This window comes from Cloeon dipterum, chromosome X, assembly GCF_949628265.1.
Source record: "Cloeon dipterum chromosome X, ieCloDipt1.1, whole genome shotgun sequence".
Lineage (NCBI taxonomy): Eukaryota > Metazoa > Arthropoda > Insecta > Ephemeroptera > Baetidae > Cloeon > Cloeon dipterum.
This window is the reverse complement of record NC_088790.1, coordinates 29,332,320-29,618,597: the sequence shown is the minus strand read 5'-3', so window position 1 is coordinate 29,618,597 and position 286,278 is coordinate 29,332,320. Positions and strand designations below refer to the sequence as shown.

The following is a 286,278-nucleotide window of genomic DNA, read 5'->3' as shown; positions in this document are numbered from 1 at the left end:
CAACCACAATCAATGAACACTTGAAGCGACTCTCGGACATCATGCGCAAGGCGAATAACGTCGGCATTACTGTCTAGTTTATGTTGATAAACTTCCAAACCAAGTGATAATGAATTAATGGATTAAAATAAAATATTTAATTGTTCGGAGAAAATTAATAAAATCCATAAAATCGTTATTAAAACTAAAATTGTATTTATTATAAATTTAAAAGGTGAACTAGAACCTCCAGGTCTTATGCATCAATAAATCTGATTGGCTGGATAATTTGAAATTGCCGCTATTTTTAACTGTCAAGTGCAGCTGTTTTATATTACAAAAGTCAGTGTTGTTCTTGTTGGGTTCAAGAGCCTCTGACTGTTATCTGGCTTATTGTTCATAGTTTTAAATCACATGCCTCATGATTAGTTTCATGATGGCCAGCGCACGTAGAATTTTGTTGCTCTCCAGCTCTACCGTTCACGGCTCTGCATATTTAGAATACGCAGCCACTTTTATTAAGGACTTCCTCAAGAAGTTAGAAATTAATAATATAATTTTGAATTTTCCTCATTTTTAAATCTACCAGGAGCGACGTTAAAAAGATTTTATTTGTGCCGTATGCTCTGAAGGACCACAATGACTACACGAACAAGGTGCGAGGCCCACTTAAAGAGCTCGGTAAAAATTTAATGCAATAAAATGATAAAATTTGAATTATTATTTTTAATTGCAGGATATGCTGTGGAAGGAATCCACGAAGCTCCGAATGCGATCGAGGCGATTAAGTCTGCAGAAGCGATTTATATCGGCGGTGGAAACACATTTCAACTTCTGAAGACCCTGTACGACTTGAACCTGATTCAGCCCATTCAGGACCGTGTCTTGAAGGTATAAAATTAATGTTTTACTTTCGTCATAAATCTGTTACAAAATAAGTAAAATTAAATAAAAGTTTAGAAGGCAACATTTAGTCCGAAAAAGTAACGGTTAAATTTCAAAATTCAATAAAAAAATGGTCAAAATTTTAAATTTATCTTTTTGGCAGCAAATTCATATCTAGAACCCGAAATATTCTCTTTCCTTAATTAATTTTTATCTGTTATCAAGACTAAGCAAAAACTCCAGTGAATTTAATATATTGTTTTTATTTTTACCTTACAAAATAAGTTTCTTATTTTCAACTGAAATTATAAGAAAAATAAAGTTTATAAAAGGTAACATTTAATTTGTACAAGTAAGAAAAAAAATAAATATTCATTAAAAAAATAGAAATTTAAAAGGTGATGATTTTTAATTTTCTAATTTCTAATTCTTATCAATTTTAAATGTTTTCGTGGTAGTCATGACAGCCATCAGAAACCTATTAAAATAAAAAAAATTATTGAACGGGTTTTGATCAGCATTTTGGTAAATAAACGAATTAAAGAAGATTTCTGGGAAAATCCTGTAAAAATAACTCAGCCAGTCTATTGATTTGCATTTCAAGTGGTAAAATTGTTTACTTTCAAGTAAATTTGGAGTATTTTTAGTATTTTTTTTAAGTAATTATTTAAAAAAGTCTCCAGGGGATTTTTATTTAATTTCGATATATTTTTTGCCTTGCAGGATGGAATTCCGTACATCGGGAGCTCAGCGGGCAGCAACGTGGCGACAGCCAGCATCAACACGACGAACGACATGCCCATCGTTTGGCCTCCGACGTTGACGGCTCTCGGACTGGTGCCTTTCAACATCAACCCTCACTACATCGACTTCGACCCAGATTCCAAACACAAAGGGGTAAATACATTGCATCGCATTAATTATAAGAAAATTATTATCTTTTTTATGGTTTCTCGGAAACACTTTTTATTAGAAAATATTAGTGTCAGGAAAAATTAGAAATTAAATGGGATTTTGATAGGAAACACGAGAGGAGCGGTTGAGCCAGTACCACGAAATTCCCGGCACGCCTCCAGTGCTGGGCCTGCGAGAGGGAGCAATTCTGCACGTGGAGGGCAACGTCGCCAAAATAATCGGCGTGTTCGGCGCGAAACTATTCAAACCGTAAGACCGATTCGACTAGCACTTTTTAGACAAAACACTAAAAAAACACACAATTCTACTTATTTTCTAGGGGGTGCGAGCCCAAGGAATACAACGTCGGCGATGATGTCAGTTTTCTGCTCTAGTGAGAGAATGTTTTGTATATTTTAGCTTCAAATACAGTATTTTTTACAAACTGGTCTTGCTTTCACTGCATCTTCTTGCTTGCATTTTCCTGGGCGCGCTGCTTGGCTTTTTCGTACAAGGGCATCAGCTGCCCTTCTTTGGCCAAGGTTTTCAGGATTTCCACGATCAGCGGCAGGTAATTGTGCTTCCTCCTGATGTTCTCCACCTTGTGCATGTTTTCCTTGGACTTTTCCTCGCTGATCCGCTCCTTGAACCTGGCGATCTCCACCTGCTGGAGGTCAGTGTCCATTCCACCCTCCTAATAAGGAATTTAATCATGTTTAAAAATGTTTTTGTGAATTTTATTCATTGACGCACCTCGATTTCTTTCTGGATCTTTTCTATTTGCTTCTGGTACGCCGTGACCCGGTCAGAAATCACTCCCATCAAATTGAAATGGATTTCTCCTGCTGTGTATCTAAAAAGTTGAGAATAGTTGACTGCTAGGTAATATTTTCAAATTTTATAATTGAAGGAGGGATTTTTATTTAAAAAAAATGTGAAGTACGAGATTTCAGCACATGAGAAGTTTCCTGAGCAACCCGATGTCTTTCAAAGGGATACCCTGACGCCAGGGTTCGATTTATCCCCTGTTCTGATCCCTAGTCTTTGGATCACAGTTTGCAAAACCCAGCATTTTCCGAAAATAAATTCTGCATCTAAAAAAAAGGATTTTTTGGGATTTTCCACGATTTTGCGATTGGATATTAATTTTGAAAGGGTATTAAAGCTTGTGAGTGTGCATATCTATCCGTTTAGTTCATCAAAACTTTGAAAATATGTAAAAGACGAAGGTTAAATGAATTAAATAAATAAAAAATAAATTTAATTTATGATTTAGAAAATTAGAAAATGCGTTAAAAAGTTGTCCCACGACAAGTGTGAACACACAGAAAATTTTTTAGTGATAGATTCCACCTCAAAACACGTAAAAATTGAATTTAAAAAATGGCATTAAATTTTTAGGTTTTTTGCAACTCCAAATCTTGGGTTCTAACTATCAGAACTGAACAATTTAACCACCAATGGACTCATCTCGACTTTCCCTGACCAGCTGAAGGGTTTAGGGGTGCTTACCCTCCACCCCTAAGTTGCTATACTTCATCAAACCCCTCGAAAAAAGATAAAAAAAATGAAGCTCTGGATTTTTTTAATAATTTAAATTTAATTTTAAAATATTTTTTTTATTTTAGTTTTGAATAAGGGATGGAGTGGGAATTTAGAGAGAGTTTTAATTAATTTAAAATCATTTTAGCCATGCTTGAATTTTTTTGTCAAAATTGCAACTATAGGGTTGAAAGGGGATGAGGGTGAGCACCCCCTAAACCCTTTAGCTGGTTAGTGGAGGTCCAGACGAGTCAAACGGTGGGTAGTTTTTAAAATTCTGATGGTTAGAACCCGAGATATAGAAGTGCAAAGGTTCCAAAAAATCGAAAAAATGGCATTTTTTAAATTTTTGAAAAGGAATTTCTCGAAACTATAAAATAGCACCTCTGAAATTTCAGCCTGATTTTTTATAACCACGGGTTTTACTGTTCCAGATAAAATAATTCCAGTTCCATGCAAAAAAAAATCAGCTCTTTTTTCTCTCATTTCCACATTTTTAAGCTAGATAATATTTTTTTAAATTATATTTAAAATAATATTTTGAAATTTCATTGAGACTCACTTGTCAATTCTCTTCCCAATGATGGGTTTCGCAAAGTCAACCCAATTAGTGTCAGGAGGAATGTCTCCCAGGTCAATTGGGCCCTCCTTCAGTCCATCCAGCTCGTACAGTTTGCCGTCAATTGGCACATAGCTGACAAAGTGGTACACCTCGTCATCTTTGGAAGCCGACTTTGAGTCAAATTCAAACAGAGTTTGTCTGCAAAAATATTAATCATTGATAACACATGATTACGGAATAACAATCATTTCAATACCTAGCAAATGAATTATGCACCGATCTAATGACTGGAGAGTTGCTGATAGTGAGTCCTTTCATGTGTGCGTCGAAGCTCTGGCAAAATTCCTTCAGCTCTGACAAATTACTTCCTAAATTCAGGTCTTGATGCTTGCAGTTCATCAGAATGCTCAGAATGGCTTGGGTTGCACACGCATTGTTGATGACCTGAAATAAATTCCATTAAATTTGTTCTAATTTTCATAATAAATAAAACTAACTTGTTTGGCAAAGAAAATAGTGTCTAGCCGATGATCCTGGACAATGGGGCCGGACGGCTCCGAGTCGGCGACCCATTTGAAAAGGAAGATTAAGCCATGCACAGGCCTGCAAATATTTTTTTGTGGAAATTTATAACGGTTTCACAAGTTAAAATAATTAGCTTACAAATATGACTCGAACTGTTTGCCTTCCAGAGTATAAAGTTCCTCGACCTGGACTCCGGTCACGCCTGAAATGTAGGCAAAATTAGCTAAAACTGATAAGCATGACTGGCAGAGCTTGACGTGTGACTGTCAACTCGGCCGAAAAATTAGAAAGTACAACAAATTGGGCTATTTACAGAGGAAAAATTTGAAAATGATCACTCTGAAATTCAAAAAAATGGTGGCAAAACTCACCAAATTCTTTAATTAACTCCGAAAAAACGCCAGGATCGCTCTCGATGAGACACCAATTTCCAGCGGCGTCGGCCATGATTAACGAAACAAAACACAAAGTTTGTGTTTTTCGTTGCGCTTTTGTTTTTGATCGCTTCTGATTGGCTCTCACATTCGCACTGGTGGAGGGGGCGTTGCCGTCGCCTCATGCCTCATCACAGATCGCAGTCTGCCTGCTGCTGGTGCTGTTGATTTTTTTGTTCTTTTTGTAGTAAAGCTTTTGTGAATGTGAATCATAGGCTATAAAGACATCGTGGAAAACTACGAGGCCTCGAAAACTGCAGATTTATAGACGACGGACATCAGAAACTTAGCTCTGAGGTGACGGAACTAATGTAAACACTCCAAAAATTTAGGTTACATATGAATGTATTCCTCATGGGAAAAGTTTACCAATCGATCTGATTGATTATTTACATTTAAATTAATTGTCTGTCTTATTTGATTTTTAACTGCGGGACATTATAATTAGGATAATTAGACTGAAGCATCTATCTCTCTGTTTTTCTCTAAATTGGCGGGGGTTTGAATAATTTTAATTTACATAGTTCACAGTGATTTATATTATCAAAACTTTTATCTTCTCTTTTTATCATATCTTAAAAATGAATTCCTGTATCTGCTGTACTGTAAAAAGTCAACAAGGGGCATGCTTGTGATATGCTAAATGTTGAGATAACGGAACACATTTAATTAAAATTATTAATTAAAAATTCTCATCGTTTTGCAGACAATTATGGACGTTTAGAGAGGCCTAATAGCTCTTTGAAGTGGTGTATCATGCTAGTCAATAATTAACCAACTAAAACGATGAAGCTTCCTGGAAGAGTGAACCAATGTTTGATAGCGTAAGCAGAAATTAAATATTAAAAATTCGTCATTTTAATAAACCCTTTCCCTTTCAGGCTGATCGTGGCCGGCAGCATCGTGTTGGTGTTGGTCTCGTCTCAGATTTTCAAGCTTATCACCGCCGAAAAAGATGATCCGCAGGTTTCGTGGCTCATTCGGTTGGTCAACAACTTTTTCGGCTATCTCATCATCATAATTCCTCTCTATCTCGTCCTGCGGTTTGTCCACAACTCGGGCTATCTCGACGCACCAGGTACTATTTTTAATAACTTTAATTATATTCTTGAATTGTGAATGGGCTGCAGGAATTGGTCCGCTGCCCCGCTTAATTCGACGCTGTTTTGCCGAGCCTCCACAGCTGATCGAGCTGCTCGACACCGCCAGTGTCTCGATTAAAAACCAAAGCAATGCCAGCACCACGTCAAAATTGGTGTTCTGCGCCCTCGGATTGCTCACCTCGTATCTCACGTGGGGCTTCCTGCAGGAGAAGGTCATGACAAAGGTAGAACTAAAAAAAATAAAATAATAAATTGTATTAATCGAAGCAAATTTTAGGAGTATACGAGTGCGGACGGGGAGGTAGGAAAATTCAAGGACTCGCAGTTTTTGGTCTTCGTGAACAGGATTCTCGCCTTTTGTCTGGCTGCCGTTTATTTGTCGGTGAAGCGCGACCATACCAGCAGGTCCCTGCCCATGTACAAGTACCTGCTGTGCTCTCTTTCAAACATCCTCAGCTCCTTCTGCCAGTATGAAGCCTTGAAATACGTCACTTTCCCACTCCAGGTAATTTAAACTTGTTCAATTCACCAGTTGCATAAACCCTAAGTGTTCGAAGCCGCCAACAGATGGCGCCACCGTAGACTTTCGATTTTAAGGCACTTCCGCTGCGATTTCAGACTCAATCTAGCTTCTGTGCATTCTTCAATTAATTTGCTATTTTTTGACGAGCTGAAAACCAAAATCGGTTCAGCCAATCGCCGTAGAATCGTGAAAAACTATTTTTTGGAATAAAAAAATCTTTTCCAACGTTTCTACGGCGAATGGCTAAACCGATTTTGGTTTTCAGCACGTCAAAAATTAGCAAATTAATTAAAAAAAGCAAAATAGCTAGATTGAGTCTGAAATCGCAGCGAAAATGACTTAAAACCGCTTAAAACAAAATTTTTAAGAAAGTCTGTGGTTGCGCCATCTGTTGTTGGGTTCAATAACTAAGGGTTTATGCAACTACTGGTCAATTCTTTTAAGAGTTAATTCAAAACTGACTTAACATTTTTTGAATCAGAAAAAAAATTTAATTTTAAGCTGCAAAATTTTCTCACAATCAGATGGAAACTCTTAAGATGCCAGGTTTAAGCTGGTTCAGAATTTGTTTAATAAGTGTAGCCTTAATGTTATCTCAATGGTGGATATTTTTAACAAATTACGGACCTTCTGAGCAAGAGCAAAAATCTTTTCTTAGAGCTGACGAAATTTCCTGTTGTTTTGTGGCCATAATTTCTATAATACACCTTTTTAAAATAATTATATTCCATTGTGTTTTTTTTTTTAGGTGCTTGCAAAATCGTGCAAAGTGATCCCAGTGATGATCATGGGGAAGTGCGTGTCGAGCAAGAAGTACGAGAACTACGAGTACATCACCGCCGTGATGATCTCGATCGGCATGGCCGCCTTCCTCTTTGGCCAGGAGGGTTCGACGGCGACCAAGGGCAAGACCGTCGTCGAGACGACCCTGCCCGGAATTTTATTGTTAGTCAGCTATCTCATGTGCGACTCCTTCACCTCCAACTGGCAGGCACGTTGTTTTAATTTAAAATACTGAATAATCTGACTGAAAAGATCATTTCAGGGACAGCTATTTTCCCAATACAAAGTTTCTTCGGTCCAAATGATGCTTGGAGTGAACATGTTTTCCTGCCTGCTGACAACGACCTCGTTGCTGGAGCAAGGCGCCTTTCCTGCTGCAGCCGCATTTATGACAAAAGTAATGGGTAGATTTTTAGGAAGGATTGAGATTATTGATGATTTATTTCTATAGTTTCCTTCGTTTGTGACTGACTGCGTCATTCTCTCCATTTGCTCCGCGGTCGGGCAGCTATTTATTTTTTACACTATTTCCCAATTTGGAGCTGTGACTTTCACCATTATCATGACCATCAGACAGGTAAATCTAGATTTTTGTTATTTTAATAAATACGTCATGTGATAAATAAGAATTATTTTTAAGTGGTCTAAAGAGAATCAGATGGCGCCACCGAATAATTTCTATTTTAAGGCAATTCTGTTGCGATTTCAGACTCAATCCTGCCACTGTACATTCTTCACTTAATATGCTTTCTTTTGGCGTTCTGACAACCAAAATTGGTTTACCCAATAGCCGTAGAATTGTGAAAAACAATTTTTTGAAATTAAAAATATTTCCCGACATTTCTGCGGCAAATGGCTGGACTGATTTTTTTGTTTCCAGCGCGTCTATAGAAATAATTCAAGAAGCAGAATGCACAGCAGCAGGATTGAGTCTGAAATCATTAGTACATTTAAATATAAAGAAACTTGATAGCTTTTAAATTAAATTTTCTGAGCCTCCATCGTAAATTTTTGGTTCTTGAAAAATTTTCGGATGAGTTTTATAGTGTTAAAAAATAATTTATGCACAAAAAGTCTTGCTATGTCCATAAAAAATGCTCACTTTCTTCCTACGAATATTAAAGTGCCCCAAAAATTGTAGAAATTTTATTTTTCATCACAAAAAATGACTAATTTAGATGGAAAACCCCTATTTAAATTTTTAAAAATTAAATTTACTTTCCCAAGCAGAAAATATCAGTTCCAACAGAACCAAAATGCTTCCAAAAGTGCTGGAGAAGTGAATTGGAACAGAAAAATGCGTTTAGGAAGCGAATTCGGTTCCTGACTTGGAGTTATAAATTATGAACGGGCGACGGAAGGCGTTTTTCTCTTTTTGGAAACGTTCGCTCGTCGAGTCGATGTAGGAGCGAATAGTTCCAAACACAGACGATTCTGGTTCCAATTTTGCTTCCAACTTTAACCATTCTCTTGTACTGGCATAAATAGAGCCGCCGGCAAAGATCATGCTCGATTTTTAAATAAGATTTTGAGGATTTAAAATCAGATTATAAAAACAGGCTCACGTCAATCAATTCAATATCTTGTTAAGGCACTCTTTTTTCATTTTCTAATTTATTTAAAAAAATATTTGTGAATTTTTTCTGTTCCCTTTATTAAATTATTTTAATTAAAACTTAAAAAATTATGGATTTACTTATTTTTAAAATTCATTGTTCGTCTCGGACTGTATAGATTGTTTGTCTCTGATTGAAAAGAGAATAATCCTGTAATTTTAGTCACTATGAAGATGTTGTTAAAAGAGATTAATCCTTTTTTAAGTTGATACCAATAGTTTTTCTTTAATTTATAATAGTTTTTTTTTACCCTGAGGTTTCAGATACTTTTTTTAGAAATTTTAACACAATATTAAAAAATAATTGAAACATCTTCCTGCACCACGAAACAATTCTTTCCATATTTTATTTAAAAAAAAAATGTCACTTTCAGGGGCTGGCGATATTGCTGAGCTGCATTTACTACGGGCACGCCGTCAGCATAGCCGGAGTGCTAGGCATCCTGATGGTCTTTCTGGCGGTATTCCTGCGGATGTATTGCGCACAGAGATTGAAGTCGATCCGACAACGCAGACTGGCCCAGTCAGCAAATGCGGCCGTCTAAGACTATATACTACTTTTCATTTGAAACAACTACTATTTTCAATTTTTAGATATTTTTATTTTATGTATACAATATATTATATATGGCAACAGTTCAAATTAATCTTTTATTTTTTTATCACGCAATTTCCAACAAACGTAAACTCTTAATAAGGCATACAAAAATAGTAAATTTGATTGAGGCAAGTAGTGAGACGATTCCTGAGCAGCCGACAATTCCATTTTGCTTTCTATTTAAAGTTGTCCAGCGGATAGTGAGCGCCGTACGACTTCAGATGAGACTCCATCTCCTTCACTTGCTCCCTAAATGAATTAAAATTAAATAGGGAATTTAATTAAATGGAAAAGCAGGCCGTACTTCAGGGCTGGGGTCAGGTCCTTGTAGACTCCCTCGAACATCTCCTTCCAAGCCGGCTTTGGCACTTTCTCCGCCTTGTTGAACGCATCCAAGATCTGAAAATTAATTCCAAATGAGCCTAAGCGTCGAGATGGTTCATCGTTAACGAGTTTGTACCTGCTTCCTCACGTCTTTGGCCCAGCTCTTCTCCTCCTCTTCGCTCCAGAGGCCTTTGGTTTCCAGGTAGCGCCTGAATTTTCCCACCGGACTCTCGGTGCTCCACATGCTGATTTCCTCTTTGGGCCTGTACGCCGTGCTGTCGTCCGAGGTGCTGTGGTGGCCAACTCTGAAAAATCTCTGTGATAAAAACTACCAAAAAAATAATTACCGATTTCTTGCGAAAAAAATTATTTTTTCCATTTTTCTGCAGTGAAAATCTTAAATTTGCTGTGAGAGTGATCAAAATTTCCTCTACTGAGCAGATTTTTTCTTTTAAATTGCCATTATCTGTCTCAATTACTCCAAAAATTTCTCTCTGACAATTTTTCAAGTCGAGGTCATGAGCAAATAATTAGAAAATTATTGGAAACTGAGGTGCAAACATTGTCTGCAAGAAACTAGTTAAAATTAAAAAAAAAATTGCCCCTGCTCTGCATTTTCTAATATTTTTTTAACCCTGTTCCTTACTATTTCTCGGACTTAAAAAAATAAAACAAGAGCTTTGACATATTTTAAACAAGTTTCTCACCTGTAAGTCATGGCTTCGACAAGGATGGGCTTGTTATTCTCGCTGCAGTACTTCCTCGCCAGTTTGACCGTGTTGTAGACGGCCAGCAGGTCGTTGCCGTCGCACCTGATGGCGCCCATTCCGTACCCTGGCGCTCTGCTCGCGATTCCGTCGCCTCGGTACTGCTCGTGGGTCGGCGTCGAGATTGCGTATCCGTTGTTACGGCTTAAATACAAATTAAAGCCTTGCAATTTTGAAATTATTACAGAATTACCAGAAGAAAATGACAGGACACTCGAGGGTAGCAGCGAAATTCAGGGCTGCGTGGAAATCTCCTTCTGAGGCGGCGCCGTCTCCGAAATAGGTGATCACAACCTTGCCGTTCTTCGCCCTTTTAAATGCGTATGCGGCCCCAGAAGCTGAAGAAGGTTGAATTAAATTAATAAAAATATGAGGTAAATCAGTTAAAAGCATTTCTAAATATTTTTATTTCTATTGTCAGAAATTTCGAAACTGAGCATGCGAGAAAATGACGGGAAGAAAATTCCTCCTAAACCTAGAAACAAAGAATCGAGCAGACAAAATCACCCTGCGGCCCATAGGTGAATTAAATAAAAAAATCAAAAGAAAATGTGTCTTTTTAGCACGGGTTTTGGGGTTGTCGGGGGGCTGACAGGGGTCGCTTTAGGGTCTATTCGACGCAGAATTTTACGGCGAGTCCAACGAACTTTAATTTTTGACTCTATGACTCATAGGAGCCAAGTTATTAATTTTTAAAGGTGAAAAAACGTGAATTGGACATAAGAAAATTGTGGTTTTAGGGGCCCAGCTGGGGACCTATGGGCCGCAGGGCGATTATTTCAACCCCAGTCGATGCCCCTCGGTGGGGCACGTTCCCTCAGATGCGGTTTTCCGAATTCAGACCATTTTTCAAATTACTGCGTCATTTTAAAGAGCCGATTCACGGTAAAAGTCAATATAGATCAATTTAAACGTGCTGTTTTTTACGATCTACAATTTTTTTACGTCAATTTTTTAATTTAATATAAAATTGAATACAAAGGAAAAGATTTTAGATAAAAAACCCGATTTTTTATTAACAAAACAAGCAATTATTTTCCTGAAAAAAATTAATTTTTATCCAAAATTAGAATAAATATTCAACAAAAAAATTAAATGTTATAACAGAAGGTTAAAAAATTATTATTTTAAAAAGCACATCCCTTTTTATCTATTTTTCTATAGTTGAAAAAAAAATTACCTTGCGGAAGCTGCGTAGTGAGTGGACTGGAAAGAGTGACAAAGTGAAGGTCCTTGTTGCCGTAGTGGACAGGCATCTGCTTGCCCCTGCCCACGTCCAGGTTGTTTCCGTAGCACTGGTTCATGAAGAAGTCGATGGGCGCGCCTCGGTAGACGAGCACGCCGGCCTCGCGGTACTGCGCGAACACCAGGTCGTCGTTGTTCAGGGCGGCGATGCTGCCGATCTGCACCGCCTCTTCACCGTAGTTGGTCATGTAGAACGAGATTCGGCCCTGCCGCTGGCTCTCGTACAGAATGTTGTCCATTTGGTTCAGCAACGTCATCGACTTGTACATTTTGCGCAGCACCTCCGAGGACAACTGATTCAAAAATGGACAGTAATTATTAAAGTGGTAAAAATTCAAATTTTTCAAAAATTTCCCCTAAATTTCCAGCGCTTGACCACATTTTCTTGGAAGATTTCGATTCCTCTGGTCGAGATCTGTCTAACAGCGTGTGAAACCTTTTAGGGAAACTTTTTGTTGTGAAATAAAATTGGATTTCAAGTAGGGAGACAGTGCTAACTTTTCAGCCACTTTTCTCAAATATTTTACGTTAATTTTGGCTTTAACTATAAATTCTTAGGGATCAGTTTCAACAAGGATTTTGCTATTTCAATCCTCTTTAAAGCTGTTTTATTTTATTTATATTTATTTGAGACATTTATTTTGTCCAATTAATTACAGACAAATTCCTTGTTACCTTTACTTCAAGTGTGCATCATTTAAAAAAAAAAGAAAAGGAGCTAAATTTGCAGGTGACCATTTATTTTTTTAGAAAATCGGCCCAGAAGTTTGAATGCTAATTAAGCGGCGAGCAGAAATTGTCTCCTTTCTGTAAAACCACGATTTATTTCACAATTTAAGGAATATTTCCTGAAAATGCGAATTCCATTGGGTAAATCGTAACGATAGGGATCGAAATCAAGCGAAAAAATCATTTAATTTTTCGCGAAATTTGTTCCTAGGTTTTGATTTAATACAAATTGTAGTGATAAACTCTGTTCGTTAAATTTCACAAGCAATAAACTTTTTGAGATGGTCCATAACACAAACCGAATGCAAAATTATCTTAATTATTGTCCTGTAAAGCTCTGCTTTAATTTAATGTTATTGAAATTGAGCATTTTAACGGAAAAATATTAAATATTAGCCAAAATTTAAATTGTTTTAAAATGAAAATTAATAATAATACCAAATATACGAGTTAAAAAATTTAAAAAACTTAGTTCATATACAATATTTCCTCCTAAACTGAAAAATAAGAAGTAAGGAGGATTCTCCTTCTCTTTCAATTACAAACCGGACAATTTAAAAGTACTCAAATAAAATTCTCAACTGGAATTTTACCCATAAATGGAGAAAAAAATTATCTAAATTAAATCAGGACAGCATTTTTGTCAGTTTTAAAACAGGTCTAACGAAATAACAAGGAAAATTCCTCCTGTTAAATAATTTTTTTGGATTTTTGCACATTTTTAAGAGTTTGCAGCTTTTAAATAAATAAAATTTGACTGTCAAAATTTCACAGCTCTATAAATTTAAATAAATATTTGTTTTTAGTTTTTAATTACTTTAGGCTCGTGGGAAGAATCAATGACGACTCCTTGCTTGTCCAGGACCCGGTACACCGGCAAATTGTCCTCCTGCTTGGCCTCGCTGATTTTCAGGGTCTGCGTCCACGTTGTTTTGGCACCTGGGAACTTTGGTGCGTCGCAAAATAGGCGAAGATGCGACTGGAAATCAGGGAATTCCATTTAGATATCAATTCACAAATTCCAATCATTTTCAAGAAGGCAGAAACTTGTTTGTATTATAAATTTGCAAGCTAAAATTGAGCAAAATGGAATCACTTGAAAATATTACCTGGACGGCACGAAATGCTTTGAGGTTGAGTGCTTTCGAGTAAAATGCTGCCATGTTTGGGCTTTTTGCTAAAAAATTATTTTTTGGTTTCGTATGAATTTCGCAGTCGTCGGGGACGTCTTGCGGCCGCCGACCAGCTGGAGCACTAAAAGCGAGCGAGGCCACGAGAAAGTGGAGGGGAGGGAGGGACACCAGCCTCAAGGCCGAACACTCGAATAGATTTAGGCTCGATCGGCGCGAAAATTATTTTTGCTGATGCTCCTGATTGTGAGAGTTAATTTGTGCTCTCGACAAAAAAAAATTAAAAACCAGATAATTTGTTTAATTTAAATCATATTATTTTAATTTATTTGGCAAACACGTTACTTGTTACACAGTTTTTGGCACATTTCAAAGAATCCACAGTGTAGTTTTGTAATATTTTACAAACTCTAATTTTATAATAATCATCGCAGTAATTGTAAAAATTAATTGTTGTAGGAAGTTTATTGTAATTAAGATCAAAAAGGATCTATAAATTTTCGGCGAGTATAAAATGATGGAGCAGTTTTTTGGCACTACATTCATATTATAAATAGGAAAAATTATTCTAAATTGTCTCAAACAAAAATGAGATCATTATTTGAATGTTTGATATTAATTGTCTTCAAGTGTTCTCGTCTGTCTTTTTAATTTTAAAATGATGGGGGAAGCGCAATAACGGGCTTTTACAAAATTTAAAGCTCCGAATGAGGCCTAGCCGGGAATTTCTTGAGTACGGCAAAGTACAAATTGTAAAACGCGTAGACCGATACAGAAATTATGAGCACCAAAACGACCCCGAAGACGACGCTGAGGAAGTTGCCGTCGATGATCGAGTCCGAGTTTTTCCTGTCACTCGTCGTTCCCATCAGCCCGCCCTCAGCTCGGTTTTGACTGAGAAAAAAAAATTTGCATGAAAGGAGACGGCGAGAGAGAGATGCATGAAAATTTGTACTCACGCTTTTTCATTTTGGGCCATCAATCTTTTCATCGCGTCCAGCCTCTGCCGCAGCGCTTCCACGCTTTCCGTCAGCTCTTCATCACTCACACCTGACGAGATTTTTAAAATTGATCGGCTTATTATTCCATTCAAAATAAATTCACAAGAATATTTTTTAAATTGATTTATTTTTTTAAATTTTGTTATCGATGCGGTATATTATAGACAATCCTAGAGTTCTATTATTCTAAGAGTACAAAGGAAAGGGAATAATTGATTTTTTGAAGTTTTGTACCTGCAGTTACTTGCGGCATCTTGCCGAATTCGGGAGAGGTTCCTTTTGTTTTGGTGTATTTGCTGAGTCTGTGGGCGCTGCACCGCTGCTGATCAATGAGAGGGTGCTGCGGACATGCGCCCTTGCCCCACGCAGAGGGTTGCAAATTACACCCCTGTCGCGCGCGCACGATCACGAGGTTTCGCATTAGAAAATGAAAAATACTTTAAACTACTTCCTAAACAAAATAAGGAGACGGAATATTTCATAAAAATATTCAAAATAATCTTTAATTTAATTAATTGTCTGCTTTGGGTATTATGTTAATTTTTCAGTTTTTATAATTTTTTTAAATTAAATTATGAAACTAATTACTAATTTTGCGCAAAAAAAACAGCTAGAAAAACACCAGTTTAGGGAGTTTCCGCATTTAATTCCGAATTTAACTACGAAAAGGTCATATTTCGCGCTAAAAAAATGTCAGAAATTTTGGAACATTAAGATTGTTGCAGTGTTTAATATTTGGCTTTCCATTTATTGCAAAAATCCCTATATTTGGTGATCCATCACAATAGTTTTTTATCTTCAATAAAAATTCCAGAAAAATCCGTTTTTTTCTGGGGAAAAATGCGAGTTTTGCGGACCCTGAACGTGACCCTAAGCGTCAAAATTGCGTAATCATCCAAAATCTGCGATATAGTGTCATTTTATAAATTTCCAAACCTGAGAAACTAAAATTTCCATCCCCCTTTTTAATTTAAGTTGTATCTTTTTCATTTTTAAAACAGCGGGCTGCAGAAAATGTAATTACCTAACAAACAAATAAATTTTCCTTTTAAAAAATTGGTTAAAAAGAACAAAAACCTAAATTTCAGTTAATTTAATACTTTATCGTCATAATTTATATTATCACAATCAAGCAAGCGCACGCAGTTAGCCAATTCTGCAACTGAATAATTTCCTATTTCAATTTAAAATATAATTTTCGCAGTTACGTGCATCACAATAAACAACCGAAAAACTTCATCTCTGTGTTACCAAAATCACTTTTTATAAATTTTATTAACAGTTTTGATTTCGTCTCTGCTGAATCTGAGGACGGTGCAGATGGCGGAGAGCATGTGGCGTTTGCTGCTGTCGTCGACGCACGTCAGGTACCTCATCACCACGTTCTTCAGGTACTCCAGGTTCGCTCCTTCCCTCGACTTGCCCAGGGACAACCTTGAGAGATAAATAAATTTAATCAGTTAATTCAGGCCAGGGTTGAAAGACAGTAATATACCTTTCGATTTCACTCTGCAGACATTTTATCTCGTCGTTTTTCGTGACCTCGAGCGAGGCCAGTTTCCTGCGCAGCTCTCGCACGTCGCTTTCCAGCTTGAAATTCTGCTTTCGCAGCGACGTCGCTTCAACCAGGTTCCTCGCGTTTTCCTGGGAGAAGTGGAACAGCTGCGGGGCACCGTCGCCCCCAGCCGCTTCGGCGAGCAGTTCTGGGTCCACCGATTGCTTCAACTCACCAACCAGAACTGAAAATTAAAAATTATAGATCGTTTTAAAGGGAATAAATTTAACAAAATAAAAATTCAAAATATCTCCAAATTTTCCAGCGTTTGAAAACATTTTCTTGACTCACAATTCCTCTGAAATTATTAAAAAGTTAAAAACCTGAGCTTGGGGACAGATTTTTCAAGGCATTCCTCAATTTTCCGATTTCCACATCCTTCTCTTCAAGGATTTTGAGCGACCGCTCACGCAGCTGTCGAATTTGGTCCTCCAGCTCGGTGATTTGACTGTCTTGGTGCTTCCGGATGGCACTCAGCTCAGCCGAATACTTTTCTCGTTCTCTCTCGGCCACCTTTAATTTAATTAAATTAAAAATCCTAGGCTTTTAAATTTTAAAACCAACCTGCTTCTTGCTTTGACGGACAAGGTGGATTTCGTTTTCACTATGGGTCAGTTTCTTAGTCAGAGAATTGACACGTTCCTGCAGATTTCTGTTCTGGGAACGCAGCTTGTCCAGCTCGGCATTGCTCTCGTCCGATCTGTCCGAGAAAATTTATTGAATTACACTTTTAAAATTAATTTAAACAGTACCTAGAGCCTCTAAGTGACTGGAATGTCTGTAGTTGTTTGAGGTGCTCGAGTTCTCTCATCGCTGATTCGTACTGTTCCCGGCAGGTGGCTAATTAAAAATAAAAATTATATTAAATTGAATAATAATTAATTTAAAATTTCCCACCATGAAGTTCAGAGTTATCGTAACTGCTTTCATCACTGTTTTGTTTGGGAGATCGGTCCTGCTTTTCGCTAATTTCGCTGACCACAACGTGCGCTCGGTTTTCCAGCTCGGAAATTTGGTCCTTTAAAATCTGGATGGCCTGCTGGTCTAAATTTCGGTGGCGGTCGTATTCCCCAACAACCACAGAAAGCTCCGTCAACTTTGCCTCGAGTGAAGCAACTCTTTCCTCGTATTGATCTTGTTTTTCTCTGCGAATTTCTAATAAAATTTCACCCAGTAAAATAAATCAATAAACTCACTGAATGAGGACATGCAAATTTTCTTGTTCCTGCAGTCGGTCGTGTTTTTCAATGGTCAGTTTAGCTTTCAGGTTGTCATTTTCGTACTTTAAGGTTTGCTCATTTTCTGCTAGTCCTCTGATACGTTGCTGGAGCTGAAATTTTAAATTAAATCCAGACCGCCTCTAATTTTTTTTTTAATTACTTGTTCGACTTCATTTAAAAGCTTTTTTTTATCAGCTTGAAAATTCATTTCCATCCGAGATTTTTCTGCAGTTAGCACGGCCAGAGACTCGGACAGAGTCTTCAGCTGCTTCTGGTCAGCCACAGTTTTTTCCGCATTGTTGCCTTTTCCGCCAGACTTTTCGACCGCTAGCACTTTCAAACTAGCCTCCAAAGCCTCTTTTTCTTTCGATAGCCCTTTGTAGGCAGTCACAACATCTATAAAAAAGCAAAACATTAAATTACAGAAGTGTCAACAATATTTTGAATCACTTAGAAAATTTAAAAATTCACCAACCTTTCAATCGCTTTTCATATCTCAGCAGCTGTTCCTTTTGCTTTTCAATAATGCTCTTCGAATCTGCCATTTCTTCAACAAAACAGAATTTCCGATCCGATTAAGTAGTGCCACGCCACGCTACAACAAAAACAAAACTTTCACTTCTTAACCCACGGGAACAGCTGCTGCTCGCGACAAAACAAAAACAGTAAGCTTGCAGAGAAGTAAACACTGGCGACCAATCAGAGAGCGTGACGTCACACTGAACCAATCACGACGCGCGACACAACGAAACATCGAACGGAACGTATGCAGAGTGCATCTCGCAGTGTTTTCACTGCAAAAAAATGTTGAAATAAGCTTCCATTCATTACAGGTTTGTTGATTTGAATATTTGCAAGTGTTCCGCTTGTGTAAACCTTTTAATATAAACCCTAAACGATGTTATTCTGGGACAAAAATCGTCTTGGAACAGCGGAATCAGAGTATTCCGCGCATTCCTGGTTCCAACATATATACATTTTATTGTAGGTTTGGTGAAGGTTGCTCTCAAAGTGTCCAGAATGACATCCACCGTTCCTGAACTTACGAGTGACCCTGTGGGTTCTGAGAGTTACGTGAAGCTCTCGTGGAAATCTTTTGAGTCTCACGCGACGGAAATGTCTCGTCAAATTTCGGACTTGAGACAAGGAGGACACTGGGTCGACACTACCCTGATCGCTGGAGGACACAAATTGATGGTCCACAAACTGGTCCTTTCAGCAAGCAGCTTATTTCTAAGGGTATGAACATGAATTTATAATAATATGACGTGTTAATCTGAAATTTCGTCATTTTTAGAACATTTTGGATGACATAAGTGTGCCCGATCCGTGCATAATTCTCCCCAGCGACGTGAACATAGAGGAACTGTCCATCCTGATCGAATTTCTGTACAGAGGCGAAATCAAGCTTTCGGTGGGCCAGCTGCCTTCGCTGTCACGGCTGGCGCAAATGCTCGGCATCCCTGGCCTCCCAGGTTTCACCGATGCTGTGAGGTTTTTTTTAATTGTGTTATATGAGATTTTGCTGAAGTTTGGAAACAGGTTCTCTCAAAGCCAAATGAAGAGAATGAGTGGTTAGTGGAGGACGACGAGAGTCGCGAGGAGGAGTTTAAGGATGATGAAATGGACGAGTCTGCTGGCACGAATTCACCAGAGGTCCCAGTATGTCCTGAGAATAAGTGATTTATTTCTGGAATTATTTACAATGGTATTTTTAGATCAAGTCTCCTTCAAAGCTCATTTCTCAAGGAGGGGAAGCCAAACGAAACAAGTAGGTATTTTATTTCTTGATTTTAGAAAAATTATCCAAAGACGAAGCCAATTTTTTTTTTGCTTTTCTACGGCTCGAAGCTGAAAATTTAAATGAATCCTGTAGAGATTTGATTCAACACTCTCTGTTTATTATTATTGTTAGGAACAAGTGGTGTGTCTAAAGGGGCGGCGGCGTCCAGGACCGATCTCGGGGTTGTGTACCCTGAAAAGGTCGTCAGGGTAGGGGTTTCAGAAACCGTTGTTGGCAGAATTTGTTTCCAATAAACCACCACACAACGCGTATTAGTATTTTAAGGAGTAAAATTATAAATTATTAAATTAATTTTTTGTTCAAGACAAATTAATTTCAACGGCTAAATTAATTTCCTCTTCAAAATTCCAAAAAATGTTTTAGCAGTGGGACATACAGCGCTTCAAACGTGGAGGAAGGCTTCAAACTGCTGCAAAGCGGCAAGTCGATCGGGCAAGCGGCGAAATTGGCAGGCGTGCCTCGCACCACGCTGTACAGCAAAGCGAAGAGCTGCGGCGTCATCCTGAAGCAGGACAAAGAGGTCAGGTACACGGCTCAGCAAGTGGAAGACGCGGTTCGGGCCGTTCTCGGTAAACACTGCCCTCAAAGTGCTTTGAATCAAGTATAAGTTTTAAACTCTCAGCTGGCCAGAGTCTGAAAAGTGCTGCCGACCAGTTCGGAGTGTCCAAGACTGTGCTTTGGCGTCGCACGCAAAGCCTGAGACCAGCTTTGCCGAAGAAAAAGCAGGTCAGATACTCGAGTGCCCAGAAACAGGCTGCGGTCAATGCGCTCAAGTGTGGCGCCAAGGCCAGGACGGTCGCTCAGGAATTTGTAAGTGTTAATTTTTTTATATTTATTGAACCTCAAAATTCAAAATCTGAATTCCTGGGTCGAAGTCGTGATGTACTCGTCCCTTATTTTAGGATTGAGTAGAAGCCAAAATTGAACTAGCAGTGTAGTTTTTTTTAAAAAAGGGGCTGCGCACTCTACTTACTTGAAATCCTATTTTTTCACCATGCCAAACGATGGCATGATTTTTACCATTTTAACCTTTGAAAAGACGTTAAGCCGATATCAATCAGGGAGTGTTTAAATTTAGAAATTAAATAGTTCAAAATGAGAGTTCTTCTACAACTTTCGCTTCTGTTCAGGGAATCCCTGCGGCGACGTTGTACCGAGAAAAGACGAGACTCATGGAGTTGGGCGCGCTGCCCGGGGAAGGCGGCAAAAAGCGCTCTTTGGAGGACGCGATGGACAGGCAACTCAGGGTGCAGCAAGCGGTCATCGCCTGCAAGGAGGGAAAAATGTCGCAGTCATCGGCCGCTAGTCATTATGAGGTGAGCTGAAAAAAATTGACTTTAAAAGAGACTGTCAATTCTCTCTAATTTATTGTATTGTCAATGAAGGTTTCTAAATACTCTAATTCAAGAAAAAAAGAGTCTCCTTAATTCAGTCCCTAAAAAATTGCAATAATTATTTCCTAATTTTCATTTTTTATTTATTTTTTAAGAAAAATATTTAGAAATTTTGAAAGTCCAGTCAAAATTCACAAGAATTAACGTTTGGCAGCAGTCATAATGAACTAAAAAATTTCAAATGCCTTTTATAGGTGCCGAAAACGACGATATGGAGGCGGCTGCGTTCTTCCACTCGTTGTTCGTCAAACATTCCGAAAATAGACTTGGACAGCAACGCTCCCATGACCATCGGCAGCGCCCACCAGAAAGAAAGCGACACAGACTTTGCCACGTTCGTGATAGACGGGACGAACCTGAAACTGATCTCCGAGGAGGACACCATGTCCATGGAGTCGTCGCACTACATCGTGCTGTCCGGCAGCGACGCAGACAGTTTGCCAGGCCTCCAAGTCATGCTCCCACAAGTAAATTTGAGGACTAATGTTATATGTTAAATTAATTTAATTTTGTGCAGACTGAGGAAGGCAGCGTGGTTTGCGAGGTGGAAGAGCTGAGCCACCAAGGAGTCGACATAGAAGTGATAGCTGAGTCAGGCGAAAAATCATAAAAGAGTCATTATGATTGGATTTTTATATTATATATATATATATATATATATATTACTTAAATTGTGTGATTTTAATAAAACTTTACGGCATCTTGGCTAATGTATGCAATTTTTATTCAGAGTGAAACCAGCGCATTAATGCAACGTATCCACTCGGAATATTGATGCGATTGCAAAATAGATATAAAATAATAATTGTTTCCTTTGGCGTTGGGGTGGGAGGAGAAGAAGGGTCTTTCGTCAAAGGAGAGAGGGCTTGTTGGACCTTGCGTTATTCTATGCGGTTCACTCACTCATCCAACTCGGTCACAGCAAAGGTAGGAAAATATAATATTTTTCTCGGCTTCTTAAAAATAATTTTCATGTCAATTAATTATTTTTTTGCGTTTTGAATTCTAGTTATTATTAAAAAAATCACACGTAGTTGTTTATGATATTTTAAATTAAGAATGGCTAAACTCCATGCGGAAATAAAATTAAAACTGCTTTTAATTTTGTTTTCAATTAAAAAATTTGATTTTAACAAAATCATCTACCAATCAATGACAAACATATTTTCCTTAAAACTTAAATACTATAACAATCAGCGAGTTTTTTTTATCTAAAATTTGTCAAGAAAACTTAAAACTCTCGAGATATTTTGTGAAAGTTGTGTTGTATTGTTACGTGACAAAAAGACATAAATTTGGCAAAATAGACACTGCCACTCTATATCTAGATAGGCGCTTAAAAATCAAAGGCACAAGGAAGTTGTAAATTAAATGTTCAATTTCTGGTTAAACGACTGACGTGAAGTTATTAGTTCCACTCACCAAAATATGGTAAAATTTATTCTGATACCTCTTTGCTTAAACGGTATTGAAAAAGAAAATGTTTTGCGGTGGAAATTTAGAATTTCCTCGTTGTCGTTTAACGCTCAGAGTTTATTTTCACACTTTTTATTAATCTGTTGGTTTTAATTCGTCTCCTGGCCTCATTTGTCACGTCTGTGGATCAAATTTTTGTCAAATTTGGGCATGAAAAGAAACACTGGATTAATATATGGATGACCTTATAACTGTGAAAAATTAATTCCTTTTATAATCCCCAAAATAAACTCGAATTTTAATCTAATTAGAAAGTCAGTTGAAGCTGTAATGAGGGCAATTTAAGGACACGAAAATGACAAAACTCCTAATTAATTGGCCTGCATACAACGTCACACGATAATATCACTATAAATCAATTTGATTTATTTAGTTTTCTTTACTTAAAACTGAGTCACTGTGGAAGCAGCGATTGCCAGTAACAATATTATGAAACTCAAATTTTATTGTTGCAAAAATCGCTCAAATATTAAAATTCAACCATTTCTCAAAGTTTACTGGCGATTGTTGTATTAGATTTATAGCTTTAATTAAAAAACTCTAATTAAAATAAATTTGAAAGGAATAAAAAAAAACATTAATTGAAATAACACTATAGATCATAAAAGGAGCTTTTGTCATCGTCTAATGGAAAGTAAAAGTACTTCAAATAATAACACTATAAATTCTCGCATTGACGAGTGTCACAATTCAACAAAAGAACAATATTGTCTGCTCCTTTTATTGGCTCTATTGTCTTTTATGACGCAACACCCGCGCTTGTGAGTGGGTCAAATAGCCTTGCACATTCAAAATTACGAAAGGGCATTTTTATTTAAAAAAAATATTAATCTTATTTTGCTCAATCAGCGGGAGATAAATTTAATTAATTTTTTTAGCAATAATTGAACATAATATTTTATTTGTTGCGTTAAATACAATTAAAGAGGAATATGATACTGCAAAATCCTGGAAAATGCTTGTTGCCAATGCATAAACTCGGCCCTTAGGATTCAGTTAAAGCCTAAATTGTAATTTTTTGAGAAAATTGGCTGGAAAGTTTTTCAAATGGTGCTTTTCAAATGGTAATGACTGTCTCCTTACTTGAAATCCGATTTAATTTCAAAACCAAGAGTTTCCCCAATAAGTGGCATTCACCGTTGGACAGATCTCGACGAGAGGAATCGGAATATACCAAGAAAATGTTTTCAAGCGCTGTAAATTTTGGAGAAAATTGGCAAAATTTTAATTTTAATTGTAGGAACGTCCTTTTTTATTATTGAAAATTGTTGAACAAATTATTTATCGATCAATTGTTTATGGCATCCGACAATTCAAATTATTTTCAATTGTTTGCCCTGTATCATTCCACTTAAATTATTTACCAATTAATGTTTGCTAATGGAATTAGTATATATTAGCAATAAGATATTATTTAGAGGTTATAGTTAGAACGATGACAGTAAACTTGCTGGCACATTCCATTGTTTGATTAGCAGATAAGGAGAAGGTCAATAATCAACACACACATTAACGCGGCGGTGCGACTCAAATAAAAGATGTTAATATTCTGTTCACACCTGTTTTGGCAGAGAGACCAAATTTTCGATTTTCAATGCCAGCACGCGCATGTCATTATATTGAACTTTGCTCGATTATATTTATATTTTATTGCACCACACCGCGGATCGCTCATCCTTTTATTTTGGACTGTCGTTTTCCTTGCAGGACACAATCCCAAGTGCGCCATGACCCATACCAAGGTTTGGGTGACGCCTGCCGATGCTTACGACGAGGGTAAGGCCCTCACCGCCAAGTCGAGAGAGGTGGCCAAGAAGGAGCTCAGGGAAACCAAAAGCAGCAGGAAACAGGCGCTCGACGCGCTCCGCGAGTGGCTCAAGAAAAATCCGAAAATTGAGAATTCCAGACTAGGTTTGTAATCAGAAGAATCAGAAAGTTGAATGTTTTTTCTGGGCTAAAAGGCGATATATAATTATTTTCGATTTATGGAAAGGTCTTGATTATTATCAGCGGGGTCCAGATGTGTGATAAAATTGGTTCGCACTGCGCAGATGCAAGATGGCGTCTAAATGTTGGAAAGAAAAAGCTCTCTTTGGATTGCCGTACGAGTGTCAAGAGTTTGTTTTTACGATCCAAAAGACAAATGCAAATTATGTCACAATATTGACCAACACTTAGTTCTTTTCGCGCATTTTCACATGACCGTTTTATCGCGCCAGACTCCACCGGACGCCATATCTGCGCATGGCACGAATCTGTACCCCGCTGATTATTATTTTTTTACTTTAAATCAACAAATTGCGGCTTTGAAATCTTGATTTTCTCTCTCAAGACTATGAAAAAAAAATTCAGAGCCTAAAAACTTAAACAATTCTGGACTCTTCATTCAAATTTTAGACATTTGTGGAAAAAAACGAGGAATTTAAAAAAAGCCTATTTTTAAGCTCACTAAAATCTGTAAAAATCATGTTTGTAAATTTGATTTTGATCTCTAAAAATACCTTTTAGCTCAATAAATAGACTGAAAAGAAACTAGTAAATGTTTAGGCAACAAATTGAGAGCTATTTGATTTTAATATTTTTGTTTTTAGAATAAAATCATTGTTTGATATATTTCCCACACGACATTTTGTAAACAAAAAATAATTAAACGGTTGATGAATAGCAATAAGTTCGCGTGGATAATAGAGTAATTATAAAATTGATTAAACTTGACAAAAGGACATATAGATTTTAAAATTTTTAAAATAAAAAAATGAAATTAATTTATGAAACGTACAAGAAATGACTATCTTCTTGTTTAAATCAATTTAAAAATAAATAGTTTATAAAATTAGCCAAAAATATCCGCTAAATTACTCAGACCATATTTTCTTATCAAAATTAATTTAAACCAAAATACGTGGATTACAGTTTTTAAGAAAATGTTAACTGCGTATTCAGACCCATCTGTAAATTTTAATAAGAAAATTTCAGATGCGTGCTTCCTGCTTCGTTTCCTGCGTGTGAAGAAGATGAGCGTTCCGATGGCGCAGGAAAATCTGGAGCGCTACCTCCTGCTGAGGATGTGCACGCACGTTTGGAATTTCCAGAATCTAGATTGCAACCAGGCCGACCTGGATGAGCTCATCAGCCAAGGGTACGTGCCTTGGCTAATAACCAAGTAGTAGAGCAATTAATTATTCAAATCCTGTCACAATTATTCATTTCATTCATCCCTGGCCGCATTACATGAAAAAATTAATATTAATTTATTAAATTCTTTTAGATATATTTACCCCTCGCCGAAGAGAGACAAGTTCGGAAGAAGGATCATCATCACTATTCCCGGTAATTTTCTATTTTTTTTTAGATTATTTAATTTTAATTATTTTTTAGGTAAATTCAACCCGCGCAAGAACAAGAACACAGACATGCTCCGCCTGCACGGTTTGGCCTACGAGACGATTCTGGAGAATGAAGAGGACCAGGTCAACGGGGTTGTGCACTTCGTGGACGGCGCCGGGGTGTCTTTCCCGTTTCTCACCCTCTTCACCCCCAGAGAGGCGGTCAGGATTGCAAAAAACGCCGAGGTAGGCGATTTTAATTTCTCTCACAAATTTTGTTTTCGAAAAATCATCGAATTTAGACGGTTTTTAAGCGCATTTTCAGCAAAATTAAAAAGTCTATGAACCTAATATGGTTTATTTTTCAATAAAAACTTTAAATTTTAGTCGATATTTGGAGGTTTTGTTTTTTTAATTCGTTTAGATAAAGGGTATGATTTTTTTAGAAATTTATTATTTTGTCAGGGACACCAAATAACCAAATTGGAACAGAAAAGAGCACTTCCTCAAAGACCAGTTTGAAATCAAAAATCATCTCTTTAATTTGACGTATTGAAAATCAATAAATTTCATTACTTGCTATAGTAGTTTTATTTCGTTTAAAGTTTAGAATGACGTGTAAAATCTTTTAATTCGACTATGAAAACTTACAGCATTTTAATCATTTAAAATAACAGGCCAGAGAGTGTCACAACAAAAGCACCATGCATAGGAATTAAAAAAAAATCATCACACCGAGTCCTCTGTTAGCAATTTTATTTTAGCTTTTTTCTACCGTGCATGAGTCTGAGAACATATTATTTGGTGCGTCCTCGATGATCGTCTGTCTCGCTGCCAGCGCTGACGAGATGCTATAAGACAAAAAAATTAATTAACATCCCAATTATATATTACATTTGCAACAATTTATTTCAACCAACCTTTGAACTTCTCAAGTTCGTTGGAAAATATCCATCGGAATGTCAACTGTGTCCTGTTGGCATTTACAGAGAGTGCTGTGTTTCCCAAAGGGGATCCATCGCTTGGATGCAAAGTTGATCCCCTCGGATATGTTGAATCCGTGATCAAACCCGGCATGGTAACAGCAGGGAAAGAAAACCACGATTTCCCCCTTTTCCTGAACCACCTGGAACATAATATTACGCACACGTTTAAAATAATTTATATATTAAATAAAAAACAAAAAGAAATACCTTTTGGAACGGAATATTGTGTTTTTTTAATATGGCGGGGTCGAAAATATACAATTTGTGCCTCAAAAATGCGCGACAGTGCTCTGCTTCTTCGGGCAGCAAAGCGGCAGCGATCCTTTCAAATTGTTGGTGGTGCGAGGGGGGAATAGTGTACCACGTTTTCGCATGGCCGTCGTGCAAATAATAAATGCTGTACAGGTCCATGTCGTCACAATGCCACGGAGTCGTCGTTCCCCACGAGCCGAAATATAGATTAGGTGTGTTCACACCTACGATTGTTGATCCGGATTCTCGCGCAAGATCCAGCATGGTCCCTAGCTTTTGGAAATTGCATTCCTACAAAAAAAAAAAAAAAAATTTTGTTTAACTCTCAAAAGGCAAACAAATACTCAAGATGCACAATAATATATATTATTTAATTCACCAGTTGCATAAACCCTAAGTGTTCGAAGCCGCCAACAGATGGCGCCACCGTAGACTTTCGATTTTAAGACACTTCCGCTGCGATTTCAGACTCAATCTAGCTACTGTGCATTCTTCAATTAATTTGCTATTTTTTGACGTGCTGAAAACCTAAATCGGTTCAGCCAATCGCCGTAGAATCGTGAAAAACTATTTTTTGAAATAAAAAAATCTTTTCCAACGTTTCTACGGCGAATGGCTGAACCGATTTTGGTTTTCAGCACGTTAAAAATTAGCAAATTTATTAAAAAAAAGCTAAATAGCTAGATTGAGTCTGAAAACGCAGCGGCAATGCCTTAAAACCGCTTAAAACAAAATTTTTAAGAAAGTCTGTGGTTGCGCCATCTGTTGGCGGCTTCAATAACTAAGGGCTTATGCAACTGGTCAATTTAAATCGATACAAAAATCATAGAAACTAATTCAAAAAGGCAAACCTCTAAATCCTGGTCCATTAGAGACCCGTTGACGTCAGGACAGTAGATCCTTTTTCGATTGTTTGTGTTTTTCCAAAAATAATTTTCGGCTTCGTCACGATTGGAAAATTTTTTTCTGAGCCTGTGAAAAGTTTCAATTTTTATTCTGCCATCATGCATAGTTCAAAATTAGATTAAAACTATTGTTACCCGTAACACAATAAACCTAAAAGTGCGATGATTCCATATCCTTTAATTAAATTAACATCGAAGTAATTTTGTACCTCTTTTGTTCAGCGAGCTTTTTGTACTCCTTAAGAGTATGACGGTGGTTTTGCGGCCGCCTCTTGTTTTCATGGAGAAGGGCGTAAATCCCACGCCTGCCCTCGGTGGCCTCTAGACTCTGGTCATAAACAGCCAAATGTCTCATTCCTCCTATTTCCTTCATGTTGTACGAGTTTCTGCGGGGAATCCACTCTGGCGGGGGAATTATCTAGTTTAAAAAAAAATATATATCAGTAAAAATCAAACACTTCAAGTTGTAATTTGGCGCATACTTTTGCTACTCCATTTATATGCGCGCCTTTCGCCTCCATGAATTTAACGTAGTCAGAAAAATTCCTTAAGTCGTCAATCGTCGGCGTGAACGTCATGAATGGGGAAGACATGTTTGGCCAGGAAAATTAACTGAAACAGAATAAATGTTTGTTGAGCTTTTTTCATTCATAATTTTTATGTCAAAGAGGATATTATTTTCTAGTGTGCTGCTTTGAAAAATAAAAATAATAAACTCAAAATTAGGTTTTTTTAAACATGTATCATTAGGCCCAAGGGTACGCAAATTTTGCAATGCGCAAAAAACCCACCAGTTTAGGGTTTTTCCACATTTTTCCGAATTCATCCCAAAAATAGTCAATTTTCGCTCCAAATCGATCTGAAAATTCATACAATTACGTTGAGAGTTAAAATTTTTTGTCTCTTGAAGGAACCCGTGGCTCTAATACTGATTTTGCTGATTTTGAAAAATCCTACTTTTGGTCTTCCGCATCATGAGATTTTTTTATTTACCATAAGATAAGAATGCATGTGTTTTGGAAAAATGCGTAAAATTGCAGAAAAGCCCGCAAAAAAGTTTTTTGCAATGCAGTGGGTTTTTCCAGAAAAATGCGGGTTTTTGCGAACCCTGTTAGGCAAGTAAATCGAGCAATTGTTCCAATTTAATCATATTTTTGAGCTGAATTAATGATAAAAAGTCTCAGACGCCGCGCACACTGGCAAATTTTGGGACTCGCGGTGACTTTAAATGCCAGCATTCAATTTGTGGCATATTTAACAATTTATGGCGACGACGATTTTAAACCTTGGCCTGTAACCGAATTGCTTCAGGACTGTTTCTATACGTGTTTTGCCGGCGCCGTTGCTTAACTATTCGCTCTTTCGGCAGCGCATGGTTTTTAGCGGGCATTTTCAGCCATTTCAAGCACACTTACCCGACGGTACTCGGCCAAAATTTAAAATCGCGAGGCTCGCTGTACTTCTCCAGGTCGCGATTCTTGGTTGGTCAGGGCGAAAGGAGCAGCCGCGCGGTCGGTCCAAGCGGCGCTTTTAAAAATATTATAATTGCAGTGCCGATGTGAAACAAAAAATTATATCAGGGTTTAAAGATAACAAGACCCGAGATTTTATTTGTTTTCGGCTCTGCTGCAGGAAAATCGTGACTCAATTTTGTTTCCCTGCCGATCAGAACTAAAAAGAAAAGGCAACTCGGCGCTGTAGCTCTTTTAACTCGTCACCCCTCAGGTGTACGACGAAATATTTCGGTGGTAAATAATGATGCAAAAGGCCAATGGCCGGTCCGAGCAGGTGAACATTATTATCAATTTTTTCTTTTGGCCTTCGGGGTGGTCAGTGAATACAACTGCGTTGTTTACAAAAATACCCTATTGAGCGCTCTCCTGCCCCCCGACGGGAAACCTGCCTGCATGCTCTCTCGGTCGGTCTTTTGTTGCTTTGGTCAGGTGCACCCACCTGCATTTTTTTCACGCACGTGTTACTGCTTTGACGCGGAGAAAAATTGAAGAATTGGCCAGCGATGATTTTAAAATTAAATAGCGAACAGCATGTATTTGATAAATATTTGTGGAGAGTCAAAAGAGGCCTTGAATTCGAAAAAGGACTGATTTTATTCCAAAAGTTGACAGAATAAAAATCCAGGGGATGCAGCGGTCGTTCAGGAGAAATCGCCTGTTTATTTACAAGGGAGCTGACCGTGAAAAATTGAGGCATTTGAGGCAGAGCACGCATGTGTTCGAGAAGGAAAGGAATCGAGGCTGTGAAAAAGAGACAATAGGCAGGCCGATCGCTTGCTCGCCCGCTCACGCAGTTTTTGGAATAAAATTCTCGAGCATTTTTACTATATTTTTAACTCAAATTTGTTAAGCGTTGACTAATTTAGAAAAACATTGAGTTCAAAAGAGGCCTTGATTTTATCTCTAGATTCGAAAAAGGACTGATTTAATTTAACAATTTTTTTCTACCTGTTAAATAAATATCAAGCAGCATTGAAACAAAATTTTAACCGGCACAAAAATTCCCTCTAAAATTACAAATAAAAAACAAGCTGAAGTTTTACTCTTTTGCCAAGTTGAATGATGATTTTTCTGCGATTAAAAGCAAAATAAGCATATAAAATTTTTGGTTTTTGCTATGAACAAAGAGCTGAAGCAAAACATAAAATTAAATGCGATAAAAACCTACTTGTTCGTGGTTGTGAGTTGGCGTTGAGGGTTGAGGGAGTCGGCCGGCACACAGGAGACGCAGCTACTATAAGTGTTTGCTCTTGCTCCTGTTCCACGAAACTGACGAAATATATTGAGAGCGCAAGGGAGAATAAACTTCCCACCCCCATGCTCCCCAACATCACGCACAAAATGCGCTGGCGGTTCAAACGTTCAAAGCACAAAAAGGGCCTGAACTATATATTTCAAAATCAGTTAACCAATTTACTAAAGAATGTCATACAGAAATCACGCACACAACTCATCTCAAAGCTTATATAAACAGTACAATTATTTTTATTTTTAAAACGAGCAATACTTGCTGGATTTTAATTTATTTCTGTGTATAAATTTTAAAAAAGCCTTTTATAAGAACAATGCAATAATATATTCAACTTGGTTTTTGTGGCATTTTTGTTGGTTGGCTTTTTATTCGACAAATTAAATAGTAAAAATAAAATTTCAATTTTATTGCTGGAAACATATTTTGCGACTAAAATTAAACGAAAATGACATTAATAATTTTAAAGGTTCAACTGGTTTACTTTTGCATGGTTAAAGCTCATAAAATAAAAAAGAATTCATCTTCACTTCACAGCCCTTTTGTTATTTGCATACTCCCAGTGAAAATTGTGTCAAGAATCCGTCACGTGCGAGCCTTTTATTCTTTATCCTACCCAATTGCGAGTCATGGTTAAAATTTTGTAATTAAAAAATTAAGATCAAGCTCTGAAGTACATTCATGAAATTGAAGTTTTGCGAATTAAAATAAGTTTGTCTGAAAGGGGCCAAACAGATTTTAAATTTAATTTTTAAAAATATGAATTTTCAATAATTTCTTAATTACATTAATTTTATTTTGTTTTCAGAGCACGCTTCCGATGCGGCACAAATTAATCATAGGTTTTAACGTGAACCCTGCCGTCAAATTCGCGGTCGACTGGGGAATGTCGCTGGTCTCCCCGAAAATGAGGGACAGAGTGAAGGCAAGTAGTGTTACGATTATTTAATAAAAATTCCACTAAACGAACAAAATGTATGAATTCTCAGCTCTTCACGAATGTGGAAGACGCTTATTCTATAGTGGACAAAAAGCTTTTACCCGCGGAGTACGGAGGGGAAATTCCTCAAGCAGAAATGATTCGTAAGTGTGGGCGCCAGGTTATTATTTTTTTTTTAATTACAATTCCCTATTAAAGGTTTGTGGAAAACGGAGCTGAAAGAGAGGAGGGAAAAGCTGTTGGCGAACGACCTGATGAAGGTCGACCTGCAGATGTTCAGCGAAAAAGCGCGTCAGGGTGCCGTGTCCGCGATTGCGAGTCAGGAGACGAGCTGCTCCAACGCCGCAGTCTTCGGAATCAACGGCAGCTTCAGAAAACTCGAAGTGGATTGAAATTATATTCAGAAGTGCAACTCTCCAGTTGTATAAACCACCAACAGATGGCACCACCGTATACTTTAGTAATAAATTTAATTTTTAAGTCACTTCCACTGCGATTTCATACTAAATCCTGCTAATTGTGAATTCTTCACTTAATATGCTTGATTTTGACGTGCTGAAAACCAAAATCGGTTCAGCCAATCGCCGTAGAATCGAGAAAAGCTATTTTTTGAAATAAAAAAATCTTTTCCGACGTTTCTACGGCGAATGGCTGGACTGATTTTGATTTTCAGCACGTCAAAAGAAAGTAAATTTAGTGAAGAATTCACAATTAGCAGGATTGAGTCTGAAATCGCAGCGGAAGTGCATTAAAATTAAATTTATTACTAAATTATACAGTGGTGCCATCTGTTCCTGGCTTCGAACACTGAGAGTTTATGCAACTCTTTGTAATTTATGTCTAGCATATTGTATACAAATTAGAATTAATGTTTATAATAAACGCATATTGTATGATATACCCAAAATATTTTATTTAATATGTACACAGAATTTATATTTATTTCTATATTTAACGTGTGTGTCATGTTACAGCCGTTTTCCTTAAAACGTGTCACTGCCTATCGTATTTACATTCCAAAAGGAAATATTGGATATCACTTGAGTTTCAACATAACAAAGGGGATGCGTCGTCGAAATTCTGCAAAATTACATATAATACAAGTTGTAGGACGTAATTCTAGGGTTTGACCTTTATCAGCAAGTCAGGGATGTCTTGAGCCACTGAAATATTAAAAAATTAATAATTAAAATTAAAATCTCCAAAATAATCTTTACCTCAGAGAGAGTAAGTTTAATGCTGCCGTTTTGCAGAGGATCCTTAGAGTCAAAAATATCTGTAGAAAAAAATTATTCAATAATTTTTAATTTTTGAATTTTAACAAATACTCACTGAAGGCAACACTCAGGTGCAAAATTGCTGAGACAAAGTCGCCGAATCTCAGGGTGCCGTCTTTCCTCATATAACGCAGGATTAAAATAGACAGGGCATCAGCGTTCATTTGGAAGCCTGAATTAAATTAATTAAATAATTAAGAGGACATCAAGAGGTTTGAATTTCAATCGGACTTACCGACATCGTTGAGAGCATCTCGTAGTCTTTCAGCCTTTAAGATTCCCGTTTTTTCTTTCGTGTGGCTCTTGAATGCCGCCTGCCAGGATTTCAAGCTGCACATCAGGTCCTTGAAGTCGGAAAACTTTAGCCGGCCTGATCCTGAATTCTAAGCCGAGTGGTCAAGGAAAATCGAGATTTTTTGTATTTAAAATTACAGAATGATGAAGAGTAAATTTTGTAGGTGGAAATTTACAATTAAATAAAGGATAAGTTTTACAGTTGTGAATAGAATGAAAATAAAAACGCATTTTTTGTTTCCTTAAAATTACCGAAATATTGATTACCAATTTTTTTCGGTGGCTTTGAGACAACCTTAGAATTAAAAAAATATGTTATAACAAAATAATAACAAAAATGCTCAATAAAATATTTTGCAAAAATAAAAAATACGAATGAATTTTTAAGTTTTGAATTTAAATGTTTTAAAAATTAAAGAGAAAATAAGTTTCAAAATTTAATTTAAGTCCACACGTGCCTCTTAGGACAATTTTAGGGGACTGATATAAAAAAATAAGGTCTTTTTACGTCTTAAATATCACAAAAAATGTTTACAATAATTTTTTTACTCAACACTTATAATTTTCACTGATTTTGCTCTAAAATTTCTTACGATTGATGCTCTAAAAAAAATTAACCACCGAATTAATAATTATTTTTTTCTTGGAAAAGGATACGTCTAGCGCCAGGACAACTTGTCTGCAGACCTCCATGGACGCACAGCTTTTTATATAATCTGGAATTAATAAAATAAAAATTATCTCCAGCATTCAAATGAATTAATTAAAAAAATCTAACCGTTTGGGAGGCAGGCGTCAAGCAGTTCCTGCAGCTCGAACGCGTTCACCGTCCTGTGCTCGTCGGCGAGCTGCAGGAACACGGCTTCGTACTGACTAAAACTCTTGCCGTCCAGCGTCGGCGGCGCCTTCAGGATTGGCGATTTGACTAATTGCGGCGTCGTGTCCATGATTCTAACAAATTAATAAAAAATAAATTAAACGGCTCAAATTCTATTAATTCAAATTTTTACTTGAGCTTGAGGGGCTTGCTGGAGTACACCCTGAGGGTGAAGTTGGACTCCTGGCCGGGCTCAAAGGTCGTCGGCACGATCAGGTAGCTGCCCTGCTCCAGCTGACACCGGTGACTCACCTGATTAATTAATTAATTAATTGAGATTTTTATTTTTATATTTTGTACAAACCTGTCTGCTGTTTGTGTACTGTGAGTTGATGAGTGATTTGTTCTTCTTGAAGAAACTCCTGTTTATCGTTTCTGTCGAGTTCTTGGGCAGGGGATACGCGGTAAAGCCAATTACCTGAAAATTTTAGGGTTTAGTTAATTTATTTTAAGGATTTATTTTTGTTACCTTTGGCTCCATGACGCTGTGTTGGTTAAGGGAGACGACCACTTCCTGCATGTCACTCAGGATGAGCTGCAGTTGAGGGTTGATGTGGAAAGTGTCTGAAAGAATTAAATTTTATTTTGGTTGTGGATTATTCGAGAATTTAAAAATTATCAGGGCTAGAAATTTAACGGAAAAGCTGTACATGTTTTTTTAACATTTTCAAGCAGTTTTTGGACCAATTCAAATCAGTAAATACAATTTTGCACGTTTTTGCTTCAATGAGATGTTTTCATGACAATTTGAAATTTAATTTTCCTCAGCTTAAAATATAATTGAAACTAATTTCTTAAACGTTATTATGAAAAGAACAGAATAAAAACTTTCAGTGTACCCTGCTCCCTATCTTAAAAAGATAAAATTTAAAAAAATATAAAAGAGTAATTAAATGAAACGTAAATCAGGAAATAATTCGTTAAAGTTAAAAACGAAAAAAATTAAAACGAGGAAGTTCTGTCTTTTGTTTTGCTCCAAAATAGTATGCAAATTAGTACAACTCTTGGCAAATCTTGCGTTTAAAATTAGCAAAACAGGTATTAAGTGATAAAGACCGCAGCAATAAAAAAATTCAACACTAAAAATGGAGCGCCTTCTAAACCTTGAACATAATTTGTGCGTAGTATTCATCTTAAACAAGAGGCTTTCAACCCTTGGGCCCTTCAAGCCTGGGAAAAATCTGTTTTACGGTACGTTATTTTTTAAAATTGGACTTTTTCATAAAATTGGTAAAAAAATTCGTTCTAAAATTCGGGAACTGGTTCGATTTTGAAAAAAACCGCACATGGGCGGACGCGCATCACCAAGGGGCGTCGATTGGTAATTGAATCGGCGCCGTCCAGCCCACAGGGCCCCGCCTGGGCCCCAAAAACAAAAGTATGGAATGTTACAAATCACGTTTTTTTCAATTTTGAAAATTAATAACTCGGCTGCTATTGGCTGTAGAGTGAAAAACCAAATATTTTCAGTATTGCCGTATTTTAAGAACCTTTGCTGCCTCCGCCCGGAATTTTAATCCTTTTGGATTTATTTTTCTTTTAATTATTCTATGGGCAAGGTTCTGACTTGAAAACACACACGTCGATTGCTCGTGTTTTGCGGCGCAATTCGCGGATATGGTGATATTTTTATACGGGTAACATCCACAGCAGCTGTAGAACTAATTAAATCCAAATTTTTATCCTCTTATGACATTTAAATGTGGGACCTTCTGTGAATTTCATTTAGAGTTGCAAACAATTTACAGTGAACTAATAATAAAAGCTTTTTTTGATCCTAATTCTCGCTCAAAAGTGGTAAAAATATCAATTTTTATTTTCTGTTTATATCTTCCTTTGAAAATCACGAAAAAACAACACAGTAAATAATTATTCGGGAAATAACTTTAAAATTAGTCTCTCTATCACTGTAATTTGCAGAATATTTTGATAAAATAATATGTCCAGTTAATATTTTTTGTTTAAAACTAACCAGCAGCCCTGCTGTTTTATTTTTAAGTGATCCTACCTGTATTATTTCTGCATCCCCCGGCGCTGACGCCTCGTTGCCACGTGCCCTGGTACAATTTCATCTGCCAAGTGCTGCGGTGGTGCAGCGACGGCTCGTCTCTGCTCGTGTCGCTGTCCAAGTGCACCACCTCCAGGTGCGAGAACGTTTTCACAAAGTCCGAATACGATATCCTATCAAAAAAGCCATATTATAGTTTTAGATTTGCACCTGGGAGGAGGAGGATGAGAGACGCGCGGTGCATACGAACCAGAATTCTCCGTCGCCGAGGCTGGACAGTCTTTCCCGCTCGTCCATGGGCACCTCGTCCCACTCGGCCGAGTCCCTGCTCCACGCGCCGACGTACTCGCTGCCCACGCCAGTCGGGTTTCTCAGTCTCACCAGCTGCACGTTTTCCCCATTGAATGTCTCCACCTAAGAAGAGTGACAAAAATCGAACAGGGTCAGAATAATGATGATAGTAAATTCAGGTCGTTTTTTGTTGCAAATTCCAATGAGGAACTAAAGTTAAACGTTTAAAAAATAACGAGGTTTTGAAAATTTAAGACGTTTTTACTGAGAATTAATGGCTTTATGCTCCAGTTAGTCGTTTTAAAAAATATTGAGACGGATTATATTTTTTGCTAGCACTTCTTTGGGAAAAAAAGAGTATTATCACCATTGAAATAATTTATGATGGTGCCCTTGGAGAATTTAAATTATTTTTTAATAAAATAATAACAATAAATATTAGTAATAAATTAATAAATAATAAAATAGATTATTTTTAACAATTAAATTTTATAGAAAATAATTTAAAATAAGGAATTTGTTTCTGGTTAAAATTTTTGCAAATATAGGGGTTGAAATTTCTTAGGATTTAAATTTTAAAACATTCAATTCATTGGTTTTTTGCTCTATTTGACTTAAAAATAAATTTTTTAAATTAATATAAAATCATCTTTCTAATATAATTAAGCAGCAAAGTGCATTTGACGGTGCGTCACACAATTTTAAAAATCTTTGCAATAAAAATAACCACTAAAATTATTTTATTCGGTTTGAAATGTGGCTCTAAAACATTACGCGATTTGTGCAGATGGAGTCTAAATACAAAACAGTCGCTCAGATCGTCCCAAATTTCCAATTTACGAAGCCGAACCGATTCATAACTAAATTAATTATTGAGTTCATCCTATGATAAATTTATTCCGATTCTTTGCACTCTCTGCACGTTTAAGAATTGAAAAAAGTATGCTCTCAACACTCTTTTTTACTAAGAAAAATTTGAAATAAATCTGTTTTAATTTTATTTATTCAATTATAATTTGAATGTTTTAAATCATGCATAAAACTCCACGCTGGCCGGTATGCGTAAAAACAGCTGACTTGATTTCACGGTCAGCTGTGTTGTTAAATGAAAAATAGGCAAAAAAGGATATAAATCCATCACCCATCACAACAAACGGCAAAAACGACGTGTAGATTGAAACACAAACAAATCTCCCTGCAGCCACGCGATTAGACATGGGAAAAGCGAGTTTTTGTGCTGTCCAGAACTGCATTATCATTTATTTCTCTCAAGAAACGGCTGCCAAAATTAAATAATCATCCCGCTTGGCATCTCGTTCTCGAGTGTTCAAAAGGGTGAGCGAGAAATAATTGGCCTAGCTGGGCGAGTGTCCAAAACAAAAACAGCGACGAGATGAGAGTGAGCGACTCGAGAATGGCATGGCACGCAGAACTCGGCCAGGTGCGGATTAATTGTGCTGATTAATTGGCACATCGCGATGAGAATTCCCTGCGAGAGCTACAGCTCTCGGCTGCGTGAGACCTCAAATAATAATTTTCTCTTCCGTGCGCGCACCCATGACCTTTGCAACCAGACCAATTAAAATCGCAAAGTCACATTGCTCCGGCTCGAAAACTGCTGTTATTATTTTTTCAAATTCATAACAGTTTGGAATAAATATTAATTTATCTTGAAGACCGTCTTTGACGAAGTTTCTGAGCCCACCAATCGATTCCTGAGGGTCGAATTAGGTAAAGTCAACATTTTTGCTGACCAATAAGTCCAGCGCGACGTGCGAACTTTTTTTCCCGCCAAAACAATATGAATGCAAGAAGTGCGCATGCGTCAGAGCTGGTTTAAGCATTTGCAGAGAGACCGCCTGTTAGAATGACTTCGTTGTCAGATCCAGCCAGCTCTGACGCATGCGCACTTCTCGCATTCAGATTGTTTTGGCGGGAAAAAAAGTTCGCACGTCGCGCTGCACTTTTTAATCGGAAAAAACATCCACTCTATCTAATTCGACCCTCAGGAATCGATTGGTGGGCTCAGAAAATTCGTCAAAGACGGTCTTTAACCAGAACCAAAGTTTAAATCCCCTGAAAAACTCGATTAAAGAAATCTCAAACTGTGAGCCCCTCTAAAATAGGCATTTCTTGAAAATCTGGCCTTTCTTTTCCACTAGGACAATACCTTCACAAAATTCCATCAAGATCTGCGAAGACCCATTCCAAGCGAGACCAAGAGAAATTCCAGATTGTAATTTATTATCGTTAAAAATGATCGAAATCTCTCCTTGAAACTACCTGACTTTGACCTAAGAGATCTTTTTTAAAAGATTAACCCATGGAAAAGATTTGCAAAGTCCTAAAAATCAGGGTTCGCCAATTTTTCAATGCGCAAAAATGTATTACTTTTTCCAAATTAATCCCGGTGGCTTTTATACTGATTTTGCAAAATATATATTTTGGTCAACCATCGTGAGAATTTTTATCTTAAATCAAAATGCGCAAAATTGCAGAAAATGCGGGATTTTGCGAATGTGAGCCCGGCTAAAAATACGATGTTTTGGAGCAAAAATGGTATTTTTTTTTTTAATAAAAATCAGTTTCATGCACTGAATCAATTTAAACCTCAAATTGTTCGTCCGCAAATTCAATTAACTCTCGCAAACAAAATCGAACAAAAGGCGAAAAAGGTGTCTCCAGGCTGTGACGGCACGACTGCTGCGCGCCCATGTATTTATTTATTTATTTTGCAATTGTTTTTGTCCGCCTTTGGCGATTGAACAAGGCGTGAAATTCTGTCTCGGCGCGACAAAACGTCTCATTACACCTGTCTCTCTCTCTCGCGAAAGGAAACCCAACGCGGCGGCGGCGGTTGCAAAAATTATCAATTCACTGCACACGATCGGGTTTGTCGCTTGCAAAACCAACTACGTGTATTTCGCCGCCGAATTGGGAAGAAAAAAAGGCCAGGCGCATTTGCAGTCACGGAAGCGGGTTTCCTTCTTGAAATAAGGCGGATTATTTATTTATTATTTGTGCCCCGCGCGCGCAAAGAAAATTTCTCCCCGACGAACGAAGGAAGGAACGAACAATCTCGACGATGCACAAAGGAGCAGGCCAATAACCTGCTTCTCTCGTCAGGAGAGGAATGGAATAATCATGACATGCATTAACCTTTTAGCCAGTCAGCCGGATTGTTGTGAATATTATTTTCTTTCCATCTACAATTCTACAGCGCGCGGCCCCGTCCGGGATCGCGTGTTTTCGTTTTCGCTTCGATTAAGATGCAGTTTTCACCTGTCGCGTTAATAATAGGCTTTGTCCGCCGCTCAGCACTAATATACGTTTGCAGCCGTAAAAGCTTTTGCTTGGACATATTCTTAGAGTCATCCTTGATTGATAACAGACACATTCTTTGATGGAAATTTGGCCGAAATGTGTTGCTGTTAGAAGATAATTTTTCACAGTCAGCTCTCCGATTAATAAACAGGCGCAATTTCTCCTGAATGACAACCGGGATTTATTTCTGTTAATTTTTGACTCCAATAATCAAAATTTAAAGCGAGTTGTATAAGCCCTTAGTGTTTGAAGCCGCCAAAAGATGGCGCCACCGTATACTTTGGTAATAAATTCAATTTTAATGCACTCTCCGCAGCGATTTCAGACTAAATCCTGCCACTGTGCATTCTTCACTTAATTTACTTTCTTTTGACGTGCTGAAAACCAAAATCGGTTCAGCCAATCGCCGTCGATTCTTGAAAAACTATTTTTTTTAAATATAAAATATTTTCCAACGTTTCTACGGCGAATGGCTGGACTGATTTTGGTTTTCAGCACGTCAAAAGGAAGAAAAATAAGTGAAGAATGCACAGTGGAAGGATTAAGTCTGAAATTGCAGCGGAAATGACTTAAAAATTAAATTTATTACGAAAGTAAACGGTGGCGCCATCTGTTGGTGGCTTCAAACACTAGCGGCTAGCACAACTGGTGAATTAACGCATGAACTTCTTTTTTGTCTGATCCTCTGTCCTCGAAATTTAATTAAGAAATTCAAAAATCGAGCGTGATCGTTGGCGGCGAACTAAATCAATCTTATCGAGGAACCGGAATCGCTTCCGAACCCCAGATTTCGGTTCCGATCCGGTCCTCTGACACTATTGGAACCGTTTTGGTTACCTGAAACCGAATTTTAACATTTAAAATTTGATTACCAATGAGGAGAAATGTTTTAAAAATCTTTTCGGGTTTATTTCCTAATTTTTTATTAAAAATGAGTTAATTTTTCTTGCTCTAAAAATTTCATTGCATGAAAGCGACACCAAGAGAGTGTGCGTATATAAAATTAAATTTCATTGAAGAGAAAAAAGTGCGTTTGGTGCGATTATTCCGGACACGCAACTGGCTTCTTTTTCATACGTGTGTGTGTCATGCTTTCGTTGCTCCGACCGAAAAAGGCAGAGCGAAATTAGTGAATTAACGAGTCCACATCCACACGCAGCAGACGGCGGAAGAGTTAAAATAAAAACACTACTGCCTGGATTCAATCATTCGCCATAATTCCTGTAATTAGCAGGGCAATAAATCAATTATCGCCGTGTGTTTACACACTTCTAGAGTGAAGAGATGCAAAATAAAAAGTAGAAACAAAGAAAGAAAGAGACGAAGGGCCGTTAACTCTTCGTATTTTTTGCTTTCCTTCTCTCTCTCTTCACACTCTGTGATCGCAGCACCTTGCAGTTTCGTGCGTTGCATGCGATATGCATCGCGAACAAACGAAAGTTGCTCTCGAAAATGCCGTAACGGAAGCCGCAACCTTTTCTGATTGCCAGTTTCTGGCTCACGCGCGTCGTATTTTTACAAAGCTGGTTTTCAGACGAAATTTTTACTTTTTAAAATTTTCAGTCGGTTTAAACAAAAGTTTTAACAAATTTTGAATTAAAAAAAAACGTTTTTTATATGTTTAGCAAACATAAAATAATTTTTAACTATTTAAATTTAATTAATTTAATTTAAATTGCAATTCAAATCCTACTGTAGCTTGACAAAAATAATAGTTAATAAGAATAAATCATTTAAACGAGGAGCAGCCATAATTTAGTTCTATGCATGAAATACAATCCCTAGGTACTCTATTCAGGGTTCTCAAAAATGTCTATAAAGTTATACAAAAACAATATATAAATTTTGTTTAAATAAAATAAAAAATCAACATCAGATTCAAGGACAAAATTAAATCCCCATTCATCCATAAAATTTACGTGCCTTTAGCATTTAAGAAAGAAAATAATAATTGGAGGATGGACTGACTCACCCTGTCCAAGGCGTAGAGGCGATAGTTGGTCCCGATTTGGATGCCGTTGGCCAGTTTCTCGAGTTGTCTGATCTGTGGAACAAAACAAGCGGTCTCATCAGCAGCGAGATAGTTATTTATCTCTCGTCGGAACGGTCAGTCCGAAAAATAAAACGAGGATATTATCTAGGACGCTCGCGCGCGCGCTCGTATAGGTTATACACTCTCGTCACGGGTAATTAATCTCTCGGGCTTTGTGTGCGTACGTTTTGGTCCGCATTAGGTGCGTTTGCGTTTGCGGCACGTCACGAGAGCAGCGGGAAACTATGCAATTTAACGCCTGAGCTCAAATTTGCCTTTTCACTCTACCTCAGGCATATGAAAATGCGAATAAAATTGCTAGAAAAATGCGGTATTATAATCTTTAGATGAGAAATTAATTGTTTATTACAAACGGGCACCAACAGGAGCTTTGGAAACAAATAAAATTGATGATTTTAAGTTTTTTCGGATGATATTTAAAGAGGAACTTATTTATTGTAATTTAAAGACCGTTTTTGACGAAGTTTCTGAGAACGCCAATCGATTCCTGAGGGTCGAATTAGGTAAAATGGATGTTTTTCCGATCAAAAAGTGCAGCAAGACGTGCGAACTTTTTTTCCCGCCAAAACAATATGAATGCGAGAAGTGCGCATGCGTCAGAGCTGGCTGGATCTGACAAAGATGTCATATTCGCACAGGCAGTCTCTCTGCAAGTGCTCAAACCAGCTCTGACGCATGCGCACTTCTAGCATTCAAATTGTTTTGGCGGGGAAAAAAAGTTCGCACATCTTGCTGGACTTTTTGGCTGAAAAAATCTTCTCTTTACCTAATTCGACCCTCAGGAATCGATTGGTGTGCCCAGAAACTTCGTCAAATATAGTCTTTAAAAAATCTACTCGTCAGTAACTTAAATTTCCTTTTTTTTCCAAGCTACTAAAGATTTAACAATTTAATTTTTACTGATTTAAATTCCATTCAGGGATTTATTTTATGTTTTCTTCGCAGTCCATCCTAATTTTGAGGACATTTTTTTAAACTCGAGTCTGGCTTAGTAACTGAAAAGTGTCACAGACAATTTATTCGAAAGGGGTCTAGACTAGTGGCGTGACGCGGCGGCCGCCGTCGCCGCCGCCGCGTTTTTGCCCGCGGGTCAGATTTGTACCTGCGGTGACTGGGTGCCGTTAATTGGCGAGGCTGGGTGTACTGTACAGGTGACTATGGAGGTCATCTCCAGAAGGGTGGTCAGCAGGCGGCCGCAGGTGGTCGGGTCGTGTCTGATGGCCACGCTCTCGGTGATTCCGCCCGTCAGGTCGGCCAGCCCGTCCAGCAGAGAGCCGTACTTCAGGGCCTCGTACGAACCATGCAACCTGAAAAAGTACATTTGTTATTATTTGGTAAATTTTAATGAAATTAAAATTAAGCATAACCAACACACAAAATTCAAAGGGAGTTTTAAATTAGTTAATTTTGTTTTTCAACTTTATTTCCTATTTTCCAAAGAAAATGAACAAATTTCCACGCGAAGATCATTAGCTTATAATTTGTTTAAATTTACAGGAACATTTTACCTGCTAAAGTTTAGTTCACAGAAAAAAATCAATGTCGAAGAAAAGCGTAGAATTTAGAAAATATAAAATAACATCAAAAAATTAATTTTCTAACAGTGCGTTTCATGCAAAATCAGGGCGTTTTAGGAATTTATTAAAATTATTTCCGTTTCAAAAAGGTTTGGCAGAGACATTAAATTAAATTGCTCTCTTGCCTATTTTTTACTTTTCACTCCTTTAAAATTCCTATTTCCCTTTTCAAATGTTTTTATTACAATTTTAATCTGAAAAGCTGTCAGTAAAAAATTTGCATTGTCAAAAAATCAATTTACATGGTGCCAAAGTGTCGAAACATCTGACAAATCATCAGCCTTTATCTGCATTGTTTGGCGTGAAATTAACAGTTTTCCAGCGGCTCAAAATATACGACTGCGGCTCATCAGGAGGCGCGGACAAAAAGTGCAATGCCATTAATCAATTAAATTAGCAGCGGCGCGGCGAGGAAAAAATGGTCGCTCTCGGCGTGCTGAATAATAAAAATTCCTCGAGTGTCCATCAAAAGAGTGCACATCGGCGGCGCGAGCGCGAGTGAGAGAGAGAGAGAGAGACCCACTTATGCCTGGCGTACGCAATAACGGTGATTTTCCTTCTCTCCGCCGGGCGGCCGGCGGCTCGCCTCGGATGATGTATCTTCCTCTTCGTCCTCCGCGGTTTCTCCGCCTCTCCTACGTGTGTGTTATTTTTTTCGCGAAGTGAAACATTGTTGCACCTGCTCATTTAGGGAATTGTTTCAAAGTGTTCATTTCAACGAGCCATTTTTGCCAGAAAAGAGGACTTTTTTCGGTCTGATGTGATTTTTTATCCAATTTTTGAAATTCAGTTTCTTTAAATGGATTGTTTTTCTTGCGGAAAGGAAGAGCTATAAATTTAATTAGTTAATTTCTAACTTCACTGCGAAAAAATTCTCCAATTCGATTTTACATCTTTCATTCTTAATCAGTCGGTTTTAATTTAAATTCTCTTTAGTCAGGGTTGCATTATTTGCTTTAACACCCGGTTTTGTACCTTTCAATTTTTACCAAATTTCTTGCGCAAGAAATTAATTTATTCCGTTTTTCCCCTTTGAAAATCTAAAATTTGCAGTCGGAGTGCTCAAAATTTCCACTACTGCGCAGATTTTTTCTTTAAAATTGCCATATTCTGCCTCAATTTCTCCAAAAATGTATCTCTGACAATTTTTCAAGTCGAGGTCATGAGCAAATAATTAGAAAATGATTAAAAACTCAGGTGCAAACATTTCCCGCAATTAAGAAAAAGGTAAAATAACTGTTTTTCAACACTGCCTTGCATTTTTTTTTAAATTCGGGTTTTTTGCAACCCTGTTTTTAATGCATAGATATCAAGAACAATGTGGTTTCAAAGAGCGACTCCCTCCTGCCATGAGGGTGTGTCAAATTCTGCACTTCTTGGATTAGCAACAGCGTAGTCAAGAAAGGTATTTCTGTTCCGGTCCTGTCCTGTTCCTGTTCGCAAAATGGATTTTCTTTGTCTTGTCTTGTTACTAATATGTAGAAAAATGTTTAAAAATTTAAATTTGTTATTAAAAAATATGTCGAAACATGAATTTTTTTCTGATAAAACTTTGAATAATACAGACCTAGATTATTTAAATTCTCTTCTTTACCAATTTTAAAATAAACGCTCTAAAATCAAAGTAATTTTATTTTTATTGTTATTATTAATCCGAAGTAATTTTTGAATGTTTTAATTGCTAGATTAATACTAATTTTTTTTCAAAACAATTTAAATTATATAATTTTGTTAATAAAAAATAAAAAAAAATTAAAAAGTATTCCTTACAATTACTTAAGCTATTTGTCTAGTCTATCATTGAATGCGCGCCGCATTTTGATGTTTGTTAAGGCCACTTTCAATCAGCGGGAGCCAGATGAGCGTTAAAATTGGTTCGCACTGCGCAGATCCAAGATGGCGTCTGAATGTGTGAAACAAAAAGCTCTCTTTGGTTTTCCGTACGAGTGTCAAGAGTTTGTTTTTACGATCCAAGAGACAAATGCAAATTATACGTCACAATATTGACCAAAACTTGCTTCTTTTCGCGCATTTTCACTTGCGACCGTTTTTTCGCGCCTTAATCCACAGGAAGCCATATCTGCGCGTCGCATCACGAATTTTTAATCACCTCTATAAGAGTGACTTTCTAAAGATCAAGCAAATTTTCTTCCTGATTTTTATCATTTTAACTTACTAAAAAAAACCAGTATTCCGTGTATATGACCTGCCTTAAAGATTAAAAATACAAACTCATTCCATAAAAAAAACAGGACGCAGAACTTTATTGTTAGCGAATGTAGCACGCGAAAATAAAAAATGCGTGCTTTTGACAGCTGATCATGCAGCGAGCGGAACAGATATACCTGTCGCGGGCAGAGGTCGCAAAGATGCCGACCCGTGACCTCATCGACTGCGAAGTAAAAAGAGACGAGACAATTACGTAAAAATCGGTACGCGACTCGCGCTCGCGGCTCGATTTCCGGAGGTATTTCGTTGCACTTTGCAATTGATTCGCTGCGGTTTCGCACGCGAACCTTGAATGCATTGTACGTATTAATGCAGACGGCTGCTCGTTAGGAAATGGCATATATTATGCATTGTCGGATTTTGTGGCACGCTTTCACGCACTATCTACGCTGTAAATCAATCAGCATGCTGCAGAATGAGCGCGGATTACGGCGTTCGGCTGTAAAAATCGCTCATTAGCAGCCGGGTCAGCGCCTCTGACACATCGCTCGAGTGTCGGTTTCAATCAGACGTGATCCAAAAGGTTAAAAAATGTTAATTTTTTCCATCTTATGTACAAGATATTCTATGTTAAATTGATTTAAAATAAATAAATTTCTGATCAGGGTAAAAAATATGAAAACCAACAAGAAAAATTGCCAAATTTAAGACATTTTTAATGAAATTTGTCTCCCAAACAATTTTCGACCATCTCGAAAACAAGATATTTGTTTTAAAATGTCCAGCCATCCGACCTTAAGTTATGATTTGCCTGAAAATCACTATTTTTAAGGTGATCAGTCAGGGTTTTTTCACCACTGGTTTTTACCACTCAATTTTTTACCAATTTCTTGCGCTAGAAATGAATTTATTCCATTTTTTCACTGTGAAAATCTTAAATTTGTGGCCGGAGCTATCAAAATTTCCTCTACGGTGCAGATTTTTTCTTTTAAATTGCCATTTTCTGCCTCAATTTCTCCAATAATTTCTCTCTGGCAGTTTTTCAAGTCGAGTTCATGAGCAAATAATTAGAAAATTATTAAAAACTGAGGTGCAAACATTGCCTGCATGAAACTGGTTAAAATTTAAAAAACGCTATAACGAATGCCCCTCTTTGCAACCCTTTTGGCCTACCTGAAAATCTAAATCCAGTCCTTTGAATAAATTGAATAATTTGGGCGTCTTTCCAATTAAATAATTCAATACCAGATACGAAAACATTCCTTTTCCCTTTGACCCCACGGCCTAGTTTACCCAAAAAAGTATCAAAACAATATACTCACTTGGCGTAGGCCTTTTCGAGGAGTCCTGGCCAAAACTGGTCGGTGAGGGAGGCCTGCAGGAATGCGAGTCTTCCGTGGACGGTGGGCAGCCGGTCGTCGACCAGCACCTCGGTCCACTCGCCGCACCACCAAAGTCGGAAGCGGAACACGCCCCCGTGCTGGTCGAAGCCTTGGTCGGCCGGCACCACGCGGTAGAACAGACCTTTGCTCAGGTACAGCACGCCCAGGCACGCCACCAGCCACTTGTCGCCTGTCAACACCAAAACCAAATTGTTAATTTCGCTCACGCCCAAATTTTTTATTTCATTTCAAACCATTTTGATAATAATTAAAGCTGTTTAGAACTGTAGAAATCGTTTGGTAGTAAAAATTACGAATAAAATTTGTGAATTTTTCTCATTTCTGAAATTAAAGGTGGAATTTGGCAGCCAAAAATTATTTCTTCAACCTGAAATTTTTAAAAAGGTTGTTTTTAAGATTTTTATGTGTAAGAAAACAAAAATGAATTTTAGGGATCTAAAAAGAACAGTTTTATTTTAAATATAAAAAATAAGCGCATCCAAAATTATAAAATTAATAAAAAAATAAGAAAAATCAAATTAATTCGTTGCTTTTATACAAGATTACAAGTTCAGAGCACAACGTTGATTTTTGGAAACAATCTTAACGGTTTGTGCATTTTCTGCTACTAAATATATTTTAAATTATTTTAAAAACCAAAATATTTTGAAAAATCTTTAAATTTATTTTTAATTTTAATTTCTTTATTAAATGTTTTGCTTTTAAAACATTTACAGCCTTAAGATTTCGTTGTTCAATAATTTGAAGATGTGCAAAATGATCGGGATATTTAAAGAATTACATTTTTAGCTTTTAACGAAAAAATGTCACGTCAATGACAACTCTAACAAAAATAGAAAAATTGATGTTATTGCTGGAAAAAATATTCCAAAGCCCTTGATTGATTGATTGGCTTAAACTTCAGTTCATTTTGAAGATTTTTTAGTTTTAATTTTTATTTATTTGAGACCAGATTAAATTTTTGCTTAATCAGAAGTAAAAATATAACGTTTGAATTTTCCAACCATAACATAAGATCTAAAAATTGATTAATTTCTGATAATTTGATTTTGAACTCTTGATATACATATTTATTTTACGGTCGTTAAATCAGTTTTCTAAATATTTTTCTTCTCATCTTCTGCCCCTTTTTCAATATTATAAAATCAAATATTGAATATTTTTTACTAATTGTATTAAAAAAATTAATTGTTTTTGATAAATATTCAAATTATATATGCAATTTAATGAAATTATTGTTCGTTAACTGGTTAATGAATCAATGAAGTTGGTGCGTAACCTCAATATTAAATATATCGTTTTAAATAAGTTGTTTAATTTCATAAGAACTATATAATTTCGGGGGGAAAAGAAAGGATTTTTTACAGCCTGCGAAGTGTTGAGGGTCACGAGAAATTCCCAGCATGTGGTGCGAAAAAGGCTTTTTGCGAGAGGATAATAAATTAGCGCCGTCGTTTTATTGACGCATTTTACCGTGTGGACAAAGTAAAAGTCCTGCATGCTACGTGGAAAGGAATAAGGAATGCGGCATTTATTTCGGAAATCCAGGCCAGGCAATGGCTTGCGGTCAATTAGGCGGCGGGCGATCTCCGCCGTCACGCCGATTTTCAGAAACAAAGCTTCGTTATTTGAGCGCGTATAATTAGGCAATAAAAAAGTCTAAAGGCACAAGAATATTATCTGCATGCTCATAATTCAAGCAACCTTTCGAGAGCCGTTCCGCGGGTGGCTTGTTTACTTTCGTCCTCAATCGATATAGAGGGCGTTCCCACAAAAACATCCAGCGGTAAAAAGACAGGTTTTTTATTTCTGCGCGCTCGGGCCGACCTCAAATTTAAATCCCATTCACGAGATTAGCTGACTGGCGCGACTCTTACGCACGCGGTATTTAAATCACCTACTGGACCTTGATTCCAGTTCCTTTCTGCTGCAACAAATTGTCGTTTTTTATGTTTATTACTTTCTTTAAGACACCGGAGGCCTGGTTGCGATCTGTGTTGGTTCCCGCCGGGTCATAAGTCTCCATGGCGTCGAAATTTATAGTTGTTTGAATATATTCACCCATTTTGAAGCTGCGCAGTAAACCTGTGCGCATCTTAAGCATGCGCAGTAAGTTCAAATAGCTTCTTTATCTCACAGGGAGGCTGAAACTCATTACTGCGCATGCGTGAACTAAATTAAAACCTTCTGCGCAGTCGTAATACCCACCGTGGTCCGGATTGCGATCTGTGTTGGTTCCCGCCAGTCAGAAGTCAATATGGCGTCGAAATAATGGAGGCCAATCAAGAGACGGTCCAGCGGCCAATCAGAAGCGACAAAAAAGGGGCGTGCCAACCTAATTATTTCATTCCCGCGTATTTTGTTACATTTTCAGTAGCCTGATGTGCAATTTAACGGTCGGTTCACCAATTAATGGGCTAATCAGCTATTAGTAAAGAAATAACAAAAATATTAATTGTGCTGAAGCTATTTTCATGATTTTCCAAACCAATTTCATTTTACGTTTAAAACTTTCCCGCCGTACTCTACCAGACACCATATCTGCGCGTCACGCAAATTTAGACCCCATTACTTTAAGAGATTATAGTGATTAAATCAATCAAAAAAGCATTCAACTGTATTTTTGTTTGGTTTTGCTACAAAAATCTTTTTTTTTTAAATATTTAAAATATTTATTCATGGGTTTTAACAATTTGACTTTTTTAGTAATTGGAAAATTTTGTAGATTAATATATCACAGTAAAATTCATTCATTTGTGAACTATATAAAAATTTTGATTTATATTATTACGATTTTGCTAGAGAAAATAACTTTGTTTGATAAGAAATTTTTATCTAGCTTTTTTTCATATTTAAGAAATTAAAATAAAATTCTCATTCAGGCGTGGAGCAGCATTCAAATCACCTGTTGGAAGCCTTGGCCTTGATTCCAACCTCCTTTTTCCGCTGCACCAAATTGGCGGCTGCCTCTTTTTAAAGAGATAATTGGGTGATTATGTCATTAAAAGCTGACGTGGAGAAGTGCATTTACTTTTTGAAAGGGATTAATTATTAATGACCACTATTTTCGGGCAGTCGTGGAAAACAAACTAATCTGGCAGTAATCGGTGGAATGTAGCATGCGCGTCTGTCAAATTTAAGCATGAGTCGAATTATTTAATGACGAACCCAGTTATAAACCATTTCATTTCGTCATGTTTAATGGGAGAGGCTCTTTCTTGTATTTCAATAATTCGAACATTAAAATTCTTCCGAATGAGATTTAACGTCTGTCAACACGCGAGGGCAATTTTGTAAAAAAGAAAAAACACAAGAGGAATTATGCATTTCACTCTTTATAAATTAAAATTGCTACCCTTAAAATGCATTCAACAGAAAAATAAATATTAAATAAGTGATAATTCTTGTTAAGAGCAAGAAAATGACAGAAAAATACACAAAATGGAATTTGAATAGAAAAAATCAACTAGTTTCTGCAGCTATTTTTATCTGAAATAGGAACAAAGTTATTTCGACTCTTGTTTTTAGGGTTTTAGAGTTGAATGAAGGAGAAAATTAGAATTGCTACAAATTTGTATGTGTCACTTTTTGAACTGTAAATATAATTATAAAAACTAGATTTTTTCTAGGATTTTGCAGTATCAACCCTCTTAAAGTGGATTTATTAATAATTTGTCTTGAGCTTTACATAATAAAAATTAATGGTCAAACAACAGTGAAAATTTAATCACAGCATTATTTACACGGCTTTGCCATATTATGCTGTTGAGAATTTTATCCCAATTCTTTGATCGGTTGAATTTGTTGAGAAATTGACTTTGAGAGAAGCAAATAAGTAGTACTAGAAGTTTAATTAATTATATAAAATGAGTGTTACACAGATATCGCGTTTAACAAATTATATAATGAATTAAAATTTTAGAATTTAAAAGATTAGTAATATTTTTTAAGATTAATATTATATAATATATTGAACGTCACGTATAATTTAATTCATTAACAAATAGAACTAAATAAAAAATAAATAAACATGTCAGCTTAAAATATAAATATTTGTTTTGGTTGAATATTAAAATAAAATAATTTAATGCTGGTGCAAACTAAAATTGTTTTTTGTTTAATTACTTATAGTAATTGGTTGCTGCGCACCATGATTGTGTTAAAACATTGTTTCAAAATTAACCTCAATTAAATATGGGCTGATACAAAGCAACAATTGAAATTAATTTATTTTGCAACACTAGCGAAATTTTGGTTTTAATAATTTTTTATACAAATCAAAAGAGGACTTTGCACTACATTTGCTGATTTTAATCAAATTTTCTGAGATCTATGAAGATTTTTAAGAAAACTCTTTGTTGTGAAATTAATTAAGAGACAGTCTCCACCTTTTTGGAAGCATTCTAACTTTGCAGCCACTCTTCTCCAAGCTAATTTTTTATATTTACGCGTGTCAACAAGGATTTCCTGAGATTTTACAGAATCGAACCTATTTAATCTTTTGCAGAGGCCAAAAATAAATAAACAAATCATACGTCATTCCGTTCAAGATAAGAAAACGTCTGAATGACCCAATTCATTCGGATTATTTCCGGTCAGAGTGTAGCAAACCTTTGGTCTCGATTCTGTAATTGAATTAAGCGAAACTGACTCAGATGAGAGAAAAGGGAAATTGTTTGTGAGTCACGCCGTGGAAAATTAATCAAAGTGCATCATGTGTAGTGTATATAATTTCACTTGCTGCAATGGATTCGAGTCACGTCGTGTTATGACTGCGCGGCGCGCGGGCGCTGGCAATTCATCAGAAATTAAAGGGGCTCTTCTCGCTCTTAATAAAATAAATAGCTGGTTTATTTTTTGCTCGCAGCTCGTAGCAAGCAGCTTCGCGTTAATTTTGATTTAACAGGATTTCCCACCTAGCCCAAATATTTGCGTCAATTCCGTTCAAAACCGCGCGAGAAGCTAATTAATTCGCCGGGAGGACACTTTTTATAGAGCTGACCTAGTAGTCTGCAATCGCGGGGGACGCCGCCTCGCATTGTTATCAATTAAATCATCGAACGTCGGTTTTCGGCGTTGCAATGCGTCCCTCCCTTCCTACGCAACATCTTGCGATTTGGATCAATGCGCGTGAAATTGCGCTGATACACTTCCACAATAACACTCGAATTTAATGGATTTCGTCAATCTTGTTTGTCTCTTTAGCCTGTTATTACAAAATAGAGGGGAAATAAATGTTGAAAATCTTGTAAACTGGCTGCATGAATCCATTTACGTTTTGTGAGTGTAGAAAAAGGTATAATTCCTGAAAATAAATGTCACAAAAAGCAAAAGAGAGCTTCGAAGTTGAGCACTAGTCGACGCCATCTTGGATCTGACCGGCGGGAACTTATTCCAGTGCTCATCTGGCCCCCGGTTAGGTTAGAAGTATTAATTTCTATGTGAGAATGTTCCCTGGTATTGTAAGATTTTATTTATTAATTCATTAATTAGGAAATCGCTAAACAATTAGAGTTTGAAGCCGTCAACAGATGGCGCCACCTTATACTTCAGTAAAAAAAATAATTTTAAGGCACTGCCTCTGCGATTTTAGACTCAATCTTGCTACTGTGCATTCTTTATTTAATTATCTTTCTTTTGACGTGCTGAAAACCAAAATCGGTTACACCAATCGCCGTAGAATCGTGAAAAACTATTTTTTGAAATTAAAAATCTTTTCCGACGTTTCTACGATGAATGGCTGGACAGATTTTGGTTTTCAGCACGTCAAAAGAAAGAATATTAAGTGAAAAATGTACAGTGGCAGGATTTTAGTCTGAAATCACAGCGGAAAAGCCTTAAAATTAAATTTCTTAAGAGATTATATGGTGGCGCCATCTGTTGGCGGCTTCGAACACTAAGGGCTAACTCAACTGGTGAATTTCAACGAAATCATAAGTTCCAGTTCTGGGATATAATATGAAAAATAATTAGTAAGAACTGAGATTTTAAGAGGTTCAATTTTTTTCGACTGACGAATTTTTACGAAAATCGAATTTACATCAAAACATGAATCTGCTAAATCATTCCGAGTAAAAGGCAATTTCTCCGATCATTAATCCCTCTCTTATTTATCCACATGTCATCTTTTGAACACAAGAATAGAATAAAAAAAGAAAATGATGTATGCGTTGAACACATACATGATTCACGCACAGCACAATCGAGAAAACACCTGCTCGAAAATTGGCCTGCGCGCGGCCTCAGTCAGATACAGCTCATATATTTATTATTCAGACAATTGCGAGGCGCCGTCGGCTTGATTGTTGCCGATTGCACTTACCCATTTTGCCAGGAATGATGTCAAACTGGGAGGGGGCATCGTGGACGAACAGCGGTCGGCTGCACAGTTCCTGCCGAACAAAAAGACGCTCAATTAAAAACTCGATATGATATTATTTCGTTTCAATTAGCGTGTGATTATGCGCCGCGCCGCCACTGACCTACTTGTCACTCAATACACGAATGAATCTACGCGCGTCGTCGATTCGGTTTTCAAGGAGATCGGAATATTTAATACCGAGTCCGTCGGACGGAATAATCGAGTCGGTGCTGCGCTGAAATATGCTTTTCACGCTTTATAATCGAAATATATATTTATATGCCGACGCGAATCGGCGCTGGCTGCTTTTCATTTTAATTGAGACGCACACCATAGCCGCAAAATTTTGCATTGGAGACGCTGAGGCCGAAAAGGGAGAAGCGGAAAATTCGATTGAATAGAGGAGGAATCAATGAGGGTTTTCAACATTTTATCACAATTGACAATCAGTTAAGCAGGCGTGCATTTTGGAGGTGCGTTTATTTCCTCTACTCTCGATATTTTTACTTAGAAATTGATTGAAAATTATATTTTCAATTTTATTTTATTCAGTTTGTTAAATATAAAAAAATGTACTTAATTATTTTTTACCCAGTTTAAGATTTTAAGGCATATTAATTGTTTGTGATTTAAATTATTTTAAATGTTATATTCATATTAATAATTTTTTGTTTTTGATTTAATTAAAATATACCCATAAATTGTTCTTTGAGTTTTCTTTTCTTAAAAATATTTGCTTTTGTTTTTTAAATTTATGTAAAAATTTTGTATATAAACTCGTTCACAGCAACATATTAAAGTTAGCTAGATAATATTGATAATTCCAGTCAGATTTCTAGGTATATAGAGAGTAATTAGATATACGAGTTTGATGAAATCATATAAAATTTTCAATATTGCAATTAAAAATCACTTCTACTGATTGCAAGTTCTATATTATGGTCAAAATTTTTATTTTAACTGGTTATTCATGGAAAGAAATTTGGGATGTGTCTCAGGAAAACATTATTTTTGAACCAAATAAATAGGTTCATCATTTTCCGTCCCTCTTTAACTGACATAAAATTAATTATAAATTAAAATTAATCAAGATTTTTAGCTCCTGTTTCAATTTTAAAACTTCCAGATGTTTAAAATGAAGCTAATCATTTCAGGACAACGTTTCGCATGAAGATTTTCATTAAATTCATTATTAAAATAATTTTAGCAACAATTTAGCACTATACTTTATAATTAAAATCGATGATTTTACGAAATTTTTACATGTTTTTCTATTGATTTCAATTCCTCTCTCCGCGATCCTTCAAACGATGCACAAATTATGAGCTAAATTTCCTTTCTAACAGAATAAATCATGATTTTTAATAGAGTAAATAATCTCACCGATTGAATAACAGCATTCATGCAGATTAAAAATGAATTTTTAAAATTTAGAAGGTGATTATAATTTAAACTCTCAGGATTCCTTCAGTGGATTTATACTGGTATTTGGCAACAATAAAAGTAAATTTGATCTATTTTATAAAATATAATTTGATCTAGTTGAGTTTGTTTTACAGCACAACAAAATAAAGCTAAAACGATCCTTTACAAAAAAAATATGAACAAAAAATAAAATAAATAAATAATAATAAAAAATTGCTGAACCTAGGTCCATTTTAGCTGCAACTGAATCATGAGGGATAAATTATTGATTTAAAAACAATGATTTTATGGAGGTTAGCACTTACAGAGAGACAATTGGAAATTATTTGAAATGTTGGATGCAAAAAGCAGTTGATTGACACACAATTTGCAGTAAAATTCCAATTTCTCGGATTTTCACCAAAATTTGAGCACATTTTCTTGACAGATTTCGATTCCTATCGTCGAGATCTGTCCAACAGCGTACGAAACCTCTAAAGGAAACTCTTTCTCAGTGAAATAAAAAAGGATTTCAAGTAAGGAGACAGTGCTAACTTTGCAGCCACTTTTCTAAAAAGCCTTTTGCAGTCAATCGTCTTTTAAAGTGGAATGATACAGGGCAACAATTGAAAATTATTTGAATTGTTGGATGCCTTAAACAATTGACCGATAAACAATTTGTTCAACAATTTGCAATAATAAAAAAGGACCTTCCTAGAATTAAAATTCAAATTTTGCCAATTTTCTCCGAAATTTCCAGTGCTTAAACATATTTTCTCGGCATATTCCGATTCCTCTCGTCGAGATCTGTCCAATTGTGTATGCCACTTATTGGGGAAACTCTTGCTTTTGAAATTAAATCTGATTTCAAGTAAGGAGACAGCCATTACCATTTGAAAAGCACGCTAACTTTCCAGCCAATTTTCTCCAAAAATTTCAGAGCTTCTTAGGTCAATTTAGGCTTGAACTGAATCCTAAGGGATGAGTTTATGCATTGGCAACAAGCATTTTCCAGGCTTTTCCAGTATCATTCCTCTTTAAATAAAAAAAAATCCACTCAATTGGCCGCTTGCTGAGTGAGGTTAAAAATTCCCAGCATAATTAATTAATTGTCGTTCTCGTCTCGAGTTGATTTTCCTATTCGGTCTCGTGTGTCTCAAAGTGTATAATAATGCAATTTTTCAGCGCGCGAGAAAGCCGTTAATTCGTCTACGGTGCTCGCGCTCGCCTAATAAGGGTCTCGTTTGGTTCTTTGGCTCTGCGAGACTGAGAGAGAGAGCAGGCGAAATACATAATGCGCCTCCCACACGCACCGCCAACTCTCGGCTTGGGCTTCAGAGTGTGCTGTGCTGCAAGGACTGGCCTAACCTGATCTCGAGCGGCCGCCGCCGCCGCCGCCGAGCCAGCCAGCACTTTTATTTTACGTCTGCACAATACACACACACACGCCGATCGAGTGCATTATCCTTGATTCCTTCCCTGGCAGCGAAAGTGTTGTTTCACGGCACTGCTTTTCTTCTCGCCGATTCTTGGAAACGCGAATTGACGTCAATACCGGACGCTGCGACCTGCGACGGATCGAAAAGACTAATTTTCATGCCTTTGAGCTCTCTGTGAAGAGCACAAATTCATTTTATTCGTAAAAACTCTGCTTTTAAGGGAATTTTAATAAAAAAAAGGAAAATGGTTCATTTAAAGAGGAATGATACTGGAAAAGCCTGGAAAATGCTTGTTGCCAATGCATAAACTCATCCCTTTTGATTCAGTTAAAGACTAAATTGACCTAAGGAGCGCTGTAATTTTTTGAGAAAATTGGCTGGAAAGTTAGCGTGCTTTTCAAATGGCAATGGCTGTCTCCTTACTTGAAATCCGATTTAATTTCAAAACCAAGAGTTTCCGCAATAAGTGGCATACACCGTTGAACAGATCTCGACGAGAGGAATCGAAAAATGCCAAGAAAATACGTTCAAGCACTCTAACTTTTGGAGAAAATTGGCAATATTTGAATTTTTACTGTAGGAATGTCCTTTTTTATTATTGCAAATTGTTGAACAAATTGTTTATCGGTCAATTGTTTTAAGGCATCCAATAATTTCAATAATTTTCAATTGTTGCCCAGTATCATTCCACTTTAAATTCAAATTTTAGACCAGAGACCAGGAATTTTTAACTTTTCAAATTTCTGCTCTCGATAGGCAAACTAATCAAGAATAATATGGTGGGTTAAAAGCGATTTTATTTAATTACGATTTACTGATTTACTCGGTTTTAATTAAGCGCGTGGCAAATTTTTTTCCTGACCTTTCCCAATCGTTAAAATAATTTAAAACCATCTAAAATAAAATTATGATTCGTTGACATAAAAGCGATAATTTTATTGACTCTAGAAAATGAAAATCTTAAAATTTCAGTCTCTTTTTTCAGTCAAATTAATTAGCTCATATTTTTTTTAATTATTTCCTTTTTTATTGAAATAAACGTAAACAAAAATCATGTTTTTTACTTGTAAATCCTCGCGCTTTTGTGGTATATTAAAGTTTAAAAAAAAATCAATGCATTCAGCTCTCAAGCAGAAAAGCATTTTACTCGTTGTTTGTTTAAGAATTCTCCTACATAACGTATTGTTCAAAGGCTATTAACAAATGCATCTGAGAGAAAAACTTAAAAACACACTTTCATATTGCACAATGGCTGTTTCAGCACAGAGCTAGAAAGCCATTTTTTAATTTAATTAAATTAAAATTTCATAAATTTGTCTGTGTAATGTTGTTTTTATTTTTCCTGTTTATTTATTAAATAAATTTATTATTTAGAACAAAATCGTATAAAATGCACGGCCAACAATTAAAATTGAACAAAGATAATAAATTAAAATCTCGAAGCATGCCCTAAGTCACAAATATGTTGATTAAATGGATATTAAATAGATTATTCTCAAAATACAATCTTGAAAGTGCACAAATTTAAGTCGATTTTCACATTAATTCAAATCTTTTAGTTTGAGACAGGTTATATATTGCAAAAGCCTGGAAAATAATTCTTACCAACGCATATAAAGTTGAAACCAAAATTGGGCTAATAATTTTTGAGAAAAGTGCCTGCAAAATTAGCAATGGAGAGGACGACTGTCTCCTTACTTGAAATCCTATTTTTATTTCCTAACAAAGAGTTTCCCTAAAAGGTTTCAAACGCTGTTGGACAGATCTCGACGAGAGGAAAAGAAATCTACCAAGAAAACGTTCTCAAACGATGGAAATTTTAGAAAAATTCTAATTTTATCATTTTTTAATATTAAAAATTGTAGAACAAATTGTTAATTTTCAATTTCCGCCCTGAATCGACCGATCCCCTTTCAGAAAATAAATTATATTAATTTTGAAGCATAGAAAAAATGCACCAACTGGCAGCATTCTTTGAAAGCCGATCAGTTGCAATTGAATTTAATTCGCGGAGCGATTAACCTTGATTTAACCGAGAGCCACCGTGCACTTTCAATCCGGCGGCGAGCGTGGGCGTTTTGTTCTTTGCAAACCTGAAAGGTAAATTATCCGCCGTCCGGCTCTGCACGGAACGAAATAAATAATACACAGCATCAGCTAGCGGCAGAGGCGACTCGTGCGGCGGTGCACCCAGCGTTTGCTAAAGGAGGAATAAAAAGCCAAAGCGTCTCTTTGGCATAGCATATGGTTTGCTCTTGCCGGGGTCCATTAGCAGCATCCAAAAGCGAAGGTTGCCAAGGCTCGCGAGAAAGAAAGAAATAAATGAAGAAATCAACCGTTTCTCAGCTGTAAAGCGGAAAGCGGCGCTTCAATGCCAAATGTTTACTTGAACTGACATTGTGTTTAGAGTTTAATTGAATTAATAAAGAGTTTTTCACTATAGAAAGAGCAAATTGTATACAAAATGTGTTGCAAATTACAGTTTGCAATACTAAGGGAAAATAATATTAATCCTTGAAACTTAAATGTGAGCAAATAAATTATTTTACATTCCAGATCGTCTTCGACGCAGTTTCTGAGCCCACCAATCGATTCCTGAGGGTCGAATCAGTTAAAATTGATATTTTTTCCGTTAAAAAAGTGCAGCGCGACGTGCGAACTTTTTTCCCGCCAAAACAATTTGAATGCGAGAAGTGCGCATGCGTGAGAGAACTGGCTGGATCTGACAAAGAAGTCATTTTTACAGGCGGTCTCTCTGCAAGTGCTCAAACCAGCTCTGACGCATGCGCACTCCTTGCATTCAAATTGTTTTGGCGGGAAAAAAAGTTCACACGTCGCGCTGCACTTTTTGGTCGGGAAAAATATCCACTTGACCAAATTCGACCCTCAGGAATCGATTGGTGCGCTCAGAAACTTCGCCAAAGACGATCTTTAAGGTTTTTATTATTCGTAAATAAATAGTTTAAATCCTAAGAGAAATTTAAAAATAAAAAATGTCTTTTTGGCGTGGATAAGAATTTTTAAACATATTTACAGAGCTTTAAATTAAATTGTTTGCTTTTTAGGTAGCAAAAAAATTATTTAGAAGAGACCAATCTGTTTTTTAATTCTATTTTAAGCATTTTAAACCCGTACATTTGAAAGTGAATTAAAAATGATAGAATTTTGGTTTTTTTTGGAAGCATTTAAGCACAAAAATGACAAGCTGTTCGTCAAACAAACGTAATTTTTAAGCACTTTACTAAAAGTTAAAAAATGTAAGACTCATTGGCAGGAGTTTTACCCCTGCATCATTTTTATTTAAAAGGTTGTATTTAAATAAATATTGACTAATTAATTGTATGATCACGAGGTTGCATTTGTGCCTGTAATTCACTCAAATTTATTTTTAGCAGTGTAGACAGAAGATTTTTTAATATCTTTAGTTTATTTATTTCTTTTTAATCCATTTCCAGCAATTTTAGCAACTTATGTAGAGGTTGGAAAAAATAACCAGCTGGCAGTTTTTTTAAAATAAATTTATAAGTCAAATTAGAAAAATTGTCATTAGAAAAATCATAAATTATTGTTATGTAGAACATCATCCATTGAAGTTAATACTTGCAGTGAAAATCTTCACTGCCAACATTTCACTTTTTTAATAGTTTAATTCGATTAAGAAACATAATTTCAGTGCCAAAAGAAATGCAAGAACCAGAGCACAACAGTATGAAATCCTTTTAATTCGTGCAGTCTCTTTTCTTTCACTGCTGCATGCGCTCGCGGAAAGAAATAATAAATTTGCGCAGGCAAAACAATCAGGCCGCGGGCGAAAAGAGCACACACACCTGCTGCCGAAATCGCGGTGCACTGCACCAATGAATGCTTCCTGTCTCTGCCTCTGCCGTTTCATATTTTCGATTTTTCACACATCCGCGCGGCGTGGAAGCATTTTTTTTGCCCCCGATTCCGCTCTGCGGCTGCACACAGTGGGTTTTTTTTCTTTTCCTTTGCGCCGGCTGCTGGTCGGTTTCGTTTGTTTGTTTATACCTGCTTCCTGATTGTGATTGTGAGCAACGAGTGAGAAGAGCAGAACAAAAACAGCTACGTTAATTGGCACAATTACACTCGAGAGACGCGTTGATTTCGCACGGCCATTTACATCGACTCTCGAATTCATCGATTAGCCGACGAGATCTGAATTGCGTTCTGTTCAGAATTATAGTGCAATTTGCACGGCAATTGCGGCACAGACTGAAAGATAGAAATTATACAAATTTTAATAAAATCAAGGCCGGAGCATGATTGATGGGAGATGGATGACGTTTTTTATTTAAAATAAGTTTGAAGCAATAAATTAAAACTAAAAATTTAAGTCAGAATTTCCGGATAAACCCTAAAAGTGAAAAATCCTTGTTTCCAATGCATGAAATCATCCCTTAGGATCGAGTTGAAGCCAAATTTGACCTAAATAGCAGTATAAATTTTTGAGAAAAGTGGCTGCAAAGTTAGCACTGTCTCCTTGCTTGAAATCCTATTTTATTTCACAACAAAGAGTTTCCCTAAAAGGTTTCACACGCTATTGGACAGATCTCACCGACGAGGAATCGAAATCTGCCAAGAAAATGTGGTCAAGCGCTGCAAACTGAGAAAATTTGACAAAATTTGAATTTTTTTAATGTTGCAAATTGTAGAACAAATTAAATGCTTATTGCTTCAAACAATTTAAATAACGTTAAATTGTCACCCTGTATCGATGGGATAATTTGCTTTTTTAACCGCAAAACACTTTTCTTGTAGGATTTGTCTGATATTTTTGGACATTTTTTAAAGTTTGTTAATCATTGTGGAATGAGATGAACCTTTAGTTCAGTTTTAATAAGCTTCATCTAAATAAATAAGCTTTATATTTTAATTCTGTCGTTTTTTTTTTAACAAACAGTTTCAATTTCTGGTAAAATTTTAGTCACACATATAATTCTGTATTTAATTTAACCTGTTGATCTTTGGTGGACGATCTATGCACTGATATATATAGGACACAGTTTCTGGCAAAATAGCCCTTTTTCCAATTAATTAACGCAGATGTAGAACACAACTAGTTAGCGATATGGTAATTCATCCTGGTATATAGTTTTCTTTAAAAGGAGTTATCAAGTAAAATAATTATACACCTCCACTATTAGGCTTAATAGGATGGAATTTCTAATTTATAAACTTAGGTTGTATACATCCACCACTTTCAATTTATTTGTTACAATTTTTTAAATTTTGTGTTAGTAAAATATAATTTTTTGTTTAAACTCTATGGACTTCAATTAAAAATATTTGTTTCATAAATTTCCTTCTTTCCCTCACAGATAAAAGTAACTTATACAATTTTTTTTAAATTTTACTCATTTACACAATTTTTAGATGGCATTTTGAGAAAATTAATATTTTAGGCACTGCGCCTCCTAAATTCATTTGTAGAGGCGGCATTTTTCTGTTGCATCACAAAAACGTCTATTTTCGTCAGTGTCACGTCTCTAAAAGCACCAAAATTCCTTCATTCCACGACGTCTGCCTGCCTGTCTGTCCTTTCTCCGGATTCGGATTTTTCGCAGTGGTCGCGCGGACGCTTTCTTTGAAGAGTCGTCCTGACAAGAGCAACGAACAAAAATGCTCCTTCTCCCATTGTGCTCGCCGTTTTCGTTTTTTGCTACACTTTCTGATTGTTTCGGCGGAGAGTGTCCACTTTTGTCATTTCACCACGGCGCGCTGCTCGGATATTCTCACGCTCGCAGGGGGACAGCGTGTAGCTTGCAGCAAATTGGCCGAACGGAAAGAGCCGCTGTGCTGTGCACGGTATGCTAATTCTCACCAGGGAACAACTCATTCACCAGCCAATTTGTTAGTGTTATATACTCGTTGTAAAAGAAACAATTTCATTAACGAGAGAGTGTTAAGATGATTTAATTAACTTTACGTTCATTAGTTGAAACAGTAAAAATGTAAGGGAATTAAAATGAAATTTCTAACGACCTCTAGCCTTTATTTTAGTTGATTTTTTGCCTGCAATTATCATTAAAATATCTAATTTTTTTATTTTTTCCTTATAACCGGGGGTCAAGTGTCGATCTGTGTTGGTTCCCGCCAGTCAGAAGTCAATATGGCGTCGAAATTTATAGTTGTTTTAATATTAACTAATTCTGGAGCTGCGCAGTAAACTTGTGCGCATCTTAAACATGCGCAGTAAGTTCAGATCGCTTCTTAAGCTCACAGAGAGGCTGAAACTCATCACTGCGCATGCGTGACCCAAATTAAAACCCTCTGCGCAGTCGTAATTCCCACCGGGGGCCCGGGTTGCGATCTGTGTTGGTTTCCCGCCGGTCAGAAGTCAATATGGCGTCGAAAAAATGGAGACCAATCAGAAGACAGTCCAGCGGCCAATCAGAAGCGACAAAAAAGAGGCGTGCCGACCTAATAATTTCATTCCCGCGTATTTTGTTACATTTCCTTTAGCCTGATGTGCCATCTAACGGTCGATTCGCCAATTACCGGGCTAATCAGCAGTTAGTAAATAAATAAAAACAGAAATTTTCATTGCTGCTGGTTAGAAACAAATAATATTTTCCAGCTCAAATCGTTTAATTTTTTATTTAGCTAAAGAGAGAAAAGCACGACTCGTCGATCCGCGACGAGTTTCCCTGGGCGAGAGAGCGCCTGCACCCCACTTGTGAGAAATTGTCAGCCGTCGGTTTTGGGAGCTGCCAAAAACGTGCGAAGAAATCGCGCACGAGTGTGAATTTCTCTCCAAAACGTTTTCCGGCTCGACCTTCCCGGCAGGTTGGTGACCGATCAAAAAATCAGCTGTCACGTGTCGCTCTCGCGGGCCCGGGGCAAGAAAGTATATTTATGTATTACAATTAAAAATAATAAACATTTCCGATAAAGGAAAGTGCATCCTTAGATTTCACTCGGAAGCAACAGAGAATCTGCTCTAGGGGTCAGGTGTGCGCGCGCGTTTGGGTTTCTCTTCGTCGGATCGCCTGTGGCTCGATCTCCTCGGCGCATATTTTGCACCACACCCAGCTCCACGCCTCCTCTTTTCTGTGTGTACGCGCGAGACCGCAAAAATGAGGTTTGCAAACAACATCTCTCAAGCGCTGTGACGGCATAGCATACATAGAGTAGTACAAAGAAAGGGGAATTCGCTATTACGCCGTTTTTATGCCGAGTCGAACGCCTGCCACAGCGAGCAGATTGTTTTGCGCTTTGCTAATCGCCTCTTGACACATTTTCTGCACGCCTCAAACGTATTTTCTGCTGTTCGAAAGAAAGACACGATTCACAGTAATTGTTCGGGTTTTGCAAGTCAACGCTTTGTGAGGAAGAATAAATCCTAGAACTTTCTTTTGTGAAGGACTTTTTGATTGTTTTTAAATAAGTTAAAGAAAAAATCTTAGCACGGCGAATGTGATCACCGGAAATTTTCAACATTTTGTTTAGCACCATTTAATTTTTTAGTAGATTTTTTAGGTGTTCGGTGTGTTGAAAAAACAGAATTTTCCCGGAATAACAGAATTTCAGAGCTTGTACCAGCGGGGGCCAGATTCATGCGACGCGCAGATATGGCGTCCGGTGGAGTATGGCGCGAAAAAACGGTCACGTGAAAAGAATCCAGTTTTGGTCAATATTGTGACGTATAATTTGCATTTGTCTTTTGGATCGTAAAAACAAAATCTTGACACTCGTACGGCAATCCAAAGAGAGCTTTTCGTTTCCCACATTCAGACGCCATCTTGGATCTGCGCAGTGGCAACCAATTTAATCTGGCCCCCGCTGGAGCTTCCAAAAGTTGAGGATATCTTGAATTGTAATGAAGTTAGAACATCAAACTTTGTGTTAGAAGAAGCCTATTTAAACGACCAACAACTTTCAAATTAAAACCACCTGGAGATTTTACAAATTTAGAGACCTTTTCCTCTCGGGACAAGCTTGGAGGCGCCAATAAGGTCAGATAAGACCATCAGAACCCGTAAAAACGTTAACTTTAGAAGACAATGTGGTTAAATAAAAAGAATTTCAGCGTGGAATTAATTTCCCTGTACTGAGAATGATAAATATTGAAAGAACTAGACTTTTAGAATTAAAATACGAAATTATTTTATAAATGATAAAAAAACGTAACTATCCCAAACAAATGTTCAATTAATTTTTTCCGCAAAATCAAGTTTTCGAAAATATTAAATTATAAAATTTAACATAAAAATAGTTACATTCCATATTTATCATTTTTTTAACAGAATATTTATTAGTCTTCTTTTACACATCAGGGTCCATTCAATGACGTGTTATTTGAGGGGAGATGAAAGTTAAATTAGTGGCGGGTTTTCACCAAATAAAAATAAACAATCGGTTGTCTGGCTCTGGCTGGATATTTTAGATTTAAACAAATGTTTGAACAAAGTAAATTAAAATATTTATTATATCTCCAGCAATTTAAAGCGACTTTCAAATACGTTCCCGCCCATAGGGCATAGATAAAAAGTAATAAAACTTTATACGATCATTATAACCACAAAAAAGGGTTTATTGTTCTGTGCAATTATGAAATGATGGAGGCACAATTAAATATATATAGGACTGTGCTATTTGGGTGTTTCTGTTGAGGTCGACAATTTTTATCTGTTGTTGCGTCAGTAATTTTACTAATTTTACCAATTTTTTTATTATAAAAAATTATAAAATCAAAATAACTACGACCACTAGAAAAAAATCAGTTAAAAACAAGCCCACATGAAGCAACCTGAAGAATTTAAATTACATGTATTTTCTAGAATTTAGAAAATTGTAATAACTAATTTTTACATTTTAAATATTCCGTGTACGTTTGCGTCATTAATATTTCTCACTCTCAATGACGACCCTGCTTAAGGAAGCAGCGGAATAATTTATGCAAAAAGGTGATTTGCAGTTAGAAACACGTTTCATCTGCATATCCTGCACTGCCTGTTGGGCCGAGATTCGAGTTTCCCTTCGGCTTCCTGCAAGAACAATCTTGTAAATCACCGAACGCGAATGAGAAAGGGGAAGAACGATCCCAGCAGGAAAATGCAAATCGACGTAAAACTCGCGCGCCTCTTCCGGAGAAAAAAAAACGTGATGAGCATACCGAAAATGGCACACGCGCGGGCGAATGAAAGAAAAAAAAATTAAGAATTCACAGTCGAGAGAAGAAGAAGGAAGGAAGGTGGCGTGTAAGCAACCTGAAAATAAAATACTGCAGCCCGAAATGTGCAGCGGCCTTATTGTTACACGCGCAGGGCAGGGGATCCAATAATTGAGCTGAAAGACTGCTGTTCTCACGGCACAACAATGATTATGATAATAAATACACGTATATATACGCACCGCCTAATTTTATTGCCTCTCCATAGCTGCCGCCGCGCCAGGTTCAATTACCTTTTCTTTGATAGAGCCCCGCGCGCAACGGGAAAGAATGATTATTGTCGTCGCATCTCGCATAAGGGTCACAAGGTCGAACGCCGCGCGTTTTGTGCCCCATTTACTAAATTGCCACTCCTGCTGATTCACGGATTCAGGATTCGTACCATTTAAGTGTGTGGTTTTGATGATGATAATATTACTAGAAAATTTATAATGAAGATGTGAAAAATGACGGTGAGAAAAATGCAGCTGTGGTTTTTTTAATAAAATTTCTATCGCAATAATTGGCATGACACAAAGGAAACAATTGGAAATTATTTAAATTGTTGCATGCAATAAACAAATCTGTTCTACAATTTGCAATAATAAAAAAAGGAAAATAAAAAGCGCTTGACCACATTTTCTAGGCAGATTTCGATTGTTCTCGCCGTGATCTGTCCAACAGCGTTTTAGGGAAACTCTTTGTTGTGAAATAAAATGAGGATTTCAAGTAAGGAGACAGTCCTCACCATTTGAAAAGCATGTTAACTTTTCAGCCACTATTTTCAAAACATTTCACTGCTACCTAGGTCAATGTTGGCTTTAACTGAATTCTAAGAGACGATTTTATTCATTAAAGACAAGGATTTTCCGGATTTTTGCAGTATCGCTGCCCTCTTTAACACTGTCTGTCTCAAGCGAAGAAAATTTTGTGCTCTTCATTCTGATAAAAATGAGTTTTTGTTGCCTTGTGTATTTCTTTTAATTATTTGAATTGATCAAACAAAAATTAATAACAAATTATCCAAATTAAAAATAATTCCCTGGCTTTTCGCAACACATTTTTTAAGCACACTTACAAACAGGGTTGCAAGAACCCCACATTTAAAAAAAATGCAGTTCAGTGTTAAACAGCGGGTTTTTTTCAATTAATTTTAACCAGTTTCTTGCAGGCAATATGTTTGCATCTCAGTTTTCAATAATTTTCTAATGAGCTCGACTTAAAAAATTGTCAGAGATAAATTTTTGGAGAAATTGAGGCAAAAAATGGCAATTTAAAAGAAAAAATCTGCACGGTAGAGGAAATGTTGAGCACTCCAACCGCAAATTTTAGATTTTCACAGGGAAATATGGAAAAAATCCATTTCTTGCACAAGAAATTGATAAATATTGAGTGGTAAAAACCAGTGGAGAAAAAAAAGTCAGGTAGTAAGCAGATTAACAGACATTTTAATTAAAAATTTGTAGGATTTTCTTTAAAAAAAACTGTTTATAAAAGAAAAAATATGCCTAGATCCAATCGTTGATGTTAATCAAGAGTTCCGATGCATAGGAAGTAAAAAATCTCCCGTTTTATCGAGACATTTCATGCATACTCGCGGTACAAGCGTAAACAAACAACCACAAAATTCCTGAATGAACTCAACTCTCGAGTAACGGACTGCCAAGCAGAGTCAAGATCAAAAGATCAAACACACAAACTACCGTCCATCCATATAATATAAGACAATCATTCCTGTGTCTCTGGCTTAAAATCAGGGTCGAGCTAGATCGATTAGAATTAAACTCGAATTTCTCGAACGTGCGCATAAATTCGGCCGATTTGAAAGCGCGTCCAGCAGCGGCTGCGAGGCTGCGTGGAAATAAATTCCACAGCAACAATACGCGGGCGCGAATGTGGGTTAGCAGGTTCCCGGAGAGAAAAAATAAAATACCACGCAGCAGCGGCGGCAACACCAGCGCGCATCTTCTTCTCATTTCAGAATTTCATAGCCAGCAAGTGCGACACGACGATTACCACGGCCTGCTGCTGCTGCCGAATTCCTCGATTGTTTTTCGCGCATTGTTGTCGAAACGAGAAATGAGCAAACGCCGAGAGAGCAGTGTGCGTGGCGGCAAAGAGAGAAATCTCGCTCTGTGCGACAGATTGTACCAATTTTATGTCGCCGTTTTCATCGCCGCATTAATACACACACACACACACTCAACACTGCTCGCACTTTCTTGTTCTAATGAGTGCGTGACAATTATTTCTCTCTTGTTAAATATTGTTTCATTGACTATTTATCTAAAGTTTCACTTTATTTGGGCTTATTTAGTTATGAAAGAAAAATTTAATTCACAATATCACATCTGTCTGTATTGTCTTGGTAAATCTAATGGTGATCTGAAATACCAAAGGAAATTTATAAAAATTAATTAACATCTATTTTAATAATAATTTAAATAGTAAAAATGTTAAAATTTTATCAAAAATTGATGTTTTTTTAAATATAAGAATGCTGTAGAATTTTATTTTTTAATTTAACATCTGAATCCTTTCGCATATTTCATCAGATTTGAATTTTTTATCTGTTATAATAATTAAAATAAACATTTTACAAAAGCTGAGACATTTTTTCTAATTAACATTATTTATTTCAGTTCTAGTTTGCGGTGAGAAAGATCAGGTAGCTAACAAGAAGATTGACGGCAATTATTATCTTGATTCAAAAGTAAAGCAATCAAGTCAGCAGCAAACTAACAAGCAAGCAAGCTAGCTTTCTCTGTAATAGGCCGTTTCCATTTGCAGAAGCTGAAAAACTATTTGTGTATTCAACTCGCTCGCTAATCTGCATATATATCGTGGGACAGTCAAGGAACACATATGCCGTCTTGTGCGACACTTTCCTTCACCAAAGAAAAAGAAAAAGGCCCTGATTTCCGGATTAAATCGTGCCAATCGCACCGAGTAAGTCATCACTCTCTTCTCTTGACCAGACAGAGACATAAAGACTTAAAAATCAAACAACGTTATTCGAAAAGAAAATTAAACGCTACATATTTACACAAATTATTTTAGTGTGCTAAAAATTCAAAATAAAATAAAAATTGAGAGATTTTAGATTTTTCCTGGCTTGAGGAAAACAAATAATGCTCCGTTATTTCGGAAATTAGCTGATAATCTCAGTAAAAACGTCAATTTCCTGCGTTTTGCAAAACCCGCCACGCCTTCTTTTTAAAATTACCCGGGAAACACGCCCCTATTTCAAAATTCTTGCTAGTTACGCGCCTTTCCAGAGTTCCGTTCTCCCGGGGAATCCAAAGCAACACGTTTTTCAATTTAAAATTCCACAAATTTTAAAAATTACGGTAAATTTGTGGAAATGAACCTTTATACACCGATTAAGTACTGATTATTTTCCTTAAAATCAATAAACAATTAATTAGCTGACACCGGGGTCACAGATATGGCGTCTGGTAGTGTACGGCGGGAAAGTTGAGATTAACTTTGAAAATTTATCATGAAAATGGCTTCAGCAGAATGAATATTTTTGTTGTTATTTCTTTATTAACAGCTGATTAGTCCGGTAATTGGCGAATCGACGGTTAGATGGCACATCAGGCTAATAGAAATGTAACAAAATACGCAGGAATGATATTATTAGGTCGGCACGCCTCTTTTTCGACGCTTCTGATTGGCCGACTGGATTGACCTCCATTATTTCGACGCCATATTGACTTCTGACCGGCGGGAAACAACACATAACGAAACCCAGCCCCCGTTGATAGATGATTTTGAGCTAAACACCGAAGCAAAAATCAATTTTTTAAATTAATTTTTTCATCAAAAAAAATCTGCGAACCAAAATTAAATTCTTCAAGTCAAACCGCAAGTAAAATCAGCCAGAGATCGAGGAGGTAATATGTGCCAGGCGCATTGTTGTCGCTTGATACGATTTTAAAGAGTGGGCCAGACGAAATAAAAAGCCGGCAAAACAAAACGTCTCTGCTTATAAATAAAAAATAGCATAGTGGCTGAAGCTGTGCCAAAAGTGTTCTCACGTCCGCCTTGCATAATAGCTATATAGTCGCGGCGGGTTTTCGCTCCCGTTTGATTTAAGGTGGTGGGATGGGAAAACTTGACATTTGAAGGGAAGCCTTTTAGCCACGTGCAATCATAAAAATTGCTGGGTCGTCGCTCGTCGTCGTCGCATGGTCGGCTGGCATTTGTGCGGTTAAATTTGACCGCAAGGGGTGGACTGCACGCGTGAATTGCGATAGAGCATTTTTAAATCGGCCGATGCACGCCGATGGCATCTCGATTGCCGAATAGCCGCGGTGAAAGGCTATTATCTGACCACCTTTGACGCAACTAATAGCCTCAACATTGATTTAAATCGCTTCGTGTTATTTACGGACATGAAAAACTATTATTTACTATTTTAGAATTTAGAAATTACTTGGACTTTTTAGCAGTTGATTTATTTTTTTCTAAAAATTGTATTGATGATCAATTTGAGTTTTTGTAACATTTTCATCGCTTATTTTAACCATATTTTCTTGGCCAACGGCGTAAAACTCTTTGTTGTGAAATAAAAGGAGACAATCATGAAAACGCAAGCTTACTTTGCAGCCATTTTTTAAATTACTTTTGGCTTAAACTCAATCCTTATTGTTAGTGATGAGTTCATGCATTATTATTGGCAACAATAAGGATTTCCCAGGAATTTCCTCTTTTAGAATGACAGAAATGAAATAAAAAATGAAGAGACTCAAGAATGGTGATGGTGATGATTTAAAAAAATTCTTATTTCTGTCAGGTTGAATTATTGTTATTATTTTTTTTATCCCAATCGGCTACTATGATAAACAAAAATTAATTGTTTTTAAATTCGGGAATTTTTATAGGCAAAATAAATGTTAAATTTTTCTCAATTTTTAAACCGAATATATATATTTTTCCAGTTAAAGAGGGATTAAAAATGCAGTATTTATTATATAATAAGCAGATTTTGGAACGGAAATTAAGCGAACAGACATGCATGTATTAATTCGAGAAATGCATTCCATTTATTTTCTAGACTTAGCCAAACTTCTTTGAGTTCGTAAAACCTGAGAAAAAAATGATAAAATCTTAATTCAAATCTGTTCCTAAGCTTAAATATTTATAGTCCAAATGGAAAATTAGGAATTCTGGTTTCAAAAATTAAATTAATAAATTACAAACCAATTGGGTGACAAATAATGTTCGAATCTACCAATAGAGATGGCGCCACCGTATACTTTCGTAATTAATTTAATTTTAAGACACTTCCGCTGCGATTTCAGACTTGATCCTGTTGCAGTGCATTCTGCTTCTAGAATTTTTTCTTTAGACGTGCTGAAAACAAAAATCAGCTCGGTCATTCGTGGTAGAAACCTCGGAAAAGATTTTTAATTTCAAAAAATAGTTTTTCACAACTCCACGACGGTTGGTTTAATCGATTTTGGTTTTCAGCACGTCAAAGGAAAGCAAATTAAGTGAAGAATCCCAGTGGCAAGATTTGAGCCTGAAATCGCAGCGGGAATGCATTAAAAAAATCGACACATCAATTTTACGATTTTTTAGTTAAGCGAATTGCTTAAAGTTTTAATTTCTGCCAGCATGATGGCAATACCCAAGTTCAATCAGGCTGATAAAAAATTTATTCGTTCATCGACATCGACACGCATCAACGGGACAAAATTAAACAGTTTTCGCCCGCACGAGGCGCCGACCGATCAATTAAGTCCCGTCTTTTATCTTTTTTCTATCTCCGCGCGACAGGCGCAACTTATGCGTTTGTTTGGCTCGGGATGAGAGATGCACTCGAAGAAGAACAAGACAAGAAATAAAGCCCCCGGTCAGCGCGAGATAGAGGAGAGGATGCGTAATTAAGATTCCTTGCGGTCAGCCGCACCTCGGGGGAATCCTCCTGCCTGCCTCTTTACTCTCTCTATCTCAAACGCAACAAGGAATGAATTATTTTCGACTCAGGCAGTGGCAGCAACGTCGACACTGAATCATAGGCATTGTCTTCGCTCTGAAAACCATTTTTCTGCGGCCCGCCCATCCTTTAATGCACCGGAATGTCAAGAAATTATGGTAATTTTCATGGAGTTATCGCAGGTAAATTCGTAAATTGACCAGGGTGCGCCACTGAGGACTCATTTCCGCTTAAATTCTGCTGGAATATTTTTAAAATTGCAGTTCTGGTTTATATAAAATTATATGGGTGCATGAAATGGTTGTAGCAAACAAAAATAACAATATAAAATATCTTTTTTGAGGAAATGATATGAATGGGAAGTGAGGAAGTTTTTTTATTTAAAATTTTAATTAAAGACTAATTAAAATTAAAGGTTTAAATCCCTTTAAACTTCAAAAAATTAAAAAAACTCGAAAATTAATGAAGATTAAATCCTGCGTGTGCCAATTCACCAGTTGCATAAACCCTAAGTGTTCGAAGCCGCCAATTAACAGATGGCGCCACCGTAGACTTTCGATTTTAAGGCACTTCCGCTGCGATTTCTGACTCAATCTAGCTACTGTGCATTCTTCAATTAATTTGCTAATTTTTGACGTGCTGAAAACCAAAATCGGTTCAGCCAATCGCCGTAAAATCATGAAAAACTATTTTTTGAAATAAAAAAATCTTTTCCAACGTTTCTACGGCGAATGGCTGAACCGATTTTGGTTTTTAGCACGCCAAAAAAAGCAAATTAATTTAAAAAAGCGAAATAGCTAGATTGAGTCTGAACTCGCAGCGGAAATGCCTTAAAACAAAAATTTTAAGAAAGTCTGTGGTTGCGCCGTCTGTTGGCGCCTTCAATAACTAAGGGTTTATGCAACTGGTCAATTGCAATTTTATTAATTTCGGAAAATCTACGGAAAACATATTAAAATTTTAAAATATTTAATTCAAATTTTCTCAGCAAAAGAAGAACCCAGAATTATTTATTTGTAACGTTTAAAACAAGCAAATAAAACACATCGCCCTATTAGAAATAGAAATCTGGAGAGCAGTCAGATGTTAACCAAATTTCTCTCATCTTGTTTGCCGACTATTAACGTAAAAATTCGGTGTTTACAACGCAAATTCGTCAACTAAAAACTAAAAACAGGAAAGGCTCTCGGCAGCAGCTGTTCAACGCTTTCTTTCATCTCGCCGGGAGGTGTCAAGCGACGTAAGAGAGAGAGAGAAAAAAACGATCTGCGTCACCGTGGTGCTCAAAATAAGCGGTCTGATCGCAATTAACGCGCCCGACAAGAGTACATGTACGCCGAGAAAGAAAAATAATAATAATTGCTGTCGAGGCATACAGGAATTCATCACTTCATCCTGACAGACTGTTTAAAAATAAATTTAAAAAAATTTGAAAGGTAAATTTAACAGATTGCTTTCATTTTTTATTCGTTTGATAATTATTGGATCAGGTACTCACGTGTGGTCTCTTCCAGACGAACTGGAAGGGTGGCGTTTGGTGGTAGAAGACGGAGGACTGGGTGGCCGGAAAGTCAGGGTCCTCCCACAACTCGCCGCGTTTCACACAAGCGCGTCGGATCCTCTCGAACTCCGACATTGTCATCTAAAAAACCTGTCGACAACACGCACAAAGTTAGGAAAATACACAACATTATCTTTTTTTTTATTGAGACACTGGTGTGACGGCCAACAATCTCAACATATAAGACAAGAGCGCGGCTTAATTGAAACTGGATCCGCGCGGCGTTGCAATTCGATACGCGCTGATAATAATGCAACTATACACACGGCTAATAACTCAACATGTTATATAAAATGTCCAGAGCGAAACACATTCCTGCATTTTTAATTTAAATAGATAAAATATAATTTTTAACCTTGAAAATGAAAATGATTAATTTTAACAACGTCTAACGTTTGTAAACTGGCTCTAATCGACATAATAAATGGTTCATTTTTTGTTAAATGGGAAGCATAAACTAAAAATAAATTAATTTAAACAAAATTAAATTATTAATTTACTTTTCTCTACGGTGTTGACATTAAAAGCCCGAAAATTTTATAAAAGGCAGAACTACAAAATAAAATCGCTCCATATTTTTATTTATTAATGTCTTTGATTTTAAGCATGATTCTATTTTTAAAATCATATTCAATGGCTAGAAATAGCATTTTCAGATGTATTTCAGGTTTTTCCGGAGCTTAAAGGTACATTATTTTTAATTGTTTCAAGTTGGTAAATTTAAACTGATTTTAAAAACGGTCTAAACGAATAATTTTCATGTTGAGGAATATAATAAAAATAAAAATTGCAGTAATTTTGGAAACATTTCTGATCTCTTGACCTCAGAACTTTGGTAATTTGTAAAATATTCTAGATAAAATCCCTAGAGTTTGAATAAAATAGACATTTTTATAAAAACAATTGTGTGCACCCTGAATTTAATTAATTAATTTATTATTAACATCCTAAAATAAAGGAGCGTATTTCCTGCCACTGATTTTGGATAGAACTGCACCACCCAGCCTGTGATTTTCTTCATCCTGTCACGAAGGGGCGTGTGCGATTTTTGTCCCACACGACGACGACGGAAACAAAGGTGACTGTTCGTTCCTTTATAGCTCGCAACAATGGTTTCAATACAAAGAATGACCACTTTCTCCCATTTATTATTATGCAGCTGTCACTCATTTCTCATTTTTGACCGGCTGAACATGTGTTTAGGATGAAAACAATGCACGCGTTTGTTAAGCACAATTCATTCGATCATCGAAGGTAACAATTTTCTTCAATGATTTGTTAAAAGACGCAGACCAATGAATAAAAAAAATAATGCTTGTTGCCAATGCATGAACTCGTCCTGTAGGATTTTTTTGAAACCACAATTGAGCTAAGTAATCGTGTAAATTTTTGAAAAAAGTTGCTGCAAAGTTAGCACTGTCTCCTTACTTGAAATCCTATTTTAATTCACTAAAAAAGAGTTTCCCTAAAAGGTTTCACACACCGTTGCACAGATCTCAACCAGAGGAATCGAATCTGCCGAGAAAAATTTGGAGAAAATTTGAAAAATTCAGAAAACTGTATTAATCCACTTTAAAGTGGAATGAAACTGGGCAACAATTGAAAATTATTTAAATTGTTGGATACCATAAACTATTGATCCATTAACTTGACAACAATTTGCAATAATAGAAAATGGACCTTCCTACAATAAAAATTAAAATTTTGCCAATTTTCTCCAAAATTTGCAGTGCTTGAACATATTTTCTTGGCATATTCCGATTCTTCTCGTCGAGATCTGTCCAATTGTGTTTGCCACTTATTGGGCAAACTCTTGGTTTTGAAATTAAATCGGATTTCAAGTAAGGAGACAGCCATTACCATTTGAAAAGCACGGTAACTTTCCAGCCAATTTTCTCGAAAAATTCCAGTGCTTCCTAGGTCAATTTAGGCTTTAACTGAATCCTAAGGGACGAGTTTATGCATTGGCAATAAGCATTTTCCAGGCTTTTCCAGTATCATTCCTCTTTAAATCAAAGCATCAATGAATGTTATGAGTCAATCAACAGGGAAACGACACATTTTTGCACTTAAGCCGCAAGAAAACATTTCTCTAATTCTGAATGAAAACCAACAACCGCGGTCGTTAATGGCGGTTGAAGATAAAATTAATGGTGCCGCTGGGAAAGTACATCATTTCTTATTTTTTTACCTTACGTAATAGCTATCTCGTGTGCGGCGTTTGAAATATGTGTATATTTTCGGTGCTGCTCGATCTGTGCGCTAAACCGCGAGATGTGCATACTCAGGGCGGTGTAATGACCTTGCGAGTGACCAGTGCGCGCGGGCACGGTCATTGCCTGCCAGCCTGCCTTTCGCTCGATTTTTTACTCTGTGCGCTGCACGACCTCGCATCTAGCTTTTCACATATTCCGTTCACGAGTGTGGGATAAAAATATGGACACTTGATGCATCGTAATAATTGCTCTATTCTAATCAAAAGCTAGCTGTCACTGATTCACACTCGAGTTGCTCCTATTTTAAGATTGATTTGAGAGGTTTTCTTGGCACCAAAGCCTTCAAGGATACATTTTTATTTAATGAAAAGTGACGTTGAAATAAATTAGAATTACAATTTTATATATTTCGTTTGATATTTTTTAAAAAATATGTCATTTGGTTACAAATTAAAACCTCTATCAATTTCATAGGCGAGAAATTAAAAATAAGAATTAATCAGAATGTAAAATTTCGTTTGCAATACAATTTCAAAATGTGAAGATGATCAAATGGAATTTTTTCTACCCGTCTTTGAATTAATAAATAAAAAATACGGATAGAAATTTATAAAATAATATACTTCCACATTTTTTCTTAAATTATTTTATTACCAGCGCAACAAAATTTTTTATTCTATTTAAAGATTTCTTAAATATTAATAGCGGGATAGACTTCATTTTATTAATACCATCGCAAGTAAAATTGTGTAATACCATCCAATATTGAGTTCATTAAAATGTAATAATTTTACGATCAATTACTTTCAATAAAAATTAATCTGAATATTTTAAAATTTGGTTCACGATTTAATTGATAAAATAAGGAAATTCCATGCTCAAAATTCAGAAGGAGTTAAAAATTGTTAATTTTCTGGCCAAATCACATGGAGGTTTAAAATTAATATTTTATTTAGTTTAATCCATCAGCTTTGCATGCATTATTTCTTTATTATTTAAAATAAATCATATCCAAACTTAAAGAGGAATGATAGTGCAAAATCCTGGAAAACGCTTGTTGCCAATGCATAAACTCGTCCCTTAGGATTCAGTTAAAGCCTAAATTGACCTAAGGAGCGCTGTAATTTTTTGACAAAATTGGCTGGAAAGTGAGCGTGCTTTTCAAATGGTAATGGCTGTCTCCTTACTTGAAATCCGATTTAATTTCAAAACCAAGAGTTTCCCCAATGAACCGTTGGAAAGATCTCGACGAGAGGAATCGGAATATGCCAAGAAAATATGTTCAAGCATTGTAAATTTTGGAGAAAATTGGCAAAATTTGAATTTTTACTGTAGAAAGGTCCTTTTTTACTATTGCAAATTGTTGATCAAATTGTTTATCGATCAATTGTTCCAACAATTCAAATTATTTTCAATTGTTGCTCTGCATCATTCCACTTAAAGCCGCTAAAGTAAACCAAAATGTGGAAAAATAATTAAAAAAAACATTTCTTTTCCTTCGGTGCCAATAATTAATAAAAAAATGATACACATATAATTAAAATTCATCCGGCTGAGATCGAGTTGTTGTCGAGATCGCTGAAGGCACACAATGCTCTCGTTATTTCTCTCTCGACTGGTCCATCAACCCGCGATTTCCAGGAAAAAACAACGAGATCGAGTGGAAAAGCTCACCGTTGAGGTGCACAATGCGAGGGTCTGGGGGTAATCCACCGAGTGTCTAGATATAATATCTTCGTCCAGGCACGGACACGGTCCAACTCAGAAGCACATGGTCCGGACAGCGAAACGCGGACGCGACAGCACGAGCCACCTGAGCACCGACAAAACTGACTTTTGAACCAACTGAATCGCCAACTGAGTCTCGACTGCCAGAGAGAAATCCCCCGGACCAGAGCAGCGCAGAGAGAAATCTCGGCTTGTGTTGGTTCACGTGGAGAGGGCAACATCGAGCATGAGAGCAACCTGTCGTTTTTACGCCTTGCCGCCAACAACGCCACTGCCATCTTCCGGCGAGCCGTTAAACCTTTTTAAACTTTAAAAAATCGTTTTGGTCTTAAAATTGTTGTAATTATGGGGGTTTTAAGCCCTTTTGGTAATCAGAGGACTAGTAAAATTGTAAATTAACGTATTTCAATGAGAATTCTTGCTGTTGGAGAAAAATCATTGAGTATTAATACCTGAAAAGATTAAAAGTTCAGTGTCTACGACCATATCATGTTGAACACACCGGTTCTCGTCCGATCACCGAAGTTAAGCAACATTGAGAGCAGTCAGTACTTGGATGGGTGACCGCCTGGGAACACTGCTTGTTGTAGGCGCATACCTTTTTGCGTTTTAAGATAAAAGTTTTAGTGCGTGACCCTTGCTAATAGTTAATTTTGATTTTTTCGGTTATTCATCCACAAATGTATAAACTGCGCAGGCCCAAACCAAAGATGTGCAAGTGCGTGGCTTTTAATCATTATAAAATGATAAAGTGATTAAAAATTAATCATTATAAAATGATTAAAAGGTCAATTTTGCCTTCAGCTCAATAATTTAAATATGACTGGATAAAGGGCAAAGAAAACGTCGGCTTATCGCTAATGGAATCGAATTTTTCCAGAGCTCATCAGAGAGAATATTAAAAACTTCCAATCACCAGAGAAAAAGCCACGAGCCGTATTTTCTTGTTTATATATACAAAAAATTTATCAATGGAACCAAGTAGCTATGAAGGTAAGTTGAAAATTGAACTCAATGTTTTCTAAAGCGAATTGAGAATTTACATTAAAAAAAATAATTCTTATCAGGAATTCGGTAAACATTTTTTGCAAAACATATATTGAAAGGAAGAATTAAAACACAGAAAAATTTTATCAAACTAAAAGTTAACGTCTATATTTTTTAAGAACAGCAATCAGTTCCTCGTCCACAAAATACTTTTCAAACTCGCTACTGATATTTTGATTTCCGAAAAATTGGTTGATGCCGTCGATTTCGTCGTTTGTCGTTTTGCCAATCGCAAAGCTTCTTGCCAGCAATGCGTATTCAACAAAGCCAGCAAAAGTATAAAAATCCAACGAAATGATACTAATAGTTGGCAGCGAGGCAGCAACGCATTTAATGAACGCCGCTACTTCCTTGAAATGATCAGCATTGAAAGGTCCTGCCGAAAATGAATAATGAAGTTCGTTCAATTTTCCCAGGATTTTCTTCTCTCTGATCAATGAGCTAACATTCCTAAGATCCTCAACATCAATGTCGGTTTCGTCCAACGTTATCTTTTCCAAATTCGGAGCTCGAAGAATGTCAGTCAGTCGGATGTGTTGGTTGTTAAAGACCCTGGTACATAATAAATCATATTATAATGAGCTTTTCGCTTCTCAAACTAATTTAAAAGAGACATTTACCTCCTGACAAAAATTCTGATATCCTTGAGATTGCTGAAAAACGCGATTGGCTCCAGATCTTCCTTCAAATGTGCCATGAAGGCGAGTTTCTCCAGCTTTGGACACAAAGCTAATAATTGGCCGAGCGAATACTCTGTTGATACGCTATTGCAATCATTCTCGACAAACTGAGGCGGATTATCAACAGCATCATGAAAAGAAATAGCCAGTAGATTTGCTCCGAATTTCTCCACAAAGAGGCGTATAATGTTCTGCGGAACCTTGGAGAACTCCAGACTTTCCAAGTGTGCCAGCTGCAGCAACGGTTTCAACTTTTCTGCTTCGTGGGCAGCGGAGGTCGACCACACAATCTGTTGAAAAACGGCATAATGTTTAAATTGTTCTGGAAATTCCCAAAATCAGTCAATATCAATAAGAAAAATTCAGATAGATTGCCAGATTAATGTGTGGAGGGCAACATTTAAGTTAACATTTTTCAGCGGTTTTTAATACCAAAAACTTTTAGTTGACGTTCCCTGAGCAGATTTTGGGTTTGTAGCGCGTGAATTTAAATAATATATCCCAAGAATATGAATCCAGAACGAAAAATTATCTAAAAATTGAATATGAAAAATATGTGGCACCATTGTTGATAGCTGTGGAACAATGAATGGCATTTATATCCATTCTGGCATGCAATTTCTTTTTAAATATGTATTTTTACATATGGAGTGGAATTTTTTTACACTTACCTTGAGATGCGTGATCAAAGGGTAAGCCAATGGTAAACGGGTGAAACTCTCCACAGAATCATATTGAACCAGCAAGTGTCTGAGATTTGATGAGTTTCCCGAAGCTTGGGTAATTTCATTAGATGACGCATAATCTTCATAAGAGCTGAATATGCTTGAAAACGCTTGGATGACGCGAAGATTAGGGAGATTCTCAGCGCAAACTTTGGTGAGGGCATTCCTTGCACGCCATTGATCCGCCGGTGTGTCAAACAGAAAAACTTTCAATTTTGGCATAGCGTTTTTCAGATCATCAGCATCAATAATCGGCTCAGTGAAGTTAAGCCGGCCTAATTTGTAGTCATGTATGTTGAAATGTAGATATTCCAGGTCGGGAAGGCGTTGGCAAAGCGCGATCAAGTTATGAAATATGATTAGGCAAACTTTTTCAATTCTTAGAACTTTTAGGCGTTTAAAATTTGCCAACGCCTGCAACAGCTCAACATCGGCCAAAGCATAAAAAATTAAGTGTTCTTTAGGGGCGCCGTGCAGAGAAAGTTCCTCAATGTCAGCAGCCGTTTTAGATATGCCAATCACCGTCTGTAAAAATTAACAAAATTAAATTGCATGCCTGATACCTTCATATCAAATTCTTACCAGTTTAAAATCATGGTATTTTAGTCGTTTTACAGAGAAGGATAGAAAAGCCGTCAAATCGACTTTTGTGGGTCTCATGGCGAGATAGAGACGAAGAGCAGGAATCATTAACACAGACACTTCCATTGCTTCTCGCCGTAGTGAACTACACCTTGTTTCCATTAATTTTACCACAATCTTTGGAATCAATTCAATGGCTGGAAATAATCGAAATATATTTGTAGTTAACTTCAAAATAAATTTTATATTTCAGGGAAGGATTTTGTGTGTTTTCGCGAGAGTATCAAGGATTGGAATTTTGATGTGATCTTTTCACCTCCTCGCGTAGCTTTTTAAGTAGAACAAGCTTGCTATTGTTAAAAAAATTTTAGGTCAAAGGTCAAGGCCACAAATTCGTTCAGTTACAACTATCGCAAAATATTCCCACTTGGATTTTGTTGCAAAAACTACCCACCGTTGGACTCGTCTGGACCTGCCCTGACAAGTTGAAAGGTTTAGGGGTGCTTATCCTCCACTCCACCCCTAAATTGTTAAACTTCAACCTTCTAGAAAAGGTAAAAAAATGTAGCATCTTACAGTTAGGAATGGAGGGTAAGCACCCCTAAACCTTTCAACTTGTCAGGGCAGGTCGAGACGAGTCCAACGGTGGGTAGTTTTTGCAATTCTGATGGTTAGAACCTGAGATTTGCAAAAATATCCGTATATATGAAAATTTTCTGATATTTTCTTTTTGCGCTGCTATTTCGGATTTAATACCAGGAGCTGAAAAATTTCAAAAATCGCGAGCCCCGAATTTTTTGGTCAAATTTTCAGGTTACACCCTATGAAACACCCCTGAAAAAGTCGGTTTAAATCGACAATTACTCTTTAATTAATACTCTCTCCAAAACACACATATAAAACCGTCGAAAATATCTTTTAACTTGAAAAGTTTGGCAATAAAATACATACGCAAGTTGGTGAGATCAGTCAGTTTGAAATCAACAGGTAGATTCGTTCCAAAACCACAGGCAATGGCCCGGATTTGATTTGCTGCTTCTGCTTCAATTTGCATAAATTTCGACATTATTTGAAAATGAAAAGAGAATGCCATGGCAGCTACTAGCTTGTCCCAACGAGTCCTCGATTATCTTGGAACACGGTCTTCTTCACATCCACAAATGCACGCAGGATTTGAGCTGAATTTACGGGAATTTTTCGAAGAAGGATGTTTATTGCAATGCACGAGAGCTAGCGTGCGTTTTCAAACACCTGTTTGCTGTTGCGACGCTGCTAGCTGTGAGAAAAGGAGGGAAAATATTATCCCCTGATTCACCCTCAGGTGGCAGCACTCCTCACTCAGGGAGAAATTTGAGGGCTGGTGGCTGGTGGCGGAAACGTGCATGAAATAGATTTATACATAGAGCTTTTTTTAATTCAGGAAATATAATCATCTTTCCTATTTTCATTTTGGCCTATACTGTCCCATTATTTTTCCTAGTTCTCAGTGAAATATTTTGACTTTTAATTTGGCACTTTTAATAGCACAAAAATATCGGAATTCAATCAGATTTAAAAAAAAATAGGAGCTAAGGCATAGAAATATTAAATAAAAAACGAAAAAAGCTACAGCCAATTATATTTTTTAATCGAGTTATTATCTTTAGAACCGCGGCCGCTCTGAGATAAATATTTTGCTGCCATTGCTTTTCTGCTCGAAAGGGAAGTGATTCATATTTAATATTTTAATTAATCCATTGAGGACTCATAATCGTCTTGGACACCTCCAGACTGTGAAACCAGTGTCGTTGGAGCCGATGCGATGCCCATGCGGCGATGGCCGATTTGCTGGTGCCGGGGGTAGCAGGGTGGCTCGCCAACAATGCCCTCGGACACGTTGATTTGGGTCGCATGCGTCATCCAGGCCCAAACCACGGATGTGCGAGGAGCGCCGAACCGCACAAACCGCGTCACGACGCCTGCACATTGACAGAATAGTCGACATAAATTTTTTTAACTGATTTTGACAATTTTTAAAAATTTTAAATCTTTAAAATTTTCGTCTCGACTTTTATTTTGCATTTACAATGAAGCTTTATATTATCTTTTCTTTATAATTTTTAGAATTGATTTATTAAAACGTAAATTGGTTTTCAAACTAAAGGTGTTTGTTGAACCTTTTCCACTTCTAGAACGCTTTGGTCTTAAAATTAAGAGAATTATGTGGATTATAGGTAATCAAAGGACTGATTAAATCGTAAATTTATACATTTCAATGAGAAACCTTGCGGCTGGAGGAAAAATGTTGAGTCTAAATTTTTGAGAAGTCCTATGGAGCATTGTCTACGACCATATCATGTTGAACACACCGGTTCTCGTCCGATCACCGAAGTTAAGCAACATTGAGAGCAGTCAGTACTTGGATGGGTGACCGCCTGGGAACACTGCTTGTTGTAGGCGCAAACCTTTTTGCGCTTTCAAATAAATGTTTTTGTGCGCGAAACTTGGAACCTACATGTCGGGTAACCTTTGTAGCGTATTGCCAATTAATAATTTTGATTTTTATGATTTCTGTCGGTTTTTCGCCCACATGTGTAAAGAGCAGAGGCGGAAATGTTTTTTTTTCTGTTAAAATTCAACGGTTTGCTGGATTTCAAGTCACGAAGTCTCAAACGAAAGGTCTCGACAAGCTTTATCTACTGACCTACCCAGACGACCTTCTTCAGGGCACCTCCACCCTGAGATCAATCCCGGGAATCTGTCGAAAAACAGGAATGATTCAGAAAGCTCCTGAGCTGGAGTCGAACATTATTTTTAGTGGGAATTTGCTTCAATATTTTATTTTTATATTATAAAGTTTAAAAAGCGATTTCCTATGTGTTGGTTTGTGATTTTTGACGTAAAAAGTCGGCAAAGAGGCGTTGGAAAAATCGCGGAAAAAGGCGAAAAAACACCATTTTCGCCTATGCGATTTACATAATTATATTTTGTGAGAAAAACTAAAAAAAATTAAGAAAAACTCAACTATTGTTAGCAAGGGTCGTCACCTTATATGTGGTAAAAGTTTCACGCACAAAAACATTAATTTGAAAATACAAAAAGGTATGCGCCTACAACAAGCAGTGTTCCCAGGCGGTCACCCATCCAAGTACTGACTGCTCTCAATGTTGCTTAACTTCGGTGATCGGACGAGAACCGGTGTGTTCAACATGATATGGTCGTAGACAATGTGAATAAGAACTCTACAGATATTTAGACTCAAATCTTTTTCTCCAATCGCAAGAATTCTCATTGAACTGCGTTAATATGAACTTTTAATCAGTCCTTTGATTACTAAAAGGGCTTTAAAACTCTTTTTTTTATTTTTGTTTCACAACCAAAGCGATCTAGAGTTTCAAAAAGTTCAACGGCCCGCCAGAAGATGGCAGTGGCGTTGTTGGCGGTAAGGCGTAAAAATGATAATAAGTTGGTCTCATGCTCGCTGTTTAATTCTTTTGCTTCTTGAATTTTTTAATTAATCTTCTCTCCTGTTTTCATTCTGATGACTGAAATTGAGTAACTTAACTTTGTATTATCATGTACATATGCTATTTTAGCAAGTATTAAAGAATTTTCGCTATAAATAGTGCAATCAAATAGGTAATTAAATCGCATGAAAACCAATATAATAAACTAAACTTAATACTTATGCAAATTTGCTTCGAAACCAGAGATAGTATATGAAAAACACTGCTGGGCCAGCCAAAACATTTCTTTGAAAGAGTGTTTTCATCCAAGAGACGCTTGTTTTGTGTTTTAAAGATAGAAGGTAAAAACAGACTGCCTTGTGAATTACAAAGAACCGAATTATGTATAGACGCACATCTAGTTGTTTGTCTAAACAGCATGATAATAACACCAATGTAAATTTATTACCGAGAGAGGGTAACCGACCCTAGCAACAGAGCCCTGTGTACTGCAGAACAAAGTAGGACATTCATTACTCTAATTCCTTTAAAAAAAATCATCAAACAGAAAAAAACACCATTTCCGCCTATGCGCTTGGCACATTAGTTGGCGAAAAACCAACTAAAACCGCAAAAATTAAAATTAATAACAAGCAAGGGTTACCCAACATGTGGTTTACAAGTTTCACGCACTAAAAACATTTATATGAAAGCGCAAAAAGCTATGCGCCTACAACAAGCAGTGTTCCCAGGCGGTCACCCATCCAAGTACTGACTGCTCTCAATGTTGCTTAACTTCGGTGATCGGACGAGAACCGGTGTGTTTAACATGATATGGTCGTAGACAATGTTCATGAGGACTTCACAAAAATTTAGACTCAACATTTTTCCTCCAGCCGCAAGATTTCTCATTCAAATGCATAAATCTGAGATTTAATCAGTCCTTTGTCAGTCCTAAATCAGTTAAAAAAATGTATGTCGACTTCTGTCAATGTGCAGGCGTCGTGACGCGGTTTGTGCGGTTCGGCGCTCTCTCGCACATCCGTGGTTTGGGCCTGGATGACGCATGCGACCCAAATTAACGTGTCCGAGGGCATTGTTGGCGAGCCACCCTGCTACCCCCGGCAACAGCAAATCGGCCATCGCCGCATGGGCATCGCCGAGTTCCTCGGCTCCGACACTGCTTTTTCACCAGCATGAGCGGCTCCGATATTCACAGTCTGGAGATGTCCAAGACGATATGAGTCCTCAATGGATTAATTAAAATAATATGAATCGCTGCGCTCGGTTCCCTTTTGAGCAGAAAAGCAATGGCAGCAAAATATTTATCTCAGAGCGGCCGCGGTTCTAAAGATAATAACTCGATTAAAAAATATAATTGGCTGTAGCTTTTCTCGTTTTATATTTAACATATTTAATATTTCTATGCCATATAGCTCCTATTTGTTTTTTTTAAATCAATTCCGATATTTTTGTGCTATTTAAAAGTGCCAAAATTCACCAGTTGCATAAACCCTAAGTGTTCGAAGCCGCCAACAGATGGCGCCACCGTAGACTTTCGATTTTAAGGCACTTCCGCTGCGATTTCAGACTCAATCTAGCTACTGTGCATTCTTCAATTAATTTGCTATTTTTTGACGTGCTGAAAACCAAAATCGGTTCAGCCAATCGCCGTAGAATCGTGAAAAACTATTTTTTGAAATAAAAAAATCTTTCCCAACGTTTCTACGGCGAATGGCTCAACCGATTTTGGTTTTCAGCACGTCAAAAAATAAAGCAAATTAATTGAAGAACTCAAAATAGCTAGATTTAGTCTGATATCGCAGCGGAAATGCCTTAAAACCGCTTAAAACAAAATTTTTTAAGAAAGTCTGTGGTTGCGCCATCTGCTGGCGGCTTTGAACACTAACGGTTTATGCAGCTGGTCAATTAAATGTAAAAATATTCACTGAGAACTAGGAAAAATAATGGGACAGTATAAGCCAAAATGAAAATAGGAAAGAGGATATTTTTCCTGAATTAAAATGCTCTATATATAAATTTATTTCACGCACGTTTCCGCCAGCAGCCCTTAAATTTCTCCCTGAGTAAGGAGTGCTGCCACCTGAGGGACCTGAGGGTGAATCAGGGGATAATATTTTCCCTCCTTTTCTCACAGCTAGCAGCGTCACAACAGCAAACAGGTGTTTGAAAACGCACGCTAGCTCTCCGTGCTGTGCAATAAACATCCCTCTTCAAATATTTCCGTAAATTCAGCTCAAATCCTGCGTGCATTTGTGGTTCTGTAGAAGGCCGTGTTTCAAGACAATCGAGGACTGGTTGAGACAAGCTAGTAGCTGCCATGGCATTCTCTTTTCATTTTCAAATAATGTCGAAATTTATGCAAGTTGAAGCAGAAGCAGCAAATCAAATCCGGGCCATTGCCTGTGGTTTTGGAACGAAGCTCCCTGTTGATTTCAAACTGACTCATCTCACCAACTTGCGTATGTATTTTATTGCCAAATTTTTCAAGTTAAAAGATATTTTCGACGGTTTTATATGTGTGTTTTGGAGTGGGGTATTAAGAGTAACTGTCCATTTTAACCGACTTTTTCAGGGGTGTTTCATAGGGTGTAACCTGAAAATTTGACCAAAAAATTCGGGGCTCGCGATTTTTGAAATTTTTCAGCTCCTGATATTAAATCCGAAATAGCAGCGCAAAAAGAAAATATCAGAAAATTTTCATATACGGATATTTTTGCAAATCTCAGGTTCTAACCATCAGAATTGCAAAAACTGCCCACCGTTGGACTCGTCTCGACCTGCCCTGACAGGTTGAATGGTTTAGGGGTGCTTACCCTCCATTCCTAACTGTAAGATGCTACATTTTTTTACCTTTTCTAGAAGGTTGAAGTTTAACAATTTAGGGGTGGAGTGGAGGATAAGCACCCCTAAACCTTTCAACTTGTCAGGGCAGGTCCAGACCATTCCAACTGTGGGTAGTTTTTGCAACAAAATCCGAGTGGGAATATTTTGCGATAATTGTAACTGAACGAATTTGTAGCCTTGACCTTTGACCTAAAAATTTTTTGCCAATAGCAAGCTAGTTCTACTTAAAAAGCTTCGCCAGGAGGTGAAAAGATCACATCAAAATTTCAATCTGGACCAAAAATACCTTGATACTCTCGCGAAAACACACAAAATCCTTCCCTGAAATATAAAATTTATTTCGAAGTTAACAACAAATATATTTCGATTATTTTCAGCCATTGAATTGATTCCAAAGATTGTGGTAAAATTGATGGAAACAAGGTGTAGTTCACTGCGGCGAGAAGCAATGGAAGTGTCTGTGTTAATGATTCCTGCTCTTCATCTCTATCTCGCCATGAGACCCACAAAAGTCGATTTGACGGCTTTTCTATCCTTCTCTGTAAAACGACTAAGATACGAAGATTTTAAACAGGTGAGAATTTGATATGAAGATATCAGGCGTGCAATATTTAATTTTGTTAATTTTTACAGACGGTGATTGGCATATCTGAAAAGGCTGCTGACATTGAGGAGCTTTCTCTGCTCGTCGCCCCTCGAGAACACTACTTAAATGTTTCTGATATTGCCGATGTTGAGCTGTTGCAGGCGTTGGCAAATTTTAAACGCCTAAAAGTTCTAAGAATTGAAAAAGTTTGCGCAATCAAATTTATTAACTTGATCGGGCTTTGCCAACGCCTTCCCGACCTGGAATATCTACATTTTAACATAGCTGACGACATATTAGGCCGGCTTGACTTCACAGAGCCGATTATTGCTGATGAACTGGAAAACGCTATGCCAAAATTGAAAGTTTTTCTGTTTGACACACCGGCGGATCAAAAGCGTGCCAGGAATGCCCTCACCAAAGTTTGCGCTGAGAATCTCCCTAATCTTCGCGTCATCCAAGCGTTTTCAAGCGTATTCAGCTCTTATGAAGATTATGCGTCATCTAATGAAATTACCCAAGCTTCGGGAAACTCATCAAATCTCAGACACTTGCTGGTTCAATATGATTCTGTGGAGAGTTTCACCCGTTTACCATTGGCTTACCCTTTGATCACGCATCTCAAGGTAAGTGTAAAACAATTCCACTCCGTATGTAAAAAGAAATTGCATGCCTGAATGGATATTAACGCCATTCATTGTTCCAAAGCTATCAACAATGGTGCCACATATTTTTCATATTCAATTTTTAGATACTTTTTCGTTCTGGTTTCATATTCTTGGGATATATTATTTAAATTCACACGCTAAAAACCAAAATCTGCTCAGGGAACGTCAACTAATTGTTTTTAGTATTAAAAACCGCTGAAAAAATGTTAACTTAAATGTTGTTGTTAATCTGGCAATCTATCTGAATTTTTCTGATTGATATACTGACTGATTTTGGGAATTTCAAGAACAATTTAAACATTATGCCGTTTTTCAACAGATTGTATGGTCGACCTCCGCTGCCAACGAAGCAGATAAGTTGAAAGCGTTGCTTCAGCTGGTTCACTTGGAAAGTCTGGAGTTCACCAAGGTTCCGCAGAACATTCTCCGCCTCTTTGTGGAGAAATTCGGAGCAAATCTGCTGGCTATTTGTTTTCATGATGATGATCCGCCTCAGTTTGTTGAGAATGATTGCAATAGCGTATCAACAGAGTATTCGCTCGGCCGACTTTTAGCTTTGTGTCCAAAGCTGGAGAAACTCGAATTCATGGCACATTTCATGGTAGATCTGGAGCCGGTCGCGTTTTTCAGCAATCTCAAGGATATCAGAATTTTTCTCAGGAGGTAAAAGTCTCTTTTAAATTAGTTTGAGAAGCGAAAAGCTCATTATAATATGATTTATTTTGTACCAGGGTCTTTAACAACCAACACATCCGACTGACTGACATCCTTCGAGCTCCGAATTTGGAAAAGATAACGTTCGACGAATGCGACTTTGATGTTGAGGATCTTAGGAATGTTAGCTCATTAATCAGAGAGAAGAAAATCTTGGGAAAACTGAAAGAACTTAATTTTTCGATTTTCGCCTCGGCAAGAACTCTCAATGCTGATTATTTCAAGGAAGTAGCGGCGTTTATTAAATGCGTTGCTGCCTCGCTGCCAACTATTAGTATCATTTCGTTGGATTTTTATACTCTTGCTGGCTTTATTGAATACGCATTGCTGGCAAGAAGCCTTGCGATTGGCAAAACGACAAATGACGAAATCGACGGCATCAACCAATTTTTCGGAAATCACAATATCAGTAGCGAGTTTGAAAAGTATTTTGTGGACGAGGAACTGATTGCTGTTCTTAAAAAATATAGACGTTAATTTTTAGTTTGATAAAATTTTTCTGTGTTTTAATTCTTCCTTTCAATATATGTTTTGTAAAAAATGTTTACCAAATTCCTGATAAGAATTATTTTTTTAATGTAAATTCTCAATTCGCTTTAGAAAACATTGAGTTCAATTTTCAACTTACCTTCTCATAGTAACTTGGTTCCAGTGATAAATTATTTTGTATATTGTGGGTATACGTGGAAGCCGTGACAGAAATGCGTCTTTCTCATTGTAGTAATTCGTCTTTTATTCATTTCTCGTGGTTTAGTAATAAGATCAAGACTAAGATCAGGATCAAGACTGTGAAATTACATAAATAATCAAAAATCACAAATACAATAAATGATCATAACAATAAAAACATCACATTCAAATACAAACAATTAATACACTTACCCCGTAGTTCGGGTCTAATTAATTCGAGATCAAAGTTTCTAGAACATCCTCGCACGAAAACTCATCCTAGCCGGAGAGAGAATATTGTGTTGCGACTTCTGTCGTGCGAGGCTTAAGGTGCAGTGGAGAGAAGGTGCAGTAAGGGTGCACTGATTGTTGCACACCTCTGTACTGCCACCTGGCGATACAGGTTAAATGCAAAGTAGTTGGACAGTAGTGGCGAGAAGGCGCCACAATATATAAACAAGAAAATACGGCTCGTGGCTTTTTCTCTGATGATTGGAAGTTTTTAATATTCTCTCTGGTGAGCTCTGGAAAAAATTCGATTCTATTAGCGAGAAGCCGACGTTTTCTTTGCCCTTAATTTAAAGCCTTTCCAGTCATATCTAAGGATTATTGAGCTGAACGCAGAATTGACCTTTTAATCATTTTATAATGATTAAAAGCCGCACACTTGCACATCTTTGGTTTGGGCCTGCACAGTTTATACATTTGTGGATGAATAACCGAAAAAAATCAAAATTAACAATTAGCAAGGGCCACGCACTAAAACTTTTATCTTAAAACGCAAAAAGTTATGCGCCTACAACAAGCAGTGTTCCCAGGCGGTCACCCATCCAAGTACTGACTGCTCTCAATGTTGCTTAACTTCGGTGATCGGACGAGAACCGGTGTGTTCAACATGATATGGTCGTAGACATTAAACGATAATTCTTTTTAGGTATTAATACTCAAGGTTTTTTTTCCAACCGCAAAAATTCTCATTGAAATGCGTAAATTTACAATTTTATTAGTCCTTTGAATACCAAGAAGGCCTAAAACCCCAACAGTTCTTAAAGTTTAAGCCCAAAAGTGAACTAGAGTTTGGAAAATTTCAACGGCCCGCCAGAAGATGGCAGGTGGCGTCGTGGCGGCAAAGCGTGTAGGATTGACAGCAGGTTGGTCTCATGCTTGACGTTTAATATTCTTTTGCTTCTTGATTTTTTATGACCTCTCTCTCCTGTTTGCATCCTTATCACCCAAATTAAGTATATTTATTATTTCGAATTTGAATTTTGAATTGAAAAAAATTAATCCACGATTTAAGCACGTTTTGTAGCTTTGTAATACATTTCAGCAGAACGGGGTTTTCTCATTAAAGTCTTCGAGAGAAATAAAAACAAATTATTGTGAACCTGTTCTTCCAGATTTATAATTGTGTTTCGTGTTGTTTTGTAGCATCCCAGCGTAATTGAATAATTAAAGACAAGAATGTTTCGTACCTTGTAGAGATTTTACTCATTTTATTGTAATATACTATAAAACATTACATATATCCAACGGTCAAATTTATCAATTTCTGTATATATACATATTCCAAACCTCTTTATCTCACAACGAGTTAAATCTTTGAAATAATAAAAATGATAAAAATGATACTAAAATCTTAATCGTTTTTGGCACATTTCTCACATTTGTACGTTAAGTTCGCCGTCATATTAATATATACAATTATACTGACCCTTTTTTCAGACCTTATATACATAGACACCAGGACGACAAACTGGCCGGCAATAACACGATCACAACAAAGAAACCGAGATGACGCCCGTTAAAAATGTACAAAATGGACGATACGATTCAGCGTTAAAATCATTTAAACACAACAAAAAACGTCACAAAAAAAGAATAAAAGCAGGGACTTTGCCACGCACCTTCAGGAACCTTTCTTTATACGAAAAAGAGAGAAAGAGAAGAAATAACACGCACTTATAAAACTAAATGGAAAAAATCTGAAAACCAAAAGGGCCCGAGACGTGCTGTGTATATCTCTCGGCAGATGGCAGCACACTCTGGCATCGCATTTTTGGTCAGCGACTGCCGGGTGTGCATCAGAGAACAGAGTTTTGCGGACGGCACTCGCTCGCAGGGTGGCCCTGATCAGGAGACGGAGCCCTGGAGCAGCACCCTGGCCGCGTTCTTGCTGAGCTTGCGGTTCCTGCGCTTCTGCTCGACGGTGCGGTAGAAGCGGTCAACTTGGCAGTCGGCACACAAGGCACTTACGAGCTGCTGCATGGGCTGCAGGAGGCAGGGCGGGGGGCGTGGCCGGCGGGCGCCCTTGCGCCGCGCCGCCCGGTGCTGCCAGCAGTGCAGCACCACCTCGCTCACGAAGCACGCGGCCACTGTGACAGAGGGAAAGGCGATCAGTGCCACCGCTACGCAGGCTAAGAACGCGCGGTACCGGCCCTCCTCCAGCGCTGAAGGACGCAACCTCCCCTCCGTCGCCTCCTCGTGGCCCTCGGCGGCCGCGGCAGCTGTCAGGAGCGAGCGGGGAACGTGGAACGTGTGCGTCGGCCTGCGCCGCGTCGAAAGGCAGCGCCAGTCTTTCTCGCCCGTCTCCGCGTCCGTCGCCACCATCACCTGAACAAAATTTAAATAATTAGCGATATATTAAATTATTTTTGTAACAAGGTTTTCGTAATTTTGCAATGTTAAGTTAACAGAAACTTGTAAATAAGAAAAAAATATCTTTTTAAACACTACCAGCGGGGTCCAGATTTGCGATAAAATTGATTCGCACTGCGCAGATCCAAGATGGCGTCTGAACGTGGGAAACAAAAAGCTCTCGTTTGGATTGCCGTACGAGTGTCAAGAGTTTGTTTTTATGATCCAAAAGACAAGTGCAAATTACGTCACAATATTGACAAAAACTTGCTTCTTTTCGCGCATTTTTACGTGACCGTTTTTTCGCGCCATACTCCACCGGACGCCATTAATGCGCGTCGCACGAATCTGACCCCCGCTGACTGCCCCTCAAGGAATAGGAAATTTCGCGGGTTGACGTGTAATCTTGTCTCGCAAATTTAGTATTTAAAAAAATAATGAATAAAAATCAATTATTATTCTAATTTACGTGTCTCTGCTAACTTCAAATTGCACAGTTAATTTTAAACAGTAGAATGTGGCAAATTTTCCTGGATTATCCAAGGATATTATTTCTGACGAGAGCAATATCACGATAATAAATTAATTTTAGTAAAATAATTTTCAATCAAAATCACATTTAAGATGCTTTTGAAGCCAATACCTGGAACAAAAATTATTTTTTTGGATTGAAATTTTGCACAATTATATTTTTTACGGCCAGGAGGTGATATTTTAGTTTTAAAACACAAAATAATTAAATTTTATTTTAATTCAAATCTAAAATAAAACCGCTTTGTTATTATATACATAAAATTTAGCAAATATACCTGATAGAAAAGTTACTGTTCTAATAAAATAATTAAATAAGTCAAGGCAAATGAAAAACTCAATCAAGTACGCGTGAATATCAAATCCAAGTCCGTCAGAGTGAGCGTTTATATCAAAATAATATTCAAATTATAATTTATTTCATCGCCTGTTATTTAAAGTAGACCGATACAGGGCTACAATCGAAAAATATTTGAATTGTTGGATGCAATAATTGATCGATAAACAATTTGTTCGAAAATTTGCAATATTTATATTAAAAAAATGACCTTTGCTACCGTAAAAATTCAAATTTTCTCGAAAGTTTCCAGCGAATGGCCACATTTTCTTGGCAGATTTCGATTCCTCTCGTCGAGATCTGTCCAACAGCGTGTGAAACCTTTCAGAGAAATTCCTTTTTAGTGAAATAAAATAGGATTTCAAGCAAGGAGACAGTCCTAACTTTGCAGCCACTTTTCTAAAAAATTTACACTGCTACAACTACAAAGGTCAAATTGGGCTTCAACTGAACCATAAGGGATGAGTTTTTTCATTAGCAACTACCATTGCACTACCATTTTAAATAAAAATAAAATCAGAAAAAATACCAATTTTGTGAATTTTTAAAAATTTCATTGAAACAATTTCATTCCCATTGATTGTTTCACCATGCTGATAACAATGGTAAATTAAAACTCGTCGCATCAGCTTCTATTTTTAAACAACAATAAATGTGCCAACACAGTTTTATTAATTCCAGCTGTCTAGATAAAAAAAACGGAGTGATTATAAACAAGCTCACGCAATAATTATTATCGCTTTACGATGCATTGCATAATAACCAGAAATAACTTCAATAATTAAATTTAATTTCAGAGTCGAAGCACTCGAAGCAGAGGCATCTCGGCGTGTATTGCATAATAACCGCAATGTCAAGTGATCATTTAAACGAATTTGTATAATGAGTGCATTGTGTTTCAAGGCCGTGTCAGACTTGAAAATGTTACTCACCTGATTAGACGTGAAAGCAGCACAGTGCTCGCCAGTTTCATGGTCAAGGCATTGTTCGCCCGTCTCACAATCCTCGGCCATATTTTCTGCAACAAAAAAAAACAATAAAAAAGATGAAAATTAACGCGTCATAGCATATTGCAGCAAAAAATCGAGAAGAGGAAGCAAACAGTTTGTATATTTAATTGCAAAGGGGAATCTCCAGTATGTTTCGATTTCCCGCGGGCAAATACTATTAATTTATTTATTACTCATTGTGTGTTAGTTTGTTCGAGTTCTATAATGCCTGTTTGCTGCTTTCTTTCGCTCAAAGCGCTGCAGCATTCATTTTATTTTATATTTTTTTCGTACGTTGTGTGCATGCTTGTGCCTCGATCGTATAATAATTGAGCTTTTGAGGTCACGTATTCTGAAATGCCAGCGTGCCGGCCGGCCGGACGGTCGTGCACTCGGGACCATCTTAATGAGATTGCTGGCCGACAGCAGGTTTTTATTTATTCAGGAAAAAAGGAGATGGTAATTCTGTGACTTAGTGAATTTTAGAAACCGCGGATTCTAAAACCGCTAATAATTTAATTCTGTGGATTTGAGACTGAAATAAATTAGCTAGAGAATCAGGAGAGGAATTAAAAATGTGTGTTTACGATGGATTATTATTTAAAATTAAATTTTATGTTTCGGTGAAATCGGCCAGTTTGGATTACCGGAATATTTTTTAAAGGAAAAAAGCAGTTAAAAAAAATTAACACCCTGTTGGTTTGCAAAATCTATTAGTGTCTTAAAAGCAAACACTGCAGAGCAGAGTGGCAAGTAATGAAAAATCATCATTTCTGATTCCGGAATAAATAAGCCTAAAACTTGCTAATGGTCAACAATCAGGAAAATTTTTATTTTTGCTAAAATTGCTCAATCCATTTTTTTTTAAATTTAAATAAAACCAACTATTTTATTTATAATTTATGAAATTTAATAATTTAATGGTATTTTTAGTGCTAAAAAATAAGACTTAAAGTTATAATTTTCCCAGAAAACTAAATATTTTGTAGGATCAGAGGTCCTTTGTCCGTTGTTGCCTGTAATTTAAAATGTTTTAAGCTAAAATTTTAATTTTTTAAAATAATATCCAGCCCAAAGTACTATTTGTATCCCCTAAAATAACTATTTCTAGTTTTTTACCTGAACTTTTTAATTATTTGTCCTCGGATGGGATCGAGAAACCCAAAAATGTGAAGTAATATTAGATTTATTTTGGAGGTAATTAATTTAAAACCTGGCCCAAGTCTAGCAAAGTGCAGAAAATAATAAAGATTTTAATAGTGCACAAGTTGTTCCAAAAGAATTCCTGTAAATACCCAAAATTGGCCTTAAAACACAATCCCAGATCTGCCCCTGCCCATTTCCCCCTTTTTTCAAATTAAAAGTCAATATTTCTGGAGGCAAAAAAGTCTGTTTACTGTTTAGGGTCGTGTCATCAATGAGGTCTGGAGTGTATGCTCTCGTCGGGTAATTACCGAGAGCACAAACACTTGCGAGAGTCAACAGCAAAGTCGACTTTTTATCCGCTCGGCGCAAACCTGCATCACGCCATGTAGCAATATTTGATCTCGGCAATTGCTAATTATCATTTCACTCTGAGTCCGTTCGTTCCGTCCGCTCACATTCACAATATTTGCTCTTCCATTAAAAAGTCACGACGGAACATCTGCGGAGCACGTGTTTTCGCATCTGTCGTCCCTTTCTGAAGACAAAACGAGTAATTTTTTTCACAAGAATTTTAAGCTCTGTAGATTCAATTTAATTTAGGATTTATAAATAAAACTATATAAGCACTGGTTTTTATCAGTATAATTGAACTCTCCTTCAGATTAGATTTCACTTAATGCAGCATAAAAAAAATTAAGAGAGAGTTTCGCGATACAAATTTTAAAGCTTTTTTAAATGGCCCAACTTTAAATTGATAAATTAAATACATTTTGGTTTTGTTTCTCTGACACTGCAACATTATTTCAATTATTTTATTTTCATTTGGAAATAAAAAATGTATTTTTTTAATTTAGAAATTAAATTTCTCTCGTTTCCGAAATAAAATAAAATAATAAAAAGCGCAGATCTCAAAAGAGTATGTAATGCACACAAAATTGACCTCATCTTGACATAATTAATACTGTTGTTTTAGTACATTCTGATTCTCTATACCACTTGAAATAAAATAAATACATTATGAGCGGAAATGTGACCTATTTCACCGATTTCAGACGGTTTTTTCGTATATATGACTGATCGCTTTTTGTCTGGTTCTTTGACAGGGAAGATCTGAATAAATGTCAAAGCACACACTTAACTTTATTGATGTGAATAGATAAAAATTTAAATCGACAGGAATTGAATATGTAATAAATTGGAACAGACTTCATCATTGCTTCACAAAACTAAATTTGCGTCCCCTGTCACATCTCACAACCCCGCTGTAGTGCAATAAAATGAATATAATTTGAAGAATACAGAAAAAATTCCACGCTCGACCTATTTCGTAAAAGCGGCAAACAACACACTGCAAAAGATGGGGGGAATCAAAAGCGACAGAAATCTACCCCTATTTATTCAAGCAGCCAGCTGTTTTCCATGCTCGTGGGCTTCTATTGTGAGAGAGTTGTGGATGGACCACCCAGTGATTGCATTATTGTCCGCACAATAAAATTCCTCTGCAGAACCAGTTCCCTCTCTTTTGTTGTTTGCGCTTTGACAAGCAATTCCCCAACCATTTTTTTTGTGATGGTGTTGGGGCCAGTCTTTCCTTTCCGTTTTTTTTTATAAACAGAAAAAGACTAAATACCAATAGACATAAATAATGTCTCCTGAGGAAACTTGTCTACACGTGGAGTTTGAAATCGTTTGTTCGCATTAATTTGTTTTTAACCGAAAAATAATTTATTTTCTCAACAAATTCTTTTTAATTTTGAAGTGCAAAAGAAAAGTTAAAATTCACCATTACGGTTTGTGTTATTAAAAAACTTCCCTACCACTGTAAAACTATAAGGTTAAGTTAAAAATCCTGAAAATTTAAAACTTAATTAATATTTTATTTAATTGCATTTTTTAAATGAATTAAATAATGGCGAGCTATATTTAATTTAAAATAAAATTTATTGATACAAATTTCCCCTCCCACATTTCCCGGGGAAACTATTCTAATTCTTGACTCATATTTATCAACAAAATATATGGAACCCAAAAATATTAAAATGCTTTAAACATTTATGAAAGCTCTACGAATTGTAATTTCTTCAGGCAATTTTCCCTGCACATTTTTTGTTGGGAATTTTTGCATCACTCGAGTTGTCTCGCTGAGCAGATTAAAAATTTTTAAGTTTATAGAAATGCGACCAATTTTCATTAAATAATGGCAGTTTAAAATTACGTAAAAACTGAAATTAGGCAAAATTTCATTTTGTTTTCAAACGGTATTTAGCGACAAAACTGATTTAAAAATTTCCATTCTTCTCCGGATTTTGTCTTGCCAGAAAGTAAAAAATCCAACCATAGATTTCCGGTTTCAATTTCGTAATGCGCTCCACAAAAACATGTTTGACAATCGCATAAACAGAAATAAAGACGCACACGCGGCCGATTTCGAGAGAGACGAAGCGATCTATTTTTAGCCGGGGTGACGCAAAGACAAGAGAACAGAGAAAAAATTGGGGCTGCGACGTGGCGACCGGAGAGCGGTTTTTGCATTGAGCCAGGTCAGTAACTTCGTGGCGTGGCGCAATTAATGGAGCTTGTTTGGGCGTGTGCTTGCGCGCGGCGAGAAGAAACAGAAACAGAGGCGTTCGAAGGGCATCAAGAAGAGTAACGTGTGTGTGTTGCTCTCCCTCGCGGCCAGAAATAATCGCGCAAAAATGTGTCGCTTTAATTTGCTGAAAGGTTAAGAGTTCTGCCTTTGCGAAAGCCGAGCCTTTGAGCTTCTTTACTATGCCGACGAGTGTCAAAATATTAGAGGTGTTGAAATACGCGCGCGCCTCATCTACTGCGAGAGAGCCACCGCTTTTGAAACGCACGGCAATGGGGAAATTCGCGAGAACACGCACTTGTTATACACACGTTTCTTTAGAGGGACCACATTAGTTCTCCTCTAGAATTCTGCGAATTTGCTAATTAGCTAGATTATTCGCTTTGCCAATTCCTGGTATGTCAACTTGTGCGCAATAAAACCATTTTCACCGCGTGCTGTCTCAATCGGAAATCTTTATAATAATATTTCTCAAATGCCATGTTTCAAGTTTCGCTTCTCTTCAAGAGGAATGATTGTGAATTTCCCCGCAAAATCCTGTAACATACATAGAGATCATGTCCTAAGGATCATGAACATTTTAAAAAATAAATAGGCAGCACTGTAAATTTTCGAGAAAATCGGCCTCAAAGTTAGCATTATTTTAAATGGAGAATTCTCAACGGAAATGTGCAATCGCGATTTTCACTGAAATTCCGCATTTCTTTAAAAAAAGACTTGCTGTCCGATAGATCTGGATGAGAGGATTCCAAATCATGCGAGAAAACATAGTGTAGCACTGTAAATTTCGGAGAAAATTTGATTCCTCCAACAGAGGGGCATTTCACACCGTCGATCCTGGTTACATTACAGTAGGCGACGGGCGCGCAACATAACTTCGCTCAGTTATCATTTTAATTACGTTTTCATTATCAGAAAAATTAGAAATTTTCGCACGTGGTAATCAATTTTAAATAAAAAATCACTAACATTTCACTTTAATTGTGAGTTTTGACGATTAATACTCAAGATAAAGAAAAAACATTTGATCATTGAAGCTAAGAATAAATACAAATATCAACCCAAACTCAATTTTGAAATTTATCTAAATACACATTTGAATTTAATTCCACCGTTTAATTTTCAAAAATTTCCAAGTGTTTTCAAATGACAAAAAATTTATGATTTTTATGGACTAAATAAAATAAAAATTGAAAATTAGTATATAATTATAAGAAAAGATCTTGTATTATTAAGTGATTTTTTTTAAACTTTTGTGAGTAACTCTTATTGTTGGAATAAATAATAAAATAATAGTCAACATAATTCTTTTATCTTTTTTATTTGGCAACGATCATAATCCACATTATACTGCCTCATTCTATTTGGAAATTCACATCTTATAAATTAATCCTTTCCACCATTTCGAGAACATCTTCATATGGGTCGCGCTCATACTTAATCACCACGTCATACAATTTACGGGCAAATTCAAAGTCAATTCCCTTCTCTTTCAGCATTTCCAGATGCAGGACCTGCAGTTCGGAATCCTGTGATAAATTTAAATTAGGAAAAATATTATGTTTTCTGGGAGTGATTTAAACTTACCTCACGAGAAAGAAATTTTCCGCTGTCAGTATAGATTTCAATCTTGTGTTTACGTTCACACACGTTCAGGCCTATGTCATCCACTTTGAAGGGACGACCGTTACCTAATTTAATTTTCAATTAAAAAAAGTTCAACTGTTTTTTAGTTCAGGACTTACAGTCGTCTATTGGATCATTGAATGAGCAAATCAGGTCCAATATTTGATCACCCTTAATCAGCTCAATTCGAAATTCAGCGGGCTTGTAATGCATTTCGTCATCAAAATCTCGGCGAGGTTTGCGGAAATTCACCTTGGGATTTACATTGCAGTAAATTTTAACACTGAAAAAACAAGTATTGCATCACAAATGGATTCCAATAAAATTTCATCAAATCCCTACCTTTCACCATTTCCAAGTTCTTTGGAAAGCTCAAGTACTGGGCCTTTAGCTTCAATCTTGAAGCCATCCAGTTCCTTAGGGTGATGCTTTCGTGTGGAAATTTTGTCCTTCAAACAGTCCACCAGTCCTTTTTTGTAAGCTGATGTTCATGGAACAATTTACATAATAATGTTATGAGCAGTTCTCCGCGAGATTGGAGGTCGATTGGACGCGATTCAGGGCTGAAATGTAGCCCGTGAAAATCTTCACAAGCACACCAAGTTTCATCATCAAAATTGTGAAAGCTATTAAGCCTGACGTGATATATTAAAATTTCGAAATCTTCAATTTATATGAAGACATCATACGATTTTCTACCAGTCAAGTTCATGTTACAAATGCATTCCTTTTAAAAAAAGGTCTTTTTAAAGTAAGCGTTATTGATATTGCATTTAATAACATTTTTCTTAGTAAGAATAAAAGATCTTTAATTTTCAACACCTAATATGAACTTCATTGGCAAAAATATCATCAAACTTAAAGATTTCAACGCCAAAAATCGCGTCCGATCAACCTCCAATCTCGCGGAGAACTGTTCTATACATAAAATCAAAATGTAGAAAAATTTATTTTAAACTTTTACCTTCTAAGGTCAAATCCTGGCCGTGGATGCTGCTGGAGTAGGTAAGACTGTGACTCTTGGTCGTCAGCATCTGATTATTTGCCGACGATGGTGAGCACATGTGCCACAAAGTGCGTGTGGACAGATTAGTCGAGGCGATTGGGCCGGCGGCCCCAACATTTTGTCTCACAGGATTCAAAATGCTCCTCATCGATGAGATTCTCGCCGCCGCTTTCACGATGTTCATCTTGAGAGTGATTATAAGCTACTTCAATGCAAAATATTTCACGGAACTGCAGAAAACGGTCCTACAACTTGAACCTGGAGCCTTTACGATTACGAATTTGCTCACAAATAACACGAGATGCGGCTTTTGATGGCAGTTGGTATAGTTGGTACTAGTACACACCACACCACCTGTAGCAGCAGCACTGTTCAAGGATTTGGTGAGGAGTAAGAAAGGGAGGAGGATATTCTCTTGAAATTTCTGCTTAAGGAGCCATTTTAATTTTAAAATTTCATATTAAACACAATTTTTGCACTGCAATGATGATTATAATTAGTACTTTGAGCCATTTATTCGGTTTTTGTAATGAATTAGATTTTGGTTTAATGTTATTTTATTGCTGCTGTATATTACACTCCAGCGCTTATGCGCGTAGGTGCGGGCGGTAGGTTTTAAATGAAAAACAGTCGGCGGAGCAGCGTTGGAAAAACCGCGAAAATGTGGTTCCTCGAGAGCCCAACATTTACCAATTTGTGCACGATTTAAAAAAAGATGCTTATAAAAATATATGTCGTGGTATTATTTTTTAAAATAAGGAATGTTAATAGAATACCTTTTTCTTGTTCAATATTTGAAATTTACTGATTAAAAAATATATAATTTTTAACATCGGAGTTTATAATTATTATTTAAATCAAATTAACAATATTTATAACTTAAAATGTAAACTTATAATCACCAAGATATAAACTGCTCATTCAAAGTTGAAAGTTGATATTTTGAGTAAATATTTTCATAAACACGTTTTGACATACAGCGGGGTCAGATGCGCGATACAATTGTTTCGCACTGCGCAGATCCAAGATGGCGTCTGAATGTGGAAACAAAATGCTCTCTTTGGATTCCCGTGGCGAGTGTCAAGAGTTTGTTTTTACGATCCAAAAGACACAATTAGTTTAGATTAATGCAAATTATACGTCACAAGATTTGCCAAAACTTAATTGCTTCTTTTCGCGCTTTTTCACGTGACCATTTTTTCGCGCCTCACTCCATCGCAGACGCCATATCTGCGTATCGCACGAATCTGGACCCGCTGCTTTAACAGTTATTTCAAGAGATTATCCTCCAAATTTTCTTACACCTCGCTGATTTTATTAGAATTTTATTTTATTTAACTTTCTCCTTGAACAAGAAAAACTGTGCTGCTGCTGCCAGTGGTGTGGTGTGTATTAGTACCACACCAAACTGCATTCAAAAACAGCACGTCGTGTTATTTGTGATCAATTCGTAATCGTAAAGGCTCAGGTTGAAGTCGTTGGACCGTTCTGCAGTTTCTTGAAATATTTTGCATTCAAGTAGCTTTTATAATCTATTTCTCAAGATGAACATTGTGAAAGCGGCGTTGAGAATCTCATCGGTAAGAAGCATTTTGAATCCTGTGAGACAAATTGTTGTGGCCAGCCCAAAAAACGCCACGACTAATCTGTCCACACGCCCTTTGTGGCTCATGTGCTCATCATCATCGGGAAATAATCAGATGCTGACGACCAAGAGTCACGGTCTTTCCTGCTCCTGCTACATCCACCAGAGAGTGAACTCAACAGGTAAACAGATTATAATATTATTTTCTAGATTTAGATTTTATATATAGAACAGTTCTCTGCGAGATTGGAGGTCGATTGGACGCATTTGGTTGGCGTTGCAATCTTTAATTTTGATGACAAGATGATCCTTCTCTTTTGTACCAATGAAGTGCATATTTTAGGTGTTGAAAATTAACGATTTTTTATTCTTTTACTAAGAAAAATGTTATCAAAGGCAATATCAATTAGACTTAACTTTTAAAAATAATAAAACTATTTTGTAGTTACATATTTTTAATAAAAGTAGTGCACATTTTGTTATTGCTTTTAATAATTTTTACATTTTAACAATAAGATTGTGTTAATTTTAAACACTTATTATGAACTTCATTGCATGATATCGAATTGAAGATTTCAAAATTTTAATGTATCGCGTCAGGATTTATAGCTACCACATTAAAAGTTATTCAAAGACCAAATTCAGATTGCCATTCGGTTATATTTTTAGCTGTACGCAGCGGTAAAAACCTTTAAAAAGACGCCAAAATCAATAATGCACCTATGAAACTTGGTGTGCTTCAAGTCAAGAAGTTACCCCCTTTCATTAACAGAATTCGATTTTCGGGGAATTTAAAGATACCGAAAAAATGGGAACGCCCAAACTCTAAACCTTGAATTTTACCATCTATTGACAAGTAAGCAATTACATGGCAATTATATAATTGTCACATGCCAATCGAATCCAACCTCGTGGAGAAATTCTCATATTATACTACGTATTATGTAAATTATTCCATGAGCAGCTGAAGGAGAATTGCTGGACTATTTGAACGACGAAATTTCAGCACGTAAGAATCAGCCTAAAGAACTGGATGGCTTCATGATTGAAGCTAAAGGTTCAGTACTTGAGCTTTCCAAAGAACTTGGAAATGATGAAAGGTAGAGGGATTTGATGGAATTTTCTCGGAATCCATTTGTGATGCAATAATTGTTTTTTTAGAGCTAAAATTTACATGAATGTAAATGACACGGTGAATCCTGTCAAATATCCTCTCCAAGATGAGGAGGACAAAAAGGGTTACAATCCCACGGAATTTCGAATTGAGCTGATCAAGGGTGATCAAATATTGGACCTAACTTGCTCATTCATGTCTATATACGGTAAGTCGTCCTGAACTAAAAAAAAGTTGGACTTTTTTAAAATATAATTAATGAAATTAGGTAGATACTATTACTTCCAAATTGAAGAATTAACCCTGTACGAGGGTGAACGGAAGATGGAAACCTATGCCATCAGTATTACACCTGATGTAAGTTTATTCACACTCTCTTAGAAATCAGAATATTATATCCTAATTAAAATGTATCATAGACTTACGCGATGCGTGACCTGCTGATGAATATACTGGAAGATATGGGAATTTGCTATGAATTTGCCGGTAAATTGTATGACTTGGCGATTGAGCATGAGCGTAACCAATATATAGGCCTTCTCGAAAGGATGCACAAGTGTTTATCAACTCCATATACAATACCTACCTCTGCTACAGATAGTATTGTGGTTAATGGTGTTGGCCAAATAAAAAAGTTAAATAAGTAGAATTATATTTACTATTTTTCATTCCAAAACAATAGCAGCTATAGACTCACAAAAGGATAAATAAAACAGCTTAATGCAAGGTCTGTGGCGCAAGAAACCGAAACCATTTAAATACTATGTCCTGATGGCCGCAGATAGCACAAACAAATTTAACAATAGGAAATTGAAATAATGGAGACAGTCCAGACATTATCGTCTCGGTTAATCTCCCAGTGATCTGGCGGTCCGGCCGTCTTGGCGGTCGCAGGAATTTCCTCTTTCTTGAATTTGATCGCGTCCGTTTATATATGTTCGTCAAGCCAGTGGGGGCCAGATGTGCGATAAAATTGTTTCGCACTGCGCAGATCCAAGATGGCGTCTGAATGTGGAAACAAAAAGCTCTCTTTGGATTGCCGCACAAAGTGTCAAGAGTTTGTTTTTACGATCCTAAAGACACAATTAGTACAAGTAATGCAAATTATGCGTCACAATATCGACCAAAACTTGCTTCTATTCGCGCATTTTCACGTGACTGTTTTTTCGCCCCACACTCCATCGGAAATCGGACGCCATATCTGCATGTCGCACAAATCTGGTCCCGCTGCTTTAACAGTAATTTCAAGAGATTATCCTCCAAATTTTCTTACACCTCGCTGATTTTATTAGAATTTTACATTATTTAAATTTTTCCTTGAACAAGAAAAACTGTGCTGCTGCTGTCAGTGGTGTGGTGTGTATTAGTACCACAGCCAACTGCATTGAAAAGCAGCACGTCGTGTGTTATTTGTGACCAATTCGTAATCGTAATTAAAGGCTCAGGTTGAAGTCGTAGGACCGTTCTGCATAGTTTCTTGAAATATTTTGCATTCAAGTAGCTCTTATAATCGCTCTCAAGATGAACATCGTGAGAGCGGCGTTGAGGTTCTCATCGATAAGGAGCATTTTGAATCCTGTGAGACAAAATGTTGTTGCCAGCCCAAAAAACGCCTCGAGTAATCTGTCCACGCGCCCTTTGTGGCTCATGCGCTCATCATCATCGGGAAATAATCAGATGCTGACGACTAAGAGTCACAGTCTTACCTTCTCCAGCAGCAAATACGACCAGGATGTGACCTTAGAAGTAAAAGTTTATAATATGAGATTTTCTACATTAATTTTATGTATAGAATTATTCTCCGCGAGATTGGAGGTCGATTGGACGCGATTGGTTGGCGTTGCAATCCTTAATTTTGATGATAAGACGATCCTTCTCTTTTGAACCAATGAAGTTCATATATCAGGTGTTGAAAATTAACGATTTTTTTATTCTTACTATGAAAAATGTTATCAAAGGCAATATCAATGAGACTAAACTATTTTGTAATTACATATTTTTAATAAAAGTAGTGCACATTTTGTTATTGCTTTTAATATTTCTTACATTTTAACAATAAGATTGTTAATTTTAAACACTTATTATGAGCGTCATTGGTAAAAAATAGAAGGACGATATCAAATTGAAGATTTCAAAATTTTAATGTATCGCGTCAGGATTAATAGTTACCGCACAATAAGTTATTCAAAGACCAAATTCAGATTGTCATTCGGTTATAAAGATACCGAAAAAATTGGAAACGCCCAAACTCTAAACCTTGAATTTCACCATCTATTAACAAGTGTGCTTTTTTAGCAATAAAATGGAAATTATAATTGTCACATGCCAATCGAATCCTATGTCGCGGAGAAATGCTCGTAATATGTATTAAATTACGTATTATGTAAATTATTCCATGAGCAGCTGAAAAAGAATTGCTGGACTATTTGAATAACGAAATTTCAACACGTAAGAACCAGCCTAAAGAACTGGATGGCTTCAAGATTGAAGCTAAAGGCTCAGTACTTGAGCTTTCCGAAGAACTTGGAAATGATGAAAGGTAGGGATTTGATGGGATTTGCTCGGAATCCATTTGTTATGCAATATAATTGTTTTTTTAGAGTTAAAATTTACTTGAATGTAAATGGCATTGTGGACCCTGTCAAACATCCTCCCCAAGATGAGGATGACGAAAAGTGTTTCAACCCTACATTTAAAATTGAGCTCATCAAGGGTGATCAAAAATTGGACCTAACTTGCTCATTCATTTATTCGATAGACGACTGTAAGTCCTGAACTTAAAAATAGTTGAACCTCTTTTAAATTTAATTAATGAAATTAGGTAGATACGATTCCTTCCAAATTGATGAATTTACCCTGTTCGAGGGTGAACGGAAGATTGAAACCTATGCCATCAGTATTACACCTGATGTAAGTTAATTGACTTCTCTTAGAAATCAGAATATATATTCTAATTAAAATGTATCATAGACTTACTTCATGCATGACCTGCTGATATATATGCTGGACGATATGGGAATTTGCGATGAATTTGCCCGTGACTTGTATGACTTGGCGATTGAGCATGAGCGTAACCAATATTTAGGCCTTCTCGAAAGGATGCACAAGTTTTTTTCAACTCCAAATAAAAAAAAATAAATAAGTAGAATTATATTTACTATTTTTTTATTCCAAAACAATAGACTCACAAAAGGATAAAAAACAGCTTAATGCATGGTCTGTGGTGCAAGAAACCGAAACCATTTTGAAGCTGCGCATTAAACTTGTGCGCATCTTAAGCATGCGCAGTAAGTTCAAATAGCTTCTTTATCTCACAGGGAGGCTGAAACTCATTACTGCGCATGCGTGAACTAAATTAAAACCTTCTGCGCAGTCGTAATTCCCACCGTGGTCCGGATTGCGATCTGTGTTGGTTCCCGCCGATCAGAAGTCAATATGGCGTCGAAATAGTGGAGGCCAATCAGGAGACAGTCCAGTGACCAGTCAGGAGCGTCGAAAAGGAGGCGTGCCGACCGAATAATTTCATTCCCACGTATTTTGTTAGATTTCCATTAAGCCTGATGTGACATCTTGTTTATTTCAATGATTATCAATCACATTTTATTTAATTGGAGCTACTTTTTTGGAGAATAATTTTGGAAATTTTCCTTTCAAACGTGAATTTTATCACTCGACTTCACGGAATTTCGCATACGTCTGTTATCAAAAGCTGAATCAAACATACTCGCGTATAGACACGTCAAATCCGGGACTTTGTAACAACTAAATTGCGGTGAAAGACGCGCAGCAGCAGCGAGTGTGGTAATTTGCGCGATAAAAAGAAGTGCTACGCGGTCTTTTTGTGCTGGGAACTTGCACAGGCTTTCAATTTTACACACAAGTTGGCCTTCAGAAGCCTCCATTATCGTTATAAAGTAAATTATTTCCTTTTTGTTTCCAACTTTTTCGGTCCAGCACGCACAAGCAAGAGAAATGTTATATTGCGCGACTCGGATTTATATTAATATTATGAAGAATCATCCGGAATAATTGTTTGCCCAGCCAGGATGAAGCGCGCGAATACACGCTTTTTTACACGTGTGCGCGCGAGGCCCGAAACTTGACGTGAAAAGCTCGGCGAGAACGGGACTCTTGTGCATTGTTAAATAAATATTTAATGACGCGAGATTGTCGACGTCTTTCGCCTCCTTTTCAGCCGAATATCTCGCACCCAGCGCTATTGCGTCAGATTATTTTGTACGTGTTAGATTTTTTCCTCATCCTCTCTGTCAATTTATTTATTTTTTGTCCGGCAGTCATCATTTATTTAATGTGATTCAGCAAGGCTTATACGAATTAAAAAAACTGTAATTTGCTTGTAGATTACAAACAGACCTATTTATTTGACACGAGAAGGCCACGCAATAATTTATTCTTATTTTCATTCCAGAGACGCTATTGCTTTTAGTGCATTGAGCGAGAATTTTATCTTTACCCAATCGGCTCTATTTGTGCTAGAGGCCTGTGTGGTTTGCTTTTTCGCGAACCAGAACCAACCAAACCTAAAAAAAATTAACCAATCCAAACCAAACCCACTTAGCCTAACTTTGAAACTGTCCAAACCAAACCACACGGCAATGTTTTAAAACCATAACCAACCGTGGTTTAATCCAATAATTGGTTTATGGATTAACCATAATTAATTGGTTGGTTTTCACTATATATATATATTGAAAGCTTCAAAAATATATGTTTTTAAATTTGAAATATAGAAATTATGCTTAAAAGTTTTCCTATGAAAAAAAAAATTAGAAGAAAATTGCATAGTGATGGAAATTTTATTTTTAAGAAGTTTTTTATCTTATAAAATGAAAAAGAATTTTTCTTTTTTCGTAATTTTTGCAACTCTCGGGTTCTAACCATCAGAATTTCCAAAAAAAACTACCACCATTGATCTCCCCTGACCAGCTGAAAAGAAGGGACAGATTGCAACAGGGTGATAATTTGGAAGGAATTTCAGATAACTTCAAGTATTTATAAGCCCAGAGGAAGCATAATAAAATTGTAGCAATCACGTTGAAAGCGGATGGGGTAAGCATACCCCCTAAACACTTTGGCTATTTAGTGCAAGTCGAGATGAGTCTAAAGGTGGGTAGTTGTTGAAATTCTGATTGTTAGAACTCGAGAATTAGAGGTGCAAAAAAAGCCTAAAAGTCGATATTTTTTAATTGAATTTCAAAATATAAAAAAAATTCAAAAACGGATTTTTGTCAATTTGTGGTAGAATATATTTTCCGGTGGGTTGTAGGTGAAATTGTTTTGTTGCTTTATTATTAGCATAAATTTTGCGGTTGGCGGTTTACAGAGGTAAAACCGAAACTAACCAAACCAAACCATCTCTTTGATTTAAAAACCAAAACCACGGCGCCATCTTGTTTTTAGGGAATTATAAAACCAAACCGCGGTTTGGTTTGGTTTGGTTTGGTTAAAACCGCTTCTCCGAAAACCAAACTGACCTCTAATTTGTGCCTTAAACGGCCAACTGCATGTTCAGCAGAGTGTTACAGCGCTTAAAATGAACGTCAGACTGACATAACATGACTGAAACGAGCAGTAAAGGCCGTAAAAGGCTTTTGACGTGCCAAAGAAAAGGCAATTTTCGCGCAGAGATCGCAGAAGAGATAAAGACCACTAATGGCTTTGTTGCAGCCAGACCATGTCAACTGATCAATGATTCGGGAATTTCTGTCCTTCCAATTAAAGAGAAAAAATTCTATACACTCAAAAATAATCGCATTATTATTTTTTTAATTGCATTTTAATCTCAACCTATTGAAACAGCGGGGGCCAGATGTGCGATAAAATTTGTTCACACTGCGCAGATCCAAGATGGCGTGTGAATGTGGGAAACAAAAAGCTCTCTTTAGATTGCCGTACGAGTGTCAAGAGTTTGTTTTTACGGTCCAAAAGACACAATTAGTTAAGAGTAATGCACATTTTGCACAATATTGGCTAAAAATTTGCTTCTTTTCGTGCAATTTCAGGTGAAAATACTCCACCGGACGCCATATCTGCGCGTCGCACGAATCTCGTCCCCGCTGGTTGCAGTTGTGGGAAAAGAACAAATGTTTTATTTAACTAAAAAGAGGCTATAGAATTCTGAAGGGATTTTTATGAAATAAAAACCATAGACTGAATAGAAAATAAATACTTTGGTGGTAAGAGGAAATTTCCAAGAATTGCAAGATTGAAATTTTCTGTTCATATAATATAGTCTTATGAGTAAAAGTCAGTTTGGTTTCTATTTCTATTCTCTCTGCGCACAATATTTTTAAATTGTACAGAAATTAACGTTCTCGGAGGACTTTTAGAAATTAATCATTCGAGTGTGATGTCAATTTTCCTAATTGTAAGCAAATTAACCGACTTAAGATCATTTCTGTTGGGGCCATGAGTCATAAGAATTTAATTTGAAAACCAATAACTTCCTGAAAAACTAGTGAATCGGTCATTTAATCAGGATTTTAGCTTAAATTCTCACATAAAACGTCATATTTTAAGAATTTCCAATCTTGGCAACACGTGCCACGCCTTCTTTTTAAATTTCCTGAGGATCCACGCCCCCTTTTTAAAATTCCTTGGCTTCAAGCAGTGGCCGCTGCTGTTCATGAAGGACGTGATATTACTTATAAAATATTTGAAGCAAAAACACTCATTCATTTTCCAACGGTTTCAACTGAAGGAAAAGAAACACGTGAATATTTTACTGATGGCAATAAAATTTAGAAACCAATTATTCGCTCTCCACGATCTTCACAAAACCGATTACATAACATAACTGATGATATTGTGCCAAAGAAACTGGTCAAAATAAATTATTGCCCTTCAAATTTCATGGTGCTAAAAAGGCACGGTTTTTTTATTATTTGAATTTTGCATAGCTATAGATTTATTTTCTTATTTGACATCTCCCATACATAAATTTTTGTCGGATTTGTCAATGCTATAGACTAAAATTATTAAAAATCCCACTTCATTTTTTTAAATTTGGATTTGGAGGCCAGTTAATGAATTTTATCAGATATTTATTTATTAAATAAAATTTTAAACGTTTAAAATTCCTTAAATCATGGGGGTTTCCAAGTCTTGGAGTAAATATAAACATTTAATCTACGAATCTCTGTCAAAAAAGTGACGCAATGTCGGAGCATATTATCTCTGCTGTGCAACTCACGTGTCGACTTTATACTTCACCTCCTTGAGCCCGCGCGCGCATCACTTAATCTTCTGCATCCATATAAATATTTTCGGATTCATGGCAAAACACGACGGAGCGTATTTATTAAGGCTCGGATCGTTATCAATCTTGATCGATGCAAAATATTCCGATAAAAACAACAAGTCCTTGGAATAATGCTCCAAAAACCTGCGCTCATGTGGACGAAAATTGAATAGCGGCCCCCTCCTCTGTATGCCGTCGTGTGTGTTTGTTTGTTCTCATTTCCCACATTAAAATGCACATGTCAACGAGGCAAGCAGCTCTTTTCGAATGCACGAGGCAGGCTAGAATGGAAAATATTGCTCTGCCGGCGCGACGGGGCAGCCACGCGCGTTATCAGCTCACTCAACTCGCTTATGCGATAGATAAAAATATAATAATAATAATTGCGTAGAGCGAAATTAGGCACACGAGCGCCGAGAGGAAATCGTCTGTGGACGTGCATGGGGGGGATTAGTCACCCTCGGGTGCGCGCGGCCAAATATAAAAATGATGATGAAATTCTCGCTTGAATGTTTAATAATAAATGTTTATATTTTTCATCAGTTGCACGGTGCGTGAGCGGCAAGCCGGCCGCCGGCCGCTGCACACTGCACGCCGCAAGTTCATTAACACACTCTATAAATAGGCCTCTTATGTAAAGGTGAAAAGGATGCGCAAACAGTCTGCCGCTTTTCTTTAATTATCAGTTTACTCGAATTCAAGAACAAACACGCAGGAAATTATCATTAGCACTCTGGGATTGCAGCAATTGCAGCAATCTTCTTACAAAAATACTCTTTCTGGCGAATTTATTGACGAGTTAAGAGATATCTGCAAAGGTATTTTTTGATTTAATTAATTTTTAACAATTTCTTGCGAAATAAATGCAAGGAATGAATTTTTTCCATTCTTCCCCAGTGAAAATCTAAAATTTGCGGTCGGAGGGGTCAAAATTACCTCTACTGTGCAGATTTTTTCTTTTAAATTGCCATTTTCTGCATGAATTTCTCCAAAAATTCATTTCTGACAATTTTTGAAGTTATGGTCATGAGAAAATTATTGAAAATTGAGGTGCAAACATTGCTTTCAAGAAACTGGTTGAAATTAATAAAAAAAACAAACGCTTTTTTCCACTGCACAGCATTTTTTTTTTTTAAATTCAGTGTTTCTACAACCTGGTTTGACGCAGTTTGGAAGGTCAAGATAGCAAAAAATCGTGAAAATTCCGTGTTCCAATAACCTCTAATGGGCTCACGGGCTTAATTGGAGGAAGAAAAGTCCAGAAAAAGGACCAGCTCGTGTTTCTGCCCCCTCCCCGGAGTCTTCTATTGAAACGTCAGACATCCGGTCGTCCCGAAAAATCAATTTTCGCATGCTGGAAATACAGTGCACAGCAGCAAGTAGCGAGTCGGAATGCCTTCGCAACCTTCCCAAATAATCCGAATAGGGAAATGATTTTAAATCAAATTTGAAGCCATTTTTCATTCATTCGCGATGGTGGACAAGACAAATCAATCGATGGGTCGATTTTGACTGGATGTGCATTCTGTCGGCAAATTGGCCAATGACTCTTTAACTGTTGGAGGAAATTTCCGACCACCACATCCTGTAGCTCTATTTTCGTCTTTATGATAGAATTCCACGTGAAAAATAGCAAATTTTATCAGTTTTCGCAGATTACATGCCAGGAACAAACCCTTGAATGAAATTTTCGTAATAAACGGACAGTTTTTCAAATTTTGGTGTAAATAAGCTTTTTAAGAAACAATTTTGACATTATTACAAATTTAAAAAAGTCTCAACGATTACCAAAGAGCCTAACAAATTTCAATGATTACTAAACAAATTATTTTTCTGTAGAATAATTAACGTTACAAGATTTAAAAAGCTTTAGTAATGCAGTGCCTTTTTATTTTGTGAAAAAAACATTTCTTGCTCTTCCTTCAGGTCGATTTTTTTCTAAACAAAAATTTACGTTTTATGCAAATGCTTTTTATTATTTTTTTGCGTTTAAAAATAGATAAAAAAAATCAGGTGGACTTCTTGATGATTTTTTTAATCTAAAAATCAAAAAATTTTCAATTCTCCAACTGTATAGGCCATGTAGCTCAATGAAACTATTTAAATCTACATCTCTTTAATATTTTACAATTATTTTTTCCATTTAAAACAATCTGAATCGTCGAAGTATTGCTTTTTCCAGTAAAATGGCTAATGTGATAAAAGAAATTAGAGCAAATAAATAAATAAATAAGACTTTTGTAAATTTTAATATGTCTTAGACATTAATAAGTGGTTTAAAAAATATTAAATTATCTTTTCCTATTTTAAAAATTTAGACACGCCAAAAGAAGTCATTAAAAAATATGGAAAAATTATTGCACCAACGATTTTGAATGAAATTAAAATCGCATAATATCGATAGTCTGAAAATCCCATCCCAACGTCAAACAGATAATGAAATGAAATTAAAAACCAAACGTAAGGACACGACCTGTATATATGTAATTGAATTAATTCGAGAGCACTAACCTGGCAGGTACAAAAAGGGAGTGCTGTTGGTCCAAGTACGGCAAGCGCGCGTGCAACAGGTTTCTCCGCTCCGCTCCGATCCGCAAAGGACGCGCGGTGCACTACTTTCTTCCTCGCTGATGCGGCTCGACGCGCGGTCAGAGTGGAACTGGCGATGGCGAGAGGCGAGCGCCGCGCCGAAGCACAGATGCAGCAGCGACCTCGAGCGTGTGTGTCTCTGTTTCTGGGCGCCTCTGCCAACTCGCCGGCGCGCACCGTTTTTGCGGCTCTTATTATTTTCTCATCACCGCCGCCGCCGCCGCACGCACTGAGGCGCAATAATTGCATGCGGCAATGTGGCAATCAGAATAGAAGAAAATCCGAAAGAAATTTTTTACTCGCTCGAGCTTGGAATTGTCTCCGCGACGTCTTGTCAAAAGAAATTGGACTAATCAACATGCATGGCTTTTTGTTTTTTAAATTGTTTTTTACTTCACTAGTGAAGAGAACTGAAAGGATTCTTTCACGTTAAATTGGCTCCGAGCCAGTGGTTGCAGATTTTTGTTTTGAAATTAAGGTCAAAAGGCGTAGTTCACACACCGGCGCTCGCCGTTTTAAAATCGCTGTTCGGTAAATGCGGTTTTAGGTTTTTGTGCCTCGTCGTGCCCTTTGATTATTTTTTAGAAATATATAATTTAAATTTTAGTTTAAAGAAAACTGATAAAAATGTTCTGGCTAAATTACTAGTAAAAGTTTTGAGCCGGCTACGTCCCTATTGAATTTAAAATAATTTTTGGTCAAAAATAAATTGGATGCTAAACCTCCTATATTTCTGAACGATTTAAAAAAAAGGTTAAACAATTTATTTATTAGGAATTGAGTATAAGCATTTAATTTGCTAAAAAAATAAATAAAAATAATTTCTAGATTAGAAATCGACATCGACACGAGGCAAAAAGTAATATTAAACCACATATTTTTTCAATTCCAAAAAATCTGTAAAATCTAGAGGGCAACCAACTTTATTGTTTTAGATTTTAAAGAAATATCCGGAAATGTCTACGGCGAAAATACGACAGCTAGTTTTATATCAAATTTCTCTTGTCATTATTTAAAAATTATAAAAAAAACGATTTTTTTTTTATTTCAGAAAGCAGAATTGGAGAGGATGCAACGCAAATCACTTTTTGTTCGCGGCAAAAACGGCAAACCGTAGATGCCGTCTCTCCTAGCCAGCCAATACGCTGCGAGAGACAGAGAGAGGCGCGAATCATAATTTCTCCCGTCTTCCCTTCAAGATGTTAAAAAATTGAAATATCTAGCTGGTTTAGCCTTTTTAGAATTTGACACAATTTGCGGCTGGTATAACGAGCTGCGCAGCTGTTATGTTGACGTGATTTATGAAAAGAATTTTAAATCATCCGTGCTTAATAGAAGGTCATTAGTCATTAAAGATGGCCAAATGCGGAGTAGAGCTTTGGCACTATAATTTTCACAGGTAAGTCGCATTAGTTGTGCACTTGGGTTTGATAATGTTAATAGTTTTTATTATTTTTGAGCAGGCAGTAGAAATTTTAGTGTCTAAAAATGGTTTTTATACATCATTATTTTCAAGGGAAAATATTTATAATTGATATTTTCTGTTTTTTGTGTTAAATAAATTTTTTAAATTAATTTTATTTTGCAATTTTGCTGTTACCCCATTGATCCTGCCAAAATTTCTGCTCAAACCGCATAAAAAATAAGTTATTAAATTTCTAGCGCGTTCAATTAATACTCCTAACTGCATGCACGTGTAATAAATATTCTTTCTCATGTCATATAAGGTTTAATTATATGCTCATAAGTGTTCGACGGCAAAAATTTTGCTTTATTTAGAAAATAAAAAATTTACTCATCATCTAGGTCAATTCCTACTGGAAATTTTTAAAAGCTATAAACTTGGAGAGCTTTGTTTCCGAACAGGAGTTGCTCGTAAACGGGTATTAACGGGTCCTGTGGCAACAAGAATTATTTTCTTAAAATATATCGCCTGATTTTTATACTAACCGTGTATTAATTTTTATTTAAACTGCAGAAAAAAAATCACAGGTTTACGTCTCTTTTATTATCTATCCTAGAGAGCATTAACATTTAGAATAGAAAATACTGCGTTTTAATATGGTTTTCGATAATCCTCATAATTTTAATTCCTGAAAATTTCGATTGTTAGCCAGTTTAGCTTTAAGAGGAAAAATCTTAATTATATGTAAGGACACACTGACTGATGAATAATTGAAACAATTATTTAAGAGAGTATGGACACCAATTTTATTCAGAAAAATCTTAATAACGCAAAGTAATCAATGAATGGAAAAAAACGTTGATTTTTACAAAAACTTTACAGGCCTCTGATAAATAATAATTTTTGCCATCAGAATTAATTATCGTCGTTTTGTGAAGTTGGCAATTATTTCCAGATTAAAATCAATTTTATGGTAAAGTTTTCTTTAAAAATAATTTAATTTTACGAAAATTAACATTGAAGATAAAACAATTAAATTATTTTATTTTATTCAGATTTGTCAAGGGCTAAAATTTCTTTTTATTCACGCCATTTCCACTTGAAGATAAATTACTGATTGAGGGATTTCGAGTTAAAAGACTGCAAAATATATCATAAACGATATGCTTTTTTATTTTCAAGGGCAAAATATCGGTAATATAAAGTTGAACATCTGTTTTGCAAGTTTTAAAAATTATCATCTGTATTGTGTACTCTGCTCACAGTGAACAAAATCGCGACCGACAGCGAACACAATAATTATTAGGATTAAACGACGACACGCATTGCACTGCTTTCTAACGAGACAAGTGAGAGCTAGCCTTAGCCTAGCCTAGAACTTCTCCTGGATGAAGGGATGAGTGAGAGCCTGGTTTATCGAGCAGCGTTTGCTCGAGTCGAGCATCAGGATCTTGTCGAGCAGGTCGCGCAGCTGCGACACCTTCTTGAACTGGTCCTCGGGCAGGCTTTGGTTGTTGATCAGCTCGTGGGCCAGGTCCCTGGTCGGCTGGATGGTCGACATCACCACCGTCTTCTCCTTCTCGGTCACCTTGTCGATTTCGTGCGACAAAAAGTTGCAGTTCGAGTCGAAGTGGTTGTCTTTGAATGCACCCTTGCGGATCAGCTTGTTCGGGAACTTGCCCTTCAGGTCCATGAAGAACTTTAGCATCTGGTTGTTTGTCTTGCCGGCGAACATGATCTTGCCAGTGTAGAGTTCGTAGATGGTGCACCCCGCTGACCACATGTCGATTCCAAAGTCGTATGGAATACCGAGAACTGAAAATTTTAAAGGGAAACATTTAGAATTGCAATTTATGAAATTTATAAGCCATCAATTAAGCAATAAAACACCAAGAAAAAAATCCTGTTTTTGATTAAATGATATTTCAGTATTAAAAGAGCACAAAATATGTGATTTTGTCAACTTTTTAGTCTCGAAAAGTAAAATGACAGCTCAAAACTGATCCAATTTTGAGTAAAATTGGTGGGCAATATTTTTTATCCATTTTATTTATTTCTTAAGCGTTTTAAAACAAATTATAATTAAAATTTTTAGTCAAAAGCTGTTTTCAATGCGCATTTACAGTGGAAAAAATGGAAATTTTAATTTAAGTAGTGCTGATAATCGATTCCTGAAGGTTCAATTAGGTTAGGGAGCCAATTCACTCGGTCAAATATGAACAAGACGTGCTAAAAATCGGCAGAAGCGTAAAAACTGTTTCTCTGTCAGTTTTTGGTCTGAATTAATCAAAGAGAATGCCTCCAAAACGTAGGCTCTCTGATTGGCTATTGGCTCACAGTCGATCAAGACAGCAGCGCCGCAGCGACTGCCAGCGTAATTAAGCGACAACTGTGGCGCTGCTGTCTCGATCTGGCCAATCAGAGAGCACTGCTCTCTTCTCTGATTGGTCGCTGGCGATTTTTAAATAAAAATCCGCCAAAATAACGGACTTTTTACATTTCTGCCGAATTTTGGCACGAATTGTCCAACTGTTTAATTTGATTTAACCCTCAGGAATTAATTGACACTGTCCAAATTCAACTTCCAGAGTTTCTTAAGGCGTGACGTAACGTAATTAAGAAATAATAATTACCCGAGACTATCTTTATTAACATTTTCTTGTCCAAAATTAAGGTGAAAATTATTTTTGCAACATTCCCCACGATAATCTGATAAAAACAATTATTAAAAAAATAATTTACTCGCAACTTTTTGCGGAATTTAAGACAGGGCTGTTTAAAGTGAACATTTGAACGTGCCACTCGTGTTTTTTTATGGAACTCGAGACTTGATTTCTCAATAGCGAGGAATTAAAAAATTGGGAAATCGGTAACTTACTAATTTCAGGTGATCTGTAGAACCTGCTGACCAGATAAGGAGTAATCTCGTTCTCGTTTGCGTGGGAAGCTGAGCCGAAATCGCACAGCTTCAACACCAACTTGCTTTCATTAACCTAAAACAAATAATTCGAAATATGAAAAACCATATAAATTGAAAAAATTGAAACAGGAGATTCGATTTTCTAGCAATAATTTATTAAAAATCGATTAATGGGGTTCTCGACTTGTTTGGTTTTAATTTAGGCAGCTGAAAAAAAATTATTTTAGAACGGAAACTGAGCAAACTCGTAATATTTCTCTTCAAGATTCAAAATAAATTATTTACGCAGCGTCTCGAACCATTCCACAGATAAAAGATTAAATTTTTAGCGGAATAAAATTTTATCAGAGCGGAAATAATGATAAATCAAATCAAATTTTAGACTCTTATCGGCATGCCGTCTGAAACAATCAACCAAAAGTGAAATACAAACCAGGATATTATCCGGTTTGATGTCTGCGTGTAGAATATTGCACTTCTTGAGGAGCCTGAGCGCCAGAAAGAGTTGCTGGCAGTACGAGCGGACGGCTTTAATGTGCAGACCGACGTCTTTTCCGTACTTCTTGAGCACCTCTCGCAGATTCATCGAGAGCGGCTCGAAAACCATGCACAAGTGTTGCTTGTGAAAGAAGTGGCGGAAGAGCCGGACGCAGTGGTAGCGGTCCTCGGGGTCGGCGTCGTTCAGCTTCTTCAGGATCTCGAGCTCCTTGAGACCCGACTTGTGCCTGCGGACAGAGGGCAGGCGCGAAACACGCGTTTCATCAACGAGACGAAGGGCAAACTATCTGATTTGGGGGTGTTTTTGGGGGCAATTTACGGCTAAATCAGCCCTGAATTGTGTAGTTTTGAATTGGCCTGCTTCATGCAAAGTTAAGAGCAAGTAAAAAAATAGTTAAGGAGCCCTGAAGAGCGAGCACAAGTAGTGCCGCCCCGAGTCCACTTATCTTGTGGTCAACTGGAGGCTGGTCGAACTGCCGGACACGATCTCCATACTCCTGGAAACAACACAAAGTCTGACAACTCTGCATTGCAAGTGCCCGCGGAAAGAAAGGATTTAGAGAAAATGCTAGAGCATGGTCTGTCTGTCTACACTACAGCCACTTTTCATTTGGTGCTGAGCTAATTTTCATTCTCCTGTAGAATACAGAATTATGCAGCGTTAATCTCGAGAGTCGAGTGGTTCAAAATATTTTTTTTGTTAAATAGACAGTTGAGTTACTTAGCAATTCCGAACAGCATGAAATTAACAAGGTGGCAGCTTTCTTGGCATGGGTTGGCATTGGCTTCTTCAAGTTTTAAGGCGGAAAAATCCTTCAATTGCATTTATACGGGAGCTGAAATTTATACATTCTTTTGAGAGAGTCCTGGCCAAAATTGATGTGCATAAAATTCCTACACGGTGGTTCAATATGAAGGTCGCAGACTAAAAACATTCAGGGTGAGGTTTATTATAAATACTATATCAACAAAATCCAGCTCGAAATTTAATTTTTAGACGAAACCTTGTGTTGCGGTGTACTTATTGGATTTAGTAAAAATTTATACCTAAAGACATGACAATTTAAGGCGGATTTTGGAAGAAAATGAGTTGAAGCCAAGTTTTCGCACGTTTCAATCGATTCCCGAGGGTCAAAATAAATGGATAATATTTTTTCAGATCAAAAAATATATTGCGCCTCTGCTCGCACGTCACAAAACATTTTTTGACTGTAAGATGAAAATACCCCACCTACTTTGACCATCAGGAATCGATTGGGACATGCGAAAATTTGGTGTCAGTGGGTATTTAGAAGAAAAAATTGACATGATTGCGCCGGTTAAAAATGTTGTAAAAAATAAGCATTTTTAGCAGCACTTCCTTTCAGCAACTTACTAATTTCTTTCCTACTTTTTACACAAATTTCAAGTTTTTGGAGTACCATGGAATCTTTTAAAAAAATTCATAAATCAAAAGTGAAAATTATGACAGCACTCAACGGGGAAAATAAGATTTCAAGGCATTTCGTTGATATTTCGCCACATTTTTAGCAACAAATTAGTTCGTTTTGAGACGCCATTTTTTAAATCAAAGGAACATGTGTGTTCATTTGCTAAGACACGTTGAAATTTTCCGTCAAATTAGAACATTTGATTAGTTGTGAAAACCCTCAGTGTTCAAAGCCGCAAACAGGTAGCACCACCGTGCACTTTAGTAATAAATTTAATTTTAAGGCATTTCCGCTGCGATTTCAAACTTAATCCTACTACTGCCTGGGCATTCTTCACTTAATATGCTTTCTTTTGATGTGCTGAAAACCATAATCGGTTCAGCCAATCGCCGTAGAATCTTGAAAAACTATTTCTTGAAATAGCAAATCTTTTCCGACGATTCTACGGCGAATGGCTGGACTGATTTTGGTTTTCAGCACATCAAAAGAAAGCAAATAAAGTGAAGAACCAACAGTGGCAGAATTGAGTCTGAAATTGCAGCGGAAGTTAATTAAAATTATATTTATTACTAAATTATAAGATGGCGCCATTTGTTCAAACACTGGAGGTTTAATGCAACTGGGGAATTGAATTTAAATTCCAAATTAGCCTGGATCGCGGTTGAGACTTGGCTCTTGGGTACAATTTTTTATATTCCATTCCAACGAAACACGACGCTCTAATATTTGCTGTCTGTCTAATCTCTAAATCTCTAACTCTAAAAATAAACCTGTCTCTAACATTCTACCTATTTATGAGTGAGCTTACCACCTTGCAAATTTCATGCCGAAGGCAAACGATTAAATTTCCGAGTGCGGCTCGGCGGCGCACGGCGGAAATGGGCTCTCGTCAAACGGCACATTCTACTGTACCTGCCACCAGGGGCATTTTGCTTGGGCGGGCAACATTTTCCGGGCAGAAGACCGGCCAGCGAGGACCGCCGCCTCGTCTGCAAAGACCAATGTGGCAGTTAAAATCAGGGGCTGGTCTCGGAAAAGTGAGAGTGAGCGGCGAGGCCAATTCTTACCGAGTAATTGCAGAGCTCTTCTTTTAGCCCCCCGTTTTTTTTCTCCCCCCGAAAGCTTACATGATCTCGTTGTTTCTGATAATTTTTACGGCCACGTCCTGATTGGCCCTGGCAGCGTCGCGCGCCCGCACCACGTTGCTGAACACGCCCTGGCCGGTGTAGCCGTACACCGCGTAACGAGCGTCCAGCGTCTCTCCGATCCTCACGCGGTAGTAGCCCTCGGCGTCGTCCCAGTTGTCCGTCAGACTCGGGTTTTCCAAACCGTCCTCCACCACTCCCGGCTTCTGCAACACAAAATCAGACCATCTGTCACGGAAATTCTATTTTGAGAAATTACTGCGGCTGTCACTTTGACCAATTCCATTGGAAAAACCTGAAATTATGCCAGATTTGATTTTTCATATTAATTAAATATTCCGGTTATTAAATATTTAAAAAATATGCATAGCTTAACATCTCTGTTCTGTTCGTTTTAGTATTAAAAATTTTTAAGTGAGAAATTCCACGTCAAAACTCGAAAAAAATTGGAATTTTACAAAATTTATTATTTTTGCAACACCAAATCTCCGGTTCTAACCATCAGAAATGCAAAAACTACCCACCGTTGGACTGGTATCAACCTGCCCTGACTTGCTGAAGGGTTCAGGGGTGCTTACCCTCCACACTTAAGTTGCTATACTTCATCAACTTCCTCGTAAAAAGGAAATTATTTTATAGCACCGGATTTTTTTTTAATAAATTTCACATTTTATTTAAAAAGGCTTACTGTTTTAGTTTTGGAATAAGGGTTGGGGTGGTAATTTATAAAGAGATTTGGATTGATTAATATACTTTTAAGCCAAGTAGAAGCATACAAAAATTTATTTCGAAATTGCAGCAAATGGGGTTGAAAGGGGATGAGGGTGAGCACCCCAAAAATACTTTTTCTGGTTAGTGAAAGTCAAGACGAGTCTAACGGTGGGTAGTTTTTGCAATTCTGATAGTTAGAACTCGAGATTTAGAGTTGCAAAAATTAACAAAATTTTCAATTTTCAAATTTTCCGTGTTTTGGGGTTTTTTGCAACACCAAATCTCGGGTTCTAACCATCAGAAATACAAAAACTACCCACCGTTGGACTCGTCTTGACCTCCTCTGAGTAACTGAGGGGTTTAGGGGTGTTTGATCTCCACCCCTAAGTTGCCATACAGCTTGAAAGATGCAAAAGTGAGCGGTGACAAGAACAGTGGTCGCTTATTATCTAAATTGAAGCAATGGGGATGAAAGGGGATGGGTGTATACACCCCCTAACCCCTTCAGATCCTAAGAGGAGGTCGAGAAGAGTGTAACGGAGGTTAGTTTTTGCAATTCTGATGGTTAGAACCCGAGATTTGAAGGTGCAAAGAACCCAAAAAATCGAAAATTGTCATGTTTCGGAGTGGAAATTCTCGAAAACTAAAAATAACATTACTTGGAATATTTCATCCTGCTTTTTAGCTGCGGGACATAATTATGATTATTATTAGAAAAAGGAAAGAATGAAAAAATCTTTTGGTATATTGAAAATCCTATCGTCAAACCAGTTTTCGCTCTAGATTTCAACCCTTCTGAAGACTAAAATATAAAGGATGGCGCTGAAGACATTTGATTGCAAGGCTTTAATTATTTTCTTAAACAATCGCCTTGATATTGAAAATAATGAAGTTTGAACTTACATTAAATGACTGTCCAAAAGTGTCGGTCTCTGCAAACATGTCCCAATCCTTCTTCTTGGCGGCTTGCTTCTCACTTTTATCAGTCTCCTTAGCAGAGGCATCCTCTTCCTGCGGCGGCGCGTCCTCGAACTTCCTCCTCTTTCTCGGCGGCGGCTCCTGCACGACCGGCTCTGGTTCCGGTTCCGGAGAGGGCGTAGGTTCCTTCGGAGGCGGCTGCTGGGGGCTGTTGACGGCGCTGCTGGGGGCAGAGTCGCTGGCGCCCAGCCGCTTGAGCAGCTCCTCCCGCTGCTTGCGCCGCTTCTCTATTATCGCCTCCTCGTCCTCCTCCTCCTCTTCCAGGTTCAAATTGTACAGATCCTCCTCGTCTGAAGAGGACGAAGCGTCCACTTTCAGTCCCTCGGAGAGACTGCCTTTGAACTTGTCGTTCCTTTCGCTCTTCCGGCCGCGTTCGTCGCGGCCCCGCCGATTCCTGGGCGAGCGCGACCGCCGGTACCTGTCCCGTCCGGCGTCTCGGCGCGGACTGCCGCGTCTCTGCGGCGGCGACCGTCGCCGTCGATCGGCCTCTCTCGCTTCGCGTTCGCGCATTTCCCTTTGGCGCCGATCTTCGCGCATTTTTCGCTCGTCATCTCGCCTCGAATCTCTCATGGCTGCAACACAAAGTTTTTGGGGTTTCAAAGGTTTCAAGCACATAATAACAAACAAAATTGGCTGAACCAGTTTCGGTTTTCTGCATAAAACATAAATAAGTAGTGCAATTTGTTATTAGTGTTACTCCTTAAAATATTAATACGCGTTGCGTGGCGGATTTTTTAGACGCCACTGCCCTTTACGACACTCCCCTGACTTTTTCATATAAAATAAAACAACCCACCAGCAGGATTTAATTTTAAATTGTAGTGCAAATCCCCAAATTTGTGGCCCGTAGCCAGCCACTCTAAATACTCCCCCAATTTGCGTCTTTTAAATAAAAAAAAACAAAAACAAAATGTTCTCACGTTCTGGGTGTCGGTTTCCTCGGTTGTCCAGCCTCCTGTCCCTGTTTCTCTCAACGGATCGTTCGGGCTCCCTGCGTCTGTCATTCCTATCGTCGCGGTGCCTGTCTGAAATAACCTTATCATCCCTTTCCCTCCTTGCCATAGGCTTGCTCTCTTTTTTCTCGTCGTCGTCGTCCAAAAGGGTGATTACCTGCGGCACCTTTTTGATTTTGATGTCGCTCTTCTCTTGCGACACGCTCTCCTCTTCGTCCGAATGAATAGCACCAAGGCAAGCTTGCAGAAGAGCCTGAAATGGTTTCAATTTTATATAAACAATCAGATAATCATTATAAAAAACACACCTTCTGCTTCATGAGATCTTCCAGGTCAATATCATCCTCGATAATACCGACGTCGACGTCCTCCGAGTCGCTGTTGGGCCGGACAACAACGTCACTATCCTCGTCCTCGGATATTACAACCGGATTCAAAGCGTTGCTGATGCCGTTGCCGTTGGTGGTGGTGGTGGTGATGGTCTTGACGGGCAGCATCTGCACCACTTGCTCGACAACGGGCTCCTCGGCCACCGGCTTCTCGCTTTTCGACGACTTACCGTGCTTAGATTTGTGCTTGTGCTTGTGTTTTTTGTGTACTTTCTTTTCTATTTTATCGCTTGCGGCGTGCTTCTTGTTCTTGTGACTTTTGTGTCCATGCTTGTGGTGCTTGTGTCTTTTCTTCTTTGTTTTGTCCATGGCCGAGTCCAAAATCACGTCTGAATCGGAACCGTTCCTGCGAATAAATGGTGAATATAATTGGCGACCTCAATAAGAAGAACTGGCACACTGGAAAACAGCCGGAAATCGAGTTGTTTATAGAAAATTGCTGTTCCAATTTTGCGAAACGAGGAAATTGCTGTGACTCACCCCATTTTGGCGTAGAATTGAACGAGTTTAATCGTGAGAAACCTCTTAAATGGTTGAATTAAATAATATAGTGCAAGGTTTCACTGCAACTGTGGCCGGATAGGTACAATTTTGCGCAATATTTTCACTTTCGTAGTAGCGCTATTTAGCTTGAAAGCGAAAATCACAATTTACACAAGTATGGCGGCCGACTCTAAACATCACTGACCCCAACCAAACAAAAATTCATAATTCTCACATTCGAGCGTCTAGGGAGTTGAAAAATTTTCAATTTAATTGGAACCAAAATTAAATCAAACTATAAATTTCACAAAGATCATGGTTATATTGGTAGGAATTTCGAAGCTTTAGGCTGAAAAACAAAGCGGTGTTCAATTTGTTATAGTGGTTACTGTGGTTGCTGTATAGCCACCCGCACGGGGAGTACTGAAATAAAAAAAATTGATTAAATCTTTTCATTTTTATTTTTCTATGATCTCAAAACTGAAATGCTTTCAACAATTAAGTAAAAAAAATTATTTAGTGTATGCTTATTGAGAGAATTTTCCTTTTCGATTTTTATTACATAACTGTTTGGTTGGCTAAACAACCGGCGTGAATATAGCACCAACTCGAACAAGCTGGGAGACACTTTCCGGCTGCCAACCAATGAGCGCTCGGCAGCAACGGCAGTGGGGTTTGTTTTTGTAAGCTGGTGCTGCCACCTGCGGGGCAGATTTTTGACGTCTGCTGCCGTATCTGTAAAATGGCGAGGAATGGAAAAGTCGATGTCGAAGGGTTGTGAGACTGTCAGTGAAAATTATCAGTGAAATTGTGGTACCGCAAGCATGGCCGAGTACAGCATAGACATATCAACGCTCCCGGAGGACGTGCGGGACAAGTTGGCCGAATTAGACCTCGAGCTGTCCGAAGGTAGGCGCCGCTCTCGCTATCGCGATTGATTTTGTTTTCGTTTGGTGCAGCGACCGACGACGACGACGACCACGGCACACAGCCGCATTTTTTTATTCCGTCTCGTACGTGGGCCGAAATTCGTCTACGACTGGCTGGGGGTGTATTTTTGTAATCTGTGGGATATTTTAGAAAATTGATTTTCCGCCGAGGCGTCCGGAGCGGCGTCTGTATGAATGCTATAAATATACATACCCGCAGATTTCCACCCCCACTGGTGGTTGCAGAAATACAGACAGACATATCCCTGGATTTTAGAGTCGAGATGTATATTTTTTTAATTTAAAGTGGGTCGTTTTTGTATGTTAACCAATTAAAAATTAATAAATTTTCGATTTTTGCGGATTAAACATCCCTCGTCTTGAATTTCGAGTTTCTGGAGGTCTTGAGACGGACCTGACATTCCTTCCGCCAATTTTCTCGGTTTTATTTTACACACCTTTCGATGCGAGAAATGAGTCATGTGCCCGAGGAGGATAATACCGTAGATCGTCATCATTATGTTATTATTATTGTCGGATTACCATCTCGGATGCGTCACTGCAGCAGGCAGGACGAACTTGACTTTAAATTTGACCCTTTGAAGCAAGAAAGGGACTGTTTATTTTGTCCTCTGTACGAACTACAAAGGCACTAAGATATTTATCATCGAAGAAGAAGGGGTTAGTTGTTGTTCGAGCAAATAGACCCAAGCGCTCGACAAAAGAAAAATAATTTACCTGCTGTGGTCAGCAACTTGAATTCCTGCTCTTGCAACGTCGACAGGATATTTGAAATTGTTCCGATGTTGAAATTGAAGGGGATCAACATGAAATTCTAATGTAATCAAGACATTCGTTAATACTCAATAATGGGATTTATTGGGCAAGAAACGACAAATTGGGCATTGTTTGTTTTAGGAAATTAGAGAAATTAATTTTTAAATTGTGCAACAATTAAATATTAACCAAGAAACAATTTAATTGAAATTTATGACTCTGACGATGAGCCTAATTTTTTTATAAATTTATATTTTGACAGACACTCCTCTAAGCTTGAAAATAAACAAATAAATGAATAGCAGCGGGGTCCAGATGTGCGATAAAATTGGTTTTCTCTGCGCAGATTCAAGATGGCGTCTGAATTTGGGAAACAAAAAGCTCTCTTTGGATTGCCGTACGAGTGTCAAGAGTTTGTTTTTACGATCCAAAAGACACAATTAGTACAAGTAATGCAAATTATGCGTCACATTATTGACGAAAATTTGCTTCTTTTCGCGCATTTTCACGTGACTCCACGGGACGCCATGTCTGCGCGTCGCACGAATCTGGCCCCCTCTGAAATTTAACAAAAAAAAATCGGAATTTTTAATAATTTGACCGAGACAGATTATTTAATCGGCAAATACTGGGATATTTGTCCTCGCAAGCTGTTATCCAGCCCAAATATTGCCTCTCCTCGCCACTTATCAGCGGTCTAATCAAATTTCCCTCACGAAACGAAACGCACTCGGACCACACCCGGGGCGAACACCACAAAGCGCTATAATTATTGTCATTGCCTCTTTTTCGGAGGAGAAATAATTGAATTATTCAGACGCACGGGCCAAGTCTGGCCGGCCTACTCATTCTCAGCTGGCTTCGGCTAGGTTGCGGAGTCTGTTGAGTGAGTGTACCTGCTCGTCTGACCCAGCAGCTTGCCAAATAATTCTCTCGTTGCGTACAACAACGGCAGCACCACTTTTTTATTCTTTCATTCGGGCCCTCGTGGGCGGCTGTACCTATTTCGTCTGCGCGGTAATGAATCTTTCAAGGCGATTGCCTGCCTCACCAGTCTGTAAGGCACAGATTGATTTTCTTTTGATCCTATCGAAGTCAGTTTTAATTATTTATTCAATTTGGATGCCTCACGTGATAAGAATCTGTTTAAAATTGAAAGGATATTAACAACGCTGGAATTATGAGTGCGTAAAAAAATGAAAAAGAATTTTAATTTATATTTTATTGAAATTAACATAACATAGACAGTAATTTTCTAGTTTTACCGATTTTTTTTAATCAGTGCAGAGGTTCAAAGGTATCTTTTTTTATTTTAAATCAGTTTCTTGCACCTCAGTTTTCAAAAATTTTCTAATTATTTTCTCATGACCTCGACTTGAAAATTGTCAGAAAGGAATTTTTGGAGAAATTAAGGCAGTGAATGGCAGTTTAAATGGAAAAATCTGCATAGAAGAGGAAATTATGACAACTCGGACCGAAAATTGTAGATTTTGACATTAAAAAATGGAATGAATTCATTTCTTGCGTAAGAAATTTATAAAAATTGAGTGGTAAAAATCGTTAAAACCCAGTGGTGAAAAACTGGGCGGTTAGGAAATGTAATCCTGTTTTTTCGGACTTCAATAAAATAGTCAAAATTTCAAAATCGATTTAAAAATACAGATTTTGCTCAATTTATGTGAAATTTGGTTTGTATACAGTGTTTTATGAGACAAATCGATCGATGAGTCATTTTTGACGTTTCAAGAAAAACGTTAATAATTTTCCCTTAAATTTTGAGCCTTGTAGATTTTTAAAGGTTTTAGCGATTAACGATATAATAATAACATTAAAAAATCTACAATCTGGTAAAATGTCCTTCTTTAACTTTAAAATAATTATCTACTTGAATTTTAAATTTCTGAAAATTTAATAAAATTACTTATTAATTTTTGTCAGCTCAGAAAATTAAAAATAAGTATCTTGCACCGTTTTCTCAGCCAATCATGTTAATAACCGACAAATCAGAGGTAAAACATCGTAAAAAAATCGTTACCAATCATAATAAGCACAGATTTTAATTGTCTTGCTCGAGTTCCAGCTGATTTTTCTTAATATCTCGATTTTCTAACCATTTCAAACACTTTCCCCTCTAGAAAAATCAGGTTTCCTGCTTCCTTGAATAAGGAATAAACTACCCAAACTAAACCCTCTTGATCTGCTGTCCGGAATGGACACATTGGCGTCCACTCTCGTAACGCGCGCAACACACAATAACGGCTGCGGAATTGGCACCTGCCCCGTTATCACCTGTGTGTGTCTGTGTGTGGAGTTCACGTGTTTTTGTTGTGTGCAGCTGCCCGGCCTGCCGCTCTGTGCCGGGCCGCGGCGCATAGGTACCCTGCTCTCACAATAAAAGAGTGAAATAATTGCTGTTGGCTAGCGCGGAGCCGCCGCCGCGCCGCGCCGCCGTCATTACGTTTGCTCAAGGCCTGTCCTATAATACAGTCCTACGCTGTTCTGCTCTTTTCAGCACAAAAGCGAGTGGTGCTGTTCATCACGCGGCTTCACGACAAATTGGGCGACAAATTTCCGCAGACTTAATTTGCATCCGCGTCGGAAGCGACGGCCATTGTTACGATTGCAAAATGTAATTTTCGCACTGTAATAATATTTACGATTCGGGCGCGTCTCTGCGGATTTACGTCGCATTGTTTCTCGCGAAATTCGTATTTTTACCAATTATAGGTATAATTAAGGTGGGAAACTGTTTTGTGGCTTGGCGGCGGCTTTATCAAGGACGGAATATTGTTTTAGTTAGTTCCTCTTTGAATAAATGTTTACCCGCGCCGACTTCGCGGAACGCACCTATATACAGCGACGGCATTTTTATCGCCGAGAGGGAAAGAGCATGAAAAGAACCTGCGCGTGATTAGATAATGAAACGAGCCAAGTTTATAGCGAGTTGAGAGTGACTCATTCACGAAAGAGAGAGAGTGCATCGCTCGACCCAAAGCAAAAACAACTTTCAGAGGACAGCAGGAAAAATGTTGTTATTAATAAAAAAATCAGCTGATATGCTAAATCCGGAACTGCGTCAATGCAGAATCTAATCTTTGAGGATTGAGCCACAGCCTAAAAATTGATCGCACTTGAAATCTTATTTTGTTTCGTAATAAGGAAAGAGGAACACGTAATAAGTAATTTTCCATAAATATATATTTCTTAATTGTCTTTTTACTGTAAGAAGTCCTCTATTTCACTCTTGCACAGTAAAGTTGGTTTTATTTATTTTTAAACTCCGGGATTTTTATAAAATATTTTTAATAATCGCAATGTTTTCGTGATTTTCCTCAATTTTTCCTTGTGTGACTTTGGAATATTATTTTTGACAGTTTCAATTGATTTATGATGGTTAAATTAGGCTAAACATCCAAATCATCGGTCTACAACGCGACAAAGCGGTCCATGAATAATTTGAAATGTAAAAACCGTTATTTTTTGGCGGTTTTTTGTCTGAACGTAGAAACAAGTTCCCCAAGAACGCTGGTGATTGGTCAGAGAGTGGAGCAGTTCTCTCATTGGCTTGTTGATGAAGTGACGGAAGCGCCACAGTGACAGCCAGTGCAATCAAACGACAAGGTACTCCTTTGTTTTGACTCGCTTAATTGATCTTGTTGTCGCTGTGTCGCTGCTGTCGCGATCTCAGGAATCGCCTGAAAAGTTCCAACTCTGTGTCATTTTGGTTATTTAGCCAAAATTCCTTTAGAGAGAGCAGCGGGGGCCAAATGTGCGATGAAATTGGTTCCACTGCGCAGATCCAAGATGGCGTGTGAATGTGGGAAGCAAAAAGCTCTCAGGATTGCCATACGAGTGTCAAGAGTTTGTTTTTACGATCCAAAAGACACAAATAGTTAAGAGTAATGCAAATTATACGTCACAATATCGACGAAAACTTGGTTCTTTTCGCGTATTTTCACGTGACCGTTTTTTCGCGCCATTGGTCGCACGAAATTGGTCCCCGCTGTTCTAAATAAATTTAAAAATTATTTTCACTCGATTTACATATTTACAACCATAAATCATGTTCAACCAACCAAACTTTCAACCCTTTTCAATTTGACTTCCGATCCAAAAAAATTTAAATCCTTTTTCAAGCCAGCTTCAGCTTTCTTTCATCCCCGGTTGCTCAGTCAGTGAGTCTGGCTGCACGAGTGAGTTTCTTTGGTATAAAGATTAGCGTCTCCGTGAAGAGATTTGTGCCCATGCGAGCAACATAATTAGGCTGCCGTCGACGCGGCGTTTCCTTCTCCGTCAGCCCTTGTTTCCTTAAGTTTGAATGGTGCTCGCCACTAAGACACACAAACCTTTTCCCGACCGACCGACCGACCCTCCCTTTCGAATAATGCACACACACACACACGAAGTCGTAAAAATGTTGTAGTTCGCGACCAGTCAAAGAGCAGCATGGCTTTTCTCTCTTCTCTGCGCCCTTAAATAACGCCGCACTCTGTAATTTGTTTTGAGGAAATATATAGCTTTGCAGAATAATTGACCGAGATGTTTTTCACATTTTCCTTTGGTCTCTAGCCAAGTTGAGCAGCAGCAGGAGGAAGAAAACTGCGCCGTTGCTAGCACGAAACAAAAGATTAATCTTTTTGTGCAAAGGGAAAGACTGCTGGCTGGGCTTTAAGCCTCTTTTTGAATATTCTTTGCTGCTGTATACGAACCAAAGTATGACTTCTTGGTTAATTTTAACTCGAGCGGCATTAAGCTGGCGCAAACGTTCGTTTATTTTTACGTTTTCAGGGGTTAGTGGCCTGTTTACGGTGTCGTAAAAGTGTTTGTGGAAAATTCCAGTCGATTTCGCGTGACTTTGCAAAAGTAAGCTAAAAGGAAACTCTTAAAAATATATCTATTTGCACGCAGCGGAGGATCTTCGGTGTTCTGATTGGTTGGCGGCGGTATATATGCTATTGTCGACCAATCAGAATGTCCGTGTCTTCCGCCGTGCGAAAATAGATCGCATTCGCTGACCTATCAGCTCGGAGGAAGAGAAACTTCTGTTTTTAAACAATCATCTGGTTGTAATTATTTATTAAAAATTGCTGATTAAATTCTGAGAAAAACTTGATTTTTTTACTATAATTGTAAAAAGCATTTGTCAAAAAAATGTTTAATGTATTTTAAATTCCACTAAAAAATTAATCCCACCCAAAATAATTTTTATGGTAAATTCGTACCTTTAAAAAATGGAATAATTTGGCCATTAAAATTAAATTTTAAATTTAATACTGAAAATGAGCTTTTTTAACCAAAAATTTAGGGAAATTTCCGGAAAAATTTAAAATAAAATAAACATTTATTCTCGCTTTTAAATGAAAATTTATTTTAAATTCTTTTATGAGATTCTAAGTATTCAAAATTATTTTTAAATTAATTTTATTTATTTCCAAATCAAATCTTCTGATCTTCTGGCTGCGGAGAGAAAAAAAATCAAGGAGGCAGCCGGCAAATTGAGCCATGTGGGGGCCGGCTCGGCGAAAACGAAGTCATCAAGGCGTGTGTTGCGAATTTATCTGACGCGTCAACTTTAAGCGGATTTCAAAGGACGGTCGGATGGTCGGTGGTGGTCCCGTGTATGTGTGTGTGTGTGTGTGTGTGGTGCCGGGCTTGTTGGCACAGGGGCTGCACGCGCGCGGCGGGTCGATACCAGGCGGTCTTGGATGCGATGCCCCCTCTGCTCTGCTCTGCTCTGCAATTCGGGAGGAAGCGAGCGCAGTAGCAGCTCTCTTTTCTCTCCATAAGACATTTAGCACCGCGCGCTCAATGGAATAAAATGGGACAAATATTTACCCACGTGGATGCAGGATTATCGGCTGTTATTTGCTCGGTGGGTGGGTGATTTCATTCGGCGGCGTTTATCATTTTGTAATGGCCCTTTGAGAGAGTGACGTGGTTTGTGCGGGAGGAAGGGCGTCGCTTGCTCGCAGGGCGCTCGCTCTTTCAATGAATCGAATTGAGCCTGTCAAAACACGTGTTGCGGCAGTCTATCCGCAATGGAGCATTTCTTCTTCCATGCCGTGTTTTTATTATTTTTGCCGCAGTCGCGCGCAGGCCAGAGTTCGCGTCGTCGCCGGATTTTTACTGCTTCTTTATGCTTGTAAACAAGTCTGATTTAACCAAACGCGCGCTGAGATCAACACAAACGGCACTTGTGCGGATTCTGTCCGCTTAAGAGGAAAATTACGAGCTTTGACGGATCGCCTTATGGACGTAAATCGACCCCAGAGAGCCAGCCAGCCGAGAGCCGTGTTGCTGTGTTTAAACTTTCAAGAGCTTTGTAGTTCGTAGCAGGCCGACAAAGAGCGAAAGACTAATCATTTTTCTTCAAACTGCAGTTAATTAGATCACGAACAATTGAACTCAAAGCGTGCTTTTCAGTTTGCATTGCAATCGTAAAGACAATAAATAATGTTTATGAAAGAAAAGAAGAAGTCAATATGGCGTTGAAATAATGGAGGCCAATCAGGAGACGGTCCAGCGGCCAGTCAGAATCGTCGAAAAAGAGGCGTGCCAACCTAATAATTTAATTCCCGCGTATTTTCTTACATTTCCATTAGCCTTATGTGCCATCCAACGGTCGATTTGCCAATTACCGGGCTAATCAGCTGTTAGTAAAGAAATAACAACAAAAATATTCATTGTACTGAAGCTATTTTCATGGTCAATTTTCCAAACCAATTTAATTTTTACGTTTGTAACTTTCCCGCCGTGCTCCCCCAAACCACCCGCCGTGAATTTGGATGAAAACCTATCCATTTGCCCTGGCAAACATTCAAAATTACATGATAAATATTGAAATATGGTGCAGGGAAAAAGTAATTTAGAAATAATAATTTCCGATGGTTTTCCTTTTATTTATTACTCGCGTAAAAACCAATTGAGTCGACAGATTTGTTATTTTAACGCAAGTAATTGATGACAATTGGAAAATGTAACCTTGGGACAGGTATAGGGTCCAGGGAAAAAACATACACAACATTTTTACGACGTAAATAAATTTCAACAATTTTTTACGCTGTTGGAATCTGGAAAAAAAGCTCTGACAGGTCTAACAAAACTGCTCCTTGAAGAAATAAAAAAAATAGCTAAAGACCACTTTCGAGGGAGGATGCGCGCTTGACAATGGGCACAATTTGGGGTCTCGCGGTGAGCGCTGCTTCCTTTTTATTTACAATACCGCTTTTCTTGCCGCGCACGCACCTTTTGTCACCCCTGACAGGCGGGCGGGCAGACAAGACAGCTCCTTCAGAGGTCTGCGGCCGGCCTTTATCCAGCCTCGAGCGGTGGCGGTGGCGCCAGACCCGGACTGTGCGGTGTTTTATCGCCGGCATCCCTACGTGCGGAGGAAAAAAAATTCTACTCGATGCTCCAATCAAGCAAGCGGCGCCTGCCTCCTTGTTTTTTAATCAGCACTCGTGGCAATTGGAGGAGAAAGGGTGCGATTGCGGATCAAAGTGCTCGCTCGGCTGCCGACCGCAACGCAAAGGGCTGCTGGAATTCGGTTCGGTTCGGACCCGCCCGCTCAATAAATCACGAGCAGAGCGTGAAATGTGCGAATCTCAATTTGAGCCCGCCCGCCCGCCCGCTTGACGGTGATGCTTCTCTGTTATTGAATTTGCGCTGATGCATGGCTCCGAGTGCAGCAACATCGGCGGCTGCTTTCTGCTTTCTTGCCCTAGTCACTCGCTGAAATGGCCAATTCCAATCTTTGGCAGAAGACTTTTTGCACGAATCGACCGGATAAAAGCTCTAAAGGAAATGAATGGGACTTGGAAATGGTTTTTAGTCTTCCTACCCCTGGCAATTATGTAAGACAAGACGCACTTCTGTTACAGTTTTTTCTATATCTATATATGATCGTGAGAGAGAGAGGAGGTAATTTAAGTTTGGTCAATTTTAAACATGAATTTTGTAATTATTTCGTTTACTAAAATTTTGCAAATAAAATAAATTTAGAAACCTTTTCATTAAATTTAAAATTTAAAAATAAAAGTCTAACTATTTGCCTACAGGGAAATAGTTTATTTTCAAATCTGTTATTTAAAAAGCAAAAAGCAAAACTTCCGCTTCGAAATAATATGATAAAATGCGGTTATGAGACTTAAAATATTTTCTTATTGTGGTGTTGGCCAACCGTAGTAAAAATTACCAACAAAATTTCCTCTAAAAGATCTTGAGGGTTTCTCTGGCAAAGTTTGATTATTTTTTAATTCTGCATTCGTTTTTTTTTTGCTGAACAATTATTTGATTTATCAATTCTGGCTTTACAACCGTTGTAGATAAGCCTGTAAAAACTCAGAAAATGCATATTTAAGTTCAATTGTCGTGAATGTTGCATTGAAAAATGAAAAAACGGCTCCCATTTATTAAAAATTAAAATTAAAAATTAAAATGTTTAGTATTAGAATTGACTTCATTAATTAAGCGTCTTTTGAGTAATTTATTTATTTAAAAAACACCTTTCAATTTTTTCATATTTCAACTTTCGCGTGAAATAAAATAATTTACAAAAAATGTAACCTTCAGAGACAGTTTTCAAGTCGCACAAATACAATTTTCGACTGATTTAGACGGTTGGGGGCTCCAAATATGGCTTTAAGTCCTAATTAGTTATGTAACTTGTTCTCATTTTAGAACAAAAAGAGAAAAAATCCACCACATTCAGGGTTGCATTTATTTGCTTACCACCTGAACTTTTTCATAACTATAATTTTATCAATTTGTAGCGCAAGAAATTAATTTATTCTTTAATTTCCCTGTGAAAATCTAGAATTTGCGGTCGGAGTGGTAACAATTTCCTCTAATGTGCAAATTTTTTCTTTTAAATTGCCTCAATTTTTCCAAAAAAATTCTCTTTAATAATTTTTTAAATCGAGGTCATGGCCAAACAATTAGAAAATAATTGTAAAATGCGGTGCAAACATTGCCTGAAAGACACTGGATTAAATTGAAAAAAAAAACGTTTTTACCACTGCACTGATTTTTTTTTAAATGCGTTTCTTGCGATTCTGACCACATTCAAGTTTCAACCCCTTAAAAATGCTTGTTAACAGAACGTTAAATGATATCCTGTTTTTTTTAACACCAAATTGTTAAGTCTTTTGTGTGTGTTGCTTCTCTCTAAAACTGCAATTTTGCATTGCAAACAAACCTCAATAGAGTCATCAACGGCGATCCGAGCTATCAGAAGGTCATCAGTAAAGCAAACCAATAATCATTTTGCAAGCATGTGTAAAACTGAGGGGATGCCCCCTCGGCATTTACGAGCTTAATTGCGCTCATAACTATTAATAGCACATTGCAAAACACACACACAAACGTAACCTAGGCCAACAGATTGGTTCGAACGAAACGAAACCAGATTCCACGCATGCAAAAGCTAGACCACGACCACAGGGGCGATTCAATCACGGCTCATAAGCCATTCATTGCGGGCGAATGATATCGCAGGCGTGCATCATTATTAGACGTATTGTTTGGCCGCATTCCACGTACAATGAGGGGTGCGGATGGATCGTGGATGTTTGTCGCTTGCGTATTAAAAGCGTGTGTGTGTGTGTGTGCTCCGGCATTCAATCAGATAAGCACAAGCAGGCGTGTGGGATGTGTGAGTGTGTGTGTGTGCTCATCATCATTGTTTCAAGAACCCTTTCCCGGCGGCGCAGCGGCGGCGGCGGCACCGACGCCGACGCCGGCTGGTGGAAAACTCACCCCCTGTGGCTCGAGCAACGTATACGCGTGCTTGATTTCTGTGGGTGAGCCGGGGCGTGCTCATTGAATATTCACGTCTGTCGGCGGGAAGGTCACGTGGCGGGGTCACGCTAGCTTATAGCTCTCTCTCTCTCACTCAGCCGACTGCGTCATTCGCTCTCTCGGTGTCTCGCGTCACCACTAAAAATACGGTACGTGTGTGCATTTATTTTATATTTATTTGCTCGTGCACGCTTAGCTAATGGAGCCGCCGCCGCCGCCGCCGCCGCACCGACCGAGAGCGAGTGTGATTTGCCTCGGCGGCCGACTCAATTAAGGCCGCTGCTCGACTTCCAATTGCTACTCTGACTCGCGAGGGCTCGCTCGCCTGCAGCTGCCACCAAAATCGCCTTTTTTGATCTCCAGACTGTTAAAATGAATTATTTGTTTTTCTTAAGGCTAAAACAAATTAAACAATTTTTTTCCTAAACGTTAGATCATCGGGGGCCGGATTCATACGACGCGCAGATATAGCGTCCGCGGTGGAGTAAGGCGCGAAAAAATTGTCACGTGAAAATGCGCGAAAAGAAGCAAGTTTTGGTCAATATTGTGATCTATAATTTGAATTACTCTTAACTAATTGTGTCTTTTGGATCGTGACACTCGTACGGGAATCAAAAGAGAGCTTTTTGTTTCCCAAATTCAGACGCCATCTTGGATCTGCGCAGTGTGAACCAATTTTACCGCACATCTGGACCCCGCTGGTTCAGAATTAATAATTTTTTAAATAAAATTTAAGCTACTTTTATTTAAAATTATTTGAAATTTATTTTCAAAAGACTTTTTTTTAAACTATTTAATCGTTCACTAATTTCATACATAAATTTTAAGCCGCGTGCCATTAAGCCTTAAAATTTACACTTTACACACTATTATATAATGAATTACTTATATTGCTTCCAGAGAGTTTTTGTTAAAAATAGCAAGCAAGGCTGCAAAGTGCTTTTTAAATTAGAGTATGGGTGTGCGAGCCAAGAATTTAAAAGCGACATGGAAATACGCTGCTCATGCTGCAAATCTCTCTTGATGAAATGATGAAAGAAAAGCAGGGTGGCCTCCACTGACGAGTGATGGAGATGGACTTTCTGATGACAGATTTAAAAGCATTAATTAAGGGTAATGACAGAAAGTGTCAAAATAATCATGCAAAAAACTAAACTAAAACATCATGTTGATGTTATTCTCTTTAAATTTAAAAAAGGCCAAAATTTTCTTTGGTTAGAAAAGAAATTTGTTTTTCGAAAAATTGAGAAAATCTGTGCTTCACGCGAAACTTGTCGAGGTGTGCGTAGGATTTTGTTACTTAACTCTAGTAGGATCAACCTTTACAGTCTTTATAAAAGTTTATATTTATAACAATTTACCAATTATTAATTTGAAAAAATATTTGTTACTTGGAAGAATTGCTGTATTTTTTTTAATAATTTTTTTTTTAAATATTTTAAAAGGATTAATCTCTGACAAAATAAATTGCATGGTGGGCTAAATAAATATAAAATTAAAAAGTTAATGTATCCGTGAAAAAAACCTGTTACTCTCATTGCAAGACTGTTTAACATAATATGTACAAGCCCAATGCCCATTGCAATCAATGCACTGAAGTCAATCAATATAAAGCAAGTTCTCCTGCCGTCCTTGTTGCGTTTTCAAGAAACACTACTTTCAACTCTCGCGTGCTCCGTGTGCAGACCAGACGAACTACATGACAATTAAATTGAAACGCAGCCCAAATTGGCTGATAAGAGCTTGTGGGACGCGACAGCACGTGCTCTCTCTCTCTCTTTCCGATCGAGCTAGACTGGCGTGTGTGTGTGCATGTGTGTATTCCCCAGTCTTCGAAAATATATTGACCCGAGGTACAAAGGGCATGCACGCGACGCGGCCGAGTAAACGTTTTATTCTGGCAATTCAAGGAACTCGCGTTGTTTTATCGCGGACCAAAGTTAGTTTAGTTTTATGCCGCTGCGCCAACAAAATAGGGGATAAGAACAAAGTCTCCGGCTGACAAGCGGAGAAAAATGCGCGCATCATGTTCGCACACGGTGTATCCAGTCTGAGATTTATGTCCGGCGCCCTCTCCCCTGGCCATTTGTCAAAGAGGGCTGCTGCCTGCAGCCGATTCCTGCGCCGGCCCTCATTGTTTCGGCAAAAACTTGATGTGCCAGCGAGCGGTAAACATAATTTTTCCGCGCCCTTGCCCCTGAAATTAATCGACGCCATCAACGCTCGCTACTTTTCCCTCCATCGCATTGTTTTTTTCTGTAATAACCACTTTTTCTTAGAGAGTGATTTGTGCTAACAACATTTTCCTGAAAAAAAAAATCATTGCTCTTATAAATGTCGATTTTTTACAGGGATGAGATATTTTTTGCCATTATTGAGCACGTTTTGTACAATTTAAATCATTGCTAAAATGAATTAATCTCGCTCTTCAGGAAAATAATTCGTCTTAAAATTTTATTTATGAAAATTCTCAGCCTAAATTTGTATTTATTTTTCGTGTGAGAAACAGGGTTGCAAAAAACCCAATCTTTTAATTTTTATTTGCAATTTTTAACCAGTTTCTTGCCAGGCACCCCTGTTTTCAATAATTTTCTAATTATTTGCTCATGACCTCGACTTAAAAATTGTCAGATGTACATTTTTGGAGAATTTCATGCAGTAACTGGCAATTTAAAAGAAAAAATCTGCACAGTAGAGGAAATTTTGACCACTCTGACCGCAAATTTTAGAATTTCACAGGGGGAAATAAGGAATAAATTCATTTCTTGCGCAAGAAATGGGTAAAAATTGCAAAATTTAAGAATTGCAAGGAGAGAAAGGAAATTAAAAGACATCCAAGTTTTTTTTTTCATTGGAAAAATTTGAATTAATTATAAAAGTATGACTATACGATCAAATTTTTTGGTGTCGAAACTTTAATTATTACATTAGCATAAAGTAATTTGAAAGGCCATAAGCTGTAAATTTATTTAAACTCTTTAAATAAATACTTAATATAATTAAACTGAACTATTCGGTATTTTTAACTTTTTTTTATTAAAGAATGCCAATTATATTACAAAATTAATATATTAAAATCGACTAACCGAATCCTTTCGTTTGCCCTTGCAGTTCCTCAACCTGTATAGTAACGTTAAATAAAAAAATCCGTAACTATTAATAAATGCTTTGTTCTCCAGAATTGTTTGAAATTTTAATCGTCTCCGCGTTGACAGCAACCTTGTCGTGCTCGCGCGGTGCATTCAACTTTGAACACGGCAACGTGGTCTGTGTGTGTGCGTGCGGTGCCTAAGAGCCGGCAGAAACGCACTCAATAATTCATGCTGAAAACACGGTAGCGGCGGGATTATGATTATTATGTCCGACTGGAGACATTATAGCAGTTCTGTCGCTCCCAGCTCGGAGCAGGGGCTGAAAATCTGGCGAAATCGATGCGCACGCTGCTGCAATATTAATTTATTTTCGGCTTCTCTCTCACAATCAGTCTCTCTCTCAAAGCGCAAAGCCTAGCTACTCTTTATTAATTCTCCACCACAGCGGCTGAAATGGCGCTCTATTGTTAATGCCATCTCGCGTCACGTACTCACCAGTTCTTTTGTTGCGGCGTGCGCGTTAATGAAGCTAATAGTTCCGGAGATAAAAATGGAAAGAATTCCTCTGGCTCTCGGGAAAGACGCGATAATTGAGTAGGCACACGCGCGGCCATTTCGAATGCACTCTTTCTTTGTTTATGCATTGCGCCTACCTCTGCCTGCTCTCAAGAGACGCTCCGTGCGTGCGCGTGTGTGAGAATAAGGAATAAAAAAATTCCGGCGAGGAGTTGAAGAGTTTTTCTTTGATGTCACGCAAATGAGGTTAGAGGGAACCGGGAAAATTCCTGTCTCCTGCGTGCTATGGATGGGATTTTCGAAGAACGAACGAACCAACCAACGAAATTGGCAAGGAAATTGGGAAAGCCAATTTCGGGCCGCCGGGGCTAATATGTCGTCGTAGATGGGTAATTTTCTCCGACCTCTTTTTTACTGCCTTGCGTGTGTAAACGTCAAATTTTACTGCATTCCACTTTCTAATGGAAGCCGAGGTGCGGCTCTCTGCGTTGTTCTTGTGCAATTTTATTGATGGAACTGGAATGAAGTGGTAAATTGCTGACTAACCAATTAAAATTATTAATAAATATTGTCTTGGTGGGAGATCAACTCGAGGTTACGCGCAGATATGGCCACTGGAGGGGTGTTTTGACTGATAAATACGCAAAATCGTACATTCTTCCATGGAAGTATCGTTTTAATCTGAAAAATTGAATGATTTGAATAGTATTTTGTCTTAAAACTCGATTTAAAATACACCAGCCTGGTCCTAGTAGATGCCATCTTGCCAGTCTGACCAACAGAACAGGGCCTTTGGTCTATAAATATGCCGTAAATAATTTAATTTAGGGGGATTGATACAGGATAACAGTTGAAAATTATTCGAATTGTTGGCTACTAATGGCAGAGATCAAAAGAGGACCTTTTGCTCCAGTAGAAATTCAATTTTGCCACTTTATTCCCAGCGGGGGCCAGATGTGCGATAAAATTGGTTCGCACTGCGCAGATCCAAGCTGAATTTGGGAAGCAAAAAGCTCTCTTTGGATTGTCATACGAGTGTCAAGAGGTTGCTTTTACGATCCAAAAGACAAATGCAAATTATACATCACAATATTTACCAAAACTTGCTTCTTTTCGCGCATTTTCACGTGTCTGTTTTTTCGCGCCATACTCCACCGGACGCCATATCTGCGCGTTCACGAACCTGGCCCCCGCTGAATTAAAATAAGAACTAACTTTGCAGTCAAAGGCAAAAAATATACAGCGCTGTCAAGGTCAATTTTGGCTATTGAATCCTTAAGAGATTACTTAATGCATTGGCAACAAAGGATTTTTGCTTTTTAAATCCTCTTAAATATAATTTATGAACTTCTTATTCGACCTTTATGGGTTCTTCTTGTAAAACACATCCTAGACGAAACGTTATTCCACTTTCCGCCCCCCTTTTCGTTTCCTGGCGTTAACCAAAACACAAAGGTGCACTTACTCTCGTTTTCATTTCCATGCTGCTCTTGTTTTCGGAGGCCATTGCCATTAGACATTGCATAATATTATCATGCCGACTGTGCGGGTCTGCGACCTAACGTGCAATTAAACGCCGGCCGGCTTATCGTCTGCCGAAATATGAGTGCGCCCTTTAGTCTGTACTCGGCGCACGGTGCGCTGCTGGGCCGGGTCGGGCGTTGTGCGCCTTGGTTTGCATATTCATGAGGCCACTTTGCAATGCAATCACCGTCTAAACAGGCCGAATTAGCATAAAATAAATAAATCCGAGCAGAGCGGATTGTACACATATTTCCGAACGGTAGCTAGCAGCGCGGCTTTCGTGGGCAGCGGTGATTAATTCCCGCGTAAACAGAATATTGGCAGCCAAAGAGAGGTGGTCGATACAGGAAAAGGATTAGAGAAAAAGCAGAAACACGCGCGTTAATCTTCTTGGAAACTATTTGTACAAAAAGTCTCGTTTGGTTCGCTTCTAGGTGTGTGATAAACGACTGGAGGGAATCTAGTGGCAAAAAGATTATTTGGCTGTGGTTCTTGAATAGCCGATAGAGGCGCCACTGTTGGAATTTAAACTTACGGTTAGAAGATGCACAAAAAAGTACCGGGGTCCAGGTTGCGATCTGTGTTGGTTCCCGCCAGTCAGAAGTCAGTATGGCGTCGAAATTTATAGTTGTTTGAATATTCGCCCATTTTGAAGCTGCGCAGTTAACTTGTGCGCATCTTAAGCATGCGCAGTAAGTTTAAATCGCTTCTAAATCTCACAGGGAGGCTGAAACTCATCACTGCGCATGCGTGACCCAAATTAAAGCCTTCTGCGCAGTCGTAATTCCCACCGGGAGGCTGGGTTGCGATCTGTGTTGGTTCCCGCCAGTCAGAATTCAATATGGCGTCGAAATAATGGAGGCCAATCAGAAGTCAGTCCAGCGGCCAATCAGAAGCGTCAAAAAAGAGGCGTGCCGCCCGAATAATTTCATTCCCGCGTATTTTGTTACATTTCCATTGGCCTGTTGTGCCATCTAACGGTCGATTCGCCAATTACCGGGCTAATCAGCTGTTAGTAAATAAATAAAAACAAAAAATTCATTGTTTCGACGGTATTTTCATAACGAATTTTCCAAGCCAATTTTATTTTACGTTTGAAATTTTCCCGCCGTACTTCTGTCCCCTGATTGGCTCACAGCTAGATCAAGACGGCAGCACCACAGTGACAGCAATCGCAACTAAGCGAGTCAAGTGACAAGGCCATCAGTCTAAATTGCACTGGCTGGCGCTGCTATCGCTGAGCCAAAAGCCAATCAGAGAGCCGTTCCTTTCTCTGATTGTCTTTCCTTTTAATTATAATTCATTTTCAACAGTTGATATTGAGAGGATTTGGCGGGAGTCTCTTCCTTGCTGATATTAATTCAGTATTCTCACTCCTGACCGTTCAACAATTCTCGAAAAATCTGCCGCGCCATGCTGAATTAATTCCGACTTCCTGAGAAACTCATTTAAAGAAAGGCAAAAAGGATTTGCTCAGCAGCAGAAGTCTTATATTTCTCTCTTTTTTTCGACTCGCTATTTTTACACATTTACAGCCCATAGCGGTGCAAAACAGTGATGATGAGACACCACAGCCGGCGGTAAAATCCCGAGCTGCTTTTTGATGTGCAGAAATGATGAAGATACTCGAGAATGATGCACTCGCAGCAAATTTGAGCGGGCACACTAAGTCCGCTCTTTCTCTGCTCGGCTCAAGAAGTTGCCAAGCACCAAGGGGGGTATCATTTTTGCGCGCCGTGTTTTTAGAAGAAAAATGAGCGACGTGCCGGCTCTTTTTAATTAAACTGCCACGCTGTATGCAAGCCGAGACCGAGAGTCGACGACATACTGACTCGCAGGCCTAGGCGAGGCCGAATAATTGCTTTTGGTGGGCGTGCGGCGTGCGGAAGAGCTGACGCAAATTATGCAATATTCGTACTACAAATTGCTTAATGTGGATCGATACAGGGCGACAATTGAAAAGTTTTTGAATTGTTGGATGCAATAAACAGTTGATCGATAAACAATTTGTTCTAAATTTTCTCCAAATTTTCCAGCGCTTGACCACATTTTCTTGGCAGATTTCGATTCCTCTCGTCGAGATCTGTCCAACAGCGTTTTAGGGAACCTCTTTGTTGTGAAATAAAATAGGATTTCAAGTAAGGAGACAGTGCTAACTTTGTAGCCACTTTTCTGACAAATTAACAATCCTACTTAGGTCAATTTTGGTTTGAAAAAAATTCTAAGGGATGAGTTCATGCATTTGCAACAAGGATTTTGCAATTTCAATCCTCTTTCTGTTGGTAATCTCCGATAATTTAACTCCAACAAGCAGTTTTTACGCTAAGACCTGTCCAAATAATTTGATTCATTTACTGTTTGGTGAAAATTCCATCATTTAGGGGTCTCCTAGGAATATTTAGTTTATTTTTTAAAGGCTGGCATTATTTGACTTAAAAAAATACGTGTAAATTAGTTAAGAGACATTTCAGATTTTTCTAAAATCAGATCACAATCATCAGAGAAAATTGAAGCAATTGAAATCATCCCCTTTAGGGTGCGAGACGAGCCTGGCTTTGACGCTTCCGCTCAGTCCGCTTGCTCGCTCGCTCGCTGGCTGTCGTGCCTGTTGGGAAAGCAGTAAATTCGGCCGCGGCTTAGTGCGGACAAATTTGTCTGTTCGAGGGCAGCAGCCAGGCTGCTCTCGACGCAATCAACTCGGCTGGCTCGGCGGGTGCTAGAGAGAGAGAACAGTCCCGCATCATCAATCTCCATTTTATCAGCGCAGCTCCCTTTGATTCGACGTGTCGCCCGCCATTATCGCCCGGCCGTGGCATACTGTCTTATCTTCCTCTGCTCGACGGACGACATCCCCTTTTGCTCAATTCGGGGTCTTGTGTTTCTTTTTCGCGTGCGGATTTGACTGAGTTGCAACACGGGCTTGCCGAGGGTCGCGAAAATAAAAAGCAAGCTCTTTTCGGTCGGGGTGTTGCTGGGGGAAGAAAATTCACTTTTGAAAAGCACCCCGCTCGGCTCGGCAACAGAGCGTGCTCGTTGCTAATTGGACGCAGGTAGCAAAGTGGAAAGAGATTATGTGTGCCGACGGAAAAAACGTCACGTGCGCGCGTGAATTTTTTTTTCACTTTCTCACGCGGCGGCGGCGGCGAAGGAGCAGCGAAATGCAAAACTGCTACTTGTTTTACGGGCTGATTCTCAGCTCTGCAGCTGCAAAGCGGAAAGGAAAGCGAGAGTGGTTCTTTCTTGTGAATACACATGTAAAAAGAACACAGCCGCATCGATTTTCCGTCAAACTTTATTACACTCGCCACGCGGAGATAACCTTGTTGTTGCCGAACACGACGATGATAAAGTAACGTCGGCAATAAATCGATTTGCAAAAGAAGATGATATACTCGAGGTTTGCCCACGCGGAATACAAATTCCCCTTTTTGTCTATGATCGTGTTTGACGAGTGATTCGGATAAGCTGTTGGCGGTGCGTGCGTGAGAATTGAATTATTGGTGGTGTGACCGTCAACGAGTTGTTAATTATGATGCAAATCAGTGTTTCATAACTAGATCTAGGCTATATAAAACCGCACTTTGCTTGTTATGTTCATTGGGAAATGCTTGTTGCAAAATGCAAAATGCCGCAAGTTGTGCACGCACATTCTTCAACTCGACTAATCATTTTGTTTAACTTTTCTTATCTCTGAAAAAAATATTTTCTCAGCCTGAAACGCCAATTTACGCCTAAGAAAGCCGCTTGAACATTTTAAAAACAGCAATCTTTTCAAAATACTTTCCAGCTTTGAAGGAGTTGTACACTTGTTGTTCATACAAGCAACCAGATGTGAGCGTCCGATTCGTTTCTCTGAAATGTACAGTTTTTCTTTATTTCCATGTTAAAAATACAAAATGAGTAAAAGTCCTGCTGTCCTTTCTTAAGGGATGTTTGCTGGGAAATTGTCGTTTGACGTTTTGTAACGGTCTTTCACATTTCCAAGATAAATGACTTTCTTCTGGCTGACCAATTTGTGTGATTTTACAGATAATCTGGTCGCAAAGGGTGTTCATTAATCATTTGCACAAGTATTGAGTTTGGTTTCTCATTGTTGCCTTCTAACCAACTTATATTCCTATCAATTCCTTTATTAATTGCCAAAATGTATTTGTAGGTTCATTTTTCTCTCTCCCTTCAAGTTAAGAGCGTTTTAAAATAATTAATAACAACGTTAAGAATCAACTGATTCAATCAAAACAAATGAAAAATCACAAAAATGTCATGCTGGTCACGATCAGAAAATTACAAAAAAATGCCTTGCCAACTTTAAAAATCTCACCGGGGTCTGGGTTGCGATCTGTGTTGAAGCTGCGCAGTAAACTTGTGCGCATCTTAAGCATGCGCAGTATGTTCAAATTGCTTCTTAATTTGACAGGGAGGCTGAAACTCATCACTGCGCATGCGTGAACAAAATTAAAACCTTCTGCGCAGTCGTAATTCCCACCGGGGACCTGGTTGCGATCTCTGCGTTGTTTCCCGCCGGTCAGAAGTCAATATGGCGTCGAAATAATGGAGGCCAATCAGGAGACAGTCCAGCGGCCAATGAGAAGCGTCGAAAAAGAGGCGTGCCAACCTAATAATTTAATTCCCGCGTATTTTGTTACATTTACATCAACCTGATGTGTCATCTAACGGTCGAATCGCCAATTACCGGGCTAATCAGCTGTTACTAAAGAAATAACAACAAAATATTCATTGTGCTGAAGCTATTTTCATGCTAAATTTTCCAAGTAAATTTCATTTTACGTTTGCCCCTGGGGGAAAATCTGAAATTCATTACAGACTGATGCTTTAATAAGGCTTCCTCTCTTTTAAAAGTTATCTATTGTCAACAGCAAATATTGTAAAGGCAATAAAAAGCTAATCGCATTTGTCATGTTCATCGAGTAATACGGACATGATAAAGAAAAGCTGCGAACAGAAGCCGCAGAAAATGTGCCGTAAAAGTCTATCGAGATCGACTATTGGCACTTGCGGAAACTTGGCCGGCTTCAGTTTTCGTTTGAAAGTGGTGGCGGGCGGACGGAGAAAAAGGCACCGAATCCCCGCAAGGGTGGCTGGCTGGATCGCTTTCGAATCAGCCACTCGACTGCCTCCCCTTTTGCTCCTTGAAAAGGCTGGCTGGCAGTGAGGATGGATATAAATCTGAGCCGCAGCAGCAGCCGATTCAAAGGGCCAAAGATCGCGTGGGCAAAGAACAATCCGGCAGTCAGACCGCATATTATTTGAAGAGCATCTCACTCGGCAGCCTCTCGAGTCGAGAGCCGCCGCCACCGCCGCACGATATGGAATTCGCCACTATTTACGGCCGCTGACACGCACAATTAGCCGGCCAAAATGCAAATTGTAGGCCCGTGCACGTGCGGCAAATAATAAATTAAACGTGCAAGGGCTTTTTTATTTTGGTAAAAATGCCCAGTGGATGTTTTTAACTGGCGCGCTAATGACTCTTCCCGGAATGAGAGGAGTAATTTATTTATTTTTGCGCTCGACAAGCAGCAGGACATTACACCAGCGCGTGTCTGTTTGTTTGCACTCGTGGTTTTGCCGCTCTTTGATACTTTTTCACTTGTGTCAAATGCAATTTGGGCTGAACAACCCTTGTTTTTATTTATTGGTGATTTGGAATTGATGGAGGGAAAGGCAATTAGAAGGAACATGACTCAAAAATAGATGAATCGTAACATAATAAAATGAAAACTCGCATGGAACTAAAGACCTTGTGGAAGGGCCAAATTTCATATTGTTTTCGATGGTGGCGCCTTAAAAACTGCACGACGTGATGGATCCTCACCGCTGGACTGTAAAAATTTGTTAATTTGGCTTCAACAATCAGAAATGACGATGAAAAACCATAATGATTTATTTGTTGGATGCATTTATTGCTTTTAAGGGCATCACACGCTTGAATTTTAGGACATTTAACAGTGATTTCGAGCTTCATAAATGATATTTTCATCTTAAAATCTACTCTGTGAGAGAATGTAGTGCAAGATAATATAAATCTTAAGGAATAACCTGCAGTTTTTAAATGTTTTTTAAAAAATTTAGGAAACATCAAAAAAATCCGTGCACGTTTCAAAGAGGAATTTCTAAAAAAAAAGTGAAATAAAATATAAAAACTGGAGGAAATTGAATTAATTTTTAATTAAATAAGCCAAAATCCTCCCTGTGTCTTTTTTTCTTAAGGATCAATAAATTATTAAGGTTGCAAAAAACACGATTTTTTTTTATAAGCAGTGCAGTGGCAAACCCCGTTTTTCTTTCGATTTTCACCAGTGCCTGTCAGGCAATGTTTGCACCTCAATTTTAAATAATTTTCTAATTATTTGCTCTTGAACTCGACTTGAAAAATGTCAGAGATAAATTTTTGGATGCAGCAAACGGAAGTTTAAAAGGAAAAATCTGCACAGTAGAGGAAATTTCGACCACTTCCGACGGCAAATTTTAGATTTTCACAGGGTAAATATTGAATAAATTCATTTCTTTCATTTCTAGCGCAAGAAATTGGTAAAAACTGGGTGGTAAACAAAAGCAACCCTGTCAAATATGTTACAAATTTCGATTTCCACATGAATTGTTGCATTTCATGACAAACAGAATAAATTAATTTATTCCCTTTGCATTATTGGATTAGATTCCTTCGCCATTCTCCGCCGCACAGAATTTAATAACACATCCCAGTTTTCGCAGCAATCAGGTGCAGATTCCACAGCTTCCACCGGGGGAGAGCTTGCAATTTTCGGGAGGGGCGCAATTTTTCACCTGCCTGCACAGGGCGGCGCACGGCAAATTAAACAATCGGCGGATTGGGGGCTGTACGCGCGGGATCGGCAAACGCGGCGCCGATTTCGCAGCCTCTCTTCTGCTAATCCGATTAGCCAACGCGCCAACTTTCGGCGTCAATAAGTATCGATCGGTCAATTTCGCTCGCGCACGTCGCGCCCGAACGCAATATAAATTCCGCGCGCGGCGCTCGTGATTGGTAAACAAAATAATCACACACACACACAGACACAGCCACGGGCCTTTCAGGCAATTAGCTCGCCACGCGGGACGAGTTTGCGTCGGGATCTGCCTGGAATTAGAATTTTAAATAAACACCAAGCGCGCGTGTCGTGTTCCCTAATTTGATTTTAAGACTTCGACAACACGCCGGGAAAGCAGAGTTAAAATAGATAGCTCCGCGCAGTGGTAAAAGCAAAATAAATTATGATAATTTAAATCTCTAACAAAGACCTTGTGTCGTTTGAACATGCTTGGAATTGATCAGACACGCTGGAGGATGTCTCGCCCCACTTATAAACCTATAAAATCGGTACAAATTTGGTTCGAGGCGACGATTTTTTTTGTGCTTGTCCTTAATAGATTTTCTATTAGAAAATAGCCATCAATAAAAATAGACGCACGCATATTCAACTCACTCAGCTGTGGGATTGTTTGTGTTCGATCACTTCCAGCAGGTTTCAGGCTCATCTCATTCGACGTCAACAACTAACTCTAAATTTGAACCAAGTGGAGCTAACAGGCAACGGTTTTATGTTGTTTATTAAATAAACCAAGTTTATAGCGATCGGAGTTTTTTTTATCTGTGCTCATTAAAGAGACCTGTATTTTGCTAAAAAGTTAATTATAAACAGATAAAGTAAACTGTAGAAATTCCGGCCCTTAGGGGAATTAATAAAAAAATTATTTAAAAGGGGCTTTTTGTGTAGATTTCGGGGACGTTTCGCACACGGGTCCCGCTTCTGGGTCCAATCAACGCAGAATTTTACCACGAGTCCAAAAAACATTCGTTTTTGACTGTACGACCCATAGGAGCCGAGTTATTATTTTTTAATGTGAAAAACGTGAATTGGACATTACAAAATTGCGGCTTTCGGGGCCCAGTTTCGGCCCTGTGGGCCCTACGGCGATGATTTATGCACCAGTCGATGCCTCTCGGTGAGGCACGAACTTCCGTGTTTAGTTTTTCAAAATCGGACCATTTTTCGAATTATTTCAATTTTTTGACTGTCCGAATTTCACAAAAGCTCAAAATTTTCGAAAATAATTTATAATAATTCGATGGATTGATGGATTTTAAGTCACAAAGCCTTAAACGAAAGGTCTTCCCAAGCCCTATCATCTGACTTACTCCGGCGACCTTTTTCAGGGTATGCTACCCTGAAATCGGTCCCAGAGCCACTTTTCGTTATTTTTCCAGAGCCGTAAATAATAGATTGCTTTATTTTTTTCTATTTTTTGTTCTTAAGGAAATATCAAGTGTCTTTGAGACTAAAATATCATAATAGTTGCTCTTCAAAGCTTTCCACAACAATTCTAGTGCATAGTGTGGCCGTAACCGAGTGGAATATATTATATGCCTCTGTGACCCAGCTCTCGGACAAGGACAGTTTAGTTTACTAGACCACGGAATTTGCATTCTAGCTGGCCAACTTGTTGCGGATTGCCGGACGTTTGCAGCAAGAATTCGAGCTGGAAATGCGACCGCAGTGGCACACAAATACCGTCGTCGTCCGGGATTAAAAGCAGAATTTTCCAAATTTATCAGCGCGCATAATTTTGCGCAAAGCTCTCTTGTTGTTTACTGCGACCGCGATAAATTGGGCCGGATTAAAGTGGCAGATTTTCCGGCAATACACACACGGAGCGAGAGTGGAAATGATATAATTTTCACAGCGACGACGGGGCCGCGATTGCGGAAGTCCTCGTTAGGCTCGAGAGGGACCCTAGCTCGTGCAGCCGCAGCAGATAAATAATCTCTTTCGGCGTCCGTTGCGTGAATCACCGCAACCGACTTCACGGTCAATGCCGAAAGTTGGTGTAAAAAAGCACGCGGGCAGAAACGGAAAAGGTCGCTTTGCATCTTTAATTCGTGCGGATTCGCACGCGGCTCATTAATATTTCATGCGGTTCTGCTCGGCTTGCGTTCTTTGGCCCACAGTGCATTGTTCGTCCGAATCGCAGCAAGCACGTGCTCATGCCCAAATAATTATAAACAGCTCCAATTTATTTCATTCAATTAAGTTTAGTAGTTAGTAAGGTTAAAATGACTGGAATTTATGGGATTTTAGATTTTTTTCTGTTAATTTTACCAGGAATAAAAAGGTTAAATTAAAATCAAGGTTAAAAATTGTAGAAAAGTGGATCTATTTTTATATGCGTAGGAAAACTGCAGAGGTTCTGATTGGGCGGCGGTGGTATACGCAATTGTTGGCCAATCAGAACGTCCGCGGTCCTCCGCCGAGCGAAAATAGATCGCTTTTTGACACTTATTAACTCGCTGACCACTCAAAAAGGGGAGTTTTTGTCTTTAAAGGGAAGGAAACTATCATTTTATGGTCAAATGGTGTATTTTACATTTTAAGACACCAAATTAACACATTTTAAAATTTCCCAGCTACTCTTTAAACGGTCTAGAGCCGTAAATATTGTTCCAAATTAAATTATTATTTTTGTTTTTTAAAACAGAAACACCATTTTTTCCAACAATTTTTCCTCCCTTGTCGAAAAAAACTTTATCTTTTGTCAATTTAATGCACGAGTCTTGTTCACGTTTAATAATCTCCATTTTTCTTGTCTGTTCTAGGTAAGCAAAGATGATGCGTTGCGAAAGAAACATTATTTCCTCCCTCGTGCCGGCGTTGGCGTCACCTTTCACCGGCGGGGGGTGACAAGCGCGCGAGGTAAGAACGAAAAAAAACCAAGAATCGAAAAGAGCGACGACTGAGCGAGAAGCAGCACTCACTCTATGGCTTTTGTTTGTCGAGCCGGATCGACGGATCGACGAGAGAAGAACGAAAGTTACAAAATAACTCACGAGCCTCTTTTTTCTTCATTTGCTCAAAAGCTTTTGTTTCGAGACACCCAGATCATTACGTCGCGTCTTCGGATTGATTCGCGCCTGAAAGACATTCACGCCAACTTTTCGTCGGATTTTTTTTCGCACAGTCTCGAGCTGGCTTGAAATTCTTATTTTGCGAAGAAAATCGTGACGGAAATAATAATAAAATTCTTCTCTATTATTTTCATTTTGTGTTTTGGCGCCCATCTAAGACGATAAACTAATTCTAAAAGTGAAGTAAGCAATTTAAATGTTTTAAAATTGTTGAGATATTTTTATTTTAATTTATTGAAATTTTATTTACCCGAACATTTATTTAAAAATACCCGACTTTAGGGTATTTTTATTGATTTAAATTATGCTTTCAAATCGAATCTAAATGATTAAACAAATTTAGTTTAAACTGACTTCATGATGAACATTTAAGCTTAAAAATTGCAATAAATTTTATTCTTGGTAAATTTGGGGAAATATTTTTACCGTTTTCCTTGCTGCTAATATTTTATTTAACAATTTATTTATTTAAAAAAGCTGTAGTCAAGTGCAAGCTGAGGAAAATTTCACGAACACTGCGTTCATTCACCCGTTGCTGTGAATATTCCACTCTGGCAAGAAGCAAAAAGGGCTGACAATGACTTTTTTCCTCCTGTGCTGGGCTCACAATAGTTTGCATCTTCTTGCTTGCTCGTCCGTCGGCTGTAAATGAATTTGCTGCGCGAGAGGCAGCGAATGAGGAATGAGTCATGCTGCCTGCACCTGTGAGATCACTCACATCACACACCTGAACATTCTCGATAGAAAATAATGATTTTCTCTGTCCTCTAGGAGGAAAGGAAAACAATAATCCACAAAGTGGACACTGTTTGCCTTTCGGGAGGGGGAATTTTTATATTTGTATTTAAGGCGTGATCCCTAATAAAAACCTCTGGTCAAATGTTTGAATAAAACTCGTGTCACTTCTCCGAATGAAAAACGATTTTATTTTATACGAGTTGTTGTCATTGAACCTCGCGTTCCGCTAATTATTATTTTGTTGCTGCAAGAGCAGAGCGAGTGGCCGTCGGCAACCAGTCATAATCATTTTTACACCGACATTCCAGCCAGCGCGGCACATAAGTGGCCGCCAGCGCAATGAAAACGGCGGAATTTTGCGCAATGTGGCGAATTAGCACTAAAACGGAGAGCATAGCAGCAGCGATCGTTTACGCGGTTCGACCGCCAGCCGGCAGATGGCGTGAGCTGCTGCTCCGAGAGACGAATAAAGCGCCTGCCGCACCAGTGGCTAGGCAACCTGCGCCACTCGCAGCCACCGCAGGTTGCATACCCACTCAATTTATTGAATTAAAATTTAATTTACGAGAAAATTTGAGTTGTAGGGTGTTTCTTGAGCACCCTGATTGCTTTAAATTGGAATGGTAGGGATTATTGTATTTTAAAAAATTGATATTAAAGGAAAAGTTAAGCCTAATTGACCATTTTTGACCAAAAAGGCCCCAAAATGCATTTTTTATTTTACGGTTACGCCCTCTTTTTTGAGCAAAGGAAATTAATTGCTTCTGGGGTGTGAAAAATTATGAAAATTTAATTTTGAGAAGATAAAAAATAGTTCTTTTGAGTCTTGAAAGGTATTTTTTATTTTTACAAAATTTCAGATTTTCGAAAGGGGTCTGTGTTTGGCCTGATTAAAATTCAGCAGTTGATAGTAGCGTCAAAAATTGCTTAAATTCAGAAAGCTGATTAAATTTCCAGTTTTTTTCCTATTTAGAAAATATTTCTCGAATTTACTTCATTTCGCACAAAATTCGTCTGAAAATTTCAACTGACCGTTAAACATTTTAAAATTTTTTCGGGTAAAATCAAATTACCCAAAATTAAGTTAAAGATACGAGAAGAATTCATTTATTTATTTTTAAATTTATTTAATCGATTTAAATTCATTTTCTTAACATTTTACAATCAATTCTCAAACCATCTCAACAAAACAAATTGATCCAACTTTATCCGATTTGATCATCTCGCAATTGCAGACAAATTCCAGGAGCAATAAAAGTAAAAGCCATTGTCAGTTCCTCGATTTCAAAACGGTAACCTCAATGTACCGAGAGTGTGTGTAGTGTGTGTGTGTGTGTGTGCCATTGTCTGTGTATGCACAGTTGCGCAGTGAGTTGTTGCGAATCCATCTATGCACACCGCAGCCGGGTGAATTCTCACCAGAAGCCGTTTGTCTGAGGCATGATCGAACGAATTCCGCCGCGCACACCACTGATCCACGCCAGAAGAAATTGCGCTCGCTGCTTTTCGTGAGAATGGTGAGCGATGTCGGTCGCGTGCTCCTCTGACAGCAGCCGTACGGCCAGAGTTCGCTTTGCAGCACGCGCCCCGCAAAAAAGAAATCATCCAAGAGAGCATGCAATGCACTGTCTGGAAAAAGACAGTTTTGCACCCAAGTGGGCGTCATGCCGAATTTGACGTGGGAACAATTTTTTTAACTCGTAAATACTGCTGAAGAAATCAGGACCGTTTCTTAAAGGATTTGTAGGCAGTTGTGATACTTGAATTTGATTCAGAATCATCTGCAGTAAATTCTACGGTTTTAGATTGAGCAGGTACAGGGCTGAAGCAGCGAAAAGCGTATTTTCTAATTTAATTTTCATCACTTAAAGCTTAAAGAGGAATGTTGCTGCAAAAGCCTAGAAAATGCTTGTTGCCAATGCATAAACTCGTCCCTTAGGATATTCAGTTAAAGCCTAAATTGTAATTTTTTGAGAAAATTGGCTGGAAAGTTAGCGCGCTTTTCAAAATGGTAAGGGCTGTCTCCTTATTTGAAATCCGATTTAATTTCAAAAGAAAGAGTTTCCCCAATAAGTGGCATACACCGTTGGACAGATCTCGACGAGAGGAATCGGAATATGCCAAGAAAATATGTTCAACCACTCTACATTTTGGAGAAAATCGGCAAAATTTGAATTTTTATTGTAGGAAGGTCCTTTTTTATTATTGCAAATTGTTGAACAAATTGTTTATGGCATCCAACAATTCAAATAATTTTCAATTGTTGCCCTGAATCATTCTACTATAAGCACCAACAAGAAGCAGATCCATTTCAAAAGACTCAGCAGCAATTAATTGTTCTTCAAATCTCCTTTTGCGCTTCATCGTCGACTTTTATTATTTAATTCGCAGTTGGAATGTCGGGTAGATTACTTTTATTCGCGCGCAATAAAACAGGAAACATGTTAGTTTCTGATTTTTATTGTTCTCTCTCTCTCTCTGCTTGCGCGGAGATGGTAATCGCAATCGCAATCGCAGCGACAACGCCAGAGGGAAATCAAGTGCGAGAAGAGAGACATTTGCGAGTTGTGGCAATTAATGTCTCCATTGGACGATTATTATTCGTCTGGCAGGCGAAATTTTAATTGGACGCAAAACTAGTTTCTCTCGCATCCGATCCCAATTTAACTCTCGAGTGTCTGCGGCGTGAATGGAGGCAGTCATCAATGGTGCGTAGAGGCGAATATAATATAATACAATTAATCGCGCGAGAAGCGAGAGTTACAGCTCTTCGCTTTTCGATGTTACGTCAGCCATGAGCGGCAGCAAACCCAACTTTTGAGTTGCGAGATGGTATGTATATGCAGTGCACTGAGCACTGAGCACTGAGGGAGAGACGCGGCACACGGACATCACCTCTCTGCTTTCTTGTAGCTGCGCTCTCTACATGCATACGTACGGCCTGCCTGGCTGGCTGGCTGGCTGGCAGTTTATTATTATTGCCGCGTGGGCCGCAATGCGCGGCCGTAGAAAGGAAAGGGACATGCGAGAGCACTGCAAAAGACCTCGACTCACGCTTAAAGAGGATTAAAGTACTCTGCAGGCAACAATAACTAACTTGAGCTCGCCATTGTTAGAGGTTTATTATTAGGTTTCTAACCAGTTAATTTTTTTTAATTAGTATTTATTATTCAGATTTTCCTCCGAAGGTTTCAATGGTTGAAGCGTAGAAGGGGGTGTGGCTGAAGACTGAAGGGGGCGTAACGGAAAGATTGTTTATCCACTGGGAAATTATACTAAAAAAATCGAGGCATTGCTGGTTTCTCCTGCCCTTACATAAACAAAATTAATTTCACACCCGTTCCTTGTTTAACTTAAATCACTTCTCAGAAATTAATTAAATTTAAATTTTTTCTTTTGATTTTATAACACTTGAATCTTCGATCTTTGAACACCATGCTCTCGGCATTTCCTTGCTGGAATAACGGCATTACCACCTTTATGAAAAGTCTCTTTATTTTCCGAGTGTGAAACAATAATTTTGAGGAATTCCGCAACAGAGTAATTGGCTTTGGGGAACAATTAAAACTTTTGTTTGTGAAACAAAAGTCGTCAAGTAGCGGAGGCACATTAACGGCTGAATAAACAGAGTGGAAACTTTTCAGCGGCACACGAGCCATTGTTGGGCTAAATCAACACGAGGGGCGTCCAACCAAACTTTTCGCGAATTCACCTGCTGCGCTGATGAAAGCAAATCCAATCAGCAGCAAGAGCGGAAAGTCCCAAACTCATCCAATCAGTCAGTTTTTCGAGAGCCAAGGTCGCAGTATGAAAATTTAATTAAACTTTGCCACGTGCAGCTAGAGCGGCGGTGATATAAAATAAAATTATTAATGCATATACGGACAACTTTTAATTGGCGAATTGAAAAGATGAGACAAGGCCAACGATGCCCCACGCAGACTCGTGTCATTTTATTTTCTCATTGTTAGAAATAAATGTTACTTTGTGAATAAAATGAGAGTGCTCTACAATGGAATTTCTGCCTAAAAACAATAATTAATTTTTCTTCAATACAAACAGACAAGAAAACATTATTTACATCAGTCTTAAAGTTTAAATTTTGTGCGAAAATAGTAAATTTGAGAAAAATTTGATCAATAGGAAAAAACCGGAAATTTAATCAGCTTTCTGAATTTAGTCAGTTTTTGACGCTACTGTCAACTGGTGAATTTTAATCAGGCCAAACACACACCCCTTTCGAAAATCTGGAATTTTTGTAAAAATAAAAAATAGCTTTCAAGACTCAAAAGAACTATTTTTTATCTTCTCACTATTAAGTTTTCATAATTTTTCTCACCCCGGAAGCAAATAATTTCCTTTGCTAAAAAGAGGGCGTAATTGGCAAAATTCGGGAAATTGGATTTTGGGGCACTTTTGGTCAGAAAAATATGAAAAAATTGGTCGGTTAGTGTTAACGTTTTATTTATTTTTTAAAATTAAAATCAATGAATTACGTAATTTTAGTAATTTAATTTAAAAATTGATTTTTGTATGATAATTAAGCTTTCTCAGAAAATTGCTTGTATTTCATGAATGGATTGAATTTTTGGGTTTTCTGTCTATATATTTTTATAAATTTTTGAGTCAAAATATTTAACCAATTGAATTACATTTATAAATAAAACTTGTCAAGATCTCCACAGTAAAAAATATTTATCTATAGAATTAAATAAGGAAAAAGGGATGAGCGAAGGCCGCAGAGTTTGCCAGTGGCAGTGGCAGACGGCTGACTATGCGTGTTGTCTCTTTTCCTGCACCGTTTGTTTGTTTGTTTGCTGGCGGAGTCGCTACTCGCGTTGCCACACACAGAGGCAGACAGACCTTTGTATTAATTAGAATCGATATGCTCTCGTCGTGCAACAAAGTGTATATACGAGGCGGCGTCGGCGGCTGCTGGGAGAGAGCGAGAGAGCGCGAGAGAGGGAAAAAAAGGCTAAGCAGGCAAAGACAACGAGACGTGCCGTGTCTCTCTAGCTCTCGCACGCGCTGACGTCACCCGTGTGTGTGTGTGTGTGTGTATGTATGTGTGTTCAATTAAGCGCCAGAAGAGAGACGGGGGACACAATGGAAGCCGGGCAAGTGCGCCCTTTGCTCGCCGCGAAAATAAATTTTGCACCTACAGCGAGCGTTGTGGCCGAATTGACTTTTACGGCCGCTCGCGTGTTCAGATCCTGCTTGCTTATAATATATTTTCGGCGGCGTGCGTGCTGCCCGAGCTTTGTTTTTGTGTGCAACAGCCTTTCTTGACTCGTAATTACAGATGTAAATCATTCAAGGAGAAAAAATGCTATCAGGCCCGTCCGCAGCAGGTTGACAACCCTGGTTTTTTTGGCGTGTACATATTGTATTGGAAAAATTTGTTTTTGCTGAGTGAGGAGAGATCCTATATAATGTTTTGAATTTTTATCGTGTTTTTCTTTTCGCTAATTTTGCTATGCGCTAAATATCAGCTGGAAAATTCCTCATTTAACTCCAAAAAAGTCACATTTTGCACCCAAAAAATCAGAAATTTTGGAAAATTACGATTAGAGTTAGAATTTTTGGTCTTTTGGTGACACCAGTGGTGTTTCTACTGATTTTCAAAATTCCCTCCATTTTTGTTCATCCATAATAAGAATTTTAATCTTTAATTAAAATGCACATTTTACGGAAAAATGCGTAAAATTGCAGAAAAACCCATAAAAAGCAGTTTTTTGCAATTTCCGGAATAATGCGGGTTTTTGCGAACCCTGGTTAGAAGGAAAGATAAAACAGGCTAAAAGACTAAAGAAATTAATAAAAATAGAAACAATCGTCATATTGATTTGCAATTTTAGCCTTGGGAAAAATAATTAAAATCCGCACAAATTTTTGTTTCATTTTTAAATTAAAAAAACTTTTTTTTTCATGATCTGTATTTGTAAAGGTTCATATGACAATTTTTCCATTTTATTTATTTATTTTGTATGAATTTGTCTATGATTGTGCTTGACTTAACAGAGTTAAGACAGAAAATTAAGAGAGTTTCCAAATGACACCTTTAAAAGCAGTGAAAAAAATCATAATAAATTTAACTCTAAATTTTGCAAGAAACAAAATTTAAAATTTAAACTAAAAATTATCTAAATATTGAGAATTAGCTCAAATATTTCCAAATTTCAGATTTCTTAACAAAATTGTCTCCAAATTTAACAAGCTCGTTAAGCGATTGGCTCTGTTTCCCTATTCAAAGTCACGATTTATTTTGACAGATTGGAATTTTCCTCATTAATCACATTCCATTGGACAGATCACAACGACAAGAATAAAAACACTGGTTAAGCCATTTATTTTTGCGGAAAATTCACCAGTTGCATAAACCCTAAGTGTTCGAAGCCGCCAACAGATGGCGCCACCGTAGACTTTCGATTTTAAGGAACTTCCGCTGCGATTTCAGACTCAATCTAGCTACTGTACATTCTTCAATTAATTTACTATTTTTTGACGTGCTGAAAACCAAAATCGGTTCAGCCAATCGCCGTAGAATCGTGAAAAACTATTTTTTTGAAATAAAAAAATCTTTTCCAACGTTTCTACGGCGAATGGCTGAACCGATTTTGGTTTTCAGCACGTCAAAAAAAGCAAATTAATTAAAGAAAAGCCAAATAGCTAGCTTGACTCTGAAATCGCAGCGGAAATGCCTTAAAACCGCTCAAAACAAAATTTTTAAAAAAGTCTGTGGTTGCGCCATCTGTTGGCGGCTTCAATAACTAAAGGTTTATGCAACTGGTCAATTGTGAAAATTAAATTTTGCTTGTCCCAGACTAGATTTTTGCGCTTTAAAAATATAGTTTGTTGCTCGATTTCACAAACAATAAGTTTTTCGAGACAAAAATGGAAAATTTCCTTTTGTAAAAATTCAATTTTTACTGCTCAATAAATTATTAGAAAACGTTTAAGGGTAAACTGTGAAAATCGGTGGTGAAAATAAACAATTTGACTTTTGTTCCTTTGATTTTTAATTTGTTGACAGTGTGAATTTTATCGATTTTTCTTTTCATGAACCAAAATCATCCTCTGATCTGTAACATTTATAGAAAAAATCGGTTAAACTAATTTCCAGCGTTTTATTGACAAAAAAATTACAAAGAAATTTCCCTCGTGAATAAATCCCTGAATGTAGTGTCGCCCGGCGTGGCGTGGCGTTCGGTTCAAGAAACGGGTGAAATGGAGCGTATTTGCGCTCGGCGAAGGAGGCGACCTTGGAGCGGCAGGTTCACGCCGCGTCCTGAGGTGCGCCGCGCCGCTTGACCAACAACAATGAACTTCGAAATTGGTCCTCGGCGGCCGGCAGGCCGTTCGTTCCTCTCTAGCACTAACGAGCCATTTCTTCCTTGAGCGTGCATACATTTTATGCGGGAGGAAAATCCGTCCGTCCGTGGTCCAGCCGCGCGCAGCCTCACAGTCAGTGAGTGTATATATTTGATCACGAATGACCCCGGCAACACGTCCTCTCTGACACGAACCAACGAGAGTATAAGAATACGAAAGAAAGAGAGAAGAGAAAAAGCGAAGCCGGCTCTTTCTCGTTGGTTTTCCTCTCGGGCCGTGGTGGCGGGGCGGCGGGGCGGCGACCAGATGCACGCAGCACCGACCGTAAGAGAAGAGACACACACACACACACACACACACCGCGAGCCAGAGAGTCACTGACCCTTTTTGTCATAACGCTGTTGTCCTCGACGCCGCGGCTAGCCATTAATTAACAAAGGACGCGGACACACATTTTTCACCTTCGTAATAAATTCCCGGCTTTACTCACTCCCTCCGTCATTGGATTTTATCGCCAGCGAGCGCGCAGGAATTCAAATTTCCTCGCCACTCGTAATAATAGCTTCATTTTTGGACTACTTTTTGCCTGAAAGGTCGTAAAGGCTGAGAGAAAGATTTGTTTCTATTTAAACTAGTACTCATTCGCTCCGGATTTGATATTTTCATTGTTAGAAAAATGCTGCTTTCTAAATTGTAGTATGTAAAATATCTAAAGTAGAAATAATTTAATTAGTGGTACAGAAAAATATACATTCCCTATAAAAATTGGTCAATTTCCTAAACAAAAATTTAAAAAACTATGCATTTAATTAATATTTAATTTTAGAAATTCGGGAAAATCTTAAATTTTTAAAGTTTCTTGGTTCCGATTTTGATATTTCACACTGTAGATAAAAATAATTGTTTAAATTGATAAAAAAAAATCCAAATGGATTCGAAAAGCATGATAGTGCTGTTAACCGTACTACAATAGGTGAAGAGTCTGTTCAAATTATTTTTTTCCGGCTTATTCAAGTTCAAATTTATTTATTTGTGCTTTTCAAATGGTGAGCTACGTCTGCCCGCTGAAAATCGTGACTTACTCCGACAAAAGAAGAAAGTCCATCGTAAGCCAAACACCGTTTTACTTATATCTCGACGAGCCACGAAAGCATGGTCTAGCGATGGAAATTTACGAGAAAAGAGACGGATCCTAAATTTTATGCTGCCTTTGTTGCACTTTAAAGTGAAAATCCATGACAAATCCTTGGTCGTAATGCATTAATTACAACACCTTGGGGATTTTTAAAGGAAATAAAAAACTAGAAATTTGATTTTAATTTTATTTTCCAACAAAAACAGCATCCAAGAAAAATTCCAGACTGTGAACTGTGGTCAAGCACTGCTAATTCTTACGTAAATTGGTAAAAAAAATGGAAAAAGCTATTTTTAAAATTGATTCGAATTCACTAGTTGCATAAACATTTATTTATTGAAGCCGCCAACAGATGGCGCAACCACAGACTTTCTTAAAAATTTTGTTTTAAGCGGTTTTAAGGCATTTCCGCTGCGATTTCAGACTCAATGTAGCTATTTTGATTTTTTTTTTAAATTAATTTGCTTTTTTTGACGTGCTCAAAACCAAAATTGGTTCAGCCATTCGCCGTAGAAACGTTTGAAAAGATTTTTTTATTTCAAAAAATAGTTTTTCACGATTCTACGGCGATTGGCTGAACCGATTTTGGTTTTCAGCACGTCAAAAAATAGCAAATTAATTGAAGAATGCACAGTAGCTAGATTGAGTCTAAAATCGCAGCGGAAGTGCCTTAAAATCGAAAGTCTACGGTGGCGCCATCTGTTGGCGGCTTCGAACACTTAGGGTTTATGCAACTGGTGAATTAAAATCTTTTTTAAATACCCAAAATAAAGCTTGATTTTATGATAAATTTCTTTAAAAAAATTAAAACTACAACAATTCGTTACATTTTCCTCCTTTTCTTTTGGAAAATTTGGAAGAGTCTCAAAATTGCTCTTCATGCGATTAATCTCGCCGAGAATATTCCAAAAATTTAAAGTTTACTAAAAAAATTAAAGATTTCACGACGAAATTTTTACCTTTTTCTTGCGCAAGAAATGAATTTATTCCACATTGCGGTCGGAGTGCTCAAAATTTCCTTTACTGTGCAGGTTTTTTCATTTAAATTGCCTCAATTTCTAACTATAGTCTCTCTCTAACAATTTTTCAAGTCGAGATCATGAGAAAATAATTTGAAAATTATTTAAAACTGAGGTGCAAACATTGCCTGCAAGAAACTGGTTAAAATTAATAAAAAAAACGCTTACTTTTTGCAATCCTAAAGATATTACGGCAATTTGAAATTTTTTGGAACCAAAATTGACAGGAATAACTGTCGAAGGGTATTTTCCTGAGTAAAGAAAAAAAAATCTTGCCCTCTTATGTAACAACCTCTAAAAGGGAGATCATTACTACACAAAAACAAATTTTTTTCCCTGCTAAAGCTTAATGGAACCCGCCCAAAAGCATCAAGTTTCCAATCTTTTCTTCTCTCTAAATTTAACAATTCGGGTTCATTTATTCGCGGGCAGTGGTCCGCCAGCGAGCAAACGCGAAAGAGACGACGAAAGGTCTCATCGAAACATGGATGCTCGCACTCTTGGTGCCGCGAAAGTGGTTCTCCCGGCGAGTGGGCGGCGAATTATGGGCCTAATGGTGGGCCGCGCGGTGTCACCGGCACCGGCACTGAAAATAAAAGTGGAAAAAAATAATACACTGCGAGCAAGGTCGCCTCTGTCGAGCGAGCACACACGGGCCTATTAATCGGCCTTCCGGAACACTGACTAATCGCGAGACACTCGTTTAAATGCAAATCGATGAAACACGTCCAACTTGAAAATGATAAAAAGCAAGCAGCCTGTTTCTCGTCCTGCCTTTGCCTTTGGACTGGAAATAAAAATGTCTTAAAATAAATGCATCGAAGGATGAGTCACGCGACATAAAATTAAATTATTTGGATTTTTGGCTTTTTCTCTTACAATTATTGGGTGTTTGAGATTAAAAAAGCTGCTAATGGATGGCGCCAGCGGTTATTTTAATTTTAAGGAAAAATTGAGAAAATAAAATCCGGATCTACGCGGCTTGGAAAATTTATAGTTAAAATAACTTCAGCACAATTAATATTTTTGTTGTTATTTCTTTACTAAGAGCTGATTAGCCCGGTAATTGGCGAATCCGCCGTTAGATGGCACATCAGGCTAATGGAAATGTAACAAAATACGCGGGAATGAAATTATTGGGTCGGCACGCCTCTTTTTTGACGCTTCTCTGATTGGCCGCTGGACTGTCTCCTGATTTGCCTCAATTATTTCGACGCCATATTGACTTCTGACCGGCGGGAACCAACACAAATCGCAACCTGGACCCCGGTGAAACAAATTTAAAATTATAAAATTTAAATAAAATTTTCAAAGACAAAATTTTGAGATAAATTAATTTATATTTTGTAAACGCTATCTAATTTATTAAATAAAAAGCGCTAGTTAATTTTTGGACCTCATATATTTTTATTTAATTTTAGTTCACATACATACGTTTAGAATACCAATTTTAATTTAAATTCATTGTGCCCTTTTTTACCAGATGAAACAATTATTCCGGATAATCCGGTCCAATTTCGACCAGCGCAACGCAGACAAAAGGAATTGAGCAGGCGCCACTACTGTCGGCGCCGATTAGGTCGCAAAGTGGTTTTGTTCTAGATCATGAACGAACGAATACGCACCCGTTTAAAAAAGAAATTCATGCAAAATAATTGGCTAATCGGGAGGAGAACAATGCCCTGAATGAAATTGGCCTGGTGACCATTTTATTATACAATGGCGAAACACCCACCTCGACGAGGCTATATTTGGACAGCCTGGGCGGACACCAAAAGCGGCAACGCGCAACTCGCTTTATTTCAATATTTCTCGCTCGCCGGTCGGCCGGCTCGGCCGGCCGGTCGACTCGCCGGAAAAGCAGCCAACGCACACGCAGCTTTTTCTTTTTCTCGCTGCTCTCAGAGACTTTATCTGCAGCGCGACAGTAATTTTCGCTTTATATATACGCCCCTGCACGAGCAGACCGACTGAGAATGAGCGTCTTTTCCCCTCGTAAAACATTTCTCGCTAAAAGGCTTATTTTCGTTCGTTGGTTCGCTCGCTCCACTTTTGCTGCTTTTTAATTAAGCCGAATTTACGGTCGTAGTCAAATTTTATTTGTGCGTTCTCTTAAAAAGGACGTAGACCTGGTTATATATTTTTAGATAAATTAATGGCGAATTAGGCTGAAAATCTGCAAAGCTCGTTATTTTAGCAGTTCCTTGTTCGTAAATTCATTTGTTTTTAAAATCATTGAGATTTTTTCGAAATTTTCAGCTCAAATAAATTTTAAATTTGTTTTTTAATCCATAATAACTGAAATGGAAGTTTTGTAATTAATTGTTAAGGTTATTTTCTCAATTTTTATGAACTGCTTGAGTCATCTATTTTTTTAAATTGGTTCAGATCTCTTTAAATCTCTTTAATTATAAAAATATCTTGCATATATTTATTTTTAATTGCAAAAATTGCAGATACATTTTTTTAAATCAATTATGAGGATTTAATCTCTTCTTTAGAGCGTTTAAATGAAAAATAAAATTGGTAGACATTTTTTAAAATAGTAAAATAATAATTTTTCATTAAAAACATGGTATTTTTCGTATTTTTCCCAAATTAAACCATTCCACTTTGTTAATTTGACGCGCAATCTAAAAAGGAGACAAAAAGTGCCGAGCACACGCATTAACACGCTTTTTGCTCCCATTCTTATTCGCGTAGCCACTCACTTTTTATCATTTTACGAGGCGCCGAGGGAAAGAAATTTGGCACAGGCGAGCAAAACACCGCTTTTGGCATTGTGTCTCGTCGTCACTTCTCAGCAGCACTTCTTCTATATTCTGATTCGATCTGGGTGAATGCGAGTGGAAGAGAAAGCAAATTGCACGCTGATAAAACAAAACAAGCTTGACACACTCCCACACCGCACAGCCGCCGTGTTCGCACTTTTAGGTCGCACACACCGCTAAACTGCAAATTACAATCCATTTGGCCAAATAAAACCAACCAACCAACGAGATTTAATTTACCGAGATGCATGACCCAATTTCGCAATTATTGGCTAAAAAAGGAATCTGAAAAAATGACAATTAGAGAGTGACAATTGTGAGAATACAAACAATAGACAATTTCGGCGGAATCCGCTGCTGGGAAACTCGGCGGCAATAATAATCCCAATTCGGAGGGCGATGATACTAATTCCTACGACCTTGGGCTCATTCTCACTCATAATTCACGCTTCTCTACCTTTTTGACGTCAATGCCTTCCGAAAATGTGGCTTGAGAAAAAATATTTGCAATTCAAATGAGCAAATTAATAAATTATTTACTTACCGCATATTAAAATTCTAGATGGGAGGCACAAAAGGGACAATTTCTTTGGAGAAAAGATGATTTGGCCCTAAAAATTTAATTTGTTGGTCAATGTTTCTTAATCCTCGGTCAGAAGAGACTTTCAGAATAAGTGAAAACTCAAACCCTCGTCAGGGTAGTCCTCGAAGATCAATATTATAAAATTCCTATATGCGCCTGACGAGCACTGCATTAGTTCGATTTGCAAAAGGCCTCAGATTACAGGAGCCATCAGGGTTGCTAGGAACGAGATAAAGGGCACATCAAGGATTTCCTGAGCAACCTGAAGGAAAGAGCTTGAATTTAGAGTGATTTTTTTATCAAATTAATTTTAAAGACCTACTGAAACCACGTTTTTATTTGTTCCAATCGATTCTTCAGGGTCGAAATATTTTTTCCGGTCGAAAAACGTTTTTTGACGTGCGAGAAAAGGCTAAAAGCAAAACGCTCGTTGCTTTGGCGCGAAAAACATTTGAATCTCTTGGTCGCTACTGCGCAAGCGTCGCCCCTCTGACGTCACACCTCTCTCAGCTGACAATGCAAAGCAGGAAGCATAGCTGTGACGCTTGCGCAGTAGCGACCAAAAGATTCAAACGTTTTGCGCGCCAAAGCAACGAGCGTTTTGCTGTGCGCCTCTTTTTACACGTCACAAAACAATTTAAAATCGAAATAATTACTTGGAATTTTAAAAAAATGTGGTTTCAGTGGGTCTTTAAGCAATCAATTTTATCTATTTATTTTATTCTTTAAATTTCAAGTAGATTGCAGTCTGAAATTACCTCCTGCCTTGAGCTAATCTAAAAAAGTCTCAATTTCTTCCAGACGAGCGAGTGCTGGAGTAACCGCTCTGAAATAAAAGTCCTGATTGAATAAAAAAGCAATAAAAGCGCTTTGCTTTGTCCACTATACTTCCGCACGATCAACCTGACGAGCTACTAAAACAGAGCACACATTATTTCGCCGTCCATCCGCGAGTGCAAAGTAAACGAAGCGCATTTCCCAGATGCGCGCACCATAATCTAGTCTCCCTGCTCGATAATGGCGGCGTAATAAAAGCGGCAGCAGCATCCGTTGCTCTCCCGCTGGTGCAGCGCGCGGCGTTATCATTTGGAAATAATTACGTCCTCCTTTATGCTGCCGGCCGTAATCACGGTACCGTTTTAATACACTTTTAGTGCGCGACACCGGCGATTATTCAAACAAGAAACGCTCAGAGCAACTGTGTATGTGTAGTTGTCCTTCCTTTATTTCATTTTTTTTTGCATATGCCATTGTGGAAGAAGGAAGGCTTGTTTGTGCGTGCTTGCGGTCTCTATGCCGGAAAAAAACGACGCATTCCCACGAATTCAATCGGTGCACGCTGCAGGCCATTGGTGCGGAAAATCTTGCTCCAGGCAATAACGCACCTGCTGTTGCTCTGACTCGGGAGTTTGTTTTCGGACCGCTGGCTCCACCATCTTTTCTTAATGGCTCTTTTTTTTGTTGAACTGAAATTGCGACGCCTAATTTATTTTCAAAATGACTGGCAATTCAACTTGAAAAAAATTAATGTTCACTTTAAACCAGATGATGGTTTAAAAACGTGAGTTACCTTTTCCCAAAACTCAGGCGAGTTATAAGCGATCTATTTTCAAGCGGCGGATGACCGCAGACGATCTGATTGGCCAGCAATAACGTATACCGCCGCCGGCCAATCAAAAAAAGGTATGCGGTCCTCCGCCGCGTGAAATAGATCGCATTTTTATGGATTTTAAAACGCAATCAACGGGGGCTAGATTCCAGATTAATGGCGTCCGGTGGAGTACGGCGCGAAAAAACGGTCACGTGAAAATGCGCGGAAAGAAGCAAGTTTTGGTCATTTGCATTACTCTTAACTAATTGTGTCTTTTGGATCGTAAAAACAAACTCTTGACACTCGTACGGCAATCCAAAGAGAGATTTTTGTATCCCACATTCAGACGCCATCTTGGAACTGCGCAGTAGTTTCCAATTTTATCGCACATCTGGACCCCGCTGGAATTAATAAAAAATAAATTAAAAATTTTTGTGTGTGTTAACTTCAAGACAGTCAGAATGAAAATAACTAATTTTTTTTAATAAATTGGTATTTTTTAAAATATACGTTTTTAGGGTCCTTTTTTCTGAAAAATTCAAATCTTGTCTTTTTGTGATTTAAATGGGCGTGTCGGACGCAAAATATTTAAATCACGATTTTAAACAACTATTAAAAGTAGCAATTTTTTATTTAACTATAATTTTTGCTTATTATTTTGTTGTATTTTATTTTCTTAAATTATTTTTTGTTTATTATTGTAAGTTTTTTAAGTTTCAAACATTTTGTTAGAATTTGCATTTATTTTATTGTATTTGAAATTGCAGAAATTTTCGTTATAATAAGTTGCTCTGGACTAAATTCATTAATTTATTCAGAAACAAATGGTTCGGAGGTCAACTGAAGGTTGTTTATCCTGAAATTTTAAAATTTTCCCACATTGAAGCGAGCTTTTAACGGTAATGGACCGTATGGGTAATTTTTTTCACCCATAAAAATCGAAAATGTGACCACTCTGATGACCAGAATTGTCTAGCGAGACGGAATGCAATTAGCTAATGCGTCAGGGAGTCGTCGTCGTCGCTCAAATATTAATTATCCGCGCCACGACAGGAAATTCCAAAAGTGCGCGCGGCTCAATAACAAAGCGGGCACCGCACTCATACACATACACACACACGCTCTGAAACAGGATGCTGGCAGTCAGTCAGCGAGTCGCGCTGCGGATCGCATAATATACACACGTATGTGTTATGCACTGCATTCTCCGCGAGTGACCCCAGTCAGCGTTGCATGAATGTCGTGGTTGATAATTCTGCACGACTCGCCGGCACCGACGGCACCGCGGTCACCGCAAAACGCTGCCAGAGGTCAACAGTCAGCTCGGCACACAGCCGTGAAAACGGTGCTGTTGCCCCTGAAAAAGCCGCAGCCGTGCAGAGACACGCTCGTTTAAATATATATTTTTAGCATTCTTCGTTCTTGTCCTCAACCGCAAACTGTCGATTTCTTTTTAAATACAATTTTTTGCAAAATAAAAGCCACGAAAAATTTAATATTTCTGTTTTTAAAAATTATTTATTTTGTCAATTTTGTCAAGCTGTTCCTTCCCAACTGGTTTCTTACAGTTTTTTATGAAATTGAAAATAATTTATCTTTTCATCTGAGTAAATCAATTCAAAAATAAATTTTACAAAATATTCAAGGGTTTGTTTTCAGTTTTAATAGATCGATTGATTTAAATATATTTAACAAAATTAATTATGACCAGAAACCCCTTTAAAATATCCCCTTTTCGGCTTTATTTGAAAAAAAATCCCCAAAATCCCATTCCAGCCGCCTCAGTATGGATGAAGCAACCTGAAATTAATTATTTCCCACATTCCTAAACGTTTTGATCGGTGCGTGAGCTTAATAGTTAATTTAATCGATCACGCAACTATGTCTAATGGGACAAGGCCGCTAAAATCCCGACTGCTTTATGAGATGTTTCGATATAATATATCCGGATGAGCATGCAGCCGTGAGATATTATGATCCAGATTTTCGGCGCGTGAATTCTCCCATGCTTTCACTTTTGCAGCAAGCAACAAACTTATTAAGTGAACGCTTTGTCGCCTCGAGGCGCGTGAAATTCGTTTCCTCGGGTGCGCGATTTTCACGCCCACTTTGCCGCCACCGCTACCGACAGCAATCGCATCATTTGGACCCAATCGATTTTTCTCTTAAGCCGTGAGACTTTCTGATTGGTTAGGAAATATTTTTTTGCCACAACTTAATCGAATCTTTGACTAAATTGGATTTTTCTTTTTAATTTAGAAGAGGGTTAGAAGAGAGAGAAAATTGTAATGAATTAATTTTATTAATCTATTGACCTATTAAATTATTTATTTCTCTTTGATTTTTGAAGATCAGTAAATTTAATAATTTTTTTTAAATAATCGTTAAAAAAAGGACCATTTTTGAGCAGTTCTAGGAGAGTTTCTACAACAATCGGACTAAAAATGACACCAAACATTTTAAATTTGGACCAATTTTCGTGTTTTGACTCTCAGGGTAACGTCAGGGAGCTATCACCCTGAAAAATCGAATTTTAAAAAGAGAACTGAAGTTTCTCAGGATCCAAAAGTGGTGAAAATTTCAAGATTTCTCAATCAAAATAATTAAAAAAAAGGGAACGCCCTTTTTCCCAAGCTTCAAACTTGGAGAGCAATTTAAGAAACAAAAATATTAGCGTGTAACTTCTTTCCTTTGAAAGTGTGCATTTCTAAAAATTTATTACACAACTTTTGCTCTCTGTGAAGGATTTAGCACAATTAAATTTTGAGTCGGCGTCGGATTAATTGCTCTTCACTCTGGACTGCGAGGGAAGAAAGTAATTGGCCTTTTTCCGAGCGGAATTTAGTCTACTTTTACTCGCGTGCGCCTGCGACTTGATCCCACGTGCAATTAGGCGCAGCGACGGCGGCGCGGCTTAATGCACAATTATGAGAATATGCATGTGCTAGATTTTCCTGCACAATAAGTTGGTCGGCTGCGATTGATCAACTGAATGTCATGCAGCGCATTATTTTCCACTCTGGCAGTAATTGCACTGCGCACGTTGTTTTTATTGTAAATTATGTTTGGATTATCGTTAATTTATTTTAACTGCGCGCTCGCCGTATTTTAGAATATGTACACGGCAGAGATAAATGCTGCTCTCGTTAAATGATTGGCACAGCAGACCAAGCAAGTCGAGGAAACAAATGACGAGAAGTGGAATATCCTGAGGCAAAATAAATCTATCCCGAGGGGCTTTATTTTTTGCTTCCAACCAATTTAATATTTCCGCTTGTATTAAATATTGAAACGATTTTTAATTTCCAAGAAATTGTAGATTAAAATTTTAAAACTATTTTAATTTGAATCAGTGGGGTCCAGATGTGCGATAAAATTGGTTCGCTCTGCGCAGATCCAAGATGGCGTCTGAATGTGGGAAACAAAAAGCTCTCTTTGGATTGCCGTACGAGTGTCAAGAGTTTGTTTTTACGATCCAAAAGACACAATTAGTGCAATTATGTCACAATATTGACCAAACCTCGATTCTTTTTGCGCATTTTTTTAAATTTTTAATTTATTTTAATTCAAAATTAAGCTGTCAACTTTTCAATTTCTTTGCAATAAAAAGTTATTTTAGTCAGATTAAAATGCAATATCTAAAAACTTGTCTTTCAATCTTAATTGCTTCAAATAAAAATAAATATTCTGCTCTAATCGTGTAATATAAAATAAAAATCGTAAGAAAATTCCTATCGTCAATAAATGTGATATAGTATTCTGACTAAAATTAATTAAAAAAAAGAGTCCTTAATCGCGCCTCATGTCATCCATCATCGCCATTCTTTCGGCGGCTCGGCCCCTTTTGTGAAAAAAGCTCGCTTTCTTCGCTCGGATGAGATTGATTCTTCCTGCAGTGTCAAGCTCTGGTTGTTGGCAATTGCCGCGTGTCCTTGGGCTGCTGATCCGCGCACAATCAAGTGCTTGAATGGGCCGCCGATTCCTCACGGACCGACTACACACACCCAGCGTTCAAGTCGCCGGATAGCCGGCCGGCCGCAAAAACAATCGGCTGAGCGAGCAAAAAAGGAGCAAGTAGTGCTCTCGCGACGAGATCAGAGACGAAACAAGGTCACTGAGACGCGGGCGGCTGCTACTGCTATGCGAATGCGAATCCAATCGATTCATCCCTACGTCGCATTATTTATTTGCTAGACCAGTGACGTGATAATTATTTTTAAAAAAATGCAAGTTTAATTTTGTCGAGTGGAATAATTAATTTAGATATTTTATTTCATTATTAAATTCCTTAATTTTTTTGGAATAAATTCAACCCTGGCTGTACGTTTCCTGTATTCAGGGATTTATTTTTTTTTCTAATTCAAACATCCCCAAGTTTTAATTCTGTTTTTATTTTAATTTTTAATTGGTTTACATTTTAATTGAGTGAAATAAAATTTTATTATAAAGTTTCTTTCTAGGAACAAAATCATCTGATGCATTCAAGCTGTAATCAAGGTTGAAGGGAAAATATGATAATTAATAAATTATTTTACCTCTTATATTTTGCTCGAAAAAATTATTTTATGGCTTGGACTAGTTTAGAAAGGAGAAACTGCGTGCATAGAGACATAAAAAATAAGAAATTATTCATAGGCCATGCTGTTTTTGGGTGCGCGTGACTGTGGGAACAGGCCTTTTGAATGCAAAAAGCGTTTATTTTTGCTTTCTCACAATCAGCTCACTCTGTATATATTCAAATAAGTAAAAGTCAGCAGACTCGGCCCGGAGAGCAGGATAATTTGTGGTTTAATCCGTGCTGCCTCCCCTTTCGCTGCGATTTTTTGTCCGGCACCCCTGGCACCCTAATCACGCGCAGTGACAGCGGTTGCGGTCGGACGGACGGAATCAGGAGGCAGCAGGTGTGGGATTTCGTTACATCATCCTCGAGAATAGCTTTTTGGCCAGACGCGGATGCAAATGATGCTCGTAATTGGAAATTCGGCCGGCTCCTGCTTCTTCTTCTTCTTCTTCTTCGGATCCGCAAGTTTTATTGAACCTCTCAATTTATAGAGTCGAGGAGAGCCTGCCTCTGCTGCTGCTGCTGCTGCTGCTGCTTTTATTTTATCGTCTCGCCGGGACCGAACCGGAGAGATGCTGCGAGCAGCGAGCGAGAGTGCTTTGATCCCGCAGCGCGCGCGGCATCTTCGCTCGCTCATTGCCATTGAACTTGGAACAACACACACTCACCAAACGCGAATCTACGGCAAACAAAAGAGAGAAAGAGAGGTGTTTGCCTGATGCCCATCCACCAGAAATCTACTACTCGGCATTGTGCTTTATTTTAATTTGGCAATGCTGGATTGGATTTTTGCAACGACCGTCCTCACCGGTCACGACGACGGCCGGCGACGCTGCAAAGAAAAATGCCGATCGGAATTTCCTCTCGGTGATTTTTACACACAGCTTCCCTGGCGGAGCCTGGTGCCTGGCTGAGGCGAGGCTCGGCCGACCGGCCGCCAGGCCGGCCGGCCGGCCGTGGTGACCTTGTGAGGCATGCCTGCGGGCTCCCTCCGTGGTATGGCAACTCTGCATGCGCGCTCGGCGGCCCCTGCTCAAGAGTAAAACACGACTGATGGCACCCGAGTATAGTGAGAAGCGCTTCTTCCACCGCAGAGTGACTTATTTAATTTGAGAATATTAATTAGGCAATAAGGAGCCGTTGGCTTTTATTGCGTTTTAAAAGGACACGAACGGCTATTAAAATTGCGTGAATGGTCGATTGTTTGGTCTGCAAGGAGGAACAACTTTGGCGAGACCGAAATCTACCCCAGGAGCCAATCCACTGGGTTGTAGGGAGAATCAACATTGAATCCACCGGGATTCCACCTTAGATCCTCAGGGATTCCACCTAGATCCACCGGGATTGGCGACATTCCTTTGCAAAACAATTCCAAAAGCAGGAAAACAAATTAAATGTTATTATTTTCGCTATTAAAGGCCTTTCTTCCTTAATTTAAATTTTATGGAAGGCAATAAAATCATCGCTTTGTACGAATTGAAAAGGTGAAATTTTCTTATTTAATTAAGCCCCTAGAGCTGACTCGCTTTGCATGTCGTGAAATTCCTCTGGTCACCCGAACGCGCCAGCCGTTTTTTGCCGAAGATGCTGGAGGTGCGGCCGTGGCGAGGCAGGCAGGCGAGGAGTGGTGGCGCTGGCGGCGAGTGAGTTCGCTCGCTCGCTCGCTCGTTCGCCTCTCCAGCCAGGTTCTCTCACTTTCTCCCTCAGTTACTGCCGTGCCGGGGACCTGAGCGGGCGCGATGCATGTGAACCGCCGCAGTGAGGTGATTCTTGGTTGTTTCGTGTGATAGGATTTGTTCGGCCGGTGCCATGTTCGACAAGATTCGCCGCTTCATGGGCGGCGGACGCAAGAAGAAGAGCGACGCGCCCTTCAAACGCAGCGACTCGTTCCGCAGGATCTCCATCAAGCGGCACTACCTGGAACGCGGACACGCCAAGAACCAGCAGAATCAGAGCCAGCCGCAGGTGCAGAGCCAGCCGTCGACCAGCAAGGCGCCCCTGCCGCCCGACGACCAGCTGGTCATCGACTACGGCCAGTGGCTGCTCAAGTCGGACGAGAAGAAGCAGCCGCCCCCGGCCAGCCCGCCGGTCTCCAGGGTGGAGATCACCCCTCTGGAGGCGTCGCCGCGCGTCACCGCGCACCGCCACCGCATCCACGTGTCGGCGCGGCCCTCGCCGGCCACCTCCCTCGACTCGGACCTGCCGCTCACCCCCAAGGACGTCAGCCTGGGCCACCTGTGGCTCGACCAGCCGCCCCCGCCGCCCCCCACCAACTCCCGGACGCCCCGCAGCCTCGAGCTGCCGCCGGTGTCCACTCGGCCCGGGGGCTCGGGGCCGGAGCGCCGGGCCCACCGCTCGCTGGAGGGCGGCTTGAAGTGCAGCCGCCGGGAGGAGGTGGTCATCCCGGCCAGCGGCTCCACCAAGACGGTGTCCTCCGAGTCCAAGGACTCGGGCTTCTCGTTCTCCATTCCGCGGCTGAATCCCAGCCGCGGCTTCTTCCGGCGCAAGCCGCCCAAGCCGCGCCTCAGCGTCAGCCGCGACGGCTACTTCAAGCGGACGAGCGAGGCGCGCAAGTCGGCGCAGGAGGCGAAGCGGAGTCGCGGCCGCGCGGCCGGCAAGCGTCTGGCCGCGGCGGCGGCGGCCACGGCCGCGGCCGCCCGCGGCACCCTGGACCTGTACCAGGCGCTGCGGCCGCCGCTCAAGGCCCTCAAGATGGAGCCCATGTTCTTCGTGCCGCCGGAGAAGCGCAAGCAGCACGCCAGCAGACGCTTCGCCGCCTGCGAGATCAGGGACCCTGGCAGCGCGTCCTACGCCGGCAACGAGGCCCGCCGCGACCACCACGACGACGACGAATCCACCTACGAGAGGGTGCCCGGTGACACGGACGACGAGGAAGAGCAAGGCCGGTGTTACGTGCCGCTCGGGGTGTCGCCGGTGCCGCGCAGGCGGCCGGTGGTGCGCAGGAAGAAGTCGGCCGCCCGCCTCAAGTACGTCGCGCGGCCGCACGTGGCCAGAAGGGCGCCCTCCACGCTGCGCAGGAGGAAGAGTACAAAGAAAAGTGAGTCGACCCTGCATTCAAATTCCTAAAACGGTGCTGGAACAGGGCTAAAAATCGTGACAAAAATTTTGGTTAAAAACCAGTTTTTTACAAACAATAATTTAAATTTAAAAATATATCAGGTGAATTCAGGGCTGCAAAAAACCCGCATTTAAAAAAATCAATAAATTGCAGTGGCAAAAAGCGGTTTTTTCAATTTTTACCAGGTTCTTGCTGGTTATGTTTGCACTTTAAAATAATTTTCGAATTATTTGCTCATGACCTCGACTTGAAAAATTGCCAGAGATAAATTTTTGGAGAAATTGAGGCAGAGAATGGCGATTTAAAAGAATAAATCTGCACAGTGGAGGAATATTTTACTACTCTTACAGAAAATTTTAGATTTTCACAGGGAAAAAATGGAATAAATTAATTTCTTGCGCCAGAAATTGGTAAAAATTGAGTGATTAAAACCAGTAGTGAAAAAAGCTGGGGGAATTCTTAAAAAATTCAACTTAGGAACTTGCTCTGAAAAATAAATATGATCAAATTATGTTTAAATTTGAAAAAAAAACCTATTTTAATTCGTACAGTCGACCCAATGACCAAATATTTTTTTAATAATTAAATTATCGGACTAGACTCATCATTAAATAAAATATATTTTTTAATTTAAAAAAATATAAAAATCATTGAAAATTTGATGACACCAGAAAAATGAGAGTTTTACTAGTTACTACACAAAGATCATTTGATTTTTAAAAAATTGTCCTTGGTAATTCGAAAACAATGCTACAGACTGAAACATTTCGACTAATTTAGTTGCAAATATTGCACATTAGAGAGGAACGAACCCACAGCTCCCTTCGCGAGCAAAAAACACGAATTAAGCAACTGAATTCGGCCATTTTCCTTCTAAAAATGCTGACAAAATCTCCCAAGTCAGGCGTGCACCCTTTCTTTATTCTCGTCTTCGGCGGCTGCTATAAGCGAGCGTTACGTCATCGGCGCAGCCTCATTGAAAGAACACAAAACACGCCCGGCTGCTCTTTTTTTGCGCCTCGCGCGGTAAATTGCCGATGAGCTACGAGCGCACTTCAATTAGTGGCTCCCAAAGGGTCACTAAACGCAGGATAGCTAGCGTTGAAAACTCGTTTCAATTTTCAGCCGCGGCTAAGCGTTTCCATCCGCGATCCAAATAACACACACACACACACGTCTTCTTCAAACATCATAATTTAAGTCCGAAAGAGAAGAGGGAGGAGAAGAGTTGTGAGCAGGGTTCGCAAAAACCGGCATTTTCTGGAAAAAAACCAACAGAAATAACAAAACTGTGTTTTTTATGCAATTTTGCGCATTTTTCCGAAACACTTGCAGTTTAATTGGAATTAAAAATTTCTCAAAAATAGTTTTTTTTTTTAAAAATCACCAATTAATATACTGTGAATTATACCACTAATAAAAAATTTCCAAAATTTCTGAATTTTTGTGAATTTTTTACGCAAAAACCAGTGGTGAATTTTTTGGCGAACCCTGATTTTGAGACCAATAATTTTCCTGTGCAGTGCGGGTGGTTAAATAAAATTAAATCTTTTAATCTAAATTTTAAAATGATTTATAATTTAATTTAATTTATTTTAATTTATTTTTTAATTTTATTTAACCTTCAAATGGTGTTCAATTGGCGGCTAATGACTTTGAAAGCACTCACTGCCGTTTGAAGTTTGAGTCCTGCCGGACAGGTACGATCGAGAGGTGTTGAAACCTTCCTTTATCATCGGTCAGGCCAAAAAATCGCGAAGCGAACTCGACGTGCCGCTGTCTGTCGGCGGCGCGACTTATCTGCATAACATAATCAAAAGGAAGAAACTGCGACCGCTTAGAAATAAATAATATATCGATTGGCTGAGTGAGGCCTGAGGTCCGCGCGGCGTCGCCAGGGTGAGTGACCCTGGCCGAGCGCGCGCTCGCTCGCTCTCAGTGTGTGTGTGTGTGTGCAATTAAAATGTAATCACTATAAGCGGGGCCGGTGAGCAGCTACAGCAGATTATTCAAATGTCCTGCGCTGGAAATTGAAATAATAGTCGCACACCGGTTATCGCTGGCCGCCGCCGTCGCCGCCGCCGCGTTATGGATAAAATGATTCGCTGATGCTGCGCTGCGCTGCATCATGTTTCTCGGTAAACCGTGTTGTATAATGATATAAAACCAGACCGCTGAGAGATGCGGCAGAAAAGATGAATCTCGATCTCGAGGATGTCAATGCGCCCCGGAATTTTGCTGCGTACGTGGACCTCTCAGTCAGTCTCAGTCAGCTGACTTTTAACAATGCTTTGTCATGAGAAAGAGGAATTGATTGTTATTGTTTAAAATATTTTTCAAAAGGAATTTTTACTTTCGGTTAAAAATTCCGTGTTTAAATTCTCAGGAGAGTTAGGACCGGAATATTTCTAGAAACAACTTTTATTTTACTAAAAATTTTTAAAATTCCAAAGACCAGGCTATAGCAGCAATATTTTCAAGATGTTAAAAATTAAGTCTTTACATGGAAATTGAATTTTTTAAATAATTTTAACTAGGATAATGTTGTGTATTAATTTAAAATTTTATTTCAACTCAAAAAATTGTGTTATGCTATCTTCTTAAGACAAAATCCCAACATTTTTATAAATTGTACACTCAGGAGTTTAATGATCTTCGATTAAATTTTACCTTATTGATAAATTAGAAACGTACTTTTAGTTAAATTAATTTTGTGTATGAACTCTTCAATAGGGAAGAGGTGTAAATATTTATAAAAAATACAATTAAATTTCCCAGGCTCTATAATCCTAGACAGGTTACTCTAATCAATTTGAAAAAAATATTTAAATAGTTAATAAAATTGAAATAATTAAAAAAACATGTTTTTAATTAATATTTAAATAAAAATCATTCTTAATTTAATTATAAGTTATTATATTAATTAATTTGCTTTAGTTGAAGCTGTTTGGTTTAATTTTGAAAGTGGCTTGGATCAAATTTCTCTAACGTTCAACATGAATTTTAAGCCGATTTTATTTTTTTTGTATCTTCCAATGGGACTCCTAGGTTGCTGCGTTTTACTGGCATTTTTTTTTTGTTAAAAATTTCTTTAAACTATGATCTCCAGTTAATTTTTTTAATTTTAAACTTGACCGTGCTATGGAGCTTTTCAGAATATCAGTCTTATAAATTTTTCCTAGCAACAAAACTTTATTATTAAACTTTTAGAAATTTTTCCCATACTCCATAGATCGACAAAAAAATCCTTACACCTTAGAAGAGTTTCCTTGTCAGGTGGACAATTTCGACACAAAAATCTTCCGCCTGTAAATACCGCCAACAGGAAAACTATAAGCAAACACCGATCGGAATTCCCGAGTCAACACTGTCGATTTCGTTCAAGAATTACGAATTCATAAATCGAACCGAACGAACACTCCCCCTATAATGCGTGGGATTTCCCATCATACATTAATTTGGAAGCATTTCCATCAGCCATTATTGTGATTAGGAACCTCCGCGGAGCATGAAATTGAAGCGGCTAGCCCGCCCGCGCACCTGGGCCCGAGGGTGGAGGGTGCATTAGCATAATAATTTATTCTCCTTTCTCCGAAGACGCATAATATGCATCGCTTATGCTGCGCACATCCGATTTTCGGAGGCATATACTCTGTTTGATATGCTAAAGCAGAGTGGCGCAGCGTAATCAGCTTGATGACTAATAGAATGCTAATGCACTTATGACTGAATTCCGTCGCCCTCGACGCATGACCAATATTGTTTGCGCGATACAATTTGGTTAGGCTTTTCGAGTCCGTTACCCCGCATGCATTTTATGGCTAAAGGAAGTCGTGACCGTGGCCAAGTCACGCTGATTGGCTCTGTTTTCACTGCCGCGCGCCACGCTGATAATATTATTTAGACGGCTGTTTTGAAAACGGGAAAGTCAAAGAGGAACGAACAGTTGTTTGTTTTATTATTGCCGAAATATTCGTTTAAATAATTTCAAAAACGCACTTTTTGTGGTGTGATTTGTATAATGACCACGAATTCAAGGTCATTGGTCAACGGCATAGGTCATTAGGGGCCAATTGGTGTTTTTTCTCCGTATTTTAATTAAATTGAGGCTCATTTTCAGAGCATTTTTGTTGGAGTTTTCGAAAATCCCAGGATTCCAAAACCTTCATTTTCTCTTTGCTTCCTCATAACCTTCCCTAACGACCTGAGGATTTTAAGGGTGCTAGTATAGGGCGTTTTCATTTTAATCAATAATTATAAAGACTCATTTTTAAATGTGTTAAGTATAAAACAAAATAAGCGGCATTTAAATTTATTTTTTAATTTTTCTTTTGTTAGGAAATCAAACGTATTTTAAAGTGGAATGATACTGGGCAACAATTAAAAATTATTTAAATTGTTGGATGCCTTAAACAATTGACCGATAAACAATTTGTTCCACAATTTGCAATAATAAAGAAATGACCTTCCTACAATGAACATTCAAATTTTGCCAATTTTCTCCAAAATGTAGAGTGCTTGAACATATTTTCTTGGCATAATCCGATTCCTCTGGTCAAGATCTGTCCAATTGTGTATGCCACTTATTGGGGAAACTCTTGGTTTTGAAATTAAATCGGATTTCAAGTAAGGAGACAGCCATTACCATTTGAACAGCACGCTATCTTTCAAGCAAATTTTCTCAAAAAATTACAGCGCTCCTTAGGTCAATTAAGGTTTTTACTAAATCCTAAGGGACGAGTTTATGCAATGGCAACAAGCGTTTTCCAGGCTTTTGCAGTATCATTTCTCTTTAAATTTTAAAATGGGCCACTAACAATAAGATGAACATTTTCATTATTTTGTAATTAAAACGAAATGTTGGGACAGATTGTTGAGTAAAAACTGATTGTTTATGGAATCAAATTACTTGGTGACTACCAACAAGAATTTCAAGGAATTCCATAATTATTAATTTAGAGCTCTACGCTTTACTAATGTGTGTTTTTGGCAATTTTTAATTCGTTTCGTTTGGGGCAGTAATGTGATAATTAATCAGTTTCTGAGTTAAATTTCTTACACTTGAGAGCAATAAATAAATATGGGTTATTTTGTCTTATCAAATCAAACAAAAACTTTAAAAGAAAAAAATTAATTAAAATTAAGACTTTAAGACACCATTATTCAAAAAAATTAAAGCTGTTTATAAATTTGATGATGGTAAATAGTAGTCTGGTTCTAATATTAGAAAATTGCACGAAAATGCATATTTATCCATGGAATTTTGATTTTAGCAGTCATTTAAACAACATGGGGTCGTTTTGTACACGCAAAAAAGAAAATTAGACAAAAACCTGGACTATTTGTAAATATTATCCATCATAAAAGTGGTTTTCATTTAAAATCTCAAAAAAGTCTTTCATTTACAGCATGGTCCAGATTCGTGCCATGCGCAAATATGGCGTCCGGTGGAGTGTGGCGCGAAAAACGGTCACGTGAAAATGCGCGAAAAGAACCAAGTTTTGGTCAATAATTTGCATTACTCTTAACTAATTGTGTCTTTTGGATCGTAAAAACAAACTCTTGACACTCGTACGGCAATCCAAAGAGAGCTTTTTGTTTCCCAAATTCAGACGCCATCTTGGATCTGCGCAGAGAAAACCAATTAAATCGCACATCTGGACCACGCTGATTAATTTATTACTAAAAAATTGATTAAAATATATTTTTTTTGCGCTTGAAAATGACATCACAAGTTCACTTTTTTTGTGTATTGCCAATTTTACCGATTTCTAGAGTTCTATTTTATCTCAGTTTAATCTTTTGGTGCATTTCAAAATTTTTTATCTGCCCAAACATAAACAGCTCCATTTTCTGCCCTTTAAACGTGTGAACGAGGAGAGAGGCGAACAAAAATCAGCGCCAAGCAGGTGTAATTATTTCCACATTTGCTTTACACTTAAGGTTAAGTACAAGCAAGACATGCGTCGAAATTGCCGGCCTGACGAGGAAACCGGCGGCGGCGCATCAGCTGACGTAACAAGGTGCCAAGATGGACACCTGCAAGCAGGATTTGGGCTCGCAACTCGCACACACACGTACAGTTACAGATGAAAAGAAAAGCCATAATAAAATATATTGTGTTGCGTCACGCGGACGAGCATCATCTGCTGCATGAAATGGCTCTTTTCTCATTCTCCGTCAGCTCTGCTCGCGGTAATTAAATTAAAGGCGTCGTTAATCGCGCAAATCAAGGCTGTACTGCTGCTGCGGCTGCAACAATTTTATCCCGATTAGCGTACGTATTTTAGAGACGACGCGAGCGTGGGCGTAATGATCGCGGAATGGAAGGCCGCGCGCGGCGGCCCCGTAAAGGTCGTGAGCCGCCACGCTTGTTTTTTTGTTCCTTCGTTCCTTCGTTCGTTCAGCTGCACGGCAATAAATTTCATGCTGGCCGAGAGTGATAATTTACTCTCTCGGGGGGTTTGCGCGAGTATAAGTACATTAATATTGTGTTTTAAAAGCGGCCGCACGCCGGCCGCGAGATTTACTTTTTCGTGAAACACTCCTTCTGCTGTCGTCATAAATCTCCGTGATATTTTCCCGATTGACCCTTTTAAATGGAGTTTCATTTGCTCTGGAAATTAATACATCGGGACGATTGATCTTTTAATACTTTTATTTGAGGCAGAATAATTTTTCTTTTAATATGGAAAATATTCAATACGATTTAAATATTGCCCAGATTTTTGTCTGCAATTTAACGTGCATTTCCGTGCAATTTTTAAGTTTTGGAACTGCATAATTGACCATTATAGAATTTTTCCACATTTCTTGATTTTCGTGAGAGAAATAAATGGTGTGTCTATTAAATTAATTAATCTGATTTATTCATTTCTTTTACATTTGGCTAATTGAGACAAAATCTTCTTTTTTTGTAATTTAAATTATTTTTAAAATTAATTCTAACCAAGAATTTTTTAATTTGAATTAAAGAAACTATATTATTTATTTTGATATAGAATAATAATGTCCCTCTCCTTGCATTTCTATTTGAAATTATTTACTATTTTTATTATTTATTTTTTGGCTGAATCCAACCTTGCTAAAATTGTTTTAATAATCATTTTCGTAAGTTGATGATTGCGCAGGAAATTTTTTAATAGCAGGGTTGCATTTGCTCATACTACCAAGTTATTTACCACTGTTTTTTAACACTCAATTTTTACCAATTTCTTGCCTTAAAAAATGGAAGACATGAATTTGTTCATTTTTTTCCTGCAAAAAACCTGAAATTTACGGTCGGAGTGGTCAAACTTTCCTCTACTATGCAGTTTTTTCTTTTAAATTGCCAATTTCTGCCTCAATTTCTCCAAAAATTCTCTGTGACAATTTTTCGAGTCGAGGTCAGGAGCAAATAATTAGAAAATTATTTAAAACTGAGGTGCAAACACGGCCTCCAAGAAACTGGAGAAAATTGAAATAAAAAAATGCTTTTTACCACTGCATTTTTTGAAACGAATTCTGTTTTTTGCAATCCTGATGTTTAACTTTAATCTGAAGCTATAAATATTTTTCAAAGAGAAAAATCAGATTATTTTCAATAATTTTTGTGAATTTTCAAAACCTGGAAAGTTGATTATCGATTATTTCTCCTTGCATACTGTTTGGACCGTCAGAAGAGCAAGAAAATTGTCTTTTAAGCATAAAACCAATTATTTCACTGGAAAATGGTGACTATAATTTAAAATAAAAATAAATTGCTTTCCCCCAAATAAAAATAGCAATCAAAACTCGTCTTAAATTACCTGCAACAGCAATCTAGACTTTTAGAAGTCCTTCAGTTAAGTGTGGACTGCTTTTATTTCAAAAGTTGACTAGTTTTTCACCTCCGGCTCTAATTAATTTTCCTCTCGGATGGCTTGGAGAAACTCAGAAAAGTCCAAGTAATTTTCCTGTGGATCAGCAGGGCAACTAAGCCCATAGTTCAGCAAATAAATAATAATTATTATTAATATAAAATCGACAATATTGATCCAATTCACAAATGTAGAGATTTTACTTAAAAAAGAATATAAATTTTACTTTCTCAACAAAATATGGCCTTTATTTAAACCAAATTATTTCTGTTTTTACGTTTGTAGAGACTATAACATTCAAATAGTAAGAAATAACGTATTTTTACTATTGAATTAATATCGTGCGCAGTTGAATGTCTTTGTGAGTGAGCTGAATCGCTTCCTGGTGCGGTAAAGCACTCGTTGCGTGCACGTACGATACACATATTATTTATTTATACGTATATCTATATCTATTTGCATTGGAAGCAAAAAAAAATGAGAGCGGCGCGGCTGATTATCATTCCGATGCGAAAACAAGAGCGGTTATCCTTGCTGCTTTATTTGGCCGGTGCCCGCGACGCGAACGGAAGCGCCGTGACATTGGATATTTTTATTATCATTCAACATGCCCTTTTCCAGTTCCTTTTCGCCGCCGACGCGCTCTACGCTGATTTGCATTTTAATCTCAATTCTATAATTACCTGCTAGAAACATGATGTGTTTGTTGTTTGTTAACGTGTTGCGCAGCGTGATTGATAAAAGACATTTTGCTGCGAGTCAATGTCGCTTGTTTGCGTAAGAAAAAGAAAGGAGGAAAAAAATTCATATTTTTTCTGCCGTACATGGCGATGCGTCAAGTGTCAATGTTTATTCCTCCGCTTAAACTGTAAATTAAAATTATTAATGACTCTCGTTGGATATCATCAGCATTTTCTTTAGCTTAATAAAACCTGTTTACTGTGACGTGTTATTTTTTTTTTAATTTTATTAAGCAATTTCATGGATTGTTTGTGCTGAAATAATGTTTTTAGAAGGTATTTCTGATTTTAGAAGCTAATAAAAAATATTTTGTCAGCTGGAAAACAGGAATTTTTATTTTTCTAGAATGTGGTACGCGTCCAGGGTTGCAAAAACCCGCAATAAAAAAATACAGTGCAGTCGTAAAATCGTTTTTTACCAGTTTTTTGCAGGCACCTCTCAGTTTTAAATAATTTTCTAATTATTTGCGCATGAGCTCGACTGGAAAAATTGCCAGAGATAAATTTTTGGAGAAACTGAGGCAGAAAATAGCATTTTAAAATAAAAATCTGCACGTTAAGAGGAAATTTTGACCACTCCGACCGCAAATTTTAGATTTTCACTGCGGAAATTAATTTCTTGCGCAAGAAATTAATAAAACCAGTGTTAGTGGTGAGCAAATGCAAGTTTTTCGAATTTTTCTGCTTATTCTATGCACAAAATATGAAGGATTATAATTTAAGAGTAAAATACTTCAGATCAAAAAATATTGAAAGTACATTTTAGGTTTTTTGCTTTTTGACTGGCTCGTTTATTTAAAGAAAATTAAATAATCGATTTATTTGGATCTAGCTTTTAATTCTGCAGCCTAGAATTAAAAATTATAATAATAAAAAATAGTTTGGATCAAAGTTTAAAAATAGCTTTAATTATGCTGTGAGTTTCTAATCATTTTATTTATATAAAATCAAGACCAAACGGTTCATAATTGAAAAAAATGGAAATTTCCAACTTAAAAATATTTTCAGAGGCATTATAAGAATTATTTGATAATTTATTCTTCTCTAACTAGCAACCAAGTCTGTCTAGAAATTTCTAGCTCATTAAGAATCCGTACAAATATACCTTTAATAAATAATTATGGCTAAAATATTTCTCCAAACATTTAAAAAATGAAATCAAAGGAGATCCGGCCGGCAATCTGCATAATGAGCGTCTACTTATTTATTGATAATTGCCGCCGTTTTACCAGGATCCCGAAAAACCCATCTTTATTGCTAAATCCGCTTTGTTTTCCACGCCAACTGCATATGTATATAATTTGGCTTATTATGTCATAAAGCATATTTATCAGATGTTGGCCTCCACGACCTCGGACAGAGAGCAAGCAGATCGATCTTCACTTCAGTCCACTTTTCGTTTTGTTTGGCTGCACATTAAGCCATTAGAAACCGATCCCAAGAGCTAGCTGTAGACTGTAGAGGAGAATTTAATCGGTGCTTAGGTGCGCGCGCGGGTAAATATTTATCTCCAAGGTTCTCTCACTCACTCACTCGCTCGCTCGCTCGCATTGTGTGTGATTGATCTCGCGCGTCAATCAATACACAAAACATGTTCTGCTTTTTCCCTTGCTTCAGCAGCGAATCAGGTTTCACAGCAGTTTCCTGGTCCTTCGTATGAAAACGCACGCACTGTCTGCCGCGCGGCATCGTTTTCCGCGCGCGGCAACACAATGAAAAGAGCGCAGAGATAGTTGCCCGCGATAAGGGTTTTTTAAGTGCTGAAAGGAGCAATTTTTGCATCGCTTAGCGTCTCCTTTTACAGACGTACAAAGAGGGTCGGGGGCTTTTTCTTTTGCTTTTTGTAAAGAACGCGTAAAAACCGCTCCATTTTATAATTTAATTTCAAGATACGTCTAAATTAAATTACTTTATAACTCTGGTAATTCTTGATTTTGTACAAAAATAAATAAATAAATTAATAATTTATCACCGGGGTCCAGATTGCGATTTATGTTTATTCCCGCCGGTCAGAAGTCAATGAGGCGTCAAAATTTAAAGTTGTTTGAATATTCGCCCATTTTGAAGCTGCGCAGTAAACTTGTGCGCATCTTAAGCATGCGCAGTAAGTTCAGATCGCTTCTAAATCTCACAGGGAGGCCGAAATTCATCACTGCACATGCGTGACCCAATTTAAAATCTTCTGCGCAGTCGTAGTTCCCACTGGGGTCCGGATTGCGATCTGTGTTGGTTTCCCGCCGGTCAGAAGTGAATATGGCGTCGAAATAATGGAGGCCAATCAGGAGACAGTCCAGCGGCCAATCAGAAGCGTCAATAAAGAGGCGTGCCGAGCTAATAATTTCATTCCCGCGTATTTTGTTACATTTCCATTCGTCTGATTTGCCTTCTAACGGTACATCCGCCAATTACCGGACTAATCAGCTGTTTCTAAAGAAATAACAACAAAAATATTAATTTTGCTGAAGGTATTTTCAGACATCACCCATTTTAATTTGAAGAAAATTGGCGAATATGAACTGAAGCATATCATATTATTTTTTTTGTGAATTTATGTACTGTAAATTTTGTGGTATCATGCCTCTCTGATTTTGTCACTAACCAAGCAAATCTTTTTTCTGTTTTAGGTAAGTTCCTCCATCTCTCTGCACCATGACGCTCGCTCGCTCGCCAAATGAAACAAAACAAAACAAAAAATCCCGAGCTTCAGGATGTGGTGTCGGTGCGGTGGGTGAGTGAAGTTTTCAGAAGAGACGTCGTCAAATAATTACGTTACTTTGCGGAGCAGAAGCTAATGAGAAAGCTACTCTGGGATGCTGAAGTTGCGGAATTTTCGCGAGAGAACAAAGTTGCAATTACTACTAGTCTCCCACAGCATCTCTTTCTTTCTCAGCGAGCAAAAAGGCGCGCACAAAGCTGCTGATTCCCATGGCGGATCTTTTTTATAATTTCTCATTCACTCGGATAAAAAGCGAGAATATGAGGCAACACGCGGAACTTGCCGTATAAATTGACTTTCAATTTGTCTCTTTGCTCTTTCTTTCGTCATTGTGTTCGCCGCTGGACCGGAAAAGAGCAAAACATCGATTTATTGTCACCAAAGAATGCAAAAAATGGTTTCTATACTTTCACCGGGTATTTTTAATGAAAAATGCGAATAAAATAAATGCTGTACTAGATAACAGCTATTTCAGTATCTCACAGAAGCATTTAATTCTTTAATTTTATTAATTTTTAGTGCTTCAAAGCGGGTAAATTGATCATTTTAAGATTTAATCTGAAAATATCCGTTAAAGTATCAAATTTTAAACCTCTCCCGCGCTCTGTGACACGTGCCACGCCTTCTTTTTTATTTTCCCTATTTAAAAATTCCCGCGAGTTACGCCCTCTTGCAATCCTTTACTTTGGAAAAGAATTAAATTGAACATTTTCAATTTTTTTAATTAATTTCCTCCTCATGTTTTTTTTAATAATCTCGTTAATTAAAGAGCATGCCCTTCATCCTCGTTGCTATCACGATAAATCAAATAATAATCTTCCAATCGAGTAACAGTTCCAAGGAAATTTTTCCCGGTGCAATTTTCAAGTAAAGCAGTGCTCGCGAGATGTAATCGCACCGGCAATTCATAAACGTTTAATTCCGAGCTGACAGTGGTAATTAACCAGCTGCGGCACGATCGAGTTTATCAACAGAGAAATTACATATTTGTGCGCGAGCACACACACAGTTATCCAACCATTCACACAGGGCACAACAATAATTCCGCTGATAAAGAGTGCCGCATTTTCACTTCCTCTCATTGACGATGTGCCGTTCCCACCACCACCTCCTCCTCCTCCTCCTCCTCCTCGCGCGATAAAAAGTAAACACGCTCGCGTTTTTATTATCATTCGTGAGCATTATTATTATGTATCATCAGTATATTTTAATCAATAGCGCGCGGCGAAAGTGGTCCGCGTGTGGTCCATGCAGCAGCCCTTTCTCTGCCAATTTTTCACCCAGCCGTCTTTATGCCGTTTGTCCGTTGGTTGGCATAGCCGCCGGCTTTTTTCCGCTTTGCAGCACGCTGATGGGCTCTCATTGTTGGCTCCTATTCAGCTCAATACTGCCGGCCGGCCGCTCTCTGACTGACTGCGAATAAAAAATGAAAGTATAGTAGTCGCTAGTCGGTCGCTCTCTCGTTATTTCCGAAAAATGGCTTATTTTCAAGTAATGGACAACCGCACGCGCCGTTAGCTCTCGAACGTGCGCCAGCCGATCAAATTTATTTTCTTCTCGACTTTTAGCACCAAATTTACCGTTATGTACAAACTTTGAAGGAATAATTTTAAATATTTTACTGCTAAATTGCTGTGTACGTTTGCTCTAATAATTTTAACCGTAATTTTTAGTAAGCTCCGGGTTTAAATTGAGATATTTTTTTAGTTTAAGAAATGATATTACACGAACCGAAATTCCAAATACCCAAAATTAAGTTAATTTATTCGAGAATCATCAAGAAAAAAAAAAACAGTTGGCTGTTTCTAATAAAAAACAAATTCCTGTTTTAAAGGGTTATGTATCTAATCTCGAAATAAACCGATCTGACCTGACGCAATCCCCCCTTCTTGCCCAAATAACAGACAGACAGCATTCGCCCCTTTGCTGATGGCGGCGATAAGAGCCGAAATCGACGCAATCTGCCCAGACGATAATTGGCATTTGAACAGCGCCGAGATTGCATAGGCGCAGACCTCCCAGCGGTTGTTCTCATTCCTTGATATATTTATTACCGAAAAGCACCGGCGGGCTGCCGATTGGACGCAATTTTCGCTGATTAGTTACCGTTTTATTGGTTTCCACTGGGTTCACAATGAAACCGCACACGGCTCTCGCCGCCGCGCGCAGTGTTGCATTAATAAACCGACCGAGCGAGCGAGCGAGCGTCCGCAAGTAAAACGGCTTGCGCGTCGTATAATAAAATAAAAACTGATTGCGGCGCGCACACAAATTCTCGCCCGTGGTTTTGCGCAAGTAAATCCGCCGTACGAGGCAGAATTTAATGTTTAATATGTTTGCTAAACAAACAGAACGAGGCCGAATGAATGAGATCGCGTTACTCAGCACTTAAACGCCGCCAAATCAGCTGACAGAGACAATCAGCGATAATTGCCCTTCTGCTTGCGAAAAGTTTGCTCTCAGCGCTCTGCTCTCTATCTCTATGCAAACCTATTTCGAAATAATGATGTTTCAATCGTTATGGGAGAGGAAAGGTTTAAATAATGAAAATTGCTGATGCAGTGGACAGTTTAAAATAGATAAAAAGAGGATATTATAAGAAAATAAATTAATTTCAAATTATTTGGGGGCCGGGTTGCGATCTGTGTTTGTTCCCGCCGGTCAGAAGTCAATATGGCGTCGAAATAATGGAGGCTTGCAAGGTGCTTCAATTAACGTTTTTAAGATAGTTTGAATATACGCCCATTTGGAAGCTGCGCAGTAAACTTGTGCTCATCTTAAGCATGCGCAGTATGTTCAGATCGCTTCTTTATCTCACAGGGAAGCTGAAACTCATCACTGCGCATGCATGACCAAAATTAAAACCTTCTGCGCAGTCGTAATTCCCACCGGGACGCCGGATTGCGATCTGCGTTGGTTCCCGCCGGTCAGAAGTCAATATGGCGTCGAAATAATGGAGGCCAATCAGGAGACAGTCCACAGGCCAATCAGAAGCGTCGAAAAAGAGCCGTGCCGACCTAATAATTTCATTCCCGCGTATTTTGTTACATTTCCATTAGCCAGATGTGCCATCTAACGGTCGATTCACAAATCACTGGGCTAATCAGCTGTTAGTAAAGAAATAACAACAAAAATATTCATTTTTATTATAAATTTTCCAAGCCAATTTAATTTTACGTTTGTAATTCCCGCCGAACTCTACCAGACGCCAGGAATCCCGGTGTTAATCATGAAGTTTTTTATTTACAGTGTGTTTTTCTTTAATATATTCTTTTAAATTTATTTTTCTATCAATTATGAACCCATTTACGACAAAAATTAGAAATGAAAGGCTATCAAATTTCTTGGCATTGAAGCAACACAAAAAGCGTATCAAGTGAAATTGAATAGTCGAGTGGTGTAGAATAAAAAAGATGCGGAGCGAACAAAAGGATCAGGCACCAGGCACCCATCTTCCGATTTCTCTCTCGCAGCCGCACATAATGCGAGATAAAAATCCGACACGGAAACTGCCTTCGGGAATGAAAGAGGATTTGGATGCGACGCGCAGCTAGCTCGTGTTTATTGAGTAACGCGGTGGATGCAGTTGGAAAGTATGTATATCTAAAGCGCAGATTCGGCGCAGACAATAAAACTCGCTCGCTCGCCGCGCGCGAGAGCAAATGTAGCTGAAAAGTGGGTCGTCCGCCGGCTGCATAGAGAGGAAATCTGCCACAACGATAAAGACACGCTAATTTTTCGCCACAACTGCGGAAATGGGCCTCGTAAATATATCACAAATCGCGAAGACGAATAATTTAATGTTAGTGTCGTGATCTGTGCCATCCTGTGAAAGTAATATTCATAATATTGAATAATCGAAAAGCGGAGACCGTAAAATTGATCCGGATTCGTGTCACTCTCCAGCAGATATAGATATAACAATTGCATAAAGCCTTTCAAAAGAGAATTTATGAGGTGGATAATTAAAAAAAATCGTATCCGGGACTGTTCCTCTCGATCACAGGAGTCCGGATTCACGCGACGCGCACATAATATAAAGGCGGGAAAATTAAATTTTCTTGGAAAATTTATCATGAAAATAGCTTCAGCACAATGAATATCTTTGTTGTTATTTCTTTAAGAAGAGCTAATTAGCACGGTAATTGGCGAACCGACCGTTAAATTGCACATCAGGCTAATTGAAATGTTACAAAATACGCGGAAATGAAATTATTAGGTCGGCACGCCTCTTTTTCGACGCTTCTGATTGGCCGCTGGACTGTCTCCTGATTGGCCTCCAATTTTTCGACGCCATATTGACTTCTGACAGGCGGGAACCAACTCAGATCGCAACCCGGGCCCCGATGCATTGATTTTTTCTTAGTTCGCATATTTTCCTTTTCAAGTGACTGCATCATTTTGTTTTGAACTCTGCCAAATTGAATAAGTAGGGAATTTTTTTCAGAGAGAAAAACCTCAACAAAGAAAATAAATGAATCCATTTCGAACGGTTAAAACCGTTTAGATTTGGATAAAGATAAAGATAAATTATTGGTTTTAAAATATTTGGAAGAATCTACAAAACAAAAATAAATTTTCGGACTATTTTCCTTTTATTTACTTTCAAAATATACAAATTAAAAAATAATGCAGGTTAAAAAATAAAATAAGCAAATTACTTGCAATTTGGAAGTTTTAATTTAATTTTTTAAAACCAGCAGAAAATAAAAATTATTGTTAGCATGCTTTTTGAACGGTGAGGACTGTCTCCTTATTTGAAATCCTCTTTTATTTCACTAAAAAAGAGTTTCATACCCTGTTGGACAGATCTCGACGAGGGGAATCGAAATCTGCCAAGAAAATGTGGTCAAGCGCTGGAAACTTTGTAGAAAACTTGAAAATTTTTAATGAAGAAAAAAATAATTTTTTATTATTGCAAATTTTCGAACAAATTGTTTATTGAACTACTTCTTGCATTCAGAAATTGAAATAATTATCAATACCTGTCGCCCTGTATCGATCCGCTTGAAACCGAAACTGATTTTTCTAACTATTACATCACTCTTTTTTTAAAATATATATTTCCTCCCAAGAAACCCAAGCAATTCGAATGTTAGGACCACAAAGGCCGGCTTGAGGCAAAGATTGATCCGTTTGAAATTGGTCTTGCCCTTGCGTCGTTCGATCGCGTCCTTGCCGTGCATATTGGCTATGGCAAATTGCACTCAAACGCCTTGTGTTCATATTGTGAGTGATGCGTGGGCCGTGCATCTTTTCATGCGTCCACCTTTGCCGGCGCGCGAGTAGCCGTGAATGACGAGATAATCGCGGCGCTGCGCCACAGACCTTGCCTGCCGCCAAAATATAATGAAATATACAAAATGCAGCGCGGCGGCAAAACAAAGTGGTCCGCAATCGAGTGGGTTTTCGCCCGCCGCCCACATTCGGTTGCCGAATAATTCGCGAAGGGCACGGATGCGCGAAAGAAAGGGAGAATAAAATATGAAAGGAAGAAAGTGGTTCTCATTTGACCAGAGATGCAGTGGGAGGACAAGGACGCGGAATTAGGCCTGCTTTGTTATATGCCTCTCGACGCGCGGGAACAATTGATTTCGTGGTAAATTAGTGTCTAGGAATTTTACTTGCAAATTAGCTGGTGTTTAGATAGAAAAGAATGAAAAAATAAAAGTAATTTTAGGTTATTTAAAAAAAATTCTAATTCACCAGTTGCATAAACCCTAAGTGTTCCAAGCCGCCAACAGATGGCGCCACCGTAGACTTTCGATTTTAAGGCACTTCCGCTGCGATTTCAGACTCAATCTAGCTACTGTGCATTCTTCAATTAATTTGCTATTTTTTGACGTGCTGAAAACCAAAATCGGTTCAGCCAATCGCCGTAGAATCTTGAAAAACTATTTTTTGAAATAAAAAAATCTTTTCAAACGTTTCTACGGCGAATGGCTGAACAGATTTTGGTTTTCAGCACGTCAAAAAAAAGCAAATTAATTAAAAAAAGCAAAATAGCTAGATTGAGTCTGAAATCGCAGCGAAAATTCCTTAAAACCGCTTAAAACGAAATTTTTAAGAAAGTCTGTGGTTGCGCCATCTGTTGGCGGCTTCAATAACTAAGGGTTTATGCAACTGGTCAATTTTAAATTCATTTTTTTATTAATTTTAAATCTGATGCGGCTTTAGAAAACGTAGAAAAAGGGGAAAAATCCGAAAAGACGTCTGAAAAGGTCCCTGGAAACTCGATTGATAATTTAGACAAATTTGTTTTGCTTCATAGTTCGAGAAATTCCACTTTAAAACTTGAATATAACTAGCCTTTGGATTTTTTGAAACATTATAACTACAAAATCTCAAATTCCACGCATTATTCAACTCCTTAACATTTTAAACTCACAAAATTCGAGCATTTTGCTTTTCTCTGATTAAAAAAAATGAAAATGAAAATTAGATTTCATAACTCCACCTTCTAAAATAATTAAATGACCTCTGAGGTTGGATCAATCTTCTTTCCCTGAAATTAAAGCGTTGGATAGAATTTCCTGATGGCAATTAAAATTATTTTTTTGCATCAAAACAAAAGAAGATAAAAGGCGGCAATTAATTAATGAAAGTTGTTTGGCTCAATATGCGATTTCCACACCACTCTCATTCTCGTCTGCCTGCGCGAGCTTCATCAGCTGGCCATTAATAACTAAACAAGGGCTCGAATCCACAAAGCACAAAGTTCATCTTGATCTTGAGAGTCGTAGGTGCGTGGCGTGGCGTGGCAAATCTCGTTCTCGCCGAGCAAAGAAAGCGCGTCGTAAAAAAAACGACCTTTCGTGGCCTTTTTATGAGAGCAGGAAATAAAATACAAAAAAGAAGTGAAGTGAACGCTGCTCTCGCCTGGCCGCCGCGTGTTTTATTATTCTTATTAAATGCAAAGCGCGATGACTTATTGCAGATTATCAAATGGAGATGTATAAAGGCGCACACTCTATAAATTGCAGACATCACACGTGTGCGCATTGCACGATTGAAATGTTATTCGCTGCTGATGTCACCCGGCAATTCAAAATCTGAATGACAAGTGTGAAATCGTGACCGCCGGGAAATTTTTTCCATGACTGAAGAGAGTATGAGAAGAAGGTCTGGCTGTGTTTTCATTATCCACCAGGATGACTCTCCCTTTCTTTCTTTCAGCCGAGGAAACGGAACAAATTTTAATATCAACACCGAGCCTTCATTTTAGAAAGTTCAATTTTTCTGCTTAGGTCAATAATCAAATCGGTTTAATGCATGAAAACACCTTTGCTGCTTAATTCAAATTAATAGATCTGGCTCGGCTTTTGAGAAACCACATGCTCGGTTAACCGCCCGAGAGGCATCACACATCACACACGGCTCATCTTTTCAGTCCCGGTTCCCGCGTAAAATTAAATAAGGTGAAATTGGCCTCTGCTGCGTGCGGAAATACGCATAAACAAAGAAATCGCCTCGCAGCCATTACGCAAGGAAATGTGCTCCTAATTATTTAATAAGTGGCTATCTCCGTTAGAAAGGTGACGCAAGATGATCGCTTTTGCAGCTGAAAAATAATAATTATATACACGCACGCTCCGAAAATGGAGGAGAAGGCTCAACATTCCACTGATTTATTTACATTTTGGCACAATGAACGTCAATCCTTTGCGGGAATGAAGCGGCAGAGAAACTCGAGGCACGCGTTGAATTTTAACGGATTTTCTTTAAGAAAAGAGCTGTTAATTAACGAGCGAAAAGGACATCTTTAAAATAAATAGTCAGATTTTTTGGCCAAAAATATTTTTACTTTTCTCTTGTAAAAGGCAAAATCTCATCATAAAATATTTTTTATGAGGGACAATGATGAAAGCAAATATTCCAGTACCGTAACTCAATTGAGATTCATGACGCAAAAACTTTTTTATTCGCCTGCTATTTACTTTCTTCTCTTTTTTTCAAAAGAAAAGGGATCCAAAAGCTTGCTAAAAACCAGATGATATTTTAAAAACGTATATAAGTTACCAACTGTGAGTTAAACGCTGTTGAAAAGCGATCTATTTTCGCTGGCGGAGGAGTACTGACGCTCTGATTGGCCACCGATAGTTTACAGCCAATCAGAACGTCCGTGGTCCTCCGCTGAGTGAAAATAGATCGAGGAAAACGCTTTGAAAAGAGGGAACTAGGTGTTTTATTTTGATTTTTTCCGATTTAGTGGTGTCTTTCACACACAGGAAAATTTAATTTGTTGCAAGTCAATAAAATCCAGCGTACTGACCGAAGTAAGTCTCGCAGTATGCAAATTCCCGATGACACGCGCCTGATTGGCTTGGTGTTTGTGTGTACAACGAGCCCATTTGCAAATTACACAGTGATGTCGGTGCGAGCAGAGCGAGTGCTCTAATTATCCGCGGGCGGCGTGAGTTAGGCGATCGCATCGAGGAGATAATGTGCTGTGTGTGCCGTATTGTTAATGCGCCGCTAATTCGATTAAACCGAAGGAACGAAGAGCCACGCCTGTTGATTATTGCTGCAGTCGCACCTCTCACGCCGCGCGCCCGCTCGCGCTTTTCGGAAGGTGAAAGTGATCCCCAGGTGTTGGTCGGTGCCGTAAATAAAATGCACTCATCCTCTAATGAGAGCGAGGGGGAGTGTGTTTTTTATTTTTCTAATTTATATTGGCCGGCAGAGAAAGGCGCCTGCAGGGCGTGTTGCTCGCGCTGACAGTCAGCCAGCCGGTCTCGCACAATGAGAAAAAGAAAATCGTTTCTTAATCTTGGCGCAGGAATTCGCGCGGACGCACACAAAGGCCCGTTTGTGATTCCAAGAGATGAAGGGACAGCTCTTAATGTCATATTTTGTTCGCGTACAAAGCCTGATCATTTTGAGCGCAAATTGACTTTTTAATTGCTTCATTATAAAATGTCTTCAAATGAGATTATTGAGAATTGGAACGGTTAAACGGAAAAATAATTATTTACCCTCTTCTAGCAAATAAAAGGGTTTAGAAACGAATTTTCTGAGCACACCAATCGATTCCTGAGGGTCGAATTAGGTAAAGTGGATATTTTTCCGGCCAAAATGTCCAGCGAAACGTGCGAATTTCTTTTCCCGCCAAAACAATTTGAATGCGAGAACTGCGCATGCGTCAGGTCTGACAAAGAAGTCATTTGCACAGGAGGTCTCTCTGCAAGTGCTTAAACCAGCTCTGACGCATGCGCAGTTCTCGCATTCAAATTGTTTTGGCGGGAAAAAAGTTCGCTGCACCTTTTGGTCGGAAAAAATATCAACTTTACCTAATTGAACCCTCAGGAATCGATTGGTGTGCTCAGAAACTTCGTCAAAGACGGTCTTTAATAAAAAAATCAGATTTAAAAATTCTGTAAATCAAGGGAAGTCCAAAGAACAGTTTTATTTGTTTCCCGCCGGTCAGACAGGCAAGATGGCGGCTGCTAAGACCTCCAGCTGATCTGGTTCTTGTGTTTAAATTGATTTTAAAACCTCACAAATTAAATTATCACGAAAATAATTATCTATACCCCTTCTAACAAAAAATAAAGACGTTTTAGAAACCATTTTAAAATTAAATTAGCAATAAATCTTCTCCTTGCAAAGTAATCTTATTTGCATCTATAATGCGAGGGAAAGAACAAGAAAGTTGTGACACCTGCAAGCATATATACAGAACAATCGGCTGGAAGGAACGCGAATAACACAGCGCATCTGGGGAAAGAAAGAAAGAAAGAAAGATGAAATTTTTACGATGCTCGGCTGAACCATAAAATTCAAATGAAGCGAGCCTTGGCTTGGAGAGGTCGGCCAAGGGGCAAAATTAGCATGATTGCGCGCAAACCAAATCCAGCCAGCGGATCATTTTATTGCACGCCGTTTCCTCGTGTGCGAATTCGGCTTGGAATAAAACTAATGACGCGCTTTTATTGCCAAAAGATCCGATTAACTCTCAATAAAAAAACAATTTCACGCCGCAATTGGAATTCAATTTTTGGCAAAAAGCCTTGGATTATTGGGAGTGCTATGCGATCGAGAGGAGCATCTTTCTCATCTGCGCGCGCGCGGCCTTGACTGCGCGATGTGCATTGCGAAAATTGGAAAACGGATAATAATGAATGCCGCATTGTGCCCGCGCCAACCGTGTTCCCACATATAACACAGTTTGTAAAAGTTTCCACCAGCAGCAGCAGTCATCGATTAGAGTTGCAAAACACACCGTATAAGGCCCGATCGGCCTCTCTCGCTCACCAACCAACCAACACAACACATCAATAAATAAATATACCCCGGCTTCGGTTCACACTTGGCTACTTTCCACGGAGAAAATCACCGATTTTCGGCTGATTGCGAGCGAGAAATTATGGCTCGTCCTTATCTCCTTGTCATCTACGCCGAGAATTAATATTTTTTGCTCTTTTATGGTCACTCCGAGAGAAGGATTTATTTTCCAATCATATACCGCGCGTAATGTACCGGTTCTGCAGTTTGTGCAATTCATTTTATGGTTTTTAATTTTAAATTGAATTTTCTGCGGCCTTATCTGGACTTAAAATTCAGCTCTCATAACGTAATTTGTGTTTTTAATAATTTTGTTATTTTAGCGTGGAAAATCCTCATTTAACTAAACATAAAATAATTAATTGGAAAATAAACAGCAGGGTAATTTTTCAATGATGACAGAAAATTTTTTATTCCATTTTTTGCGTATTCTTAAATTTATTTTGGGTTAAATGCCTTCATTTTTTGCTAAAATATTCCAATTTTCTCTTCCGGAAAATGTTTGATTTATTTTTAAAATAATTTAAACGTTTAAATCAGCCCTTAAACTCACACAAAGGTTTGCAAGAATGCAAGAAATTAATTTATATCATTTTCCCCTTTGAAAATCTAAAATTTGCGGTCAGAGTGGTCAAAATTTCCTCTACTATTGCCATTTTGTGCCTCAATTTCTCCAAAAATTTCTCTCTGACAATTTTTCAAGTCGAGGTTATGAGCAAATAATTAGAAAATTATTCAAAACTCAGATGCAAACATTGCCAGCAAGAAACTGGTTTAAAAAAACGTTTTTTTAAAATTAATGCGTCTTTATTGCAACCCTGTTAGGAACATTTTATTAATAAAAAATAAATTAAAGCTGCTTCTTCCCTGAGGCGTGCAATTTGAACTGTCGGCCATCATTTACAACACCAATTTATTTCTTTAAAAAATAAAACAAGGTGTCAAATTATGTTATGCAGATTTCTAAACCAATTTAGACACACGAGCCGATCAGATAAGGAACAAAAATACAGCTTTCGCGAGTGAAAAGCGAGCCGTAATCAATCACAAAATAAAATTAACATTCCGCGATATTGGCCTTAAAAGGTTTGCGCCGGGATATATATTTCCTAGCTAAACAAGAAGTTGCCAAATTCAATAATCCTGTGAGCGATATTTGACTTTCACCTCATGGCCTGATGGAATTTTTCCATTCGCACTCACTCTCAGACACACACACTCACACACGGGCGTGCATTTGTTTTTTTATTTTTATTTTTGCTACACTGTCTTCCTAGGGGTGTGTCGCGCTGCATTATGTTGTCGGCCGTTGTGGCGGATTTAATGTTTTGATAAAAGGAGTTATTGTCGTGTAAGCAGATTATTTATGGTCCCGAGCCGAGCCGACCAAGTGGCTGCAATATAATACAACAACGACGCACGGCAACGAGGCAAGCAGGCAAGGTGATTGCTCCCTGGGCTCTGCCGCGCTGCTCTGCTCTCCGAGTGGAATTTTAATTAACTCGCCCCAGCCCGAGGCGCGAGGATGCGCCAATTTTATCGCTTTTCCGCCCCGGCTTCTTTTTAATTAAGCCCATTACGATGCACACGCGTAATTGGAAAAATAAGCAACGTGAAGCAACGCGTAATTAAAAGGTCAAGGTCATAGATGCACCCTTTGTTTGAAAAAAAATTAATTATTCAAAACTGAATTTGTTTTGAGGGAAAATTTTAGATGTTATGTTGGTTTGAGGCCATAAATTTGTAGTTATATAAAGATTTTTTATTAAATTTAGCATGATTTCGTGATTTGTTGATTTTATTTCTGATAATGCTGCACAAAAATACAATCTGCAAGAACTTATTTAAAATATATGATGTAAATTTAATACTGCATGACAAAAAAATGGAAATAATCTCAGAAATAACCCAGGATGCTAAATAAAATTCCAGTTAGAGAATTTTAATCTTATTTAAAAATTAAAATTATGAATAAAATAGTTGCCGCAAAAATGTAACATAAATTTATATAAATTAAAATTTTTCATGAAGATTGCTTCAGCACAATGAATATTTTTTTGTTTCTTCTCTAACAGCTGATTAGCCCGGTAATTGAGGAATCGGCCGTTAGATGGCACATTAGGCTGATGGACAATGAAACAAAATACGCGGGAATGAAATTATTAGGTCGGCACGCCTCTTTTTCAACACTTCTGATTGGCTGCTGGACTGTCTCCTGATTGGCCTCCATTATTTCGACGCCATATTGACTTCTGACCGGCGGGAACCAAACAAAGATCGCAACCTGGACCCTGGTGGGAATTACGACTGCGCAGAAGGTTTTAAATTGGGTCACGCATGCGCAGTAGTTAGTTTCAACCTCCCTGTGAATTTAAGAAGCGATCTAAACATACTGCGCATGCTTAAGATGCGCACAAGTTTACTGCGCAGCCTCAAAATGGGCGAATTTAACTGTAAAAAAGTTAATTTAACCTGCGGGAAACAACAAAGATACCCGGTGTTCCAATTCATACATTAATTTCATTTAGATAAAATGAATCACCCCTTTGTTTAATTCACCTTCGCAGCACTTCCTAGTGATTACAATTACAGTCATAAAAAATCCCGCCGTCGCCGAGACAATAAAATTGATTGTGCAAGATGCACCTCTCTTCTCCCTCCCTGACAGTTAATTAGCCAGGGACGAAACATAGATAAATATTTATCAGCAATTATTCTTGTCGCGTGTGTGTGCGACAACAACACGCTGATGACCATAAACGCGGCGACTCGAGTCTAATGCGCGTCTCCCCGCCCCCGTGGATTAATTACACCTTTCTCGGCGTCTGCCGCCGCTTCACTTCTTCTTCTTCTTGGGCAACTCGCTATGCGCGTCTCGCGCAAACACACTCCCCTTGGGCTGTGGCACCGCGCCCTCCGAGCTGCTCCTCCGCCGTGCACGTACGTGGGCCGTCAGCTAGCTGCAACAAGTCGCCTGCCTGCCTTATCTGCACAAAATATATAATAAGCAAAAAACTGCAAGTTCGCGGAAAGTGGCGATTTTCCCCGTTGATTTCCTCGAAGTGATATTTTTATTTTTTAATTTTATTTCTCTTTAAAATTTGTGTGTGATTTCTAAACGGTTATTAGCGCCGACATTAATAGATCATCATGTCCAAACATGGAGAATTGTCAGCCACTCATCACGCGTGTCTGCGGTCATAAAGTATAAAATAAAAAAGGCTGTGATGAACGACCTTCGCAGTACATCAATTTTATATGCTAACGGAGGCCGTCAATGCCCACGTTTATACACGTTCTAATCAAAGGTTGTGACAGCAAATCGACATTAATCCGAAAATTGCTACACTCACACGTGTCCACTTGTCAGTGTGAGTTTTTAAAGTCAAATAAATCAATCAATAAAAGAGAAAATCGGATTTATATTTTTTAAAATCAAAGGGGGTCTAAGGAAGAGTTTTTTTTGTCTCCCGCCAGTCAGACAGGCAAGATGGCGGCTGCTGGAACCCCCAAATGATCTGGTTCAAGGGTGAACATTGAGTTAAAAAACACAAAAATTAGATTTTTAGGAATTTAGATGTTCTTTCTAAACATAATACTTAATATTAATTTTTTAATTCACCAGTTGCATAAACCCTTAGTGTTCAAAGCCGCCAATGGATGGCGCCACCGTATACTTTCGTAATTAATTTAATTTTAAAGCACTTCCGCTGCGATTTCAGACTCAATCCAGCCTAACTGTACATTCTTCACTTAATTTGCTTTCTTTTGTCGGTCTGAAAACCAAAATCAGTCTAGAAATTCGCCGTAGAAACGTCGGAAAAGATTTTTTATTTCAAAAAAATAGTTTTCCATGATTCTACGGCGATTGGATTAACCGATTTTGGTTTTCAGCTCGTCAAAAGAAAGCAAATTTAATTAAGAATGCACAGTGGCAAGATTTCGTGCCTTCAAATTAAATTTACTACGAAAATAAACGGTCAGCTCAGCCATTCACAGTGGAAACAAGAGCAAAAAATAATTTTTTTAACTTTCTACCAATCATTTTTGTGTTTTAGCCTATCAAATTTCACAGCAATAATAAATTTCAACCCCGCAACGAAACAGGAAATTAAAATAAGGAACCGAATTTACTTTTTCCATTTCATATTTTTATTTTGCGAACATAAAAACTGATAATTTCATGCCTGTTGACGCGCGCGTTTATGCCTTTATGCCGATCTGACTTGTGAGAGAACAATGGGAGTGAATGTGGCGCATTTATTTATTCCTTATAAATAAAGAGTAGACGGCCGGACGCTGCAGCTCTTTTCGATTTCAAGCTCCACTTTTGAGACGTGGGCAGCCGCGGCAAGGTCGACCGCTACCCACCGTAATTATGATTTAATAGACACCTCCTCACCGCAGGGGTTGCCGCTGGACGGCTTTCCTTCTCCTCCTGCCCTTTTCCTAATTATTTTATCATCCTGATAAAAATTGGGCTGCTCTTCTGGGAACTACTCGGGGAAACATGTTTTTAATTTCACTAACGCGTGAGCAGGCTTCATAAATAATCCCTCGAGAGCGTGAAAAATCGCTAATTGCTTTTACGAGCCCTCCCTGATGGAGTTGTTTTAATTTAAAACTCTCTCTGTGAGTCTGAATAAATTTAAATATGAAAAAATTTCACAATCCGAAAAGAAGAGTTTTATTTTGTTTCTGAATTTTATAGCCCGGCTATTCATGAATGAAAATCCAGCAAGAGGATCGGAATGCTTGCTTCCAACTTGCAACGCAGAGAGTTATAGCCCGGAGGAATATGTATTTCTTTTCTCATTTTCTAGCATGACAAGGTTTCATTACATCACTCAAGCAGAAATCCATGACACTTTTCAATTAATTTCACCGCCAGGCATTACAAAACCCAAGTCATCAACGCCTCCCGCGCGTTCCGATTTTATATTAAATCTGCTTTGACGTCTTACTTGTTTTGAGCAAAAACAATGGTTTATTTTTAAATGAGTCAGCAGCTCACCTCGGTCTTCCGGAACATTAATTTCGCAGATAAAAACAGAAGTTGATCATCAGGAGCAGATGTCCTGGTTTCGAATTGAAAGAAAGAAAGAAGGAAAGCCGTTTTATTAAAATAATTTCTGTTCCTGCCGCGGGACCAGACACAAAAAAATGAGCGACGGCTGTGAATTTTCATTTTTCCCCGCCGGATTAAAGTTTCACATCACGCAACACGAGACGTTTGAGCAGTCAAGGTCGGACCGCGGACCGCCGATTTTCAATCAATATTTGAGCCGCGGCAAGTCGCATTGTCCGGCGGCGAAAATGTTTTTTGGCGACAGAAAAAAAGAGTGCACTTCGTTCGCTCCATTTGCGGACGGTAAAAATTTTACACGGCCGGAATTCCAAATAAGCACTTTTGTTGCGCGCGCGTGTCATTGTTTTCCGCTTTTTTTATTTTTATTATTACTGCGTCGGCCAGAAACGTGGAGTTTTATATATATTTTATGCCACTGGGCTCGCAGCCAAAATTGATATTGGCGGTCGATTCGTGCTCAAAGCAAATCGCCAAGCACGACGCTCAGCTGGATAATAAGATCAATTGTTTTGTCAACGCTTTCCAAGCATTCTTTTCTATTTTACCGTAATTTGATGATAAATCGGTGCCGATTTCATCAGGTGAAAAGAAAAATAGGCAGTCCAATGATTCCTCTGCTGCCGTGATCTTAATTTTAATTACTTATTTATACAAATGCTGTCAAAATGCGATCTATTTTCACACGGCGGAGGACCACAGACGGTCTGGTTGGCTAACTAATTCGTGTATACCGCCGCTGGCCAATCAGAACGTCAGTAATGCTCCGCCATGCGAAAATAGATCGCTTTTCGACAGCAAATAACTCGCAGGCCAAACAAATTAAAATCTTAAATCTTAAATAAATATTATTTAAATAAACTTCTAATTTAATTTATTTAAAAAGAAATAACTCCAAACAATTTAAAAAAAATGTCTGGACATCATGACCGTTTTTTACTGTGCGAAAAACCGCCGATTTTCACGGCAGAGTGACAGTCAGCGGCCGGAGAGTTTAATTATTATAAAAAGGCGACCCGTTTTCGTACGTTCCTCACGTAAAGCACTCAATTAAAATTCCGCTATTCAGTAAAAACGCCACATTTTTGCGCCTCGGGAAGTAAAAAAAAACAATCTCGTGCATAAATTATGCCGAGCATTCTTTCTCTTAACGATTAATTTTAATTGGATTAACTTTTTCTTCCATATCGGGCCACCAAAAATGTTAAATCATTTTTTATATTACGACCAGAGTCCAGCAGACATTGTTTGGTTCGGTGGCCTTAATTCGGGTGCGCTGCATGGCTTTCTTTTTATAACGCCCGCCGCTTTTTTAATTGTCGGCTGCGGCGGCTCCCGCTGACACCCGCAATCGGGTTATTTATTTTAGAGGCCAGAAAACCGCAACGCTGTCATTATGTCAGCGGGTCCCACTCGAATGAGCTCTTAAGAAACGTGTTGCGGCCCTTTTTCTTCCAGTATTTTACTTTCCCCAATGCGCACCGAGAATGCAAATGGCACGCAATTTTCTCAAATGCCTCGCATTAAAGAAGAAAAACAATTTCACTGAAGGACGCAACGCGCAGAACTCGATTTCATACCCGCCCAATTAACGTCGACGATTTATTTACATCTTGAGAGTAGGTACAACAATGTTGCGTGCTGCTCGATCGGCAAAAAACAATGCATTAATGTGCTGGCTTTACAAGGTCCAAGTAATCCAGAAGATGGAACAATGGCAATAAATTCTTCATATTATTCAAGAGGGAAAATAACAGATTTCATTCTTCGTTTATAAATAATAAAAATGCCCGACTCGTCTTTTTTTTCGAAAACGATCAGGTAGTTTACTCTACAAGGTTGCTATAAGCATAAATCACGACAGGTAAAAAAGAAATTCTATATAATAGTGGTGGTTTGAAAATTCCAGAGGCGTTTCTCTAAAAATTTAGAGAAATTTGAGCAAAAATGTTGAATGAATAAATGAGTATAATAACTTAAACCAGCTTTTATTAATTTATAATTCTAGCAATATAAGACATTTTTATTTTTTCAGCCGCATTTAAATCAAATCTTTCATAATTTACCCCTTCCAATTGAAACATAGAACCATTTAAAAATAAACGAGTAATTCTAGGATATTTTCATGTTGCTAAAATGTTTTCAACAAAATTTTATTCAATATAAAAGCTTTTTTGGAAACAAATTTTCAGATTCGGGATGTTTCCTTTCGTCTTTAGGCACCGAGGATTTTGGTATTAAAAATACTATTTTTGGATGTGCGTGAAACCGAATTGTTCGGCGTCGAAACAGCCGAAAAGGAGGGCGTAACCTAGGGCACGAGTGCACTGCTCGCCGCTCATAGGGGCGTGGTGCGCCGCCATATTGTATTCCCTCAGTTACGCTCCCCTTTTCGGCTGTTTCAACGCCGAACATTTGGGTTTAACGCGCATCTAAAAATCTAGTATTTTTTAATATAAAAAACCTCAGCGCCTAAAGTCGTAATTGATCCCTAATCTGAATATTTTTGTTCAAAAGCTTAGATATTCAATTATAATTTTTTGAAAACATTTTATTTATTTCATAATATTGTCGACAGATGTAAATGTATTTTAAACGATTCTACGTTTCAATCGGAAGGAGTAAATTATAAAAATTTTAATTTTAAAACGGCTGAAAATATATAAATGTTGAATATTGTTAGTGTTAAAAATAAATAAAAGCTTGGTTTAATTACTGTAATGATTTATTGATTCAAAAATTAAGAACACAGATTTTTTCCAACAATTTTATTCTTATTTCGAGCATTTCGGTTTCACGCAGATAAAAAAATCGGCCAAAAAATTGCTAACACTAAAACCCGGTCAAAGGTAGATTTGAAAGCAGTGCTTGAGTCGATCGAGATATTAATATCGAGTGTGCCTTGACGAAATAGGCGTAAACGACGAGATTTTCAACGCGGCCGGGGCGGGTGTCGCCCATAGCTGTTTGTTTGCCGTTTTTCCAGCGAGAAGTGTCGCCGAGATGTTGAATATTAATTAGGAATTTACATGCCCGCGTGAGTCACAGCGCGGCGACGGACCTATTTACATAATAAAAACAGAAAGTGCGCGCAACAAGCGCGCTCATTGTCACTCTCGTACGCCCGTCGATCAATAATAAAGTGTTGCACTCGGCTGTCATTAAACAATGAGCATTCAATCTTTTAATCTGCCTCGGAATTGGAATTGTCTGACCAGTAGCGAGCAGCCAGCGAGCGCGAATGCCTGCCTTCGTGCTTCGTGGAAGAGAGTAAAAAAAAGTAAACGAGAGGATTAACCGTCTGCGTGCGTGCGTGCCTGTTATGTAAAAGTGCAAGCACATCACTGCTGCCTTTTAAGACCTGCGCGCATTTTTCAACCTGCTTCCACACTCTCGCATTGCGCTCGTTCAAATCTCTCTCCTCCGCACCAACATGCTGCAATTATTATTATTACAGCCGTGCCGGTGGACATTTCTTTATTTCGTGTCTCGTTGCTGGGATATTTTAAATTATATAACCAATTAATTCTAATAATGCAACACGAGACACGCGAATTAAAGAAATGTAATAATAATTATTGCAGCTTGTTAGTGGAGTGATTTGAACTTGACAGTTTAATTAGATCAATTTTTATCGAAAAGCTGACAGCATAAATTGTGCGTTAAGATTTTTTTGTTTTTTATCACTGGAAGAAAATGAATGTTTTTCTCGCAAAGAGAATCAAGACTCCATTTAAAATGTATTTTATACCAGATATATTTTAATTTGGGTTAGATATTAGATGTAAATTTTGCCCACGTGTAAGGAGAAATGATCTCATTATCATTAACTGCAATTTTCGGCAAACTTAAATAATCAGTTAATTTAAATTTAAAATATTTATTTAAAAATTAGGCCCCCAAGTATTGATAAAAGATACATTTTTAATATTAATTTTAAATAATAAATAAAATAAATGTTAAATTACAAAATGCATTTTAATAGATAAATATTAAATATAAAATTCATATAATATTTTCAATTAAATTAAAAAAAAAACTAGAAATTTTTTATTAAATTAATCAATTGACCAGTTGCATAAATCCTTAGTGTTTGAAGCCGCCAACAGATGGCGTACCACAGACTTTCTTAAAAAAATTTGTTTTAAGCGGTTTTAAAGCATTTTCGCTGCGATTTCAGACTCAATCTAGCTATTTTGCTTTTTTTAATTAATTTGCTAATTTTTGACGCGCTGAAAACCAAAATCGGTTCAGCCATTCGCCGTAGAAACGTTGGAAAAGATTTTTTTATTTCAAAAAATAGTTTTTCACGATTCTACGGCGATTGGCTGAACCAATTTTGGTTTTCAGCACGTCAAAAAATAGCAAATTAATTGAAGAATGCACAGTAGCTAGATTGAGTCTGAAATCGCAGCGGAAGTGCCTTAAAAGAGAAAGTCTACGGTGGCGCCATCTGTTGGCGGCTTTGAACACTTAGAGCTTATGCAACTGGTGAATTGCATAAACCGTTAGTGGTCAAAGACGCCAACAGAGGGCGTCACCGTGCACTTTCGTAATAAATTTATTTTTAAAACACTTCCACTGCATTTTCAAACTGAATCTAGCTAGTCTGGGTTCTTCACTTAATATTCTTTCTTTTGACGTGCTGAAATTCAAAATCAGTCCAGCAATTCGCCGTAGAATCGTTGGACAATATTTTTTATTTCAAAAATTTGTTTTTCGTGATTCAACGGCGATTGGCTAAACTGATTTTGGTATTTAGCACGTCAAAAGAAAACAATTTAACTGAAGATTGCCCAGTGGCAGGATAGAGTCTGAAATTTCAGGCTCAAGCAGATTTTTTTTTTAATTTTTAGGAAGTCTATTCTCAATGGAATAAAATTTAAAATTAAATTGACGCTCATCAGTTTGTTGGTAATTTTTTTTTCACAAATTTACAAATATTCTTGAACAACGGATAAAAATTTACAAGCGACATCAAAATTTTTCTATCTCCTAAATTGAACCACAATTTTTCGCTGGAATAACCTGATAAATTTTAAATTTTGCGCATTCCAGGATCAATCCTCTTTAATGTCCGCTCTCGGAGACAAGTCTGAAAAAGTGGTTTTCCCAATTTTCTTTCAACATCAAGTCTCTCTTTCTGCGGAGCAAAATTTATGAAGTGTTGCGTGTGGGAAGAGTGCATGTAATGCCCAGAAAAAGCGAGAGCCATTACAAGTGACTTACACAGTGAATACGTCAAGAAAAGTGGAAAATAACGTGTTGATATTTGCATTCAGCGCGGCAGCATAGCAGTTTTATTACAAGCCTCATAAAGCAGGCATCAGCGCAGAGAGTGTCGCTTGTAAATTTGATTTTTATCTGCCACCGCGGCTGCGAGCGTCGTCGCTCTCTTTCTTATACACTCGCTCACTCGGTGGTGCTGCTGCATTTTCCTCGCCTCTCGTCGCCAAAGTGCTGAGATGTGTCAAAAAGATTGGTAACTGTTCGCAAGGCTAAAATATTGGCCGACCGGTGCTGTGAAAATGAAAAATCGATTCCTGCTGATCTCTGGCTGCATGGCGAGAAAACGACCGGGGTTCTTTGAACTCGACACTCGACTCGCACCGGCCGGCTCAAAGCTCAAAGATAAAACTAACTGCTGAGATGACTTCGAGTATAATGCCTATTTCGAAGAATTTCCATCTACTTCGAGTATTGACCGGACCGGACGAGATTGGTTTCTTGAACAAAAAATAAAATCAAGCTCTGAAACAAGCCATTTTTGCTTGGAAAATTTATTTTTAATTTTATTTAATAAATTCCCGGAAAAGAAAATTTACTCATAGATTTTTTATATTTTTTTTAAATATATCAGGCTTTAGCACTACTTTTTATTGTAGAATATAATCAATCGGTCAATAATAATTTTCAACAACATAAGTTTGTAATAACCATGATCGATTTTAAAAGCTGTTTTATTAAAGTAATGATGATGAAATAATTTCTCACAAATTTCCATGGACTTAATTTTTCTAAGCACTTTCATCCAGAAGAAAGTTTTAACATATTTTAACGAATTAGAATATCCTGATTATTGTCTTAGGAACAGATATATTTAATTTCAGGGTTGCAAACCAACTGCATTTTTTTTTTAAATTGTGTAGCGGTAAAAAGCATTTTTTACCAGTTTCTTGCAGGCAATGTTTGCACCTCAGTTTTCAATAATTTTCTAATTATTCACTCATGACCTCGAGCTGAAAATTGTCAGAGAGAAATTTTTGGAGAAATTGAGGCAGCAAATGGCAATTTAAAAGAAAAAATCTGCGCAGTAGAGGAAATTTTGACCACTCCAGCTGCAAATTTTAGATTTTCACTTGGGAAATAAGGAATAAATTAATTTCTTGCGTTTCTTGCGCAAGGTATTGGAAAAATTGAGTGGTAAAACCGTTAAAAACCTGTTTAATTTCTAAAGTTTGTATAAGTATTTCATTCATTTTTTTTTAAATCCTTGGGAAATTTTTCGGGCCCTAAATTTGTCTTTTTCCCTTCAGAGGAATTCGGAAAACTCAAATTATTGAAACTTAAGGTCAGTTAACTCAACTTGTCCAAAGAGATTGAATTCACATCTATCAAAAAATCGAAATCATTTCAGTTTTGAATATTATTTATAATTTTTTTTCACGCCAAAGACCACAAAATTCGTACTTTCAATCTCATATCCAACATTTTTTTTTTGTAAATAAGAAAAATCGAAAGAAAGAAAATCTAAAAAATTGGCAAATCAGAAAAAATTATAAAAAAATATTCGTCCTTATTCTTTTGCGGTTTTGTCAGCCAGTGCCAGAACTAATTAAAGAGGAATGATACTGGAAAAGCCTGGAAAATGCTTGTTGCCAATGCATAAACTCATCTTTTAGGATTCAGTTAAAGCCTAAATTGACCTCAGGAGCACTGCAATTTTTTGAGAAAATTGGCTGGAAAGTTACTGTGTTCTTCAAATGGTGATGGCTGTCTCCTTACTTGAAATCCGATTTAATTTCAAAAGCAAGAGTTTCCCCAATAAGTGGCATACACCGTTGGACAGATCTCGGCGAGAGGAATCGGAATATGCCAAGAAAATATGTTCGAGCACTGTACATTTTGGAGAAAATTGGCAAAATTTGAATTTTTACTGTAGGAAGGTCCTTTTTATTATTGCAAATTGTTGAACAAATTGTTTATCGGTCAATTGTTGAAGGCATCCAACAATTTAAATAATTTTCAATTGTTGCCCAGTATCATTCCACTTTAAATCATCAATCAATCATACGAATTATTAGCCAACAATCCTCATGAGTCACCTACCTTATTCTCAGTCAGCTTTTCCCTTTCATCGGTCGCCAAAAAGGATTCAAAACCAGTTTCAAGCCAACAATTAACCCATTGTTGGGCCATACATATTTTCAGCTCTCGGACAAGTTCATTTATTATCCTTTATCTTGACCTGAAATTTAAATTCCTCCATAAATTGATGAAAAGGTAGTTCACCGCAACCAACCAACGCGAAATGCCAATTTAATATTCGGGCGGGGGCCGATCGAGCGACCGGGGGTCTCGATGCAAATGAGACACCTTGCAGAGTGACCTTTTTTGGCGAAAATGGGACATTATTATACGTACACATATTTTCACTTGCACGCGCACGGGTGATGCAATAAAGAGATACAATCGCCGTCGCGCAGTAGCCATCTCTGCAGCCGCGCCGACGACGACAATACTGGTTTCACCGTTTTTACTTTTCTTTCTTCCAGCTGACGACCGACCGACGCGACTACTAAACTGCGTGCTAGAATTATTATTCTTTTTTATTGTTTTATTGTGAAGGACAGTGGCCTCTTAGAATGCTGTTTGTTTGTTTGTTTGTTTTGATCGGTGGCATACTCTTCTTTTGGACGATAAAGCCCCGCGAGATCCGAAAGCCATTATGCCGAGTGATTGGGAGGAAAATGCGTCATGCTCCGCCGCTTTCCTACCTTTTTTCCGCCGCCAATCGCAATCAGGGCTCTTTTTTTGACGGGTGGTTTGGAATATAAATGAAAAGGGAAAAAGGCTCCAGAGGAGAAAATAAATCGAGCAAAACCCGTGGGAGCGCGGAAAAAGGGTTGTCACGCTAGGCAATCCGCTCGACGCACGCACTCGGAGCGTTGCATACCTTCAAATTAAATTTAGAATTGAGGAAAATAAGTTAAAATTGGGATTTTTTTCTTTTAATAAAATTATTTCTGGGAATATCTTAATTATGAGCTAGGTCAAAATAATTAAAACTTTGAATGTGACACTTTTAGGAAAACAAATATTGTGTTTGTTAAGAAAAGTAAATTCTATAAAGAAATAATTTTTAGAAATTGGGATATTAAATATCAAAAAATTGTATTATTTCCGAAAAATATGGAGTCTCTGATAGCTATAAGAGTCCGATTTTACCTCTGAAAATCATAGAAATAATCAAAATTAATTTAATATTTTTTTTAAATGATTCACGACTAAATTAACTTTATTTTGGGTATTTTCATTTTTCCTCAAAAAAATTTAAAGGTTCTTTAAAGGCCAGTTGAAATTTTCAGACAACGTTTTGTGGGAAAATATTAAATTTGAGAAAAATTTGCTCAATAGGAAAGAACTGGATATTTTATCAGCTTTCTGAATTTAGGCAGTTTTTTACGCTACTATCAACTGCTGAATTTTAATTAGACCAAACACGCACCCCTTTCGAAAATCTGCAATTTTTAAAAAATTAAAAAACAACTTTCAAGACTCAAAAGTATTATTTTTATCTTCTCACTATTGACTTTTCATAATTTTTCTCACCCCGGAATCAATTAATTTCCTTTTTAATAAAAAAAAATCACTATCAATCCACTTTAAGGACTAAAAAATAGGAAATAAAATCCTCCTTAAACTCTTGTAATTTTGAAGGCTTTAAATAATGATTTAAATTATTACTTTACATCTCAAAGGTGAAACTATTTAGGATGAATGTCAAATTTACCTAGCTAATTAAATTACCTCACACTACAACGTGCAACACAGTCTAACATCGTCCAATTAGCACTTTCCGCTCGCTAATTTTTAAACAAATATCCTCCAACGTTCACTTTCATTGAGCCGTAAACATCCTAAATAAAAACAAATTTTTATTTTCAAGCAGAAAAAAATAAATTTGGACGCCTTGAGACGGCGGAAGGTTGTTTGCGAAAGCAATTTTCGCCTTTTCCGAGACAGACACCCTCGTTGGTGCCGTCGGATTAGCCAGCGTCGGGGTTATTTCTCCGTGTTTGCACACGCATGTGTGTTTGCGTTTGCCGGGCGAGAAGTCGAGCAAGTGCCCAGCGGAGAAACTGGCGCAGCACGCGGCCAGCACGAGCGTTAATAACGCGCCCACTTTGTTTGTCTAGCGTCTGTCTATGCCCTGCAGACGCTGCGCAAAAAACTTAAATTGCAATTGACTACAGAATTTTATTTTGTTGCCATTTGATCAGTTGCATAAACCCTTAGTTATTGAAGCCGCCAACAGATGGCGCAAGGCGCAACCACAGACTTTCTTAAAAATTTTGATTTAAGCGGTTTTAAGGCATTTCCGCTGCGATTTCAGACTCAATCTAGCTATTTTGCCTTTTTTTAAATTAATTTGCTTTTTTTGACGTGCTGAAAACCAAAATCGGTTCAGCCATTCGCCGTAAAAACGTTGGAAAATATTTTTTTATTTCAAAAAATAGTTTTTCACGATTCTACGGCAATTGGCTGAACCGATTTTGGTTTTCAGCACGTCAAAAAATAGCAAATTAATTGAAGAATGCACAGTAGCTAGATTGAGTCTGAAATCGCAGCGGAAGTGCCTTAAAATCGAACGTCTACGGTGGCGCCATCTGTTGGCGGCTTTAAACACTTAGGGTTTATGCAACTGGTGAGTTAAATAATTATTTTAAGAAGCTAAATTGTATTTAAAAGAAATATTATTTAAATCAAAATATAATATCTATTCAATAATTTAATAATTTTTTACTAAAAATTAATATCTCTAATTTTTTAATATTATATTGATTACATTACATTTTTTTTAAAAGATGTAATCGTAATAGAAAAAAATTTATAAATTGCTCGAGTCACTATTAAAAATAATACTGAAAAGATTTGGAAAAAGTCCAATTCATTATTTAAATAACGTTAGAATATTCCCATTACCTCACAAATTAAATATTAATTATTTATAGATATTTTAACCTCCTCTGTTTAACCGTCCAATGTTGGATAAATCGGAGCACGCGCGCGCGCAGATTTATTTATTTACAATTTGCATCTAACACAGCATTTGTATAATGTACAACTAATTAATATGCGTCCGCCTATGCGAGCCACGCTTAATCAACCATGAATATTCATGCAGATCGCGCGCGCTGCATTTTCTTGCCTGCTGCTCTGTATTTATTTATTTGCCTTTTCACGTGCATTCGTGAAATTTATTTATCGTAGCGTTTAACCCTTTTGCTCTCTCGGCAAGGCAAAGGCGATTAGCGCCGCGAGTTTTCGCTTTAGTGCCGCCCGCGGGACGAGAAGCCAGAACCCGACACCAACACTCTCTGACGCTATTTATTTTAATTAGTGCAAAACTGATGCGACTTGCTTGATAAATGACCCGGAAAACCAACGACGACTGCACGCGAGAGAAATTGCAAATTTCTCCGTAAAAGGAGGAATTAGTTGGTTGGAAGTGCTTTTTTTTAAATTCTTCAAGATAATGCAGAAAAAAATGAATTAAAAATTGAAAAGACTGGAAATTTAATCAGCTTTCTGAATGAAGGCAGTTTTTGACGCTACTATCAACTGGTGAATTTTAATCAGACCAAACAAACACCCCTTTCGAAAATCTGCAGTTTTTGAAAAAATAAAAAATAATTTTCAAGACTCAAAAGTACTATTTTTTATCTTCTTACTGTTAAATTTTCATAATTTGTATCGCCCTGGAAGCAATTAATTTCCTTTCCTCAAAAAAGAGGGCGTAACCACCCCAGTGGCCATTCCACGTGGACTCCACGGGGATCCTACGTGGATGATCCACGGATCCCACGTGGAAACCACGTGGATGGTCCACGGGGATTCCCCGTAGAAATTGTCCGCCCGAAATACGTGGTATCCACGTGGATGATCTATGAAGATTCCACGGGGATGATCTATGGAGATTCCACGGGGATGATCTATGGAGATTCCCCGTGGAACGGGTACGTGGAATCGCTGGGGATTTTTCGTGGATCGTGTTTCATTTTTCTGGGTAGTAAAATCGCAAATAAAATTCATTCATTTGAATTTTAAAATTGTTATTTATTTATACTATTTCTTTTACAAAAATATTACATAAATACACATTAACAATCGATCGATACAGATAATTTTATCAATTTACAGTTGTTGGTTGTTGCCATAAGGTGATGAGGAACAAGAGATGACAATCAATTTAAAAAAGCTAAAATTGTTGAACATTCAACAGTTTCAAAAACCCCTTAGTGGCTGTCTGGCGCCAACTGCTACTTTGATTTTAATGCACTTCCACTGAGAATAAAGACACGATCATGCCACTCTGCGTTTAAAACCCTTTAATTGATTTGATTTGATGTGCTAAAAACATAAGTCAGTCTAGCCAATCACCGTAAAAACGTCAAATTTGTTCAAATATTATTTACATGTTTATACGGAGATTGGCTAAACTGATTTTGGTTTTCAGATTCAAAATAAATAATTTAAAATCCGGAAAATAAATCAGTAGAATTAAATCCTTAACCAAAGTGCATGGGTATGAAACTTGGAAGTACATATATATGGCTGCGCTGACTTCGAACACTAGAGGCTTTTGCAAAAAATGGTGAATTTAAAACTTATAATGGCTTTAATTTAAAATATGAACCTGCCAAAACTTTCATGCAAGAAAATTTGATTTAATTGTAATACAAACATTATTACAGTCAATACAAGTATATGTATGCAACATAATTAGCCTTAAAATGAATTATGTATAAACTACAACAATTGAGCTCAAAAATAGACCCATTTAAAAACACAATACACAGTACCACACTCAATCTTCTTCAAAGTAGTGGTCCAGCATTTCCAAGACCTGTCCGTCCTGTCACACGTAGCTATTCGTCTCGAACTCGAGTCGCATTGATTCCATCCGAGTCCAGAAGCACCAGCAGACTCAAGACTGAAAAATAAATTACAGATAGTTAATATTTATATTCATTATTGCGCCAAACATTTAACTGCTTACCTGGAACGGTGACAGCGAAGATATGAAGCCTCCGTCAGCTTCTCAGCTCTGTTTTGCTGTTGTCAGACTCCCAGACAATTCCAGAGGAGAGCAATGCGGACAATTGAGCCAGCCACGCCACTGGTTCGACGAGCTTGCCTCCTTAGCTCGCAACAACTGCCACAAAAGCAAGCCGCGGGCACGGATCTGTAAAAACAATTAATTACAAAATAACAAATTGGTGTATGATAACTGACTGTAGCGGTGAGAACAAATCAAATGCATTTCAAGTCCCTATGTACATACCTTCTTTGATTTGCGGCATGTTTGCTGGGACGGTTGAACTTGATTCGTATTTCACAGCAATCACCGCGACATCATAAGAATATTGCTGGACGACTTGGGGAAGAATTTGCGGCCGAAAACTGACATTAATTACGCGGCGGCGTTGCCCAACGGCTTTTCCGTTGCGCTCAGATCGCGCGCGCTCGCGGTCGTCGGCCGTCTGCGTCTGTCAACAAACAGCAGTAACAGCCAAGCGCAACGCTCATTGGCTCGCTGCGGCTAGTGAGAGTGCGCGCGCTTTCCAAAAGTTTGAATCGCAGCAGTGGCTATTCTGGCGAGGTGGCGAGTTTAGATTTTGGAATATATTTGAAAATATTGAGTTTTCTGAGCTCGTAATTAACTTTTATGATGATTTATTAATTAAAAATGAAAATTTAATTAACCTAAGAAATACCAACGAACCAAAAATGTTTTTAAGTGTCCGGGTATTCATCCACGAAAACTCCACGGACACTTAACCAATTTCCAAAATTTAGAAATTTAAGCAAGAACGACGTGACTAATGAATTTAGAAAAGCGATAAGGGGCAGCTTATGAACTGAACAATTTGCTTCAAACGTGCTATTTTCCATTTTTGCGTTAAGAGTTCCGTGGATCATTCGCGGAGCATCCACGGAGCATCCACGGAGACCTTACCACGAAGTGAAATTACGCATAATTTTAAAGAAAAATCAAATAAAATAGTTTTGGAGGAGCACTTTATTCATTTACTGATTATTTAGACAAATATTTGTTATAAATACATGATTTTGGGAAATTCGGGATCATCCACGTGAGTTCCACGGAGTTCCGTGGATCATCCGCGGAGCATCCACGGAGCATCCACGAAGACCTTTCCATGAAGTAAAATTTTAAAAAATAATAAAAAATTAAATAAAATAGCTTTGGCGGAGCACTTAATTCATTTACCGATAATTTTTAGACAAAAAAAAAGTGTTTTAAAAACACGATTTAGGGAAATTGGGGATCATCCACGTGAGTTCCACGGAGCATCCACGAAAAATTTTCCACGATGGGAAATTTTACAAAATTTAAAAAAAAATCAACTAAACTAGTTTTGGATGAGTACTTTAAATTCATTTACTGATAATTTAGACACAAAAGAGTAATGAAAAACACGATTTGGGGAAATTGGGGATCATCCACGTAAGTTCCACGGAGCATCCACGGAGTTCCGTGGATCGTCCGCGGAACATCCACGGAGCATCCACGGAGACCCTTCCACGAAGTAAAATTTACAAAAAAATTAAAAAAAAGTTAAATGAAATAGCTTTAGAGGAGCAATTAATTCATTTACCGATAATTTAGGCACAAAAAGAGCTTCAAAAACTCAATTTGGGAAATTGCGGGGATCATCCACGTGAGTTCCACGGACATTAATTTTACCCTAAAAACCCAAAAATTCAAACTAAATCTGCTCAAAAATGGTCAAACATCGAAAGGGAAAGTATTTTTAAATGAGTGCACTAGAAAAAATGTCGAAATAGGTTCGTGGAACTCATCCACGTAAAATCCACGGACGAGGTTTCGTGGTGGCAACGTGGATGGCCACTGGGGCAGTAGTCTCATTTTTTAAATTTAAATAATTTAAGATCCGATTTTAATTTTAAATCGTAATTTTTAGTTAAAAAAGGACATCAAGATTTTAGGCCGTTTTCCCAAGTGTGTCAGCAAAAACGTTAATTTTTTAACATCCTGAAACAACACCCTTTTTCATGCCCCAATTTAAAAAAAATAAACGTGAGATACGCCCTCTTTAAAGGTCTTTACAGAATAGTAAGAGTTTTGAGGTTGTAAATTTTTATTTGTGTCGTTTAATAAAACGGGAAACTATTCTCTATTACTGTTTTATGTGGAAAAATGACACATTTTTTAATATAAAAATTTTCTTGCTCCCAAAAACTGCTAAAAAAAAACAAAATTTTGCGCCAGAAAAATAAATAAATGATTTTGGCTCTTTAAATCTTTCGGAAGAAAGTGTTTTAAAGTTCCACAGACGTGTTAAAAAATTAAAACTAATAATAAATAAAAGCTCCTGTTGGTGTTTATATTTTTATGCTTTTAACGGGCTTGAGCAGGAAGTGAAAAAATTCCACGAAATAATTCACGCATGCAACACACCCGCCGCTTATATACATATTTTCCTCGGGCGTGTTTTTTAATTACAGCAGCTGCAGCTATAATTCTCTGATTAAAAGCTGCAGCCCGGCCGGCGCGGTATCAGCACGTCTGCAGGCTCGGTTTCTCGCGATTAATTAAAGCCGAATGAAATTGATTGGGCTCCCACGCCGAATTAACGAGCCTGATTGTTTCTCTCTCTCTCTCTGTGTCTGTGTCTGCGGTGGAGGCAGACGAAATCAATTATCGTCAGCAGCAGCAGCGGACAAATTAATGCCGCGATGAAAGTATTATTACGTGCTGCGGTCGTAAATACATTTGAGAAAAATCAATTATAATTTGTTACTGTCACTGCGGCTAACTAACCGAGCGAGAGAGAGAGCGTGTAAGTACCGCACGACACGTGAATTATAGTTAAGCTGCTTTTTGCCTTTTCGTCGGTGGGCGGCAACGGCGGCGGCGGCAACGGCGGCATTGCGTATGTGCACACACACACACACGTGAGACAAGACACAGAGCAAGAGTATTTTCTTTCTTTACGGTCGACGATGGCTATCGCGCGCGCACGGCAATCGCGTTGCGTAATTCCATTAAGACAGCTCTATAGCTATATAGCTAGGACGGACATTTTTATTGCTCTTTCTTTTTTTTTTTTTTTTTTTTTTTTTGTTTTTTTTTTTGCTCATTTTATCCCTGTCCGAGGACCGGAGGACCGGGAAGGGCGCGCACTGCACTAGCACGAATGCTGAAACCCGGGTCCCAATAACACCGCGAACGGATAACATGGGCGCACCAGGCCGCACAGGGACCCAGCCCACTCAAGGGCCACTTGCCTCCTTCTTTCTTGCTTTCTTGTGAAATTGGAGACGGCAACGCGCGAAACTGAATGAATGAAAGCAAACGTCACGCTGATTAAGTCGCACCGCTGCGTTTTAATTAAAGCGGATTGTTGCAATGAGTAGTAATAATTAATATACGTGATTTGAACATAGGTTCTTTGAAATTAGATGCTCATACTTGGCGATTAATCGTTTTTTATTACGATTTACCAAAAAATTGCTATTATTAAAGAATATTTTCGGATTTCCCGCGGATTTTTGCCCTCTTTTTAAAAGTCCGCCAGTTACACCCCCTCAAAAATCACTTTTAAGAGTGCATCCACCGTGCGGGCGCGTTTTTTGGTTACGAGTTTCAAATTATGCCTGGATTTCTAAAATTTCTTGTTCATGTGTCCGATCTGGAATAGTGTTAATTAAACCACTGCAACTTAACCATATGAGATATCGTGCTTTTTATTTAAAAATTGACCATTTTCAAAATTTGGACATCATTTGTTTTCTTTAAAATTAGATTTTTCTGCGCAACCTTTTAAATAGTGAATATATAAATTAATTTAAATAATAAAACAATGGAAAATTATGATGAATTTTAGAAAAATCTTTATCACATAAGGCATTAACTTTTTATGCGGATTTTTACTTTATTTATGAATCTGCATAATTTTATTTTTAATCGCTCCAAAACCAAATTAGAGGCGCAAAAATATACTAAAAAAGTATCTCAAAACAATAAAAATACTTTCAAGTGAAATTTCCAAAAATGAGCGCTTGAAATGAGCGTTTGAAGTTCATTAATAGAAGTCTAATAGATTTTTTACGGTTTTAGAACTGCAGATTTTTCCTAACAATATTTCGATTTTAATAATTAAAAAATGTGTTTTTATTTATTTCAAAGGGAAATTACACAAAAATTGAAACGAAAATCACTCTATAATTTCCACTTCAGTTTATACGTGCTTTGGGAATACTTTTTAGGAGTTCTTTGTATTTTTTTTAAATTGGTTTTAAAATTTACGACATACGCTAAACAATTCAGGAAATGACTAAAATGACCTTAGACTTATACCCCTAACTTAAAAGGATATTTCCATACGAAATATTCTTGCGTAAAAAACTTGCGTGTTGTGGTGCCATCGGTCAAAAACGAAAAACAGGTTGAGTGCTAGAAAAACCGCAAAAAATGGCCCCGGAACCGATCTCAGGGTAGCTTACCCTGAGAAAAAGGTCGTCAGGATGGGTCACTTTGAAGGGCTTGGCGAGAGCTTTCGATCAAGACCTCTTGAGTTGAAATCCCTCAACACGTCGAATTTTAACAAAAATAAATACTTTTCCAAAATTGACTCATTCAAAAAATCGTAGAAATTCGAAAAACGTCCCAATCGTTTAAAGCTTGACACGGTGGGTTGCGCCCCGCCAAGGAGCGTCGAATAGTGCTTAAATCAACCGCCTCCGACCCATAGGGCCCGAGCTGTGACCCGAAAACCAAAATTTTGAAGTGTCGCGTGTCTGGTTTTTTTCATTTTATTTTTTTATTAATTCTCCTATGTTCCGGAGGTAGTTTGCGACTTGATTTCCCTTCGTTTGACATTGCCCTGCGTCGATTGGGTGATGAATTGCCATTTTTAACATTATTCTTGCTTAAAAAAAATATTTTTTCCTTTTTAATTAATTTTCCTGCAGGTATTAATCCACTTTAATGGCTGTGCATTGTTGGTCTGCGCACATGTGTGTGCGTGTTGCGTCCGAGCGAGTGAGCGAGGGACAAGTCGAGCGTGCAGTGTCCATTCGGCTCAGCGTCTGCATGTGTGCAGCGCTGTCGTCGGACGGACGCCGAGTTGCTCCATTGTGCGGCGGCTGTGTGCTCTCTTTATTACATCTCGGCGTCGATAAAATAAATAAATAATACACGTTGGCAAGAACGTCACTTCTGGGAAACGTCACTGCATATTATTCCATTCTCCGGCTGGGTAGACAGCGCGCAGTGGCAGTGGCAGTGGCACACACGCCGGCCCGCCTTGAATCTCTTGAATTTCCATACGCGCCGCGAATTCCGAGGAAACGGTGCTCACTCGCTCGCCCGTCATTGTTGAAAGGGCATGCACATGGGCGAGCGATACTGTTAGCAAATTTCAATGCGGAAATCGTAGTCATCAAAATAAATAGCGAGCGTTTTGTTGAAAGTCGGAGAGGCAGCCGCCTTTTTTGCTGCTACCTCTGCACTTTTCTCAAACGTACAAAGCATGAAAATTGGCTCAGGGAATGAGAAGCTTCAATCTTCAAACCGGTAAATTTTAAATTCAAAAACTTCTTAATAATCTCTCAATTGAATGAAGGTTTCTTGCAGCTAATAAATTAAAACGGGAGATCACACAAATTCTTATTTAATTTTAATTAAATTCCTTGATTAGTTAAATTGGATTTAAACGTCATTTTTAACAATAAAATAAATTAATTGCGTTATGAATTTGAATTATATGAACAATTTATTTTACCTTCGTCCGTTGTTATCATTATATCATTACAAAATTTAATTTAAAAATTGTTTCGTATTTTGTCATGTGACCTGGATCTGAAATGGAAACCAGAGAAACCATTTCAATTATTATCTGCATTGGATATGGAGATGCACTGTAAATGCGCATTTTAATTAATGAAGCCTTTTTACCTGAGTGCAAAATTATTCTCGTATATTGCAATCTGCATTTCATTCCGGGAGCTGGAACGAGCATCTAATTAACGTGCAAATTGCTTCCGACCGACGGAATCGGAAAGCAAGAACAGTGAACAAAGTAAACCGAAGCATAATACACGACTCTGATTGCGGCTGCTGTTGAAATTAAAACGAGCTTAGCTGATTGCCTCTAGTCTGCACACAGCTCTGCGCTCGAATTGCAAGCAGAGAGGGAAATTAAAAAACATTAATTCGCTGCAATCCTCTTTTTAAATAAGGAGCTGAATGATTTCAATGCGCAATTTTTTCTTAATTAAAAGGAAATGTTGTTATTTCTTTAGTAACAGCTGATCAGCCCGGTAACTGGCGTATCGACCGTTAGATGGCACATCAGGCTAAAGGAAATGTAAAAAATTTCGCGGGAAGGAAATTATTAGGTCGGCACGCCTCTTTTTCGACGCTTCTGATTGGCCGCTGGACTGTCTCCTGATTGGCCTCCATTATTTCGACGCCATATTGACGGGAAACAAACACAGATCGCAACCCAGCCCCCGATGGGAATTCCGACTGCGCAGAAGGTTTTAAATTGGGTCACGCATGCGCAGGGGTGAATTTCAGCCTCCCTTTGAGTTTTAGAAGCGATCTGAACATACTGCGCATGCTTAAGATGCGCATACGTTTACTGCGCAGCTTCAAAATGGGCGAATATTATACAAAACTATAAATTCAGACGTCATATTGACTTCTGACTAGCGGGAACCGGCCCCCGGTGGAATATTTTAGCAAAGTTCACTCCGTTCTGCTTGGATAAATCGAGCTACTGCCATTCAGAAATGTGCCGAGCATATCTCTATTTAATTAGATTAATTTACCATTACGTGACAGACCCATCTCGCACGCGTCGCTGGCTGCGACTCCCACGGCTGACGTCACAGAACACTCGCGAGTGAGAAAGTACGTCCACTACTTTTTCAATTGTCCGCGCGTGGATTTCGTTTTTCTCACACACTGGCTAATTCGCAACAATGGAGTTGGTTGCGCAAATTTTGCAATTAGGGCCGGGCTGCAGCAGCCTTGGGTTATAAAAGTGATTGATCGGCGGCGGCGGCTGCGGCGCCCACGCCAATTAATCGACCGTTTGATGCCGAGTGGCGTGTTTTAATAATTTAATTTCTATCTATCAACTTTGACACGAGCAGCCTTAGACGGGCACACCGGGGGAAGAGATAAAGCGGTGAAAACGCCTCTTTCCCCAACAGCGCAAGTGACAACCTCATGACCCATTAAATCGAAAAATGCATGTGACTTGAACAAATCGATGGAAAGCGAACGCCAACTGCGAGCATAATTGAGACTCGATCGTGTAGCCTGTGACTCGGTGAAAAACGAAACGACCGATTCATCAATTTGCTCATTACATTTTTCTTCCTCTCCGCAGCCTCATTTATCATCTGGCAAATTGAGTTTATTTTTGCCATCTGCAATCCGATCAGATTGAGTTCGTTAAACAAGAATCTCCATTTATTTATTATTAAAATTTAGGCTAATCAAAAAATTAATTTAGAGCAGGAAAATGACTTTCTATTTATTTTTTAAACACACAAGTTGCATAAAATAATTTTCCTGATTGCACCAATCAAAGAATTACGTCTGCATTTTTTGGTAATCCGCAAATTGCAGTCGTCGAGCGTTTCGCAAGTCACCAGAAACAGAAATAATGTCCCCTGAAGGACAAACAAACACTCAGTTTTATTTATTTATTTTATATTTTTGTTGTGAGAGTGAGTGCATCTCTTATAAGCAGCGAGCGAAGAGGACCTCTGCGCGATTGCGAAAGTGTGTCGAACACGATTCACGACAGCTCGCTGCCGATGCCTCTTTGATCCTATTAAACGCTAATGAACACGCTGACAAATCTGCCGAGCGACCGATCTCAAGGCTGCATGTCCTACCTTCTGACGCACACTTGCTAATTAATGCGACGCCGTAATTCATTTCACGGCTCCGATGTTCATTCATTCTGGCGTGTGGCCTTCCATCAAGCTGGAAAATATTTTTATAAATTTACTAAGCTCTGTAGGCGGAAAATTTGACCCAATAATTTTATTCCACGGAGCAAATGTAATTAACGGAGTTTGGCAAAGTCAAAGAAATGAACTAGAGCAATTTCCGGAGAACGCTGATTGCGATTATTAAATTTTTAGTATTTAAAAATAAAAATAATTAAATCAAACTTCACTGGAAAGTTTCGCAGCCTGTAGGATTTATCAGGCATGCCAAATTAATAAATTATTATTTTATAAATCCATAGTTTTAAGCGGTAAATTTGAAATTTGTCATATATTTTCTTCCTTGAACCAGGAAATCATTATAAATATAAAATTGAACAACGTCCTGTCCTGTCCACCCACCAGAGAGATATTTGCATCAAAATAACTTCAAATCAAAAACAGCTTTCTGATTGTTCCAGGAAGCGAAAATTCCCTAATCCATTCAAAACACACACACACGATGGAATATGGCTTTCCAACCGCGTTGTTTCCATCAACCTGGGATTAAGCGGCGTCCAAACTGATTTCCCGCAAGATAACAACTCCTCGTCCCCGTCTGAAGAGCAGTGTTATTATTATAAATAACTCCCCTGCCCTCGGAGCAGACGGATTTGGCGCTCGATGATTTATCACTCGGCATCAAATCATTATTGAATGGATCATTAGTGCTGGAGGCTTATATTTTTATTTTTATTTTAATTTCACCCGAGCAGTGACGGTGCACTTTTCATCCTAATGATATTATTTATGCGTCGGGGCTGCTTATTTTATTCAGGAGCGAGAGGCTTGTGCTTAATTAAAAGGACGCAGGCGACGCATCGATCCCCGAGCGGCTCTGCTCTCTGCTCGGCTGGAAAATTTCTAATAAATTAAATTGAGGCAATAAAACCCGAGTTAATGTTTGTCTTCGTTCGCGCTTGCTTGTTCTCGACGTCAATTTGTCGCCGGAGCTGCTGCCAAATGACAAAATTCTCCGTTTTCTCGCGTGCGTTGTGCAAACGATTGCATATTAAATTGGAGAATAAATCACTCCCTCGCACTCCCAGCACGCAGCTTTTCATATAAGAGATCATGATTTAAGCGACGCTCCAATGCCAGACGACGATTGGGTTACAACCGAGGGTAGCTGAAAATAGCTCTCTTGAGACGCGATTTCTAAATAATGTAACTCAATCTGCTCGTGTACAAATCAAGCTGAAATGAGAGAAAAGCGAGAGAAACCGACGCCCTTTTGCCATTTATTTATTTTTCGGTCTAAAGGCTGGAAATAGATTTGTTATTCTTTAACAGCAGGAGTCATTATGTCTTAAAATATTCATAATTAGTGTCTTTAAAATTTCTAGGATATTTTTTTACACTTCGGGATACATTGCGACGAAAGGAATCGAAAACAAGCTGATTATATTTCCAGAAATTGAAAAACCTGAGGATATTTTACTGTCATTCGATTGTGGAGATAAATTTTCATGAATTAACCAACCGCACGCGAAATGTTATTAATTTTTCCCCGTAAAGATCCACTTTAAAGAAAATCGACAGTGACGTCACAAAGCCCTTTGTGACGTCATCATACAATTAGTTACTGCTTGAGAGATGGGCTGCTTATCGAATTTTCGTTTGTTGTGCGAAACAGTTGGAATTATTCATTCATTTCCCCCATTTGTTACCAGCAGAGCCATGTGTTGTGAAATATATATCAGCTCAAAATCAGCTACAATGTTCTTTCCCACGAAAAAGCGTCCAAACACGTCTGCGAGCGAGCAAATTTGTTTGAAATAAATTTTAACAGGCCGTTAAAATGCTAAGGCAAACATCATGATTCCGGTTTCCAGCGATATAAACGGGCCAGCGTGGTCATTAAACGCACGATCGATCTGCCATTAAAAAAATTATCAAAATTCATTAGGCTTTAAGTTATCCGCGCGCCAAGTGCGTTGATCTCTCTCTCTCTCTCTCCCCGATAATAATTAGGAGCTGCCGGCAGCCTGCTTTATTTACACACACACTGCGAGCGTTGCTGGGATGGAAACTAGTTTTCAGGAGGAAAAAGAGTGAAACCATTTAGTTTATTGCCTTCTTCTCGGCTCAGCCTTCGGGATACATTGATCCATAAAAGATGAGCAGCTCTCTGTGTGTGTCTCTCTCTCGCACACGGTTCAACGAACCTGCGGTGCTCTTGGTGTTCTTTCCTACGGTCAAATCTGACTTGTTATTAGCTAAACACTTTTGCATGTGTTTCCATTCAGCCCGCTGGTCACCGAATGCATAATTTCGTTTTCTTCTCTCAGCCTCTTGAGCGCGGACAAAGCCAGCGAGCGGATTTGTCTCATTGTCAGGCGGCATTCCCATGCTTGCGGCTGTTTGAAATCCATTTGCACAATCTCATCTAAAATTATGATTTTGAATAGCTGTTTCTAGAGAATTCCCGCAAGCTATCTTATTTCCGAATATTTTTGACAGTAACTGTTTCAGAAAATGAATCTGTAATTTATTAAATTATTATTTCCTTCCCTCAAACGCGAATTTCATCGTTTAAGTGATCAGCGAGCTTTGCGATCTATTTTCGCACGGCGGAGGACCGCGGATGAACTATGATTGGCTAACAATAACGTATAATACCACCGCCAGCCAATCAGGACGTCCGTGCCCTCCGCCACGTGAAAATAGATCGCTTTTTGACAGCGCTTAATTCGCTGACCATTCATAACTGGGGATTTTTACCCAATTTAAAGCTTTAAACAACTTAAAAACCTTTCAAAATAGCATTTAAAATTAAAAATTGTTTCCAGCCTTTTCCCTATCAATAAAATATTCAAGAAATTTTCTAACCCTTTAAACCCTCAATTTTAAATTATTTTACCCTTTTTGGCCTCGATAAAATATAACTATTCGTGTCTGTGTCTGACGCAGAATTTGCAAAGCCAAAACGGACAGGACATTACGCGCAAAAAAGGCGAATTAGGCAGCTTTGAAACTTTTCCGCGCAGCAACTCGTGTGAAAAATGTGCCTTTTGCGATCTTGTCACGCCAGAGCAAATAAAGGCGGCTCTGCTAGTGTCGTTTTTAAATTCGGTGTGCGATTTTTCACGCGCCCCATGCTGTGCGTGCGCCGTGTTTTCTCGTGTCCTGCGAGCCCACACACTGCCTCTATTACAAATAGCCCCTGTCTTTTGCTTTGCTCGCGGCTCTCACTGCTAACGACGCGAATTTATTTATCAACGCGCATACACGAAAATAACAGTCGTCGTGTGATGATGAGTTCGGGAGGGACTGTCGAGAGAGTTGCAGTTTAGCGAACTCTGACGGTCGGCGATTCAAGTTTTCAAAAGATTGCGGACCATCTGCTGCGCCGAGCAACGGCACAAAAAAATTTAACACGGAAGGCCAACTTTTTCAATCTCGGCGCAGTCTGTGCATGTGGTCTTTTAAATTGTAAATTCTTTGGGAAGCGCAAAAATAATAATTTTAACAGCATGAAATTTAAATAAATCAAAATTAAGACAAAAAATGAAAAGCGACGCAGTTTTAGAAATTTAGATTGTTAGAATAAAATAAAGAATAGAAAGAAATAATCTTTTTGATCTACCTTGACGTAATTTTCAACTCGAAATATTTATTAAAATTTATTGTTCTCAGTTTTAATGGATTATTTAAAATTTTATTATACTAAAATTAAAGACAACAATAAAATCGATAGCTGAGCGGATTAAAAAATAAATTACTGCGTTTCTAAAAGAATGAAATATCATTTTAAAAAACTATTCGGATTGTACTATTCTGTTTTAGTGTTTTATTATATTTTTTCCAAAAATATCTTTTAATTATGTATTTGAAATTAATCTAACCATTCCGTTCTCTCTCTCTCTGTTTCAGGTAAGCCCAGTTGATAAATCTCGACGTGTGATAATTCCCGACTGACAAAGTAAGTTTCATATCCGTTGCCAGGAAATTTGGTTTTGCGGTCGGCATCGAAGAAAAATTATCAATATCCAGCGGAATAATTGTGCAGGGCAAACCACAACGCCGACGGTGATAAATTGCTGGTAATTTGGTCGCACATCAGGTGCATCAGTATCGATTGTCGCGCGGCCATGTTTGTGCTAGAAAGCTCTTCGGCGAAATGAAATAATTTATATATATGTTTTTCGAAAGCTGCTGAAGCTTGCATATTTTAATCGGCGATTCGAGTGCATAGTACGTGTATGCAAATCAAGCTGATTTCAGATGGTATGCTAATCAAAGGCTTCGATTTTCTTTGAACTTGAGCTTTGATTCGATGCCAAAGGCAAAAATTGAATTCTGAAAATTGTTTTATGAATTTTCCGATGAATTTAAATGAAAAGAAATAATTTTTTAATTAAGATGACAGCTAAAATTACTCCCAGAATCATTAAAATTTCTAAAAGAGTTCATGATTAGAAACAATTTATTAATTATACTCAGAGGGTTGCAAAAACCACATTTAAAAAATTCAGAGCGGTGGTAAAAAGCATTTATTTTTTTTTTAAATTTTAACCAGTTTCTTGCAGGCAATGTTTGCACCTTAAAATAATTTTCTAATTATTTGCAAATGACTTCGACTTAAAAAATTGTCAGAGAGAAATTTCTGGAGAAATTGAGGCAATTGACCAGTTGCATAAACCCTTAGTTATTGAAGCCGCCAACAGATGGCGCAACCACAGACTTTCTTAAAAATTTTGTTTTAAGCGGTTTTAAGGCATTTCCGCTGCGATTTCAAACTCAATTTAGCTATTTTGCTTTTTTCAATTAATTTGCTTTTTTTGACGTGCTGAAAACCAAAATCGGTTCAGCCATTCGCCGTAGAAACGTTGGAAAAGATTTTTTTATTTCAAAAAAATAGTTTTTCACGATTCTACGGCGATTGGCTGAACCGATTTTGGTTTTCAGCACGTCAAAAAATAGCAAATTTATTGAAGAATGCACAGTAGCTAGATTGAGTCTGAAATCGCAGCGGAAGTGCCTTAAAATCGAAAGTCTACGGTGGCGCCATCTGTTGGCGGCTTCGAACACTTAGGGTATATGCAACTGGTGAATTTAAGAGAAAAAAATTTGCACAGTAGCGGAAATTCTGACCACTTCGACCGCAAATTTTAGATTTTCACAGGGAAAATATAAATTAAATTCATTTCCTGCAATTCTTGCGCAAGAAATTGGTAAAAATTGTGTGAAAAAACCGGGTGCTTTTAAAATCTTTCAATTCGACGATTTAGCACAATCAGACATTGCCAAATCAGTAATTATTCTTTGCACAATCGCAATAATTATTATTTCTCTGGCAAATCAAACGCCAGTCTGATTGCAATAACTGCCAAACGAGTTATTTATTCTGCCGGCGCAATAAAAGTTTCGTGTGCCGCGCGGCAACAATGTGTATAATCGCGAGCGGCGAAAGCACTTGGGCGGACGCGAAAATGTTTAATTCGATTGTGCTGAGCAATTAGGCGCATTTGGCCCGGCGCGAGAGCAGTCAGCGCAAATATTTCAGCTGCGCGCCGACTCGCGTGAGCGCCTGCTTCACCCGACTGCGAAACGGGCTGTTTATCAAATCAGGCAATTAAAACTCGCAGGTCACTGGGCAATCGACTTCAAAAGACAGACTGCATGACACACACACACGCCCACGCCTCGGTGCTGATTGCTAATTCGCTTACAATCAGCTCTTTCGTGTCTCTCACTGACCTAAAATTAAATTATAATCAAACACTTGTAATGATTTTTTTTACTTGAAGTGGTTTCAAAATTTGAATTCTGTAAATGAGTAAAATATTGTAAAGGGTTGTTGCCAAGAAATTTGGAAAGAATTCGAGGGAAATCGTAAAATTGATGTCGTTTGTCTATTTAAAATGGAAAGAAAATTTTAAAGGGACTCTTTTTAATTCTTTAATCTCCTAACGTAGCAGAATTAAAAGCAACAAAAATATCGCTTCTCGTGTCTGAAACACATTAGCCTTGTAAACTAATTTTAAAACCATCTGAACTTTTCAAAACTGGTTCCTTTTGAATAAAAAAATATTGGCTAATAATAAAAATTTCCTATAAAATATTAAAATATTTTCGAAAAATTTTATTAAATCAGTCTAAAAATGCTTTTGTTTAGGGTTTTTTGCTAAGAAATTTGGAAAATTAAAAATCGAGGCAAAATTTAAAATTTTTGTCGTTTGCTTATTTAAACTGAAAAGAAAATTAGAAGGGACACTCTTTTTCGTTCATGGTGCAAACCTTTAATTTTTACTAAAATCTCCTAACCATTCAAAATCAAATAGCAAAAATATTGAAACTCGCTGCATAAAATACTATGCCCAAAATGTGGATTAATTTTAAAACCATCTAAACTTTTCAAAACTGGTTCCTTTTTAATAAAATTATATTTTTATAAATATCATCTTATTTCCGAAAAAGATACCAAATTTTTAAAAGGGAGTATTAGTCTATAAACAGTTTAAAAAATAATTTAAATTGTAAATTAGTTTCAACCCAAAAATCAAACTATAAAAAAAGTTTTTCTTAATGACAACCGAATAAAAAATTTACTAGAAAATCCGAATTTACCGAGCCTATTTTAAATTTAGCTCCGCCCTAATTCTTAGAAACTAATTTAAGAAAGATGACAAATGATTTCTTTAACGCCCCAAATTGATTTCTTCTATCAAAAGAAAAAAAAATAGACATCGCGTCATTAAGCCAATTTATCACGCGTCATTCAAGCCGAAAAGAAAAAAAATAGATTCAAGCCGCCTCTCTGCTTTGATTTTTTGCCGCCGTTTTAAAAATAAAATTCCGCTCGAGAGGCACACCGGGTGCTGCGCCGAGAATCGTATAATATCGATCGGCGTTGTTTGCCTTTTGCATTTTGCTTTATTTCTTATAATTCCCTGGGCGGCTGGCAGCCTCCCAGGCAAGCCTTAGTGCTGACAGCATTAAATAAAAATGGAGTATGACTGACTGACTAACTAACGAACCATTAATGCGCCGTGCACGCCGATGTTTGCGGACAAAAAATAAATAAATAGGAAAGGAGGAAGGACGCGAGTGGGCGCTCCACCATGGCGTGTTTTGGATCTATTTTCGAGCGAATAAAAGCACCCGTGGGTCGACATAATTGAAAGTATGTAATCTGACGGCAGCGAAAACAAAATTGGCCCGATGCGCTCGCTCGAGGACAGGCTTTCCAGGAAATTTGCATTTACATTGGATTGAAAAATGAATGGGACGCGCGCGCGTGAACTGCAGCTTTTGACGTGTTTCTCTCTCTCTTTATATGAAATGACTGCCGCCGGAGTGAAGAATGAGTGTTTGTTTAAATGGCCATTGTTTAAAATAATGAAAAATGTCAGCAGCTCCCAACTTTCAAAAATATAAAATGTGAAATATGGAAATCCAATATTGTGTTTGAAGCGAGGGCTTCACTTATTCAATGTGCGCTTTTGTAAATTGTTTAAATTTTTATTTTTACCAGCGGGGTCCAGATTCGTGCGACGCGCAGTTATGGCGTCCGGTGGAGTATGGCGCGAAAAAACGGTCACGTGAAAATGCGCGAAAAGAAGCAAGTTTTGGTCAATATTGTGATGTATAATTTGGATCGTAAAAACAAACTCTTGAAACTCGCCACGGCAATCCAAAAAGACCTTTTTGCTTCCCACATTCAGACGCCATCTTGCATCTACGCAGTGCGAACCAATTTTATCGCAAATCTGGCCCCCGCTGGATTTTTACCTGCAAAAATTTATGCAATTTTTATTTTTATTGGAATTCTCAGCTCGAAGTTAATTTTAAACTCTCTATTTTCATAGTTTTTTGGTTACGCCCCCTTTACCGCCTCTTTTTAAATCACAATGAACGATGGAAGCGGTTTGTACAATTTCAAGCGCTACATTCTATGCAATTTTTCAAAAATAAATGATTGTTTTTCATTAAAACGAAGAGAAATCCTCGTAATAAGTGGATCTATTTCTGCACGGCGGAGGACCGCGGACGTCCTGGTTAGCCAGCTAAAGCGTGTATACCGCCGCTGGCCAATCAGAACGTCTGTGTCCTCCGCCGCGTGAAAATAGATCGCTTTTTCTCCCTAAAATAGCACAAAACGGGGAATTCAAGGCAGATCAGGGATGGAAACTTGTGTTTTTAAGCTTGCATTTGGATTAAAAACTGTGATCAAATGGTTTTCTTCCCATTTTAAGCCTTTTTGAACTGGTGGCATATGAAACAATAATTTAAATATGCCCTATTAGATTCTCATGACATCTGATGTCTGGGAATAATTCGAGCAATTGAATATGAAGCCACTTTCCTGCTGGGCGTGACTCACCAACGAAAAATAATGCCGTTGCATCAGCATCGGCAGCCAAACAATGCGCCGTGGCATGTCAAACATCTCAAAGACACGCATCTCGTGTGGTCAAATTTATTTTTCTCGTGTGGGGTCGATTCGGGGGCCGGAAATGCCACTCAAAACCGAGTTTAAATCGCACAATTGGTAACCAGACACCGCGCAGAGATAGTCCCTGATTAGAGTAACGCGATAATCTGCGCCAACCAGCAGCTCGACGGATGGGTGGACGGAACGGCGGGTCCATTATTAGAATAACAGGTGTGATGCTCATCCCTCATCCCTGCGGGGCAGGGCTGTTTTGACACGCTGCGCCTAATGGACAAACGCAGTCGCGCGCCATTCAAATTTCGCCGGCGTGAGCAGTGAGTTACGAGCGACGCGTGTTCCGACAGCGGGTGACAATCGCGCGAGAGCCGAGAGCAGCTCGCCCACGGGCCAACTGATGAATTCCAAATGCACCTGACCCATTTCTGATTCAATCAATCATTCATTCATTCACTCACTCACTCACTCAACCAACCAACTCGCGCTGATGAAAACGAGAGTTGACCGTGTGTGTCGTTGTTTCTGCGAATTCCCAGACCGATTGGAGAGTGAGGAATTTTATTTGGCCAAAGGGAATTGGAATAAATCGTTAAATAGTGCCAATATTCATGCACGGAGAGATACGCTTCGATTTATTAATTTGCTGTAACGCTATAGTAAAGTTATTAGGTTACATGGAGATTTATTTAAATTAAAAAGGGTTAAAATACGATTTTTATTATTAATTATGACAAATTAAAAAAATAATAAATATTAAACAGTTTAAAAATAATCAGTTATATAATATAATACGAGAGCAGCACCAAATTTATAGGGGAGCTTTTAAAATTACATTACATGTAAAGTAACCCTAAAGGATCATTTTTTTATTTACGTACTTCTGACCAAAAGTGGCCCAAAATCAAATTTTTCGAATTTCACCGGTTACGCCCTCTTAATTTAGCAAAGGAAATTAATTGAGCACTTCCGGGGTGAGAAAAATTATGAAAATTTAATTTTGAGAAGATAAAAATAGTACTTTTGAGTCTTGAAAGTAATTTTTTAAAAAATTGTAGATTTTCGAAAGGGTTGTGTTTGGCCTAATTAAAATTCACCAGTTGATAGTAGCGTCAAAAACTGCCTAAATTCAGAAAGCTGATTAAATTTCCAGTTTTTCCCTATTGAGCAACTACTATTTTCGCGCAAAACTGGCCGTTAAGAACCTTTAATTTTTTGGGAATTTTTTTATTTTTATCCCTGTTCCTAGGACTTAATCTGTATGTGTATTTTAGGAATTGGCGGGGGAATTCACTTTCATTCCTTTTAAATAATCGAAAGGCCTCAGAGTGTTTCCAAGAGAATCCTCGCGCCCCTCTCAAAATTCGCTGTGCACATATTTCCTTTGCAAAACTGACTCCAAAGTCGTCAGAAGCGAAATCCCTTCATCCGAATTCACACAAAGGAATGGCATAACGGATTATAAAATTGAAAGCGGCTGCAACAAAGAGCGTCTGTGCTCGCTCGCTCGCTCGCAGGGGAAGCCCAATCTCCATGGAAATTAACCCCCAAAGCAGAAGGAGATATTCGCTCGCTGCTTTCTGCTGAGAGCCGCAGAAAATTTCGAGCAACTCTCTCTCCCACTCGTCTCACTCGACAGACAATAAAACGGCGCGGATCAGCGTAATTCGAGCTAAAATAAAAGTCAGTAATGCCGAGCAAACTCTTCATTAAAATTCCCCCAGCCCGGATCGTATGCAATTTGCCGCGCGCAGCTGTCGCGCGGGAAGCATACATCGGCGCGCGAAAACCACACAACGCCGTGCGTGCGGCCTCTTAAACACACACTTCATCTCTTTTTTTATATAATATATTCGGAAGGAAGCGTTTTTGTGTGGCTGCCGGCTTTGCAGGCTTTGTTCACTTGGACAAAGCTCTGCTTGTTGACGCTCTTTTCTTTTTTATCACTTTAGATGGTTAACAGCGGCATTTTTTAAGTGTCCAACATTAAAAATAAATTAAGGCTGCGTGTGTGAGCAATTTTCTAAACCTTTTGTTGTACACTTTTACAAATAATTAAAGTGGATCAATACAGGATGACAATTGAAATTAATTTGAACTTTTGGATGCAAAGAACAATTTGTTCTACAATTTTTTGATACGAAATTTTCAAATTTTCTACAAAATTTGCAGCGCTTTGCCACATTTTCTTGTTATATTTCGATTCCTCTGGTCGAGATCTGTCCAACAGCGTAGGAAACCTTTTAGGGAAACTGTTTGTTATTAAATAAAATAGGATTTCAAGTAAGGAGACAGTCCTCACCATTTCTTATAAATTTGCGGACAATTTTGGCTTCAACTGAACCCTAAGGGATGATTTCATGAATTAGCAACTAGCATTTTCCAGAATTTCGCAGCATCAATCCTTTTAAAACTGAGGGGAATAAGTTTTTAAATCCTATCACGGTTTTAAAACATTTTTAGTTAATTTATTTTTAAATTTTTTAATTTCAAGACATGTTATGTTAACATTTTAAGAAGTTTTCCAATACGAACAACATTTGAAGTTAAGGAAAGTCTAGTTTTTCTATTTTAATTAAGAATTTTCTTGCCAATTAACTGCCAACGGAAATTTAAAAAAAAAATCGATATTTGCTGTGACGAAGGGAAAATAATGTAATTATTCTAGATCAGAAAAACGAAAAATCATCCAGGAAAATTAATAAGAGCCTTTCATGTGTCCAAAAGAAATAATTTACATCATTTCTTGCAAACCCTAAGAAAGGGAAATTTGCGCACACAATCGTAAATTAAATAAATGTCATATCTGAGAGAAGATATACCTTTTTAAATTCAAATTTCCACGGTAAAGGTAACAATAAATTACAAACCATAAATTATTAAATTTATTTTCATTCAATCGAGAGTAAATCTGGCATCTGGCCGTGCGCATTCAGCTTTCGGGGGGCACCCACCTGTGGACAGGATAAAATTATGCTGCACTCTTCTGCGTGAGAAAGCAAAAGACGAGTGGCCCGGCTGCTGGTAACCGGCTGGCGTCTCCGCTCAAGCTGTTGACCTTGTTGATTTTTTTTCTCTCTCACACAATCAGGTATAGGAGCTTGGTCGGCTCGCAACACGTAATCACGGGGTAGCTGCGGTCGGAGGATCGTCACGCGACGAGCGACGAGGCCCCCGATGTGCGTCCCGTCCCGTCGGCGGGCCCAGGGCCGCAATCACCGATCCGTGTAAACGCGCAGCGTCGGCTCGTTTGCATAATTCACTCTCATTTGCCAACTCAGCCCGAAATGATCGATGCGCGCGGATCGGCCAGATGAGATGCGGTTTCTGTGACCTATTTGGCCTGCCTGATGGATCAATGTGCGGCGCGGCGCGTTCTTCAAATAATCAAGTGGCCAAACTGCGCTGGTCCGGGAGTTCAGGGACAATAGGGGTGAAAACGAGGGTTCTTTTGAATTTTTCACAAGCAATTTCGTTTGGAAACTTTTAGGACATATAAAGGGAAGCGAAACTGTTTTTGCCGCTTGGTGCGTATTTTTGATAAAATTTTATCAAAGAGCTTTTATTTACTTCCGGAAAGGGTTGATAAGATAGACAAAATTTGACAGTTAAAAGCAGGGATTTTATTTTATTTCTTTAAGTAAAAAAAAGAATATTAGAATGTATTTTAAATTCAAGCTTCAAATATTTTGTGGTTGAATTTATTTTTTTAATTTTAATTTAAATAATTTAATACAATTAATCAATTTTTCTGTTTACTTTCCATAATTATAGATTTTTAATGCTGCTAACAATTTTTTTAAATTCAATAAATTTTTAACAATATGTTTACGATGGGGAGGAGATAAATTAAAACTATGTAAACTCAAATTTATATGCTCTTTTTAGCTCATCTCTATTTAGTAATTCCTCTTAAATTATAAAACTTCGCACTTTTTCAACTACTGATGAAATTTCCTGCATCAAAGTCCGAAAATCACTCCAATTATGAAGCCAAGCAACTTTTATTCCACTCTCTGGCCCGGCGAAAAACTTTCTTTCGGCGGCCAAATCGGCAAACAACCCTTTCATTGCGCGTTCGTCCAATTAATCCATTTTATTCGCGAAAGTTTGCCGTCGCCGGAGAGTGTGTGCTCGGCAGGCTTTCAAGTTGGAGCAGCAGTATGAGAGTGCATTCACAACCCTTTCATCAAAGTGCCGCGCTCGGTTGAAAAGTGGCGCGGTATTGATCATAAATTCAACTCGCCTGCTCTTCCCTAGAGACGAGAATTTTCCATATTATAAAATCCGTCACACACACCTGCATTCAAAGCTGTGGAATGTAATTAGCGTGCAGCTCTTTAAATATTTGTCCGGAAATTGAAATAATTGGAGAGTCTCGTTTTGTACTAATTGGATCGTTTGCGTCTCCGAGAGATTGGGCCGACTGTAAAAGTTTAAAAAAGCTCATCAACTAGAAGAATTTCATCTTAATGGCTAGAGAGTAGAGAGCGGAGTAGAGGCGTTTTACCAACTTTGACATTGGATACTCGTGCATTAGGAACAATAAATTTTGGCCAAAATTATACGTACTGCTCCCAAACCGTCAAGGCTCTCTGATTATTATCTTTATTTATATATAACAACTTTCCTCGAACGAACTGACGGAAACTGATTTACTTGGAAAATAAATGTTGCAACAGCACTGATAAAAAATCTTGCTCTATATTTAAATAGATTGTTAGTTTTGGAATGAAATATCTCACAACTTCATCTTAGAAACGGGATTAAATTGGCTTGAAAATGTATCATGTAAATGAATATTTTTGTTGTTATTTCTTTCCTAACAGCTGATTAGCCTGGTAATTGGCGAAACGACCGTTAGATGGCACATCAGGGTAATGGAAATGTAACAAAATACGCGGGAATTCAATTATTAGGTTGGCACGCCTCTTTTTCGACGCTTCTGATTGGCCGCTAGACTGTCTCCTGATTGGCCTCCATTATTTCGACACCAAATTAACTTCTGACCGGCGGGAACCAAACAAAGATCGCAACCTGGACCCCGGTGGGCATTACGACTGCGCAGAAGGTTTTAATTTTGGTCACGCATGCGCAGTATTAAGTTTCAGCCTTCCTGTGAGATAAAGAAGCGATTTAAACATACTGCGCATGCTTAAGATGTGCACAATTTTACTGCGCAGCTTCATAATGGGCAAATATTCAAACAATTATTATAAATTTCGACGCTATATTTACTTCTGACCGGCAAGAACCAAAACAGATCGCAACCCGGTCCCCGGTGATTTTAATAGAATTGTTAGTTCTTTAGAATGATATATCTAACTCCTTCATCTTGTAAACGGGACTTAATTCTAGTTAAATATTTTTTGTGTAAATAACAAAACAAAGGCATTCTTCTCCATGCAAAAAATCTAAATTTCCCAAGCAGAGCGATTGTTGAGCTCGGGAACGAATTTCTTTCCCAACACGAGAGAGTCGTCCGCGTGTGCTCTGATCGAAAAAAAGTAGACGATGATGAGCCTGCTCGTGGCACAATGGGCATTTCCAGTCTATTTGCAGAGCGCTGTCGTTGACATTTGAGCATTTCGTTTTTCCTCTGCTCCGCTCTGCACGCGGGCGTTTCGCGGAAGGCTCGGCCTGCTAATTTAACGAACATTAGGAAAAAGACCAACGTGTTCGGCGAAGGCACAGAAAGAAAGAAAGAATAAGAATTCCTTTCTCACACTTGATCTTCACATAAATTAAAAATGCGTATGTGCATATGTGCGTGGACGGGAGACGGGAGAAGCAAGCGCGCGTCTGTGCACTGGCTGGGCAATGTGGTTGGGTGGGTGCGCCACCATCTCTCGCCGCCGAGCAGCAGGCGCAGCTGCGAACGAACCAACGAACCAGTCAGTCAGTCAGTCAGTCGGTCGGAAGGCGTTCGGTCGGTCGCTGCAGCTCGCTGTCTCTCCGGACGGATGGGGAGCAACGATGGACAGCAAGGATCCGCCGCTCGAGAGCGTCGTCGACCTCGAGGAGCTCTACGTGTGGCTCCAGCAATTCGAGGATCCGCCCAAACCCAAGCCGGCGCCCAGCCACCAGCCGCACCACCACCACCACCACCATCAATTCTATAGGCAGCCGCCCCAGCCGCAACCCTACTGTACGGCTAGTTATCAATTTTTTGTGCCTTTTCTTAAAATATATAAAATTTGCCAAAGAGAAATTATTTAATGCGTTTACATAAATTTTACATAAGTCAAAAATATTCGGTCCTATTGGACCGAAACAGTCGAAAAAGTGCCAGAGGACCAGATTGGAACCATTTTGCGACCGATATATGGGGTTCGGACGTGAATTCGCAGTATTTAATGCGTTTACATAATTTTTACATACTTACATAAGTCTGAGAATTTTAAATTTAAATCAACCTCTGTTGCAAATGCATAAACTGAACGATAAGGAATCAAAATTTCCAGGTATCGTGGTAATTTTTCGAAATAATTGGCTGCAAAGATAGAATTTCTTCACTGTCTCCCTTCTTGAAATCGGAAGAAGTGTCCCTGAAAAGTAGTATATTCCAAATGTAGTCAATTTTTAATTTTAACCTTGTTCCAAATATTCTTCAATTCATTTATGTACTTAAAGTGGATCGATACATTGCGAAAATCGTAAATTATTTGAATTGCACTTGATCGATAGACAATTTGTTCTGAAATTTTAAAAAAAAATCATATTTTCTCCAAATTTTCCAGCGCTTTAGCACATTTTTTGGCAGATTTCGATTCCCCTCGTCGAGATCTGTCCTACAGCGTATAAAACCTTTTAACAAAACTCTTTGTAGTGAAATAAAACAAGATTTCAAGTAAGGAGACAGTGCCACTTTTCTCAAAAATTAAATTTTGGCTTGAAAAAAATCCTAAGCAAATTTTTTTCCAGGATTTTGCAGTAATAATCCTCTTGAACATAAAATGAACTCCTGCGACCATCAAGCATTACAGTGCTTGATGGATTTTTATGTTTCTCTCCTCCTTCAAACGGGACAAGAGAAATTTTCGTATAATTCCTGCCTCTCCGCACATAAAAAGCGATTAATTTGACAAAAAGGTTGCGGAACCTCTCTTTAACTCTCTATGATATACCCAAATAATAAAATTCATAACGGAATCTAAATTTATAAGCTGTGATTTCTGCGGAACAGGAAGAGAGTCCCTTTAAATTTTTACAGTTCGTTTCCTGCAGCGAGTGCGTTTGGTATAAGTTTGGCCGCTTGAATGACGATGCGAGAAATTGCGAGTCGGCCGGCCGGCCATCGAAGAAAGAGAGGCAATTATGCTAGGAATCAATGGCAATGTCCGGTCGTAAAATAATTCACGAAACTTTTTGTGCTCTCAGCGAACATAAATAAAAAAAAGTTAGTCGCCGACGCAGCAGTTTCGGTGTAGTTTGCGCGAGGCGAAAATATAATCCTGTTCTCGAGTCGTGCATGAGAGGTGCAAAAAGCGGCTAATAAGCACGTCAGTTTTTCACACGCGGCCGAGTCCATTTAAATTACAGGTTGTTGGAAGAGCAGGACTAAGAAAAGAAAAGAAAAGAGAATTTGGTTAGCCAGTGCGTGTATCTCTCGCCACTTTATTTGATCCGACGCAAGATTATGGAGATGAGCAGAAGAATGGACGGCATTCACGGGCACAGGATGTGGTGGTGGCGCCGAAAAATTCAAATTAACGAGTTGCGAGATAATTATTGCGAGGGGAATTTAAGAAACACAATCCACGTGGTAGCGCCATCCGATACTCTCGGGCAGGTGTTTCATTTGATACGCGTGATATCGAACAATGAGAGATGCGGATTCTCATTTTCCTCGGCCGTGCAATGGTGATCGAGTGCGCGTTGCCACACCGCGGTAAAAGTCGCGCGAAAGTAAGTCGCAGTAGTGCCTGTATGTCCCTCGCTCCCCTCGGGTCTCGTTCTGCAAAATTGTTTGCAAAAAGGAATTTATGGAAATTAGAAATTCGCGCGCCGCACGCAGTTGAATTTTTTATCCGCAACCCTCCGGAGCCGGCGGAGAGACAGAGAGCAAGAGAGACGGTTATTTCTGCGGCAGCGCGCGTGTGGCATTAAATTTTCAGAAGGTAAACTGTTAATTTCGGGGGGAAGAAGCAGGCTGAACTTTGAGGCGCCCGGGGCGCCAGCTTTCTCGTTTTGGATTGATAACTCCGCGCGGCAGGGAAATATCAAATCATCATCTTGACGCTTTTTAAAGCAGCATTATATTTATACACACGTTTGCAGATTTGAACAATAAACATTTCTCCGCGCGGCGCACGACTGCTTATTCTCAATCCGATCTGTGTGCTTCGGAATGTAGTTTGATTATGATTTTTTGCGTCTCTGTCTCTGCACAAGAATCGAGTCTCATTTTATACGTGCCGCGGAAGAAAGAAAGAAAGAAAGAAAGCAAGCCCAGCATTCGAGTTTTACTGCTGCTGCGTCGGATCTCGGATCAGAGCAGCCAGCAAATAGCAATCATAAAGTATGCAGATGGCATAGTCCGTGTGTGTGTGTGTTTAAGTGTTCAAGGTAAAGAGTCAATTAACTCGAATGGGCGCTGGCATAAGCCTTTCGTGCCGTCTGCAGGTGTGTTTTCTAATTTGCGCAAATAATCAAGTGTTCCAACCAATACTGTTGCGAAGGAAACATCTGCTTTTATTTTTTTATGGCAGAGGTTGCAATAAAGTTCTGGCTGAGACAGAGCCCACTCCTTAAATTGGCAGGATTAGAGTAAATCATAAGTGTGGTGTATTTGAAAATAAAAAATAAAAAGAAACAGGACTTTAAAAAATCATTTCAGGACCAAAAGGTTTTTTTCTTTCATTTCTTGGTATTTTGACGCTAAAAAATTGATATTAATAGGAATAAACCTGAATTTGCAGTGAAAAAATTGTAAATTAACGGTGGCGCCATCTCTTAGTCTATTCACCAGTTCTTCACTTAATATATTTCCTTTGGACGTGCTGAAAACCAAAATCGGTTAAGCCAATCGCCGTAGAATCGTGAAAAACTTTTTTTTGAAATTAAAAATCTTTTCCGACGATTCTACGGCGAATGGCCGTACCGATTTCGGTTTTCAGCACGTCAAAAGAAAAGCAAAATAAGTGAAGAATGCACAGTGGCAGGATTGAGTCTGAAATCGCAGCGGAAATGCCTTAAAATTAAATTTATTACGAAAGTATACGGTGGCGCCATCTGTTGGAGGCTTCGAACACTCCAAATGGTTCAATTACATTTTTATTTTTTCTTATTGCCTCTGAGAGCACAAAATAAATAAAGACGTTTGCAGAAAAAAGTGGAAGGGGAAACTGTCAACCAATCAGGATCGCTGACGTCACTAAAATCCGGCTACATTCGTTTTTCTTATGATTTTCTTGACAATTTTAAAGTTTTCCCGTATAAAATCGACTTTTGACCTATCAGCAGTCACGTAGGCGGCTTGTAAAGCATATCCAGCTTCACAAACACGAAACACGGCGCAGTTTTGTTCTGCAAAACGAGCTATCGAATGGCAATTTCCGCGCGAACGAGCTGTTCAAAGCCAGATGCAAGTGTCGTCGCGTTGTGCGAGTCGGAAAGTGGGCTGCGCGCCAGGCAAGCAAGCGCCAGTCACAGAAGTGCAGGGTGAATTACGAAACTTGGGCAAGTGAGCAAGCGAGCGAGCGCGAGCGAGCATTTGTGAAAGGAGGCTGCGTCCGTGTTTATAACGCGGCACGAATACTCACAACAAGTGCTGATTTGCATGAAGGTGTCTCATTCAGCTGCGTTGGCCTAATTTGCTCGTGTCTGAGACAGGCGCCAGCAACACACCCCAACCAACCGGTGCGTTTTCTCGCCCCCCGAATGCCCGAATGTGCTCGAGTGTCGCTTTCCGAAATTTCGAGTGCGTGCAACTATTTCGCCCTCTAGGCAGCGCGCGGTCGTTAAGTCGAGGCTTGAAATTAACGACCTTATTTCGACTGCAAACTGCTGCAGTTATAGCGCGGGAAAATGCTGGAAATGCTTAGCGACCTACTTTGTGATGAATGCGCTGGGATTTTCCATTATACCTTTAAACGACCCGAGTGCAGTGAAATTTAAATTGAAGCAGTACCTGTTCCAAGCAGTTTTGTTCCTTTTGTGCATTGTCCGTAATGTATAAAGGGCTATAATATGCAATCAACTATTTTAAATAGAGACACTCTAAAGCTTTAAACCAGAGGCTGGGAATTTTAGACAGAGCACCGGGGTTCGGGTTGCGATCTGTGTTTGTTTTTCGCCGGTAAGAAGTCAATATGGCGTCGAAATTTATAGTTGTTTGAATATTCGCCCATTTTAAAGCTGCGCAGTAAACTTGTGCGCATCCTAAGCATGCGCGGTATGTTCAGATCGCTTCTTCATCTCACAGGGAGGCCGGAACTCATTACTGCGCATGCGTGACCCAAATTAAAACCTTCTGCGCAGTCGTAATTCCCACCGGGGTCCGGATTGCGATCTGTGTTGGTTTCCCGCCGGTCAGAAGTCAAGATGGCGTCGAAATAATGGCGGCCAATCAGGAGACAGTCCAACGGCCAATCAGAAGAGTCGAAAAAGAGGCGTGCCGACCTATTAATTTCATTCCCGCGTATTTTGTTGCATTTCCATTTGCCTGTTGACCATCAAATTAGCTCGAATCTTGCAATTTTAAGCCAAATATACTCCAATAAAAATAATTTAAATCATTTAAGCGCCTAAAACCATGTAAATCCGATGTAAAATTCTTGCAAATGTGCAAAAATATCCGAAAATTCGCTGCCACTCACAAGAACTGGATATTAAGAACAGATCTTTTTATCCAAACAACCCATTTCGGCTCACAAAGTATTTCAAGCCTCTTTTTCCACGCTCACGGCGGGCTCTACGCGCAGAGTCAGATTTTAGATACAGCGTCATATTTCTCGCTGCTCGCACGTTGGTTATTTGTAAATGAAACTCTTTCACCGTGCGATGACGAGGTGCAAGAGCACCGGCTGAAAACGTGTTTGACATTCTCGTCCGTCAGCGTTTCCAAACTGTTGACGCCCGACGCGCATGTGGCGCACACACACAAAACCGAGAAAACCAATTGCCACACGCATATAAACAAACCGCAAAGAAAGAACGAACGAACACGAAATTCCTCCTCCAGCCGCCGACGATTGAAGAAGCGTCCGCGTGCAGACAAGTGTTTTTAATTAAGGGCGCCCAGCGAGTGAGAGAGCACACACGTGTGTGCCTGGAGAGGGCGCTGGCCGAGTGCCAGCCCGTCCTTGGTCACCACTTTGACCCCGTCGTCGGAACGAGAAGCGACCGACGCCGGGGATAAAAAATTCAGGCCCGCCGACCGGTCGACTTCCCGGCAGCAGCCATCAAGACGGGGTGGTGGAAATAATAACAGCTGCCGCGCTAGACCTTTCATGTGTGCAGCTTCTTCTATATTGCTTCTGCCTTTGCGTCATGCACACAAAAAAGCAATTCGAGCCTTCTAATTATCCTGGCGCTACAAACGAGAGAATCAGGGAATGGTAGGGCTGCTCCAGTTTGTTTTTTTGGGTCAAAATAATTATTTACTGAATTTATTTTGATTTTTCTACGAAAGTTGAAGCGTTTTAGTTTGTTAAAATTATTTCTAGAATTTTTTCAGTCAAAAGATAACAGTTTTGGACGTTTTTAAAAATTTAAAATCTTCTTTGACAGTCATTTTTACGATTTTATTTATTTTTTTTGCGTTTTAAGAGATTTTTTCTCAAGATTAAATTCAGAAAATAATTCCAAGCATCCTGAAACTCTGAGAAAACGAAGAAAATTTTATTCCAAATTTATTTCAACACGTCTAAGATAAGTCGAAACGTTGTCGATTTGTCAAAAAAAATCTAGCCTTTCGGTCAAATTTACTTTTTAGATTGAGTTCTGATGCAAAATAATTAGCATATTTTACGAAAAACGGGTTATAATGTAAATATTGCAGTAAAAAAGACCAAATTAGTTGGCATTAAATTACTCTGCTCAATTTTTCTTGATTACCAGCTTTCCCAGCTAATAATTAATCGGGTATTTGAAAGAATTAATTCAAGAAAACAGGTTTCACGCTCTAGACCCGCTGGAAATGCTAATTTTCCTTGATCCCGGCGACGGAGAACAAGACCTAGCGCTTATGCCCGATAAAATAATACAAGATTGCTGCGGGCTTATTAATTTTTTATGTTTCAATCCGTGGGAAGCTCAGTTTGCCCTGCTGCTGAGAGGGTTTCGATGATTATTTCGATCTCTCAAGGCTGACAGTTTTTTGATAGCGAAAAGTCGCGCGAGTTCTTTGCTCTCTCGCGGGGTGTAGCCAGAATTAAAAGTGCCGACGTTGTTTCACTCTAAAAACGGCTCTAATTGTGAGCGTATCTCCGGCTGCATTCATTCAGGTAAATCAGCAGCACCTTTTGCAAGTCAGAGCAGGAATTCCTTTTCCTTAGTAATAATAATTCAAGTGGCTGCTCTGCTCAGCAGCTGCCGCTGGAGCCTGCGAAGAAAGAAAAAAGTGGGCGCGGCGTTGCCAACCAGCTCCCGACGAAAACCGAAAATAATGACTTTTCTTCTGCCTAGCTCCACTCATCGGCCGGCCCGGCGACGCGTTCGCTTCTTTTGAAGTGTGATTAATTGCACTCGGGTGTTATTAAAAGAGCAGCACCGGAGAAAATCCCCTAATGACCGACGAGAGTGTCTTGCTTTTATTGTCAGACCTGAAAAAAAGGGGGCAGACACTCTGCTGGGCCAGGATTTGTAAACATTCCTAATTTATGTTTTATTTTTTGCTCTCAGGCGTCGATCCGAGAGAGTTAGTTCAAATCGTAAACTGGTAAACTGCGCCTTTTGGCGCATTAATTACGCATGCTAATCGCAGAAGCGGCGGCTGGCTGCTTGCTACGCCGGCAACATTCCGACGCAAAAAGTGAGTCTGCCTGAAGCTCCACTTACAGCTCTCATAGCCATTACACACACCGAACACGCCGAGCCATCCGCTCGGCACCGGCAGAAGAAAGCAAAAGCGCGCGCGCGTTAATTTATCGCCGAATTTCAGCCGCAAAAGTGGCTCGAAAAATTTATGGCGCCGCTTAAGCGCCGTTTCTATTCATTAAAAAGAAATGGCAATCTCCGAGGAGTTTGCAAACGGCTCGGCGCCACTCTGCAATTAGCGATATTACATGCGATTTTGAAAAAAAAAATATTAACTCCCTCCCTGCGGGCGGGTAATTTCCATAATTATTGCCATTGTTTCCAGTTTGAGAGGCTGCACAGGGTTGTCGTCACATTGAGTGGAGATTCAAAGTGGATCTACTGCAAAACTTTTAAAAATAAAAATTGAGACAAAGCTGCCAGTTAAAATTTCCGAGAAAATCAGGGCAGAAAAAAATTCAGTGCGTTTTTTCAGTTTTAACCAGTTTCTTGCTGGCAATGTTGGCGGGTTTTAAATAATTTTTTAATTATTTGCTCTTGACCCCGACTTGAAAAATTGCCAGAGATAAATTTTTCAAGAAATTGAGGCAGAAAATGACAATTTAAAAGAAAAATCTGCACAGTAGAGGAAATTTTGACCACTCCGACCGCAAATTTTAGATTTTCTCAGGGGAAAAATGAAATAAATTAATTTCTTGCGCTAGAATTTAGTAAACAATTGAGTGGTAAAAACCAGTGGTGAAAAAAACTGCTGAAAATCATGATTTATTTCGCCAGGAAGGAAATTTACCGTTTGGAAAATTTTTTATTTTATTGTTTAACGTTAAAGAGATGAAATTCCACGGATATGTTATTCAATAGACCACTCCCCAGAGCCAAGCGTAACCTTTTTTTTAATTATTGTCCAGCAAAGATCGATTAAAACCTTGATGGCCTACTTTTTGAAAGAATTAATTACGCTATGAAGAATTAATTTATTTCTAGAAATTTTCCATTAAAACTTTCCAAGTAGTGTGAAGAACTGCCTTCTCCCGTCTTTCTTCTTTCAACAAAGGTGCGATTAATTTTATTACCTCGCCAGTTTGCAACAGTTTGCACGCCAAGTGCACAAAAGGTTATACACACAAGTTGCGTTTTCTGCCTGCTGGACGACTGACTCCGCAACAATGGAGCGGATTAACAATTGAAATTTGCATCGGCACACGTTGGCTGCCCGGCTGAGCATAAATAATCCGCAATTACGCGCGAGAGAGGGAGGGAGACGCGCCCATTCTGTATATTCGTACTCGGTCGAGTGCGACAGCGATTTTCAATTAGCAGAGCCTAATTCGTGCGGGCCGCGACGGAAATCAGCGCGAGAAAAGGAAATAATCAGAGCAACGACGGACGTGTCCTGTGCGCCTTTGCCTTTGCCTGCCCTCAGAGATGAATCTTGTATTCGGCGCTTGCTTGTCACTCTCGGGATTGCGGTCGAAGGAAGGCTGGCTGGTGAAACTCGAGAACGCCGGGAATCGTCTCGCGCAGCTCGTTCACTCTCTCAGGCAGGCAGGCAACATGTGCGTCGCGAAAAATCGGCACCTCCTTCTTGATTAACTTGCTCCCAGCGTTCCGACGACGCACTCAGTCCTCAAAATAGATTAATTCAATAGATGATCGGCCCGAAAAGTCTGCGAAAACATACGAAGGTGGAGCGAGTTTGCCTGCTAACTTTCAAAGGCAGGAAACTAATTTTGATGATTCGCTTCTGCAAAGGAGCATTCAGGCAGAACTTATTTGTAAAAATGTAGCGGAGTCGGCACTCGGCAGACGCCCACTTTAATTATACACAGCCGGGCTTTTCAAATTACTAAAATGCACTCCTCTCCAGTTCTAATTTGAGGAAAGTGGATTTCCAGTAATCCATCTCGAATGAAAAAACGCCGGCGGGATCAGCTGAAAAGCCTTGGGGACCGCCATCTTAACTCTTCGGGGTCCCAATGATTAAAGACTTGATGTCCCGGAAATAATCGAGTAAGCTGGGCTTTGAACAAGAATTCAAAAGACAAATAAATTGGGAAATAAAGCGATCTATTTGCTCTTGGTGGAACACTGAGGACGTTCTGATTGGCTGGCGGCGTAATACGATATTATTCGCCAATCAGAACGTCCGCGGTCCTTCCGCCACGTCAAATAGACCGCTTTTCGACAGTTTATAACTCGTTTTGGAGGGATGGTTTGTTTCCTGAGGGACTGTAAATTCGATCCTTTAAAAAAGAAACCCCTTTTGTCATAAAAATTTAGCCTCGTGCCTGATCAACCCTCTCTCCCAAAAAGCAGTGACCCATTTTGAAAGTATCCAATTTCCGAAAAACTTGCCACGTATACATATAATCATAAATCAAAGGCTCTTTGGTAAAAAAGAGCCGAAAATAGCGCTCAGGCAGGGTCGGTCGCTAATTTTGATTAAGGAGAGCGGCCTGGCTGGCAACGAAAGAGAGGCGCTCGATTATGGTGGTCTGTGGCGCGATTACGGCCGCACACCATCAACCCGGCCGAAAACTGGCTGCCCTCATATCCGGTCTCGCGTTTCCTTTTAGCCTCGGTGATGCGTGAGGGCATTTTAATTGTGCATCCATCCCGACACTCGGCGTATGCATATCTGAGAGAGTTAGTACGAAGTGCCGCCCGCCCGCCCGCCCGCTGTTGAAGTGCAAAAGCCGTTTTGTGTCGCCTTTTTATCGGCTGGCCTTTAAACCGTCGAATTACACCAGAGAGAAGAAGAAGAAGAAGAAAATCCTCTTAAGTGAAAAGCCGGCGGGACGCGCAATCAATATAAATCATTGCTAACAGTTTTTCGGGCAGAATTCCTGCGGGACGGCCTCAAGAAGTGTGACAAACGAAGGCGGAGTGCCAGAAAATCGCGTCATGCATGCGCCGATCATTTTTCAAGTCATGCAGCCACTCCGGGGATATATTATATATTGTGAGCAACATCCGCGCCGAAGGTTTTGCATATAAGCGAACTCGCAAGGCGCCGAGAGTCGAGTACGTGCCACCAGTTTTTTTCCGCGTCCGGCTCGCTTGCGAAACTTGGCCGATTTAGACAATTCAAAAGAAGCAGTGCTCAGCCGTGATGTGTTTGATTTATTTAAATAATGATTAAGTGGAAATGTAGGGTGGGAATAACCTGTATTTCGTTTTAAATATTTTTACCTCCAAGAAAAAATACGATAATTTATTTCAGACGCAGATTAAAACTAAAGTTTAATTTAAAATCAGCTGGTTTTCACGATTTTTTTATTTAAAAAAATGTAAGAAATAAATTTCTGATTGAAGCAATTTAAAATGAAAATTGTTTTGAATTTAAAAAGCAGTGTTGCAATCCTCCTCTTTAATTTTCCGCTGAAAAAGTGGTTCGTAAATAATTCTCGAATTACGTTTTTTAACATTTTAATTTGTTAATTTACCTGCCTGGCACGATTTTTTAAAGTTCAAGCACCTAAAATGGCCTCTCTCTGAGGAGGATTTGTCGAGCACAGGTTATCAACCCTTTCTAAATCCCCAGATGACCCGAACGGCACTTTTTCCCGGGAGTAAAAGCTTCTTTATCGGCTCTTACCATAAAACAATATATCAATTTGTCCATCTAGGCGAGTGCAGTGTAAGAAACGCCGTGCTTTGTGCCTAGGAAATACGTATAGTATATGTATAGAAGCGTCGATTGCTGTTGCTGACCTTTCGATAGAGCCGTAAATACATCAAGTCACAATGAAAAAACCGGCGTCGAGTGCCGGAGAAAAAGAATAATTGTCTCTGAGCAGCACAGCGACGCTGAATAGATAATAATGGTCGAGGGGATCGTGACGCTGCCGTTGAATATTAGATTCCGAGGCCACTGCATCTCATTTGACGTGATTACTTTACTACAATAACAACGTGATGCATTTATTTCTCAACCAACCGGCGTTATTTGAAAAGCGACCGCCTTGTTGGTTAATCAGACTCATTAAACGGTACATTATATTTATAATAATATAAAACGAAAGGCTCGAGCGCGAGAGGTTGTCGACAGGCGTAAAAAAACCGACAGTCTGGCTGGAGACTCCGAGACATCGGCGGCGTATAGGTGATATTATCAACAAAACGGAGAAGAGGAAGGAGCCGCTCGCTATTTTCGGCCCAGACTAGTCATTCAGAAAAAGATCGAGCAGCTCTGCCCTGTCTCCGTCTATAGCTATGGAAACGTATCGGCTTTGCATGTTACAAACCGCAAGCGATAGAAATGCAGAAAATGGAAAAAATATTAATCTTTGCCTGAAACATTCTCTAAAATTAGGGAAAAGGATTGCTGATTCAATTTCTTAGAAAATCAAGCGGTGAAATAGTCTCCCTACTGTAAAGTCACGATTTATTTGAAAATTAGGGAAATTTACAGGCGATTACCGGAGAGAGGAATCGAAATCAAGCGATAATAAACAATTATTTTTGGAAAAATCAGAAATTTAACCGTAGAGAAGAAAAAAATATTGTTAATTACCACAAAAAAATAAATTTTAATGACCTGCAAATTGAGAAAATTTATTTACAGTGTTGCAGAAAATCGAGAAAAACGCAATTTACACGTTTTCACCCGCCCAAATAATTCTGAACTTGTCCTCAGCTGCCTGAAATGTTCATCTTTAGGCGCGGCACAGTCGATATGTATTATTTTGCACTTTTGTGTTTGACAGACGGCATGTGTGGCAATTTGAGTTTATCCGTGTGTTGCCGTGCTCGCTCCCGATATGGATATGTCACAAGCAGAACAATGGGCCAGACGGCTGCTTTGTTTCGGGGCGCATCCATCCGGCGCCCTGTGCTGTGTGTCGTCTCTAGCGGCCGATAGAGTTCTGTGATTATATTCTGTTATGCCCGCATCGATTTTCGCTCCTGAGTTGCTGCGCCTCCGTTTTATTTTGGAACAGCCGTCAGAAGCGTGATTCCTCTCTCTCTCTCCTGCTCTCCGACTGCAAGGCGAATGGGATATCAAAATGTTGAGTAAATAAATAAACGTGATGCTGCTCGCCTCCCGCCGCGACCGCAACCGCCTGCTTTTCTTATTCTCGTCCCATTTGATAATTTGGACCGACAGCGGATTTACTTTTCGTGGGAACGGAGATTTCGGCCTAATCAGTTTCACGGAAGAGATTTTTTTGGAGTGAAAACAATGAAAAGATTTTTCTCACACTCGGTACTAATTTTTTTAAAAGAATTTTCGCTTTTCTTTCTAGGTTAATTTCAATTTGCCCGCTGCACCAATTCCCTCGGCATAATTAGCAAACTTTCGGAGCCTTTTCACCGCTCTGATAAAAATCCGAGGACGTGGAAGTAAAGAAAGAAAAATAATACATTCCCACCCTGGAAGCTGCATCAACAACAACGTACATGATTAATCTCAGCCGCAACAACATAATATAACTTTTTATCTGAGAGCTCATTAGCCTCGGCATTCCTCGCTGGGGCGTGAGTGAGAAATAAATTAATAATTTCGTCTGTGCCTGCATAAATAGTCATTCCGGAGATGCGTGTTCAATTTCAAAGAGCGCCACACACACACACGTGACAAGAATGCCATATAGAGAAATTTTCTTCGCCCTCACACATACAGACATGTGTGTTTTAATGCGTGCTGAGCGAACGAGTGAACGAACGCACCCCCCGCGGCCCTGGAAAGAAACCATCCTCCGTCCGCGGGGGTCTAAAATTAAAATATAAAAAACGACGAGGCGCCACGTCGTTATGTGAAATCGTAAAAATGAGACAGAGGAAGACGACTGTTGTTTACAAAATAATTAAAACCGTTAAAAGCTGCGAGGGGGTGAAATAATACGCCCTTTTGCTCCGATGCCAACCGTTTTGTCGCTCGGGGGATGAAATGTGACGATGAATTTCTGAAAAATTGCTTTACATCGCCAAACATTGAGCTCAGAGCCGTGAATTTTCGGATGTAATTTGGATTTTTTAGATTTTAAATCCTGATTGAGAAAATAAAAATTTAATTTATATTTAAAGACCCACTAACGCCACATTTTCGATGTTCCAATCGATTCCTAAGGGTCGAAATAGGTGAAGTTGCTTGGCATTGGCAGCTGAGAGAGCTGTGACGTCAGAGGGGGACGCATGCGCAGTAATGATTAAAAGATTCAAACGTTTTGCGCGCCAAAGCAACGTTCGTTTTGCTTTGCGCCTCTCCTCGCACGTCAAAAAACATTTTCCGATCGGAAAAATTATTTACCTACCCTATTACGACCCTCGGAAATCGATTGGAACGTAAAAAAAATGTGATTTCAGTATGTCTTTAAATTATATTTTTGTTTAATTTTGTTCAATCATTCTTATAACCTTTTTTAGGTTTTTAGATTTTACCCTGACAGTGGCATTAGTGTAATAATTCTCGTTTGCAGTCCCCAGGGCACAGAATTAGCCAGCTAAAATAATTTGGAATGAAATCAAGCCGGGTGAGGAGCAGATTGTTGTGCCAAAATATATTTCGGCCCGTTTTTCGCAACGCGAAACAGCGCGTGCAGCGTTTACCCGGCTGGATTAAGATAAATCCTTCGGCTTTTGAGTTTAAACCGGCCGTTACTCATTGCCGTTTGTTACACCGCAAGAGCTATGAATCTCAATTTTGGCGGTGGCGGCAGCAGCGTGCGGAAATCAAGAAAAACGGCCATGGTTCATTTCGTTATGATTGCGTCTGAGAGAGCGCAGGAATATCAGACGGAACTGTTCATCCTCATTCTCTGAGGGGTGAGGGTTTTGATCACAATTTATTTATTTATTGGAAGAAATGGATTTTGAGAGTTTTTACAAATTTAGACTTTTAAAAAATTGCAGTAATTCTAAAAATGGCCAGATTTTGGAAAACTGGACACAGTGGGACGTGGCCCATCGAGGGGCATCGACTGGCGCCGGAATCTTAGGTCCCCGGCCCACAGGGCCCCAGCTGGGCCCCGAAAAGCAAAATTTAGCAATGTCCAAATCACGTTTTTTCACCTTTAAAAATCAATAACTCTGCTCCTATGGGTTGTACAGCCAAAAGCCAATGTTTGTTAGACTCGTGGTAAAATTCTGCGTCGAATGGACCCAAAAACGGCCCCCGTGTGCCCGCAAAATCTGCGCAAATAACCATTTTAACTCCATAAAATTCAGAATATTAATCCTGTTCAATCAATCAATCATCAAAATTCGTCTGGAACTGCTCTATTTATTTAAAACACAAACACCGCCAAGTTAATAATCCTGCTGGAAAGGAATTCCGGTTTCCAATTGCCATCCTGCCGAAAAAAAACAGGTTCGCATCTGGCCGGCTTCGGCCAGCTGGCTGCGCGCATGTATAGCTATGGTTCAGTGAGCCGAGAAAATGAAGTGTTGGTGAGTAAACAGCGAGTGTGTGTGTACCCATACACGCGTGTCGTGTCATCGCGTGAAAAGCGAAAAGCGGCCTCTTGACCCACAGCTAACTAAGCGGCCGGGCGGCGGCGGAAAAATTCGCCGCCTTATCTGCCCGGCCGGCCGGCCCGGGAAAATCGCTGACACGTGCAATGAATTATTAAAGGGAGAAAAGAACTGGCGGCCCGTCGGAGCGTGCGAAATGGACGCACACGCACAGCAAAAAAAAAAAAAATACGGCCCGGGTAAATATTTTAGCCCGGGGCCAATTTTCCGCTGGGGATTGGCGCGAAACGCCGCAAATTTGTCACTCGCTCAAGGCTTGTCGCAATTTACGACCGGCCGACGCCGTTTTTACCGCTGAAATTGCGATCCGTGTTTATTGTAAAAACTCTCTGACCTATTTTCTCTGTATAAACACTCACTTGCCATCAAAGAAATGACATTTTGACATTTTTAGCAACGCGATATGTTCGTTTTGGAGGCTGAGAGTGAGAGAGTGTAAAAATGTTCGGTGTTTTACTAATCGAAACAATTATCTGGTCGTTAAATCCATTTTTATAATGAACAGTTAAGTTTTGAATTTAATGAGATTGTTTCTTTGAATACGTGGGAAGTATTTATAAATATTTTTTAAATGTCTAAAGAAAAAACTAATTTTGTTTTGGACAGTTTTAATTACATAGAAAGGTTTTTTTTAAAGAAAATTAATTTCAGCTCAAGAAATAAAAATTTTAGTATTTAAAACAATATTACTGTCCAAAAAAGCTGTTCTAGTCAGCAAGGTCCAGATGTGCGATAAAATTGGTTCGCATTGCGCAGATCCAAGATGGCGTCTGAATGTGCGAAACAAAAAGTTCTCTTTGGATTGCCGTACGAGTGTCAAGAGTTTGTTTTTACGATCCACAAGACACAAATTGTACAAGTAATGCAAATTATTGACCCAAACTTGCTTCTTTTTCACGTGACCGTCTTTTCGCGTCATACTCCACCGGACGCCATATCTGCGCGTCTCATGAATCTAGTCCCCCGCTGTTCAAAAATATTTTTTTATGAAAATTAACAACTGAAAATCAATATATAAACCATTTTAGTCTTGAAACCAATATTTTTGTCCTAAAAAGCTGTTCTATGGCAATAAAATTTATTTCTCCTGTAATTTAAAAAGGAAAATCCACTTTATTTCTAACAGCACGGATTATATTTGTTCACAAACTACTCGTGCAATAAAAACAAATCATTTGCTGGAGCTGCATCAGCTCTATTGACGCAATAAGCCTAGAGCCGAGTGAGTGAGTGAGTGAGTGAGTGAGTGAGTAATTCAAACTCGAACTATCATCAGCGAGCGAACGAACGAGCGGCGCAGTAATGTAAAACGAGGGGTTGCATAAAAGCGGGCGAGAGACTGCTGCTTTTGCGGCTTATCTGCCTGCACCGAGTTTGCGATGGTCTCGCTGATGTTGGATGGATCCGCAAACATTCGGCCGGCACAATATCGACGTTCCGCAATTATTGTTGCAAAGTGCAAGTTTGCGGCTGCACGGCAGCCTCTCTCTCTCTCTCTCTCTCTCTCTCTCGCTCTCTCTGTGAAGTCTGCGCCACCATCAAACGGTCCTGCTGCTGAGGCTGCGATGCCGGCCGACGGCGGATATTAAAAAAACACACGGCTTGTGTGTTTAGTCTGCGGAGTGCTTTTCATTGCGGGCCATCTCCAGATGAAAAACCAAACTGGAAATTATTATTGCGACCTATTTTGGTCCGGAGGGGATTTTTTTTGGGGGAAAGGGTTGAATACAATTTTAAAAATAGTTTTCTGGTCGAAATTAATACGAATTTGGGGCAATATTTCTGTTATATCTTAATAAACGTTATTTAAAATTTAAAAAAAAATGAATTTTAATAATTTACATATGTGGTTAGTTTTTTAATTACAAAAATTGGTCTTCTAAAATCAATTTTTTGTTTTTTTATTTCATTTTTTTCAATATCCAGGTTTTAAATAGAAACGACACGTTCAACCAATTTTAACTAGCATGCTTTCTGCAAATTCCATCTCGCAGTTCATTAACAATTAATAACAAATAAATCAGGCCTTGTAAAACCTCTAAAAATACAAAATTGGACAGTCCAAACGAACCAAATTTTTTAATTTAAAATAAAAAAAACCCTGCAGCCCTGATGGACCAATGGATCCCTCCTCTGGAGAAATTCGCTCTGCTGCCTGCGCGAATTTCTTAATGGTCTGACGTCACACATGCACGCGGCCAGAGGTCAGCATTTTGCCAGTCGACCAGTCATGAATAAGGCACACACACATTGAGACGCGGCGGGCGGGTGGAATTAAACGAGGCCGAATTGCGAATTAAAAGCCCTCGAGCGCCAGTTTGCCGCATTGTGAATGGATAATGCCGCGTGAGTGGGGCTCGTTTACTCACCAACCCGCCTCTCGCGCTCAATGGGCACCCCCCTTGACCTTTCTGCCGTAATTAACGTCGACTTGGCTCGCTGGCTGGCTGGCTGGCCGATTCGATGCGAATGAAACACGCTTGAATTAGTGAATCGCGCGCTAGGCTTCACATCTGTTTGCGGTTTGCTCGAAATTTGGGCTGCGCCATTTTCTCTGCGGGTTGGTTTAGAATTGGGTTGAGGATAGAATGATGAATTTAGGGTAAAATTATGATAAAAAATGCATGACTTTTAGCTTTGCAAACAAGATTTTTTAAATAAATTGAATAATATTTTAAATAAAATTACCTTATATATTTATTTTGGATAAATAAAAAATAATATTTATCTAATTTTTAGGGTAAAGATTTAATTGTTTAAAAATTAAATATTTTAATTGACTCGGTACTCAAGGTTAAGCATGTTGTTGGCAAAAGAATAACTACCTCCTCATCCCTTTATTCCCTTTGCTGTAAAATAAATATATTTAATTAAACTTTTCCAATTTTAAATTTTAAAAGCATCTAGTGGAATTTCTGTCTTCTTTTTCCTCTTCTGTTTTAAAATTTGTGCCCCAATTTTAAACAAATAAAAGGGAAAGCACGTTCCTATTCGAACAAGGTGCAAAATCGCATTCAAGATCCCTCGAGGAATGGCAGAAAAGCCCACTCAGAAAAAGCAGACAGCGCAACTCGTGCATTTCCTCCATTTAATCAATTCCCTCTGGTGCTCTTTTAATCGAATTGCCCCTTGCTTTCTTTCTTTCTTCCTTTGGCCGCTCGGCACCGTAGTTGGTAATCATATTTGCATGTCACGGTGCAGCGTGTTTTGAAATTGCCCGCTTCTCCGGACCTTATTTGCACACACGGCGGTTGTTGCCCACCCGACCGGAAGGCCAATTTCCAATGGCAACCCACGCACACACTCACACACACACGACAAGAGGCAAAATGCTAATACGAATTTCCTCGAGTGTGTGTTTCTTGAACTCGTCGCCGGGTTTGTTGGCAGCAAAACAAAAGTCATTCGCCAGAAAATCAAATTACCACAAGAAAATAATTAAAAGAGCTCTGCTTTTAACCGAAGAAATCGTCATAGTAATTACACAGTGCGGTTTTTGCGTGTAATTACAGTGGACTTGGTACCATTTCCTCGATTTACACGGGAAATGAGCTCTTGATAAGATAGCAATTTAGTGCGAGACGCGCTGTAAAATTCGTAATAAAGATATTTAAGCGTGTTGTTACGGACATCCGTTTTCATTGTCTGCTACGTGATTTGTGTGCCATTAAAACTCTGATTTTACGCAAGCTGGACGTCTAATGCGTCCTTTTAAATCGCAGAAAGAAAAGAGATTTATTTAATTTTATTTTAATTTATTTAAAATCGAGATATTTTTCTAATTCATTGGGAATTCCATTTATTTTATTATTGAAGAATAACATCCCGAAATTCGAAAGTGATTTTTATGTACGAGACATTATCAAAATTAGAAATTTTCTAAAAAAAAAACATTTTTCTAATCGTTTCTAGGCCTTTTATACATTAAAAAATATGTAGGACCAAAATTTAAGCTTTTATTGTTGTGTACTGGATTATAGATTGTGATAGACTGACAATAAAATAATTTTGTTCAAATTAAAAAAGGGGAATTTTAAAAAAAATTGATTTCCCAAATTTTTAATCCTTTTATCTTCCCTTTTTCTAAAATTTTTATTACGGGCTGACGTTGCTTTAACCAGTAATTTCTTTTAAATAAATTTAACATTTTAAACGGCACTGATAAAAAATTAAAAGGTATGCAATTCTTAAGACAGCCATGTCGTGCAGGTTGCAAACCTCGAAATTCCCTTTCCAAATTAATCTTCTTTTATTCTCTCTCTGCCTTAAAACGTGAGTGTGACGCCGCGCACACCCCTAGCTGTTAAAAAGTCCAATTACCTTCCTGTGCGCGGTTCAAGTGCACGAAATAACAAACCATTGTGCGCCGCCGGCACCGAGCGACAAAAATGCGCAGGAAAATTTGCGTAACGAGAGAGCGATGGCGGTGCTTTAATGAGCGGCGTCGCACGCCATTAAAATCCCGACCACTTATCGATGATTTGAGGATTTTGTTCTGATCCCGGCTTTTTTTCTCTCTTCTGTTCCAGGCGACATCACACAGAAAGGATATGAAAAGAAACGATCTCGACTTCTGGCGCCATATGCACCAAAACAAACACAACGTGAGTATCCATGTAGCAGCTTTGCTTTTACTGCCGCCTTTTCTCCGTATTTCGGGCCGGTCTTTTGTTTCAATTATCGGCCAACACGGAAATAGACTTTGAAGTAAACCAGATTTTCTGTTATTTCTTCAAACTGGTGACTGGTGCATTTCTGTTTCGAATCCTCAGCGAGGTTTTTTAAAATTAACTGTATTATATTTCAATTATAATTAATTTTTTATTCAATTTAAGTGAAATTCAGATTATTTTGTTATGACCAAAATAAATTTTCATATTTTCAAGCTCTTTAAAAACCCAATTTTTATAGAATTAAACAAAAATACTTAAAATTAAATAATGATATGTGATTTATCTCAGTTTATTTTGATTTTTAAAGCTCCCCAATTCACTCTAATTACCCAAAAAATTCAACGAAACCTCAGAAACCCTTTAAGTCAGTGTTTTAAAATAGTTTTTATAAATTTATACGTGTTTTTTCTAAAGCATTCAGATCAATTCTGAGCTCTCAAGCTCTAAAAAATCACCTTTTCAAATTCTGAAAGCTGATATTTACTAAAATTTATTTACGTTCATGTTTTAAAATAATTTGAAAATTAGGAAAAAAATTTTTGCTAAAAAGTGCTAAATATTTTCGAAAGAGAATCAACAATGGAGCACTTAATTCTCTGTCAATTCATAAAAATAAAATATTAGCATTAATAATATCAATTTTTCCGGAAAGTAAAATACACATCCATCGAATAGTTTCGTCAGTAAAAATAAAATCAGCGGAGACCAGATTCATGCGATGCGCAGATATGGCGTCCAGTGGAGTATGGCGCGAAAAAAATGGTCACGTGAAAATGCGGGAAAAGAAGCAAGTTTTGGTCATTTTTGTGATTTAACTAATTGTGTCTTTTGGATCGTAAAAACAAACTCTTGAGACTCATCCAGCAATCCAAAGGGAACATTTTGTTTCCCACTATCAGACGCCATCTTGGATCTGCGCAGTGCGAACCAATTTTACCGCACATCTCGCTCCCGCTGAATAAAATAAAAACTCCTTAGAGTTACCTATCATTTTTCACAGTCTATAATTTGTCTCTAGCTTTACTTTATTTACTTTTCGTTATAAATTTCTACAAAGTAGCTCGATTAACTCTCAAGTAACAGCTTCTATCTCACGCGCATCCTCTGTCGTTCAATAATTAAAGCGCCCTTAATTGAAAGAGCGTGATTTTACGACCGCCTCCAGCGGTGAGTGAGAGAATAAATAATGCCCTTTTCTTGGCTTTTACGTACCTGCCGCGCTGCTTGTTTTACGATCCAGCCCCTGCTCTTTATATATTGGACTGCCAAATGAAAATCCGGCAGCTCGTCTGCTTTTTTGTTTGTCTCGCCGGCAGGAGCAGAAGCAGAAGTCGATCTTTATTGCGAATGCCGTCTCCGCCAGTGTCGCGGATTTTCACTGCGGGCGTAAATATAGCGAGTGCTTTTGCGCTCGAGTAGATCCCTCCCTCCGCGTTGCCTATCAATCCAGCGCCGGCCGGGCTTTCTTTTTGCTACTTTAGAACGACGGCGAAACGACTTGATCAACTCTGTTTCTCGGGAAATATTTTTTGCGGTTCAGCAGCAGGTTTTATCGAGCTGCGCAGCGCAGGAATTTCACGATTTTTGCTCCAATGACTGAGTGAAATTGTGATAGAAAAAAATATTTAATTGCTATATCATTGAGACTTTTGCAAGAAAAGTTTTTTAACGATAATGTTAATTTAAAAAATATATGTAATATATTACTTTTTTATTTTAATGTTTTTTTTCTTACTGTATAAAGCTGTCCAAAAAATATAAAACAATTGCGAGGGTACTCTTTCGGATTGTAAATTAAAATTAAATTCTACTACACTATTATGATTTTAAAATGATTTAATTTAAAAGTCAGAAGCAAGATAATTTAAAAGAAAATTATTTCTTTGCACTTCAATTTTTACCATTTACCTTCGATTTTGATTTTAATTTCCTTTAAAGACGTTTTCAACCCCATCTTGCTTAAAGACCGTCTTTGACGAAGTTTCTGAGCCCACCAATCGATTCCTGAGGGTCGAATTAAGTAAAGTGGATGTTTTTTCCGAGAAAAACGTCCAGCGCGACGTGCGAACCTTTTTTTCCCGCCAAAACAATATGAATCTGAGAGCTGCGCATGCGCCAGAGCTGGTTTGAGCACTTGCAGAGAGACCGCCTGTACAAATGACTTCCAGCCAGCTCTGACGCATGCGTACTTCTCATATTCATATTGTTTTGGCGGGAAAAAAAAAGGTTTGCACGTTACGCTCGACTTTTTGGTCGGAAAAAATATCCATTTTACCTAATTCGACCTTCAGGAATCGATTGGTGGGCTCAGAAAATTCGTCAAAAACGGTCTTTAAAATTTTTGTCTTTCCTCTTTATTTAAGCAAATTATTTCAATTTCACCAATCGAAAATTTGCCATTTTCAGCTCCTCCGGCAGCCAGTTCTGGAGGCGGTGGAGGTGGCGGAGGCGGGGGCGGCGGTGGCGGCGGGGGCAGGCCGCACCAGCCTGGCCCGGGACAGCCGCGCGCCCGCCGGACGCAGCGCAGAGTCACGCACAACGAGAAGCGCTACCACTCAGGTAAATTTTCAACGATATACAATTCTCGCTGCGTGCTAGCCGGCTAATTGCGGCCATAAGTCAACGCTTTATTGCTCAATTAATCTGGCGTCTCGCGACCCACTCGCTGCTGCTGCCGCGAGAGATCAATTAATTTGACACCACACGTCTCGCAGAAGTGCACTGGAGGCGGAAAATCGAGATTTATCAAGCGTGAAACTCGCACCCCGCCGCCATACTGCTTTAATTAATTCGGCCTGATTTGTGCACTCCGTGACACGATCACGAGCTCGTTTATGAACCTAACTCCTCGATTCGATGATTTATTATTTTGTCACTGAACGAAATCGATTCTTGAAGATATTCTAGACTTGTTAGAAGCAATATTAAGAGAGGTTTCATTTAAAAACATATTTTTTATTTACCAGTACTTGAAGAAATATAAAATTAATGAAAGATACAATTATTTTAATAGTCAATATTTTTCTTACAAACAATGTTACTCGTTACGAAATCGTCAATTTTCATTGAGGAAAAATAAAACTATTTATTTTTAAGGATTTTTCCTTTTAAAGTGGAATTACAGTGAATTTTCACGCAAAATCCTTTAACAAGAATGATGTATTGTCCTAAGGATCATGCAAAGTTAAAAATACATAGTGCGCGCCCTTCCCGGTCCTCGGACAGGGATAAATGGTAAAAATATAAATAATCCATAACGATTATTGATTAAATTAACTTACATATGTGTGTAAAAAAATTTAAAGGTTCTCTAACGACCAGCTAAAATTTTCAGACGAATTTTGTGTGAAAATAATAAAGCTGAGAAAAATTTGCTCAGTAGGAAAAAGACTGGGAATTTAATCATCTTTCTGAATTAAGGTAGTTTTTGACGCTGCCATCAACTGGTGAATTTTAACAGAGCCCTTTCATAAATCTGCAATTTTTGGAAAATCAAAAGAAAAACTTTCAAAACTCAAAAGTACTATTTTTCATCTTTTCACTATTAAATTTTCACAATTTTTTCTCACCCCGGAAGCAATTAATTTCCTTTGCTAAAAAAGAGGGCGCAACTGGAAAAATTCCAAAAATTGGAATTTTGGCCACTTTTTGTTATAATTGTATGAAAAAAATTAGTCAGTGTTTAATTTTCAAGTAATTGTATATTTTTAAATAAAAAAATCACTATTATTCTATTTTAAAAATTGTAGAAGATATTTAAATGCTATTTAAAGCAGATTTTATATTCATTTTTCAAAGCGTTTGTAACGTGGTCTAATTAATTAATATCTTCAACGCTTAAAAAAATAAATTGGTACCAGTCTTAGATTATTTTATGAAAATAATAATTTAATTATGTATCAGATAAGTTGTTCTATCAATAAAAACTAAATTTAAATACATACATACGTTAAATTTGTAGAGAAACAGGTGGCTGATGAGTGTTATCAGGCCTGAGAGATCTTTAAGGTTGCGATTCAGCCAAGAGAAATGAAAACGGCAACAGTGCTTTTTACGACACATTGTCTGTAAATTCCTCATCTTGTGACAATCATTTCACTGTCACTTTTAAAAAGAAAGATTTTTATAGCTCACAGATCCGTTACTTTATTTTTTAATCAACCTAAAAACAGACAATAATTTTAAAAATTACAGACCACAGCGTGGCAATCAAAACAAAGAAATAAATCGAATCAATTTTCGCTACGTGCCGCTGCATTCGTTTCTCTAAACGCCATGCAGCCGGAAATAATTTGGAACAAAGTGGTTTTATTATTATTTGTAGCTGGCAAGCGTCTAAAATTTCCGCATCTTCGCCTGCTCGCGGTATATTAATTTCGACTGTTCATTGTCGAGTTTGCTCGGCTCTCGGCGATTCCTCTTCTTCTTCTTCTTCTTCTTGTTCTCGGCGTGTTGCTGCTGCTGGGGCTTGGTCGTTTGTTCTTTCTTTCGTCGCGCGAGTGTCTGCGAGGCGCACGAGGTCTGCATGCGGAATTAGTCGCTGCTAACGCGCTCTGAATAAATCAGACAATGAAATCCAATTCCCGGTACACACTACATCGGTCGTCATCGCGTCTCCTTTATCTCCCTGAGCACCATTCTTCGCCTCTTCGCCACTCGCTCGGAGACGCCAACACCTCTTCAAGAAACGCACCGCAATTATTGCCTTTCCTTCTTTTTCTGGACGCTTTCGCTTTGAAACTGCTCAGAGGAGAGAACAATAGCCACTCTGGTTTCGGCGTAAAAGGCTAACTACCGGAGATGGGAAATTAAAATGTAGTGCATCCACTAGGTGGCACCACTGTCTAAAATCCTTTGAATTTTATATTTCTGAAATTTTGTACCTTATTTAACTAGAGACTAGATTTTTTTTAAATATTTAAGAATATTTTAAATTAATGCACCAGTTGAATGTTCAAAGCAGTCAACAGATGACGCAACCGTATACTTTCGTAATAAATTTAATTTTAAGGCACTTCCACTGCAATTTCAATCTCAATCTTGCTACTATGTACATTCTTAATTATATATGCTTTCTTTTGACGTGCTGAAAACCAAAATCAGACCAGCCATTCACCGCAGAAGCGTTGGAAAAGATTTTAAATTTCGAAAACAGATTTTCATGATTCTACGGCGATTGGCTGAACCAATTTTGGTTTTCAGCTCGCCAAAAGGAAGCATATTAAATGAAGAATGCACAGCAGCAGGATTGAGTCTGAAATCGCAGCGGAAAAGGCTTAAAAATAAATTTATTACGAAAATATATGGTAGCGCCAACTGTTAGCGACTGTAAAAACTACAACTAGAATGTTTGTGTGTTGTTTTTTTATCTTCTTACATTATTGCAAGTTTTCTCGATTAATTAACTTCATTTAAATTCGCTCTAAAAAAATTGTTCAAGGTTTTTGTTTAATTATTTTTAATAACAATAAAATAAAAATAAATCGCAGAAATATATCAGGACATGAAAATGTTTAAAAATTTATATTTAATCAATTAGCTTTAAAATATTTATTTTTCTCTCTGGCTTCTATTATTTAAAACTTAAAAAATTAAATTGCTATTGTTGCTGCCAACAAAAGCAGAAGCATAAGAGGTTTTCATAAATTTTAAAATTAAAAGCAGCATTCTCAGTGTTTATCAACATCGCTCAAGCTGTTTGTTTTCCATATTTTTACGAATAAATTAATTATATTTGTTCTAATTTTTTGGCTTTTAGAAAGAGAAACCCAATATGTCCAAAAAAATGTTTTCGTTCTAAAAAATCCGCTGAAATAATAAATTTCGCTTCTTTTCAAATCCGCAAATGACAATTTCACCTGAAAACCTGACCTTCGTGTCCAAATATAATTTTCTTACACTACTTAACATCATCCTTAACCTCATTTTTCTAATTTGGAAATAAAATTGTCCCAAAAAATACCACAAATTAATAATTCATTTAAAAATGTCAATGTTTGCCATTTTTTTATTTGGTTGTTTTCCTGCCGAAAATTAAATTTTTTTACTGCGCTGTGAGCAAAATAAACATTCAACGATGCAAATTCATGGCGATTTTCGTGCCAGCTTAATTAGCCGCAGCTGCAGAGAGCAGTTAGTTGTCGAGGCTGTGCTGCTGCTGGTGACATGAATTATTTTTGTACGAACTTACGCATGCATAATTCAGTCAACTCTGCGCGTATGTATGCGAGTGGTCTCGCGCGATCCGCTTTGTTCGAATGGCGGTTTCATTTAACATTATTATAACAACGCGCGTGATGACGAGGACGACGGCATCAAAATTACAGTGCAGACAGCTGCATCTCGACTCGACTCGACCACACTCGGCTGCCCGCTCTGATTGCATTTATTGCGGCTTTCATCTCGAAAACCAGTTTCCACTTTGCTCTCCGGCTTTCGTGGAAAATGGTATATAATATTAAATTTATTGTTCGTTCGCCAAGCGACTCTGAATTAAAGCGGATTGACACTGGGCGAGAAAATTATTTGAATTGCGTTGGGTGCAAAAAATAAAATCAATTTATTTATTTGAATTAAAAATGGATCTTCCTTCGGTAAAAATTCAAAATTTCCAGCGCTTGACCACATTTTCTTGGCAGATTTCGATTTCTCTCGTTGAGATCTGTCCAACAGCGTTTGAAACTTTTTAGGGAAACTCTTTGTTTTGAAATAAAAACGGATTTCAAGAAAGGAGAAACTTTAAAAAAAAATTCCAGATCAATTTTGGCTTCAACTGAATCCTATGGGATGATTTCTTTCATTGGAAACAAGGATTTTCGAGGAATCTCCACTACCAATCCTCTTTAAAGCGAATTGTCACTGGGCAACAATTCAAAATAATTTAAAAATTTTCCGGAATAACTGTAGATTGAGGGGAACGAACAATCGTCAACAATGAGAGCAATTTTTGTGTTTCTGCAAGCATGAATTTTTATTTTTCGTTAGGTACGGTTTGCTGTGAACAAAAAAAAGGAGAAATGTTTGGTTGGGCACCGTTTCGGTGATAATAAATATTCGTGCTGGGCATTTTTTCGCACCAGTCCTCTAATTACCCTAATCAACGTGCGCAGTTACGCCACTTAAAGTCCGAAATTGCGCCCGGGAACTTGACGCTTCAGGAGGCAGCAGGCGGGTCCGCAGCCTCTGCACAAAATTGACCGTCCAATTTTTTTTCTGTACAATAAAAAATATATGAAAGGCTTAATGGTTCAGTTTGTTCCCAAAGTAATCAAAATTTCACAGGCCTGAATGTAGAATTGTAAAACATCATTTGAAATAACAGTAAATATAGAAATGACTTTAGCCGAATTTGCCGAAATGAAAATAAAACTTAAAAACTAATGCAGTAAGGGTTAATGATTTATTTTAAATTAAGAGAAACAAACCGCAGTTTTATTGGTTTGCGATTTTTTTACCAATCTTATTTATCGAATTTGAACAAAGATAAAACAAGCGCTAAAAAAGAAGAGGATTCAAAATTAGAGACTATTTCCGATTATTTATTTTTATCCAAATTTTAGCTCCTAATTACTATTGCGCGAAGCCCTATTTTTGTGAAATGTATTTTATACAATATCTATTATACGATTAGGCTCAATCTAGAAACTATAAACAATTATTTGATTTAATTTTCAAATAAATATCTTTGTTATTTTCACAAGGAAAAATTCAATTTAATTCACCAGTTGCATAAACCCTAAGTGTTCGAAGCCGCCAACAGATGGCGCCACCGTAGACTTTCGATTTTAAGGCACTTCCGCTGCGATTTCAGACTCAATCTAGCTACTGTCCATTCTTAAATTAATATGCTATTTTTGGACGTGCTGAAAACCAAAATCGGTTCAGCCAATCGCCGTAGATTCGTGAAAATCTATTTTTTGAAACAAAAAATCTTTTCCAACGTTTCTACGGCGAATGGCTGAACCGATTTTGGTTTTTAGCGCGTCGAAAATTAGCAAATTAATTTAAAAAAGCAAAATAGCTAGATTGAGTCTGAAATCGCAGCGGAAATGCCTTAAAACCGCTTAATACAAATTTTTTAAGAAAGTCTGTGGTTGCGCTATCTGTTGGCGGCTTCAATAATTAAGGGTTTATGCAACTGGTCAATTAATAAATTTAGAAATGTTATATTTAAAAAAATTATTTATTTGATTATCAAAGTAGCAAAAAAACCGTGTAGGTGCAATTTTTATTTTGGAGGTTTTTATGTGCGACCAAAACAGTCGCTGTACGAAGACGAGAGCGTGCGATTTTAATTTTACAATTTTTTACTTTTTATCCTTTCCATGCCTGATTTGTGCTTGTTGGAGAGGCCATTTTAAAATCAGTAGAATTAAAAAAAAACAAGAGGTGTTTACGAAAATAGGGACAGACCAATTTGACTTAAAATTAAGATAAGAATTGTTTAGAATGAAAGTTATTTTTGGGACAAATTTGAAACCCTAAATCATAGCACATAAATTAAAGAAAATTAAGTCAATGATTTTTTTTTTGTAAGTTATAAGATAATTGTCCCAAGTAGCGGGGTCCAGATTCTTGCGACGCGCAGATATGGCGTCCGGTGGAGTATGGCGGGAAAAGAACCAAGTTTTTGTCAATATTGTGACGTATAATTTGCATTTGTCTTTTGGATCGTATAAAAACAAACTCTTGACACTCGTTCGGCAATCCAAAGAGAGCTTTTTGCTTCCCACATTCAGACGCCATCTTGCATCTGCGCAGTGCGAACCAATTTTACCGCACATCTGGCCCCCGCTGACCCCAAATTTAATTTTTTAAAAGAAATAAAGTTAAAGGTAATTACAAATTTATTAAATTTGAGCAAAAAAGCTTCAAATTAATTCAATTGGTTTTAATAGTATATTTCAAACAATGAATACAAAACAAAATCGGATCACAATCAAGCTTTTTAAGTCAAATTTTGCGCATTATATTCAAATTGGGTGGAAATTTAAGCTTAAATAAATACCCTTTTTAAAATTAACTTCAATTCTGGACAATTCAGATAGATAAAAAAATTTCACACCAAAAATTAAATTCATGCCAAAACAATTTAATATTTTTTGCAAATTAAAAAATCCCAGGAAAAAGTGAGGAAGCATTCAGCGCGCATTCCAGAGAAAAATCCCGATAAAAGAGCGATTAAATGATTGAGTCACTATTTTGGTGTCGCATATATGCAGCGGAGAAACGCTGGCGGATAATCACTCGGTGGCATGGTATGGGTTTTACTTTGTGCCGTTGCGTCAGCGTGACGGTGAGTGACCCAAACCGCCGGCTGAGCCGCCGAAGCCGCCGTTGCCGCGCCGTGGAGGCTGTGACTCACTCATTTTTTTCCCAACACCACGAACGGACCGACCGACCAAACGACCGATCGAGCAAAGTAGTGGAGTGCAGTGCGAGAGCAAGACCAGTTTCAGTGCTCGTATGGTTGTCTGCCGCGAGAGATGCTCCTCAGACACAACAGGCTTCCGCCTGCGCCACATGGGCCCAAATGGGCCCGTTTGCCAGGTCTGTTTTCTACTTTTCGGCTTCAAATGTGGGTTTTCCGCTCCATACGGGCGAAAATTTGCCCTTGAGACGGGTTTTGGTGGAATTTCCTCGCGTGGAGAGGAAGGAAGCGCTGCTTTCTTTTTGTAAATTTGTCGGAGAAAGAGGACAACATGTTTTGACGGGTGGAAATATTGTTTGTTGATGCGGGGAGAGTTTTGAAACTTCTTTGCGCTGGTGTCACAATTTTTTCTGTCACTCTATCGATAATGGATTTTTGTAGTTAGTTTTGATCCACGAACCAACCCACCGGTTGTGCCGTCAAACTAGAAACTTTAAAAATATATAGTTTAAATCCAAGGTATGAGGTTCAATTTAATTTATTTCATTCATTCAATTTAAAAATTGTTTCGGGATTTTGTAAAAAATATCATTTTAATTTTTAAATTTATTTACTCAGGAGTTCTAATTTTTTCCAACGAATTAATGCATTCAAATGGATCAAAATTTGATTCTTGTACAGCAACAACTATAGTTTTCTTCCAATTTTTAATAAAATAATAACTAATTTATTTATTTAAAGTGAATTTCCCGGCAAAACGAAAAAATTAAAAGGTTCTTGAACGGCCAGTTAAATTTTCAGACGAATTTTGTGCGAAAATAGTAAATCTGAGAGAAATTTGCTCAGTAGGAAAAAAACTGGAAATTTAATCAGCTTTCTGAATTTAGGCAGTTTTTGACGCTACTGTCAACTGGTGAATTTTAATCAGGCCAAACACACACCCCTTTCGAAAATCTGCAATTTTTTAAATAAACAAAAAATAACTTTCAAGACTCAAAAGTACTATTTTTAATCTTCTCAAAATTAAATTTTCATAATTTTCTCACCCCAGAAGTGCTGAATTAATTTCCTTTGCTAAAAAAAGAGGGCGTAACCGTTAAAATTCGAATAAATTGGGGTGTCCAAAACCACGTTTTATTTATTGGAAAAATTCGATTAACATTTAGCAAGAAATTCTGAGCCTGCAAATTTACGTCAGTTATTTTTCTTCCTCTTTCCAAGATGCTGGTCTAAAATCCGGTCGAGTCAGTTTAGCAAAAATAATGGCGCCTGCAGAATTGCATTATTTCCCCCAAGGCCAAACTGATAATCATCAGAATTACTCTTCAACAAGTTCAGCTTTCCGCCATACAAATAAGGAATTTATATATAAAATAATTTCTCTCATTTCGATCAGAAAGAAATAAAACACAATCGAGTTCTGCAGTTAGAGATCCCGGTGCGCTATGGTGTCCCGTTAATTGCTCGATTAATTGTCACGGGTCAGCTGAAGGGGCTGTCTGCGAAAGACCATTGTTGCATTGTTGCACGGCCATTCGTAATACATGTACACGCCCGCGGCCACCAGCCGGCCGCTTCCTCTCAGTCAGTCGTCGGTTCGTTTTCCTCGTCGCGGTTTAGCTCGACTCCGTGATTCTGCGAATCGCCGACTAATTGATTTGATATCACTGCGATGCACTGAAAATATATACACGTCCGTTGATGTCCGTTCCTCATGCGTGCGCTTCCTTTTCTTCTTATATCATCGCTATTTTTTTCTTAAAATCGTCATAGCAAATCAAGCGTTAAAAAGAGAAATCAGTTTTTTTTAAATTGACGACAGAATTTTAAAGGAAGAAAAATTTAAGAAATACTTATTATTAAAAATGACAAAAAAATTAATTAAAAACACATTACTTCATTTTTAATTATTTAAAAATCATGAAACTAATTGTACTCTCATTTTAATTCGCAGAAGTGCGACAGGAAGCGGTGCAGCAAGCGCTGGCAGCCATGCAGGGCCGACCAAAGCCGTCGCTGCCGATGCCGTCGAAGCGCACCTCCGTCATGGCCAAGTCGCCCGACAGGGACAGAAGAGACTCTGGTAAGCTGCTTTTTTACTTCTTCTTCTTCTCTCCCTCCGCGTAATCAATTCGTGAGCAATGTGGGAAAGACCAGTTTTTCGTCGCTGGGAAACGGGTTCTTAATTCGCTTCAAGTTTTATCCGTAAATTTACATCACTTTTGAACAAAATCATTTTTACTTTTGAATTTAGATGGAAATTAGATTTAAAAGGGAATTTTGTAATTTTTAGGTTGAAGAAGAGGACCAAAAATTCAAAACCGAATTTAAAATACAATTTTTGCTCAATTTAAATCATGGACGGTGTTTACTGAAAAAGCATTTTGAGAAATTTTTAATTTGTACTGGGTTTTGGAAGCTTTTATTTTTTATCGTAGAACAAAAATTAAGCATCGCTTTTTTATAATGAAAATAAATTTATTTAATTAAAAAAATTCCTTAATAATCAGAAAAATTATTAATATGAGAAATAAACCAATCCTAAATTAAATTTGCTGCTTTTCGTCGTTGTGAAACGGGTTTTTAATTTGCTTAAAGTTTTTTCCGTAATTTTACCCAAAAGCTTGGCATTAATTTTGAACAAAATCATTTTTAATTTTAAATTTATATGGAAATTAGATTTAAAAGGTAATTTCGTAATTTTTAGGTTGAAGAAAAGGACCAAAAAATTCAAAATCGAATTTAAAATTAAATTTTTGCTCAATTTTGATCAAATTTAGATCGTAGAAAAGACAATAATAATCTCAGTGAATCGTTTTTGACATTTTGAGATAATTTTAAATTGTTCCTAATTTTTTGCCCCGGATTTTGGAAGTTAATAATGGTTTCTCGTAGTACAAAAAATTATGCTTCGCTTTTATTTATGAAAATTAGTAAAAAAAAACCCTAATAATCAGAAAAAAATTAATACGAGAAATTTACCAATCCCAAATTTAATTTGCTGCTTCTCGTCGTTGTGAAACGGATTTTTAATTCGCTTTAAGTTATCCGTAATTTAACACTAAAGCTCGGCATCACTTTTGAACAAAGTCATTTTTTATTTTAAATTTAGATGGAAATTAGATTTTAAAGGGAATTTCATAATTTTTAGGTTGAAGAAAAGGGCCAAAAAAATTCAAAACTGAATTTGAAATACAATTTATGCTCAATTTTGATCAAATTTAGGTCGTAGACGGTTTTGAAAAGACAATAATAATCTCAGTGACTCGTTTTTGACATTTTGAGATAATTTTAAATTGTTCCTAATTTTTTGCCCCGGATTTTGGAAGTTAATAATGGTTTCTCGTAGCACAAAAAATTGTGCTTCGCTTTTATTTATGAAAATTAGTAGAAAAAAACCCTAATAATCAGGAAAAAATTAATACGAGAATTTTACCAATTTGCTGCTTCTTCTTGCAAAAGACTCTCCTTATACTCTTCTAATCGGTCACTGCCCGCTATCTCTCTATTTGTATTCCGGCTTCAAATTGATATTTCTGACGTTAACTGATCCGAAGAGAAATTTTAATTGGCCCACTTTTCCCCAATTGCGGCTGCCAAAAAATACCGACAACTGTGTGGTTTGCACTCCGTTACTTGGCAAACATTTCCGTTCCAATCCTTATATTATATTCATTTCAATAGGATTTCCTAGATCAAACACGGGACGAGAAGTAGTTGGCAGGCAGCATTATCGATTTTTCTATTTGCTCAATATCGGAGCCGAGCCGCAGAGCCGGGGATAATTCATCCTCATCCCGCGCACTCATTTTCATTTCATCCGATCTGCAGATAGATAGAGAGAGAGAGAAAAAAATAAAAAGAGATCCAACCAACCAACCAACCAACGCACATACTGGGAAGCTACTTTCTTTCATAAGACCGTTTTATCGCAATCATTTTTCCAATCGAGCCTCTTTGTTCGCTCGGATATTGCGCGGCGTTTTGCATGCACACGCAGCTCACTCAATAAAAAAGAGAGCATAGTGTTTATTGTCGGCCACCCTGGCTGCCCTACTTTGAAAATAGAATTCCTGGCCTCCGCCGCCGCATCTGCAGCTCGCTCCCCAGTGCTCTTTCTCTCTGTGTGCACGCATTCCTCCGATTCCCTCCTGTCAGACGGATGATATCAACAAAATGCCGCGCGCGCTGACTTATCATCGCGCGCTTCCCGTCCAATTCCACAAACTGGGTCGGGCGTCGCGGGACTGCACTTAGACACACTTTGCGCTCCTATGTCACGTGCAACAACACAGCACCTTGACGTGTGTCTCGACTTTTTTTATATAAAAGGGAATAATATCTGCCGCAACCCCTTCGTGTGTTTTCGTTTGCTCCGAGTGGAATTTAATTTTTTCTTTCTCTTTTCTTCACAACAAATCGGGTAAATCCAGTTCAAAAGAGGGAGTTTTCAGTCTGTATGCAGGAGGAAAATTGCTGTTTTTTTATTTTAAACCTGCATTTTTTATTTTTAACCAGTTTCTTGAAGGCAATGTTTGCACTTCAGTTTTCAATAATTTTCTAATTATTTGCTCAGAGAAATTTTTGGAGAAATTGAGGCAGAAAATGGTAATTTAAAAGAAAAAATTTGCACATTAGACGAAATTTTGACCACTCAGACCGCAAATTTTAGATTTTCAATTGAAAAATTGAATAAATTAATTTCTTGCGCTAAAAATTGGTAAAAAATTGACTGGTAAAAATCAACGGTGAAAAAAACAAATTTCCAAAGCTAAAACAAATGCTGAAATTATTTCATTGAACAAAATTTTACTTTAAATCAACGCATGATTTTTTTTTTAAATTTAATTATTGCTTAAATTTATATTAAAAAAATAAATATATAGAAACAAAGACGGGCAAACGAAAATATTTATCAGTGTTTCCTTCAGCATTCAAGTTTAGTAAATCTCAAATTAAAAAATCTGGGAGAACAATATTTTTTCTTTTGAAATAGGTAAAAAGCTAAGCAATTCTAGTGTTACATTTCAATGTCTTAGAAAATATTTGCAGGCAATTTCCTATTTCCTTATTAGAAATTATGATTCAGTGCGCAGAAAGGGAATTTTCTTCAAAATTCTCTCACCGTTGGATAAATAGTGATGAGAAGAATTGAAATGAAACTAAAATTCCTCCATAAACTACTTTTTTTGGATATTTAACAACAACTAAAATTCAACTGTTACTCTTTCTTGATTTGTTTTTTTTATGAATTTTCGGCCTAAAAATCCACTTTAAGGCATTCAAAATAAAACAAAAAATGGAGTGTTTTGAGGAGAAATCAAAACATTTTCACAAAATTTCCTGTTATTATTTTTAATTTTAATCTTTTCAATTTTAAAAATGTATTTCATGCATAAGCAGTGAATGAAACGATTAAATTTATTATTAAAAATGAATTTACTTGATTTCTCAATTGATTAAATATTTAAAAAAAATTTATATATTTTTTCTCATTTATATTTAAAATTATTTAAACATGACGGCGTGATATACGGTTTCAAATGAATTTAGTTTGAACATTAATTGAGAATACCATTAGGCTGAGAAATTATCTTATTAAAAATTTAGACATTGAAATAAAAAATTACATCATCGGCAGAAATGATTTTGTTCAAATAGTATCGCCAAAAAATGTCCGTCAGGGTTACACCCACCCTGAGCGTGAGAGGAGAGAGAATACTAGGCGCTTTTCCCCTCCACACATATGTTTACAATCGCGTAAAATCTACCCACACGTGGTTGTGCTCTGCTCGACTCCTAGCAATAACCAAAAAAAATAAGGTGACCCTGACTGCGAGTAAGCTCCGGCCCTGACAATACCATGAATCATCCAGCATGACTCACAATTTGAAATTTACAGAAATCATTCGACAAATTCTGCTTGGTGACATCGGTAAAATCGAACACAATTTCAAACCAAATGTTTTTATTCGTCTAACCAAACTCTAATTTTTCTTCCAGCTGAATCGAGCTCCGATGACGACAGCATGGTGAACGAGGGCGGCGAGGACGTGAGCACCCCCGAGAGGGAGCGGGCGCGCATCCCGACGGCCCAGCAGCCCCTGATCGCGCATTCGGACACGAGCAGCACCGGCTCGGCCAGAGAAACGCCGCCGCAGCAGCGCCTGGCCCGCCCCTCGCACCAGCACCACCAGACGAGGTACGAAACGAATTAAAATTGTAATAATAATTTCTGGTTCAGGACTGACGTCATGTTTTGTGTCTGTGCAGGCTGCCCAACGGATGGGAGGAGCGGCCCGAGCCGCGGGACAAGAGGAGCAAAGAAATTACCGATCTCTCTGAAGTCATGCACAACCTTAGGCCATGTGAGTCACTCAATTTTTTTTTCACTTCGCTTGTGGTAATTCTGATAAAAGGGAGGGCTGTATTTTATTTAGTTGAGATAAACAGAAACAGAATTTAAAATTTAAATCCGAGTTAAAAAAAATTCTACAGAATTAACACAAAACAAACCATGCAAAACAATTTAAAACGTCTAAATAAATTGATTGAACCACCTTTATAGATGGCTAAATATTTTTAATTCGAAAACAAATTGTTTTCCTGCAAAATAAAATTTTAATCGATGATTTTATTAATTTAATGAATTTCATGTTAATTTTTTGTATCAGAATCACGTATAAATTTTGAAGAGATCAAAATGTTCCAAAGATTTATTTATTTGTCACCAGCGTTGCTTTCGTCCATAGTTCAATTGGCCTTAGCGTTTCTCTCGGCTTCTCATTCGTGTATCATAGAATTTTATTACCTCGCATTCATCAGAATTTATTAATTTTACAGTCAATTAAGTGTTTATATCTCTTTAAAAAATCCCAAGGCGCAAGTATGGCCGCCTCCAGGGATTAAATGCAAAACTTGTGGTCTATCTCATCCATTTTTCTCTCTTATGCAACGTTTAAAATTGCGTGGTTTGATTAATTAAATCTTAATTCTTTTTAAACTAAAAAAAAAAGATCAGTTAAAAGGTCCCAACTGCCGCCATATTGACCAATTTTTTTGTCTTCAGAATAGTTGTATTGTAAATTTATCTCTTTACATGAAAATGCGGATTGCAATGTCAATAATTAGTATTAATTTCAATTGGTTAATTTTTCTTCAAGGCTGCAAATTTAAAAAAAATATATTTTGCAATTCGTTTTTTCTAAATAATTTAAAATTAAAAGGAAGGGAAGTTAAGTAATAATAATAATAAGATAAAATTAAAGAATTTAAATTAAAAATACAATTTATAAATTAATATATTCATATTTTATATCATTCCACTTAAAAGATTGACCAACAAGCCAAAATATTAATTGTTTTACGCTTTGTACTGATATAATATATATTTTTAACTTGAGAATTCAATTTACGTCGTTTCTATCTGATTCTCTTTTTTTATTCAAAATTGAATAGTCTTTCATAATGTTTGAAAATACTTTTAAAATGATTAAAAAATATTTTTCCTCTCGCAAATGACAAAATACCCCTTTTTTAACGATTTTTAATTTTTTTCCATAGATTCTCAGCCGCCAGACGTGACGCACAACACGGCGCAGCAGTCGCGTCGGGCAACGGCGGCGGCGGACCGCGTCGGCCGCTACCAGCACACGTCGTCGCGGCAGTCGACGCTGTCGGACGACAGCATGGGCACCGGCACCGGCCGCTGGAAGGTGTCGGCCAAGATCCAGCAGCTGCTGAACACGCTGAAGCGGCCGAAGCGGCGGCCGCTGCCCGAGTTCTACGAGGACGACGACATCGAGCTGGAGATCGCGGCCAACCCCAAGGACCCGAACGCGCCCAAGCCCGAGGGCAGCGCCATGACGCCGGCCATGGGCGAGCAGCTGGTCGTGCCGTCCGGCCTCCCGCGAAACCTCGAAGCCGCCATCCAAAGATACGGCTCCGGCACCTACAAGGCGCCAGTGGCCACAGTCCTCGACCCCAACGGCAAACTCAGCATCACACTCACCTATGGTAAGGGTTGCCGCTTATTTTTAATTATTTCACAACCCTGGAAACCGAATTCCAGCAATTTCAAACACTTTTTTCGCGTGGATTTATATTTTTGGTGCAAAATTATATTTATTTAGGCTATTAGAGGTTTCTTTTTTTATTAATATGGATGGAAAATATTTATTATTGCATTTTAACCCCTCAAGATATTTTTAAAATTAATTTTGAAGTTCCCGCCACATTTGCGTCTTGACAAATAGCATTTTTTTCTCTTTCAGGCAAGCTGCTGAGTCGATCTCAGAAGATCGCGTACACCCTGCTGAACAAGACGTTCAGCAAGGGTGACACGTCTCTCAAAACGGGTGACAGGATCGCCCTCGTCTACCCCAACAACGATCCCATCAACTTCCTGTGCGCTTTCTACGGATGCCTGCAAGCCGGCATCGTGCCCGTGCCAATAGAGGTGCCTCTCACTCGACGGGTAAGTTTCTTTTTTTATTTTCGTGTGGGAAAATTGATCTAGCTTTAAAATTACGAGTGGCTTCCGCCCCTCAGATCTCAGGTCGCGTGACCTGAGGAAGGTCTGTGACAAGCAAGGGTCAAAAATCATTGCCTAGTACCGCCAAATGTTCTCAAAATTATTGAAAAAAAAAGTTAAAAATCGGCTTGGGAGCGTATCTCAGATCGGGGTACCCTGAAAAAGGTCGTTTGAGTACCGGAGGGTAAAGCCCTTTCCAAGACCTGTCTGATGAGGGGTCGTTGTCAACGATTGGATGAACGGCTGAATTTTAATAAAAATAAACATTTTTGCCTGTTGTCGCGAGAAGCCAAAAACCATAAAAAAATTAATTTTAATTTTTCTATGGGCGCGAAAAATCTGAAAATTGGTTTCCAGACCAGCGGTGGTCCTTTGCGTGCGGTGAAGTCAGTAAAAATATTTAAGGTTGCTCTGTTTGAAAAAAATCGCGATGGATTTTTTTATTTCCATATTCTTATGGAGAAAGTGCAAAAATCACGATTTTCAAAGTTCAAAATCTTTCTCCTCCTAGGATTTTGATCATATCGGCTCGTATTTAGTCTTAAAATGATCCCAGATAAATTTAGCATTGACTGAAGAACCAAATTTTCCAAATTTTAGACCTGGACTGGAGACATGGCCGGCGGAAGTCAGAAGGTGTCGAAAAAAAATTACCAAAGCATTTTTCATATTTTCCTGTGTGAAAAATTGCTCTAGTTTTAGATTAATAAAATTATTTTGTTCATTTAAAAAATCTAAATAATAATTATGTTTCTAGGATGCTGGATCTCAGCAAATCGGCTTCCTGCTGGGCAGCTGCGGAGTGCAGGTGGCCCTGACGTCTGAGGCGTGCCTCAAGGGCCTGCCCAAGACCGCGGCCGGCGAGGTTGTGGCTTTCAAAGGGTGGCCTAAGCTGCAGTGGTTCGTCACCGAGCACTTGGCCAAAGCACCAAAGGAGTGGCTGCCTCCGCCTAGGTTGACAGACGACACTCCGGCCTACATTGAGGTAATTATTTAATTTATTTCCTGATTGTGGGAAATAAATAAATTAACTGGTGGATTGCACCCCTTGGGCCCTTCGGGCCTCCAGAAGGGCGGTTCGCAACAGTCCTTCATGGAATTATCCGTCGAGGCGGAAAAATTGACATTTTTTAAAATTTCGACTTTTATTCAATTTTGGCTGAAAAAAAATTCGTAAAAATTCGACAAGTGGTCCGATTTTGGAAAATCACACAGGGGAGGACGCGTCTCATCGAGGAGCGTCGATTGGTGCCAGAATCGGTGCCATCCGGCCCATAGGACCCCGCCTGGGCCCCGAAAATAAAAGTTTTAAATGTCACAAATTGTGTTTTAACGACTTTAAAAATTAATAACTTGGTTCCTATGCGTCGTATAACGGAAAACCACAGTTTATCAGACTCGCCGTGAAATTCTGCGTCCTTTAAGCGCGATTACCACCCCCAAAATCTGCGTTATTTTTAAAAAATTGGTCTTGTTTATTTTTTAACTCCCCTTTGGATCGGATTTCTGTCTTTAAAATATTCCTCCCCGCGTTGAAACGCGTTTCTGCGCCAAAATGCGTAAACAATGCCCTGCAAAGGGCGTCCCTGAACCCAAAAAAGGTGTTAGGCCGTTGCTTTACCGAAATAAAATTTTTAAATCTATATTTTCAGTATACCACGGACAAAGACGGCTCTGTGATGGGCGTGACGGTGACGCGGGCCGCGATGCTGTCGCACTGCCGCACCCTGACGATGGCGTGCAACTACACCGAGGGCGAGGTGGCCGTGTGCGTGCTCGACTTCAAGCGGGAGGTCGGCCTGTGGCACGCCGTGCTGTCGGCCGTGCTCAACGGCATGCACGTCGTCTACATCCCTTACGCCCTGATGAAGGTCAATCCGGCCTCGTGGATGCAGATGATCACCAAGTACAGGGCCAGCGTGGCCGTAGTCAAGTCGCGCGACCTCCACTGGGGCCTGCTCGCCACCAAGGACCACAAGGACATTAGCCTCTCTTCTCTGAGGTACGTTTTTTAATTTTACAATAAAATATTCCTTAAAAAATCAGGAAATAATTTAAAAATGCGAAAAAATCTCGCCCAATTGACCTCCAAATTCGCGGATTTTAGAATTAAATAAAAAATATTTATTTTAGGCTTTTGCTTGTGGCCGACGGGGCGAACCCGTGGTCGTTGTCGTCGTGCGACCAGTTCCTCAGCGTGTTCCAGCCCAAGGGTCTCCGCCCGGACGCCATCTGTCCGTGCGCCAGCTCGAGCGAGGCGCTGACCGTGTCGGTGCGGCGCCCCGGACGCGCCGGAGTCAACGCCACGGGACGCGGCGTGCTCTCCATGTCCGGCCTCAGCTACGGCGTCGTCCGCGTCGACCAGGAGAACTCGCTCACCTCCTTGACACTACAAGACTGTGGACAAGTCATGCCTGGCTGTGAGTACTAATTAATTTGTTTATTTTAAAAACAGAAAATTATGTTTATAAGCTTAAGAATTGTAATTTGAGAGGGAAAATGTTTCTCTTTCTGTCACGTAATTTCTTTATCATGCGACACAGTCAATTTAAATTTTATTAAATCTTTTGGGACAAAGTACGGCCCTTTTTGGTTCCATATAGGGGCCAAAAAACTCTGCTCACTCGTCACAAAAGGTTTCCCGACCAGAAAAATTATTTATAACCCTCAGAAATCGATTGGAACACACGAAATTGACTCTGGCTAAAGAACTATCCAAAAATTAAAGTTTTTACCACCAAATTTGTTACTTCTTCTGCAGTTTTTAATTAATTTTGCGTTTTTCAGGTATGATTGTTGTTGTAAAAATGGAAGGGCCGCCGTACCTGTGCAAGACGGACGAGGTGGGAGAGATTTGCGTGAGTTCCGGCGCGACCGGCAGCCAGTACTGGGGCCTCTCGGGCCTCACCAACAGCTCCTTCAAGGTGCAGCCCCTTCACTCAGACTCGCGGACGCTGAGCGATGCCGAATTCACTCGCAGCGGACTCCTCGGATTCCTCGGACCCGTCAGTTTCATTTAATCCGTAAATTTTTTTAATACTAATTTATTTTTTGTGCATTTAGGGCGGTCTTGTCTTTGTCTGCGGATCAAGGGACGGCCTGATGACCGTAACCGGAAGGAAGCACAACGCCGACGACTTGATCGCCACCGTTTTGGCTGTGGAACCTATGAAATTCATTTACAGAGGCAGAATTGCCGTTTTCAGCATACGCGTGCTGCGTGACGAAAGAATTTGTGTCATTGCCGAGCAGAGGCCCGACTGCAGCGAAGAAGAGGTTGGTTTTAAATGAAATTTGTTGATTTCGGGCTGAAAATGAAATTACAAAAATTATTTTTGGAGTTTATGGTCTTGTTTTCTAAATTTTAACTCGTGACTCTCAAACTATAAATTATCGTCGAAATATTCAGCTGAAAAAACCTAAAATTTAATTTTAAAACCGAAACGAAATTCCCTTGACAGTCATTTTTATTTTTAGAAGATTTTTTTATCACTAAATAGGTCCAAAGAAGCTTATAAATTCGTAAAAAACTTTTATTTTTATAATTTTAGATTTAATTAACTTAAAAATTCGCTGAAATATTTAACTGCGATCCTCCGCCTTTTGTTTGAAATCGACTAAAAAAATATGCTGGCCAAAATAAATTGGGAAAAAATCCAGAAATTATTTTTCACATGATAAATTTTTAATTAAGAAATTTTCACAGAGTTTCCAATGGATGTCTCGCGTCCTGCAAGCCGTGGACTCGATCCACCAGGTGGGCATCTACTGCCTGGCGCTGGTGCCGCCCAACTACCTTCCGAAGACGCCCCTGGGCGGCATCCACTTGTCCGAGACGAAGAGACGCTTCCTCGAAGGCACCTTGCACCCCGCCAACGTGCTGCTGTGCCCACACACGTGCGTCACCAACCTGCCCAAGCCGCGCGAGATCCACTCAGGTGAGACACATATAAGTGCACAATCAAAAGCAAGTATCACGAAAAATATTTCAATAACAAAGAGCTCTCAATCCTTCAATTTTAATTAAAGACCGTCTTGGACGAAGATTCTGAGCACACCAATCGATTCCTGAGGGTCGAATTAAGTTTGGTGGATATTTTTGCCGGCCAAAATGTCCAGGGAAATGTGCGAACTTTTTTTCCCGCCAAAACAATTTGAATGCGAGAAGTGCGCATGCGTCAGAGCTGGTTTGAGCACTTGCAGAGAGACCGCCTGTATGAATTACTTCTTTGTCAGATCCACGCATGCGCAGTTCTCGCATTCAAATTGTTTTGGCGGGAAAAGAAATTCGCACGTTTCGCTGGACGTTTTGGCCTGCAAAATATTCAATTTACATAATTCGACCCTCAGGAATCGATTGGTGGGCTCAAAATTTTCGTCAAAGTCGGTCTTTAAAATCTATAATTCTGAGGATTTAGAACCCTTTGGCTGCATGCAGTTTCGGAGGGCAGAAAGACTCACCTGGTCTGTGTGAACTCACGTTATTTTCTCTCTGGCAAAGATAGCAATAGATCTGATTTCCGGCGGATCGCGGTGCGCCTTGTGCCTCCTCCTGCTGCCTCGCAGCATAATTTACTCTCCACTTGCAATCGTTTTGAAACAGCTTACTTGAAACACTCGAAAGGGTCACTGTGTTGCGTGACGTGCCCCCTCTCCCCTCTCTCCACTCATGAGAAATGCTTTTTATCTCCGTCTTTGGTTCTCCCACTGTACTGTTTACGTACGAGACGAATCGCTCGGGTTTGACCCTGCATTTCTATATATTAAAATATGAATTTATATATATTCACCCTGCATGCCGTAGTTCTAATCATCAACAGAGCAGTTTGTCCATCTCACCTCAGCTTCTTTTCTCAACTGATGATTGGTTTTTTTGGGGGTGAGTTTTCAGTGTTTGAAGAAAGGGGAAACGCATGTTTTTGGAAGTTCCTGAATTGATTGTGTCGTCTGGAAAGGGAAAATTTAATTCAAAATGACGAGAAAAGTAAATTTTATGGCAGATTCTTGGAGAAAAACAAGATATAAGTTCACTTTAAAATGTTGTCACAGAATTAAAATTAAAATTTATAATTTTAGATTTTTCCTAATTTGTTTAATAATTAAAATCTCTATATCTGCAAATATTTTATTTTAAAATTGGTAAAAAATTAAATACAAAGCGTTTATAATTCGTACTGTTAAGTGGCTGATCGAAAGCTGAAATTGCAATTTTTCACGGTGTGTATTTTTCTTGACAGTTGTAATCTCCAAAATCGCACAAAATTTAAATTCATGTTCATAATATTTTTATCTTTATATCAATAATTAAATATTTTCGCTCATCAACTTACCAAAATAATTAAATACAGAATGATTTTAATTCTTCCAGAACTGTTATCTGCAAGAGAATTAAGTTTTAATCAGATTTATAGATTTAAAAAAGGAAAAAAATTAAAATTCTTTTGGAAATATAAATAAAAATGTAAAGCGGGTTAATTTAATTTGAGTTTGTGATCTTAAAAATTCAATTTTCTGCGTTATTTCTTCAACAGTTCAAACAACATTTAATTTTTCCTGACAGTTCTTAAAAAATGGACAGAATTTTAATTTAAAATTTATCTTTTGTTTTTTTTAATATTAAAAATTATTAAAATCTCTTTAATTATCCGTTAAGTAATATTTAAATGCTCTTGGTATTCGTAACAAAATTAAATACAGAATTATTTTTAATCCGAATTGTTTATAGTGGCTAGTCCAAAGCTTTAATTCAAATTTAGCGCGCTAGCAAAATTTAGGGACTTTTGATCGGACATACCTTTAAATTTAATGAGTTTTAGACACGAAAAAATTAAGATGAAGATTTCTTTGGAAATTAAAAAAAAAATGCGAAGCACAAATATATCTCTAGAGAAATTTATTCTCTCATTTAGAAACATATTTTTTACGTTTCCTCCTGACAATTAAATCCAAATCATGACTCCACCTTCGCAACCTGTCAATTCACCTTTTTTAAACCAAAAAACCAATCAATTCACCGATATTTAATTTGAAATAACCCCACTACTCGTGCCCACAACACTTAAGCTGTGTTCAAAAAGCTAAGTGAGTCGCTCGGCTGGTCGACTGGTCCGATTTGCTGCAGTGCGAAGTTGACACCCACTCACTGTTGTCCCGTGTGTCGCGCGCGCGCGCGTTCGCGGCTGGTGCGGTGGTGGTTGGCGGATTTTGCACGAGTGCCAGTCGCCAGCAGTGGCTCCACGCAACTTTCTTTTTGCATGCCTTGACTGTTTTGTTTGGTTGGCGGTGTTGACCACAGCAGTTTGTTTTGTAATGTGGCTCCCTAGCTACGCGTGTCACCGTTCCAGACGTGGGTCCAGCCTCAGTCATGGTCGGCAACATTGTCCAGGGCAACAGGCTCGCCTCCGCCCAGGGAAGGGACATGGGCATCACCGACGAAGAGTCCGACCTCGCCAGAAAGGTATTAATTGCACCGCTCGAGGATTGATTTTAATTTTAAATGGTGGAAAAATAATTTTTGAAGATTTTAAATTTTTTTAACCCTTGGTTATTAATGTGGGGGGCTTGGAAAACCTAATTAAGTGCAAAAAAATATTAATTGATTATTTTGGAACCTTAAATTGGATTTTTTGATGTTGAAATTGTCCCTTTTTAATCAGAAATAATTTAATTTAATTATTTTTATTCAGAAAAAATTATTCTCAAATATAATTCTTTATTTATGACGAATTTTGTGTTTATTTCCACCCCTTTATTGATTTCATCCCTTAAAAAACCACCCCTATGATGGAATTTTAAATATTTTATATTTTTTTCGTGCAATTTTTTCCTATTATTGTTGTTAAAAAACAGGACCGAGACTTTAAAAATCAGTTGCTACCCTAAACCACCCCTTAAATCAACCCCTAAAGCATATATGGAACCTAAAGTTTTGTCAAATTCAAATTTATTTAATATTTTTTAATTTTATTTTCGGTTTTATTAATGACAAAAAATTATTTCACCCCTTAAAACCATCCCTTAATTATAATTTGCCTTAACGGATCTAATCTATCTTCGCTTCCTTCAATTTTCCTCCAAGCAGAACCTGTTTATCTCCGAAATCCTGCGGTGGCGCTCGACCACGACGCCGGACCACGTCATCTTCACGCTGCTCAACTCGAAGGGTGGCGTGGCGACCACCCTGTCGTGCTCGCAGCTGCACAAGAGGGCCGAGCGGGTCGGCGTGCTGCTGCTTGAGAAGGCGAGGATCAACACCGGAGACCACGTCGCCCTCATCTACCCTCCGGGCCTCGATCTCATCTGTGCGTTCTACGGATGCCTCTATGTTGGTGAGTCGCCTTTTCAATCACGTAATTTAAAATTATTAAAGGGATCAGACCCAACAAACGTGGGTTTTTGGCATTTTAATTATTGTACTTCTGTCAATCCTTTTTTTAAATATAATTAAAAATTATTATTTTTGTTCATTTCAGGCGCCGTTCCGGTGACGATCCGGCCGCCGCACCCGCAGAACCTGCAGACGACGCTGCCGACGGTGCGGATGATCGTGGACGTGAGCAAGTCGGTGCTGGTGCTGTCGAACCAGAACGTGATCAAGCTGCTGAAGAGCAAGGAGGCGAGCAACGTGGTGGACATCAAGTCGTGGCCGGTGACGCTGGACACGGACGACATGCCCAAGAAGAAACTGGCGGCGCTGTACCGCGCGCCGACGGCCGAGATGCTGGCCTACCTCGACTTCAGCGTCTCCACCACCGGCATGCTGGCCGGCATCAAAATGTCGCACGAGGCGGTCACCTCGCTGTGCCGCTCCATGAAGCTGGCCTGCGAGCTGTACCCGTCGCGCCACATCGCCCTCTGCCTCGACCCCTACTGCGGCCTCGGCTTCACCCTGTGGTGCCTCAGCTCCATCTACTCTGGCCACCACTCCATCCTCATTCCGCCCTCCGAGGTCGAGCTCAACCCCGCCCTCTGGCTCACAGCCGTCAGCCAGTACAGGGTCAGGGACACCTTCTGCTCCTACGGCGTCATGGAACTCTGCACCAAGGGACTCGGGTCGTCGGTCAGTATTATTTCTAGTTAATTTATTTAATGAAACCTAACTATGAATTTCACCAGTTGCATAAACCCTAAGTGTTCGAAGCCGCCAACAGATGGCGCCACCGTAGACATTCGATTTTAAGGCACTTCCGCTGCGATTTCAGACTCAATCTAGCTACTGTTCATTCTTCAATTAATTTGCTAATTTTTGACGTGCTGAAAACCAAAATCGGTTCAGCCAATCGCCGTAGAATCGAGAAAAACTATTTTTTGAAATAAAAAATCTTTTCCAACGTTTCTACGGCGAATGGCTGAACCAATTTTGGTTTTCAGCACGTCAAAAAAATCAAATTAATTTAAAAAAGCAAAATAGCTAGATTGAATCTGAAATCGCAGCGGAAGTGCCTTAAAACCGCTTAAAACAAAATTTTAAAGAAAGTCTGTGGTTGCGCCATCTGATGGCGGCTTCAATAACTAAGGGTTTATGCAACTGGTCAATTGATGAATAAAAAAAATCAATTTTCTTACTGCAATCTTACAAGCTGGCTTTTTTTAAATAATTCCGGCCAAGCCAGTTTTTAACAGATTTTTTATTAAAATTTTTTACTTTAATTAAAAATCTAGAAAAGTTTAATCTAAATTGACAAATATTGTCCCATCTGTGAAAGAAATAATTAAAAATGAATTTCATTGGGAGGCATGAGATTGTCTTTAAAAATCTTGGTTAGCTGGAATCACGAATTTTTGCAACAGGATAAATCAAACAGCTGATAAGATTCTAAAATTTTACCCTTTTTTAAGTTTTGATAAAATTTGATAATTTTGGTGAACCGTAAATAAATTTTGGCATACTTTCCTCGGCAAGCGAAACAGTTTTGAATTTACGAGACATTTCTATTTATTTTGGTTTTCAATTTGACTGAATTCGCACAAAGTACGATTCAATTTTTTTGCTTTAAAATTAAATTTAAGGCTAAAAGGAAAATTATAAATCTTTATCCTATTTTACATTTTAAATCTTTATTTTCTAGCTAAATTAAACGTTTTTATTAAAATATTCGCGTACACAAACCGATTTTATTAAATTTTAAATTACGTTTGCAGTTATAAGATACTGCTATGAAAAGTTGAAAATCATATTTAGAGAACGACCTAGAAATAACAATTCTTTTTATCCCATTTAATTTTTAATGAAAATTTGCACCAGAAAAACGCCGAACTTTGTCATTCTTCTTACATGATGCAAGCAAAATTAATTGAAATGAATTTGAATTGTTTGTTGTTTGCTCAGATAATTTATGGAGCTCTTAAGATAATTTTCTTTCTATTTTAAAGGTCATTTAAATACTCATTCTTGCTTAATGTTGATAAAATTTTGTTTTGACACCTCATTTTGACGAAAATTCCGATTGAAGGGTCGTTTTTTTGTAAATCCATGGGAACTTTTTCTCTTTTCTAAGAAGAGCTTTACAGGCAAACAATTAAGAACATTTTGCATTGTTGACTTTTGCAAGTAGTTCATTGTGTAATTTAACAACAATTTAACTCTTTAAAGAGGATTGATACTGGAAAAGCCTGGAAAATGCTTGTTGTCAATGCATAAACTCGTCCCTTAGGATTCAGTTAAAGCCTAAATTGACCTAAGGAGCGCTGTAATTTTTTGAGAAAATTGGCTGGAAAGTTAGCGTGCTTTTCAAATGGCAATGGCTGTCTCCTTACTTGAAATCCGATTTAATTTCAAAACCAAGAGTTTCCCCAATAAGTGGCATACTGTCAGCGACGCGGGGCAGGACCGCCGAATGGGCGCAGTCGGCCCTGCCGGCGCGCCTTCTCCCTATCACGAGGTCAGAGTCTTTTCTTCTGTGGCCAAAGTAGACTTTACAGGGTGCAGGGTGGACAAGAAGGGAAAATGCCCAGTTACTATACCATACCAGTTTATTGTAGTTATAGCGGCGACAGTACACAGCGTGGCTACCCAGAGGGACGAGCGGGGGAGCGTGAGAGTTACCCTCTTGCTCGTGTGCCGTCAGGAGAGAGAATGCGTTGGTGCGAGCGGGTCGTGTGCTCGTGAGGGGGAGGCTCTGGCGTTGCCTTTATTGATACCTGAGTTTCTCCCTCCGCTCTCCCTTGTGGGTGCCCGAAAGTTAACGTAAATGCATATCGGTGCTGAACAATTATTAATGCGATCGTAATATCGTCAGGTAAAACCCTGACACATACACCGTTGGACAGATCTCGACGAGAGGAATCGAAATATGCCAAGAAAATATGTTCAAGCACTGTAAATTGTTGAGAAAATTGGCAAAATTTGAATTTTTAGTGTAGGAAGGTACTTTTTTATTATTGCAAATTGTTGAACAAATTGTTTATCTGTCAATTGTTTAAGGCATCCAACAATTTAAATAATTTTCATTTGTTGCCCAGTATCATTCCACTTTAAATAGCGTTCGAAAATAAATTCAGGACTGAACATAGGTGAGCTTCAGATTAGGCCACGTTTAAAAAAAATTAAATTGGTTTTCAAAGATTTTTACACTTCCTAAATATTTATATTCCTCTCGTGACGATCTTTCCAATGAATGGCTCACGGATTTTGACGTAAATTTTTTTTCTGGCGAAAGAAAGCAATGCTCACCACTTGAATAGCATAAAAATGAAGCCGAATTTCTCAGAAATTTAAACATCAACCTGGAAAAATTTTAGCTCTTTCCCAATTTGTGTAAAATAAATTTTAAATAAATTCAATTTTCGCCTTTTTTACCGACTTTATCGATTAAGATTAAATTCCTTAGCCACCTGTCTAACAAACCAATTATTTTCTCATCCTCAGGTGAACCAGTTGAAGCAGCGCGGCGTGTCTTTGGCGTGCGTGCGGACGTGCGTGGTGGTGGCCGAGGAGCGGCCCCGCATTGCACTCAGCTCGTCCTTCTCGAAACTGTTTTCTGCGCTGGGACTGAGTCCCCGCGCCGTCTCCACGTCGTTCGGCTGCCGCGTGAACGTGGCCATCTGCCTGCAGGGCGCCTCCAGCCCCGAGCCCTCCACGGTCTACGTCGACCTGAGGGCGCTCCGCAACGACAGGGTCTCGCTCGTCGAGAGGGGCAGCCCCCACTCCCTCTGCCTCATGGAGTCGGGAAAACTCTTGCCGGGAATGAAGGTACGAATTTTTCTTTTAACGGAATTTTTCTACCTAAAAAATCCTTAAAATATTTTATTTTTGTTCAGTTTCTGATAATTTTAAATGCTTCATGAGACAATTATTCTTGTTTTTGGCTTTTAAATTGATTTAATGTCGCCCTTGAAAGTTTCCTAAATTTTAAAACTTTAATTTTATCGGGAGTGGTATTTATTTTTGTCTGGCTACCAAAAAACAACAAAAAATAATCCATGATTCTCTTGATTGCTACGATAACCTTCATAATTGCAGGATTTAGCACAGTCCTCACCTAAATTTTGAGAAATTTTCTCATTTTAAAATATTTTTAAAAAAAAATTGCAAGATTTTAATGAATTTTCTTTTCAGGTGATCATCGCAGACCCTGAGACGAAGGGCCAGTGCGGCGACTCTCACCTGGGCGAGATCTGGGTGCAGTCGCCGCACAACGCGAGCGGCTACTTCACCATCTACGGCGACGAGTCGGACTACGCGGACCACTTCAGCGCGCGCCTCGTCACCGGCAACACGGGCGAGGTGTACGCCAGGACGGGCTACCTCGGCTTCCTGCGCAGGACCGAGGCCGTGCCCGCCACCGTCGATCCGCTCGACGACAACGGCGAGCTGCTCCCGGGCCAGGTGCCGCCCCCGGCGGCCCCGCCGGGACTCCAGGTCAACGAGCCGCCAGGTAAGAAATACGCCAAATGACACTTTTTTATTAATTTAATTTCTATATTTTCTCTTTGAATTAATTTTAACTTGATTAAATAAATTTAGGCAGCGTAAAATTCATGCAAAAACCTTTTTCTCAAGAATTTTTTTATTTAAAAGAATTCAAAAATGTAAGAAAATTATCAATAAAATATAAATTGATTTTTTGCACATCACAAGGGCTCTAAAACTCATAATATATGCACTTTTGTGATGTTTTCCTGGTCCAAAACAGGCCAATGTTTTCAATTTAGTATTGTTTTCGAGTTGAGGACTGGACAAATTAATTTTGTAAACACTTTGAAGCCATTTAAAAAGACATTTTTATTCCAATTGTGATAATTTTTTATATGTAGACTCTCCGTAACGCGACAAATTGTTTCATGCAGGAAAAGTGTGTAATTTTAATAAATAAAAACTATATAAATTCATTACGCTTTAAATATTATGCCAACATTTTTTATTTTTAAATTTTAATAATTTAAATATAACTTAAATTACTATTTTAAAACCTCGGAAGGTTTAATAAATTATAAAACTGTTTTATTTCATCTTAATTTATTGCCAAAAATTGCTAATTGTTAGCTATTATCATACATCTTTTTTTAAATATATATTTAAAGGTTGATGAACATTTGGTATCAAACGATAAATTTATGTCTTGGTGGAGGCAAGGTTCAAAAATATTTATTATATTCTTAAATTCTACTAGTAGAGTCTGCGTAACAAATTTCCTCGTGATTGGATCAAAATTGCTGATGTCTCATGGCTTCGTAACTCGAAAAGAAACACCTCAGATTTTTATAGATATTATTGTATAAATTTAATTTCGTGTGAATCAATTTTTTTTTTTAACAATTAGGGCATGAACTGATTTAATTTTCCATTTGCAGAGCTGCATGACGCTGTTTTTGTGGTGGGCGCCCTCGACGAGACCATCATGCTGCGTGGAATGAGGTACCACCCCATCGACATCGAAAACAGCGTCCTCAGATGCCATAAGAAGATCGCTGAATGGTGAGACAATTTTTATTAAATATAATAAAAGTTAAGGCAAATTACATTTTTCTGCAATTTGGAATTAAGGGAAAATTTATTAATTTGGCTAAAACCGTTTAGAGTTTTGATTATTTTGGCATATTAGTCAGAATTTTAAATTAACTTTAACTTTATAAGTAATTTTGACGATTTTCACAGCAACTTTATAATAAATCAATTTTATTTAGGTTTTTAAATTTTTTGACACAATTATGTTACTTGTCAGCAAAACAAAGCTCTGCGTGTTATTTTGGAAATAAAAATTACACAATATCATTTAAATTAGCTCCGAGCTAATGAAGGCAAACGCATTCTTAAGAAAGTTGGGTCTGCAAGAAATGTTACCTGAAAATACGATAGTTTGAATCTATAAATTTTAATAATCAACTTCAACTGTAGAAACAATATCTTTGTGCAGGCTGTAAAATTGACATTTTTTGCTATTTTCCTACAGCCAAATGCGAAGTGGAAACATTAAAAATTTAATTAGTATAGCATTTTTAAACGTTAGTCAAGTGTTTTATTTTTAATTAAGCTAAATAGAAAAGGTTTATTTTTTCTACTGTTAAAAAATTAATGTATGTTTTACTGAACTTAGTTGTCAAAGAAATAAATGGCTCTAAATTAATCTTATTGGTAAAAAAATTTATCTGACTGTTAAAAAGAAAGTTGATTATAAATTTAATATACAAATTCTTTAGAAACAAATTTACTGCTAAAATTGAAAGATTTGAATGATGTTCGTGGCTATTTAAAACAAGTCCGAATAGTAAAAATAAATTTCTTTGGACTTAAAGAATAAAAATTAAATAATTGCAACAATGTGCTGATAGTTAATTCCGTTAATTGACCAGTTGCATAAACCCTAAGTGTTTGAAGCCGGCAGCAGATGACGCCACTGTAGACTTTCAATTTTAATGCATTTCCGCTGCGATTTCAGACTCAATCTAGCTACTGTGCATTCTTCAATTAATTTGCTATTTTTTGACGTGCTGAAAACCAAAATCGGTTCAGCCAATCGCCGTAGAATCGTGAAAAACTATTTTTTGAAATAAAAAAATATTTTCCAACGTTTCTACGGCGAATGGCTGAACCGATTTTGGTTATCAGCACGTCAAAAAAAATCAAATTAATTGAAGAATGCAAAATAGCTAGATTGAGTCTGAAATCGCAGCGGAAATGCCTTAAAACCGCTTAAAACAAAATTTTTAAGAAAGTCTGTGGTTGCGCCATCTGTTGGCGGCTTCAATAACTAAGGGTTTATGCAACTGGTCAATTGAAGATTAAATTTGCAAATATTGATAGATATTCCTTTAACTGTTCAATTTTCAGTGGGCAATAATAAAAATGAAAAATTACCCAAATTAAATAAAATAAATATTGAGAAAAACAGGAAAAATGGTATTGCAGTCAGGAGTATTTTTAGTATTTTAATTATTATTTTGGCCCAGAAGCCAGAAACAGTAAGAAATTTTCGTATAAAGTTTATTTATAAAATACCCCAGTTCAGGAAAAACATTACAGAATAATTATTAATTAATTCTAAGTAAGAGTCAAATGTCTTGAAAATGTAAAATACGATTGGAAGCTTAAAGAGGATTCTGCAAAATCCTAGAAAATGCTTGTTGAACCCTAAGTAGCGGTGTAAATTTGATAGAAATGCTTTTCAAATTGGGAGGGCTGTCTCCTTACTTGAAACCCGATTTTATTTCACAACAAAGAGATTCCCTACAGATCTCAGCGAGAGGAATCAAAATCTAGCGCTAGAAATTTTGTAGAAAATTTGAAAAGGTCCTATTTTGATTATTGACCAGACCACTTTAAGAAAAAACTATTTTCCAATTCCCATCAATAATAATTATTTTTTCTATTTGTGTTTCAGCGCCGTTTTCACGTGGACGAACCTGTTGGTGGTGGTGGCCGAGTTGGACGGCAACGAGAGCGAGGCGCTGGACCTGGTGCCGCTGGTGACCAACACGGTGCTGGAGGAGCACCACCTGGTGGTGGGCGTGGTGGTGGTTGTCGACCCGGGCGTCGTGCCGATCAACTCCCGGGGCGAGAAGCAGCGGATGCACCTGCGGGACGGCTTCCTGGCCGACCAACTGGACCCGATCTACGTCGCGTACAACATGTAGAGAGCGCCCCCGCCCCCCATCCACCCTGCCGGCCCCCTGCTCAATTTCGTTTGTAATTAGCAACGTGTCTCATTTGTGCTGTGTCCTTTTACGTCTCTGTTTTTTAAATATTTGTGTATATTGGGCCGCCTACAAGCAAGCTTCGAGAGGGAGTGACAGACAATAAATATCTCACACATTGGTTCAGTGCCAAACCCCCGCTTATCTTCAGTTTGAGCCCGAGACATTCCAGTCATTTTAAGTCATAGTTTGTGTGCTCAACTCAGCGCCGGCAGCTCTTCTCTCATTCCGATTTTCGTGCCCCCTGACCCCTGTCCCGCCCCCCTTTCGCTTCGGACACGAGAAAGAAGAAGAAGTGCATGTTTTTTTTTCGAGAGAGATCGACCAGCGAGCGTCTCCGCAGTCATTATTTAACGTGTAGATAAACTACTATGTAATAATTTAGTTGCGCTGACTCTTTTTATTACGACTATAATGCATATGTAATTATAATTATATAATACATATAAATATATATATTATCATTTGTGATTGAGAGTTTTTATCGCGATAACAAGCAGCAGCAGCAAAAAAGAACGAACAAGCATTTAAACCACCCGCTATTAAACTGCTAAGATATACACACACCCAATACATTCATTTCTTTTCGTCTGTAACGGTAAATAAATACACGAACACACGCCCCTTTGAGAAAAAGCAACAAAATTTCGATAGCTACTATGCACAATACAACACAACACACACACACACATAATTATTATATACGATGGTAATAATCATTTTTAATTTAAGCATTAG

The 286,278-nt window shown here is 38.3% G+C and overlaps 14 protein-coding genes, 2 long non-coding RNA genes and 5 other non-coding genes across 34 annotated transcripts in view; 8 read left to right on the top strand and 13 right to left on the bottom strand.

The window, feature by feature from the left end:
* The window catches only part of Sec8 (Secretory 8), an 8,278-nt gene extending 8,088 nt beyond the window's left edge, over positions 1 to 190 (top strand). For both annotated transcript variants that reach the window (XM_065493635.1, XM_065493634.1), the window contains exon 16: positions 1 to 190. This exon is cut by the window's left edge and continues 97 nt beyond it. In XM_065493635.1, coding sequence (XP_065349707.1) covers positions 1 to 77 — 77 coding nt within the window. In that variant the 3' untranslated portion in view covers positions 78 to 190.
* Positions 191 to 334: 144 nt separating this feature from the next.
* On the top strand, positions 335 to 2,203 carry LOC135944958 (alpha-aspartyl dipeptidase). The gene is made up of 6 exons (XM_065492240.1): positions 335 to 516; positions 569 to 660; positions 716 to 870; positions 1,588 to 1,761; positions 1,886 to 2,028; positions 2,099 to 2,203. Exons 1-6 carry the CDS (start codon positions 401 to 403, stop codon positions 2,151 to 2,153), a joined length of 735 nt encoding a protein of 244 aa, XP_065348312.1. The 5' UTR covers positions 335 to 400; the 3' UTR covers positions 2,154 to 2,203.
* Positions 2,008 to 4,916, bottom strand: Uch-L5 (ubiquitin carboxy-terminal hydrolase L5). 2 transcript variants are annotated; one of them, XM_065492238.1, is made up of 8 exons: positions 4,759 to 4,916; positions 4,526 to 4,589; positions 4,360 to 4,465; positions 4,119 to 4,306; positions 3,863 to 4,060; positions 2,512 to 2,611; positions 2,201 to 2,452; positions 2,008 to 2,149 (listed from the first exon to the last, which is right to left on the bottom strand). In XM_065492238.1, exons 1-7 carry the CDS (start codon positions 4,832 to 4,834, stop codon positions 2,216 to 2,218), a joined length of 969 nt encoding a protein of 322 aa, XP_065348310.1. In that variant the 5' UTR covers positions 4,835 to 4,916; the 3' UTR covers positions 2,008 to 2,149; positions 2,201 to 2,215. The 2 variants fall into 2 exon arrangements, with proteins under 2 accessions (XP_065348310.1, XP_065348309.1); XM_065492237.1 differs by having other exon boundaries at positions 2,130 to 2,452.
* A 62-nt stretch (positions 4,917 to 4,978) lies between these two features.
* Positions 4,979 to 9,488, top strand: sll (slalom). Its single transcript, XM_065492235.1, has 9 exons — positions 4,979 to 5,118; positions 5,528 to 5,645; positions 5,703 to 5,899; positions 5,952 to 6,148; positions 6,202 to 6,429; positions 7,196 to 7,438; positions 7,493 to 7,627; positions 7,682 to 7,807; positions 9,220 to 9,488. Exons 2-9 carry the CDS (start codon positions 5,608 to 5,610, stop codon positions 9,388 to 9,390), a joined length of 1,335 nt encoding a protein of 444 aa, XP_065348307.1. The 5' UTR covers positions 4,979 to 5,118; positions 5,528 to 5,607; the 3' UTR covers positions 9,391 to 9,488.
* BckdhA (Branched chain keto acid dehydrogenase E1 subunit alpha) lies at positions 9,426 to 13,774 on the bottom strand. Its single transcript, XM_065492236.1, has 8 exons — positions 13,618 to 13,774; positions 13,326 to 13,487; positions 11,715 to 12,072; positions 10,728 to 10,872; positions 10,475 to 10,678; positions 9,904 to 10,072; positions 9,748 to 9,842; positions 9,426 to 9,692 (listed from the first exon to the last, which is right to left on the bottom strand). Exons 1-8 carry the CDS (start codon positions 13,669 to 13,671, stop codon positions 9,620 to 9,622), a joined length of 1,260 nt encoding a protein of 419 aa, XP_065348308.1. The 5' UTR covers positions 13,672 to 13,774; the 3' UTR covers positions 9,426 to 9,619.
* Positions 13,775 to 13,933: 159 nt separating this feature from the next.
* LOC135944959 (uncharacterized) lies at positions 13,934 to 15,025 on the bottom strand. The gene is made up of 3 exons (XM_065492241.1): positions 14,874 to 15,025; positions 14,598 to 14,688; positions 13,934 to 14,532 (listed from the first exon to the last, which is right to left on the bottom strand). The coding sequence occupies exons 1-3, from the start codon at positions 14,890 to 14,892 to the stop codon at positions 14,334 to 14,336; spliced, it is 309 nt and encodes a 102-aa protein (XP_065348313.1). The 5' UTR covers positions 14,893 to 15,025; the 3' UTR covers positions 13,934 to 14,333.
* Positions 15,026 to 15,721: 696 nt separating this feature from the next.
* Positions 15,722 to 18,039, bottom strand: GCC88 (GRIP and coiled-coil domain containing 88 kDa). Its single transcript, XM_065492234.1, has 9 exons — positions 17,890 to 18,039; positions 17,575 to 17,810; positions 17,391 to 17,524; positions 17,092 to 17,339; positions 16,947 to 17,034; positions 16,759 to 16,894; positions 16,518 to 16,707; positions 16,135 to 16,378; positions 15,722 to 16,073 (listed from the first exon to the last, which is right to left on the bottom strand). Exons 1-9 carry the CDS (start codon positions 17,957 to 17,959, stop codon positions 15,896 to 15,898), a joined length of 1,524 nt encoding a protein of 507 aa, XP_065348306.1. The 5' UTR covers positions 17,960 to 18,039; the 3' UTR covers positions 15,722 to 15,895.
* A 114-nt stretch (positions 18,040 to 18,153) lies between these two features.
* LOC135944953 (uncharacterized) lies at positions 18,154 to 21,262 on the top strand. Its single transcript, XM_065492233.1, has 10 exons — positions 18,154 to 18,247; positions 18,403 to 18,653; positions 18,712 to 18,903; positions 18,957 to 19,076; positions 19,133 to 19,185; positions 19,582 to 19,787; positions 19,841 to 20,028; positions 20,349 to 20,534; positions 20,807 to 21,079; positions 21,130 to 21,262. Exons 2-10 carry the CDS (start codon positions 18,435 to 18,437, stop codon positions 21,220 to 21,222), a joined length of 1,530 nt encoding a protein of 509 aa, XP_065348305.1. The 5' UTR covers positions 18,154 to 18,247; positions 18,403 to 18,434; the 3' UTR covers positions 21,223 to 21,262.
* A 247-nt stretch (positions 21,263 to 21,509) lies between these two features.
* On the top strand, positions 21,510 to 32,167 carry LOC135945910 (retinaldehyde-binding protein 1-like). Of its 3 annotated transcripts, none has more exons than XM_065493857.1 (8): positions 21,510 to 21,539; positions 23,796 to 23,999; positions 25,065 to 25,227; positions 25,357 to 25,418; positions 25,467 to 25,660; positions 31,129 to 31,245; positions 31,310 to 31,403; positions 31,459 to 32,167. In XM_065493857.1, exons 2-8 carry the CDS (start codon positions 23,816 to 23,818, stop codon positions 31,650 to 31,652), a joined length of 1,008 nt encoding a protein of 335 aa, XP_065349929.1. In that variant the 5' UTR covers positions 21,510 to 21,539; positions 23,796 to 23,815; the 3' UTR covers positions 31,653 to 32,167. The 3 variants fall into 3 exon arrangements, with proteins under 3 accessions (XP_065349929.1, XP_065349927.1, XP_065349930.1); XM_065493855.1 differs by having other exon boundaries at positions 21,514 to 21,540; positions 23,799 to 23,999; XM_065493858.1 differs by lacking the exon at positions 21,510 to 21,539 and adding an exon at positions 23,652 to 23,698.
* Positions 26,623 to 28,596, bottom strand: LOC135945911 (uncharacterized). Its single transcript, XR_010575470.1, has 3 exons — positions 28,040 to 28,596; positions 27,504 to 27,975; positions 26,623 to 26,943 (listed from the first exon to the last, which is right to left on the bottom strand). It is a non-coding gene; the product is annotated as an uncharacterized LOC135945911 (long non-coding RNA).
* Positions 32,149 to 76,501, bottom strand: CalpC (calpain-C). Its single transcript, XM_065493854.1, has 17 exons — positions 76,308 to 76,501; positions 72,355 to 72,507; positions 52,856 to 52,925; positions 46,453 to 46,702; positions 42,487 to 42,691; positions 41,304 to 41,375; positions 35,967 to 36,130; positions 35,717 to 35,889; positions 34,178 to 34,272; positions 34,013 to 34,126; positions 33,842 to 33,960; positions 33,610 to 33,782; positions 33,489 to 33,547; positions 32,773 to 32,920; positions 32,593 to 32,709; positions 32,478 to 32,536; positions 32,149 to 32,423 (listed from the first exon to the last, which is right to left on the bottom strand). Exons 2-17 carry the CDS (start codon positions 72,496 to 72,498, stop codon positions 32,397 to 32,399), a joined length of 1,989 nt encoding a protein of 662 aa, XP_065349926.1. The 5' UTR covers positions 72,499 to 72,507; positions 76,308 to 76,501; the 3' UTR covers positions 32,149 to 32,396.
* A 334-nt stretch (positions 76,502 to 76,835) lies between these two features.
* LOC135947602 (5S ribosomal RNA) lies at positions 76,836 to 76,954 on the top strand. The gene has a single exon (XR_010575688.1). It is a non-coding gene; the product is annotated as a 5S ribosomal RNA (ribosomal RNA).
* Positions 76,955 to 81,715: 4,761 nt separating this feature from the next.
* Positions 81,716 to 81,834, top strand: LOC135947590 (5S ribosomal RNA). The gene has a single exon (XR_010575677.1). It is a non-coding gene; the product is annotated as a 5S ribosomal RNA (ribosomal RNA).
* Positions 81,835 to 82,481: 647 nt separating this feature from the next.
* LOC135947579 (5S ribosomal RNA) lies at positions 82,482 to 82,600 on the bottom strand. Its single transcript, XR_010575666.1, has one exon. It is a non-coding gene; the product is annotated as a 5S ribosomal RNA (ribosomal RNA).
* Positions 82,601 to 83,547: 947 nt separating this feature from the next.
* Positions 83,548 to 83,666, bottom strand: LOC135947548 (5S ribosomal RNA). Its single transcript, XR_010575645.1, has one exon. It is a non-coding gene; the product is annotated as a 5S ribosomal RNA (ribosomal RNA).
* Positions 83,667 to 89,118: 5,452 nt separating this feature from the next.
* Positions 89,119 to 89,237, bottom strand: LOC135947567 (5S ribosomal RNA). Its single transcript, XR_010575655.1, has one exon. It is a non-coding gene; the product is annotated as a 5S ribosomal RNA (ribosomal RNA).
* Positions 89,238 to 89,790: 553 nt separating this feature from the next.
* LOC135946716 (uncharacterized) lies at positions 89,791 to 111,849 on the bottom strand. The gene is made up of 3 exons (XM_065495043.1): positions 111,656 to 111,849; positions 92,763 to 92,848; positions 89,791 to 90,938 (listed from the first exon to the last, which is right to left on the bottom strand). Exons 2-3 carry the CDS (start codon positions 92,841 to 92,843, stop codon positions 90,459 to 90,461), a joined length of 561 nt encoding a protein of 186 aa, XP_065351115.1. The 5' UTR covers positions 92,844 to 92,848; positions 111,656 to 111,849; the 3' UTR covers positions 89,791 to 90,458.
* Positions 97,873 to 99,497, bottom strand: LOC135946715 (uncharacterized). The gene is made up of 5 exons (XM_065495042.1): positions 99,143 to 99,497; positions 98,521 to 98,659; positions 98,298 to 98,461; positions 98,140 to 98,243; positions 97,873 to 98,081 (listed from the first exon to the last, which is right to left on the bottom strand). Exons 1-5 carry the CDS (start codon positions 99,366 to 99,368, stop codon positions 97,932 to 97,934), a joined length of 783 nt encoding a protein of 260 aa, XP_065351114.1. The 5' UTR covers positions 99,369 to 99,497; the 3' UTR covers positions 97,873 to 97,931.
* Positions 111,850 to 114,286: 2,437 nt separating the features above from the next.
* Prp4k (Pre-mRNA processing factor 4 kinase) lies at positions 114,287 to 122,821 on the bottom strand. The gene is made up of 8 exons (XM_065493410.1): positions 122,643 to 122,821; positions 122,082 to 122,508; positions 121,741 to 122,026; positions 120,746 to 121,392; positions 119,114 to 119,337; positions 116,492 to 116,783; positions 116,017 to 116,131; positions 114,287 to 114,953 (listed from the first exon to the last, which is right to left on the bottom strand). Exons 1-8 carry the CDS (start codon positions 122,645 to 122,647, stop codon positions 114,511 to 114,513), a joined length of 2,439 nt encoding a protein of 812 aa, XP_065349482.1. The 5' UTR covers positions 122,648 to 122,821; the 3' UTR covers positions 114,287 to 114,510.
* A 509-nt stretch (positions 122,822 to 123,330) lies between these two features.
* DIP2 (disco-interacting protein 2) lies at positions 123,331 to 286,045 on the top strand. Of its 10 annotated transcripts, none has more exons than XM_065495829.1 (21): positions 123,331 to 123,554; positions 252,362 to 252,436; positions 254,912 to 255,064; positions 263,830 to 263,958; positions 267,879 to 268,077; positions 268,149 to 268,243; positions 269,439 to 269,891; positions 270,149 to 270,351; positions 271,166 to 271,393; positions 272,061 to 272,410; positions 272,542 to 272,828; positions 273,196 to 273,413; positions 273,472 to 273,684; positions 274,103 to 274,346; positions 276,732 to 276,865; positions 277,487 to 277,736; positions 277,881 to 278,467; positions 281,276 to 281,599; positions 281,966 to 282,284; positions 283,201 to 283,324; positions 285,228 to 286,045. In XM_065495829.1, exons 1-21 carry the CDS (start codon positions 123,470 to 123,472, stop codon positions 285,478 to 285,480), a joined length of 4,923 nt encoding a protein of 1,640 aa, XP_065351901.1. In that variant the 5' UTR covers positions 123,331 to 123,469; the 3' UTR covers positions 285,481 to 286,045. The 10 variants fall into 10 exon arrangements, with proteins under 10 accessions (XP_065351901.1, XP_065351899.1, XP_065351898.1 ...); XM_065495827.1 differs by lacking the exon at positions 123,331 to 123,554 and adding an exon at positions 170,657 to 172,012 and having other exon boundaries at positions 274,115 to 274,346; positions 276,753 to 276,865; positions 277,490 to 277,736; XM_065495826.1 differs by lacking the exon at positions 123,331 to 123,554 and adding an exon at positions 170,657 to 172,012 and having other exon boundaries at positions 274,115 to 274,346; positions 276,753 to 276,865.
* On the bottom strand, positions 210,017 to 212,855 carry LOC135947178 (uncharacterized). Its single transcript, XR_010575599.1, has 3 exons — positions 211,266 to 212,855; positions 210,981 to 211,166; positions 210,017 to 210,914 (listed from the first exon to the last, which is right to left on the bottom strand). It is a non-coding gene; the product is annotated as an uncharacterized LOC135947178 (long non-coding RNA).
* Positions 286,046 to 286,278: the final 233 nt, after the last annotated feature.

Coding starts and splice junctions, on each gene's coding strand:
- LOC135944958 (XM_065492240.1), top strand. CDS start 401: ATGATTAGTTTCATGATGGCCAGCGCACGTAGAATTTTGTTGCTCTCC. Junction 661..715: donor AGGCCCACTTAAAGAGCTCG/GTAAAAATTTAA, acceptor TTTTAATTGCAG/GATATGCTGTGGAAGGAATC. Junction 2,029..2,098: donor GGCGCGAAACTATTCAAACC/GTAAGACCGATT, acceptor CTTATTTTCTAG/GGGGTGCGAGCCCAAGGAAT.
- Uch-L5 (XM_065492238.1), bottom strand. CDS start 4,834: ATGGCCGACGCCGCTGGAAATTGGTGTCTCATCGAGAGCGATCCTGGC. Junction 2,612..3,862: donor ATTGGGAAGAGAATTGACAA/GTGAGTCTCAAT, acceptor TCAACTTTTTAG/ATACACAGCAGGAGAAATCC. Junction 2,453..2,511: donor AGATCCAGAAAGAAATCGAG/GTGCGTCAATGA, acceptor ATTCCTTATTAG/GAGGGTGGAATGGACACTGA.
- sll (XM_065492235.1), top strand. CDS start 5,608: ATGAAGCTTCCTGGAAGAGTGAACCAATGTTTGATAGC. Junction 5,646..5,702: donor GTGAACCAATGTTTGATAGC/GTAAGCAGAAAT, acceptor TTTCCCTTTCAG/GCTGATCGTGGCCGGCAGCA. Junction 7,628..7,681: donor CAGCCGCATTTATGACAAAA/GTAATGGGTAGA, acceptor TTATTTCTATAG/TTTCCTTCGTTTGTGACTGA.
- BckdhA (XM_065492236.1), bottom strand. CDS start 13,671: ATGGCAGCATTTTACTCGAAAGCACTCAACCTCAAAGCATTTCGTGCC. Junction 12,073..13,325: donor ATTCTTCCCACGAGCCTAAA/GTAATTAAAAAC, acceptor TTTTTGAATCAG/TTGTCCTCGGAGGTGCTGCG. Junction 9,843..9,903: donor CCAAAGACGTGAGGAAGCAG/GTACAAACTCGT, acceptor ATTAATTTTCAG/ATCTTGGATGCGTTCAACAA.
- LOC135944959 (XM_065492241.1), bottom strand. Junction 14,533..14,597: donor ATGGCCCAAAATGAAAAAGC/GTGAGTACAAAT, acceptor TTTTTTTCTCAG/TCAAAACCGAGCTGAGGGCG.
- GCC88 (XM_065492234.1), bottom strand. CDS start 17,959: ATGGCAGATTCGAAGAGCATTATTGAAAAGCAAAAGGAACAGCTGCTG. Junction 17,811..17,889: donor ATATGAAAAGCGATTGAAAG/GTTGGTGAATTT, acceptor GCTTTTTTATAG/ATGTTGTGACTGCCTACAAA. Junction 16,379..16,517: donor AAATCTGTCCCCAAGCTCAG/GTTTTTAACTTT, acceptor TTTAATTTTCAG/TTCTGGTTGGTGAGTTGAAG.
- LOC135944953 (XM_065492233.1), top strand. CDS start 18,435: ATGACATCCACCGTTCCTGAACTTACGAGTGACCCTGTGGGTTCTGAG. Junction 18,904..18,956: donor TCCCAGGTTTCACCGATGCT/GTGAGGTTTTTT, acceptor GTTTGGAAACAG/GTTCTCTCAAAGCCAAATGA. Junction 21,080..21,129: donor TCCAAGTCATGCTCCCACAA/GTAAATTTGAGG, acceptor AATTTTGTGCAG/ACTGAGGAAGGCAGCGTGGT.
- LOC135945910 (XM_065493857.1), top strand. CDS start 23,816: ATGACCCATACCAAGGTTTGGGTGACGCCTGCCGATGCTTACGACGAG. Junction 31,246..31,309: donor AAATGAGGGACAGAGTGAAG/GCAAGTAGTGTT, acceptor ATGAATTCTCAG/CTCTTCACGAATGTGGAAGA. Junction 31,404..31,458: donor TCCTCAAGCAGAAATGATTC/GTAAGTGTGGGC, acceptor TCCCTATTAAAG/GTTTGTGGAAAACGGAGCTG.
- CalpC (XM_065493854.1), bottom strand. CDS start 72,498: ATGACAATGTCGGAGTTCGAGAGGATCCGACGCGCTTGTGTGAAACGC. Junction 42,692..46,452: donor CTCGAAAAGGCCTACGCCAA/GTGAGTATATTG, acceptor GTACTTTTTCAG/GTTGCATGGTTCGTACGAGG. Junction 34,127..34,177: donor ACAGCGTCATGGAGCCAAAG/GTAACAAAAATA, acceptor TAAAATTTTCAG/GTAATTGGCTTTACCGCGTA.
- LOC135946716 (XM_065495043.1), bottom strand. CDS start 92,843: ATGGCCGAGGATTGTGAGACGGGCGAACAATGCCTTGACCATGAAACT. Junction 90,939..92,762: donor CTGCTTTCACGTCTAATCAG/GTGAGTAACATT, acceptor AATTTTGTTCAG/GTGATGGTGGCGACGGACGC.
- LOC135946715 (XM_065495042.1), bottom strand. CDS start 99,368: ATGAACATCGTGAAAGCGGCGGCGAGAATCTCATCGATGAGGAGCATT. Junction 98,462..98,520: donor GAACTTGGAAATGGTGAAAG/GTAGGGATTTGA, acceptor TTGTTTTTTCAG/TGTTAAAATTTACTGCAATG. Junction 98,082..98,139: donor GAAAATTTCTTTCTCGTGAG/GTAAGTTTAAAT, acceptor AATTTATCACAG/GATTCCGAACTGCAGGTCCT.
- Prp4k (XM_065493410.1), bottom strand. Junction 116,784..119,113: donor ATCAGAAACAACGAGATCAT/GTAAGCTTTCGG, acceptor CTCTGTCCGCAG/GCACAAGTCGGGTCTCAAGG. Junction 114,954..116,016: donor CTACAGATCACCTGAAATTA/GTAAGTTACCGA, acceptor TAAAATTTTCAG/TTCTCGGTATTCCATACGAC.
- DIP2 (XM_065495820.1), top strand. CDS start 170,764: ATGTTCGACAAGATTCGCCGCTTCATGGGCGGCGGACGCAAGAAGAAG. Junction 172,013..252,361: donor GAGGAAGAGTACAAAGAAAA/GTGAGTCGACCC, acceptor CTTCTGTTCCAG/GCGACATCACACAGAAAGGA. Junction 268,244..269,438: donor CATGCACAACCTTAGGCCAT/GTGAGTCACTCA, acceptor TTTTTTCCATAG/ATTCTCAGCCGCCAGACGTG.